The sequence below is a fragment of the Mauremys mutica genome, chromosome 15 (assembly GCF_020497125.1).
Source record: "Mauremys mutica isolate MM-2020 ecotype Southern chromosome 15, ASM2049712v1, whole genome shotgun sequence".
Taxonomy (NCBI): Eukaryota; Metazoa; Chordata; order Testudines; family Geoemydidae; genus Mauremys; species Mauremys mutica.
Window position 1 is genome coordinate 26184960 of NC_059086.1, and position 288358 is coordinate 26473317.

A 288358-nucleotide genomic window follows, 5' to 3' on the forward strand; every position below is an offset into this window, starting at 1 on the left:
GTTCTGCGGCTCTGGTGGACCTCCCACAGCCGCGGGACCAGTGGACCCTCGGCAGGCACACCTGCGGGAGGTCCACCGGAGCCGCGGGACCGGCGGACCCTCCGCAGGCATGCCGCTGAAGGCAATCTGCCTGCCGCCCTCCTGGTGACCGGCAGAGCGCCCCCCCACGGAATGCCGCCCCAAGCACGCGCTTGGCGTGCTGGGGCCTGTAGCCACCCCTGCTTAGGGGCCTGTGCAAGGACTAAGGGAGTTCCCTGCTGCCCAGGAGAGGGATGAACGCCAACTTTGAGATTTTGGATGCTCCCTCTCTGACTATAGTACCTATCTATGGACCTGGGCAGGAAACAGTTTTTCACATCCCATTAAAATTTTCAAGATATCAAAAAAACATTGATGTCATTAGTGAAGAGAAAAGGAAAAATCTTGAAAACGTTTGTGAACCAAAAATTAAACAAAAACAAATACACAAACAAAAAAACCTATGTGTGTATCAATCAAATTTTTGTCTTTTGCTAATTTCAAAGTGTTTTGTTTCTGTTTCAAAAATCAATCAAATCTATCTATCTATCTATCTATCTATCTATCTATCTATCTATCTATCTATCTATCTATCTATCTATCTAATTAGCTAAATTTCAGAATAAAAAATGGACAGCAACACTTTTTTTCTTCCCCAGAAAAATTTTGAGTAGAAAAACAAAATAAAAAGTTTTAGTTTTCATGTACTGGCACTTTCTAAGGAAAAAAAAACATGTTTTGTCAAACAATCTGGGCCCCATCACCATAGTATGTGAGCACCACCCACCCTTGAATGCATTTATCCTCCCCATACTCTGTGAGATAGGGATGGATTATTATTCCCATTTTATTGGTGGAAAGCTGAGGCACAAAGAGTTTAGGTGGTTTATCCAAGGTCATAATTGGAGTCAGTAGTAAAGCAAGACCTTGAACCCAGCTGTTGTGATCCCAGAGCTATCACGGTGCCTTGGGGAGAGCCAGCAGCTGCAGGGGGCCCCATACTGAACACGGTCCTCACATTTTCTACAGGATGAGTTTGTCCTGGAAGATATCTCGCTGCTGAGGGTGGCCTGGGAAGCAAGGGAGGGTCTTCTACTACAATTCAGCTTCTGCCCTGGCCCTTATGCCACTTGCCTGTGTGCAGCAATGGTCCCCCCGCCCCTCATGACACAGTGGCGTGGACATGTTAGCCTTACTGGGACAAGGAGTACAGTTGCTCTGCCAAGGAACCTGTGCAAGTGGATTGCCCAGCTTCTGCATGAGTGATCACTTTGAAGAGATCACTGAGGCTGATTACCACGATGTGAGAGAGCACATCAATCTCCTATTTTGCATCTAGGCATGCACGCAGACCTAACCCTTCTTTCTGTCACCCTCCTCGCCCCAAGAGCCCGCACCGAACAACTACCTTCCCAAAATAAAAGCCACTTACTGGGCACCTCCTCTGCTGTTTGTTGTTCCCCAAACACTGTCGGCTGCGACTGGATACCTTCCTCTTGGCTTCCTCTGGTTGCATGCATCTAGGGATGCCAGACCATCCTCTGGCTCTGGGTCACCCTCCTCCTCAGCACTCTCACTCCTGCTTTCCTCCTCCTGCGTTGTTGAACTCTGGGCTGCTACGGACTCTGAAGAATGGTGCTCTTCAGAGTGGAGGTGGGGTGGCCCCCAAGTATCGGATTCAGCTCTTTGTAGAAATGGCAGGTCGTGGGGGCAGCACCTGAGCGGCAGTTTGCTTCCCACGCTTTGTGGTAGGCATTCCACAACTCCTTCACTTTAACCCTGCACTGCACTGCATTTTGGTCATGGCCCTCTTTCCATCATGGCCCTTGACATTTGCCCATAGGTATTGTAATTCCTACGGCTGGAGCGCAGCTGGGACTGGATGGCTTCCTCCCCCAAAACACTGACGAGGTCCGGCACCTCACCATTGCTCCATACTGGGAATCACCTGGCATGTGGAGGCATGGTCACCTGGAAAGATGCGCTGAGAACACTCCACACCTTGCTGAGCAAAAAGGAAGGGGATTTTCAAAATTCCCAGAGACTTTAAAGGGCAGGTCTGATGGTTGGTCACAAAAGGGCAGGGCACTAGAGTTTAAAGTGATTACCAGAGTGGCTAGAACAGGCATTGTGGGACACTTCTGGAGGCTGATCAGACTGCATTAATAGACCAGGGTGTCCACACTGGCACCGCAGCGCTCCAGCCGGAATGCAGCAAGTGTTATGCTTCTCGTGGAGGTGGATTACCAGGGGCGCTCCAGACATGGAGTCCAGGTGCTCTGCGTGCCTTGCCAGTGGGGACACCTCAGGAGTTAGGGCACCCGAGGCTGATTTAATGCACTGTAACTTGCAAGTGTAGCCAAGGCCTCAGGCTGTTTAGCTTAAGAAAGAGACGGTTACAAGGTGATTTGATCACAGTCTATAAGTATCTATATGGCAGCAAATATTTAACAATGGGCTCTTCACTCTAGCAGAGAAAGGTATAACATGAACCAATAACTAGAAGCTGAAGCTAGACAAATTCAAATTGGAAAGAGGGTGTAATTTTTTAATATTGACAGTAATTAATCATTGGAATGATTTACCAAGAGTCCTGGTGGATTTTTCATCACTGACAATTTTTAAATCAAGACTGGATGTTTTTCTAAATGATCTGCCCTAGGAATTATTTTGGGGCAGTTTTCTGGGCTGTCTTATACATGGGGTCAGCATAGATCAGTGGTTCACAACCTCACCAGACTACAATACCCTTTCAGGAGTCTGATTTGTCTTGCGTACCCCAAATTTCCCCTCACTAAAAACTACTTGCTTATAAAATCAGACATAAAAAATACAAGTGTCACAGCATACTATTACTGAAGAATTGCCTACTTTCTCATTCATACCATATAACTACAAAATAAATGGAATATAAATGTAAGCAGAGTCAGGATGAGCTCTACCCTGACATCTGGTGGTAATTGTGGTGAGCTGTGGAAAAGAACTTCAGGGGCTGATCCCATCCCATCTAGCATTAGCCCACAGCAGCCCAAAGTGGTTACTGTAAGATTTTCCCAGGGCACTGGGTGGGAGCTCGAGCTGGTTTTGCATTACATTATTGAACCTGGCCCTTGCTGCTATCAACTCAGCCTGGCAGAAGGGTTACATAAATATTATACTTACATTTCAGTGTGACACTTGAGCCTGTATTTCACTTGTGAGCCTTGTCTGATGCCCGAGTCCCAGGCAATGGGGCTGAAGCATGTAACTTAGCTTTGTAGGGACCTGGGCAGTTGACCTGCTTGCCACTTGTGATCCCTTTAAACCCATTCCAACCCCCCCCCCCTGGGGGCTACAAATTCCAGGTCGAGAAACACTGATCTAGACAAGGCAAGTATCCTCTGGAAGACCTATGCAAACTGAAGGGTCTGTGTACCCCTGGTTGAGTACCACAGGAATCAACACTCAAATGATCCCTTCTGGCCTGGGGGGGAGGGATAGCTCAGTGGTTTGAGCATTGACCTACTAAGCCCAGGGTGATGAGTTCAGCCCTTGAGGGGGCCATTTAGGGAACTGGGATAAAAATGTGTCTGGGCATTGGTCCTGCTTTGAGCAGGGGGTTGGACTAGATGATCTCCTGAGGTCCCCTCCAAACCCTGCTATTTCTATGACTGTATTCTGTCAGTGCTAATGATTTTTATTGAGGGTAAGGATAGGATACAGAGGGACCTAGACAAATTAGAGGATTGGGCCAAAAGAAATATGATGAGGTTCAACAAGGACAAGTGCAGAGTCCTGCACTTAGGACGGAAGAATCCCATGCACTGCTACAGACTAGGGACCGAATGGCTGGGCAGCAGTTCGGCAGAAAGGGACCTAGGGGTTACGGTGGACGAAAAGCTGAATATGAGTCAACAGTGTGCCCTTGTTGCCAAGAAGGCTAATGGCATTTTGGGTTGTATAAGTAGGGGCATTTCCAGCAGATCGAGGGATGTGATCATTCCCCTCTATTCAGCACTGGTGAGGCCTCATTTGGAGTACTGTGTCCAGTTTTGGGCCCCACACTACAAGAAGGATGTGGATAAATTGGAGAGAGTCCAGCGGAGGGCAACAAATGATTAGGGGCCTGGAGCACATGACTTATGAGGAGAGGCTGAGGGAACTGGGATTGTTTAGCCTGCAGAAGAGAAGAATGAGGGCAGATTTGATAGCTGCTTTCAACTGCCTGAAAGGGGGTTCCAAAGAGGAAGGATCTAGACTGTTCTCAGTGGTAGAAGATGACAGAACAAGGAGTAATGGTCTCAAGTTGCAAAGGGGAGGTTTAGGTTGGACATTAGGAAAAACTTTTTCACTAGTAGGGTGGTGAAGAACTGGAATGGGTTACCTAGGGAGGTGGTGGAATCTCCTTCCTTAGAGGTTTTTAAGGTCAGGCTTGACAAAGCCCTGGCTGGGATGATTTAGTTGGGTTTGGTCCTGCTTTGAGCAGGAGGTTGGACTAGATGACCTCCTGAGGTCCCTTCCAACCCTGAGATTCTATGATTCTATGATATAATCTAGACAAAGGTAATACTATTTCTGTGTTCTCAGCAGAGCCCAGAAGGGGAGTAGGAGCATGGTTCCCTGCCTGTTGACTTCATAATAGCCAAAGACTGAGGATTACATGTTAGAATCAGCAAGGGATGGATGACCGGTGCCTTGCAGGTTATCAGAACTTGTGGGAAGGACCCTATTTAAAAATCCATTTGTTCTCCATATTCACCTCAGTGCAGGAACGGAGCTCAAGAATTATTCACCATGTAACTTCTATTTTACCTTCAAAACAGGGCTTTCCTGGTGCCTAGTAGAGCTGAGAGAATAATGGATTATATTTTGTGAAAGTGGCAAAATGTTTTGTTTCCACTTTCCAATTCAAAATGGTGTTTGGATTTTAAATGTGGCTATTTTAACCCTCCCCCCTCCCCCCGCATGCAAACACACACACACACACACACACAAAGGACAAACAACACCTAAAATAGACGGATTAGAGCAAAAACTCAGAAAATAATTCATTTTGAGTCAACAAACAGGTCAGTTAATTTGAAATTAAGTATTTTCAAGTTCTTCAATTCAGTACATAATTTAGAAAAAACTGTTCAGGGGGCTGAACAGAAAATTCCTCATAAAAAAACTAGTTCATTTGGGACCAAAACATTTTTTTTCTCTAAATTGAGCATTGAATCAAAGAACTCAAAAACTTTTCAGTTGACTCAGCATGTTCTTTTCCCAAGTCCCCCTACCACAATTTGGACATTTTTTAGTGTTTTCACCCATTTTGTGTTTCTTTATTTTAAAGTGAGCAAATTTAAAATGGAAACATCATTTTGAACAGAAAAGTTGAAAGAAAACATTTTGCCTATTTAAAAAAAAATCCTAACTGAAAGTATTAATTGAAGTCAACACAAAAATAGTTTTTGCTCCTTCAAAAATGTATATTTTGGCAACAATACAAGTCACAAAATCCATTCCCTCAGCTTTGATACTGAGGTCTGACCCTGAATCTTTCCCCAGCACTGATGTCACCCTGAATTTAGGCCTGTGTATCATCAGCTAGTGAAGATGGCCAAGGCTGGGCCAGGACTGATTCATGTTAATTGTGGACATCAAATGAATTGTTTGCTTTAATTTGTTGTCATATGCGGTGTGATATCATGGTGGACAAAGGGAGCTCCATGCTGGAGTTTCAGCTATAAGTGTGTAGCTCAGTGAAGAACTCTGCTTATTTCTCTCCGAAAGAGCCCTTTGCCATGGCCCTATTTTTTGCCATGTCCAGTATAAGCTCCTAATTAGAACTGGGTGACGAGCAAAGTAGCATTCACAGACTCTACTATGGGTCCAGATCAACTTCTCTCTCACACCTGTCATTGCCACATCCCTCACAGCAACGGGAAATAGAGGAGAGGAGAGGAGAATTCAGAAGGAAAGCCCCAGCCAAGAGAACAAAGAAGAGTAAGAAGAAAGAATAACAGAGGAGGACAACGGCAAGAAACTTCTGTGGGATATTGACACTAAGGGAGACATTGACACTGTGTAATGAATGTCACATTGCTCGTAGCTTTGTTAATCACTGATACAATAATGGAATAAATGGAGGCCACACCACCTCAAAAGTCTCAGGATTCTATTATGCTTATTATTGCTAAATTTGTGCAGGAAACTATTTTCCAACCTCCATGAATATGTTTGAAAGTTCAAAAAGGCCAGATACTGGGACTGGACGACTGGGGATGGATCACTGGATATTTGCCCTGTTCTGGGCCACATGCCACTGGCCACAGTCGGAAGACAGGATACTGGGCTAGATGGACCAGGGATCTGACCCAGCATGGCTATTATAATGTTCATATGTTCATATTATAATGTTCATATGTTCTTAACTCCAGAAACTGGAGAAAATTCGAAATTCCCAGAAATTTTGGTGAACCAAATTTTTTTTTATTTGGATCAATAAACATGTTTCATTTTGATATTTTCAAAATGTTTTGTTTTGATTCTGACCATTGAAAATATTTTATTTTGTTTTTTGCTATAATTACTTTCCATTTGGAAATATGATGCCATTTCACAGTGGAAAACTGGAATTTGGCAATTAAAAAATGTCAAAACAAAAAGTTGTGACAATTTCAAAACTTTTTCTTTCTAATTTTCACATAGAAAAAAACATGAAAACTGATCCTTTCCCATGAAAGATTTTGGTTTTGATGAACCTTTTGCTGAAAAAGTCCTGACTAGCTATAATTGTGATATTCACACCTAGAGGCCTGAGTGAAGATCAGGGCACCATTGTGCTGTGATCTGTGCACATGCATTATAAGAGTCAGCCAAAGAGCTCACAATCTTTTAGATTCTGCTTTGCTTTTTAAAGGTATGTAACAGCAGAAAAGAGAAGACGGGGGGGTTCACTTTATACCAGCTCTAATAGAGTTAATATTCAATACAAAGAAATACCCAAATGTCCATCAGGATATCAAGGCAGGTCCTTGCAGCACCATCAGATAACTTCCATATTCTTCTATGCCTATCTGTTGGTGAAACAGGTCACATGCTCTATCAGGCACTGTGTATGTGCTCTTGCATGTTGACTAGACATCATGAGTCCTTGGCTATGCAGACTCATATTCATTAACCAACTGAAACACATAGCTAATATTTAGTTTCCAGCTAATCAAGCCACCATGGATTCATCATTACTTAATAAAAAAGTCTCCTTTCACTTTTCACAAAGACACTTTCAGAAATGGAACATTCTGGGGCAAGGCAGGGAAGGTCTGTCCAATGTCTAGGAACCTGCTCCTCCAACTTACTATTTGTTAGTATATGAAGTAGTCTGGATTCTCTGACTATTGCATAATTTCTCTTATCCTCTGTGCAAGGTCTACACTTAATGTGCAATTAAAGGCAAGCTCAAAGGAAACCTCCACTTATGTTAACCCTGTTTAAAACAGATACAATGTATATTACAGAACTGCCGTGGCAAATATAGAGCTGTATCGGGGGCCACTTTAATTTTAAATCTTCTTTCCAATTTTTTTGTTTGAGCAGAAATTCCCCTTGCTGCTTCTCAGCCTAAAAGTGAATTAATTTTTGGAAGTTTTGTAAAATAGCGAGCAGCTATTTTGGTACGGGAAGTGTTGGATTGAGATTCTCTTATTCAGCAAATGGATTGAACATATCTTTATTAAGGCAAAACTCAGCAAAACGCAGTTACTCACAAGCTCACTGGGATGATCTCATCACAGTTTCCTCCAGCACCAGACCATACAGCTTCAACCTTCCTTTGTTACACAAACTTATTTATAACTTTTTGTTATCTTTTTCGTATACATTTGCATTAGTCTCTCATTTCCGTTAGCTCTCTTCCCCTCTCTGTACAGGGTTAGTGTAAGTTCAGACCAGTCTTTTCTAGCTTTTAAGTTATTTTATCTTTTCTTTTTCTCACAAACACAATTACTCTGCAGTTTCTCACACAGGTGCAACACTAAACATGGTCTCTCTTCAATTTCTTACACATGCACAGTTCTTATGCTTACGCTGTTAAAAATCAGAACAAAATCTTAAAATCCACAGAAGGATTCTGTCTGGCCTAAATCTGCCTTTGCTCTCATCAGGACTCAAATTTTTGAGTTTTCTTGTGTATGTCAGATCTAAACAATAGTATTGCAGAAAGGTTTTCTTCATTCTAACAATACTGAATGCATAAGTACACAAATACAACATTAAGACAGCACAGTTTTAATACATTCAGAAAACTCCATAATATTGTGACTATAGGAACCCTAATCCAGCCAGATGCATATCCCATTTATATAGATGTTACATACAAGTAAAGTATGTTAGAAGAACATTATTGAAGATGAAAAGTCAAGAACACAATAGTTAGGAGATGCTAAAATTCTGACAAAAGGAAGAAAGGAGAGCAGCAGAATATGGACCCTGGACTTCAGAAAAGCAGACTTTGACTCCCTAAGGGAACTGATGAGCAGGATCCCCTTGGAGGCTAATATGAGGGGGAAAGGAGTCCAAGAGAGCTGGCTGTATTTTAAAGAAGCCTTATTGAGGGCACAGGAACAATCCATCCCGGTGTTCAGAAAGAATAGCAAATATGCCAGGCGACCAGCTTGGCTTAACAGAGAATTCTTCAGTGAGCTTAAACACAAAAAAGGAAGCTTACAAGAAGTGGAAACTTAGCTAGATGCCTAAGGAGGAGTATCAACATATTGTTTGAGCATGCAGGAGTTTAATCAGAAATGCCAATGCACAGCTAGACTTGGAGCTAGCAAGGGATGTGAAGGGTAACAAGAAGGGTTTCTACAGATATGTTAGCCATAGGTGCTGACTCCGTGGGTGCTCCGGGGCTGGAGCACCCATGGGGAAAAATTCACTCCAGTTGATGCCTAGGCACAGATCTCTCTTAGAATCCTCTTTCAGGGTATGTCTACACTACAAGACTATTTTGAATCAACTTAAGTCGAATTTGTGGAATCGACCTTATGAAGTTGAATTTGTGCATCCACACTAAATACACTAATTCGACTGTGTGAGTCCACAGTAACGGGGCCAGCGTCGACTTTGGAAGCGGTGCACTGTGGGACGCTATCCCACAGTTCCCGCTGCCCATTGGAATGCTGGGTAGAGCCCCCAATGCCTGCTGGGGGAAAAATGTGTCGAGGGTGGTTTTGGGTAACTGTCATCATTGAACCGTCAATCACGCCCTCCCTCCCTCCCTCCCTGAAAGCGCCTGTGGGCAATCTGTTCGTGCACTTTTCTGGTCAGTTACAGCGCGGACGCCACAGCACTGCGAGCACGGAGCCCGCTGCAGTTATGGCCATTGTCAACTCCTCGCACCTTATCGTCCACCTCTTCCACAGTCGGCTGCTGAGAAATAGGGCTACTTTTCAATGGTGCTGCGAGCACTGGTGGACCATGGGGGATGTTTTACCAACATCAATGTCGGGTGGCCAGGCAAAGTTCATGACGCGCGTGTTTTCAGGAACTCTGGTCTGTTTAGATGCCTGCAGGAAGGTAGTTTCTTCCCGGACCACAAAATAACTCTTGGGGATGTGCAGATGCCTATAGTGATCCTCGGGGACCCAGCCTACCCGCTAATGCCTTGGCTCGTGAAGCCCTATGCAGGCGCCTTGCACAGCGAAAAGGAACTCTTCAAGTACCAGCGAGCAGCGAGCAGCGTGACCTGTGACTGTTCAGTTTCTTTACAGAGAAGCTGAACCTGCCCCTGTTTCTTTACCAAGTTACTGTTGACTAGCATCTGCAGTTACATACCCCGTCCACCCCGCTTCCCCCACTTCCAACACACGTTTAAAAATAAAATACATTTTCCACTGTAACTTTACAAACGTTTCTTTATTGATGACTTTGTGTTAAAGGGTTGAAACTGGGACGCAGACTGTGCTGGGTAGGCTGTGCGGTGATGTAAAGACCGCCTCTAAACTCGAGGAATGACAGGCTCTTGCTCCCAGAGCGGTCTGCAGTGCCGGACTGGTTGTTTCAACGGAGCCTGCCATCCCTCCTTTTTGGGACTCTGTGTGCGGGGGCTATGTGGCCTTGTGGCGGGGGAGGACGGATACAGATTCCTCTGCTGCGTGGCTCTGTGGTCCAGGACAGGGACCATTGCATGAGATCTGTAACCCCCTTCCCCCGCTACAAAGTCACATCCCCCCCACCCACACAGAACCTGCAAACCACCTCCCATACCGACCAGGGTGCCTACTGACTGCACTGTGTGTGTGACCTGCTGCTGATCCTGCCCCCGTCTCTGTACCCTGCTAAAGGTGACTGTCCTACCCCCTGCTAAAGGTGCAATACCCTACCCCCTTCCCCACCCACCCCTTCAAACATAGCGTTGTGTAAAAAAGCATGACGGAAACAGTAATTAACAGCAAAGTATTTTTAATAATTAACCAGACAGTCAGGGGATGAAACTGGGATTGGGCTTGGGTGAGTCAGAAAGGGAAGGACTTCTCAAAAATTAGGGGATGAGAGCTTTTGGGTACTTGAGCACTCTGCTGGGGTGCAGTGACAGTTTTCACGGCCCCTGGCGCCACTCCTTCTGGTTACTTTGGGTGACGGGAGGTATGGGACTTTGTGGTGGGGGAGGGCGGTTGCAGATACACTGCGGGGGGGCTCTGTCCTCCTGCCTGCGGTCCTGCACAACATGCACAAGGCGCCGGAGCGTGTCCGTTTGCTCCCTCATTAGTCCAAGCAGCGTTTGAGTCGCCTGCTTGTCTTCCTCACGCGACCTCTCCTCCCGTTCACTGTGTGAGCGCTGGTACAGAGAGAGGGTCTCCCTCCACTGGCTCTGCTGGTCCGCCCCGGCTCGGGAGCACCCCATAACTTCAGCGATCATCTCGTCCCGTGTCTTTTTCTTTCGTCGCCTAATCTTTGCCAGCCTCTGTGAGGGGGATGCTGTGGCAGGTCTGGAGACAGTCGAAGCTGTGTGATGGGAAAAAGGGAGTGAATTCCTTGCAAAGATACATTTTTGCGAACAATGAACATAGTCTAGTCTGTGTCTGTGAACAACACCATGCACAGCACCTATCTCGTCCGCACTCCTGCAGCAGGCAATCCTGAAAGCATAAACTCTGCCCCTGTTCTACCCCATCGCAGTGTCCCCCGACCCTTGCACTTCTGGGTTGAGATCCCAGTGCCTGATGGTGCAAATTTCATTGTCGCGGGTGGTTCTGGGTAAAGTAGTCAGTCATTCCTTCCTCCGGGAAAGCAACGCCAGACAATCATTTCAAGCCCGTTTTCCCTGGATTGCCCTGGCAGACGCCACAGCGTGGCAACCATGGAGCCTGTTTTGCCCTTTGTGACTGTCACCGTATGTGTACTAGATGCTGCTGACAGAGGCGATTCAGCAGCGCTACACAGCAGCATGCTTTTGCTTTTGCATGACAGCAGAGATGGTTACCAGCCATACTGTACCATCTATCATACCATAAATTGGTAATAAGATGATCATGGTTACCAGTCCTTTTGCACTGCACCATTTGCTGCTGTCATAAGTGCCCCTGGCTGAGATCGGCCAGGGGCGCAAAAGCCAAAATTGGGAATGACTCCCTGAGTCAATTCCTCCTTTTTGGTATCTAAAAATAGAATCAGTCCTGCCTAGAATATGGATAAGTGTACTAGAGAACTACTGTATCATAGAACCAGAGAGCACAGCTGCTCTGTGTCAGATCCTGCAGAAATTATGAGCTGTATGCTATTCACAGGAGGTGCTCCTGCAACAACCCCACCTGTTCATTCCGTTCTTTCCCCAGCCTTCCTGGGCTACCATAGCATTGTCCCCCCACTTGTGTGATGAAGTAATAAAGAATGCAGGAATAAGACACACTGACTTGTTAGTGAGAAATGAGTGGAAGGCAGCCTTCAGCTGCTATGATAGTCCAGACAGGACATTAAGCAGTGTGGAGGAGAGGAGCCCAGCATCCCTCTGCTAGTCCAGGGGCAATTGAATCTTTTCTTTACACATGAAGGGTGGGGGCTGATGGAGCTCAGCCCCCTGTTGTTATGATGAGGATGGTTACCAACCATACTGCACCATCTACCAGGAAAAATTAGGACCAGGTGCCCTTGATAGACCTCACCGATGCTAGTCTGCATGGTTACCAGTCCTTTTGCACTGCCCCATGTGCCAATAGGCTGATGATGACGATGGATATCAGCCATATTGTACCGTCAGCCACCCATGGCGGGGGCGGGGGGAAGCAAGGATATTGGTGTTGAGTGCTGCAGCATCGCATCTATCTGCAGCATTCAGTAAAGATAGGGTGACATGAAAAAGAGTCAGCAGAGGATTGTTTTCCTTTTCACTTCTGGGGGTGGGTGGGTGGGGCGCGTAAATTGCCGAGCTATGCCCTGACCCACCGCGGACACTGTGTTTGACCCTAGAAGCATTTGGAGTTCAGCCAAGAATGCAAATGCTTTTCGGAGACAGCAAGAACTGTGGGATATCTTGCGTCCTCAGTCCCCCCTCCCTCCCTCCATGAGCGTCCATTTGATTCTTTGGCTTTCCGTTACGCTTGTCACGCAGCAGAGTGCTGAGTCTCTGCTACGCCGTCTGTCTGGAGATTTTTTAAAAATACTTTGGACCAGGTGTAACATTACAGTAATTCCCCTAATTAGATGCAGGAGTCTCCGAGCGAGATCACCCTGAGGACGGTCACTGAAGGAGATAGAGAGCGCATGCTGCGTGAAAGCCAGCACAAACCAGTGGCCTATGCTGCCATGCTCGGGGAGGCAATGCTCCCTGAACACCTCATGAAAGCCTGGTGCGGAAAAGTGTGCTACCACGGAGCACCCAGTAAGGCAGCTCTCCCCAGGAACCTCCTGCGGAGGCTTTTCGATTACCTCCAGGAGAGCTTTGTGGAGACCTCCCAGGAGGATTTCTGTTCTATCCCCATATATATAGACCTCCTTTTCACATAGTTCAGATTCCTGTTCCATTAATAATAAAAGTTTACATGTTTAAAGCACTTACCGACTGATCCTTCCCCTGATAACGGCCGGGGAGGGTTGGTAGGGGCTCTCCGTGAGGGTGATGAAGAGATCCTGGCTGTCGGGGAAACCAGCGTTGTAAGCGCTGTCGCCTGCCTCGTCCTCCACAAACCCTTCCTCATCGTCCCCGTCAGTGAACATTGCCGAGGAACTGGCCGTCGACACTATCCCATCCTCAGAGTCCACGGTCACTGGTGGGGCAGTGGTGGCAGGCTCCGGAGCGTCTGTTTGCTGCTTTGGTCTTCTGGTAGCCTTGTCTCAGGTCCTTGATTTTCAGGTGGCACTGTGTTGCATCCCAGCTGTATCCTCTGTCAGTCATGGCTTTGGAGACCTTCCCATAGGTCTTTGCATTCCGTTTTTTGGAGCGCAGCTCCAAAAGCACAGTGACTGGGTGAATTCTAATGTTAAAATAACCACCAGTTTGCAGTGTGTCTGTCCTGTTTTTTTATCAGTCTGTCCTCGAAGGTAGCATTCTCAACTGTGACTCACACAGTCCACAATACCAAATACCAGTCCACAAGAGTTTCTTTTCTATCGTAGTCATGACTCTATATTTATCCTTGAATGAGAGTTTGGGTTATTTACAATCAGAATCCAGAGTGATGTTAACTGGAGGGAGGAATAAAAATGTTAATTTAATCAGTAATAAGAGACTCATTAACTCGCTCTGAAATAAACAAACAGATAAATATCAAAGCAGGAAAAGAAAAGGAAGACTATAGTAAAGAGAAGAACAAAATATTAAATACACCTCTACCTCGATATAACGCTGTCCTCACGAGCCAAAAAAATCTTACCGCGTTATAGGTGAAACCGTGTTATATTGAACTTGCTTTGATCCACCGGAGTGTGCCGTCCTGCCCCCACCCCCACAGAGCACTGCTTTACTGCATTATATCCGAATTCATGTTATATTGAGTTGTGTTATATCAGGGTAGAAGTGTATCTTAGAAACATGCACCACAGCTGTCCAGAACAAGAGTAAGACAATTAATATATGCAAGAGCAAGGACACATACAGCCCTGGCCAGTTAGAGTTTTTAGACAGGGGATTTTGAGAAAATGAGTAAAATAAACAAATAATGTTAATGTGAGCTGAGCCCTCATACTCAGAGAAAAACAGATGTGTGTTAAAGGGCTGGAGACCATTTCAAAAGATTCCACAGGAAAATGGATTTAGCCATGAAATTTCCCTTGAAGTTTGTGGGAGCCAAAACATGAAGGACCCTATCCTGCTGTCATTACTCACAGATCTTTGGATACCAACAGAGTTACTCAAATGTGTAACACAGGTAGCACTGGGCCCTAAAAATCTTTGTCATAGTAGCAATTCATAGTTACTCATGATAACAATGGAAAGTCAATGGGACAGGGAGAGAGGACGGGAATGGGGCCAATTTACACCAGCTTGGGCTCTGACCAATTTGGCGTTGATCAGAGGGAGAGATGTGTGGAAAGGGCATGCAATGTTCATTTTCAGATCGTACTGATCAGCCAATGGACGCATACACCATGTTTGTGGGAATGATTCTAATGCTCTGAAAGTGAATAATAAAAACATCCATTTCAGCACAAATTGAGCCTGAGAGGAGTTAATGCAACACTGACCTTGATTTGTTTGTAGAAATCATTAGATATCTTTATTATAAGATCCTTCTGCCGTTCGAACAAATGTTAGACATGACAAAACAGAGGCAGAGCATTCCATCCAGCAGAGACAGGTGCTGCAATTCTGCAACATCTGTTGTGAAGTGATGAAGAGTTTATGGACGAGGAAGATTATAATTAGCTCCAGGGCTGCAGCCACTAACTCTGCCCATCAAAGGAAAAAAATACACCCTGTCAAACTGGGACCCAGTCCCATGTGGATGGGGTTAAGGCTAGAATAAAGAGGAGAATCCTGGAGCAAATGGGAGCAAATGCATAGAAACCCCAGGAGTCTGTGATCAAATAATGGGGGAAAGTGAAGACATCCCTAGTCCTGCTTTATATTGGGCCAGAATTTCTAGTACACTTTGGCTGCTTCACACTGTCCCAAAGCAGCCCGTTAAACTGACTTCACAGCTTTTCATCATCACAGAATGGTGCAAAGCAACCGAACAGTGCTGGTGAATCTGGCCTGTGGTACTCTAGAAAAACATGACATGATGGTGGCTTTTCCTTAGTTTTGGAAAGAGTCTTATTGGAGCCCTTTACATTGCTGAGCTGTGTTTGGGCTCTTTTAAGAAGTTAGTTTCTTTGTACCTTGCTTGTGAAAAGAAACAAGCCCACTACCTTAGACCAGCTTCTTTCATGTGTGTAACCCTATCAATGGGTTTGTACAAGAGGCACTAAGGGCTGGTCTACACTGGGAATTTACATTGGCAAAGCTGTGTCTCTCAAGGGGTGTGAAAATCCACACCTCTACCCTCAGTGTAGCCAGCGTAATGTCAATGGAAGAATTCTTCCCTCAACCTAGCGACTGCTTCTTGGGGAGGTGCATTATCTACTATGCCAATGGGAGAACCCCTCCTGTCAGCAAGATAAAGTCTACTCTGTAGCACTACAGCGTCACCGCTCCAGCCCTGCAGATGCATTGTTTAAAAATGTAGATATGCCCTAAAGATGTGAATTAAAAGTGGATTAGCTAAACTCAGTGATGAGCTGCCAAAATCTTAACAACCGGTTCACTACCGGGTCTTTGGCGGCAGGTCCTTCATTCGCTCCGGGTCTTCAGCAGAACTTCGGCGGCGGGTCCTTCAGTGCTGCCAAAGACCCGGAGTGAGTGAAGGACCCACCGCCAAAGTGCCACCGAAGACTTGGAGCGCTGCCCAGTGAGTAAGCCCCACGTGTTTGTGGTTTTTTTTTTAGTCATCCCTGCCGGGGCCCTGTCAAAACTGTTAAAATCGGCCCCCGCACTTCCTAAAGCTGGCCCCACACATCGGGGTTGCAAAATTGTATCAGAGGCCAGGTAGGGAAGGCTGTGCCTCCCAAAACAGCTGTCCCCCCCATCCAACACGTCCTGCCCCTGACTGCCGTCCTCAGAAACTGCAATCCATCAACGCCCCCTGCTCCTTGTCCCCTGACAGCTTCCCCCCAGAACCTCACTGTTGAAAAATAGCTGACAGCATCTCCAAATGTAATACGTATGTAGCCAATAAATCAGATTTAATAGTCTTTATTGGATTCTGATATTTATTGCAAAATTGAACTAAGTGCTTTGATGAAGTTTTTACAAGCACTAGTATGAATTGAATCAGCTCCGGCAGGCTGAGAGCTGCAGTCTGATTCAATCAGCCTGCCGGAGCTCATTCAATCAGTCTGTGGGAGCCCAAGGTAAGACGAGACTCGGAGGGGAGGAACCGGGGGTGTGTGACGAGGCTGGGGGGTAGGAATCTGGGGGTGACAAGGCTCAGGGGGGAGAGGAATTGGGAGTGATGAGGCTCGGGGGGCTGCAGGGCAAACTGGGGGAAGGTAGCACTCAGGCAAAGGACGCTCAGCTCTTCAGCTGCACAGAGCCGAGGTGTCTTGTCTCCCAGCAGCAGCCGCAGCTGCTGGCTGTATGGTAACCCTAACAACCGATTCTAAACTGGCTTCTAAATTTAGCAACCGGTTCCTGCGAACCGGTGCGAACCAGCTCCAGCTCACCACTGGCTAAACTGCATTAAACCCCTGTGTGGACACTCTCATTAAGAGTAGGTCTACATTTAAAACACTGACAGGTGGTAGCTATGTCAGTGGGAGAAGCTCTCCCATCAACATAGCACTGTCTAAAAAGGGATGTGTAGTGAGGAGGCCTGGCTCCCAGCCGCCCCGGAGAGGGACGAGCCTCTCCGGCTGCCAAAGTGGGTGGAGCCACTGGAGCCTGCGCCTGCCCCCCCAGAGGTCAAAGTTCAGAACAGGAAGTATAAAAGCCCCACCCCAGGGCTCAGAAGCTGCCTGGCCGCCAGAGAGGCCGAACGCTGGTGCCCTAGCTCCTGCTGGGGAGACTCCTGTCGCCTGTGACTGACCCGAGGACTGGCCATACCCGCCGAGGCAGGACACTGACCAGACACCGGGGGAGCCAGTAAGCTTACCAGTGAGAAAGGACCCAGAGGTGCTGCCTAGCTTGCTGCTCGGGGAGTACCCCGAGGAGCCCATGGTGCTTGACACCAGGGAAGACGCCGATGAGACGCAAGTACTGCTAGAGGAGGAGGTTGGAAGTAGCCCGGGGACAGCCGACCCTAGTCTGGCTGCAGCACACCCAGAGCTGATGTCAGCATGTTGCGGCCAGGATCCCCACTGACACAGCAGCAGGCAGCCTGCCGCTGTTAGGGCCCCGGGCTGGGACGCAGAGGAGTGGGCGGGCCTGCATCCCCCCGGTCACCCCACTCACGGGTGGCAGTCTCCCCCTTGCCCTGACGCTCAGGACCAGGAGCCCTGAACTGTTGTTTGCTGCCCTGCCCTGCCCTAGGGCCTGGGCTACCTAATACTGAACTATTTGCTCAGCCCCTGCCTGAGGGTCTGAGCCCTGAACTGTTGTTTGCTGCCCCGCTCTGACCCAGGGCCTGGGCTTAATACGGAACTCTCTGCTCATCCCTTGCCGGAGGGCCTGAGCCCCTGACTGTTTCCTGCCCCACCAGGCTAACTCATCAACTTAGCAGACTCATGTAGTGAGGCAGCCTGGCTCCCAGCCGCGCCGGAGAGGGGTGACCCCAATAGTGGACGTCTACAGGATGTTAACGTCATTATGACTACATGGCTCCAGGGTATGGAATTTTCACACCCCAGTGTGACATAGTTAGACAGACATAGGGCTGTTGTGTAGACCAGACCACAGAATATAATCAATTTAGCTTAATTCACTTTGAATGAATTCCCAGAAGAATTCTGTCTTGCTGGGAAGTGTCAGGAAGATTGGATAACTTTATGGGGGAGTTGGGTGTGTAAACATTCTGTTTATAGCGGAAATCTATCTTAAGTCTAAATTTTATTCCAGCCACTGCAACTTCATAATACAGTATGATACCGTCCCAAAATATGGTTATTAGTGAGATATCCATGTTATCTATCTTTTATTATAGAGGAAAATGCTGAAATTAGCAATGAGATTCTTATTTTGACTCTGAGGCGAAGATGCCAATAAGGAAATGTGAGAGAGGATGGTGTTTTCTTGTTTTCTTCTTTTTAACATCTGCATCAAATTCCCCAGAAACACTGTGCTAGTCAAATATTGTATTGGACAAAAATCACATGCAAAAAAATATAAGAAATGAAAACATTTTATTGCAAAACATGTAATGAAGACAGCATGACGATGTACATTTAAAAAAACAAACAAACAGCTTTCTTACATTAAAATACATTCATGAAAACCTTGATTTCAGTTACACCAGTATAAAATCAGCATCAGTGTCATGTTATATTTATTCCTCTTTAATTGAACAAATTCTCATTTTTGTTTCTTTGTGTGAATATGTAAAGAATGGATAAACCTCTCCTGAGAATGAACAATCATGAAATGTAAACAACACAGACATGTCAGTTACATTGAAAAAAGTCACCTGCCCCTCTTGGTAACTTAGGCTTTTTCTGCACTATGACTCGGGTCTATGGGTCTGTTTTTGCCCAATAATCTCTCCCACTCAGACCCATAGCCCAGAATCCCTCTTTAGGGGAGAAGGAAAGTTTTCCTTTTCTCTGTATTGACTTTCTGGCCACCTCCAGATCCCAGTCAGTGCTGCTCACAACCTCCACTTCCCAGTACTGCTTTCCAGAGGAGAATTCTTCAGAGCCCAACACACAGACGGTCGAATTGAACCTCTCTGGATTTGGTGGAACTTGTTGAGGTTAGGCTTCATGTGTAAAACTCTTCTTATTGTCAGCAATGGAGATGTTGGGGTGGGCCATGACTCCATGAAGACTGATGTCATCTATAGGAAGAGAGTTTTCTTTTTGAGACCCACACTCCTATAATGCCAGTATACAATGGAATAGGAGGGAAATATACACTATGAGCCTTCTCCTGCACATTATAATTACTCATTAGACTAAAGTTTATCTACTAATCATACCTGGAATCAGGACGAGGCGGTTACTCACCTTGTGCAGTAACTGACGTTCTTCGAGATGAGTGTCCCTGTGGGTGCTCCACTCCAGGTGTCAGTACGTCCCTGCACCTTTGAGCGGAGATTTCTGCAGCAGTACTCGTACCAGCCACACATACACAGAGCATGCTCCCCCGGCTCTGAGTATACCTCTTAGTGAACATGCGCAGCCGGTTCCCTCAGTTCCTTCTCTACAATGGAGGCTACCCCAACTCCAAAGTAGAGGGGAGGAGGGTGGGTAGTGGAGCACCCACAGGGACACTTATCTCAAAGAACATCAGTTACTGCACAAGGTGAGTAACCTCCTCTTCTTCTTCGAGAGATGTCCCTGTGGGTGCTCCACTCCAAGACACTTAGAAGCAGTATACCTCAAGGAGGTAGGGACTTCGGATCTGGTAGGAATGCAGTAGATAATACTGCTCTGCCTAATCATGTGGCAGAGAGAGGGCCCTGAGAAAGGGCATAGTGTTTAACAAATGTGTGTTCGGAGGACCAAGTGGCTGCTTTACAGATGTCAGTCAATGGCACTTTACGTAAGAAGGCTACAGAGGTAGATACAGATCTAGTGGAATGGGTTCTGATGGATGCTGGAGGTGTAAAAGACGGTTACTCACCTGTAGTAACTGTTGTTCTTCGAGATGTGTTGCTCCAATCCATTCCAGTTAGGTGTGCGCGCCGCGCGTGCACAGCATCTCGGAACTTTTTTCCCTAGCAACCCCGGCGGGCCGGCTGGGCGCCCCCTAGAGTGGCGCCGCTATGGCGCTAAATATATACCCCAGCCGGCCCGTCCGCTCCTCAGTTCCTTCTTGCCGGCTACTCCGACAGTGGGGAAGGAGGGCGGGTCTGGAATGGATTGGAGCAACACATCTCGAAGAACAACAGTTACTACAGGTGAGTAACCGTCTTTTCTTCTTCGAGTGATTGCTCCAATGCATTCCAGTTAGGTGATTCCCAAGCCTTACCTAGGCGGTGGGGTCGGAGTGAGACGTGGCAGAGTGTAAGACTGCGGAGCCGAAGGCTGCGTCGTCTCGAGACTGTTGCACCAACGCGTAGTGGGAGGCGAAGGTGTGCACCGAAGACCAGGTGGCCGCTCGACAGATGTCCTGGATTGGGACGTTGGCCAGGAAGGCCAGAGATGAGGCGTGTGCCCTCGTCGAGTGTGCAGTGACACGGCCTGGTGGTACACGAGCCAGCTCGTAGCAGGTCCGGATACACGCAGTGACCCAGGAGGAAATCCGCTGGGAGGATATCGCATCTCCCTTCATGCGGTCAGCCACCGCGACGAACAGCTGGGGCGAACGCCGGAAGGACTTAGTCCGCTCAATGTAGAAGGCGAGCGCCCTACGGACGTCGAGCGTATGTAGCTGCTGTTCCCGAGGCGAGGCATGCGGCTTCGGGAAGAACACCGGAAGGAAGATCTCCTGATTGAGATGGAATGCTGACACCACCTTCGGGAGGAAGGCCGGATGAGGGCGCAGCTGTACCTTGTCCCCATGGAAGATCGTGTATGGCGGAGCAACCGTTAGAGCGTGAAGCTCAGAAACTCGCCTCGCTGAAGTAATGGCTACAAGGAAGGCTGTCTTCCACGATAGGTAGAGCAGGGAGCACGTGGCCAGAGGCTCGAACGGAGGACCCATTAGTTTGGCCAACACGAGGTTCAAGTCCCAGGTCGGGGCAGGGGGCCGCACTGGCGGGTACAAGCGGTCCAGGCCCCTGAGGAAACGGGAAACCATCTGGTTCGAGAAGATGGACCGACCTTCCACGGAGGGACGAAAGGCGGATACCGCTGCTAGATGAACCCTCAAGGAAGAGACCGCCAGACCTTGCTCTTTAAGGTGCCAGAGGTAGTCCAGGATGGTAGGGACCGGTACCAGGAATGGATTAAGACCTTGGTGATCACACCAGAGTGCAAACCTCTTCCACTTTGCCAGGTAAGTGGAGCGAGTGGAAGGTTTTCTGCTCTCGAGCAGGACCTGTTGAACCGCTGCAGAACAGCCCCTCTCCGCGTGGGTCAGCCACTCAGGTACCAAGCTGTAAGATGGAGGGATTGCAGGTTCGGATGGCGGAGTCTGCCGAAGTCCTGGGTGATGAGGTCCGGCCACAACGGCAGGGGGATGGGCTCCCGAACGGAGAGCTCGAGCAGCAGGGTGTACCAGTGCTGCCTCGGCCAGGCTGGCGCCACTAGAATGATGTGGGGTCTGTCCCTCCGAAGCTTCAGGAGCACTCGGTGCACGAGCGGGAACGGAGGGAAGGCGTAGAGGAGGCGATCCGTCCAGTGATAAAGGAAGGCGTCCGTCAGGGAGCCTGGCGAGCGACCTTGGAATGAGCAAAAGCGGTGGCACTTCCTGTTCTCTTTGGAGGCGAAGAGGTCTACTTGGGGAAACCCCCACCTCCGGAAGATAGTGTGGACGACATCTGGACGGAGAGACCACTCGTGGGAGAGGAACGACCTGCTGAGACGGTCGGCCAGCGTGTTCTGCACTCCCGGAAGAAAGGATGCTTCCAGGTGAATTGAGTGGGTCACGCAGAAGTCCCACAGGAGCATCGCTTCCTTGCAGAGGGGGGAGGAGCGGGCTCCGCCTTGCTTGTTCACGTAGAACATCGCGGTGGTGTTGTCCGTGAATACTGTCACACAACGACCTTGGAGGCGGGCGCAGAAGGTGTGACAGGCCAGGCGGATGGCGCGTAGCTCGCGAACGTTGATGTGCAGTGTGAGCTCCTGGACCGACCACAGGCCCTGCGTGTGGAGATTGCCCAGGTGGGCCCCCCAACCGAGCGCTGAGGCGTCCGTGGTCAAAGTAGCGGACGGCCGAGGAGGGTGAAATGGGACACCCGCACACACGACGTCCGGGTCGAGCCACCAGCGGAGGGACTCGAGGGTCGTCCTGGTGACCGTGACCACCATGTCGATGGGGTCTCGATGTGGGCGGTACACCGACGCGAGCCAAGACTGGAACGGGCGGAGGTGGAGCCGCGCGTATGCTGTGACATACGTGCAGGAAGCCATGTGGCCCAGGAGGCGGAGGCAGGAGCGGACCGTCGTGGTAGGGAAGGCGACGAGGTCCCGGATGATGGAGACCATCGTCTGGTGCCGAGCGCGAGGGAGGCAGGCTCTGGCCGTCGTGGAGTCGAGGACCGCTCCGATGAACTCCACCCGCTGCGTCGGAATCAAAGTGGACTTCTCTGTGTTGATGAGAAGACCGAGCCGCTGAAAGAGAGACAGGATCTCTGCCATGTTGCCCATCACAAGTTGCCGGGACTGGCCTCGAACCAGCCAGTCGTCGAGATACGGATAAACGTGCATCTGACGACGTCGGAGGGCTGCGGCGACCACCGCCATGCATTTGGTAAACACCCTCGGGGCGGTGGACAGTCCGAACGGTAACACCGTGAACTGGTAGTGGGTGTCGTTGAGCACAAACCGAAGGTAACGACGATGTGGAGGATAGATCGCGACATGGAAGTAGGCATCCTTCATGTCGAGGGCGGCAAACCAGTCTCCCGGATCCAGAGAGGGAATGATGGTCCCCAGAGTGACCATGCGAAACTTGGGCTTGAGCAGGTACTTGTTTAGCTCGCGAAGGTCCAGAATAGGACGTAGCCCGCCTTTCGCCTTGGGGATGAGAAAATAACGGGAGTAGAATCCCCTGCCCCGTCTGTCCTGAGGCACTGCTTCTATGGCACCCACGCTCAACAGAGTCTGGACCTCCCGTAAGAGGACTTGCTCGTGAGAGGGGTCCCTGAAGAGGGACAGGGAGGGTGGGTGGGAAGGCGGGGGCGAAGCAAATTGCAGGCGGTATCCCGACTGGACTGTGTGAAGCACCCAGTTGTCTGATGTTAAGCGGGACCACGCCGAAAAGAAATGGGAAAGGCGGTTGCAAAACAGAGGGGAAGGATCCGGTAGGGAGAGTGATGGGCCGTCCTCGAGCGTCCCATCAAAAGGCCTGTTTGGCCCCCTGAGGGGTCTTCGAAGCGGCCTGGCCCTGGTTGCGGCGGTTGCCGGATGGACGACGGCGATTTTGGGCCGGACGTCGGCTGTTGTAAGGGCGATACCGGGACTGGAAGGCCGGTCTGGAGGGCTGCGGACGGAATGGCCTACGTTGCGTCGCTGGCGTATGCATGCCTAATGTCCGTATCGCGATACGACCGTCCTTTAAAGACTGGATCCTAGAATCCGTCTTCTCAGAGAACAGCCCTTTAGTGTCAAAGGGAAGGTCCTGCAACGTATATTGGACCTCCGGCGGCAGGGTAGAAGACTGCAGCCAGGCGATACGCCGCATCGTGACTCCTGAGGCCAAGGTCCTCGCCCCCGAGTCCGCAGCGTCGAGGGCGGCTGAGATGGAGGATCTAGATGACCTCCTTCCCTCCTCCAGCATGGCCGTGAACTCCTGTCGGGAGGCTGACGGCAGGAGCTCGGTAAACTTCGCCAGGGACGTCAGGATGTCGAAGACGTACCTGGCGAGGAGTACCATCTGGTTGGCAATCCTCATTTGCAGGCCTCCTGCAGAATAGACCTTCCGGCCTAGGAGGTCCATACGTTTCGCGTCCTTCGATTTGGGCGCCGAAGCCGGTTGACCGTGTCGCTCCCTGTCATTAACCGACTGGACTACCAAGGAGTCCGGGGTCGGATGCATATACAGGTATTCATACCCCGTGGGAGGGACAGAGTACTTTCGCTCAACCCCACGGGCTGTAGGGGGCACGGACGCTGGCGTTTGCCAGATAGTGGTGGCGTTCTTCTGCACCGTCCGGACAAACGGAAGTGCAACTCGCACCGGCGTGTCAGCCTCGACCACGTTCGTGATAGGGTCCTCGTCCTCGCGCACCTCCTCTATGGGCAAGGCCATTGCCGTCGCCACACGACGAAGGAGGTCCTGGTGAGCTCTCACGTCAATGGGTGGAGGTTCCTTAGTTGCTGCACCGGCCACCGCCTCATCAGGCGAGGACGAGGAGGACAACCCTTGGACGACCGTCTCCGAAGAGGGGCCTGCCACCTGTCCGTCGGAGGGTGCGGGCTGCACATGGCCTTGGGATTCGGACGCTACAGCATCCGCCGCCGGTGGCGAAGGGGCCGGTCTGGATACCGTCGCCTCTGGGACTCTGCGCTCTGACGCGGGGGGCCTTGGTGGAAAAGGCACCCCCTGGGCCTCGTACTGGGCCCATGGAACCCAAAAGCCCCATGGTTGTGCACCTTGAGGATGGTGCCGTGGGGTGGGCGGCAAGAGTCCGTATCCGTCCGCGCCAGAAGCGACCGACTCGGGTCGAGAAGGCCATGGCGGTGCCGAAGCGCTCGCAGAGTGTGGTGCCGAAAGGGGCCGACCTTCCCCGGGAGGCAAAGACGTGCGAGGTTGCTCCGGCCGGTACCGGGACGGCGACCGGGAGTGACGTCCGCCGCGGTGCCGGGAGCTCGACCGGTGCCGGGAGCTTGACCTTGTTTGAGAACGACGGTGCCACGAACGTCCGCGCGAGTCACGGTGCCGGGAACGGTGCCGGGACGGCGATCTTTGATGGCGCCGACGCGATGGCGACCTGGATCTCGTGCGGCGTCGGGAGTACGACCGGTACCGCGATGACGAGCGGTACCGGGACTGCGACCGGCGTTTTGATGGCGACCGGTACCGCGAAGTCGAGCGGTGCCGAGATCGCGAGCGTCTGGATGGAGATCTGCCGCGGGACCGGGACCGGGACCGGGACCGGGACCGGGAGCGTCGTCCATGCGGCCTGTCCAGGGACGGTGGCCGGGTCATTCTCGCCGGCTTCCCCGCCGACACGACAGCCCGCACCGGCGGTGCCGGGGGCCGGAGGCCTGGTGCCTCTATGAGCTTGATGAGCTCTCGCGCGGAGGCGAATGTCTCCGGCGTTGACGGCAGCCGGGGCTCGACCTCGGACGGTACCGGGGAGCGTGGCGGCGCCGGACTCGACGGCCCTTGCGGCGCCGGAGTCAAGGGTCCTGTGCGCGACTTGTGTGCGGGCACCGCAGGAGCTGCCAGGCGCGCAGCCGCTTGCGCCGAGGCCTCCGCGCTAGCCTGCGCTATTGCCTTCACCAGTCTCTGCTTTCCTGTAGGCGAAAGCGAGCGGTGCCGCGACTTCTTAGCTGCTTTCTGCGTCGGCGGCGCCGCAGAGGTGGAGCGGCTCGGTGCCGCCGGTGCGCTTTGCACCGAGTCAGTTCGCGGTGCCGGCGCGGACGGTGCCGGTGGTCGAAGCGAGGCTTCCATTAGGATCTGCTTCAGGCGGATGTCCCGCTCCTTCCGGGTCCGCGGTTTAAAAGTTAAGCAGATCGAACACTTGTCCGTTCTATGCCCTTCGCCCAAGCAACGGAGACAGGCGTCGTGCGGGTCTCCGATGGGCATCGGCTTCTGGCACGCCGCGCAGGGCTTAAAGCCCGGTGCCTTGGGCATGAGCCCGCACCGGGTCAGGTAAAAGGGGAAACCCCCCCCTTTCACCTTATCTACACTAACTAACTATCCAAAACTGTAACTACTAAACTAACTATATACAAGAGAGATGTGAACGCTAGGGATTGTGGAGAACGAAGAGCCCTCCACAGTTCCAACTGGCCGTCACGGGCGGTAAGAAGGAACTGAGGAGCGGACGGGCCGGCTGGGGTATATATTTAGCGCCATAGCGGCGCCACTCTAGGGGGCACCCAGCCGTCCCGCCGGGGTTGCTAGGGAAAAAAGTTCCGAGATGCTGTGCACGCGCGGCGCGCACACCTAACTGGAATGCATTGGAGCAATCACTCGAAGAAGAACATTTTTTATCCGATAGCAGAGTCGTATGCAATCGGAGATCCAGTTTGAAAGTCTCTGGGAAGAGATAGGCATGCCTTTGGAGCGCTCCGCGATGGAGACAAAAAGTCTAGAAGAGTTTCTGAAGGGTTTGGTTCTGTCCAAATAGAAGGACAAGGCCCTGTGCACATCCAGCATGTGCACTGTAGCTTCGAAAGAGTTTGCATGTGGTTTCGGGAAGAAAGTTGGTAGATGTATTGGCTCATTAATGTGGAATGAGGTGTGAACTTTTGGAAGGAATTTGGGGTGTAGCCTCAGGGTAACCTTGTCCTTGAAAAAGAGAGTATATGGTGGATCTGCCATGAGGGCTGCTATTTCTCCTGCCCGTCTGGCGAAGGTGATCATGACCAAAAAAGCTGTTTTCATCGAGAGGTGTAGTAGGGAGCAGGTGGCTAAGGGCTCAAAGGGTTGATGAGTTAGACAGGAAAATACTAAGTGAAGATCCCACGGAGGGATAGGTGGCTTAATGTCTGGGTATAGGGTTTTGAGTCCTTTAAGGAAACGCTTGGTGATGGGATGAGCAAAGACCGAGGTATTGTCGATTGTATCATGAAAGGTTGTGATGGCAGCTAAGTGGACTCTGATGGAGCTGAAAGAAAGGCCGGCTTACTTGATGTCCAATTGGTATTCGAGTATGCAGGGAGGGGTGCGGATGTAGGAGAAAGTTGTTTAGTTTAATACCATTCAGTGAATTGCTTCCACTTTCAGAGATAGGTGGTATGGGTAGATTGTGTTCTGCTGTGTAGGAGCACTGTTTGAACTTGGTCAGAGCAAGCTAGTTCGTTTTGGGAGAACCATGCAGGTACAAGGCTTTGAGATGAAGCATGGAAAGATTGGGGTGAAGAAGCCGGCCTAGTTGCTGCGATAAAAGGTTCGGGATGAGAGGCAGCGAGATTGGTGGTCGAATTGACATTCTGGTGAGGAAAGGGAACCACGGTTGTCTCGGCCATGAAGGTGCAATCAAGATCACCCTGGCAAGGTCTGTTCATATCTTTATGAGGACCCTGTTGAGAAGTGGTATTGGGGGAATTGCATAAAGTAAGTCCTGGTGCCATGGCACTCTGAGGGAGTGTTTGCCCAGTCCCGCCCTGGAGCAAAAATTGAGGCATTTCGTGTTTTTCGCAGTTGCAAAGAGGTCTATGGTTGGATGACCACAAGTGTGAAATATGTTGTAAATGATTCCCTCGTCTATCTCCCATTTGTGCTCCCAGGGAAAACGTCTGCTTAACTCATCCGCAGTGGCATTCATCACCTTGGGGAGATAGGCAGCTGATATGCGGATATGGTTCGCAAGGCACCAATTCCAGAGTTTTATGGCCTCTTAGCAAAGAGAGTGGGAGCGAGCCCTTCCTTGCCTGTTTATGTAGAACATGCAGGCAATGTTGTCTGTCATTACGCGTACATGCTGATTCTTGATTAGTGGTAGGAAGTGGTGGCAGGCATTTCGTATAGCTCAAAGTTCTAGAACATTTATATGCAGGGAGGTCTCAAGGGGAGACCATAGCCTGTGGACTGTTTGGTGAGAGATGTGGGCACCCCAGCCTGTGAGAGATGTGTCGGTAGCCATTATCAGAGTTGGGGAGGGCTGGAGGAAGGGGACTCCGGAGCAGAGGTTGGAGGGGACTGTCCACCATAGGAGAGAGTCTTTTACTTGGAAGGGTATGGCCAGAGGTTTGTTTAGCGAGTGCACGTTCGGTTTGTAAATCGTGGCTAGCCAAGCTTGGAAGCACCTCATGTAGAGACGTGCATTTTGGACCACAAAGGTGCATGAGGCCATGTGCCCTAGTAGTTGGAGGCAGTCCTGGGCGATGACCTGGGGGCTGTTGTGAAGTTTTGTAGCCAGCAGTTTTATGGTATTGAATCGGTCAGGTGGGAGAGATGCCAGCCCTGTTCTGGAGTCGAGGTCTGCTCCTATAAACTCCAGGTGTTGGGTAGGACATAATGTGGATTTGTTTCTGTTTATTTGCAGGAGATAGGAAGCAATCGATGGTGAGTTGTGTGAATTGGAGAGCTTCATCGAACGCGGAAGCCTTGAGAAGGCAATCATCGAGGTAAGGGAATATTATGACCCCTTTTTTCCTGAGGTAGGCAGTGACTACCGCTAGGACCTTGGAGAAAACTCGGGGGGCAGTGGAAAGGCCGAAGGGTAGAACTCTGTATTGGAGGTGCATTGAGCCGAGGGTAAAACGAAGGACAAGTCTGTGGGCTGGCTGGATAGTGACGTAAAAATAGGCATCTTGTAGGTCGAGGGCTGAAAACCAATCGCCCTGCTCCAGCGTTGGAATTATGGTGGTGACAGTAACCATCTTGAACTTCTGCTTTTTGATAAATTTGTTGAGCCGCCTGAGGGCGACGATCGGTTGCCATCCTCCAGTTTTCTTTTCTGTTAAGAAATAATGGGAGTAGAATCCTTTCCCCTTGTGGCATTCGGGCACAAGTTCTATAGCCCCCAGTTCAAGGAGATGTTGCACTTCTTGCCGGAGGGGTAGCTTGTGAGAGGGGTCCCTGAAGGGGGATGGGGAAGGTGGGTGGGTAGGAGGTAAGGAGAGGAAGGGGATAGAATACCCAGTTGTGACGACCTCTAGAACCCACTTGTTGGTGGTAATGTCCTGCCATTGGTGAAAAAATGTCTGTAGGCGGTGTCCAAAGATAGTTGTAGGCAGTGCATACGCTGAAGTCGAGACGATGTTTACGAGACCTCGACCAAAGGTTCAAATCTGCTTATTAGTTGGAGGAAGTTGAGGCACCCCGGAAGAATTGGGGCTATGACGCTGATATCTGGATCTCTGGTGTTGCTGTTGCTGTTCCTGAGAGCTATTGAAATGCTGTGTATATGGGGGGTAGCGTGGACGGTGGTAAGGTTGATATCTGTACTGTCGCCTTCTGGTCGTAGGGGTTTGGATTCCTAAAGACCGGAGGGTTGCCCTTGAATCCTTCACTGAGTGAAGCACATCATTCATGGTGGAAGCAAAGAGTTTATCACCATTGAAAGGAAGATCCTCTATGGTACTTTGAACCTCACGAGGAAAAGAGGAAGAGGAGATCCATGAACCTCGGCGCATGACCACTGCAGTAGCGGTGGATCTTTCTGAGCTATTAGCTGCATCCAGAGCTGCTTGAAGAGCCGTGCGTGATATGATTTGGCCCTTGGAGACTAGAGCTGTGAATTGCTGTTTCTTTTGATCTGAAATGTTTTCAGTAAAGTCCATGAACTTGTTACAGTTTCTGTGGTCATACTTTGCAAGAACTGCAGTATAATTGGCAATTCGAAATTGTAAGGTTGAAGAGGCATACACTTTGCGACCAAGGAGGTCCAAGCGTTTGCTTTCCTTGTTGGCTGGGGTGGAGCAGAAATATTGTTGTTTGTTCCTTTGGTTGGCTGCGTCCACTACCAGGGAGGTTGGCGCAGGATGTGAGAAAAGGAATGCAGAGCCCTTAGAGGGAATGAAGTATTTACGGTCCGCTTGTTTGCAGGTAGGCTGGCTTGTGGCTGGAGCCTGCCAGATGGACTTAACGGGTTCCAGAAGGGCTGCATTGATTGGTAATGCAACTCTGGACGAAGAAGAGGGTTGCAGGATGTCTGTTAACTCATGTTGTTGGTCAGGGACTTCCTCTAAATTGATTCTAAGCTCGCTAGCAACCCTTTTAAAAGGTCCTGGAATTTCGAAAAATCATCTGAAGACATTTGAGGGGAGAGAAGTAAAGATTTCTTCAGGCATTACTTCAGTCGCTACTGGGTCAGGAGCAGGAGTTGATTGATCCTGCAAGTGGGTGGGTGCTGCCACGCGTGTCATATCGATTGGACGTTTGTCTGGTGGTGCTAAGCAAGTGCCGCGACTCGTCAAAGTGGAGTAGCGGGTGTGCTGCCGAGGAAAAGATGCCCATGAGGCCCAATACTGCCATGGTGGTGGGAAGGGCATAGGTGGTGCCATCCAGGGATTAACATACCAGGAGGCAGGATCTTGAGGATAGGCTGAGGTAATTTTCCTGTGCCCACGGGTGACAGGGGTCGAAGGATGGGAGTCTGTATACATTGAAAAATCACCCTGTATTTCAGGTTCCTCCTGGAGGAAGGCTGTTCGGACCCTGAGTCATTCATAGGGGAGAAGCATTCCTTAAGCAAGGGTGACTGCAGCACAGGTGACACTAAGAGATCGCTTGACTGGGTAAACTGCAGCGCTGAGGCAGCTGAAGGTGAAGGCTGAAGATGATAGAACTGCTGTGAGGGAATCCGGGTCTGTCCCGGAGTTCTGACTCTTGGCTCAGTGCCAGACATCGCTGTCAATGCCGGTGCCGGAACCGGTGCCGTGCTATTAATAGCAGGCTGCGGTGCCTCAGGGAGGTCCTGGTATGTCGGCACCACGTTCGTTGCGGTGCCGATGGGTGCCATGAGCGAGGCAGGCAACTGGAAGCCTGAAGCCTCGGCACTGGAGCTTCATGCTGCCGCTGCAGCCGCAGGCGGGTTTGGCACGGTGCTGGTGGAGCCCTTTAAATCCCAGCCCGCAGCTCCGGCGGCCGGGATTTAAAGGGCTCCTCCCAGCTCCCCACTGCGGCAGGGAGCCCGGTGGAGCCCTTTAAATGCTGGCCCCGGCCCGGCCACCGGAGCTGTGGGCTGGGATTTAAAGGGTTTGGGGATGTAATTTTGCCTACACGCAGTTTTTGCTTTACGCGCTAACCGCGGAACGGAACTTGCCTGTAAGATAAGACTTGCCTGTACAAGGCCCCATTGAGTTGCAATGAGATTTGTGCTCTGAAACCACTTAGATGTTTTGGAAAATTACACCATCTGTCATCGCTCAGGGAAATCTCTCCCTGGGGCTGATTCTGAACTGACTGCTGTAATTCAGGAGTAACTCCATGCAAGTCAGTGAAGTTACAATGGTGTGAAATTGGTGTAAATAAAGTCAGAATCAGGCCCTAAAATTAGTTTAGGAGCTGAGAAGGACCTTAGGAGCTGTGTCTCTGATAAAACAGGTTGTGTTTCTAGTTTGATTATAGTATCAAATCTGCTGATTTCTTTAATAATGGAATAGATTCTAATATATTGAGGTCCTCACGCTGCATCTATCACCATAGTATTAGCACCTCCCATCCATGTGCTGTGTATTTTCTTACCTGAATTGTTCTGAGCCCTTCTCCAGTCTGAAATGAAAGTAAGAAAACAACAGACATTGAATTAAGAGAGGCATTGACTGTAGATTTCCTCCCTCCAGCAGCGGGGAAGTTCCAGACTAAGGGAAAGTGAGGATGCCAGATGGAGTAGGGGGTGATTCCTTTTGCAGGAGTTAATATAGACAAACATGGCCATTGAATGCTCTCTCTCTCTCTCTCTCTCTCTCTCACACACACACACACACACACATGCATGTTGCTTGTTCTGAGCTAAGATTAGAAACCAGGATTCAAGTCCTGCTCTGGCTGAGACCTGCTCTGTCTGTCTTGAACCTCCAGTCAATGCATCACCTCTCCATGTTCCCCGCTCTCCTGGGCTTCGATCTGTTTCTAACTCCCTCTTACACATTCCCCTATCACTTGAACAGAAAATGAACTTTCCCATCCACACACACAGTGTTTCCAACCACCAGAGGCTGTATTCACAGCAATCCAGCTCCAACTAGGCAGGACATAGAAGGACAATTCCCTCCAACGTGTGTTGACATTGCAGCTGGGAGGTGTAATACCCAGCATGGATAGACAAACATGTGCCAGCTCTGTTTGAGTTAGTGCACTAAAAATAGCAGAGTGACCATACTGGCTAGGGTTAGCTGCATGAGTCCAATCCACCTGACCCCTAGGTACGTACTCATGCAGCTAGTTTGAGCTGCTACTTGTCTCACTGCACTTACACTGCTATTTTTAGTATGCTAACTCGAGCAGAGCTGGCAGGCGTGTGTCTACTTGCACTGGGAATTACACACCCCAGCTGCTGTGCAGACATACTCTAAAACAGTGACACTCCAGCTGTGGCTATTGAGGTGTTTTGGACCCCATATATGGCTGTCAAAGAGACAGTGGGTCTGTCTCACGCCCTCAGGCTGAGACAGACAACAGGGATCAGGCTACATCTCCCGTGCTGCCGGGTATGTGTGAGCAGTGTGGGGAGCTGCAATGTGTCTGCCTGGAGCACCTGTATTCCATGCTATGTATGGGGAAGAAAATGTACTGTCAGGATCTCCTTCTCCATCAGAAGAATCCAGGGAGATGGAGGAGATACAGGAAAAATGGCCCCTCTCTCCAAATATCCAAGCAATGGGAGTGGGGACACCAGCAAGGGTGTACATAGGTCTTCACTCACCTAATTCCTTCTTCATTTCATCTGGAAAAAAACAAAAACAATTATTACAGCCTTTTAAACTCTTGTTCAGTGTTTTCCTTGGTACCATGCATCAAAGATTACCCAGTAAATGAATTAAATTGTGCAAAATCCACGATGACTTAAATTTAAAAAGAGCTAGAGAAATTGATAGCCAGAGAGCTGGAAGAATTTACTGTGATGATGGTTTATGGTTTGGATGATTAATCTTACAGCTATTTATGTGGAATGGGGAAAAGTGTGGAGTTCAAGGGGCTTTGAGATCCAGGTAAGGAACTGCAGCTCTGCAGAGCTATCTGAGCCCTTCTTCCACATAGAGGGAGAGGAATCGTGGATGCTCTGCAGAGGATATGGGTGCCCCATTTTTTGTGTGTGTGTGGGGGAACTGTCCTCTCCCTATCTCTGTGCCGAAGATAGTGTCTATTGAATCACCAGTACCAAGAATGTTGATGGCATCCACATTGGACTCAATTGAAGAAGTTGAAGGGCCTGGAATAACAGATGTATTGATAGTCCCACTGACTCCTGAGGTAGTGGTGAGGTTGGCATGGACAAACAAAGCAAGTCCATTGCTGCCATGTGGACCTGCATGGTTGAAGGCACCAAAAGAGGCAGTGCCAACTGCCTGATACAACCCTGGATACCTGGGTACCACCTTGGGTACCATGCAGTTATCTCGAGGCTGTCTTTGAGGATGGAGATGATGAATCTCCCATTTCCACAATCTGTCTTGAGAGTCCTCTTTCCAGGTGGTTCCTGAGACATAGAACAACCTCCCTTTTTGAGGGAGAATCAGACTCCCAGGGTCTGTCATCTGCCACTTCAGAGGTGGAAGGCAGCTGAGAGTGGTTAGATCCAGAGCTGTGGAGGGTCCTGATGCCAGCACAGACCTCATAGAATCATAGAATCATAGAATTCAAGATCAGAAGGGACCATTATGATCATCTAGTCTGACCTCCTGCAAGATGCAGGCCACATAAGCCGATCCACCCACTCCTGAAATAATTCTCTCCCTTGACTCTGCTGTTGAATGCTCCAAATCATGATTTAAAGACTTCTAGTAGCAGATAATCCACCAGCAAGCGACCCCTGCCCCATGCTTTGGAGGAAGGCGAAAAACCTCCAGGGCCACTGCCAATCTACCCTGGAGAAAAATTCCTTTCCGACCCCAAATATGGCGATCAGCTGAACCCTGAGCATGCGGGCAAGACTCTCCAGCCAGACCCTCTGGAAAAAGGCTAACAATATCCTATCATTGACCCTTTGTACTAATTACCATTGTGGCATGTTATTGACCTATTGACTAAACCCGTTATCCTATCATACCATCCCCTCCATAAACTTATTTAGCTTAATCTTAAAGTCATGGAGGTCCTTCGCCCCCACTGGATTGCTCCACCAACTGCTGCTTCAGATAAGGTCTCCTTGTGATCTGTGTTCTCTTTTTAAAAGAGCAACTCTCTGTAATGTGACTCACTCCTGGGCAGAGCAAACAGCAAGTGTGTGTGTCACAGTTGGGGATAGAGACCCCACATGATGGGCAACACTGAAGCCCAGAGAAAAGTGCATAACCCTTGTTGCTGGGCACCACAAACCACTAAAAACAGCTAACTATAAAAACTACACCAAATCTAAATTAGACTGTAGGTTCTACCTCGGACGACTATTAAAAAACTAATTACAAAGTGAAAACTCAGCTACACAGAGTGATGCAGAGAAACAATGTGAAGAGAGAATGCTCATAGGGAGCTCCAACTAAGGCCAGTGGCGTTAGGAAGGAACTGATGGGGTCGGGGCAGTGCTGCCCTTATATAGCCTCCTGAGAGGCCAAAAGGAGGTGTTGAGCACATGCACTGCCCTGACTGGTACTGCTAGGGGGAAAATCTCCAGTGCCAGTGCGCTTGGCACAAACACACCTGAGAGGAATACACGTCTGCAACCACCCCAAACAGAACTAATAGTTAAAAAATTAAAGATTCTCTGACCAGGATTGTGTTTTATGGGGACTCTATCTTGGGGTGAAGGGGATAAAGATGCATAATCCTCACACATACCCAGTCCAGCCCCCGGCTCTTTCTTTCTTTACATACAGTTCCATGGATCTGAAGAAGGAGCTTTGAGTACCAAGAAAAGGGGCAACAGAACAGAAAACATGTTTATACCTCCTTCTATATTGAGGGAGGGGACACAACCCCCCCCCCGCACACTTTGGTTCTGGAACAGCAGCCCCTACAAAACACTCATAGGAGGGAGAGGGTTTTAAAATGTTTCACAAAAGAAATTGCACCAGTTTCCATGCTATAGCGTTTGAGAGGCCACCTGCCAGTGGAAAATACTCTACAGCTCTGAATCTCAACTGCAAAACTTCCCCACCTTCCTCTCATTGCAAAAACAGAAAGATCCTTATTAGAGCCGGTCAGAGAGACCTGGAGCCATGGATCCTGGGTTTCCCATGGCCCAGTTCCACAAGCACTGAAGCTCATGGCAAGCACCTTTTGACTTAATTGGGAGCAAGGTTGAGTCCAGAGTGCCAGTTTATTGAAAATACCACTCTGGAGCTCATCATCTTCAGACTGAAATTTATGAACCATTGCTCTGACCTGTGTGTTTCCTCAGTTAAAAAAGGAAAACCAAACCATCCATCCAAAACTAATAACCAAATAGGCAAGATGTCATAGCTAGGGAGAAAGACAAAGCAACTTTGATATGTTTACTATTAGAAATTACATTGTGTTCAGAATCCATGTAGATGAGCATGGAATAAATGACAGAGAAATCAGAGCAAGTAGAAAAATGTTCTGACCCAGCTTCATCTAATACAAATTAACCAGTGTTGGACCAGATTTCATTCACAAGTCCTCGTAATGACAGTTCACTTAAAATTCGTATTGATTTCAATGGAAAGTTAGAGTTATGGAAACAGACATCACACACTGGCCATATAAGAGAGAGGCTGAGAACATGGTTTGGTTAGAGCTGGGCAGAAACCAGAATTTCCATTTCATGGGAAATTCCATTATTGTAAAATTAGGTTTTTTTCTTCTTTAAAGAACGAAAACAAAAATTTTTGAAATTTCCTCAAAAATGTTCAGGTCTACCAAAACATTCTATTTTGATAAAATTGAAATATTTTGTTCTCATTTTGAAATTTTCAATATGAATAAAATGTTGAAATGAAAAAAATAAAAAATTTCCATTTCAATGCATTAAAAAAGGAAAGTTTTTTCTCACTGAAATGCTTTGTTTTTCTTTCCCCAAAAACATTTTTTTAAACAGACACATAAGATGTAGACAATTGTGATGGGAACTGTCTATGTGTAGAAGGAGATCTCTGTAATCTCCACTGCAGATCATAGTGTTGTTGAGGTGGGAGGAAAGCCAGAGGTCAATATCTCAGGGTAGGGTGGGATCTACCTGGTTTTCTCTCTGTGCTGTGTATAAATGCTGAGTGGTTTCAATGTTGCTTTTGAATCCTTTAGGGAATGGAGGGATTCATCAGTCTGCTTGGTGAATAGTTTGGAGCTTTGAATGGGAGATCCTCTACTGTGGCTTGCACTTCCTTCAGGAATCCCAACAGGTGTAGCCATGAAGCCCATCTCATGACCACTGATGTTGTTATGGACAAAGCAGCTGTGTCAGCCACAGCCAAGGATGATTGTAGTGCCATTCATGCCAGTAGTTGACCCTCCACTATGATTGCCTGGAACTGTTCCTTTTTGTCCTCCAGAATGTATTCAATACATTTGCTTAACTTAGAGGAGTTTGTGAGATTATACTTTGACATAAGCAGTTCATAATATGAAATTCTGAATTGTAGAGTTGCCTTACATCCAAACAGATCTATCCTCCTCCATTATTTAGCACAGGTGGTTATCTTGGAGTGATATTGTCTCCCTCTTTCATTCACTGCATTGACCACCATTGAGTTCAGTGTGGGATGTGAAAGAAGTCCATGTCCTTTGAGGAGACATAATGCTTTTTGTCAGTCCTCTGACATATGGGAGGTATAATGGCTGCCAGACCACTTTGGCTGGATTTAATAGGGCGTCACTGATAGAAAGCATGACCGTGGCTGATGTAGAGGTCTGCAATACGACCAGTGACTTGTGTTGTGATTCTCACATTTCCTCCAATTTGACCTGGAGAGAACCTGCTATTCATTTGAGCAATTCTTGAAATTGTTTGAAATCATCAACAGATGTTGGAGGTAGAGGGGGCTGGCATGACTGCCTCGTCCAGTGAAGATGATGAGATGTTGGTTAGAGGTGAAGTTTCCTCCTCTAGTCTCTCCTCCTGCTCCTTGAATGGTTCTCCTTCAGGAAGTCTGGATGCAGAGGAAGATGGGGAGTGTCTAGGTCTCTCCCTTCTCTACCACTTGGTCCATAGATTGAACTCTGAAGTAGAGAGGAGAAGGAGGATGGGTAGTGGAGCATCCCAGGCAGATCATTTCAAAGAGCCTCAGTTACTGCACAGAGTGAGTAACCTTCTCTTCTTCTTTGAGGAGTGTCCCTGTGTGTTCTTCACTTCAGGTGATTATCAAACAGTGTCCCTCTGTGGACAGAAGGGGCTTCAGAGTTGCATGAATAATTGACGATAATACAGTAATTTCTACTGTGACGTTATTGACATAAACTGTGAACGTATAGATCATTGTTGCAACCAAGGTCCTGTAGTGGCACCAAATAATGTATAAAGGGGGTCAACTAAGGTGTCTAAAACAAGATTAGGGTTTGCTGGTTATGATTATGCTGTCTGTATGTGTGTATCATTTTTGTAGTTGAAGTTATGAATATTGGCTATATACTTGTATATCAATGTGTTTTGATTCCAAGTAGCCTCAGTGAAGAATTTGGTCAGCTTCTCAGTAAGTGCCCAGTCAAGAAACACTTAGCTGACAATGAATTTTGGGAGACACCAATCCACATCTGAGCTTTCCTGGGAACTAACCTGTGAACAATGGCACTGGCCTGTAAAGAACTGAGTCATGCTTGCCCAGGTGACTCCAGGCTCCATCTTGCTGCTGAGATCATCCATTGATTAGCATAAATATTGGCATTGGTAGTGAGCTAGCTATTTAATTTGTGGGCTAGTCCCATTCCTATCTCCCTAGAGAGTACATAGACAAGATTCTATTTTTGCTTTAATAAATTTAAGATTAAGCTTCATGGCAACAACTAATTAGCAAAAGAGGCAAATATGACATGGATAATATGGGATCTGCTATGAAATAGGCAGTAACACCATTTACATTATGAGCTGCATTCCATTTGCCATTTCAATGCAGAGTCCTTTCAATTTGTACATTGCCTGTCATACTGTGTCTCTTTGTAGGACTGTTATGGTTCTTGGAGAACACAAAACAAAAGTGGGTGAGTCTATTTAAATTTCAACCATGTATGAGCAGCACTGCTCACAAGCAACAAATGCTATTGACAAAACAAGCCAAGTAATCTGCTCTATCCAAAACAGGAAAGAGGGGGGAAATCTAATAATAATACAAAACTATTAATAAATTTATATTTTAAAATTAAAAAATAAATAATACAAGACAACAGTAGAGCAGCACACAGAAGAAAACGGACACAGACTTACTTATTCTCTTCTCCAAGTCTCCTAAGAAAGAAACAAATGTTTAATAATAATGACAGCAGCTTTTGCCATAATATGACCAAAGAGGAAGGTAACTAACAGTTAAAATATTGAAACCTGTATTGTCTTTATTGGAGAATAGCTGTGAGGAAGCAGATGACACAATGAACATCATAGTGTCTAAGGCCAGAAGGATGCATTTTCATCATCTATAACATGGTCCAGAGAACTTCTCCAAAATGATTCATGTTCGTATTAGAGCAGATCTTTTAGTGAAGAAGATTTTCCAGTGATGGAGGATCCACCACAAACCGTGGTAAATTGTTATGACGGCTAATCACCCTCACTTTTAAAAATGTACAACTTCTTTCCAGTTTGACTTCCAGCCATTGGATCTTGTTAGACCATTCTATGCTAGACTAAAGAGCCCATTATCAAATATTTGTTTCTATCTACATACTTATAGAGCATAATCAGTCTATTTGAGTCTATCACTATAATACATGTTATCTAATCCCTTAGTCATTCTGGTTCTCTTCTCTGAACCCTCTCCAGTTTAACAACTTCCCTCTTCAGTTGGGGATACTGTAACTGCACACAGTATTCTAGCATCACAGCCAAATATAGTATTTGTATTTGTATTTGTATAGTATTATAGCATCCACAGTCCTAGTTAAGAACTTCCCAATGCCTGCTGGCCCGGTGTCTAGCCAACACTTTCCTACTGAAGGGGTTTTGTGTGCTCCAGGGAAAGGGGTGCAGCCCTGCTGAGACAGAAATTGCACCTATTCCCACCACACACAATGTGTGTCAAATAGGTAGAGCTGTGTGTCAGGAACGGTGAATGGGTTGCTGAACTGCACTGCCCTGGGGAGATCCAAGAGCGATGGTACTTCAAGGTGTTAACAGTTTCTCCTGGAGATTCCAGGCATGGAGGGGAACAGATTCCATTGTCAAGACCTCATGACGGTTCACTTACAATTTATATTGATTTCAATGGGAAGTTAGAGTGCGGAAAAAGACATCACACAGTAAGGTACAGATATAAAAACTGGCCATGTAAGAGAAACTGGCTGAGCACATGATCTAGTTAGACATGCAGGGGAACCAGAATTTGTATTTTGTGGGAAATTCCAGGATTTTAAAAAAGATGGTTACTCACCGTTGTAACTGTTGTTCTTCGAGATGTGTTGCTCCTATCCATTCCAGTTAGCTGTGCGCGCCGCGCGTGCACGGCTCTTCGGAAGATTTTTACCCTAGCAACACTCGGTGGGTTGGCTGGGCGCCCCCTGGAGTGGCGCCGCTATGGCGCAGGATATATACCCCTGCTGACCCATCCGCCCCTCAGTTCCTTCTTGCTGGCTACTCCGACAGTGGGGAAGGAGGGTGGGTCTGGAATGGATAGGAGCAACACATCTCGAAGAACAACAGTTACAACGGTGAGTAACCGTCTTTTCTTCTTCGAGTGATTGCTCCTATGCATTCCAGTTAGGTGATTCCCAAGCCTTACGTAGGCAGTGGGGTCGGAGCTAGATGTTGCAGAATGCAAAACTGCTGAGCCAAAGGCTGCATCATCTCTGGACTCTTGGGCCAATGAGGCAAAGGTGTGGACCGAGGGCCAGGTAGTTGCACGACACATCCCCTGAAAGGGTACGTGAGCCAGGAAGGCAGCAGAGAAGCCTGAGCCCTGGTGGAATGTGAAGTAAGGTGGCTCTATAGAACATGGGCCAAACCCCAGGAGGTGCGGATGCACGACGTCATCGAAGACGAAATCCTCTAGGAGGAGACAGGCATGCCCCTCGTCCGGCACGCCAGCACGACAAAGATTTGGGGGCGTTACGAAAGGGCTTTGCCCGCTTGATATAGATTGCGGATGCCCTACAGACGTCTAGGGAGGGCAATTGTTGCTCTCCTTGCTATAAGTGAGGCTTCGGAAAGAAGACCGGAAGGAAGATATCCTGGATGATATGAGAGGCTGACACCACCTTTAGGGAGGAAGGCCGGACGTGGTCACAACTGCCCTTGCCCTTGAGAGACACAGTATACTGTGGGTTCATTGTGAGCGCCTGAAGCTCGGAGACTCGTCTGGCCTATGGAAAGGCCACAAGGAAAACTGTCTTCCAGGACAGGTATGTCAGCGAGTATGTCGTCAGTGGCTCTAATGGGCAATCATAAAACTGGTTAGAACCAGGTCGAAGACCCAGGTTTTGGTTGGGGTCAACTGGGGGGGTATAACGCTCCAAGCCCTTGAGGAACCTAGAAACCACAAGGTGTAAGAATACGGAGCGGCCACTCTCCGCTGGGTGGAAGGGAGAGATGGCTGCCAAGAGTGCCCTTAATGAGGACCACGCCAGGTGCTGCTGTTTGAGAGACCAGAGGTAGTCCAAGACGGACTGGATCGGGACCTTGGCGGGAGAAACATTGTGCGTTTCGCAGCAGCAGGAGAAACGCTTCCACTCTGCCAGATACGTTAACCGAGTGGAAGATTTCCTACCACCCAGGAGAATCCTGTAGAACCGAGGCAGAACAATGCAACTGGGATAGGTTTAGCCACGCAGCAGCCATGCTGTGAGGTGCAGGGATTACCAGTCTGGGTGGTGAAGCTTGCCGTGATCCCGCGTTATGGGGTCTGGGCAAAGAGGCAGGGAAATAGGGTTGGCTACTGACAGGGGTAGCAACCTGGTGTACCAGTGCTGCCTGGGTTACGCTGGAGCAATCATGATCAGGTGCGCTCTGTCCCTGCGGAGTTTTGGCAGGACCCTGTGAACCAGCGGGAACGGTGGAAAGCGTACAGCCGATGGCTCATCCACGGCATCAGAAAACACCTCCAAGATCGAGCTCGGGGAGAGGCCTTGGAATGAGGAGAACTTCTCTATCTTTTCGTTCTCGCGAGAGTGAAGAGGGCTATGCGGGGAAAGTCCCACTTCCGAAAAACGGAATGGATAATGTCCGGAGGAAACGACCACTTGTGAGACAGGAAGGATCTGCTGAGGCGATCCGTCAGCTGAAAATGCCTGGTATACAAGGCAGACTGCTCTCAGCTCTCGGACATTGATGTGTAAGGCCAGCTCTTGAGCCGACCGAAGGCCGTGAGTGCGAAACTGACCCAGGTGAGCACCTAGCCGAGAGATGGGGTGTCTGTCATGAGGGACCCCGAGGAGTGAATGGAACAGCATCCCTGGATACACCAGGGAGGGCGCTGACTCCCGGTCGAGGGAGCCTAGGATGCTCAGGGGGAACGAGACGACCATGAGAATGCTATCTCTGCCCGGGTGGTACACCAAGGTGAAGTGGTCCACGATTGAAGTGGACGGAAGCGAAGCCTGGCATGTTTGGAAACAAACGTGTAGACAGCCATGTGACTCAGGAAACCTAGGCAAGTGCGAACCAAAGTTGTCGGGAAGGTCCGTAGACCTTGTACAATTGTTTCCATCGCCTGCAGCCAAGGCGGAGGTAAGCAGGCTCTGGCGAGACTGGAGTCCAGGATGGCCCCAATGAATTCTATTCCCTGTGTGGGAATCAGAGTGGATTTTTCTATTGATCATCAGGCCTAGACACAGGAATAGGTCCGTGTCGATGCCCACATGACTGGTAACTTGGGCCCGGTGGTCCCTCTGGAAACGACGGTAGGCCCGAAACCGGGGGTACCTTCTCTGTGGAAGAGAAATGGTGACGTGAAAATAAGCGCCCTTCATATCGAGGGCGGCATACCCGTCTCCGGGATCCAAGGATGGGATGACGGTCCCCCTGGGTACCATGCGGAACTTATCTGCATCGTGAACTTGTTGAGTCCAGCAGATCTAGGATAGGTCTGAGACCTCCCTTCGCCTAGGGGATTAGGTTTCGTCCTTAGGTACCTCCTGTATAGCTCCAATGAAGAGGAGCGTCCGCACCTCTTACAAGAGGAATCGCTCATGAGAGGGGTCCCTAAGAGGGACGAGGATGGGTAGGCTTTTGCCCCATTGGCGGTTAGAAGGCCCCTAATTTTGGCTCCTTTGGGGTCCTGATTGACGCCTACGACCGCGTAAGCGAGGCAAAGTCCTGGCTTTGTCTAGGCGCAGGGTAAGAGCGGTGAGGCTGGGGACGGAAGGGTCGGCGCTGAAGCACCGGCGTGTGCATGCCGAGAGAGAGTGGAAAGTGACCCTGTTGCCCTTTAGGCTTTGCAGCCTAGGGCCAGTTTTTTCAGAGAACAGGCCTTTGCCATTGAAGGGCAAGTCCTGTATAGTGTGCAGCAGCTGCGAGGGAAGGCTTGATAACTGGAGCCATGAAATGCGCCTCGTGGCAACACCCGAGGCCAGAGTCGTGGCAGCAGAGTCAGCTGCATCCAACGAGGCCTGGAGGGAAGCTCTCGCTAGCGACTTCCTTTGTTCCAGGAGGGCATCGAACTCTTGACGGGAGTTCTGAAGAACTGACTCTGTACATTTGCCCACCGCCACCCATAGTAGCGGCTAAGCAGGGCTTGCTAGTTTGCTACACAAAGTGGCAGGGCCTCCGCCGAGTATATCTTACGGCCCAGTAAGACCATTCGCCTAGCCTCCTTGGCTTTAGGGGTTGGTGCCTGCTGGCCATGGCGTTCCATCCCCTTGAGGGACTGGACGACAAGGGAGCGGGGGGGGGGAGATGTACCTAAAGGTACTCATACCCCCTGGATGATACCACGTACTTGCGTTCCGATCAGAGGAGGGCCCGAGGAGTATGTTCCTGCCCCCGCCTCATCTGGGGAGGAGGCAGAAGAAAGGCCAGGGACAAGCGGGTCCTGTGTGGGCTCGCGCTCCTGGACGACCTCCTGATCCGGTGGGATCTGGGAGCCCGGTGGCTGAACCGGGGCTTGCTCCGTATTGGTCGGAGGGGGACGGCTAATTGTCGCCTCTGGCATCCAGAGCTCCGACGGAACGGAGCGAGATGGGAGCACCGGTATGCCTCTGGCGTGGTAGTACGCCCAAGGTGACTAGAAGGACCACTGATAGGTCTCCTGGAAGACTCTGGAGGGCACATCGGAAAACAGAGTACTGCGCATATGAAGTGTCCGCACGTGGCAACACTGATGCATGGTTAGATGGCCCTGAAGGAGCTGAAGAGCCTTTGGTAGAGTCTCCTTCTCTAAGTGACGTCGCTCGACGCGGCCCCGGGGATCGGTACCGGGAGACATACCGGTACTGAGAACGGGACCTGCCACCAGAGCTGTGCCGGGCGGTCGACCGAGAGCGCGAGGCTCGATGTTCAGGAGTGGCTACGGGAGTCTCGGTGCCTGGGGCAGTGCCGGGAGCAGGATCGGTACCGAGTGTACCGGGCCAGCGAACAGGACGCTGACCGGTGCCGCGAGTACTAAAGGTACCGAAATAGAGAACGGTGCCGAGACTGCGAGCGGTGACGGGACCGAGAACGTCTGCGGGACCGCGATCGGGAACAGTGCCGCTCTGCGGTACCGATGCAGGGTGGCGTGAGCAAGACAGGCTCGCGGATAGACAATATAACCCGCACCGGCGGTGTCGGGGGTTAAAGCAGCGCAAGCTCTGCCCTTGCCATCAACTCCCTCGCTGTGGAAATGTTTCCAGCGTGGAGGGAATAGTGAGCTCGACCACAGCTCGCACCGGGGAGTGTTCAGGTGCTGGACTTGACGGCTCTTGCGTGTCCGGAGTCTACGGTGCTGATACTGTCGGTGCCGCAGCAGGTACCGGTGCCGGGCAGTACGACGTAGTAGAGCGCTCGGGCTGCGGAGCAGGCAGCTCGGACGCAGCTTAAAAGCGAGCTCGACCACGGTTCGTACCGGGGAGCTTTCCAGCACCGGACTCGACGGCTCTTGCCTGGCCGGAGTTAACGGTGTGGATACTGTCGGTGCCGCGGCAGACATCGGTGCCGGGCGATCCGACTGAGCATAGCGCTCGGCTGCGGAGCAGGCGGCTCGGACGCAGCTTCATAGCGAGCTCGACCACGGTCCGTACCGGGGAGCTTTCCAGCACCGGACTCGACGGCTCTTGCCTGGCCGGAGTTAATGGTGCGGATATTGTCGGTGCCGCGGCAGACATTGGTGCTGGGCGAGCCGACTGAGCATAGCGCTCGGCTGCGGAGCAGGCGGCTCGGACGTAGCTTCACAGCGAGCTCTACCACGGTTCATACTGGGGAGCCTTCCAGCACCGGACTTGATGGCTCTTGCCTGGCCAGAGTAAATGGTGCGGATATTGTCGGTGCCGCGGCCGACATCGGTGCCGGGCGCGCCGACTGAGCATAGCGCTCGGCTGCGGAGCAGGCGGCTCGGACACAGCAAGTATATTGTGCCTCTTCATCCTCCAGGAGAGGGAACCATGCCGAGTGGACGTCGGAGCCAGCGAGGGCCAGTGCCGGGAGGCCTTGGCGGTACCGGCGATCCGGTGCTGAGGGAGCGCTCCTTGAAGACTAACCAGCGCTCGGCGCCGAGAGCGGAGGAGCAAGAGCTGCCTCCCTCAGGAGCTGCTTGAGACGAAAGTCCCGCTCCCCTTTGTTCTCTGATTAAAGGCCTCACAAATGCGGCACTTATCTGTTAGTTGAGATTCCTCGAGGCACTTAGGAGAGGATCTCTTGTCGGCATCGGCTTGTGGCCGGCCGAGCAGTGTCAAACCCTGTGGACCGGGCATCGGACCCGGCACCGGGTGAGGGGAAGGGGAAAAAAACCCCGAACCCCTGAAAATAAATACTATACTACAAACAAATAAAGTTAACTACAACTATAAACATTTGAACTATATACTAAATGAGAGAAACTACGAGTAGCTAGGGAAGTGGAGGTCAGCTAAGCCGTGCTCCACTGTTCCAACGGCCATCACGGGCGGAAAGAAGGAACTGAGGGGCGGATGGGTCGGCAGGGGTATATATCCTGCGCCATAGTGGCGCCACTCCAGGGGGCGCCCAGCCGACCCACCGAGTGTTGCTAGGGTAAAAATCTTCCGAAGAGCCGTGCACGCGCGGCGCGCACACCTACCTGGAATGCATAGGAGCAATCACTCGAAGAAGAATTACTTTTTTTCCCAAAACAAAATAAAAAAAAATGAAATTTCCTGCAACATTTTTTTTAAGTCAAACAACATTCTGTTTTGATAAAATTAAAACATTTTTGTTCTAATTTTGAAAATTTCAATATAAATGTAATATCATTTTGAAATGAAAAATCAAAAGGTTCCATTTCAATATAGTCAAAAGGAAAGTTAGAATGTAACTGAAATATTAATTTCTTACGTGCTTTCATTCCTCCAAACAGTTATTTTTTGAAATAGATATGTTCCCATGGAAAGTTTTTGACCAGCCCTCAGGTTAGTAGTGAATACACTGGACCAGAAGGGAGAATATCTGGGCTCGATTTCCTGCTGTTGCAAACATTTCTGTGTAATTATCATCACTCTGTTCGCAAGGGAATTGTCAAAGAACCTCCTCTGGGTGTTTTGCACAGAACATGGGTTCCCAATTTGGGGGAAGCTGTTTGCGGAAGACTAATTGAGGCCCCATATCTGAGGTGGGACGTGTAGAGAGTCCTCTGCATGGTCTTGGCTACTCCTGCAGAGGCACAGCTTTAGTGGTTCTGTCCTGCTGCACTTCCCATCCAGAGCTTTCTTCTACAGTGGATATGTGCAATTCCCGGATGACCTGGATGTGTGTTCTCACACCCCAACTGCCCTTGAACCTCTCCCCTTCTGGCTCTCTTTGCAAAGAGCTGGTGAGGTCTCAGCTATGCGATGCACCAGCGCTGCAGAATCCCCTACATAGCCCCTTGTCATAAACAAACAGTTAAGGGTTAATTCCTCTTTTACCTGTAAAGGGTTAAGAAGTTCACATAACCTAGCTGACACCTGACCAGAGGGACCAATGGGGGGACAAGATGCTTTCAAAGAGGGAGGAGGGAAAACAGTCTTTTGTCTGTTCTGTGAGGGCTTTTGCTGGAGTCAGAGATCCAGGAACCAGTCATCTAACCTTTTTAAAGCAGTGAGTATTTAGAGAAGGAATATTAGATTACTTTCATTTTGTATTTGTAATTTCTTTTGTAAAAATAGAGGGAGAATCATATTGGGTTTTTGTTAACTTTAAGGTTTTGTCCAGAGGGAAATCCTCTGTGTTTTGAATCTGTTGTCTGTGAGTTCATCTTGCTTTCTAATCTCACAGAGGTATTCCTTTCACCCTTTTTCTTTAATTAAAAGTCTTCTTTTAAGAACCTGATTGATTTTCCCTTGTTTTAAGATCCAAGGGGTTTGGATCTGGGCTCACCAGGAATTGGTGGGGGGGAATTCTCTTGAGTCTACCCAGGAAAAAGGGTATAGAGATCTGGGAGAGGAGAATTAGTCTCAATCCTGCCAGGAAAGGGGGGATAAGGACTGGGGAAATATTTGGGGGAAGGCAGAGTTCCCAAATGGCTCTCCCTTAAACGTTTGTTTAAAACATTTGGTGGTGGCAGCGACTGTTTTGCCTAAGCTGGTAAAAATAAGCTTAGGGGTTATTTCATGCAGGTCCCCACATCTGTACTCTAAAGTTCAGAGTTGGGGAGGACACCTTGACACCCCTCCTGACCATGAGGAATGATACCTTTTCTGCTGCAGTCGGGGCTCTTGGAACCCAGATAGGGACTACAGAGTTTATTCTCTGGACTGTAACTATTCAGTCAACTGTGAAAACTCACCCTCTTCCTCCTGTAGTTCTTCTACAAAAGAACAATGGGGAGAAGAAGAAAAGAATTCAGTATATGTCCATTTACTTGCACATTCAAGAGGGTGAATGAGTGCCTTTCTTTCCTGAGTAGCATAAATATTGGCCATGGTTAGTGAGAAGCATAGAGCCTTCGCTGTCTACTTAATCTGTGGGCTAGTCCCATGCCTATTCCCCTAAAAGCAGAAAGACAAGATTCTATTCTTGTGTGAATAAATTTAACAAGAAGCTTGATGGTCACAACAAATTAGCAAAAGTGGTGAATATGACACATGATGCTCCTCCACTAATATGGGATCTGTTAAGAAAGGAACAGTAATACCATTTAAATCATGACCTGCATTTCATTTCAACTTCAATGCAGAGTCCTGTCCATTTGTACAATTCCTTTTATACTGTGTTTCTTTGAAGGAGGATTATGGATTTTGGGGATACAAAAGAGTAAAGGGGGAGTGTCATCAATATACAGATAAGGGTAGCATAAAATCCCTCCTGGGTAGCTGTACTGAATCTTTACTTGTAAGGGGTAAGAAGCTCAAATAACCTAGTTGGCACCTGACCAAAAGGGCCAACGAGAAAAGAAGATACTTTCAAATCTGGCATGGGGGGTAGGTTTTGTTTGTGCTCTCTTTGTTTGTTCCCTCTCTGGATGAAGAGAGAGACCAGGCTGGAAAAACATGTCCTGAAAATATACCTGAAATGCACATCTAAGATTACAAAAATTGTAAGTAATGGCAAGGAATTGCGTTAGATTATCTTTTGTTTTAGCTTGTGAATTTTACCAATGCTAAGAGTGAGGTGGGTTTTTTTTTTGGTAACTTTGAACCTGAGCCTAAAAAGTCCCTTACATCCTGATTTTTGCAGGTGTGATTCTTTTACTTTTTTTTTTTCAATAAAATTCTTCTTGTAAGAACCTGATTGATTTTCAGTGTGCTAAAAACCAAGGGGCTTGGTCTGTGCTCACATTGTAACCAATTGGTTAAGATATTATTCTCAAGCCTCCCCAGGAAAGGGGGTGAAGGGCCTTGGGGGAATATTTTGGGGAAATAGGGACTCCAAGTGGCCCTTTTCCTGATTTTTTGTCTAAATCACTCGGTGATGACAGCCATACTGTCTAAGGACAAGGAAAGGATTTGTGCCTTGGGCAAGTTTTTAACCTAAGCTGATAGAAATAAGCATAGGGGTCTTTCATGCGGGTCCCCACATCTGTACCCCAGAGTTCAGAGTAGGGAGGGAACCCTGACAGGAAGTCTATTTAAATGTTAACAATGTAGGATCAGCACTGGTCAAATATAATAAATGCTCATATATGCTATTGATAAGGAAAGCCAAGAAAACTGCTCTATCAAATGCGGGAGGGAAAGGTGAAGTCTAATAATGACTCAAACTTTTTTTTTCATTCTACAAGAATCTTACATATTTGTAGAGTACATGGAAGAAAAAGGACACAGACTTACTTATTCTCTTCTCCAAGTTCCCTAAAAAAGAAAAAAAAATATAACAATAGCACCTTTTGTAATAATATAGCCAAGAATGAAGGTAACTAATAGTTAAAATATCGAAAGCCATATTGTATTCACTGGAGAATATTTGTGTGGGAGCAGGTGAGATATGAGCACCATAAAATTTAAGGCCAGAAGGGACCTCCCTTATCATGTATCACACAGTCCAGAGAACTTCACCAAAATAATTCCTGTTTGTATTACAGCAGATCTTTTAGAAAAAAAATCCAATTTTTATTTAAAAATTACTAGTTATGGACAATCTGCCATGACATTTGTAAATAATTCCAGTGGCTCATACCCTCACTCTTAAAATTTTACAATTTATTTCCAGTATGGATTTCTCTAGCTTCACTTCCAGTCACTGGATCTTGTTAGCCCTTTCTCTGCTAGAGCCTATTATCATACAGTGGTTCTTTATATTGTGATAGACCCAGGCCAGTTGGGTACAGAAGAATAGCAGAAGGCAGAGGAGAGCCAGGGAGCCAGAGGAAAGGAAGTGCGGCTGAAGGGCTGGTTAAGGGAGCCTTAAGGTAAGGGTGAAGAAGAGATAAGCAGGAGAGCTGTGGGGAAGTGGCCCAGAGAAATGTAGCAACTCTGGCAATGAAAGGTTGGCTGCCAACAGCTGTTACCATTAGGGTCCCTGGGCCGGAACCCGGAGTAGAGGGTGGGCCCGGGTTCCCCCCAACCCACCACTACAGGAACATCTCCTGGGAGGGGAAGTCAGGTCCCTGTCAGGACAGGAGGCTAAATTGTTCTGAAATAAGCCCCCAGGGACAACAGAGACTGTGGGAGTTCTCTCACCAACCTCCTTGCTGGCCTATGATGAAAAGGGCTCAGTAGACTGTAACCCTGGCCCTAGAGAGAGAAGGGCTATGTGGAGCATCACAGTGAGCCACTGAGGCTAGCATAAACCACCTAGAAGTGCAGGACCCACGGGGGCAAGGTCAGAGCTCTGCCACAATATACATAGTTATAAAGTGTGATTAAGGCACTCCTTCTGTTAAGCTAAATAGATAGAGCTCTGGAGTTTATCACTATAAATCATGTTTTCTATTACTTTAATCCTTCTCATGGTTCTTTTCTGACACCCTCTCCAATTTATAAACTTCCTTCTTCAGCTGGGGACATCAGAACTGGACACAGTTTTCCAGCAGCATAGCCAAATACAGCGATAATATAACCTTCTTACTTCTACTTAAGAGCATTTCCATGCCCTCTGTTCAAGTGCCTAGACAATCCTGTCCTATTTAAGGGGCTTTGTGCACTCCAGGGAAAGAGGTACAGCTTTCCTGAAACAGCTGAGACAGAAATTGCACCTATTCCCAACACAGACAATGTGTATTGGATAGTATCAGATATGTGTGTTAGGAAAGGTGAGTGAGTTGCTAAAGTGCACTGACCTGGGGAGCTCTGGGTGGGATTGTATCTCAAGGGGTTAGCTGCTTCCCTGGATATTCCAGGCATGGAAAATGACAGTACCCTAGTGCCAGGGGCAGGGGAGGCCAGGACACTCTTCTCTCAAAAAGGCACAGAACATATGAGCCTGAGGCCTGGCTTTCAGCAGAGTTTTTGGCTTTGCCATGATTCCAGGATGCTCTGCTCTCTGTTATGTGAGGGGAGGGAGTAAAGGATGAGGATGGAGTAAAAGTTCTCTGAAGTTCCCAGAAGAGGTTTCCCATCCTAGGGTATGCTCTGGCCCTTCAATATCAAGATTTCTGCCTCGGGGCACTGTATGAACCCCACTGCCCCGCCAGTTCTTTAAGACTTACAGAGGGTTCATTGGTGCAATCTGGAACTAGCTACTAAACATTTCCCTGATAAAACCCCACTCTGTGTGATTGTCTCAGAAAGAAAAGCAAATTCACCCTTGCCACCCAGCCACTGCTTTACACATCTCTGTGTCTCACCTGTTTTGTCTTTGTCTTTGCTGAAAATTGGGTTAATGAACATTTATTTCCTCTCCACTGTCACAGTCTCAAACCCCAACCCACATCAGAGACAAACTGCCAGTAAAAAATATCCAGACTCTCCTCAGTCCCAATTACAAAACTCACTCACTTCCCACTCACTGCAAAAGCAGAAAGATGCTGACACCTCAGCAGTTAAAGAAACTCTTCCTCCACCATTTTCCTCAATGGGAAAATGACTGGCCCTTCCATCTCCAAACTGCAGCAGTCACAGCCAACTTATACCCTTTTCCTCCTTGAGTTGGGCTGCAAAAGAAAAAAAAAGGACACTTTTCAGTATATGCACTTTATTGGTATTAAATTAGTGGCCCAATCCTGATCCCAGTGTAGCCAATGCAAGTCTATCCATTGAATTCATTGAAGGAATGGTCAAGTCTTGGATTAAGGAAAGCCAGGATTTTTTTCCTGAAACACTTACTCTGCCCCCACATGATTGGGTAGCCTAATGGAAACTTAACAATGTCTCCTTGGATTTGCTCTGTGAAAGAGGCACAGGGGCTACACATGTTACATGAACAGGTAACATTTCCCTCATCCATCTGAGAATAACTGATGCACAGTGAGTACATATTTGCCTAAGTAGGGCTTCTGAACAAGAAATGTTGCAATTATATCGGAATGGTCATTTTTCAAACCAGGCAAACATATACTATAGTTTCTCTGCTAAAACTTTCAAGACATTATCAATATATCAGACTAAATATGCAGGCATTATTGGAAAAAGCAGAATCTATGAGGTGAGTTTTGTATGGATCCTCAGAGGTGGGGCCATTCTGATTTTGTGCAGATTTGAGTTCAGCTTAAGGTTGTCCAGCTCCCATACATGTTCATGTTCTATCTCACAAGTGGAACGTAGTAGGTGTCAGTGGGGATCATAGTCATAGTGGAAGAAGCACCTCTCAGATAAGAAGGTGAGATCTTATGGGAAGTTTTGAATGTTAATGCAGAGACCGTGAATTGTACTCCACATTCAATGGGAAGCAAGTCTTTACTGTGTTCCTACTTAGCCTTAATGTATAATTGAATAAATTCTGTATTTGGCACATTGATTTCAATGGAATTACATTACCAGACCACAATACCTCACAGAACTGACCGTTTGGAGCCTGCTGATGTGTAATTGATAATTTAGGGAGCGATACTGAGGTTTACAAATACAGGATATACATTATAGTTCTGGGAAATAAAAACAGTGCTATGCTAATCCACAAAACTCACCAATTTCTCTCTGCAGTTGCCCTGCAAAAGAATAAACTTTATCAGTCACCACTTGCAGTATTGTCTTTTAGAATATGAAAAAAGAGAACATAACAGTTGGATACCTGATTTACTAACATCAAGAAGAGCGTGAATCAGCCTTATTCAGTATGGCTCATATTCAGTGAACTAAATATTTTAATCTAATATTTATCTAATTGTGTATTTTACCACATCCTGTTGTCTCTGCTGCTCTCAGCCCTACATCACAGATTACCTTACATTTCTTACATGCCATCTAATCCACACATGTGTGCAATGTAATACTTCAAAATCTTCTGACAAAAATCTGACAACACAGGCCAGATTTCTGAAGACCTGAGGATTAACTGAGATGAAGGAGCAAAACACAATTAAAGTTTCACATTCCCCTGCAGTGGCCAACTTTTGCAACTAGCCCAAGAACTAACCAGTCTCACTTTCAGATGCAGTTGGTCAATGGCTACAGCTCCATATTTGAAGTTACAGGTGTAGCTAAAGTAGCATGGGCAGCAGGAAGGGCGGTATAGTTTAATGACCCTGAATATGTACCCACAGACAGGGGCGACTCCAGGCACCAGCGCTCCAAGCACGTGCTTGGGGCGGCAAGCCACTGGGGGCGCTCTGCCGGTCGCCGCGAGGGTGGCAGGCAGGCTGCCTTCGGTGGCTTGCCTGCGGAGGGTCCGCGGGATCAGTGGACCCTCTGCAGGCAAGCTGCCAAAGACAGCCTGCCTGCCGTGCTTGGGGCGGCAAAATGTCTAGAGCAGCCCTGGCCCACAGAGTCCAGGTGGGTTTGTACACAGGGCGGCTAGCCTGTGCAGCTACACCCACTGAATGTACTATACCAGCTACACAACTTTTTTTAGCATCTTGGTTGGACAAGATCTAGTGCAGGGGTAGGCAACCTATGGCATGAGTGCCGAAGGCGGCACACGAGCTGATTTTCAGTGGCACTCACGCTGCCCGGGTCCTGGCCACTGATCTGGAGGGCTCTGCATTTTAATTTAATTTTAAATGAAGCTTCTTAAACATTTAAAAAACCTTATTTACTTAACATACTGTTGTATCCTTGGGGCAGCCGGTGTAGGAAGCAATCACTTGAGGCCAGAGAGCAGACAGCTAACCAAAACCTCCATTTTATTTACAGAGACAGAGAGCTCACTCAGCCGGTTGAAACCGGCTGAGCTATCCCTTAATAGTCTAACTCAGTTGCCATAGTAACAAAACCCATGACAACCAAATACACAACACATACAACAACAATAGTTTAGTTATATATTATAGACTTATAGAAAGAAATCTTCTACAAATGTTAAAATGTATTGCTGGCACGCGAAACCTTAAATTAGAGTGAATAAATGAAGACTTGGCACACCACTTCTGAAAGGTTGCTGACCCCTGATCTAGCGTGAATATGTTTATCTGACTTGGGAATCACCCATCTACCTCCAAGAGCAGATGCAGCTACTCTGATAGAGATTTGACCCCGGCTGATGGAAGCAGACAAGAAATCTTACCTGCTACAGGAAAATCTTCTTTCCTTTCTAAATGAGGACATGAAATAAAGAACAATTCTCATTGACTAAATATGTAGTTCCTTTTTGTCATTAAGACATACAAAGATGCACACAAATATTGGACTAAAATTCTGCTCCCGAAAAAGTTAATGACAAACTTCTGCTAATGTCAATCAGAGCAGGAGCAAGTCCACAGTCTCTTTTTATTCCTGTCATACTCTAGGGCTCTGCAGTGAGTCCTGGCTGCTTCCCCATTTCCTCTGAGAGTTCAGACACCCCTCCCCTTGGCCACAGGATGCAGAGGAAACACCGAAGTAAGAGGTTGCTGGAACTCCCAGAAGCTGTTTTTCCCCCATGGTAGAGGATGATTTGGCTGCCCGAGTTGCCAAAAATTCACATGGGAGAGAGGAGAATGTTAATAAATGTTAATAAAGCCCTATAGAATTACAGCCTAGCTGTGGGGGATGTATTTGGGGGGATCTAGAAATATTCCAGGCCAAGCTGAATGGGCTGCAGGGTTTGTCCCTTTGACTTGATAGTTATTCAGTAAACTCACCCTTTTGCTCTTGGAGTTGTGCTGAAAATGAATCATGGAGAAAAGAGAAGGAGAAAAATAATCAGTTATATATTTATATGTATTAGCAAGCCATAGAGTGTGAATGGGAACCTTTATCTCTTGAACAGCACAAATATTAGCCATGTTGGTGAGCAGCAAAGGTCCTTCACCGGTTATTCATTTGGTGGGCCTAGTCATCTGTCTGTCCCCCTGCACAGAAGACTGGAAGAGATATTAGAGCCCAACCTTTTTCTAAACTAGTTTGGCAAGAACTTTCATAGTCACTATTAAATAGCAAAAAGCTCAATAGGAAACACAATCCCCCTACTACGGACATCAGCTATGAAAAGAGTCATATTATTTATTTAATGAGTTATGTTCCATTTTCAGTTTCAATGAACAGTACTTTTCATACATATCATTCTTTCATAAAATATCTGTTTTCTGGTGAGCTACATTTCCTAGAGGATACCAAATGGCACTGGGAGAGTTCATTTAAAAATACCAGATATTAAAGCAACTATTTTCAGATCTAGCAAATATTCAGAGATGCTCTTCTCAAGCCAGAAAAAGGGGATGATGAAAGGCAGGAGATCAGAAAAGTTCAACAATAAATTCTTCCACACTCCACTATACAAGATTTGTGTGTATTGACCAGACTATGCATTAGAGAAATAAGACACACACTTATCAATTGTCTTCTCTAGGTTTTCTGAGAAAGAAACAAATAGTGAAAGAGTGAAAGTGATAGTGAAAGAAGCTTTCATTGTTAAAGGTTACGGAACAGGTCCTTTGGGAGAGCCTATCATTTACCTCACTCCATTGTGAAAATTGACTATGATGATTCATTTTGTAGCGGAGTCTTTTGACTCCACAGAAATGTCAGGCTGTTTCACACTCTGTAAGGCAATAAACTCTCTAGGTGAGAGGAAGTTTCCAAGGAAATATTGGAGAGAGAGGATCCTGGAGCTGCCAGAAGAAGGAGTTCTCTTTGCAGGGGAGGCATTACACCTCACAAAGTGGTTTAAGACTTACAGAGGGTTGCTTGGTGCAATCTAGCTGCTGAACATTTCCCTGATAAAACCCCATTCTGTGTTATTGTTTCAGAAATCAAATTCCCTCTGACATTCTATACCTCGGGGGAGCCCCCATAACTCCCATATTCCTCATCTGTATATAATTGTGATTTTGCATATTAAGCACGCCATGTAAAGTATCAGGGGAAAGGTTATGAACTGCTGAAATCCACTGTTCTATGTATACCTTTAGTGCATATGAAGTTATGAGATTGTGTTCTATGGCTGTCATGAAAACATGCTGTAAACTGGGGATTCAGCCAGATATTAGCTCCACAGCAGCAACAGCAAGGAACGTAACCAATGGCAGGTATAAAAACAACCATCAACAGCCATTGCCCATCAAAGGAGATTCAATTATAAACACCAAGGTAATTTCTCAGCCTTACCTGGGCACTCAGCAATGCCCAGTAGACATGCCTGGACTTGAATTCTCCAATCACATGAGAGTGAGGGTATAAAAGAGACCACAGGAGCTCCATGCTTGGCCTTTCTCCTTCCCTCACCTATGCTGCAAGCAACAAGGACACTGAGGATAAGACTGAAGACACTAACAGGAAGGATTGGCCCAGATTTCAAGGGTGAAATCTGTTTACTATGAACTGCAATATCCAACAGGGTGATAAAAACTGTTTATCTAGTTGTTGCCCAGTCTAATAGGATTAAGAGATTAGATTGCATGCTTATATTTTATTTCTCTTGTTAACTAACTCTGACTTTTTGCCCATCAGTTATAATCACTTAAAATCTGTTCTTTATAGTCAATACATTTGTTTTACTGTTTATCTTTACCAATGAGTTTGCCTGAAGTGTTTGATAAGTGTGATTGCTCAGGCTTGCAAAGGGCTGGTGTATATCCACTTTCCATTGGTGAAGTGATGAACAAATTAATAAATGTGCACTGCTCAAGATGGTATATTTCTGAGGTACAGGGAAGAATTAGTAGGGGAAGCAAAAGTGGATGAGAACCTGGGAGGCAGTGACCATGAGATGGTTGAGTTCAAGATTCTGACACATGGAAGAAAGGAGAGCAGCAGAATACGGACCCTGAACTTCAGAAAAGCAGACTTCGACTCCCTCAGGAACTGATGCGCAGGATCCCCTTGGAGAATAACATGAGTGGGAAAGGAGTCCAGGAGAACTGGCTGTATTTTAAAGAATCTTTATTGAGGTTACAGAAAAAAAAACCATCCCGATGTGTAGAAAGAATAGTAAATATGGCAGGCGACCAGCTTGGCTTAACAGTGAAATCCTTGCTGATCTTAAACACTAAAAAGAAGCTTACAAGAAGTGGAAGACTGGACAAATGACCAGGGAGGAGTATAAAAATATTGCTCAGGCATGCAGGAGTGAAATCAGGAAGGCCAAATCACACTTCGAATTGCAGGTAGCAAGAAATGTTAAAAGTAACAAGAAGGGTTTCTTCACATATGTTAGGAACAAAAAGAAAGTCAAGGAAAGTGTGGGCCCCTTACTGAATGAGGGAGGCAACTTAGTGACAGAGGATGTGGAAAAAGCTAATGTACTCAATGCTTTTTTTGCCTCTGTCTTCACGAACAAGGTCAGCTCCCAAACTACTGCACTGGGCAGCACAGCATGGAGAGGAGGCGACCAGCCCCCAGTGGGAAAAGAAGTGGTTCAAGACTTTGTAGAAAAGCTGGACGAGCACAAGGGTGCTAAAGGAGTTGGCAGATGTGATTGCAGAGCCATTAGCCATTATCTTTGAAAACTCATGGTGATCAGGGGAGGTCCTGGATGACTGGAAAAAGGCTAATGTAGTGCCCATCTTTAAAAAAGGGAAGAAGGAGGATCCAGGGAACTACAGACCAGTCAGCCTCATCTCAGTCTCTGGAAAAATCATGGAGCAGGTCCACAAGGAATCAATTCTGAAGCACTTAGAGGAGAGGAAAGTGATCAGGAACAGTTAGCATGTATTCACCAAGGGCAAGTCATGCCTGACTAATCTAATTGCCTTCTATGAAAAGATAACTGGCTCTGTGGATGAGGGGAAAGCAGTGGATGTGTTATTCCTTGACTTTAGCAAAGCTTTTGATACGGTCTCCCACAGTATTCTTGCCAGCAAGTTAAAGAAGTAAGGGCTGGAAAAATGGACTACAAGGTGGATAGAAAGCTGGCTAGATTGTCAGGCTCAATGGGTAGTGATCAATGGCTCCATGTAGTTGGTAGCTGGTATCAAGCGAAGTGCTCCAAGGGTCAGTCCTGGGATTGGCTTTGTTCAATATCTTCATTAATGATCTGGAGGATGGCATAGACTGTACCCTCAGTCAGTTTGCAGATGACCCTAAACTGGGAAGAGTGGTAGATATGCTGGAGGGTAGGGATAGGATACAGAGGAACCTAGACAAATTAGAGGATTGGGCCAAAAGAAATATGGTGAGGTTCAACAAGGACAAGTGCGGAGCCCTGCACTTAGGACGGAAGAATCCCATGCACTGCTACAGACTAGGGACTGAATGGCTAGGCAGCAGTTCTGCAGAAAAGGACCTAAGGGTTACAGTGGACAAAAATCTGGATATGAGTCAAGTGTGCCCTTGTTGCCAAGAAGGCTAATGGAATTTGGGGCTGTATAAGTAGGGGCATTGCCAGCAGATCGAGGGACGTGATCATTCCCCTCTATTTGACATTGATGAGGCCTCATCTGGAGTACTGTGTCCAGTTTTGGGCCCCACACTACAAGAAGGATGTGGAAAAATTGGAAAGCGTCCAGCAGAGGGCAACAAAAATGATTAGAGGGCTGGAGCACATGACTTATGAGGAGAGGCTGAGGGAACTGGGATTGTTTAGTCTGCAGAAGAGAAGAATGAGGGGAGATTTGATAGCTGCTTTCAACTACCTGAAAGGGGGTTCCAAAGAGGATGGTTCTAGACTGTTCTCAGTGGTAGCAGATGACAGAACAAGGATTAATGGTCTCAAGTTGCAGTGCGGGAGGTTTAGGTTGGATATTAGGGAAAACGTTTTTACTAGGAGAGTGGTAAAGCACTGGAATGCATTACCTAGGGAGTGGAATCTCCTTCCTTAGAGGTTTTTAAGGTCAGGCATGAAAAAGCCCTGGCTGGGATGATTTAGCTGGTGTTGGGCCCTGCTTTGAGCAGGGGGTTGGACTAGATGACCTCCTGAGGTCCCTTCCAACCCTGATATTCTATGATTCTATGATACAGTGTGGGGAGCTGGGGGCATTTGACTGGGGCATTTCTCTGTGTGATTCATGAGTGGCTATGGGAGCATTAATTGAATCTAGCTGGGTGTGGGGCTCCACATGCTGTTCTGATGAGTGATAACAGGGCCTGGAAGAGTTTGCTGCTTGTCACTAACAAAGCATTGTGGGACACAGCCCAGTCTGGAGAGTTAAGGGGGGCACAGCACTCCCACATTCCCAGGCTGAACCCCAGGGATCCCGCCACACTCACCCTTACCTTTTTCCCATTGCTTTGCAACAGGAGCCCCATCACAATGCACCCGCTGTTCTATCTTTGTTTTTGATGCATATTAAGTTAACAAACATTTCTTTACTCTGACCAGCCCCAATCTGACACCTCCACCGTACCCCAGTCAAACAGAGAAACAACCCTCAAGTGAAAAATGCCCAAATTCCCCTGAGTTCCAACTGCAAAATTCACCCACGTCCTGCTCACAGAAACAGAGAGAACCTGACTCCTCAGCAGTTAAAAAAACCTTGCCTCTTCCACATCCCTCAATGCGGAAGTGACTGACCCTTCCCCCTCCAGACCTCACAACAGAGCAAACTTACCCTTTTCCTCCTTGAGTTTTTCTGCAAAGAAAAACAAACAGGACATTTTTTGATATATGTAATTTATTGTTATCAAATCACCAGCCCAATCCTGTTTACAGGGTAGTCAATGGAAGTCTTGCCACTGGATTTATTGAAGAAAGCATCAAGTCTTGGATTAAGGACTGCTAGATTTTTTCTGACACCGCTATGCTGCTCCTACAAGGTTGTGTCATTGAATGGAACCTTAATAATGTCTCATTGGATGTGTTCTGTGAAAGACCCACAGTATCTGTATTCTGATGTGTGAGGGGATAACTCCCCTCATCAGTGGAAGTTAAAATGAAAGCCCTTTGAATTTCCCAGCAGTTTTCAAATCCAAGGGGATGATCTGGCCTTTCACTCTCAAGAGTTCCCGCTTGGGTCAGGGTATTAAACCCCACAGAGTTCTAGAACTAGCTGCTAAACCTAGACAAGATTCTTTTCTTGCTTTAATAAATTTAAGATGGAGCTTCATGGCAACAACTAATTAGCAAAAGAGGAGAATATGACACATGCTACTGCTCCACTAACATGGCATCTACTACCAAAAGAGGCAGTGACACCACTTACATCATGGCCTGCAATTCAGTTTCAGTTTCAAAGTAGAGTTCTTTCAATGTGTACATCTCCTTTGATACTCTGTCTCTTTGCAGTAGGGTTATGGTTCTTGGAGAATACAAAACACCATTGGGGGAGTCTTTTTAAAAATTCAACAAAGCAACCCAAATAAAGGTCTCTATCAAGGGCAGGAGAGAGGGGTGAGGTCTAATAATAAATCATTCTTGTCCCCATTCCTGAATATTTGTAGAACACATGGGAAGAAAATCATATAAACTTACTTATTCTCTGCTCCAAGTTTTCTGAAAAACAAACAAATGTTTAATGAAAATGACATAAGCTTTAGTCATGATAGGTCCAACCCCCTAAATAGTAGAAAAACAAGATTCTATTATTGTTTGAATAAATTTAACAAGAAGCTTCATGGCCACAACTAATTAGCAAAAGAGGGAATATGACACACAAAGCTGCTCCACGAATGTGGCATCTGCTAACAAAAGAGGCAGAGATACCATTTACATCATGACCTGCATTCCATTTTCAAGTTTCAATGTAGAATCCTTTCAATGTGTACATCCCCATTCCTGAATATTGGTAGAACACATGGGAAGAAAATCATATAAACTTAAGTATCAGAGGGGTAGCCGTGTTAGTCTGGATCTGTAAAAGCAGCAAAGAATCCTGTGGCACCTTATAGACTAACAGACGTTTTGCAGCAAGCTCATGCTGCAAAACGTCTGTTAGTCTATAAGGTGCCACAGGATTCTTTGCTGCTTTTACATATAAACTTATTCTCTGTTTCAAGTTCTCTGAAAAACAAACAAATTTTTAATGAAAATGATATAAGCTTTAGTCATGATAGGTCCAAGAAGGAAGTGAGTTAATAGCTAAAATACTGAAGGCTATATTATCTTTGGTGGGGAATATCTCTGGCTGTGGAGGGGAGACAATGTGCATGACAGATTCATAGTTTCTAAGTCCAGAATGGATCATTGTGATGATCTAGTCTGACCTCCTGTATAACACAGGCCACAGAGCATACAAAAGAGAAGGTTACTCCCCTTGTGCAGTAACTGATCTTCTTCAAGATGTGTGTCCCTCTGAGTGTTCCACTTTAGGTATACTTGAGTCCATGTGTCTAGGATGGGAGATTTTTGGTAGCTGTAACCATTGGATTGCACGTACACTCCCCCATCTCGTGCCATAAGCGGCAGCAGTATAGTGCCATGTGGTGCAACTGCCTTCAGTTCCTTCTCTACCACAGAGTCCATGTCTGAACTCCTAAACAGAAGGGAGGAGGGTAGGGAGTGGAGCACCCATAGGAACACACATCTCGAAGAACCTCAGTTAGTACACAGGATGAGAAACCACCTCTTTTTCTTGGAGTAGTGTCCCATAACGTTTTCCCGTTGGCTTTGTCCTGTAAAAAAGGCACAAGCATTTGCACTTGTGTCTCGATCCCAGAAGAAAGAGGCCTCAAAGAACAAAGGAAACCTCTCCCTCATACATGTGACAGTAATTCAAAGCCAATGCAGGCCTAGGGCCAGATCCAAACCCACTGAAGTCAATGGGAAACTTTCCTTCCCTTCAGTCGACTCTGAATCAAGTACTTGGCACCAGATTCACAGAAGTAATTAAGTATCTCAGTGCCTATTTAGGTGACTAAGTCCAGCTCTGAGGCATCACTGAAATTCTCAAACCTAAATCTTAACTGCCACCTAACCCTGTAAGCGACTAGAGTCCCCATGGTGTCTAGGTTTCTCCAGTCAGCAGGCACAAAGCCAATTAAATCCTGATGTGCTCCACAGCTAATGAGCAGCTTTGAGCCCTCACTCATGTGTAAGCCCCAGTGGCTGCAAAGTGGTATTCACAAACTAGGCATCTCCTTGCCTATCGTGTTAGAGGCCTGATCTTATAGTCTTGGTTAGAGTTGGCCAACAGGCTCAGGTCTGCACAAATGAGAGGGGTTGTGCTTGTCCCTAAATACCCCATATACCCAGTGGTTAGGGCATTCAGCTGGGAAGCAAAACACCTGGAATCAAATCCCTGCTCCAAATCACATGGAGCTGGGGATTGAAACCTGACTGCCCCCCCACCCCTAAACACTGGGCTGTTGGTATCATGAGACATGCAGGGGTTTCTCTCTCAGCAATGCAACGCCTAAGTACATTTGTGACTCTAATCCTTATTATTTCACTCTGAAGTGCAATGGAAAAGGCACACAAATGTTTTTTTCTTCAATCATGTAAAATATGTAACTTCTTTTCAGTAGCGGAGTTTTCACTACATTGTCAGATAGACTCTCCATACGCACATTCCACTGAAGGTGACAGTCAGGTGTGAAGGTTCAGGTTCAGGTTCTTCTCCTGCTCTCATATGCCTCACTGTATTCTGTTACATTTAGTAGAGTAGAGCTGTCGGTTGAGGTTTCAGTCACAGAGGGAGAAGCATTTCTCAGATAAGCAAGGCAGATACCACAAAAGGCTTTGAATATTAAAGCAGAGACCTTGAACTGGACTTTACATTCAGTGTAAACTTGGTCCTTATTCTGTTCCTGCTTAGCTTTTATACAGGTATATTCCTCAGATTCCAAGGAATTGTATAACTGACAGTGTGCAGCCTGCTGCTGTATAATGTATTATTGAAGGAGTGGTGTTGGGTCTTACAAACATAGGCATACACCACTGTTGAGTGCTACTGCTTAGAACTCAGTGTAAACTCACCATTTTGTCTCTGCAGCTCATCTGTGAAAATACAAACATTAATTATCAATCAACACTTGTTTTTTTTGCCCTTTAGAATGTGAAAAGTATTTCAATATGACTCATCAATGTATTAACTTCATAAATAGCACATACCACACTTAGGGGGTTCACCCAGACCAAAACCGGATTGTGTCTCTGCCTGCCCTTCAACCATGAGTGCTTCTGTGCTGTGAAGCTTTTGCTCTGAGTCCTGACAGCCAGATCACAGCATAATGACCTCACCCTGGCTTCCACCAGCCTGGTTATTCCTTGCAAGGTGATCCCAACAACTCTTCCAGTTCTGAGTCTCCCCAGACCTGTCTCCCCTACAGAGTCCAGTCCCCCTCACTGGTCTCTCATAGAAGTTCTCTAGTTTGCTGCCTCTATGGAGACAGAACACACATCAGTCTGATAGATGAGCTGATAATTTTACCCTTTGGTTTAATGTACAGCACTGAGCTGGTAAAACAAGTTTATTACCAAGAGAACCTAGACATAAGTGATACCAAGTTGGAGGAACAGTGATAGAAATGGTTACAAACAAACTAACACATGTAAAAATACACTTTGAAGACTGAAACTTAATTTTAGTAAGTTACAATATTTTCCTAGGCAGGTTTCTCACTGACAGCTCACAGATACTTCAACCCCCTTGACTGAAGGACCCATCATTCTGTGATTTCAAGAGTTCTGGCCCCGTTAGTCCCCCAAGTAATGGATAACTCTAATGTCTTTTTGCAGTTTCTGATATTACCCTAAACTTCATTCTCTCTGTTTCAGGAGCCAGGAAGGCTTCCTGCTGGTTTTCCCTTCCTGTGGACTTTGCATCTCCTTGTTGATTCGTACATAAATCAGGGCTTCCATTGTTTTGATTCCATACTGCTAAATTTCACTGGACACAGGTATATAGCTGTCATCTCTCATTTCTGGAAGAAAACCTATTTCTCCCTTTGTTTGCCCACAGATTTCAAAGCAAAATATCAGAGAGTATCCATAATTCCTCACCTAGGGTTAATACAAACATTTCACCATGATAGTAATCACCAGTGTGTCACCTACATTCATAAAAGAGCTCGCTCAATACACTTTTAGAGTACAGTAATATTGTATACAACCAGTTAATTCAATTGCTTATTCTTTCAGGATTCAGACCTCCTGTTTTCTCTGGGATCTCTGGACCCTGATTGTCATAGCATGGCTCAGCCATATTAAGTGAGTGAGCCTAATATTTTCATTCAGTGCTTGTGCTCGCTATGTGTTTGGCCATACCCAGCAGTCTCTGCTTCTCTCAGACTTTCATCATTCTTTCTCACAAGCCCTCTGCAGCTCCTTTGACAGTTTGGGGGCTTGAGAAAAGCAGCTTCCAGCAGTTCCCTCAGGCAGCAGAACAGATGTCGTAGGAGCTGAAACTGTCTGCCTACTCGGTGCTTGAGAGACACAATCAACCTGTGGGGACTGGCCGGGAGAAGGAATGTGACTTATAAGGATGGCAATCAGCTGCAGGTCCCAGATAGCCCACACTGGCTGTGACCACCAGGACATGTGCACTGGACATGGCATGAACCGGGCCAGAGATATGTTTGTGGAAGAGCTGGCTGCAAGGATTTGTCTTACACAGGCCAGAAAGGAAGTAGCCTTGGAGTTGATCCCAGCACCAGAAGGGAAACTTCTCTCAATCATAGACCTTGAGTCCAACCTGGAGCACCCAGATCCACAAGGAGACACTGAGCGCCAAGACTCTTCTGTCCCTCTGAGGACAGTGCCAACTGAGCCCAGTAGGAGACAGCAGCCTTACATCCTGGCCAGCATCCCACTTCACTCAGAAGGGAGAACTATGAGTTTCCCATAAGGGACCCCAGCCTCACTCTGATCCACCATAAGCCAGCCTGGGGAAATTCTGAGGAGAGATGGGAGGGGGCATTCCTTTTATTATTGCTTTGTTTGTACTTAAGGGAAGGAGTGTTCAGTTGTTCATGTGTGATTGGTTGGGAAATCATGTATTGTTATCCCTGATTCCACTGCCTTTCCTTTTTCTTCCTGATTCCTGTCCTTTCCCCATCTTTGATTTTACACCTATCTTTGCCTGCGATAAAATGTTGTCTTTATTATCTGAGGATGCTGGATTCCCTGTAACTGGTTGCCATGCTCATCAATCAGACTGCTGATCTGGCCTCATCTGTATCCCTAGGTATCTAAATACCTTTAAAAATTTGGCCCAAGACTTTTCTCCTGCTCCCACTGAGGTCACTGTCAACACTCACATAGGTTGTAGCTATACGGGGTCAGGCACCACGAGACAAAATCCCAGAGCATGTCTGACACGTGCCAAGACTTCATCAGCTGTGTTTCACTGGAGAGAATCACAGGAAATGTTGTATGCAATGTGAAGACACATCTGACTTAGTTTCTGTCTGTGTCTCTGTTAATCTCTGGGCTCACTTTTGCTTAGAATGGGTCTTTGCTAGCAACTGATACTTGACATTGGTGTACAAAATGTTTAACAATAATTATGGATTATACTACTTGAATTATTGTATTTATTAAATATATGAAATATGATATTCATACCTAATTGAAAGCTGTACTTTTTCATTTCTGAAAGAAATGCAGTGAAAGGATGAGTAAAGAATAATATATGTAAATTATCTGGTTTCCTAATGCACCCCTCAACTTGGGCCTCTCTCAGTAACAATCTAATAACCTCAATCTTTTCTTCACAGCACATTGAGGCTGAAAAATTGTTGGATCTTAAAACAGAAAGGGAACCATTTTATAGTGGCTAAAAAAGAGCCACATTGGAGTTTCCCACATGGGCCATAGAAGGGTTACCAGTGACAAAATTAGGCTGTGTTATATGGCAGGGAACAGGCCAAATTCTGTCTGATTACTCCATTTAGACTCTCACTGGAATAAACAAGATTGAGGGGATGTATGTGAGAGCAGAATTTAACCCTATGGTCCCAATTCTGCACAGATTTTTATCTGTGCCTAACTCTATGCATTTTGAGTAATGGCACTGACTTCTGAAGGCATTTAAGCACATGCTTAACTTTATCGTCTGCTTGGGTCGCATTAAAGGTAATAGTACTTATTCATATGCTCAAGTGCTTTGCCAAATTGAGGCTTTAGCAATGCTGATCTATGGATAAAGAAACTGCAGGAAAGAAGGGGGAACAGAATGCTATACAAAACCTGCCTGATCCCACCGACTCTCAACACAAACTGGAATTTCCCCATGGCTATCAGACTACTCTGTTCCACAGCAGACCATGTTAGTGCCCTGACATGTTTTAGAGATGCTAACAAAGACATCTAACCCATCTGTGTGCAATTACCAACATAAAATGGCAAAACATTTGGAAACTGACATCACAGGCAGCATTCCTGATGCCATTAGCATTAACTCTGTTAGAAGTGCAACACATTTTTAAAGCCTCCTATTCTCTTGCATCTGATGAAGTGGGTTTTAGCCCACAAAAGATTATGCCCAAACAAATTTGTTAGTCTCTAAGGTGCCACAAGGACTCCTCGTTGTTTTTAATCTATTGCAGTAGCAGGTCTCTGCAACTGGTGCATGAAATAGACACAGAATTTCATGTGTGTGGTGTCAATGCAACCAAGTGAGATTTGACCCTGAATGAAGAGTAAAGTAAAGACATAGGAAATCTTTCCTGCTTCAAACACTTTTTCTTTATTTTCTGAATGAAGGGAAGAAAACAGATGTTTCTTATTTATACTTCTTATTTTGACAGTATAATACACGCAAACCTCTACATGTACACACACAGCCGAAACCTATTCCTGCTGAAGTTCACTGAAATCTCCAAAGGAGTGCCAAGGGAGCAAGAACAAGTCCACAAACTCTTTCCCAAGAGTAACCACAAATCATACTGCCTTCAGATCAAAATGTAAAATTAAGTTGTAAATCCTCTGACCTGGACCTCTAACTATAGCAAATTCAAACAATGGAAGGCACCTAAAACAAATGACAAAAAAACAAATATGTGCTAACTTGGCTGCTTTTCATGGTAATCCCTGTGCCTATGGGATTTTTACTTTACTCTCCACTTGTGACTTTCATAGAAATAATATTTCTTTAGCGAGAGTGTTGGGGGCAAGGAAGAGCATGCTATCCCTGGCAGTGCAAGACTGAACAGAATAATAGAAAGACAAGGTGGGTGAGGTAATATCCTTTATTGGACCAACTTATTGGACTGCATTGAACAATAATAATGCATCTAATGAAGCATCCTGGCTCTGACAATGCCCATTCCCAGCTGCTTCAAAGGAAGAGGCAAGAAACCCGTAATGCACTAATGATCTAAGTGACAGTAATACGTCCATGATGGACTATTCTGTCAAGTCCAGGCTGTATTTGCTTGATGTCTGAAACAGGGAGGTTGTTATGTCTTTTACATATATACTCTTTGCCAGCGCAACCTGAGGCTGCAAGACACCTGGCTATTTCCCGATTTTCTAAGAGAACTGTTATTTTATTTTTACTTAGCTGTCAGAATAAAAGTACAGTATTCAATGAAATATACAGGTGACCTGATCAGGTCCTGATCATTCCTTCCTACTTATTGCAGCAGGAAGTCAACAAAATCCTCCTGGCTCCTGCCCCTGGGTGGATTGGGCTAAGGAAATCTTTTGGTGGGGAAAGCAGCAGGGGAGGGAAGATGGCCCCTCTCACTAGATCCTGAGTTTCCCAGGGCTGGCAGTCATTCTGATGACCTGGTAGTTCACTGCAAAGCTCAGTCAGCTACACACTCATGTGCAGTGCACCACTCACTAAGTGTTTCTTTGGCAAGCGGAGAAGAATAATGTATTGCTACTGCCAAGTATGGGCTCAGTTCTGGTACCCTTATCTCCGCTGGTAGCAATTTATTCCATGAGTACTCCCACTCCCATAGCCTGGGAGGGCTATTTCCATAGCATGTTGCAACTTTCAAGCCTCTGCTATTTTGGCCCTGTGGCTGTTCAAAGAAGCGTCATGAGAATTTGTTGTAATGGAAATGCATTAGGTTGGTGCTAAAGCCAGCATTTCCAATCCTTCTTGGCTCCTACCAATCACAGGGATGTGGAGGTCCCACCTGACCTGGGCTGTAATGGAGTAACTTCAATCTGCCCTTAGAACCAGCCAAGCTCCCAAGCAAGATACTTGACAAGAGAGTGAAGCAGAACACAGAGACCTTTCCTTTTGCCTCTGGCTTTTCCCAGCCTAGCTCACTGCCTGAAGCCTACTACAGCAAACACCTCAGAAGAACAAGTGGAGATGAGAGAGAAAAGTGCCCAAATATAGCCATGGGACACGACTGGGAATTAGATACTAAATTATTGAGCTGAGACATACATTTGAATGTAGCCCCCACCCCTTTGGACTTTGCTAGTTCCTGGACACTGAACTGAGGCTCTAGGGGTCCTACTCTCTGGCCTACAGAACATTGGCTGCAGACCCACTGGATGCCATTTCCCATACATCTTCAAGCCTAGGACAGTAGCCTGGAAATGCTTAAAAAAGCTAGTGGGGAACTTTGGCTGGAATGATTGATATAGGCAGTTTTGCTGGGCCAGGGAGAGCCAGAATTCCACAGTGCCTCGGTGGGAGGGAACAGGCTGACTGAAGGACAAAGGGACCAGTTTTGGTTTCACTTTTGATTGTTTGAGTTTGGAGCTGGGAGAGGAGCAGCATAGCCCAAAGAATCTGTATTCAGTTCCCACTCTTCACCAAAGGGAGGCTGTGAACTATTGTGGGGTTTAGTGTGTGACTGAGGAGTGCCAGCCCTGCAGAGACCAGCGATCAGAGGGGAAGAGAACCAACCCAGTGCCAGCTACCTAGAGCCAGCTGGAACCTCCCAAGACTCCAGACCAGGGAGCCAGGAGAGGATCTAATCTCACTTGGGGGCAAAGACACCGTAAGGGAACCACTTTCTTTTGTGTAAGCCATCCAACATTCACAGAACTTCAGAACTTGTTTCAGGACTTATCCCCAGCACACCATCTGCCTGGAAAGGTGCTAGGGAGGGAGATGGGGGTTTTAGTAGAGTGGTGAATACAGGGAGATTGGGCATTTGTTAGATTACTGATGTTTTAGTACTTCAGTTAATCTTAACCCTTTCCTTAGTTGATCTTAACCTCTTTCCAGTAGAGAGTGGAATCCCCTAAGGATCTGTACTGGGACCAGTGCTGTTCAACACATTCATAAATTATCTGGAAAAAGGGGTAAACTTGGTAAAAGGGGGTACAGTGAAGTGGTAACATTTACATATGATACTAAATTAGTCAGAATAGTTAAGTCCAAAGCAGACTGTGAAGAGTTACAAAGGGATCTCACAAAACTGGGTGACTAAGCAACAAAATGGCAGAGGAAATTCAAGATTGATAAATGCAAAGCAATGAACATTGGAAAACATAATCCCAAATATACATACAAAATTATGGGGTCTAAATTAGCGGTTACCACTCAAGAAAGATCTTGGAGTCATCGTGGATAGTTCTCTGAAAACATCCACTCAATGTGCAGTCAAAACAGCTAACAATGTAAGGAATCATTAGGTAAATGATAGATAATAATAAGAAAATATCATAATGCCACTATATAAATCTATAGTCCTCCCACACCTTGAATACTGCATGCAGTTCTGGTCACCCCATCTCAAAAAGATATATTAGAATTGGAACAAGGACAGAGAAGGGCAACAAAAATGATTAGGGGTATGGAACAGCTTCTGTATGAGAAGCAATTAAAAAGACTTGGACTGTTCAGCTTAGAAAAGATACAACTAAGGGGGATATGATAAAAGTCTATAAAATCATGAATGGTCTGGAGAAAATAAATATTATTACTCTTTCACATAACACAAGAAACAGGGGTTACCCAATGAAATTAATAGACAGTAGGTTTAAAATAAACAAAAGGAAGTACTGCTTCCCAGAACACACAGTCAATCTGTGGAACTCATTGCCAAAGAATGTTGTGAAGGCCAAAAACATAATGGGGTTCAAAAAAATGAATGAGAGAAGTTCATGGAAGTTAGCATCTTCAATGGCTATTAGCCAAGATGGTCAGGGATGCAAGCCAGTGCTCTGGGTGTCCCTAAGCCTCTGTCTATCAGAAGCTGGGACTGGATGACAGGGAATGGATCATTAGATAAATTGCCCTGTTCTGTTCATTAACTCTGATGCATCAGGCACCCGCCACTGTCAGAAGACAGGATACTGGGCTGGATAGATTATTGGTCTGACACAGTATGGCTGTTCTTATGTTGCTTCCCTAGAGCCTTTGTTTCCTGTCCCCAGTAAAGTTCTGTGTGTCATACTCTTATTTTTGAGTGTGGCCTTTCATTTGTTGGGACTTGTATTAATATATTGTGTTGTTCATGTGCTAAGTTATATTCCTTGATAAGTAGCATTAGTCATTTTCCCAAGGGACAGCACCCCGTGTCCCAAGCACAGACAGAAGTCATCTTGGGTGGAGGCACCAGGAACTGAAATAAAGAACCCAGGACCCAATGCATGCCAGGAGGGGAGACAAGCCACTCTGATTAGCAAGCACCAGGGAGGAGGCTTAAGCCACACAAGGGGGAGGGGCTCTACATGAAATACAATGTTGACATTTCCCTCAGAGACGTGTTTCTGCAGCAGGGAGGGCTGAAGGAGCCTCTGACTCCTGTGAGGCAGAACAAAGCTGGCAGGGAGTCAGGGACTGCTGCCAGTGACTGACAGGTTTGAGTCTGAACTCAGGCTGCAAGCGGGCAGAGGTAAACCTCCCTTTAAAGGGAGCTGGAAGCCCTAGCACAATGAAGAAACACCCATTATTCACACTTTTATCAAAAATGGAAGAAACATTTTTGTTCAAACTGTCCAGAAGAAAAACAAAATCACTGCATTTGAGGAAAGGCAGTGACTGACCACTTGCAACTCCAACTTTGGTTAATTCACTATGTAAGCAGAGTCAGGATGAGATCTACCCTGACATCTGGTGGTACATTATGAGGAGTGGGCAAAGGAATTTTAGGAATGTGCATTTGCATTGGTAAATCCACTCCACTTAGCATAACACACAGCAGCATGGGATGGTTATTTTCACACGGTGGAATCCCCAATTTTTTTGTTATTGGGGCAGGAAGGAAAAAAAGTGCTGTTACCTTAATTATGTGAATGAGGAACTATGAGACTGCTTTATGACAGAAATGACTCAACCTACATTAAATAGTACTTGCTAGACAAGGGACATGGGTTCCAAAACCCAGTGAGGGGAGAGAGGCTGGGGACTGGTGTGTGTACCTGATGGTATGGGCCCCTTTTGAGGGCCTGGAACACCAATTGCACATCCTCCTCTCTCCACTGTTAAAGAGCAGAGCTAATTTTGAATCCTTTAGGAGTCCATCTGGAGGCTGCTGACCTGAATTCACGTTGGGCCAAGGTGGTACTGGGGCTCCTCTACTACAAGTTGAAACCACTAAGAGCTGAAATCACTAAAAGAGCTAAGCTTACTGAGCTGAGATCACTGAGTGGGGGAGCCTGAAGATCGCTTGCTAAGCAGCTGGCAGAGCGGAGCAGTCTGCAGCCCGTGGAACAGTAAGCAGTGTGGAGCGGTTCGCGGGGACAGCTGATGCGGTTCATGGGTTGGCTGGAGGAGCGGCACAGCTGATGGAGTGGAGCCAGTTGTGGTGAAGGCTGCAGCAGAACTCCACGGAGAAGCAGGGCAGTTGGCCCTGGCCCACATAAGGTGTCCCTTAACACCCTGCGTGTGCCCTCGCCATTTCCACCCAGGCTGGGGGGGTAAAACTCTGCAGATAGACTTTTGAACTCTGGGGTGGCACTGACCAGAGACAAAGACTCTTGGGTTGTTGGACTTTGGGGTGATTGGACTTAAGACCCTAAGGGGGAAAGGACAGTGCCAAATGTACTTGGAGGTGGGGTTTTTTTGCTTATGATTTGTGTATAGTCCTGTTTGTGGTGTCTCTCCAACGTGATGCCACATTGTTTCCCTCCTTTATTAAAAGGATTTTGCTACACTCGGACTCTGTGCTTGTGAGTGGGGAAGTATTGCCTCCTAGAGGCGCCCAGGGGGGTGGTAGGTAATTGTCCCAGGTCACTGGGTGGGGGCTCGAGCTGGTTTTGCATTGTGTTATTGACACGGAACCCCTGGATATTGAACCCGGCCCTTGTTGCTGCCAACTCAGAGGGGCAGAAGGGTTACATTTTTGGGGGCTCATCCGGGATCCCTGGGTCAGTACCCCTCGCAAGCACCTGTTGAGTGTTCCACTGTATTGGGAAACAATTGTCTTTATATTTTGAGGGAATTACTGTTTGTATAATGGCTAATATGTCGGATTTGTTGGGCCCCAGTCCTGCAGCCCCTAGCTCAGGGGCGGCAGCCTCAGCCAATGATTGGGCATGAGCACTGGGGCATATATTGGAAAAGATTGTGTTGGCCTATGCTATGTCAAACTCTTTTCATAAGTTAAGGTTATTTGCTGGGGAAGAGGAGTTTGAACCCTGGTTGGAGCATACCACTGAAATGCTGCGGGAGTGGGCCATACCTGATGTAGAAAAGCGAAGATGTCTAATAGAGAGCCTTAGTGGCCCAGCATTAGATGTACTTTGCACCCTGAAGCTCATTGACCCTAAGGTCAGTGTGAAGGACTGCCTAGAGGCCCTTGATAATACCTTTGGGAGCGTAGAGAGCCCTGAAGACAGTTACTGTAAATTCCTTGATTCCCGACAGGAAAGGGGTGAGAAAATTTCAGCCTATATACAGAGGCTGGAGAGACTGCTTCAGAGAGCTGTTATGAGGGGAGCAGTGACTGCTGAGCAGATGGATCAGACCAGACTGGCTCAAGTTGTAAGAGGGACTCGGTATCAGAACCCAATCCTACTTCATCTCCGACTAAGAGAACGGCAGGATCATCCCCCAAGTTACTCCCAGCTGATAAAGGAGGTCAGGGAAGAGGAAGAAAGGCAGGCTGCCAGCGAGTGTTGGGAAGCCCAAACATTGGAACCAGCCAGCACAATGCCACTGCAAATGGCCAGTGTCCCTTTGGTGAGCACTACAGAGGAACTTGCCCAACAAATGCAGGTCCTGACGAAACGGATAGCTGAGCTGCAAAGCACCGTTGACTGAGCTAAGATTTCCAGGAATAAGGAGCCTCAGACTGTGACAATGGAGAAGTCAGTATCTAGAGCCACTGTCCCACCCTGGCTAAGGGGGAAAGGACAATTCTTTTGCTATCGGTGTGGTCAGGATGGGCACAGTGCTGCTAACTGCCATAAGGAAGAGAACCCCTCCTTAGTGTATGAAAAGCTGAGGATCAGTTGGGAGAGACCCAGTAGCTGCCAGAAGGTCTGGGGACAGAGACCACCTAGGCCTACAGGATTTGAAGATTCCCCCAGAAGAGACCGTCCAGCTGGGATCCCTGGAGGACTGATAGGGCCGCGAGCAGAGGTCATGGTGAGGATTGAAGGGGTGGAGTGTAAAGCCGTGCTTGACACTGGATCTCAAGTGACTATTATATTTCAGTCATTCTACCAACAGATGCTTAGGCACCTGCCTATACAGCCACTGACTGGCATTGGTCTGTGTGGCCTCAGCATGGATGAATACCCCTACCAAGGGTATGTCATAGTGCACCTGGAATTCCCAGAGGAGGTTGCTGGGGTAACGGAAGAGGTAGACACAGCTGCCTTAATATGCCCTGACCCTAAAGGGACCTCTGATGTGTCTGTGCTGATAGGGACCAACTCCAGTCTCTTCAAGGTGCTTGCGAATTACTGCAGACGACGGGCTGGGGACCAGTACCTGAGTACCCTGATGATCCATATGCTTTGTGCTGAAGCCTATAGGAAGATTGAGAGTGCTAAAAAGGAGACATCTGAGCTACCGATTGGGGCACTGAAGTACATGGGCACAACCCCCTTAGTAGTGCCCGCAAGGACAGAGCAAGAGGTACTTGTCATGAGTACCAGGCTGAAAGGCAGTAAAGGGGCATTAGCAATGATAGAGCAGCCAGTTGAATGAGAGCTCCCGGAAGGAGTGCTGGTCCCCAGTGGAGTCATAACCCTACCTGCTGAAGCCCAGGAAAAGGTGACTATACTGATTGCTAATGAAACAAGTCGAGATGTTGTTGTGAAGCAAGGACAAAAGATAGCAGACCTCTTCGAGCCTGAATCAATTGTGAAACCCCAGTGCGAGACTGAAGTTCCGACAATAGACCCAGCAAAGTTTGACTTTGGAGATTCACCATTGTCAGAGGAGTGGAAAGATCGCCTGAGGAGGAAACTTTGTGAAAGACCCAAGGTGTTCTCACTGCATGAGTGGGATGTGGGATGTGCAAAAGGAGTAGAGCACAACATCAGACTACATGACTCTCGACCTTTCCGAGAGAGATCTAGGAGGCTTGCTCTCTCCGAGATGGAAGATGTGCGACAACATCTTCAAGAGCTGGCTGCAAATGGCATCATTACAGAGTCCCGCAGCTCATACGCCTCACCCATAGTGGTGGTCCGTAAAAAGAATGGGAAAATCCGGATGTGTATTGACTACCGCACCCTAAACCGCCGTACTGTGGTTGATCAGTACACAATGCCTCGAGTCCAAGATGCTTTAGACTGTTTGCTGGGAAGCCAGTGGTTCTCTGTGTTGGATCTTCGGAGTGGATACTACCAGATCCCTCTGGGTGAAGAAGATAAGGAGAAGACAGCCTTCATCTGCCCATTAGGGTTTTATCAGTTCGAACGCATGCCCCAAGGGATTTCTGGAGCACCTGCCACATTTCAACATCTTATGGAGAAAGTTGTGGGGGACATGAATTTACTGCAAGTGTTAGTTTATTTGGATGACCTGATTGTGTTTGGAAGAACTTTGGAAGAGCATGAAGAAAGACTTCTTAAAGTGCTTGATAGGTTGGAGGATTATGGTTTGAAGCTTTCAATTGACAAATGCCAGTTCTGCAGGACCTCGGTGAAGTATGTGGGCCACATTGTGTCCCAAGAGGGTGTGAGTACTGATCCTGATAAAATAGAAGCACTCACTACATGGCCACGTCCAAGCAACTACAGAGAACTCAAGACTTTCCTTGGGTTTAGTGGCTACTACCGCAGATTTGTAAAAAACTATGCTACAATTGTAAAACCCCTCAATGATCTTACCAGGGGATATCAGTCCAGCAAGAACAAATCTAAGACCAGGAATAAAAGGCCTTCCGTGCAGAGACACTATGGCCCCTTCGAACCCTTTGGGCCACGATGGAATGAGAGATGTGAAAAGGCTTTTTGAGAAATCATTACTTGCCTAACTCATGCCCCTATCCTAGTCTTTGCTGACCCAAGCAAGCCATTTATCCTGCATACAGATGCCAGTTTGGAGGGTCTGGGAGCAGTACTGTACCAGGAGGTGGAAGGCATGCGTAAACCTGTAGCCTTTGCCAGCCGAGGACTGTCTGATAGTGAAACACGCTATCCCACCCACAAGCTGGAGTTCTTGGCCTTGAAATGGGCCATCACTGAGAAATTTTGAGACTACTTGTATGGTGCTCAGTTCCAGGTGTGGACAGACAACAACCCACTGACTTATGTGTTAACAAGTGCTAAACTGGATGCTACAGGGCAAAGATGGGTGGCCGCTTTGGCTAGCTATGACTTCAGCATTCAATACCGATCAGGGAGAAGCAATGTAGATGCAGATGCATTGTCCAGGCGTCCACAAGCACCAGGTAGGGTGACCAGACAGCAAATGTAAAAAATCGGGACAGGGGGTGGGGGGTAATAGGAGCCTGTATAAGAAAAAGACCCAAAAATCGGGACTGTCCCTATAAAATCGGGACATCTGGTCACCCTAGCACCAGGAGTTGCTGTGATACCCACGGATGGAGTGAGAGCTATTTGCAGTGTGAGTCGCCAAGAGCCGGAGGCCCATGAGAGCCTTCATGGATGCGTTGCTGAAGCTTTGGGCCTGCCCCCTGAATGCGTGCCTTCTGCTTCAGTGAACTATATTGCTTTGGACCAATCTCCCTTGCCCATGCTCAATGCGGCTGACTGGCAGGAAGCCCAGCTGCAAGATATTGACATTCGTGATACGCTACTTGCCAAAAGGGAGGGGTGAGGCCCAGCTGCGGCTGTCCCACCTACCCCAGAGGGCAAACTACTATTGAGAGAATAGACCAAGCTAAAACTGATTCAGGGAGTGCTACACCGCGTGACCACAGACCCTCTACAAAAGCAACGGAACCAACTATTTCTGCCAAAAAAGTACAGACCCCTGGCCATGAGGGCCCTGCATGATGACTTTGGACATTTAGGGATGGAGAGGACCTTGGAACTTATCCAAAGTAGGTTCTATTGGCCCCGGATGGCTGAAGATGTTCGCAGGAAATGTGAGACCTGTGCTCGATGTGTTCAAAGGAAAACTCTGCCCACGAGGGCTGCATATCTGAAGAACATTACCAGCAACAAACCTCTGGAGCTGGTTTGCATTGATTTCTTGTCTTTAGAAGTGGACAAGAGGAATATTGGGAACATTCTGGTCGTGACCGACCATTATACGCGATATGCGCAGGCATATCCCACACGTGATCAGAGGGCCACCACTGTCGCTCGGGTACTTTGGGAAAAATATTTCTCAGTTTATGGATTCCCAGCCCGGATACACTCGGATCAGGGACGAGACTTTGAGAGTCACCTTCTGAAGGAGGTGCTGAGGATAGCAGGAATTAAAAAGTCGAGGACAACGCCTTATCACCCGCAGGGTGACCCTCAGCCAGAGAGGTTCAACCGAACCCTGTTAGATATGTTAGGGACTTTGCAGCCAGAGCAGAAGGCAACCTGGAGCCAACATGTTGCATTTCTGGTGCACGCCTATAACGCCACCAAGAACGATGCTACGGGAGTCACCCCATATCTCTTGATGTTTGGGCGAGAACCAAGATTACCCATAGACCTGTGCTTTGGTGTATCAGAGGATGGCGATAGCTATGAAACCCATCAGCAATATGTATCCCGACTACGAGAAAAGCTGCGGGATGCTTACCACTTAGCTACATCTGCAGCTCAGAAGAATGCAGATCGTAACAAACATCGATATGATGCTAGAGTACGTCTGCAAGAGCTCCAGCCAGGGGACAGAGTCTTGCTGCGAAATTTGGGTATTACTGGCAAACACAAGATAGCTGACAGATGGAAGGCAATACCTTACTTGGTGATGGAAAAGCCAGGAGACCTGCCGGTCTACAAGATCAAACCTGAAGAGGGTCCAGGGCAGAAAAAGACCGTGCATAGAAACCTTTTGCTCCCGGTGGGGGAATTGGTAGGCAGCCCTTATGAGATGGGCCACAACAGGGCAATTGGGCAGAACGAAGGTGCTGTACCAAAGCCACCTTCCAACGTGGACAGCTGGCCTCCTGCAGCTAACCTACTCAGCACATCTGAGAGTGAGTCTGAGGAGGAAGACACAACCATGGTGTATCCTAGGATGAACACAAGATTGCAGTCTCGATCAGCTGAATCAAAAGAGACTACCTCCTCTTCCGCCCTAAACCCTATGGCAGAAGTATTTAGGCCCATTCCTGACACTCCTGAGCCACTGGTGGAACCCCCGTGTAATGACTTACACAGATTATTGGACAGTGGTGACATACAGATGGAAGATGTCCCAAGCACCTTCGATCCTCAACTGTTAGAACTAGAAATGCAGGGGCCTATGCCAGTATCCGAGGGGAACTCACAGGAAACCTCCCCATCCGTCACTCAAGAGGATGTCCCCCCTACCACAGCAACAGAGATTCTCCATAGGCGAGACAGGGTAATAAGACCAGTGAAACGGCTAACTTACGATGCACCTGGGGTGATTAGTGAGGAGCCAATACATTTAGCACACAGGTTTGTGAAAGCTAAAGTGGGCTATCTGAGGCCCTTTGGAGGGGACCAGTAAGTTGGTATAGTAGGGAATGTGATTTGTCGGGACGACAAATTCTCGGCTGGGGGGAGGATGTAAGCAGAGTCAGGATGAGATCTACCCTGATATCTGGTGGTACATTATGAGGAGTGGGCAAAGGAATTTTAGGAATGTGCATTTGCATTGGTAAACCCACTCCACTTAGCATAACACACAGCAGCATGGGATGGTTATTTTCACACGGTGGAATCCCCAATTTTTTTGTTATTGGGGCAGGAAGGAAAAAAAGTGCTGTTACCTTAATTATGTGAATGAGGAACTATGAGACTGCTTTATGACAGAAATGACTCAACCTACATTAAATAGTACTTGCTAGACAAGGGACATGGGTTCCAAAACCCAGTGAGGGGAGAGAGGCTGGGGACTGGTGTGTGTACCTGATGGTATGGGCCCCTTTTGAGGGCCTGGAACACCAATTGCACATCCTCCTCTCTCCACTGTTAAAGAGCAGAGCTAATTTTGAATCCTTTAGGAGTCCATCTGGAGGCTGTTGACCTGAATTCACGTTTGGCCAAGGTGGCACTGGGGCTCCTCTACTACAAGTTGAAACCACTAAGAGCTGAAATCACTAAAAGAGCTAAGCTTACTGAGCTGAGATCACTGAGTGGGGGAGCCTGAAGATCGCTCGCTAAGCAGCTGGCAGAGCGGAGCAGTCTGCAGCATGTTGGCGCAGCCCGTGGAACAGTAAGCAGTGTGGAGCGGTTCGCGGGGACGGCTGATGCGGTTCACGGGTTGGCTGGAGGAGCAGCACAGCTGATGGAGTGGAGCCAGTCGTGGTGAAGGCTGCAGCAGAACTCCATGGAGAAGCAGGGCAGTCGGCCCTGGCCCACGTAAGGTGTCCCTTAACACCCTGCGTGTGCCCTCGCCATTTCCACCCAGGCTGGGGGGGTAAAACTCTGCAGATAGACTTTTGAACTCTGGGGTGGCACTGACCAGAGACAAAGACTCTTGGGTTGTTGGACTTTGGGGTGATTGGACTTAAGACCCTAAGGGGGAAAGGACAGTGCCAAATGTACTTGGAGGTGGGTTTTTTTTTCTTATGGTTTGTGTATAGTCCTGTTTGTGGTGTCTCTCCAATGTGATGCCGCATTGTTTCCCTCCTTTATTAAAAGGATTTTGCGACACTCGGACTCTGTGCTTGCGAGTGGGGAAGTATTGCCTCCTAGAGGCGCCCAGGGGGGTGGTAGGTAATTATCCCAGGTCACTGGGTGGGGGCTCGAGCGGTTTTGCATTGTGTTATTGAAACGGAACCCCTGGATACTGAACCCGGCCCTTGTTGCTGCCAACTCAGAGGGGCAGAAGGGTTACAACTAAATCACTGATAATAGTAGCGTTTTCTAATGGAAAGTCCATATCCTCTTTCTCTGAAGGGTGACTGCCATATGAGCTGTGATGTACAATAGGTTTATGATGAGTGAATGACTATATTCACTAGAAATATATGGAAATACACTCCTCTTACCTAATCTAGCACTCAGTGTTCGTAGCACTGAAAGAAAGGCAGGTAGAAGGTCAAGATAGTCTAATTCAGCCCAATCTAATTCCCACTGAAGTCAATGGAAGCAATCATACTCTTTATCCAATTAACTACTGTTGGAAGAGCACAAGAAATTTAAAACTTCATATTCCCCTACAGTGGCTCTTGGCAAATTAAATAACCAATCATATTTTACCAATATAGGAGTAACAAGAAGGGTTTCTTTAGGAGTACCAAGAAGGGTTTCTTCAGGTATGTTAGCAACAGGAAGAAAGTCAAGGAAAGTGTGGGCCCCTTGCTGAATGAGGGAGGGATCCTAGTGACAGAGGATGTGGAGAAAGCTAGTGTACTCAATGCTTTTTTTGCCTCTGTCTTCACAGACAAGGTCAGCTCCCAGACAGCTGCACTCTGCAGCACGGTATGGGGAGGAGGTGACCAGCTCTCTGTGGAGAAAGAAGTAGTTCGGGGCTATTTAGGAAAGCTGGACGAGCACAAGTCCATGGGGCCGGATGTGCTGCATCTGAGGGTGCTAAAGGAGTTGGCCAATGAGACTGCAGAGCCATTGGCCATTATCTTTGAAAAATCATGGCGATCGGGGGAGGTCCCGGATGACTGGAAAAAAGCTAATGTAGTGCCCATCTTTAAAAAAGGGAAGAAGGAAGATCCAGGGAACTACAGGCCAGTCAGTCTCACCTCAGTCCCTGGAAAAATCATGGAACAGGTCCTCAAGGAATCAATCCTGAACCACTTAAAGGAGGGGAAAGTGATCAGGAACAGTCAGCATGGATTCACCAAGGGCATGTCATGCCTGACTAACCTAATTGCCTTCTATGACGAGATAACCGGCTCTGTGGATGAGGGGAAAGCAGTGGATGTACTATTTCTGGACTTTAGCAAAGCTTTTGATACAGTCTCCCACAGTATTCTTGCCAGCAAGTTAAAGAAGTCTGGGCTGGATGAATGGACGGTAAGGTGGATAGAAAACTGGCTAGATGGTCGGGCACAACGGGTAGTGATCAATGGTTCCATGTCTAGTTGGCAGCCGGTATCAAGTGGAGTGCCCCAAGGGTCGGTGCTGGGGCCGGTTTTGTTCAATATCTTCATTAACGATCTGGAGGATGGTGTGGACTGCACCCTTAGCAAGTTTGCAGATGACACTAAACTGGGAGGAGTGGTTGATACGCTGGAGGGTAGGGATAGGATACAGAGGGACCTAGATAAATTAGAGGATTGGGCCAAAAGAAATATGATGAGGTTCAACAAGGACAAGTGCAGAGTCCTGCACTTAGGACGGAAGAATCCCATGCACTGCTACAGACTAGGGACCGAATGGCTGGGCAGCAGTTCTGCAGAAAAGGACCTAGGGGTTACGGTGGACGAAAAGCTGAATATGAGTCAACAGTGTGCCCTTGTTGCCAAGAAGGCTAATGGCATTTTGGGTTGTATAAGTAGGGGCATTTCCAGCAGATCAAGGGATGTGATCATTCCCCTCTACTCAGCACTGGTGAGGCCTCATTTGGAGTACTGTGTCCAGTTTTGGGCCCCACACTACAAGAAGGATGTGAATAAATTGGAGAGAGTCCAGCGGAGGGCAACAAAAATGATTAGGGGGCTGGAGCACATGACTTATGAGGAGAGGCTGAGGGAACTGGGATTGTTTAGTCTGCAGAAGAGAAGAATGAGGGGGGATTTGATAGCTGCTTTCAACTACCTGAAAGGGGTTCCAAAGAGGATGGATCTAGACTGTTCTCAGTGGTAGAAGATGACAGAACAAGGAGTAATGGTCTCAAGTTGCAGAGGGGGAGGTTTAGGTTGGATATTAGGAAAAACTTTTTCACTAGTAGGGTGGTGAAGAACTGGAATGGGTTACCTAGGGAGGTAGTGGAATCTCCTTCCTTAGAGGTTTTTAAGGTCAGGCTTGACAAAGCCCTGGCTGGGATGATTTAGTTGGGTTTGGTCCTGCTTTGAGCAGGGGGTTGGACTAGATGACCTCCTGAGGTCCCTTCCAACCCTGAGATTCTATGATTCTATGATTCTATGATTTTCATGTGTGCTCTATCATTGTGACTGGGTGAAATATGCCCCTTGCTGATGGATTAACAGGTATACAGGAAATCTTACCTTCTTCAGAATGTTCTTGTTTCTTTCCTAGAGGAGGAGAAGCAAACTAAAGGCAATTTTTATTTGACTAAATGTTTCCTTTTAGTCATTACCATGCACACACATACTACTCCCACTGAAATTCATGACCAATTCATGTTGACTGCAATGGAAGCAGGAATAAGTCTATGGTCTCCATTTATTCCTGTCACACTATAGGATTCTCCTTGTTGTCAAGCTGCCCCCTACCCCTCATCTCCTCTTCAAGATTAGGAACCCTCCCTTTTTTGAAGAGAAAACACTCCAGTGAGAAGCTCCTGGAGTTCCCAGTAGTTCCACAGCCCCACCATGGTAGGGGATGATCTGACCCTTAGTTCCCATGAGGTCCACTTAGGAAGAGGGGTGGAAACATTGTTTAAATACTGCAGAATTACAGACTAGTTGTAGTGTGATAGGGTCTAGGAATATTTAGACCCAAATCCACCCTGTGGTTAAGGTACTTACATGGGATATCCTTAAATTCCCCTCTCTGTCTGCTGAAGGGAAGGGATTTGGTGAGACATTCCCTACCTTTCAGCTGAATGGCCTAACCTGGACTATGGGTCTTTCTCACTGAAGCTGTTCCTCTTTAATTAAATACGTATTAAGTGTGTGTGTGTGAGTGTACCACCTTATAAGTTGGATACCCAAGTTCACTTCCCACCTCTTCCTGAGGGGGAGGAAGGATTTGAACCTACAACACACACTTTTCAGATGGCTGTGCTCACCATTCACTTATGGGACATCCTGATGTGAGGTGCTTTGAGTCTCTCCTGTTGAGCTTCTTCTACTTAGTATAAATAATTGAAGAGTCATTACAGCAGGAGGTCTGGACACTGGGTTTCAGTGTCAACAGACGAGACTGACAGAGTGTCCATACTGGAATATCCCATAGCCCAGTGGTTAGCACTGTGGAGGCCAAGAATTAATTAATAAAGGTTTGAAGGGATCTTAATGTATGTTAGCTAATTAGCAGAAGTTAAGATGTGACCCTGTATCTGGTGCAGAGTGAATTGTGTGAAGAGTCGTTACGACCTTGTGAATTGCAGTCTTGTTTTCTGTTCTAGTATTGCAGACAAATAAGATAACGAATAGGCTTATGTATAAACAAATGCAAATGTTTACTTTTACTGTCTCCAGGTTTGCTAGCCACTGTCTGTTAAGAAGGTATAAAAATTGTTATGATTGTTTACTAATTGAGAGAGATCCGTCCAGGACAAGGGGCAACCCAGTTCCTGACACTCTCTCCCTCTTGTGTTCACTAGAGAAATAATAAAGTATTTGTTTTTGCTGCACCCAAACAAAAAGCGAGAACTGAGTTTTTCTTCGACAATTTTCTTAGGACAAACTTCTGAAATAGAGGTCAAGAGACGATTCCTAGCCTCTGCCAAAGCATCCCCAATACCAGGGTCGGTATCAGGCCAAGCTGCCTGTCTGTTAAGCCGTTGCTGAACTTCAGCGGGCAGTACAGCTCGTAAAAGTTGATTAATATCTGCCCAAGATGGATTATAGTACTGAATCACTGTCTGGAGCTCTTCTCTAAACTTTACTGGCTCCTCCCTGATTTTAGGAAATTCTTTCACCAAGTTTCTAAGATCTCCAGGTGTCCAAGGGGCATGTACCTTAATTAACCCCCCTATAGCTCCAGCTCCAGGCAAGTCTCTTAAAGGAGCCTGGAGTGCCTGTGTCGTGCTTCTAAGAAAGTAGCCGGCATGGTTATCAGCAGAAGCAGGGTTAACCGGACTACTGGTGTCAGTCAGTAGGGAAGAAGATAATTCTTCCGAAGAAGGAGAATGAACAACTTGTGCAGTTGATAATTGCGGCGGCGAGACAACCACTGCCTGCACAGTCCGAGAAGGGGGGCCCGTGGGGGGAACGGGCTGCGGCTGTGGAATGCTGCTAAAAAAATCCACTATATCTTCTGTAGTCTCCTCCTCACTTTCAGGTTTAACTAATTGAGGATAAAGAGAAGCAGAGGGCTGCACTGAAGCAGGAAGACATTTGGATGTCTGACATTTAAGTTTTAAATCCTGTACTTCAGTTTTTAATTTCTCCTGGGAGTCCTTCAGACTCCGCACCCGAGACTCATGGAGTCTCTTTGTTGCTTCCTCCCACCAAGACAGAAAGTGCTCGCACTGCGCAGCAGAGGCGTGTGATTTAAGGGTTTCTCTGAGGTATGTAAGTTTATCTAACTCAAAGGTACCTTCTAATGGGCATTGTTTAAATGAATTTTCACGCGTGTACAGATTCCAATCATTTAAATACCTGCAGGTTTTAGGACCATAATGTACGTACATGTAATATGCTGGGGTACCCTTAGGGGGTAAAGTGGAAAGTTTAGACTGTTCCCCCCCCATTTTCCAGTCACACCAACTGAGGGGGTCCCTGTCCGCGCTAGCGGACCAGAATCTAAGAATCCCTCCCTACAGGGCACTCACGTACAGGAGAGACTCACAAGAAAGACTACGACCCTCTTACACCCCCTTTCAGCAAAGAGCGTCGGCTAGTCTCTGGGAGATAAAGCCGCGTACTCTAATTGCTTCCAGGGAGACGATCAGATTGTCAGTAGCCCACACAGAAGGGAAAGGGAGGGAAGATGGGTTCACACACTCCTAGACCCAGGCAGCTTCCTCGCCGGACTATGCCAAGCTGAGGCAGCCCACCGTGGGTCGGATCTCCTAAAGATCCACTAGTTATTGGGCTTGCGTTAGACTACTCCTGATCATTAGCAATCGCTTCACAGGGCAATCTGGGCGTCTTCCAGTAACGAACACTCACACAGGTATACACACACACACACACCAAGGCCTCTTTTCCTCTATTTAACCCTTTTTTTAACCTTTTAAAATTTTTTTTTTTTTTTTTTTTTTTTTTAACCAAGATGCATCGTTACCTGGTCCGGACCAATACTATGAGGCGGTATGACAACCCCTCTTGAGGCGGTAAAAACCCCTCAGCACCGGTGCATTCTAATGCATTACCTTATGCATTACCTGTTGGCCAACTCAGCAGTTCCCAGTACTGCTATAAACTAACCTTATTGGGGCCTCTCCCCAATACCATTCTGCATTTGATCCTGCTGCACAGTCAATAAGTTCAGATGGCGTGAGCCCAGCAGAAACAGACGTCCCCCACAGACAGTCCTCCTCCGATACCCCAATAGAGATTTCAAAAGGTCTCTTACCTCTATTGTGGCGCCATGGGGTTCGAAGGGGAACGATCCGTAGCAGCCGTCTGTGTGTCCGTGGGCGTTGCCATCCCGGACGAGCCCCCAAATTGTCGAAGAAAAACTCGGTTCTCGCTTTTTGTTTGGGTGCAGCAAAAACAAATACTTTATTATTTCTCTAGTGAACACAAGAGGGAGAGAGTGTCAGGAACTGGGTTGCCCCTTGTCCTGGACGGATCTCTCTCAATTAGTAAACAATCATAACAATTTTTATACCTTCTTAACAGACAGTGGCTAGCAAACCTGGAGACAGTAAAAGTAAACATTTGCATTTGTTTATACATAAGCCTATTCGTTATCTTATTTGTCTGCAATACTAGAACAGAAAACAAGACTGCAATTCACAAGGTCGTAACGACTCTTCACACAATTCACTCTGCACCAGATACAGGGTCACATCTTAACTTCTGCTAATTAGCTAACATACATTAAGATCCCTTCAAACCTTTATTAATTAATTCTTGGCCTCCACAGCACGCTAGATGAGTGGGAAACCCATGTTCAAATCCCTTCTCCTCCTCAGACAGCAGTGGGAATTGAATCTGTGGTCTCTTACATCCCAGGTGAATGCTGTAGCCAAAGATCTAAAAGTTAAGAGGTGGCAATTGCCATCCACAGATTCTTAAGGGGACCCAATCCAGTTGGTGACCTGTGAGTACACCTACTGGAATAGCTGACCCCCCCACGGGATAGGCAGAGGAATGCCTATCTGCTTCTGGTTCATGGACCACTCTGGGGCCTAGAGTGAGGAAGCAATGTGTGTGCCCACAAGTGGAAAAATCAGTACCATGGGAACTTTTACAGTAAAAACTTATGTGCTGAGTGAGTTTAGGTGACTACAGTTAGGTGGCAGCTGAGTGGGAGTGTTTTGAATAGCAGTGGCTGCTAAGAATGGGGGTAAGCCCTATCAGTATCCTCTAGCTAGGCATTCCCTTGCCTCTACCTTTGTGGATCTGGACATAAATGCCAATGTCACTTTTGAAAATTTTACCTTCTGCCTTCTCAAAAGTTGAAGACATTTAGAAAGGTTACAGAGTGGCTGGGTTGCAATTTCATTTATCCCTAGACAGGCTGTACATTTTTCAAAGCTGGAGGAATTTTGAAAATTTGGAGAGTGGAAAAATGGGAAAAAATGAAAAAAGACAAAACAAAAAACCTAAACAACTTTAATTCTATTTCATTCAGTGAGGGAAAAGGGAAATAAAGGGAGAAAGAGAGGGAAAATAATTTAAAAAAATGGAAAACCAAAATTTAGCAAAACAATATTTTTTTATTTAAAAAATTTCCTCTGCATTTTTTTTAAATGAATGTATTTTGTTATTGTTTTTAATAGAAAAAATGCCAACTGCAATCATGCCATTCTCAGCCAAAATGCAATGTGGGTTAACAAATTTTTGCTTCCTGTGAACAGCCCCAAGCCTGATGCTCCAAACCAAGCCTAGATAAAGAATATTCCCAACAATGCACCAATGTAAAATAACCCAGTTATGTCTAGCTATTTTAGGTTTTACATGGCCCTCATCACCAAACATTGATGGAGATGCTGCAGTAAACTATCCAATTCTGCCTCTTGCTAATCAGTGTTTCTCTTTGTTTCTTCAACAAATATAAAATCACACACAATTCCAGCACATGCTCCATCTCTCCTCCGTTTGAGAAGGCTACATAAATGAATGCAAACTTACCCCTTCCCATCCGTAGTTCATCTGCAAAGGAATGACATACATTTGAGTAACTACATATTTTTGCCTTTTTCTGTAAACATTTGGTGGTTGACTTTGGATTGGTGCCAGTTAAGTGTGAGCCATGGAGGATGCAGATATGTAAGGAATTAGCTCCTCCTCCACCTCACAACCACTCAAGTCAACCATGATCAGCATTTCAGTTTTTAAAGTGCATTATTTCCCCTCTCCATTATTAAGAATGAAGTAAGATCGATGGACTGAGGTCTATCATTAGAGTTGCTTATCTGATTCCTGGACTTTTCACTGCTGCTGAACACAACCAGGTGGCAATTCCACCCTATCCCATCGGTCCCTCCTTTGATTGAGTCCAAGGCTACAGACATGAAGGCAAACTTACCTCTCTCCAACTGTACTTGATCTGCAAAGGAATGACACACATTTCACAAACAGCATAATTTTGCCCCGTTTTCTAAATCAGTGTTTTTATGGGATAGGAAATATGGTATGTGGCTGCAAACTGTGAGCTACAGAAATGCTGCATTGAAATGATTATGGATGCAGATTGCTCAGGAGATAAGGAACAAGTTCCTCCCACATGCCCCATCCACACAAGTCAACCCTACTTGGCATTTCACAGTTTTCAAAGTGTGTAATATTGTCCTCTTATTATTCAGAATGAAGTAAAATGAATAGATTGAAGCCCAGCATTGGAATCAATTGCCAACTCAGTTTGCAGTCTCTGGCTGTTTTTGGACTCATTCTGGACGGACACTCCACAGCTGCTACAATCTCCTCTTTAAGTCTGTGGCTGCCTGGGAGGCTGCACTGCATTCTGTCACAAGATGACTTTGCTACAAGGACTTATGCCCACATGCACTCTAGGCTGGAATACTCAGTACAGGAAGTAGGAATGATTTCATTGACCTTCAGAAAAAGATCATATGGTCCAGAACAGCCTGTCTCCTCAGCAACACTCATGCATCAATGGGGTGCTTCACTCATTACACTGGCTCTCCCGAGAATCTTAAATCAGTTTGGTGGCCCAGATCCACAAAATGGTGTAGGTGCTTAATTCCCACCTTAGTCAGATAGTCCAAAATTTAAGTTGACTTATTCTGGAGATGCTTAAAACCCCATTGCATCTATTTTTTTCCATTAAGCCATTAAGCTTCTGCACACCTCATTCTGAGCACCCGGGCACATCTCTCACATCTAATACCCAGAGGGATCCTCAGATTAGGTGAAACTAAGCATTGTGCCAACTACCTTGCCTGGAGCAGCTGCAGGTGTTCTCAACGCTTGACTAACTCCCCACAATGCTAGTGGGAGCAGGCTGAGCTCAGTGGATAAGGCTGGGCTGAGGGAGACCCTGGTTCAAGTCTCCCCCCTGCCTGAAGTAAAAATGGGATCTAACCTTGAGTTTCTTACCTCTGAGGTGAGTGTCCTGACTACCAGTCTATAGAGCACTTCTTATGCTCTCATTGCTTAATGTATGTGCAATGGAACAGCTTCAACAGGAAAAATTGCAAAAGTCACACCTCATAATATCAGATAGTCCTATTATGGCATTCGGATGACAGGCGGGAGACCCAAGTTCAAATTCTCTCTCCTCATCCAGATGGAGGGGTGGGGCAGGGCAGGGGGAGGATTGAAGTGGGTTATCCCACATTCTGGTTGAGTGCTACAACCATTGGGACTAGGGTGAAAGCTGCTGTTTTCTCCTTCTCCCCCCTGCCAGTTTCACATGGTGTTAGATGTGCCCCATACCATTCTTACAAGAAATGGATTAGGTGCCTGACTCCAGGAGAGGAATCAAGACTGTGGATCCCGAGCAGATGTAGGTGCCTACCTCCCTGAGAGGGCTGGGGCTTAGGATACATCCCTTAACTCGGCATCTATCAACTAGCTTAGGCACCTCCCCGCCTATTATACAGTCCTTTGTTGATCCCATATTGAAGAGCATCTCTTTCCCCATGCATCGTATAGGCAGACTAGGCTTGTGGGTTCTATTTGGTAGCCAGCCTCCTACAAGTTAGGTGTTGCAATCTACAACATTGCAATGCCCAAGTCCATGTGTGGATCTGGGCTTTAGTTCCTTCTCCATCTCACAGCCATGGAAGTCAACCGTGATCAGCACTTTGGTTGTCTATGTGGATTTTTCCCCCCTGCTATTATTAAGAATGAAGTAGGATCGATGGATTGATTATCAAGTCAGTTCACAGCCTCTGATTCCTTCTGGACTAGGTGACGATGCCATCCCTGCTTGCTGTCTCTCCCCTGCTTGAGTAGAAGGCTACGTAACTGAATGCAAACTTACTCCTGTCCCACCGTACTTGCTCTGCAAAGGAATGACACACAACTGAGTAACAGCATCGCTTTAGCCCTTTTCTCTAAACAAATGTTTTTATGGCATATGACATCAAGTATGTGGCTGCAGGGTATGAGCAACTGGGATGCTGTAGGTTGCTGAGGAGGGAAGGAACAAGTTCCATCCACATGCCCCATGCCCACACAAGTCAGCGCTGATCAGCATTTCACTGTTTTCAAAGTGTGTTATTTAGCCCTCTTATCACTCAGAATGAAGTTGGATGGATGGACTAAAGCCCAGCACTGGAATCAATTATCAAGTCAGTTTGCAGCCTCTGGCTCTTTCTGAACTCATTCTCAGTGAACACTCCAGTATGCTCAGTTGCTACAAACTCCTCCTAACCTCTGTGGTTGTCTAGGAGGCTGAATTGTATTCTGTCAGAAGATGACTTTGCTTCAAGGATCCATGCCCACATGCACTCTCGAGTCACATAATAGGGCATAGGAATGATCACATCAACTGTCAGCAACACTAGTCCCCAAAAGGTCATGAATGTGGTGCTTCACTCATGACACTCACTTTTGGGCCTCATATGTAAGGCTTTGCTTGCTGTGGTACCTAATAGACTCTCTATTTGTCTGACACCACAATTTCCCTCAGGAACCACTTTCCAAGGGAACTATGAAAGGGTCAGCTAGAACCACTGGCCTACTGCAACTGGCTTCAGAGCTGCTTTCTGAAGGAGGCAAGCATAGCAGCCAATCTCACCACTTCCAGAGCAAGTCTGATATCCACTTGCTTAACATGGCTTTGCCATAGCCCCAACACAGAGAATGAAGAGAGAATAATAGATTACAAGGCCAGATGGGACCTCTGTGATCATCTAGTCTGACCGCCTGTATAACACAGGCCATTGAACTTCTCAAAAATAATTCCTAGAGCAAATCTTTTAGAAAAACATACAATCTTGATTTAAATCTTGCCAGTGATGGAGAATACACAATGGCCCTTGCTAAATTTTAACACAAACCTTTGTAAATCTTTCCAGTATTTAATCACCCTCACTGTTTCAACTTCCAGCCATTGGCTCATGTTGTACCTTTCTCTGCTAGACTGAAGAGCCCATTATTCCTGATCCCCATGTATGGTATTTATGGATTGTAATCAAGTCACACCTTAACCTTCTCTTTGATAAGCTACAAATATTGAGCTCCTTTAGTCTATTACTATGCGGAATGTTTTCTTTTCCTTTAATCATTCTTGTGTCTCTTGTCTGACCCCTCTCCAATTTATCAACATCCTCCTTTAATTGTGAGCACCAGAACTGGACACAGTATTCCAGCAGCAGTTGCACCAGTGCCAAATACAGAGGTAAAATAATCTCTCTACTGCTGCTTGAGATTCCTCTGTTTATGTACCCAAGGTTAGCCTTATTGGTTGTAGCATAACACTGGAAGCTCATGTTCAGTTGATTATCAACCATGAGCCCCTAATGTTTTCAAAGTCACAGCTTCTCAGGATAGAGCTGCACTATCCTGTAAGTATGGCCTACAATTTTTGTTCTTAGATGTAGCTGTATTAAACCGCATATTGTTTCCTTATGGTGAACCCACCAAGGGCGATCCAGATTATTCTGTATCAAGGACCTGTCTTTTTCATTATTTACCACTTCCCCAATTATTGTGCCATGTGCAAACTTTATCAATGAAAATTTAATGTTTTCTTCCAGGTCACTGATAAAAATGTTAAATGGCATAGGGGCAAGAACTGATACCCCATGGGACCCCATTAGAATAAATGAACCCTATGGGAACCCTTTTGCCTCTCCCCTCCAATGAGAGGATTTTTTCCCCTAAAAGTTATACTCTAGGAATTATTTGGGGAAAATGATATGGCCTGTGTTAGACAGGTGGTCAGATTAGATTATGATTTTTAATTTGTTTGGATACTCTAAGCATGATTATATTATATATTTGTAGATAGACAAATTGATATAATAAGGGAACATATTAAGAAAAAATTAAGTAAAGTTTACAATGTATGAATCTATAAATAAAAGTAGATTAAGTAGGACACAGATTTATGTTTCATCCTTAAAGTCTTTTTCAGGTCTGACTCAGGTAGAAGTTGAGATGTGAATGGATGTTTTGTGTGAATAAATACTGAATTTTTTTTGCATTTTGACAATTATCCTCAATAGGACTATTTATGTGGGGAAGGATACCTCATGTAATTCAGAGTTTGTGAAATTGGACACCTACAGTGAAGTGTCATTTCTTAAGGTCTGCTGTATAATGGATTATTTAGGGGCTTTGTGATGGGGTGTCTACTTTACACAAGAATTGAAGGGGTAAATTAGGTCAATTAACATTAGGCTGCTCCTGAAAGAAACCTAGGATGTGCTAGGGCCAAATTGCACATGAACTGCACATGCACATGGACTGTTGGAGGTGGGGAGCCCGGCCAGATCTATAAAGAGAGGAAGTTGGCATGCTAGGGGAGATAAACCACAGTTGCACTCCCTGAGACAAAGGAGAAGAGCAGGAAGCTGTAAGGGGAGAGTAGGAAGCTATACAGGGTAGGAGCAGTGAGGGCTGGAAGAGTAAAGCCAGAACTGCTGGGTTGAGGGTCCATGGACTGGAACCCAGTGTAGAGAGTGGGCCCAGGTTCCCCTACCAGCCACTGGGGGAGTGGCACAGATCAGGCAGTGGGGAGTGGACTGCCATGGACAGTTTGCCTCAAAGGACTTGCAATACCCCAGAATGGGGGAGAACTTTAATGTGACTTAGTGTGAGGGCTAGCTATGGGGAGGACAGTGCTTCGCTCTTGGAGCATGAGAGGCAATGGAGTAACTGAGGGGAACAACTGACTGAGTAACTGCAGGAAGGAGTGCCAGACCAGGTGGCAGAGCAAATTCCCCAGATGAGACACAAGGAGGTGCCACCAAGCAGTGAGTGGACCAGTCCCTGTCACAGGCTTATATTTAGACTTGGAAATACAGGATGTACATTTGAGTTGAAAAAAAAATCAGTGAAGCTGCTTAGAAATCTGAGCAAACTTACCATTTTCAAGCTGGAGTTGTTCTGCAAAAGAATAAACTTGATCAAGATTTGTAATTTCCTTGTTGTTGAAAATTAGATTTTCATTATCAATGACTACATAAGTAACAAAGAATCCTGTGGCACCTTATAGACTAACAGACGTTTTGCAGCATTAGCTTTTGTGGGTGAATACCCACTTCTTCGGATGCATCTTTCTCCTCTGTCACTTCCAACTGATATATCCCCAATTTATATATAAAAAAATCTTGTTGTTAGTTCCTACATGCATGACCTTGCACTTTACACTCTTAAATTCAATCCCATTTCTATTACTCTAGTTAACAAGATCATCCAGATCTTCTTGTATGATATTCCAACCCTCCTCCGCATTGGCAATACATCCCAATTTTGTGTCATCCTCAAATTTTATTAGCACATTCCCACTCTTTGTGCCAAAGTCAGAAGTAAGAATATTAAATAATATTGGACACAAGACTGATCCCTGAGGAACTCCACTACTAACCTCACTCCCTCAGTTAACCTTTCAGTATGATCTGTTGTAGTCTCTCCTTCAACCAGTTTCTTATCCACCTTTCAATTTCAGATTTAAAAATTTTATTAAAGTAAATGTTTGAAATGAAATATACACAGGTTGAGAGGGAAGGTACTGTACATCTGGGGTCAGGCTTGGGTTATGGAGGGTTACAGATATCGTTTGCAAGGATGAAAAGATACATACATATCGCATAACCGGCATAGACCCAGACTGGGGTGCAAGGATTTTTAAAGTGTCAGGGGATAAGTGGGCTCGGGTTCGCCACCCATGGAATAAATAAGGAGTCCAAGTCAATATCAGTGGAGTGGATAAGTAAATGGGTGGGGTGTGTCCCTTGGTCCGTCAGGGAAGGAAGTGGGTTATTTCCCTGGTCGGCTGTCCTGATTACTCGGTGTGGTATTGGCGGTGTCCGGTGATGTGTTCGGTATAAATGTCTCTGGATCACCTGATGGTGTCGGACACCATGAGCTGTCTCATGAGCCGGGCGTAGCGTCAACCGATCCCACACGTTCTCAGAACCGACTCGTTGTGGGGGTCCCACGAGCCCAAGGCTCCCATGATCAGGGCGTGTACCTGGACTTCGTAGCCTTGGGCTCTCAGGGTCTCAGCCAGCGGGGCATACTTTGACTCTTTCCGTGCTCGGGCCTCGTGAAAGGCCAGTAACCGGTTTTCAAAAGGCACTGTGACGTCTACTAGGAGGACCTTCTTCTTTTCTGCGTCTGTCACGACGATGTCGGGTCGCAGTTGGCTGTCTGTTCCGGGGATGGCGGAGTTGACGGTGATCTTCCCCAGGGACGGTGGGATGGCTTTCACTAGCTGGTTCTGGATGGCGTTGTGGTGGTGCCGCCAGGCTCCAGCGTGCTGCTTGCATCCACACAGGACGTGCGGCAGGGTCTCGTTCACATAGCAGAACTTCCTGCAACGCTTGCCCAGGTTGCCGTGGCGGATGGCTCCGTTGAGGGGAACACAGTTGAGTCGGGCCCTGTGGATGAACCGCCAGTTGGTGAACCTGGTGAAGCTGCCCCCGGGGAGGAAGTGGCTACGGGCGTCCCACTTGCTGGACACCTCGAACACTTTGCCCTGGTCCAGCTTCCGCTTGAGGTTCTCGGCATAGTGGCAGCAGATGGCGTCTTTCAGGGACCTTTCTAGCATGGCTCTGGCGGTTGGGGTGACGATGGTGTGGTCCGGGGTCTTTACATGTGGCACCAGTATTCCCAGCTCCCGGCCTTCCTCGCACGACTTCCAGCAGCAGCTGATCCTCTTACCCAGACGTCTCGAGGTGTTGCGGGTGCGGGACCAGAGAGAGGACAGGTCTCCTCCCTCTCTCCCAAACTCAGCCTCCAGGGAGCCGCTGAGGTAAGTGGCGACATCCCACTCAGAGGGGGCCCTGGTGATGCGTTTCCTGATCACGCCCCATACGGCCTCCTGTGTGATGCTCCTCACTGTCGGGTCCGGGCACGTCAGGAGGCGGAAGGCGTGGGTCATCACCGCCACATCGCACAGGTCACCCATCTGAGGTACGTTGGCGCCGCTCTGCCTGTGGGAAATGTAGATGATGTCCGTGCATGCCCTCTGGGGAAGGTGGAGCCATTTCTTCACCAGCTGTCTGGTGAAGAAATTGGAATTAAAAATGAGTAGATTTTTTTGAGAAGTTACAGTATAGAAACAGCCTTACTCAGAACCATTCATATGCTGGATTGAGATGTTGTACAGCCAAGCCAATGATATTTTGATGACCAGTGGGAGAAGACCAATATTTAGAAAACAGATGGAAAAACTTCCTCAGAGACATCCTCATATTTGAGTGAAAGTGCTTAAAAATCAGCTTTGACTTACGGATTTTCTGCTGGAATATGTCTGAAAAAGAAATGTTGAAATAACACATTCAGAGTTTTTCTCCACACTGAGTCAGGGAATGTAACTTGTTTTTTTAACTAAAGGATCTATTAAGTTATCACATACATCATAGCAACAGAGAGACTATCTACTTTGATTCTTGCCATAAAAAGGAACTAAGGGTAAAACCAGATTATATTTGATACTGTACAATGGGACAAATGGAATTTTGGCCTGCTTAATATCTGTTCAGAGCAGTCTCATCTTAAGCTCCTCTGCTTGAAAAGAAAACTACAATCAGTCAATGTACAGTTTCTCAGTGCTTTCAGTAGATTGGTTGCAAAGGAATCAAACACATTGTGTAACTACATCTTTTCCCCTGTTGTGTAAACAGTCATCTCAATTGTCCCCCATAAATAGTGCTCAATCTGTCCTGTCCCAGATGAGGGACTCTCCTGGACTCTTTATGAACAAGTGAAAAGATTTCTCTTCATCACTGTCAAGGTTCCCTCCCCACTCTGAACTTTAGGGTACAGATGTGGGGACCTGCATGAAAGACCCCCTAAGCTTATTTACCAGCTTAGGTTAACAGTAAGCTGCCACCACCAAGCGTGTTCCAAATCTTAAGGGAGAGCCACTTGGAACTCTGCCTTTTTGCCAAATATTTCCCAAGTCCCTAACCCCCGCTTTCCTGGGCAGATTTGAGACTAATTCCTCCCCCCCAAATCCTTACACCCCTTTTCCTGGGTAGGTTTGAGAGTATATCCTCACCAATTAGTCCTGGTGAACACGGATCCAATCAGGCCCCACTTACCAAGAGGCCAATATTTGACCTTCCCCCTCTATACACCAGAAATCAGAGAAAACTTACTCTTTTCAACCTGGAACTGGCCTGCAAAAAAGCCAATATTGTTTATAAATGCATTTTCTTTTCATACTGAGGACTCAGTCCTGCTCCATTGACATCAGTAGGACTCCTGCCATTGATTTCACTGAGAGCAGGAAATGATGGGGCTGAGGGGGCATCCTTGTTTCAATTTGTTTCAATTGTTAACTCCAAGTTAACAATTTTCATGTTTTATGTTGCCATATGCCCAACCTGAAACCATTACACCCCCCAACACAGCTCCCAAACCCCTTCAGCCGTCTCCCATTGATAAATGCCCAATCCCTGCAACTCTCATCAGCAGAGAATACCCAGATTTCCCAAGGGAGAAACACTCTCAAACCAACTCAGAAACACTCAGAATCCCACTTTTGCTCACTAATAAATGACTCACCTGGACTTATCTATCCCAACCATGCTGACAAGCTCCCTGTCCCTGAAGCAATTGCAGAAACTCTCCCTCCCACCCATGCCTGTACAAATGAATCATTCAGAGCTTGTCTATACTTGAGCTGTGGGTATAATTTCCAGCTCAGATAGACTTACCCACACTAGCTCTGATTCATAGAATCATAGGGCTTGGCTACACTTACAAATTTGCAGCGCTGCAGCAGGGTGTGAAAACACACCCTCTCCAGCGCTGCAAATTGCGGCGCTGCAAAGCGCCAGTGTGGTCAAAGCCCCAGCGCTGGAAGCGCGGCTCCCAGCGCTGTCCGTTATTTCCCACAGGGAGGTGGAGCACGGACAGCGCTGGGAGAGCTCTCTCCCAGCGCTGGCGCTTTGACTACACTTAGCGCTTTGAAGTGCTAAGTGTAGCCACAGCCATAAAAATGTATGTCTTGAAGGGGCCTTAAAAAGTCATCCAGTCTAGCCGCCTGTGCTGAGCCAGGATGAAGTAAATCTCGACCATCCATGAGCTGTGTTTGTCCAACCTGTTCTTAAAAACCTCCAATGATGAGGATTCCACAGCCACTCTTAGAAGTCTATTCCAGTGCTTAACTACCCTCATGGTTGGAAAGTTTTTCCTAATACATTACCTAAATATCCCTTTCTGCAGATTAAGCCCATTATTTCTTGACCTACTTTCATTGGACATGGAGAAAATTGATCACCGTCCTCTTTATAACAATCCTTAACATATTTGAAAACAGTTATCAGGTTCCCTCTTGGTCTTCTTTTCTCAAAACTAAACATGTCCAATTGTTTAACCCTTCCTCATAGGTCAAGTTTTCTAAGCCTATTATCTTTGTTGCTCTCTTCTGAACTCTCTCCAATCTGTCCGCATCGTTCCTAAAGCATGGCCCCAGAATTGGACACAGTATTCCATATGGGGCCTCACCAGTGCCAAGTAGAGTGGGACAATTACCTCCTGTGTCTTTCATACAATACTTCTGTTGTTAAACCCCAGAAATATATGTCTTTTTTGTAACTGCATCACATCATTGATTCATATTCAATTTGTGATCCACTATAACCCTCAGAACCTTTTCAGGAGTACTACCACATAGCCAGTTGTTCCCCATTTTGTAGCTGTGTATTTGATTTCCCCCCCCTAAATGAAAACCTTTGCACTTGTTTTTATTGAATTTCATCTTGTTGATTTCAGACCAATTCTCCAATTTGTCAAGTTTGTGGTAAATTCTAATCTTGTCCTCCAAAATGCTTGCCAGCTTGGTGTCATCTGAAGATTGTATAAGCATACTCTGCACTCAATTATCCAAGTCATTATTGGACATATAGAATAGTACTGAACCAGTTGGCAGCCAATGGGAGCTGGGGACATGATGCTGATTCTGGGAGCTGCGTGGAGCCACTGCATGCATGGAGCATGGCAAGCCCCAGACCCCCCTCTCCAGCAGGAGCTTGAGGGCCAGATGAAAACATCTGAAGGGCCAGATGTGGTCCCTGGGCTGTAGTTTGCCCACCTCATCCTATACATAAGATGTAATTCTATCAGGGTATGTCTATACTAGAGCTAGGAGGTGTAGCTTGGGTAGACATGCTCACACTAGCTCTGAGTTAGCACACTAGAAAGAGAAGTGTAAGTGTAGCAGTGTAAGCAGCGAGAGGGGCTAGTCTCCTGTAGTATCCCATCTGAAACTATAGCTATGTACTCTGAGGCACCTAGGCCATCCAGCTGCCCATGCAGACCTGACCACATTGCTATTTTTGCCATTCTAGCTCGATCAGAGCCAGTGCAGGAATGTCTGTCCAAACTGGAAATCATTTCTCCACTTCCAGCATAAACGTCCCATTAGTTAAGGTGAAGTTTCTTTCTGGAGAAGGAGGAGGATAATCTTCCATTTTTCAGGTCATTGATAAAAATGTTAAATAGCATAGGCACAAGAAGGAGAGGTTATCACCCTGTGCAATACATGGGGTTCTTCAAGATGTGTCCCCCTGTGAGTTCTCTGCTTCAAGTGGGCATGTGCCCATGTGCCTTCAACTGGAGATTTTCAGTAGCAGTGTCTGCTAGGCCTGCACATTTGCCTTACACAACCTCATACTCTGCACCAAGGCTATATGAGGCTGCTCAAGCAAACCACCCTCAGTTCTTCCCCCACTTCAAAGTCCCATAGAGAGGAAGAAGCAGAAAGGAAGAAGAGCAGGTAGTAGAACACTCATAGGGACACACACCTCCAAGAACACCAATGACTGAACAGATTGAGTAACCTCTTCTTTTTGTTCAAGAAGTCCACTTCAGGTGACTACTGAGCAGTACCCCAACTGGAGTGGGGAGCTTCAGTGCTGAGTCAAGTCTGTAGACAAGACTGCATTCCCAAGGGTAGCGTATGATCTGGAAGAGTGGACTACAACATAATGTTTGCAAAAGGTATGTATTAAAATCCAAATTGCAGCCTTGAAGATTTCAGCAATGGAAATGTTCTTAAGCAGCACTATGGAAATAGAAAGAGCTCTCATTGAATGGGCTAGTAACCTAGAAGGATTTTGCATACTGAGAGATTCATAACAGGAAATGATGCATCCAGAAAGCCATCTAGTGAGCCTCTTACTATAAACAGTGAATCCTTTAAATGAGGATATAAATATCCTTAAAGACCTAAAGCGCTGGGGTCTGGAGCCGGCCCTGCCTCTAACAGAAGTCATAGACAATCCTGTCTTTTTCATTTCCAGGAGGTAGTTTATAAAAGTGGAGAGGGAAGAATGAGCAGGTGGATGACATTGCTGTTCATATCAATGAGTGAATCTTCTCCACTTTTGAAGGTAAATATTTAAGGTGGATTCTTTCCTACTGTTCAACAACACCTGCTATACCTCTGCAGAGCAAGCAGACTATATTCCTGTGAACCATTGAGGACCTTGAGAAATGTGAAGTTTGAGTCTCATCTCTCAATTTTTTCTACTTGTGCTCTTGAGGGGGGCACAGAAATGACATGCCTGGGAATGTGAGTGTCCCCCAGACAATGGATGCAACAGGAATATCCCTCCTGACTAGGATAGCCTCCCAGCAATGGAGACATCTTTTAAAGCCTGGTGTTCCTGCCATACTCTCATAAAGGAGGAAAAGCAGCATCCCCGCAGAAGGACGGGAGAAGGAAAGAGAAAGATGAGGGGATAAAACAAATTTTAAAACATAATCTAAACAAAGCTAAAAAACTTGTAAGGCTAGACTAAACTAAAAGGAAAGCAACTAAACTGGCAGCTAAGTGGGCACTCTAGATGCCCCATTTCTCACTAAGGTGGCTGAGAACTAACAAAGGGCAGTTCACTTGTGCAGCCCTTTATAGTCTCAGTGCTGGGCATGGGGTGCAGAAGGGTGCATGAGCAGGCCAAATGGGTGGCCCTACCAAAAAAACTGATAGAAGATGCATAGCACACATGCACTTAAAAATGCACATTTACTAGGGCTGTGAATTAATCACAGTTAACTCATATAATTAACTAAAAAAAAATTAATCATGATTAAAAAAATTAATTGTGATTAATCACACTTATTACAATAGAATATCAATAAAAATTTATTAAATACAGAATACAAAGTGCACAGTGCTCACTTTATGTTATTATTTTTATTACAAATATATGTACTGTAAAAATGATAAACAAAAGAAATAGTATTTTTCAATTCACCTCAGACAAGTACTGAAATACAATATCTTTATCATGAAAGTATAACTCACAAATGCAGATTATTTTGGTTACATAACTGCATGCAAAACCAACAGCCTACAAGTCCATTCAGTCCTACTTCTTATTCTGCAAATCGCTAAGACAAACAAGTTTGTTTACATTGATGGGAGATACTGCTGCCTGTTTTTTATTTAGAATATCACCTGAAAGTGAGAACATGGCACTTTTGTAGCCAGTGTTGCAAGGTATTTACATGCCAAATATGCTAAACATTCGTATGCCCCTTCATGCTTCAGCCACCATTCCAGAGGACATGCTTCTATGCTGATGATGCTCATTAAAAAATATAATGCATCAATTAAATTTGTGATTGTACTCCTTGGGGGGAGAATTGTATGTCTCCTGCTCTGTGTTACCTGCATTCTGCATATATTTCATGTTATAGCAGTCACGGATGATAAGCCAGCACATGTTTCTTTTAAGAACACTTTCACAGCAGATTTGACAAAATGCAAAGAAGGTACCAACGTGAGATTTCTAAAAATAGCTACAGCGCTTGACCCAAGGTTTAAGAATCTGAAGTGTCATCCAAAATATGAAAAGACAAGGTATGGAGCATGCTTTTAGAAGTTTTAAAAGAGCAACACTTTGATGCAGAAACTACAGGACCCAAACCACCAAAAAAGAAAATCAACCTTTTGCTAGTGGCATCTGACTCAGATGATGAAAATGAACATGTGTCAGTCTGCACTGCTTTGGATAATTATCAAACAGAACCTATCATCGGCATGGAAGCATGTCCTCTGGAATGGTGGTTGAAGCATGAAGGGACATATGAATCTTTAGTGCATCTGGCACATAAATATCTTGCAATGCCAGATACAAAAGTGTCATGCGAATGCCTTTTCTCACTTTTAGGTGATGTAAATAGGAAGCAGGCAGCATTAGCTCCTGAAAATTGTAACCAACCTTGTTTGTCTGGGTGATTGGCTGACCAAGAAGTAGGACTGAGGGGACTTGTAGGCTTTAAAGTTTTAAATTGTTTTATTTTTGAATGCAGGTTTTTTTTACATAATTCTACATTTGTAGGTTCAACTTTCACGATATGGAATTGCACTACAGTACTTGTATGAGGTGAATTGAAAAATATGATTTTTTAGTTTTTTATAATAATAATAAAAATTGGAGATATACCTATCTCCTAGAACTGGAAGGGACCTTGAAAGGTCATCGAGTCCAGCCCCCTGCCTTCACTAGCAGGACCAAGTGCAAATATTTGTAATAAAAAATAAATATCAAGTGAGCACTGTAGATTTTGTATTCTGTGTTGTAACTGAAATTAATATATTTGAAAATGTAGTAAACATCCAAAAATATTTAAAATGAATGGTATTCTACTGTTGTTTAACAGAGCGATTAATCGCGTGATTAATTGTGATTAACTTTTTTAATTGCACGATTGAGCTTGATTAATTTTTTTAACCACTTGACAGCCCTAAAATTTCCCAATTTCATTCTCAAATTTTTTGGCAAAAATTATATTTGATCAACTTTTATGTCTTTGTTTTTTGAAAAATTGTTTCACATTGTAATTGGCTATTTGAGGTATGAATTTGATTCATGAGTAGTACTATGAACCAGCCATATTCATACAGGATCATATTTAGTGAGATAAATATTATGATACATAACTTGTGCTATCTCTGTGTTCAACCATTCTCTACCCTGCTCTCAGCCTGTCATCATGGCTTCTCTGTTTTCAGCTAACAAAATTATCCTCATTCTTTTCAATGTAAGTTGGATCCTGAATTCACAGATTGAAATCTAGTCTCGATAATATCAGGTTCCAGATAAACATTAGAACACACTGGTCTGCACAGTAAACCATTTCCTGGGAATTAAAAACCTCAGTATTGTTTTACTATTAGTTTTCATCAAAGCTTCATTTTTCCTGGGTGTAAATCCACTGATTTCACTGGTGTTACAGACAGGATATATTTGGCATCTGGTGTGTAATATACTCTTTGGAGAGGAAGTGTGGCCAAGACAACTACACAGTACATGCAATTCCATCAGATCCTCTATCCCTCTGCTGCTTAAGATTAAAGCTATAGAGATCAGTACAAACTTACCCCTTTCCTTTTTCAATTGGTCTGCAAAGGAATGACATACATTTGATTATAGTACATCTATTCTTTTGATACAGTGAAATAATGTTTTCTATGCAGGGTTACACAGCATAAGGGGCTCTTTGGCCTCTGTTATAGGAACATAAAGACAGCCATACTGGATCAGACCAAAGGTCCATCTAGCCCATTCTCCTGTCTTCCAACAGTGGCTTATGCCAAGTGCCCCAGAGGGAATGAACAGAACAGGCAATCATCAAGTGATCCATCCCCTGTTGCCCATTCCTAGCTTCTCACAAACAGAGGCTAGTGACACCATCCCTGCCCATCCTGGCTAACAGCCATTGATGGACTTATCCTCTATGAATTTATCTAGTTCTTTTCTGAACCCTGTTATAGTCTTGGCCTATATAACATCCTCTGGCAAGGAGTTCCACCGGTTGACTTGCATCATGTGAACAAATACTTCTTTTTGTTTGTTTTAAACCTGCTGCCTATTAATTTCATTTGGTGACCTCTAGTTCTTGTGTTATGAGACGGAGTAAATACACTTCCTTATCTACTTTCTCTATACAAATCATGATTTTATAGACTTTTATCATATCCCCTTTTAGTCGTCTCTTTTTCAAGCTGAAAAGTCCCAGTCTTATTAATCTCTCCTCATATGGCAGCCGTTCCATATCCCTAATCATTTTTGTTGCCCTTTTCTGAACCTTTTCCAATTCTAATATATCTTTTTCCAGATGATGCAACCATATTTGCACACATTATTCAAGATGTGGGCATAACGTGGATTTATACAAAGGCAATATGATATTTTCTGTTTTATTTTCTGTCTCTTTCTTAATGACGCTCAACATTCTGCTTGCTTTTTTGACTGCCCCTGCACATTCAGTGGATGTATTCAGGGAAATATCCACAATGACTCCAAGATCTCTTTCTCGAATGGTAACAGCCAGTTTAGACCCCAGCATTTGGTGTGTATAGTTGGGATTATGTTTTCAAATGTGCATTACTTTGCATTTATCAACACTGAATTTCATTTGTTATTTTGTTGCCCAGTCACCCAGTTTTGTGACATCCTTTTGAAGCTCTTTGCAATCTGCTTCGGACTTAAATATCTTGAATAGTTTTGTATCATCTGCAAATTTTGCCACTTCACTGTTTACCCTCTTTTTCAGATTATTTATGAATATGTTGAATAGGACTGGCCCCAGTACAGACCCCCGGGGGACACCACTATTTGCCTCTCTTCATTGTGAAAACTGATCATGTATTCCTGCCCTTTGTTTCCTATCTTTTAACCAATTACCAATCCAAGAGAGGACCGTCCCTCTTATCCCATGACAGCTTACTTTGCTTAAGAGCCTTTGGTGAGCGACCTTGTCAAAGGCTTTCTGAAAACTAAGTACTGCTTGTTGACACTCTCAACGAATTTTAGTAGATTGGTGAGGCATGATTTCCCTTTACAAAAACCAGGTTGACTCTTCCCCAATAAATTATGTTCATCTATCTGTCTGACAATTTTGTTCTTTACCATAGTTTCAATTAGTTTGCCAGGTACTGAAGTTAGGCTTATCGGCCTATAATTGCTGAGATCACTTCTGGACCCTTTTAAAAAAAATTGGTGTCACATTAGCTATCCTCCAGTCATCTGATACAGAAGCTGATTTTTAGAAACCACAGTTAGTAGTTCTGCAATTTCACATTTGAGTTCCTATAGAACTCTTGGGTGAATACCATCTGGTCATGGTGACTTTTTTCCATTTAGTTTTCCAGTTTGTTCCAAAACCTCCTCTAATGACACCTTAATCTGGCAAAATTCCTCAGATTTATCACCTAAAAAGAATGGCTCAGGTTTGGGAATCTCCCTCACATCCTCAGCCATGAAGACTGATGCAAAGAATTAATTTAGTTTCTCTGCAATAGCTTTATCATCCTTGAGTGCTCCTTTAGCATCTTGATCTTCCAGTGGCCCCACTGTTTTTTTAGCAGGCTTCCTGATTCTGATGTACTTAAAACAATTTTTGCTATTACTTTCTGAGTCTTTGGCAAGCTATTCTTCAAATTCTTTTTTGGCCTTCCTAATTATATTTTTATATTTCATTTACTTATGCTCCTTGCTACTTTCCTCACTAGGATTTAACTTCCACTTTTTAAAGGGTGCCTTTTTATATCTCACTGCTTCTTTCACTTTGTTGTTCACTTTTCACTATGGTGGCACATTTTTGGTTCTCTTGCTATGTTTTTTTAATTTGGGGGTATACCTTTAAGTTGAGCCTCTATTATGATGTCTTTAAAAAGTTTCTATACAGCTTGCAGGGATTTCTCTTTTTTCATAGATTCATAGATTCTAGGACTGGAAGGGACCTCGAGAGGTCATCGAATCCAGTCCCCTGCCCTCATGGCAGGACCAAATACTGTCTAGACCATCCCTGATAGACATTTATCTAACCTACTCTTAAATATCTCCAGAGATGGAGATTCCACAACCTCCCTAGGCAATTTATTCCAGTGTTTAACTACCCTGACAGTTAGGAACTTTTTCCTAATGTCCAACCTAAATCTCCCTTGCTGCAGTTTAAGCCCATTGCTTCTTGTTCTATCATTAGATGCTAAGGTGAACAAGTTTTCTCCCTCCTCCTGATGACACCCTTTTAGATACCTGAAAACTGCTATCATGTCCCCTCTCAGTCTTCTCTTTTCCAAACTAAACAAACCCAATTCTTTCAGCCTTCCTTCGTAGGTCATGTTCTCAAGACCTTTAATCATTCTTGTTGCTCTTCTCTGGACCCTCTCCAATTTCTCCACATCTTTCTTGAAATGCGGTGCCCAGAACTGGACACAATACTCCAGTTGAGGCCTAACCAGTGCAGAGTAAAGCGGAAGAATGACTTCTCGTGTCTTGCTCACAACACACCTGTTAATGCATCCCAGAATCACGTTTGCTTTTTTTGCAACAGCATCACACAGTTGACTCATGTTTAGCTTGTGGTCCACTATAACCCCTAGATCCCTTTCTGCCATACTCCTTCCTAGACACTCTCTTCCCATTCTGTATGTGTGAAACTGATTGTTCCTTCCTAAGTGGAGCACTTTGCATTTCTCCAATTTGTCCAGATCATTTTGAATTATGACCCTGTCCTCCAAAGCAGTTGCAATCCCTCCCAGTTTGGTATCATCTGCAAACTTAATAAGCGTACTTTCTCTGCTAACATCTAAGTCGTTGATGAAGATATTGAACAGAGCCGGTCCCAAAACAGACCCCTGCGGAACCCCACTTGTTATACCTTTCCAGCAGGATTGGGAACCATTAATAACTACTCTCTGAGTACGGTTATCCAACCAGTTATGCACCCACCTTATAGTAGCCCCATCTAAATTGTATTTGCTTAGTTTATCGATAAGAATATCATGCGAGACCGTATCAAATGCCTTACTAAAGTCTAGGTATACCACATCCACCGCTTCTCCCTTATCCACAAGACTCGTTATCCTATCAAAGAAAGCTATCAGATTGGTCTGACACGATTTGTTCTTTACAAATCCATGCTGGCTATTCCCTATACCTTACCACCTTCCAAGTGTTTGCAGATGATTTCCTTAATTACTTGCTCCGTTATCTTCCCTGGCACAGAAGTTAAACTAACTGGTCTGTAGTTTCCTGGGTTGTTTTTATTTCCCTTTTTATAGATGGGCACTATATTTGCCCTTTTCCAGTCTTCTGGAATTTCTCCTGTCTCCCATGATTTTCCAAAGATAATAGCTAGAGGCTCAGATATCTCCTCTATTAGCTCCTTGAGTATTCTAGGATGCATTTCATCAGGCCCTGGTGACTTGCAGGCATCTAACTTTTCTAAGTGATTTTTAACTTGTTCTTTTTTTGTTTTATCTTCTAAACCTACCCCCTTCCCATAAGCATTCACTATGTTAGGCATTCCTACAGACTTCTCGGTGAAGACCGAAACAAAGAAGTCATTAAGCATCTCTGCCATTTCCAAGTTTCCTGTTACTGTTTGTCCCTTCTCACTGAGCAGTGGGCCTACCCTGTCCTTGGTCTTCCTCTTGCTTCTAACGTATTGATAAAAAGTCTTCTTGTTTCCCTTTATTCCCATAGCTAGTCTGAGCTCATTTTGTGCCTTTGCCTTTCTAATCTTGACCCTGCATTCCTGTGTTATTTGCCTATATTCATCCTTTGTAATCTGACCTAGTTTCCATTTTTTATATGACTCCTTTTTATTTTTTAGATCATGCAAGATCTTGTGGTTAAGCCAAGGTGGTCTTTTGCCACATTTTCTATCTTTCCTACCCAGCGGAATAGCTTGCTTTTGGGCCCTTAATAGTGTCCCTTTGAAAAACTGCCAACTCTCCTCTGTTGTTTTTCCCCATAGTCTTGATTCCCATGGGACCTTACCTATCAGCTCTCTGAGCTTACCAAAATCCGCCTTCCTGAAATCCATTGTCTCTATTTTGCTGTACTCGCTTCTACCGTTCCTTAGATTTGCAAACTCTATGATTTCATGATCACTTTCACCCAAGCTGCCTTCTACTTTCAAATTCTCAACGAGTTCCTCCCTATTTGTTAAAATCAAGTCTAGAACAGCTTCCCCCCAATAGCTTTTTCAACCTTCTGAAATAAAAAGTTGTCTGCAATGTAGTCCAAGAACTTATTGGATAGTCTGTGCCCCGCAGTGTTATTTTCCTAACATATATCTGGATAGCTGAAGTCCCCCATCACCACCAAATCTTGGGCTTTGGATGATTTTGTTAATTGTTTAAAAAAAGCCTCATCCACCTCTTCCACCTGGTTAGGTGGCCTGTAGTAGACTCCTAGCATGACATCACCCTTGTTTTTTATCCCTTTTAGCCTAACCCAGAGATTCTCAACACTTCCGTCTCCTATATCCATCTCCACCTCAGTCCAAGTGTGTACATTTTTAATATATAAGGCAACACCTCCTCCCTTTTCCCCCTGTCTATCCTTCCTGAGCAAGCTGTACCCATCCACACCAACATTTCAATCATGTGTATTATCCCACCAAGTTTCAGTGATGCCAACAATGTCATAGTTGTATTTATTTATTAGCACTTCCAGTGCTTCCTGCTTATTACCCATACTTCTCGCATTTGTATATAGGCATCTAAGATACTGGTTTGATATTGCCTCCCAGTTTTGCCCTGACCCTCCTTTCTCTCTGCCATTATAGCCCACGCTCCCTCTTGTTTCCAACCCATCTCCCAGGTCTTCATGTTCCTCACTTACCTGTGGGCTTTGCTCCCCCGTCCCCGTCAAACCTAGTTTAAAGCCCTCCTCACTAGGCACTGTTCCTTTTAATTTCAGTTTAACTAATTTTCTCATTTTTGTGTAGTCCTCCTTTCTGAAATTAAATGCTACAGTGTTGGGCCACTGTGATGTTTTCACTGCCACAGGGATGTTAAATTTAATTATATGATGCTCACTATTACCAAGCGGTCCAGCTGTATTCAGCTCTTGAACCAGATCCTGTGCTTGACTTAGGACCAAATCAAGAATTGCCTCTTCTCTTGTGGGTTACAGGACTAGGTGCTCCAGGAAGCAGTCATTTAAGGTGTCAAGAAACTTTATCTCTGCATCCTGTCCTGAGATGACATGTACCCAGTCAGTGTGGGGATAGTGAAATCCTCCATTATTATTATTATTATTATTATTATTAGAGTTTTTAATTGTTATAGCCTCTCTAATCTCCCTGATCATTTCATGGTCACTATCACCATCCTGGTCAGGTGGTCGGTAATATATCCCTACTGCTATATTCTGGAATTGATATCTATAGATATTCTATGGTACAATTTGGTTCATTTAAGATTTTTACTTCATTTGATTCTACATTTTCTTTCACATATAGTGCCACTCCCCCACCAGTATGACCTGTTCTGTCCTTCAGATATATTTTGTACCCTGGTATTACTGTGTCCCATTGATTATCCTCATTCCACCAAGTTTCTGGGATATGTCCATCAATGGCTGTGTAGGTCCACCATCATCTTATCCATGCATTAAGACCCTGCAGTTTTACTTGTCTAACTAGCCCTGTGTGTGGAACTGGAAGCATTTCAGAGAATGCTACCTTAGAGGCCCTGGACTTCAATTTCTTACTTAGCAGCCTAAATTTGGCCTCCAGGACCTCTCTCCTATCCTTCCCCATGTCATTGGTACCTACATGTACCACGACCACTGGCTCCTCCCCAGCACTGCACATAAATCTATCTAGATGTCTTGAGAGAGCCACAACCTTCGCACCAGGCAGGCAAGTCACCATGCAGTTCTCCCGATCATCACAAACCCAGCTATTTATGTTTCTAATGATCGAATCCTCCATAAATATTATCTGTCTCATTCAAATAATGGGAGTTTCCTCTCCTGGAGAGGTATTCTCAGTGTGAGAGGATACCGCATCATCTGGAAGGAGGGTCCCAATTATGGAATCATTTCCCTCTGTTCTAGTTGGATGTTACTGTTCCCTGAGACATCCATCCTCCTCAACAGCACAGAGTCTGTCAGACTGTGGGTGGGACCATTCTACTGTGTCCTGGAAAGTCTCATTCATGTATCTCTCTGTCCCCCTTATCTCCTGCAGTTCAGCCAAACTAGTCTCCATAGCCCGTACACAGCCTACGAAGGTCAGAAATTCCTTACATCAAATGCACACATATGCCACCTGCCCATCAGACAGGTAATCATACATACTACAGGATAGCCCCCACTGTGTTGCTGGGCTTCTGCCTGCATTCTCTTTTTACTCCTGAAACTCGTTCATTTGTGGATGTTTTGTTTTTATCAGGGTGTGGTTTTGATTTTAAGTTTAAAGTTGTTTAAAGAATGTTAAGTGTAACCAGACCACCTCACACTTCCCCTCTCAACTCCCTCGCAAAATTCCCCTGTTAGCTGCTCCTATTCGCCTGCTCCTCTGGTTGCTTAGGAGCAGGCTTTTTAAAGCCCTGGCCTTCCTGAATAGCCCCTGCCCCGAGTTGATGAGTGCTAAAGGGCTTAGGGATCAAAGCCTCATTAAGAAGCTCTCAGCTTCGCCTACCAAGACTGCAGCAAAGGATTCATGTGTGCAGGACATGTGTCTAGCCCACATCCAGTCCCACAAGTCAACCATCAGCATCATTTCACAGATTACTATGAGCATTGTTTTTCCTTCTTATTAATAAAAATGTATTTTGACTGATGGATTAAAGCCTAGCACTGGACTTCGCTAACAAGTCATGTGACCCAGCATTCTAGATTCTGTACAGTCTATGTAACTCTCTCAGGGTATGTCCACACTAGAGCCAGGAGATGTAATTCCCAGTGTGGAAAGACATGCCCACACTGTCTGTGATTGAGCTAGTGTACTGGAAATACAAGTGTAACCATGGCAGTGACAGCAGTGTGAGGGCCTATCTACCCAACACACGATCCCATCTGAAACATAGGTACATGCTGGAGACAGCTAGCCCATCCTTCTTCCCTTGAAGATGTCACTACACTGCTAATTTTGGTATGATCATTAGTGAAAATGTTAAATAGAGTAGGGCCAAACAATCTCTGTGGGACCACCCTAGAAACACACTCACTCTATAAATTCCATGTTTGCAGTTGCATTTGGAGACCTATGAGTTAGTCACTTTAAATCCATTTAATGTGTGTCATGTTAATTTTATATTGATCTAGTATTTTAATCCAAATGGATTAAACAAGTCAAACACTGCACAGAAGTCTATTATATCAACACTCTTACCTTTATCAAACAAACATGTAGAAAAGAGGAGGCAGGGATGGGCCATCCCCTTCCAAGGGTGGAAGGAGAAATCTAGACAACATGAAGGACTTATACAATACAAGTGATTCTTTTTAAGGTGCTTGGATGCTGTAAGCATCAGTATGTTATATATTTGTAGACAGACAAATTGATATAATATGGCAAATCATTACAGAAAAAGTAAAAAATTAAAATGTATGAATCTAATATTCAGACACATTAAGTAGGGAAACAGATTTCTGTTGCATCCTTAAAATCCTTGTTCAGGGCTTACCCAGGTAGAAGTGTGGATGTGAAAGGATGTTCTATGCGACTAACGACTTACAAAATTCTGTATTTGGTCAATTATCTTCTATTAGCAACTATTTATGTGGAGAAAGATACTGCATGTAACTCAGAGTTTGCAGAATTGGACACATACTGAGAAGTATCTTTTTAAAAAAGGCTTTGCTACATAATGGATGATTTAGGGACTTCTGTTTAGACTGAGAAATATAGGATATACAGTTGAGTTAAAAAGAAAAATCTCAGTGCACCTGCTTAGAAATCAGAGCTAACTTACCATTTTCACGATGGACTTGGTCTGTAAAAGAATAAACTTGATCAAGATTCACATTTTGTTTTTGTTATTGAAAATGAGGTTTTCATTACTATTGACTATGTCAATTCTTAACTTCTGGAATAGCAAGAATTGGGATGTGTAAGGACTTTCATTGGACTAGATGGGCTTTGAATCAGCCCCAAAGTTTCTCAAAACTGTCCAATGTATTTTGGAAAGACCATTTTTGCTATCGAGACTGCTAGAACGAATCAGTACAAATTTTTAAAATGTCAAAGGATAGAAGCAGCCTTACTCTGAGCTTATCACATGCTGCAAAATGTTGTTTCACAGTCAAACCAATAGCACACTTTTGTGACTGGCGGGAGGAAGGGAATTATTCAGGAAATGGATGGAAAAACTTTCTCACAGACAGTTGTCAATTTGATGGAAGTGCTGAAAAGGCAACTTTGACTTACACATTATCTGCTGGAGAGTGGTTGAAAAAGAAAAGTTGAATTAACACAGAGTGTTTCTCTGAATGAGGCAGAGAACGTAATGTGTTTTTTTTTTACTTAAAGATCTCCCAAATTATCAGACACATCATAGCAATAGAAAACTTTCTGCTTTATTTCTTGCCAGAAAAACAAACTGAGGGTTAAACCTGATTGCATTTAATATTATACAATGGGATTCAGAGATGAAGATTTGTCTGCTCAATCTCAGTTCTATGTAGTCTCACCATAAGCTGTCTCTCTCCTCTGCCTGATAAAAAGATTACAATAAATCATTTTACAGTTTCCCAGTGCCTTCCATAGCTGGGTTTCAAAGGAACGAAACACATTTGAAGTAACTACATATTTGCGCTATTGTATAAACCAATCATCTCAATAGTCCCCCAGTAAATAATGCTCAATCTGTCCTCTTCCAGGTGAGGGAACCATTTGGACTTTCATTTAGGCACAAATGATCAGATCTCTCATTATCACCCTCTTAAAGAAATTCACCAAGAAGTCAATACTTGACCATCCTCTTCCATACCCTAGAAATCAGAGCAAACTTACTTTTTTCCACCATGAGACAGTCTGGAACCCCTCCCCCCCCAATATTCTCAATAAATGCACTTTTTTTTCATACTGGGGATCCAGTCGTGCCCCCCTGACATCAGTGGGACTCCTGCAATTGATTTCTCTGAGAGCAGAAACAGGCTCAAAATAAACGAGTATTCTCACTTTTTATATTGTCATATGGCCAACCTGACACCATGCCAGCATCGAACACAGCTACCAAACTTCTTTGGCCTTCCCCAATGATAAATGCCCAATCCCCGCTGATACCGATAAGCAGAAGATATCCAGATAAACATGGGACACATGCACTCAGACCAACTCAGAAACACTCAGAATCCCACTTTTGCCAGTACTAAGTGACTCACATGTGAAAGTCTCTCACAAACACTGCAAAAAGCTCCTTGTCCCTAAGCAATTTAAGAAAAACTCCCCTGTGTCACAGAAATAAATCATTAATGGCATATCTACCGATAAGGCAAATTATTAAGGAAAAAGTTAAGTAAAAATCAGCATGTATGAATCTATAAATTAAGTATATTAAGTACAAGAAAGCTTTAGGTTGCATCCTTAAAATATTTGTTCAGTTCTTACTAAGGTAGAAGTGTGGCTATTAATGCATGTTTTATGTTATGAAAAACTGAGAAAATGCTGTATTTGCCCAACTATCTTCGAAGGGACAATTTATGTGGGGAAGGATACCTCATGCAACTCAAAGTTTGCAGATTCACACACCAATGGAACAGTATCTTTTCTTAAATTCTGCTTGCGCAATGGGTCATTTGGGGGCTTTTATTTAGTCTTAGAAATATAAGATATGCAGCTGAGTTAACAAGAAAAATCTCAGTGCACCTGCTTAGAAATTGGAAGAACTCACTGTTTTCATGCTGGAGTTGCTCTGCAAAAGAAAAACATGTAATCAAGATTTGCATTTTTTTGTTATTGAAAGTTAGGTTCTCAATACCACTGAGTATGTCAATAACGAACTTCTGAAATAGCAATAATTACCTACATTCAGTGAAGAAATTAGGCCCTGTGAGACTTTCCATTGGATTTGATGGGCTTTGTATCAGCCCCAAAGTTTCTCAAAACAGTCCCTTGAATTTTAGAAAGACCTTTTTTTGCTATTGAGACTGGAAGGACAGAGGAGATTTTCAAAAAAAAAATGTCATGGAACAGAAGCGGCAAAACTCAGAGCCTATCATACGCTGAATGACAATGTTGTACAGCCAGGCCTGTGGCACACTTCTGTGATTGGCAGGGCAAAGTTCATTATTCAGGAAAGAGAAGGAAAAACTTTCTCAGTGCTGAAAAGGCAACTTTGATTTACGGATTATCTGAGGGAGAGTTGCTGAAAAAGAAATGTTGAAATAACTCATTCAGAGTTTTTCCCCAAATGAGACAGACAGTGTCACTTTTTTTTAAACGAAAGGATCTCCTAAATTACCAGATGCATCATATATACAGAAATCTTTCTGCATTCTGTTTCACTTGAAAAACTGAGGGTTACATTAAATTGTATTTGATATTGTACAGTGGGAATCCGATGTGAAATTTTGCCTGCTTAATCTGAGTTTCAATGCAGTCTCATAGTAAACTATATTTCTCCTTTCTTTGAAAAGACTACCAAAAAAAATAAATTAAAAGAAGTATTGGAGCATAAGCTTTTGTGGGTGAATACCCACTTTGTCAGATGAATGTAGTGGAAATTTCCAGAGGCAGGTATAAATATGCAGGCAAGAATCAGTCTAGAGATAACTAGGTTAGTTAAATTAGGGAGGATGAGGCCCTCTTCCAGCAGTTGAGGTGTGAATACCAAGGGAGGAAAAACTGCTTTTTGTTAGCCATTCACAGTCTTTGTTTAATCCTGAGCTGATGGTGTCATAACCAACCTCGTTATCTCTAGAGTGATTCTTGCCTGCATATTTATACCTGGCTCTGGAAATTTCCACTACATTCATCTGACAAAGTGGGTATTCACCCACAAAAGCTTATGTTCCAATACTTCTGTTAGTCTATAAAGTGCCACAAGATTCTCTGTTGCTTTTTACAGATCCATACTAACACAGCTATCCCTCTGATACTTAAAAAAGTACACTTTCCCAGTGCCTTAAGTAGATAGGTTGAAAAGGAATGACACACATTTGAGTAACTACATATTTTGCCCTGTTGTGTAAACCAGTCATCTCAGTGGTCCTCAGGGAAATAATGCTCAATCTAGCCTGTCCCAGGTAAGGAAACCCCCTCAACTCCTTGGATAACTGAGAAGATCTTTCACCATTGCCCCTCTTAGAAATTCACCAAGAAATTCACCAAGAGGGTAACATTTGACCTTTCCACTCTAAGCCCTAGAAATCAGAGCAAACTTATGGCTTTCCACCTGGTGCTGGCCTGAACAAAAAAATATTGTCAGTAAATGCACTTTCTTTTCATACAGGGGACCCAGTCCTGCTCCTTGACATCAGTGAGACTCCTGCCATTGATTTAACTGAAAACAAGAACAGGCTTTAAGTAAAGAACTATTCTAACTTTTTATATTGATATATGTCCAACACTATTCCAGCCTCTGATACAGCTACAACACACCTTCAGCCCTCCGGCGCTGATAAATACCCAATCCTGATTGACTCCCATCTGCAGAAAATACCTAGATTCCCCAAGGGATAAATGTACTCAAGCCAATTCAGAATCCCACTATTACCCAGTACATGTGTCAGTCCTTCCCAATCACTGTGAAAAACTCCCTGGCCCTAAGCAATTGCAGAAACACTCCCTCCCCCTGTGTTGCCCCAAAGAAATTACTCCAGGTATGTCTATACTTGAGTTTAGGATGATTTTCTGTTGAATGAAAGGGAGTAGAAACCACGCAGAAAGACTAAATTTCTCCCTGAAGTGTTATTGAAAATGAAATTAATGCTGAAATATTAAATATGTAGATTCTCCTCCACACCAGAAAAAGACTGTTTTATCAAATAAAGATTGTATTACATTATTAACACTGATATCCTATCCATCCCTCTTTTGCTGCTTTCAATACCTCTTTTTGTCTTCGCACCTGCAAGCGAAATTTAGAAACATAGGACATATATTTCTATTAAAAATGCATATAAAAAGATAAAAAATTGGAGGGAGTCTTAAAAATGCAAATTTACCAATTTCATTCTCAAATTCTTTGGCAAAAATACATTTGATCAACATTTATGTCTTTGTTTTTTGAACACATGGTTAACCTTGCAATTGGCTACTTGATTTATTAATTTTATTCATGAGCAGTAGTATGAATGAGCCATATTCCTACAGACTCATATACAGTGAGCTAAATATTTTGGTCCATGGCTTGTGCTATCTGTATATTCAGCCTTTATCTCTTTCTATATTTTGTCTGTCATCATGACTTCACTGTTTTACTGCTAAAAGAATTATCCTCATTCTTTTGCAATGTAAGTTGGATACTGAACACACATGTTCTCACATGAGATTCAGGGTGTATTTGAAATCTATTCTCAATAATATCAAGTTCTACATAAGGTTAGGATACACCTAATATGGACAGTAATCCACTTCATGGGAATTAAATCAATATTGTTTAAATAGAAGTTTTAATCAAAGTCTAGTTTTTTCCTGGTGAAACTCAGCTGACTTAACTGGAGCTACAGACAGGATGTATTTGGCCTCTGATGGGTAGTATATTATTTTGAGAGGACGTATGGCCAAGAAAACTATACAGTGTATGCAATTCCATGAGATACTCTATCCCTTCCCTGCTGCACAATAAAGTTATAGAGATGAATACAAACTTACCACATTTCTCTCGCAGTTCCTCTGCAAATTAATGACATACATTTGAATAAAATACATGTGTTCTCTAGATAATTTGAACTATGTTTTCTATGCAGGATAACTTAGGATAAGGAGCTGTTTAACCTGTTATAGAAAGACTGCAACAAAGGATGAACGTGTGCAGGACACTATAGCATAAGCAAGTATGTCTACCCCACACCCAGTCCCACAAGTCAACCATCATCATCATTCCATAAGTTACTATGATCATTATTTTCCTTCTTATTAATAAGAATTATTTAACTGATGGACTAAAGCCCAGCACTGGACTTCACTAACCAGATCGGGGGAGGTCCCAGTCAATTGGAAAAAGGCAAATATAGTGCCCATATTAAAAAAAGGGAAGAAAGAGAACCTGGGTAACTACAGCCTCACTTCAGTCCCCAGCAAAATCATGGATCAGGTCCTCAAGGACTCCATTTTGAAGCACTTGGAGGAGAGGAGGTTGATCAGGAACTGTCAACATGGATTCACCAAGGGCAAGTCATGCCTGACCAACCTGATTGCCTTCTATGATGAGATAACTGGCTGTGTGGATATGGGGAAAGTGGTGGATGTGATATATCTTGACTTTAGCAAAGCTTTTGATACAGTCTCCCACAGTATTCTTGCCAGAAAGTTAAAAAAGTATGGATTGGATGAATGGACTATAAGATGGCTAGAAAGCTGGCTAGATTGTTGGGCTCAATGGGTAGTGAACAAAGACTCGATGTCTAGTTGGCAGCTGGTATCAAGCGGAGTACCCCAGGGCCGGTTTTGTTCAACATCGTTATCAAAGATCTGGATGATTAATTTTACCCTCAGCAAGTTTGCAGGTGACACTAAGCTGGGAGGAGAGGTAGATACACTGGAGGGTAGGGATAGAGTCCAGAGTGACCTAGACAAATTGGAGGATTGTTCGAAAAGAAATCTGATGAGGTTCAACAAGGACAAGTGCAGATTCCAGCACTTAGGAAAGAAGAATCCCATGCACCACTACGGACTGGAGACCAACTGGCTAAGCAGCAGTTCTGCAGAAAAGGACCTGGGGATTACAGTGGATGAGAAGCTGGATATGAATCAGCAGTATGCCAAGAAGGCCAATGGCATACTGGGCTGTATTAGTAGGAGCATTGCCAGCAGAGTGAGGGTAGTGATTCTTCCTCTCTGTTCGGCACTGGTGAGGCCACACCTGGGCACATGACTTACGAGGAGAGGCTGAGGGAACTGGGGTTATTAAGTCTGCAGAAGAGAAGACTGAGGGGGGAATTTGTCTTCAACTACCTGCAGGGGGGTTCCAAAGAGGATGGAGCTCGGCTGTTCTCAGTGGTGGCAGATGACAGAACAAGGAGCAATGGTCTCAAGTTGCAGTGGAGGAGGTCTAAACACTATTTCACTAGGAGGGTGGTGAAGCACTGGAATGTGTTACCTAGGGAGGAGGTGGAATCTCCTTCCTTAGAGGTTTTTATGGTCAGGCTTGACAAAGCCCTGGCTGGGATGATTTAGTTGGGAATTGGTCCTACTTTGAGCAGGGGGTTGGACTAGATGATCTCCTGAGGTCCCTTCCAACCCTGATATTCTATGATACTATGTGTACACTACAGGTGGGGGTGTAAATCGCAGCTCAGGTGGACATAACTGTGCTAGCTCTGATTGTGCTGGGGGACTAGAAATAAAGGTGTCAGAGTGGCAGTGACAGCAGTGTGCGGGGCTAGCTGCCAAAAGTATGATCTCATCTGAAAAACTAGCTATGTACTTCGAGCAGCTAGCCCATCGTGCTGCCCATGCAGACATGACTATACTGTGTTACGGACTCGGACCAGAAGGGTATAAGAGAGTAGCAGAAGGCACGTGTATCAGCTTCACAACGAGCAGGTCCCTGTTCCCTGGATATCCAAACCAAGGCTACTCCAGGCTAATCAAGACACCTGATGCCAATTAACCAGTTAAGGTTGTTAGGCTAATGCCGGCACCTGACCCCAATTAACTGGCAAAGGGTCAGTTAAGGCCGTTAGGCTAATGGAGACAGCTGGAACCAGACAAGGTCTCACTCATTCTGCTTAAAAGCTCTCCTTTCCAGTCTCCTTGGGGGAAGCCCAGCTGAAAGGAGCTGGAGGAGAGGAAGCATTGCTTTATCCTCAGGTAAGGGTGAAGCTAGGAAAAGGAGACCATGGGAATCAAAGCAACATCAGTGGTGAAGGGAAAACCGCCAACAGCTGCTACCATTAGGATCCCTGGGCTGGAACCCAGAGTAGAAGGTAGGCCTCAGTTCTCCCCTTCCCCCCATGCTTTACAGAGATCCCCCTGAGAGGGGAAGCAGACTTTAGTCCAGGCAGGAGGAGCAACAGAGACTGTGGGTACCACCTTCCCACCTCCCATACTGGCCTGTGATGAAAGTAGCTCAATAAGCTGGGACCTTTGCCACTATACTGAGAAAGGGAGGTCATATTGAGGGCCTTAGTGAGCTTCTGAGGCCACTGGATCTGCCTGGAAGTGTAGGACCCACCAATACAACTGCTAATTTTGGCATGCTAGCTCAATCAGAACTAGCACAGTTATGTCTATCCAAGCTGGAAATTACATCTCCAGCGCCAATGTAGATGTACCGTTAGTGAAGGTGAAGCTTCTTCGTGGATGGAAGAGTAATAATCTTCCCATCTTCCAGGCCATTGATGAAAATGTTAAATAGAGTAATGCCAAGAACTGATGTCTGTGGGTCCTCACTAAAAACACACCCACTCTGTGAGGATTTTGCATTACATTTTGAAACCTATCAGTTAGTAATCTTTAAATCCATTTATCGCATATCATTTTAATTATATATTCATTTGTTTTTTTAATCCAAATGTCATGTGATACCACATCAAATGCCTTATAGACATCTATTACATCAACACTATTACCTCTATCAATCAAATTTGTAAAGAGGCAGAGGACGGGATGTATCAGATCCCTGGAGGAGTGAAAGAAATCTAGACAACATGACAGGCTTTATACAATAAAAGTAATGATTTTTAAGATGCTTGGTACTCTAAGCATCAGTATTTTATATATTTCTAGACAAATAAATTAATAGAATAAGGCATTATTAAAGAAAATGGAGAGAAATCTGTATTTGGCAAAGGGACTATTTATATGGGGAAGGATACCTCACATAACTTAGAGTGCAGTAAGAGTGCACTATCTGTTCTTAAACTCTGCTACACAATGGAATATTCATAGGATTTAATTTAGATTTAGAAATAGAGGATATACAGTTGACTTATAAAGAAAAAACAGTGCAGCTGCTTAGAAATCAGAAGAGTCCTGTGGCACCTTACAGACTAACAGACGTATTGGAGCATGAGCTTTCATGGGTGAATACCCACTTTGTCAGATCCATGTAATAGCACTACATGCATCTGACAAAGTGGGTATTCACCCGCGAAAGCTCATGCTCCAATACGTCTGTTAGTCTATAAGGTGCCACAGGACTCTTTGCTGCTTTTACAGATCCAGACTAACACGGCTACCCTTCTGATACTTAGAAATCAGAGCAAACTTACCATTTTCATGTTGGAGTTGTTCTGCAAAAGAATAAATATGATCACAATTTGTATTTTTTTTTGTTATTGAAAATTTGGTTCTCAATATCATTGACTATGTCAATACTTAATTTCTGGAATAGCAAGAATTATCTACATACTGTGAATAAATTAGGTCCTGTGAAATTTTTCATTGTCAGCCCCAAAGTTTCTCAGAACAGTCCTTTGTATTTTGAAAAGACCATTTTTGATACTGAAACTGGAAGAACAAATGAATAGAGGTTTTTTAAAAAAATGTCAGAGTAGAAGCAGCCTTCCTCAGAGCCTACCATATTCTGAATTAAGATTTTGTACAGACAAGACAATGACACACTTTTGTGGCCAGTAGGATGAAGGGCATCATTAAGGAAAGACTGAAAAACTTTCTCACAGACATTTGTTGATTTTGAGTGGAAGTACTGAAAAGGCAACTTTGACTTACGGATTATTGGCTGGAGAGTTGCTGAAAAAGAAATGATGCAGAGAATGTAACTTTTTTTAACAGCAAATTATCCTAAATTATCTGAAATATAGCAGCAAAAAAACTTTCTACTTTGTTTCCTGCCAGAAAAACAATTTGAGGATTAAATTACGTTGTATTTGATATTGTACAATGGGAGTCATATGTGAAGTTTTGTCTGCTTAATCTCAGATTCAATGCAGTCTCATTGTAAACTGCCTCTCACCTCTGGTTGATGAGAAGACTGCAAAAAAATCAATGTACCACTTTCCTAGTGCCTTCTGTAACTTGGTTGCAAAGGAATGACATGCATTCTAGTAACTACACATTTTGTCTTGCTGTGTAAACTAGTTATCTCAATGGTCCCCAATGAAATAATGCTCAATCTGTTCTGTCTCAGGTGAGGGAACCACCTTGGGTCCCTTTCATGCATAACTGAGAAGATCTCTCATTATCACCCTCTTAAAGAAATTCACCAATAGGGAAATACTTGACTTTCCACCTCCAAACCCTAGAAATCAGAGCAAACTTACTATTTTCCACCTGGTGCCGGCCTGGAAAAAAAATATTGCCAATAAATGCAATTTATATTTGGGACCTATTTCTGCCCCGTTGGCATCAGTGGGATTCCTGCCAATGAATTCACTGACAGCAGGAACAAGCTCAAGTTAACAATTATTCTCACATTTTATATTTCCAAATGGCCTGCCTGATAGCATTTCAGCCTCCAACACAGTTACCAAACCCTTTTGGCCCTTTCCCACTGATAAATGTCCAACCCTCACGGATACCCAGCAGCAGAAATTACCCAGATTAACCAGGGAGAAATGCCCTCAAACCAACTGAGAAACACTCAGAATCCTATGTTTGCACAGTACTGAGTTACTCACGTGTGCCAGCCTGTCCCAATCACTGTGAAAAGCACCCTGTTCCTAAGCAATGGCAGAAACTGCCCTCTTCCTATGTCTCCTGAAATGAATTCAAAGTATGTCTACAGTTGAGCTTTGTGTGTTCTCTGTTTGACTGAAATGGAGCAGAAACCATGCAGAAAGACTAAATTTCCCCCTGAAGTGTTATTGAAAATGGAATGAATGTGAAATATTAAATACATAGATTCTCCTCCACACCAGAAAAAGATTGTATTACATTTTAAGACTGATATCCTATCCCTCCCTCTTTTGCTGCTTTAAATACCCCTTTCTGTCTTCTCTCCTGCAAGCAAAATTTAGAAACATAGGATATACATTTCTACTAAAAATGCATATAGAAAGATAAAAAAATGGAAGGAGTCTTAAAAATGCAAATTTACCTATTTCATTCTCAAATTCTTTGGCAAAAATACATTTGATCAACATTTATGTCTTTGTTTTTTGAACACATGGTTAACATTGCAATTGGCTACTTGATTTATTAATTTTATTCATGAGCTTTAGTATTAATGAGCCATATTCCTACAAACTCATATACAGTGAGCTAAATATTTTGGTCCATGGCTTATGCTATCTGTATATTCAGCCATTATCTCATTCTATATTTTGTCTGTCATCATGACTTCACTGTTTTACTGCTAAAAGAATTATCCTCATTCTTTTGCAGTGTAAGTTGGATACTGAACACACATGTTCTCACATGAGATTCAGGGTGTATTTGAAATCTATTCTCAATAATATCAAGTTCTACATAAGGTTAGGATACACCTAATATGGACAGTAATCCACTCCATGGGAATTAAACAAATCAATTTAAATATTGTTTTAATAGGAGTTTTCATCAAAGTCTAGTTTTTCCCTGGTGTAACTCAGCTGACTTCACTGGAGCTACAGACAGGATGTATTTGGCCTCTGATGGGTAGTATATTATTTTGAGAGGACGTATGGCCTAGAAAGCTATACAGTGTATGCAATTCCATGAGATACTCTATCCCTTCCCTGTTGCACAATAAAGTTATAGAGATCAGTACCTTCCGCCTCCAAACCCTAAAAATCAGAGCAAACTCAGTGAGTTTGCTCTGATTTTATTATTCTCACTTTTTAGATTGACATATAGACTCATAGACTTTAAGGTCAGAAGGGACCATTATGATCATCTAGTCTGACCTCCTGCACAATGCAGGCCATAGAATCTCACCCATCCGCTTCTATAACAAACCCCTAAGCTATGTCTGAGTTCTTGAAGTCCTCAAATTGTGGTTTGAAGACCTCAAGCTGCAGAGAATCCTCCAGCAAGTGACCTGTGCCTCATGCTGCAGAGGAAGGTGAAAAACCTCCAGGGCCTCTGCCAATCTGCCCTGGAGGAAAATTCCTTCCTGACCCCAAATATGGCGATTAGTTAAACCCTGAACATGTGGGTAAGACTCACCAGCCAGCACCTAGGAAAGAATTCTCTGTAGTAACTCAGATCCCAACCCATCTAACATCCCATCACAGACCACTGGGCACACTTACCTGTTGATAATCAAATATCAATTGCCAAATGAATTGCCAAAATTAGGCTATCCTATCATACCATCCCCTCCATAAACTTATCAAGCTTAGTCTTAAAGCCAGATATGTCCTTTGCCCCCACTTCTCCCCTTGGAAGGCTGTTCTAGAATTTCACTCCTCTAATGGTTAGAAACCTTAATCTAATTTCAAGTCTAAACTTCTTAGTGTCCAGTTTATATCCATTTGTTCTTGTGTCCACATTGGCACTAAGCTTAAATAATTCCTCTCCCTCCCTAATATTAATCCCTCTGATATATTTATAAAGTGCAATCATATCCCCCCTTAACCTTCTTTTGGTTAGGCTAAACAAGCCAAGCTCTTTGAGTCTCCTTTCATAAGACAGGTTTTCCATTCCTCGGATCATCCTAGTAGCCCGTCTCTGAACCTGTTCCAGTTTGAATTCATCCTTCTTAAACATGGGAGACCAGAACTGCACACAGTATTCCAGATGAGGTCTCACCAGTGCCTTATATAATGGTACTAACACCTCCTGATCTTTGCTGGAAATACCTCGCCTGATGCATCCTAAAACGGCTTTAGCTTTTTTAACTGCCATATCACATTAGCGGCTCATAGTCATCCTGTGATCAACCAATACTCCAAGGTCCTTCTCCTCCTCTGTTACTTCCAACTGATGCGTCCCCAATTTATAACTAAAATTCTTGTTGTTAATCCCTAAATGCATGACCTTGCACTTTTCACTATTAAATTTCATCCTATTACTATTACTCCAGTTTACAAGGTCATCCAGATCTTCCTGTATGATATCCCGGTCCTTCTCTGTGTTAGCAATACCTCCCAGCTTTGTGTCATCTGCAAACTTTATTAGCACATTCCCGCTTTTTGTGCCAAGGTCAGTAATAAAAAGGTTAAATAAGACTGGTCTCAAAACTGATCCCTGAGGAACTCCACTAGTAACCTCCTTCCAGCCTGACAGTTCACCTTTCAGTACGACCCGTTGTAGTCTCCCCTTTGACTAGTTCCTTATCCACCTTTCAATTTTCATATTGATCCCCATCTTTTCCAATTTAACTAATAATTCCCCATGTGGAACCATGTCAAATGTCTTACTGAAATCGAGGTAAATTAGATCCACTGTGTTTCCTTTGTCTAAAAAATCTGTTATCTTCTCAACAAAGGAGAACAGGTTGGTTTGGCACGATCTACCTTTTGTAAAACCATGTTATATTTTGTCCCAATTACCATTGACCTCAATGTCCTTAACTATTTTCTCCTTCAAATTTTTTTCCAAGACCTTACATACTACAGATGTCAAACTAACAGGCCTATAGTTACACGGATCACTTTTTTTCCCTTTCTTAAAAATAGGAACTATGTTAGCAATTCTCCAGTCATACGGTACAACCCCTGAGTTTACTGATTCATTAAAAATTCTTGCTAATGGGCTTGCAATTTCATGTGCCAGTTCCTTTAATATTCTTGGATGAAGATTATCTGGGCCCTCCGATTTTGTCCCATTAAGCTGTTCGAGTTTGGCTTCTACCTCGGATGTGGTAATATCTACCTTCATATCCTCATTCCCATTTGTCATCCTTCCACTATGCCTAAGCTCCTCATTAGCCTTATTAAAGACTGAGGCAAAGTATTTATTTAGATATTGGGCCTTGCCTAGATTATCTTTAACCTCCATTCCATCCTCAGTGTTTAGTAGTCCCACTTCTTCTTTCTTTGTTTTCTTCTTATTTATATGGCTATAGAACCTTTAACTATTGGTTTTAATTCCCTTTGCAAGGTCCAACTCTACATGGCTTTTAGCCTTTCTCACTTCATCCCTACATGTTCTAACCTCAATAAGGTAGCTTTCCTTGCTAATCCCGCCCATCTTCCACTCCTTGTAGGCTTTCTGCTTTTTCTTAATCACCTCTCTGAGATGCTTGCTCATCCAGCTTGGTCTACAACTCATGCCTATGATTTTTTTCCCCTTTCTTGGGATGCAGGCTTCTGATAGTTTCTGCAACTTTGACTTGAAGTAATTCCAGGCCTCCTCTGCCTTTAGAGCCACAAGTTCTTCAGTCCAATCCACTTCCCTAACTAATTTCCTTAATTCTTTAAAGTTAGCCCTTTTGAAATAAAAAACCCTAGTCCCAGATCTATTTTTGTTTATCCTTCCATCTAGTTTGAACTGAATTAGCTCATGATCACTAGAACCAAGGTTGTCCCCTACAACCATTTCTTCTATGAGGTCCTCACTACTCACCAAAACCAAATCTAAAATGGCATCCTCGCTTGTTGGGTCTTCAACTACTTGGTGAAGAAATCCATCAGCTATCACATCCATAAAAATCTGAGCCCTATTATTGTTACTAGCACTTGTCCTCCAGTCTATATCTGGGAAGTTAAAGTCTCCCATGATCACAAAATTCCCATTAGTGTTTACTTCATTAAAAGCATTAAAGAGGTCTCTATCCATATCCAAATCAGATCCCGGTGGTCTGTAGCACACCCCAAGCACTATCTCAGGGGAGGCTCTAGTACCTTTGTTTCCCAATGTGATTTTTGCCCAGACAGACTCTGTCTTATCCATTTCCATCTCTTCTTATTTCTTTATAGTTAACTTCATCATTGATATACAATGCTACTCCACCACCTTTGCCTTCATTTCTGTCTTTCCTAAACAGCACATAGCCTTCAATACCTGTACTCCAGTCACGACTACTATTCCACCATGTTTCTGTTATCCCTATAATATCCGGTTTCACTTCCTGCACCAGTAGCTCTAGTTCCTCCATTTTGTTACCTAGGTGTCTCGCATTAGTGTACAGATATCTTAATTTTTGCCGTTTGGCTTCACTGACATTCTTTACCTGGTTAGGCACAGACATTCTACCACCAGTATCACCTATTAGACTGGTATCTACACTACCCTTCCTCCTTATGTCCATTCTTCTGCCCATGGCTGTATCCTCTCTTACTTTGTTTTTTTCCCTCTCAGTGTTAAATTCCGGCGTGGAGATTACCTGGACATCTCCCAACCATCTCCCCCAAATTCCTAGTTTAAAGCTCTCTTAATCAGTTGGGCGAGCCTCCATCCTAGAAGTCTATTTCCCTCCTTACTCAGGTGAAGTCCATCCCGAGAGAACAGTCCTCTGTCCATGAATGCTTCCCAGTGGCCGTACATTCCATAGCCCTCCTTATAGCACCACTGCCTGAGCCATCTGTTCATTGCCATAATCTTGTCACACCTTTGTTGCCCTTCTCTAGGAACAGGCAGAATCCCACTGAAGATCACCTGAGCCTCGATTTCCTTAAGTGTCTTCCCCAGTCTGGCATAGTCTCCCTTGATACGTTCCAGCGAGAATCTAGCCGTATCATTTGTTCCCACATGAAGGACAATCAACGGATTCTTTCCCGTTCCCGTTAGGATCCTTTTCAGCCTCAGGTCCACATCCTGTATCTTAGCACCCGGCAGACAGCACACCCTTCTGTTCTCTGGATCAGCTCTAGTTATAGACCTGTCTATTCTTCTCAGTAAGGAGTCCCCAATCACATAGACCTGCCTTTTCCTGGTGACAGTGTGATTCTCCGGTCTATCCCCTGCTCCCACTGGCTGCAAGTCCTCTCGATTCCTATTCACCCTTGCAATCCTCCACAACCCAGCCCGTATCCTCCAGGGGCTCATATTTGGTGTCTCCATTGACTCATCCCCGCTTCCTGTAGGACTAGCTGCTCTTTTCTTTTTCCTTGCCCTCTCACCTTCAGCGACGACCTGCTGTGCCCCTTCTTCATTTTCCAACTCTGCAAACCTGTTCCTGAGCTCTAGTTCTCCTTCACTGGCCCGTCTTTTCCTCTGCCTGGTTCTCTTAGTCACATGCTTCCACCCTCCACTTTCCTCACTCAGCAGTCTCCCCTCAGAATTCTTTGGTCCTGCTTCCATCTGCAAGTCTGAGATCATCCCTTCAGCCTCCTCATGTCTTTGCTCCATCATCCGCTCGAACCCCCTTCTAAACTCAACCTGAGTTTCCACCTGCATCTCCAGTCCTCGGATCTTTTCTTCCATCAGTTCTATCAGGCGGCACTTCATGCAGACGAAACTCTTTTCAGGTACTCCCTCCAGGATCATGTACATGCCGCAGCTTCCACATCCAGTCATCCTCATTGTGTCTTTCACTGCTGCCTCTGTATCGGTCATAGCCTTCCCACCTAAAACCTGTTAGTCCAAGAAACACAAACCAAAACAAACCCCCAACAGGCACCAGAACACTGGCAGACTACCACTCACTCCCTTCACTAGCCTGTCAGTTCCTCTGCAAAGGTCTTTAAGTCTCCCCCGCAACCTCCCTTTGTCAACTCCCACTGAAACTCCCCTGTTTACAGCTCTGTTTGCTGGCTGCTGTGCCGCTGCAGCTGTCTATGCCGCTGCCTGACTGGCTGGCTACCTTTATAGGACCCCTAAGCAGAGAAGCCCCGCCCCCTAAGCAGGGCTCAGCTTCTCTTCCAGCACACTGCCCCTACCAGCATCCACACATACAAACTCCAAAATACCATACACAAAATACAAAAACCTGCTCCTCCAACAGAACTCCCCCTGAAACTCCCCTGTTTACAGCTCTGTTTGCTGCCTGCTGTGCCGCTGCAGCTGTCTATGGCCAACCTGACAGCATTTCAGCCTCCAACACATCTACCAGTATATCAAATACAGGATGAGAGGATATCTCAGTTGAAACTAAGGAATATCTAATATCTTCGCCATATGATCCACTAACTCATGGGATTCCACTGCATCTTCAGAAGGTGGAAAGGCTGACTTGTCCCCTACAGTCTCATCTGGGGATGTCATTTCTCCAGAGTCTGGATCTGACTCTTGCACTTCCATTCATTCCTCTTCTTCTGATAAAAATTCCTTCCCTCATCCATATAGAAGAGTATTGGATCTGAGCAGGAATGTCTCCTCACATTCCCATGAGGAAATACATCACTACTCAGTTCCTTAAACAGATCTGATTCAGAAGAGACTTTCCCCTGTGGATTGTCTTTTGTCAGAGAGGCCAACCCCACATCAGGCTGAATCCTCATGCCTCCCTTGCCCTTCCAGTCTTTATTAACAGGATTGGCTAGAGCCTAGAGACTGACACCTCAGACAATTTCTGTTCTGATATTTCTGTTCTGAAGTTGAGCTGATAATAGCTCATCTTAATTAATTTGCCTCTTAGAGACTTCCACCTTTTCATGTTCTCTGTATGTATATATATCTTCTTACTATATGTTCCATTCTATGCATCTGATGAAGTGGGCTGTAGCCCACAGAAGCGTACGCTCAAATAAATTTGTTAGTCTCCAAGGTGCCACAAGTACTCCTGTTCTCTCTGTGGATGGTCCAGGATTCATGGATAGAACCTGCTTTGGCTTCAAAGTGTAGGTTTCCAGGCAGCACACTTTATCTCCTTCATGAGCTGGGAAGCCCATCCCCCTTGAGATGATATTCCCCAGGAGAGCTCATATATTTCCCAGCAGATGTGCCAAAAATGGCAACAAACTGTAGCTTCCTCTGACATTCCCAACCCAGCACAAATAACAGCCACTTCCAACAATGCCCTGATCACTAATGAGCAGTGTATCCCAACTACTAGCTGCAATAAACTTCTCTAATCTCCCTCCAGTTCATCACTGCTGCCCTTTGTTCCTTCAACAACAATACAGTCATTTCTAGCCAATATCCTCTCTCCCCTCAAGAGTAGACAGTTGCACAACTCGGTGCTAACTTACCCATTTGTCTCTGAAGCTCATCTGTAAAAGAATGACACACATTTGAGTAATTACATAATTTTTGCCCTTTTCTTCAAGGATCTTTTAAAATTGCTTAATTTACCCTCTCCTGATAATTAAGAATGAAGTAGGATTTATGGACAGAAGCACTGCGCTGAATTTTTGACTATCAACCTCTAGGTCCTTCTGGACAATTCACCGTTGCTGGACATTCAAATACATGCAGCTCCTAAAAATTCCTTCTCAAATCTGTGGGTCGCTAGAAGGCTGTTGGCAATATTGCACATATGACTAATGAAATAATTTTCCCCCTCTGTAAACATCTGAATACAAATTCAGGAAAAAAATATGTTGGAGTTTTCCAAAATCCTAGGGGCTAATTTACTCAATTTACTGACATGACTATAGATACAGATGGGATGAATTTCGCCATGTCTATGCAGTGGAATGTTTTCAGAGAGAACCGATTTCTAAACAACAAATACACCGCATCCACAATTCCACCATATTCCTCACTTTCTTCCTTTGCTGGAGTAGCAGGCTATATAAATCAATGAAAATTTACTCATTTCTCTCTGTTGTTGGTCTGCAAAAGAATGACAACTATTTGAGTAAGAAAATAATTCCCCTCTTCTTCAACAAATTTCTTTTATAGAGGTCGAGGGGGGTAGATGTCTATTAGGTGAGAGTTATAAAAAGACAGCAACTTTTTTTCTTTATTTTTTAGAAAGGCCCAATTCATGACTGGGGCTTAAATAGGGTTGCCAACTTTCTAATCGCACAAAACTGAACACCTTAGCCCTGCCCCTTCCTGAGGCCCTGCCCCCACTCACTACATTCCCCCTCCCTCTGTGGCTCACTCTCCCCCACCCTCACTCACTTTCACTGTGCTGGGGAAGGGGGTTGGGGTGTGGGAGGGGGTGAGGGCTCTAACTGGGGTGCGAGCTCTGGGGTGAGGCCAGAAATGAGGGCTTCAGGGTGTGGGAGGGGTCTCTGGGCTGGGGCAGGAAGTTGGGGTGCAGGAGGGGGTGAGGGCTATGGCTGGGGGTGCAGGTTCTGGGGTGGGATGGAGATGAGGGGTTTGAGGTGCAGTAGGGGATCCAGGATGGGGAGTGGGGCTGAGATATTTGGGGTGTGGGAGGGGGCTGCAGGTTGAGGAAGGGGGCTGTGGTGTGGGAGGGGGTGCAGGCTGTGGGCTGGGGGTATGGGGTCTATGGTAGGGCCAGGGATAAAGGGTTTGGGGTGCAGGAGTGGTCTCCAGGCTGTGGGGCCAAGGGATTCAGAGTGCAGGAGGGGGCTGTGGATTGAGGCAGGGGGTTGGGGTGTGGGAGCTGGTGCAGGATCTGGGGGCTGAGGGCTTTGGGATGCAGGAGGGGTCTCTGGATTTGGTGGGGGGCTCAGGGCAGGGGCAGAGGGCTGGGGCTCTGCATTGGGGCACAGGCTTACCTTGGGTGGCTCCCAGTCAGTGGCACAGGAAGTCTAAGGCAGTCTGGTCCCTACCTGTCCTGGCTCCGCCCTGTGCCCCAGAAGCAGCCAGCAGGTCTGGGTGCTAGGCGTGTGTGTGGGATGACAGGAGGCTCTGCACGCTGCTCTCGCCCGCAGGCACTGCCCTCCCCATGGTTCCTGGCCAATGGGAGTGCGGAGCCGGTGCTCAGGGCGGGGGCAGTGCATAGAGTCCTGTGCACCCCCGCCTAGGAACTGGACCTGCTGGTTGCTTCCAGGGCGCAGTGTGGTGCCAAGATAGACAGGGGCTAGCTTGCCTTAGACCTGCAGCACCACCGACTGGACTTTTAATGGCCTGATCGACGGTGCTGACCAGAGCCACCAGGGTCCCTTTTCGACCTGTTCCGGTCGAAAACCGGACACCTGACAACCCTAGGTTTAAATTGCTACTAGATTGCACTAGAAGCTCTGCATTTTCAGCAGGGATACTTCTGGCTATGGCTGTGCAGTGGACTGTTCTGTGAGGGAGGGCTGCTCCAGTCAGCAAATATAAAGCAAATGTAAGTCCATCATGAGTTTCATCTCTGCATCAACGGAAGGTGTAGTAGGAAGAGGGCCTGAAACATAAGCCCATGTTTCAGACATAAGCCCAGATATCAGAGGCCTGGTATGAGGCCTGAGCTAAAGTAGTTAAAATCTTGCTGCTATAAAACAAAGTTAAGTTGTGAGCGAGGCAGGCCCTGCTCACAGAATTGATTGAAAAGGTATAGCTTGTGTTATAAAAGACTTGGTCCCAACTACATTGTAAACAAAGTTAATCTGTGTATTAAATTTGGGTTACTGAAAACAAGAAGACATGTAAAACAAAAAAACCCTCTTTATTATGTTAACTAACTTAAGCTGTTTAAGGTTGCATCCCACAGATCAAAGAAAATAGGTGATATAACACTCTGAACACACCAAACTTACCAATTTCCCCCTGTAGTTGGGCTGTAAAGAAATGACACACATTTGAGTGTAAGCAGAGTCAGGATGAGCTCTACCCTGACATCTGGTGGTAGATTATGGGGAGTGCAGAGTGGCAGGTTCCAGTATTCGCATTAGCATTTCAGTTATTTGCATGGGCACTCCCACCCCACTTAGCATACCGCAAAGCAGTATGGGATGGTTGTTTTCACAGCTGTGGGAGCCCCAATTTCGTTGTTATTGGGGCAGGAGGAATGAAATGTTGTCACCCCGATTGGGTAAATGGGGAACTACAAAATTGTCTTGTGATGGGGGGTTTCCTTGTCAGCTGGATAGCACTTGCTAGATGGGGCACATGAGTTCCAAAACCCATTGAAAGGAGAGAGGCTGGGGGCCAGTATCTGTACTTGGTGGTGCAGGCTCCTTGTGTGAGCCAGAAGCACCAGTTCCACCTGTGCCTCTCTCCACTGTGGAATGTCAGAGTTAACTTTTGATTCCCTTAAGAATCTAGATGCAGGTTACTGAGCTGAATTCACTGAAGAGCTGGACTTGCTGAGCTGAGAGCACTGTGCTGATGAGTGGGGGAGCCTGAAGCAATACTGGCAGAGCAGAGTGGAGCAGTTTGTGCAGCCACTGGGTGAGTGGAGCTGAGCAGCTCGTGAGGACGGCTGGAGCGGATCACAGGACAGCTGGTGGACCAGAGCAGCTGGCAGAGTGGAGCAGCCCACAGAGTAAGCGGAGCTGAGCTGTTTGCGGGGACGACTAGTGGAAGCAGAACCCCACGAAGAGGCAGGGCAGCTGGCCCTGAACCACGTAAGGTGCCCCTTTCTACCTAGGCTGGGGAGGGGGACCTCTGCAAAGAGACTCTTGAACTCTGGGCTGCCTGACCCGGGACAGAGACTTTTGAATTGTGGGACTTTTGGGACTGTGGGTGATTTAGGGGGGTTGCTGGACTCAAGGGCCCAGAGAGAAGGACACGGCCCAAGTTGCTGGGGTGGGTCTTTGCTCACGGTTTGACCTATGAACTCCAGTTGAGGTATTTCCCAAATTTCATGCTTGTTGTTGTTTATCTTATGTAATTAAATCTTTTCTGTGACACCAAGACTCTGTGCTTGCGAGAGGGGAAGTATTGCCTCCTCGAGGCGCCCAGGGGTGTGTGTAAGATTTTCCCAGGTCACTGGGTGGGGGCTCGAGCTGGTTTTGCATTATGTTGTGGGGAAGGGACCCCTATGTATTGAACCTGGCCCTTGCTGCTATCGTTTCGGCTCAGCAGAAGGGTTACATGAGTAACAGCAGAGTTTTTGTTCTAGTATGACTTGGCACCTCGGCTGTTAGATGGGAGTTATAAAAAGACTGCAGGAAAAGCGTAATGGTCACAGGATGCTGATGGATAAGGAATTAGCTCCCCCTGCATCCTCTACTAGACCACTGGTTCCCAAACTGGGGGATGTGAAGAAATTCCAAGGGGGGCACAAGGCTGCCCGGCCCTTGAGCTCCTGGCCGGGGAGGCTAGGCCCCGGCCCCTCTCCTCTTGTCCCCTTCCCCCGCAGCCACGCCGCTGCACAGGTAGTGCAGCTTGCGCCTGCCCACTTCCCAGGCTTTCCAATAAGCCAGTCCTGCTGCTCTGAGCTGCCTGGTAAGGTGGAGGGGAATGGGGGGATTGGATAAGGGGCAGGAGGTCCTGGGGGGCAGTCAGGGGACAGGAAGCAGGGGGGGGTTGGATAGGGGGTGGGGTCCCGGGAGGGGTCCATCAGGGGACAAGGATCAGGGGAATTGGATGATGGTAAAGGAGAGGAGGGAGGCATGAGGGTTTCTCAAAAATTTAAAAGGGGATGTGATGCTGAAAAGTTTGGGAACCACTGCTCTACTCATACCAGTCACCCATGAATATCACTGTAACAGATATGGCAATTTCCTAAAATATCTTTGGGATATCTTACTGCACTGTTTTCTCTGTAATGTTTTCAGCTTGAAAATAAATGTATTTGCATATAAAAAAGCTATGTGGTAACTTGTGCCTGCTGGCAATTCCAGCTGCACATAGCCTTTGAAGAGAAAGCAGAGGACAGATGCAGGCCTGTTTAGGCAGTCTGGCTTGCTGGGGATATCACATTGTGGGCAAGGAACTGTGCAGCCTGGACAAATCCCAGTCAGGAGAGAGAGTGACACAGATCTCTGCCCAAGAGAGGTGATGGCTGATGAGCCCTCAAGAGACCACAGAGGGGTAATACAGGGAGAGTTGCCCTGAACTGTGATAATCATGTCACAGTTTTGAAAATGCAAAGCAAGTGGACAGCCCATTCATTTAGCCTGACTTTCCCACAGTTGCAAAAAAGGAAAATGAAGAGAAAGAGTAGGAAATTTACAAAAAAAGTGTTTAATAATTATTGCCTGCTAACTTCCAGGAGGCATATAGACAATACGAGACACTTTATCACAGTGATGATTTGTATGGTGATCGGACACTCTAGAAATGAAACTGCTGGACATTTTGAGGTAAATGAGACAGAATAGGTAAGTATAAGTAGAAAGTTTAGAAATATAGGCTATACATTGCAAAGCAGAAAAAAAATCAGAATATCACTACTTACAAATCAGTGCAAACTTACCACAATCATTACGGAATTGGACTGCAACAGATTAAATTAGATGATTATTATTTTTGGTTCTTGAACATTTAACAATACATTTAGCTAACTGAATTTTTAACTTTGTGAATAGCACCAATCAACCTTATTCAATGACCCACATAGGGCCAAATATCTCGTGCTATGTATATATTTTACCACCATCCTGCTGCTCCCAGCCTGTCATCACTGATTCTTTCTCATGTCTTCCAGGAAATTGTAAACAAAAAAATTCACAATATACGATGATCACTGCATTAATTACCAATCCCACTTTTATTTAATATTTGCTTATTGAATCTATTTCCCTATGTTAAGTTCTCCTCACACCTTCTATGGGCCATCTTAATTATCACTTCAAAAAGTTTTTTTCCTCCTGCTAACGATAGCTCATCTCAATTGATTAGACTCTGTCTGTTGGTATGCATACTTCCACCTTTTCATGTTCTCTGTATGTATAAATATCCCCTGTCTGTGTGTTCCATTCTGTGCATCCGAAGAAGTGAGCTGTAGCTCACGAAAGCTCATGCTTAAATAAATTTGTTAGTCTTTAAGGTGCCACAAGTACTCCTGCTTTTTTTTTTTTTTTTTTTTTTTTTTGCGGATACAGACTAACACGGCTGCTACTCTGAAATTTAGCAGATTATGCAAAGATTAGCAGAAATCCACTCTACAGATTAGCCCTCTTGTTTAGAATTAAATAAATCAACATTTGTTTCAATGGGAGTTTTGCAAAAACTGTCACCTAATTCATCCTTGATGTAATCGCACCAACTTCACAACAGGGATGAATTTGGCCACTGCTGTGCAGTAGACTCCACTGAGATGGAGCAGCACTCTAGATAATAATTATATATGACATACAATTCTTTCATGTCATGCTAAAGCTGCAATCAGCAAAGAAGCTGAGGCTAGATCTCCTTAATATAAAGTTGCTGGTGGCAGAGAGCTCTATATAAAGTTCCTGGGGCTTTGGAATACCCTCCTGACCTATGCCTGAAATATCCTGGATTGCCAAACTTTCAGAGCATGCTTCAGAGCTCACCAATATGTTGAGGTGTTATCCGACAGGAGTGAAAATTTTATCTGATTTTGTGTTTTGAAATAATTGGCAGGGCACTCACAGTTTGCACATGGGCACATTGTTTAGCTGAGATAAAATAAACACAGTTTTTACAATTATATTCTTGCTTTTTTAGTGAGAAAAGGTGGGTGAGGCAATATCTTTTATTGGACCAAATTCTGTTGTTGAAAGAGACAAACTCTCAAGCTCACACAGAGCAGTTCTGCAGAGCTGTTACCAGATCTGAAAAAAAAAAGAACTTTCTGTAAGCTCCAAAGCGTGTCTCTTTCACCAACAGAAGCTGGTTCAATGAAAGACATTACTTTACCCACCTTGACTCTCTAATATTCTGGGACTAACATAGCTTCAATAACTTTTCCCTATCTTGGTAGCTTGAGTAGAAGCTTACAGAAATAAGTGTAAACTTACCCCTTTCCCTCTGCAGTTGATCTAAAAAGAAAATACACAATTTTCTGTAGTTAAAAAAGGATTTAAATGGGAGGAGGGAGAGAGTTGGGAAAGGGGTTTGTTAGCTGCGATTATAACAACACTGCAAAAAAAAAACAACCCTGGGGCTTAATTTTCCCTGGTGTAACTACACAGACATTACTGATGTTACAGCAGAGACAGATTTGGTCAGCAAATATGAGGCACCTGTAATTCCATTATATGCTCCATCCCTTTCTACTTGAGTGGAAACCTACATAAATCAAGTCAAACTTACCCATTTCCATCCGTAGTCGGTCTGAAAAGGAATGACACATGTGAATAATGGAAGAGTTTTTCTCCTGTTCTATAGGCACTTTTTTTTTTTTTTTTTGCCAGTGGGTGCTATTGAAGAGGTGTGTGTGCTGGGCAGGGAGATGGGTTGGTGGTGCACTCTGTCAGTTTGTGGGGGAGACTATTTTCAGCATATTTATATACTATTACTATTTTAGTAATGATTAAATTGTTATGAACTACATAATTACATTATCATGAATTACATTATATTAAAATCATTGCAATTACCTAAAAGCTGTCTTCACTAATGTCCCAATTTAAAGACATTATGTCTCACTGTAGCTTTCTGAATGAAACTGTCTGCAATCTTATTTACATCTAGTTCCCTGCTATTGTCTTGATGCACATTAGGACAGTTACATTATTGAGTTGTGTCTGTCCCACTGATGACTGGAGATAATTTTTAAGTCTCCTGAAGCTGGAGAATGAGTTCAGGATGATACAGGCACAATGAGAAGGATTCTTATAAATTTTCATTACTCTGGAAGCATAGTTATACTCCATATTGTTTATGAAAATATACTTATGGTAGGAATACGACATAACTAAGACATGCTTTATGCAAGATAACTCTTGTAAGGTATCATTTGAAAGGCTATAATACACTGAATATGATTATCCTATTTGTATGCATGTATCATTTCTGTATCTGAAATATTCTGTATCTGAAATAGGAATATTGACTATGTATCTATATTTCAACTATACTATTTGGATGACACCCCCTGCTAACACTTCAGGTACACTAATGAAAAAGCCAGACAGTGCTGATGGCCCAGCAAAAGACAATGTATTTAAAAGAGCACAGTCGTCCGTGAACTTGTGGGTCAGCCTGTGAAGAATGGCCACAGGGGCCCTACAGAGGCATGTGACCATGTCACCTGCTACTGGAACCCATGTTGAAGTCAGTATTTTTCCAGGAGAAGCTGGGGGTGGGGGGTGTCCAACTATGAAACAAAAGACTCCCACCTTATGCAAATCCTATTGAAGGGTGGGAAGTGAGGTAATCCAGGTCATCAGTTCTCCCCTGCTACCCCACCCAAGGTGACTGCTGGAAACAACTAAGACTGAACTGGAGGAAAGAACTGGACCCAGGCTGGAAGGGCATCTAGACTGTGAATAAGATTATTAGAATCACACTTAGAGTGAGAACTTACATGCAACCAGTTTCTTTAGTGTATTAAGTTTAGTTTGCGTGCTGTGTTTTATTTTATTAGTAATCTGCCCTGTTCTGTCTGCTAGCACCATAACTACTTAAAATACACCTGTTATAGTTAATACATTTATTTCTGGTTTGTGTGATTTCTAACTGGAGGATGGGGGACAAGAAGCTGTACATACCCTCCTCCATATTGAGGGAACAGACAAATTTCATATAATTTTGGGTTTGTACTCCAATGGGGGTGGACATCTGGCTGTGGCAAGCCTGTTAAGATGAACCTTCCCAGAGTGGATCTCTGTCTCTCTGTGCAGCTGTGTGGGGCCATGCCTGTGTGTTTGGCTAGAAAAGATAGCTCAGTAAGACCAGGTAAAAGGGGTCCAGGCTGGCAGAATAGTCTGACTCAGTGGTGTCCCTGCACACCAGGTGATATCCCAGGGGGTCCAGCCCGTCACATAGGAAATGAGCAATTATATATATATTTCCCTGCTATGAGGGACTTTATACTCTAGCATGAAATACTAAAAGTATTTAGGTAAATGTGACAGATTAGGCTGCTAGATCAATTAGACAGCTCAGTAAAATAGGATAAAGCAGCAAAGAGTCCTGTGGCACCTTATAGACTAACAGACGTATTGGAGCATGAGCTTTCATGGGTGAATACCCACTTCGTCGGATGCATGTAGTGGAAATTTCCAGGGGCAGGTATATATATGCAAGCAAAAAGCAGGCTAGAGATAACGAGGTTAGTTCAGTCAGGGAGGATGAGGCCCTCTTCTAGCCGTTGAGGTGTGAAAACCAAGGGAGGAGAAACTGCTACCCCTCTGATACTAAAATAGGATATACATTTCTGAAAGAGGAAAAATATCTGAAATCAGCTGCTTAGAAATCATTGCAAACTTACCATAGTCATTGCGGGATTGCTCTGCAACAGATTAAATCAGTTCAAATGTGCACTTTGTCATTGGAAATTTGGTTAACATTACAATGGGCTGATTGAATTGTTAACTTAATGAATGGCACGAATCGGCCTTATTTAATGAGCCACATATGACAGAGTATTTAATCTTTAATACTTGTGTTATGTTATACATATATAACCACTATTTCACTCTCTCACTATCTCATACCATTAAGCAAAATTATCTATTCTTCTCAGTGTAGGATCACTGTTTTCATAATATCTTCATCCAGGTTCATGCTGTATTTGAAATCTGGCTCCTATCATATCAAGCACTATGCAAAGGTTAGGTGAAATCCAACCTTCATAGTTATCCTCTTTCTGGGAATTAATGACATTACATTTGTTCCAATAGGAATAACCAAAATATACTGAAAAAATGCTGCAACCTAATCCTTCCCTGTTCTAACTGTACTGACTTCACTGGAATTATAATAGGGATGAATTTCACCAGTGCAGTACAGTGGACTAAACTGAGAGATAGTTACGCTTTTGTCAATAAAAATAAAGTACACACAGTTCCATCAGATGTACCATTTAACACTGACCTGCTTACAAGGCTACATAAATCAATGCTAACATACCTCTTTCCCTCTGTACTTGGTCTGCAATGGAAAAACAGAGTCAAATAAATACATATTTTTGCCTTCTTCTGTAAACAAGTGTTCTGTAGGGTGGGCAACTTGTCATAGGTATTGGTTAGGTGTGATCTTGAAGAAGACTGAAATAAAGCCGGTCACTGAGAGCTCATGACCCTGGTACTTCACATTGGCACCCTATACAATCCTGAGTCAAATTCCAGATCAAGGCTCATCTTTAAGGATGTTTTTGATATGTACACAAGAATACACTTGTCAACCTTACAGCAAGATCTCTCTTGAGGGCTCCCAGATGAGCCATGAAATGGTCAACTACACATGTTGAACTTGTGAGAGCAGCAGATGAGGCTCCCAGATGCTGTAAAAAGACCAAGTAGCTGCCTCTGAAACAGGCGAGAAGGCCTCAGATATCATTGGTTCCAGAGCAAATGTAGCTTTCCCAGCCAAAACACAGAGAAAGAAGGGAGGAGGAGAAAAAGATGTGCAAAAAATATTTTTGCAAAAAAAAGAAAGAGTTAGATTAGGTAGGTATCTTATGTCAATAGCTCTCTGTGTTACTTCCTGCTTCTGTGAGGTACTAAGCACCCATACTTCACATTTGGCCAAATCCATAAGTCTTATTCAGATGTAACTCAGGTAAAATTCTCAAAAGCATAGATAGTTCTCGGAAAACATCTGCTCAATGTGCATCAGCAGTCAAAAAAGCTAACAGAATGTTAGGAACTGTTAGGAAAGAGATAGATAATAAGACTGAAAATAACAGGATGACACTCTTTATATCCATGGTATGCCCACACCTAGGGCCGGCTCTAACTTCTTTGCTGCCCCAAGCAAAAAAAAAAGAGTGCTGCCTCGACGTAACACCCCCCCGCGAGCGCTGCGTCGCCCAAAGCCCCTGCCCTCCCGAGTGCCTCTGAAGCCCCCCCCAGAGCCGCACCACCCAAACCACCGTCTCCCTGAGTGCCATGCTGCCTGAAGCCCTGCCCCCGCAAGCACTGTCCCGCTCAAGCCTCCGCCCCTGAGCACCGCGCCGAGCCACCCAAACCCCTGCCTCCTGAGCGCCACGCTGCCTGAAACCCCTGCTCCCCTGAGCTCTGCACTGCCCAAAGCCCCCTACCCCCTGAGCACCCTGAAGCTCTGGCTCCCCAAGCGCCGCAAAGCCCCCATGCTCCCCGAGTGCCGCCCAGCGGAAACAAAACCAACCAAACAAAAAAAAACCCTCCAGCACCGCCCCGCCGAACCAAAAGAAAAAAAAAACCCTGAGCGTCGCCCCAAGGTGCCGCCCCAAGCATGTGCTTGGTCGGCTCATGCCTGGAGCCGGCCCTGCCCACACCTTGAATACTGTGTGCAGTTCTGGTCACCCCATCTAAAAATATATATGTTAAAATTGGTAAAAGTACAGAGAAGGACAACAAAAATGATTAAGGGTATGAAGTAACTCCCATATGAGAAGAGATTTAAAAGACTAGGACAGTTCAGCTTGGAAAAGAGATGACAAAGGGGGAATATAACAGAGACCTATGAAATCATGAATGGTGTGGAGAAAGAGAAAAGGCAAATATTTATCCCTTTGCATAACGCAAGAACTAGGGGTAAAAATTAATAGGCAGCAGGTGGTTTAAAACAAACACACAACACATGGAACTCATTGCTAGGGGATGACAGCCAAAAGTATAAATAAGTTTTAAAAAATTAGATAAGTTCATAGAGGATAGGTCCATCAATGGGTATTGGCCAACATGGTCAGGGACGCAAGCCTGTGCTCTGGGTGTCCTTAAGCCTTTGACTACCAGAAGCTGAGACTGGACAACAAGAAATGCTGATAAATTGCCGTTCCGTTCATTCTCTTTGGCACCAGCCACTATCAGAAGACAGGTCTGACCCAGTGTGGCCATTCTTATGTTCTTAATGTTTAAGAAAAAGAGTATTGTGCCAATAAAGACTAAGTAAAACCTGTATTTGGTCCACATCATCCAAAGGACTATTCATGTGGATAAACTGAGTTTTCACCAAACTGAGCATTTTCAAAATCTGAGTCTTACAGTGAAAGGGTTTTGGGGTTTTGATTGTTTGTTTTTTAGTTCCTCTTGCAAAGTGGATTATTGAGTGACTAGTGTGGAGAATTGAAATAATAGGAAATACATGTTTTCAATTAACCAAATAGAAAGTGAAAACAAAATCTGAGTGCAACTGCTTAGAAATGAGGCCAAACTCACCAATCACATTCTGGAACTGGCCTGTAAAAGATTAAAATTGATCAATGTACTTAGTTCATGTTAAAATTCGCTAATTGTATTTTAAACATCATGAACATCATAAATTCACCACCTTCAGTGAGGTTCATGTGGACAAATATTTGGATCCAGTAGTTTTGCTATCAGTAAATTTGACCAGCATTGTGTTCTCTCTGCTGCTTTCGGTCAGCTTCTCCTTGTTTCTTTCAAGGAAAATTAACCTCATTCACTTGCTGTATGACAGTTTTTCCATTGATTCCCAAGGCCAAAAGAGGCCATTCTAATAATCTAGTCTGATAACCTGTAGAACACAAGCCAGAGAACTGCCCCAAAATAATTCCCAGAGCAAAGTTTTTAGAAATACATCTAATCTTGATCTAGAAAGTGTCAGGGATGGAGACTCCATCACAACCCTTGGTAAATTGTTCCAATGGTTAATCACCATCACTGTTAAAAATGTGCACCTTATTCAAATTAAACAAAAGAAAAAATAAGTTAACTTACTTTTGCATTTTCCAAAAAAATGTTCGACAGTCACAGCAATAAACAGCAATAAACAGATTAAGAAACCTACTGAAAGATAGAACGTACTATCACTACAATGTAGCCTCAAACATGGGAGGTATTTCTAGGTGTTACAGTTTGGACCTAAACAATGATGTTTTTTTTCCTCATTCTCTCAAGTATGGTTGTCTTTGTACCTTGACAGAGAATGAGAAAGAATATATTTCATATGAAATAATAGGGGCCTGCCTTCAGAGTCTCAGGGAATTATAACAAAATCCAAAATACATGTACTTACTTTTCTGTTGCTAATTGTGCTATCAGACTACACTGTGAACATTTACATTACGCTTATAAATGAGCTAAACAGCCAGTCCCAGAATGTTTTTTTTTCCTTCACACAGAACTGCATTCCTAAACTTATGTATTCTGATAACCTCCAATTCACTTCATAGCGAACTGGCTCTCATCTAGAATATTTATCATTCTTCTGGTTTTGTGTGAGACCTGACTCTTATGATGCAGAGTGTCTCTTCCAAATGTCTGTTGCCATGTAGCTAGTTTTTAGGTTCAGAAGGATTAATTTTTTATTGATAAATGTCAATAAACTTCAGTTTCACCATCCACAAACAAACGGAGGGAAAACATTTCTACCAACAATAAAAATGTAGAAATAAGCAAAGTAAGAAAAATGTTGCTTGAGAATGTATTAGAGTCTGAATTAAGGATATCTCACTTTGTATATTTTGACATACAATGTTCACAATTTGTATTTGAATGGTTATAAAGTTTTCTCTTTTTGAATTTCAATATCTACTGTCATTAAATAATTATTATCTGACACCTCCTGTTGTCTGAACCCACCATAATTTTCCCTAACTGTAAAAATTTAAATTGGTAAACATCTAAAACCCCCTTAAAACCCATAATTTTTCATAACTATGAACATGTAAATGATAAAAATAAAAAATGATTAAAAATAAGCATTGATATTATACATTAAAATTATAAAACAATAGAAATCAAATTTTACCAAGCCTATTTAACTTTGGTATTATGATGAGCTATCACTAAAGATGAGTGAATTGTGAAGAATATTTGACATATATTTGTTCAAATTTGAAGACTAATTTGGATTTGGCCAGGGTCTCAACCCTGGTGAGGGGGTGGAGGCATCACCAAATAAATTCATACAGGAAGAAAATAAAGAAGTTACATCCTGCTGAGCTGGAGGCGGGATCCAAATGAATCCAGGCATGTCCATCAAAACCTGTAAGGAGACTGGCACTAAAGGAGGTAACCGGGTAGATAGAGGGTGTTATAGAAGATACTACCTCACCCACCTTGTCTCATTGTCATAAACAGATAGTTAAGGGTTAAGGTCTGTTTTACCTGTAAAGGGTTAACATGTAGTACCTGGTGACCACCTGACCAAAGGACCAATCAGAGATAAGATTTTTTCAAATCTCTGTGGAGGGAAGCCTTTGTCTGAGTGAGAACTGTTCTTGAATCTAACAGAGGACAGTCATGTCTCCAAGTTCTCCTGGAGTAGTTTCTACTAATTAATAGTGAGTATTAATTAGAAAGGCAAATTAGTCTTATGATTTGATTTCTATATTTGCAATTGTGTGTTTGCTAAAGGAAATGCTTTATTCCTGTTTGCTGATATTGCTTTTACTGAGAAAAGGGGGAGAGGGGATTCTCTCCAGAGATTGATAAGGTTATACCCTATGAGTGTCCAGCTTGGGCTCATAGAGATTCTGTATTTTCTTTTGTTCTCTTAATAAATTCTTTTCTTTTCTTTGGACTTGGTTAATTCCTTCCCTTGGGGAAATTCAGGGGAAGGGGAGGGGGAAGTGGGCTGCTTCCCTGTGTGTGTGAGATTCAAGGCGTTTGAATCCAGGCACCTCTGTCTCCAGAGCAGGCTGGAGAGAGGGAGGAGGGGGGAGGTTCCTCCTCTGTGAATTGATCTGTGTTCCCAAGGGGGGAAACAGGGGTGTCCCGGCCCACGGAATTGACCGGGTGGTGGCAGCCGAAGGGGAGACCTACCCTAGGATTTTGGGGTGGGGGAAGACATGCGGGTCCTCACTTTGAAACCGCCCAGTTTCAAGTGAGGGTAGACCCTGACATGGTGGCAGTGGTGTTTCGGACCCAGAGAGAGAGGCAAGGCTTTTCTACCAGAGGCACTCTGAGGCAGTTTCAGGGTTACAAGTATTTTCAGTTTTTGGGGGAAGTGCTCGCCAAAGTACATTCCCATCCAACAGGAAAAACAGGTTTGGGGGGGGGAAGAGACAAACCCTCCAGCCAGGTTTTTTTTTCTCCCTGTGTCTTTTGAAAGGATCAGAAGACAGGAGAACACAAATCCCTAAGGAATAGACCAGATTTTTCTCAGGGGTATTGTTAGCAGCAGCCTTTCAGCTGGGCTGCTGAGTACAGCAACTCAGAGCAGAGGCAGTTTACAGTTTCAGCCAGGTTGGCTGGAGGCAATTTAGTTTCCAACAGGCTTTGTTGGAAGCAGTTTTCTTCTGTTTGCTTGAGGCAGCTTGAGGAAAAGGCAGTTTCAAGCAGTTTTCAGGGTTAGGAGAAGTTTTTTTCTCTGCTGGCTATGCTGAGGAAGAACTCTTCCCTAGAGGTGTGTCCTTCCTTTGTGATATCAGGTATCACTCAGAATTCCTAAGGTGGGGGGAAGTGCTCGACAAAGTACATTCCCATCCAACAGGAAAACAGGTTTGGGGGGGGGGAGACAGAAACCCTCCAGCCAGATTTTTTTTCCCTGTGTCTTTTCAAATCCTCTGGAGCCAGGGAATACAAATCTCTGAGAGGATTTACTACACTTTTCTGCAGGTACTAAGTAGCACCAGCTTCTTCTTTTTTTTCTTTTTTCTTTGTCTGCTTGAAAACAGCTAGGAAAGAGGTGCAAGTTTTTCTAGAAGGCTTGTTACAAAGGACCCCCACTGTGAGGTACTTAGCAAGTTGCTAGAAACAGGACAAACGAGGTTTTTTTGGGTCTTCTCAGTATATCAGCAAACAGCAACTACACATTTGCAAATAAAAAGGTTTTGTTTCTTTTCTATTCAGTCTCTCGGGAATAGAAAGGGTTAGGAATTGGAGAAACCAGTTCACTTACTGCAGAGGGGTGTGGCCAGCACCAAAAAGCAACACCAGCAAGCCACACATAAAATTCACTGACTGCAGAGGGGTGTGGCCAGCACCAGAAGGCACTGTTCCCCATCCCAAGAAATTTCCCACCTACATGGCAGGTAAGGACACTAAGGCCTTCTTCAAAAAGGTTAAAAGGACCTGCCATGGGTACAGCATCCCTGAAGACCAGTACAAGGACTAGTCAGGAAAGTGGACTTTTGCTGTCTATTACAATTATTCCATCCCCATGCTACTGGGGGAACACTTGGCCAACCATGTGCAGGTGGCCAAGAGGGGGGGAGTGGTCACCCGCGGCCAGGCCAAACAAGCAGGCACTCCCATCCCTGTTCCTGAGCCATCCACCAGGACCCTGTCTGTGTTACCAGAGACCCAGACAGAGGTGGTGGAACCGGATCTCATGCCAACAACTACAGCAGCCATAGTACATCCAGTCCCAGGACCGGAACTGGAAAAGCAACCAGCGGCAGAACCAGCGCCAGCACTGACGCCAGCACTTGCAACTCCACCGCCAGGCGGCGCCAACGGGCCTAAACTGGCAGGAGCAGCAGACAACTCTACCCAAAAGGCTCAGCCAGAGCCTGAAATATCACCTTGTGCACCAGCGGAGAGCGGTCCACAGTCAATGGAAACAACCTCATCACCTACATCGCTCCCAGAGGAACTGGTGTCTCCCGTCTCAAGGAAACAGTTCCAGACACAGCAGGAAGCCGATGACAGCCTTAAGAAAGCTTGGGCGGCGGCACGCAGCAACCCACCGCCTCTCAGCTCTTCTACCCAATTCCAGTTGTTGTAAAACAAGGACTTTTATATAAGGACATTCTTTCTGGTAACACCAGGAAGGCCAGCATCCTCAAAGACAGTTGGTAGTTCCAACTAAGTACTGGGACAAGCTCTTAAGCTTGGGCCCTGACATCCCAGTGGCCATTCTGGGGTCAACAAAGCAAAAACAGGTTAAAAACATTCCTTCCACTGGGAGGGGATGGGCAAGCACGTTGCTAAGTATGTCCGGTCAAATGCATACAAAGTGTTCTTCAATGTCAAATATCTTGTTGTTTACATACTTAGTAGTATATGTAATAGTGCATGTGTTTTGTTTATCTGTTTATGTTACAGTGCTAGGAGGAAATCACCACCAGTAGTTCCCACTGTTGGCGATTTGGGGGGCGTGTCATAAACAGATAGTTAAGGGTTAAGGTCTGTTTTACCTGTAAAGGGTTAACATGTAGTACCTGGTGACCACCTGACCAAAGGACCAATCAGAGATAAGATTTTTTCAAATCTCTGTGGAGGGAAGCCTTTGTCTGAGTGAGAACTGTTCTTGAATCTAACAGAGGACAGTCATGTCTCCAAGTTCTCCTGGAGTAGTTTCTACTAATTAATAGTGAGTATTAATTAGAAAGGCAAATTAGTCTTATGATTTGATTTCTATATTTGCAATTGTGTGTTTGCTAAAGGAAATGCTTTATTCCTGTTTGCTGATATTGCTTTTACTGAGAAAAGGGGGAGAGGGGATTCTCTCCAGAGATTGATAAGGTTATACCCTATGAGTGTCCAGCTTGGGCTCATAGAGATTCTGTATTTTTCTTTTTATTCTTTAATAAATTCTTTTCTTTTCTTTGGACTTGGTTAATTCCTTCCCTTGGGGAAATTCAGGGGAAGGGGAGGGGGAAGTGGGCTGCTTCCCTGTGTGTGTGAGATTCAAGGAGTTGAATCAGGGGGGAGGGGGAAGGTTCCTCCTCTGTGAATTGATCTGTGTTCCCAAGGGGGGAAACAGGGGTGTCCCGGCCCACGGAATTGACCGGGTGGTGGCAGCCGAAGGGGAGACCTACCCTAGGATTTTGGGGTGGGGGGAAGACATGCGGGTCCTCACTTTGAAACCGCCCAGTTTCAAGTGAGGGTAGACTCTGACATGGAAATTTGAAGACTAATTTGGATTTGGCCAGGGTCTCAACCCTGGTGAGGGGGTGGAGAAATCACCAAATAAATTCATACAGGAAGAAAATAAAGAAGTTACATCCTGCTGAGCTGGAGGCGGGATCCAAATGAATCCAGGCATGTCCATCAAAACCTGTAAGGAGACTGGCACTAAAGGAGGTAACCGGGTAGATAGAGGGTGTTATAGAAGATACTACCTCACCCACCTTGTCTCATGAATAGTCTTGTCATGTAACATAAACAATACCACCTGAGTTATTTAGCCAACATACCATTGAAGTTGAAGCTCATATATACAATATTCACAAATGCATTTGTGAACATTCTGAATTCCCAATTTTGTTAAAAAAATCAGCAGTTTTTTCCTGAAAAAAATTAGGTTTGGAGTGTCTAATAAAACATCAAAAAAGTTAGAGGGAAGCAAACACTTTCCACACAAAAAATATTTTAGTGAAAACCCCAATTTTCTACCAAAAATAGTTTTGATGGAATTTTTTTCCCCAGCCTTAGTACAATATGAGTGATTTGCAGCATTTGATCAAAATATTCAAAGTTGGGACCTAAAGAGAGACTCCAAAATAAAAGCAGATATTCTTGAGTGCTTTGCACACACTGCTCCCGTACACTTCAGTGGAATATGCATGGGCTCAACAACTCTAAAAATGAGGTCACTTATCTGGGTACATAAATATGGCTGAAATTCATCCTCAAAAGTTTAAGTGATTGGCGTTTATGATGAGTTCTAGGTTTCGAGGGCAGTGTGTGTGAGAGTGTAAGTGTTTTTGAGAGAGAGAAATACACTGGTGATGGCAAGAGTGGTTGTAGCCGCTCTCTGATCCAACTGTACACATATACGTACTATTCCAGTAGCTACTTTCCTAGACCATTGACAAAACTGTTGGCAGGTAGCTACCCCTCCTTGGTGTGCAGGTGCTGCAGAAGCCCCACTAAGCAATCTCTGATCCTGAGTGACCCCATAACAGAGGAAAGGCCAAATTCTATCCCAACTGGCACAAGCTGCAACACTTTCAATGAGATTGAACAAATCCCTCTAGAAGTAGAAATGCTTCACCCATCATAGAAATGCAGTCCCATTTAAGAGGAGTGCAGAACCAGTTCTACATCAGAAACACTGCATGCTGTGATGTGATCATCCTGCAAGCCCCTCATCTGTTAGACTCCCATAGATTTCAAGAGCGTCCATTTGCCTCTTTAATCCGTTCTCAGCCACAATCAAAACTAACACTGCAAGATGATACGATGGGAGATGAGGGCACTAAGCAGGCCACAGACATGTGCTCAGCATCTTGAAGAACAGAGTCCTAACTTGATACGGATTAATTATTTGGGGATAGATATGAGTTAAGATTCAGAATGTAAAGATTTGTGTTTGTTAGTAGGCAGGATGATGCCCCATAGACCAAATAAAAAAGGCAGTAACACTTGCTCAGAAGAGGGCAAGTTTCCTGGAATAATAATAATGACATACAAAGTTACATACCAAAGTGTTGAGCAGTTGATTGTTGAATCATCTCTGATTCTGTGTTGACGATAGCACAGGCAACCTCGGGAGTACCACATGAAACTGCAATGGCGCTTGCTACTGTGAAAAGATTCTGCTCGTCCTGCACTTCTGTTGTCTCAGCCAATGAGTTTATGCTTTGTCCTTTGTGATTTCTCCAGAAGATCATGGGCTTTGGATACCACCCTTTCCATTTACATTCATATTGGCAAACTTTCTGGTGATGCATTTGTAAAGAAGTTTCATTCCCTATTCCTGTAAAAAAGGCAGCATTATCACAATGGATGCATGTCTGACAATGCAGAGAGCTACTCAGAGAAGGTACAGTGTGAAAAGATGTCAGGGGCATCTAGACATTTGTTAACTGTTTCATCTCAAAGCAAAAAGTGTATGTTTTGGTTAATATGATTTAAGATAAATCCCAGTGGAAACAATGGGAAATAATTTTCCTGTTTCCAGAAGCAGATCTGCTTTGCTCTGCCTGAACAAAGATGAAAGTTCAAGTATTGCTCTAATTTATACCTATACAAGCTCAGGCCTGGTCTACACTAAGAATGGGGGTCGAACTAGGGTACGCAAATTCAGCTACGTGAATAGCGTAGCTGAATTCGAACTACCCTAGTTCGAACTACGTACCCGTCCAGACGCCGCGGAACCGAACTCCGCGGCTCCAAGGTCGACTCTGCTAACTCCAGCTGCCGAGGTGGAGTACCGGAGTTCGAACTAGCGCTTCCGGAGTTCGAACTATCGCGTCTAGATCAGACGCGATATTTCGAACTCCGGAAAGTCGAACTCACCGCGTCGACCCGCGCGGTAAGTGTAGACTAGCCCTCAGTGAAGCTAATAGTTCTGCATGGGATTAATGGAGGGCAGAATTTGCCCCGAATATTTACACTGAGCAGAATCTGCTCCACAACGAGAAAGACTGAGCTCCAGCCAAATCCCCAATCACTGCACTTTTATATAGTGTCTCTCACCCTGAATAACTCATCACACTTTACAAACTTTAAAAGAAAAAAATAAACCAAAAATAAGCCTTAGTGTAAAAAGATGGACACATATCGCTGTTCTCTGTCATTAATAGATGGCTGCCATACTAACCCTGGCATAGTTCAGCAAAAGGGCACACAAAGGACTCATTTTGTGTAGGAAGAAAGGAGTGCAATTGCCACCTGCTGCTTATAGATAAATAGGTTATATTGATAAGATGGCAGGAAAAGAAAGAAAATATGTGGAATTGCCACAGGACTCTATTTACAGTAAAATGATTGTAACCTGTTTACATCAATACATTACACTAAGGTTACAGAATCCTCTACTTATTCCAACCCTCTTCTGGAGCCCACTCCTTCCTGACTCCTATTGAACCAGTGTACCTTGTATATCTCTTTATTATAAACTTTTAACTTCACACTATAAGAGAAAATAACAATTCCTTTATAACTCATTTGCTACTCTCAGCCTTTGGTTTTGTGTATTTGCTTTTATATCTCTTCAATAACATCTAAACACATCAACATGTAGATAAGTGAGTTCAAGTTTCCAAATGAGCAATTCAGAAAACAAACTACACGAATGGAGAAAAATGTGAAACAGCTAGATTAAAGTAGAGAAGGGCTGGACAGAGAGTGGTCCAGAAGGAAGTGGCAGCAGAGGTGGATGGCACAGGGACTCCTCCTTTGCTGCTTGTGCTTCCACCTGCATTGATCTGCCTGTCTAGACATGTCATCTGCTTCCTTGGTTGAAACTGAGGAAAAAATGTTGTTCTTCTCAGAGCTAGTGTACACAAACCCAGGGATTTCAGCAGTGCCCTTGAATCTTTTAGTGTTGGCAGTGCTTTACCTGTCTTCAAAGAAAATACACTACAATCCATGACGAGGAGCTCTTCAGTGGTCTGTTGTATTTCCCCAATGACTGAAGCCAGGATGAGCAAAAGATGGTATCTCCCATTACCATGACTTTGGCAGCTGACTTGGCCACATCCAGAGAAGCCAGCAATGCAGACCTTGCAACCAGTTGACCTTCCAGCAGGAGGGACCAGCAATTAAAACTACCCTTTAGGCTGTGATGTGCGAAAGCAAAAGTGTCTGGGCTCTAAACTGTTATGCTCTGAACAACTGAAACACCTCTGTGCAGTATTCCCTGTTTATAGCAAAGCTGCCCTTCTGCTTTTGCCCAGAGACCTGGGCTGTTCCAAGCCAGAGTAACTGAGGGTTCAAATTGAATGTGATGATATAATGATTTCTTATCATTTTCTTAGATGACCATTTCATATCACGTCATGGAAGGCAGCTCCAGAAAATTTCATGCTGACAACTGAAACCTAAACTGCTAAGGAGAAAACAATTCTCACTAGAGAGTGACCCCGCAAGAAGATGCTGGACTTGCAGAAGGCATTCAGCATCCTGAAGGACAAAGTCCGAACTGACCAGGGTTTGAGGATAGAGAGAGAGATGATTTCAGTAGACAGCTCAGAATATAAGCCTCCATGGTTATTGGTAGGCATGATAATGCAACACATAAGGGCCAAATAGAATAAGAATCCTATTGTATACCTGGAACAGCCTGTAAACACTAGCAATAAGAACTAATAAAGTGAAAAAAATAGCTTGGTATAAAAAAGTTACATATCAAACTGTTGGGTGCTTGATTCTGGACTGATCTTTAATTCTGTGTTGATGATGGTGCAGGTAACCTCAGAGGTCACATATGGCACAGTAATGGAGCTCTCTGCTGTGAAAAGTTTCTGCTCATCCTCCCTTAGGGTTGTCTTAGCCTTTGAGGTTAAGTTTTCCCCTTTGGGATTTCTCCAAAGGACTTTAGGTTTTGGATACCATCCTCCTGATTTACATCTATACCTCCATACATTCTCCTTCTGATCCATTTGCAGAGATGGTTTATCCCCATCCCTGTAAGAAAGGCTTCCTTATCACAATGAAAACATCTTCTAGTTCAGAGAGATGAAAAAGAAAATGTTCAGGAAGGACACATTGCTAAAAGATCTCAGCAACATGGCATCTGAATATTTGTTCACTGCTTCAGCCGAAATCAGTTTCCTTTTTATATCAAGAAAAGTGTGTGTGTGTACTGGAGAATTATTTTAATAGTGATTTAACATAAACACATTGGGGAAAATATTGTGAACACAGAAGTTGCTCTCATTTACTATTGTATGACCTTTCTGAAGTCTGTAGTGCTACAGGAGTTTAACTAAGGGCGGAATTTGCCAATACAAGTTTTCACTAAGGCCTGGTCTACACTAGGACTTTAATTCGAATTTAGCAGCGTTAATTCGAACTAACCGATCAACCGTCCACACCAGGAAGCCATTTAATTCGAACTAGAGGGCTCGTTAGTTCGAATTTGGTACTCCACCTCGAACTTAGTAGCTCCGGGAGCTATCCCACAGTGCACCACTCTGTTGACGCTCTGGACAGCAGTCTGAGCTTGGATTCTCTGACCAGCCACACAGGAAATAACCCGGGAAAATTTGAATTCCTTTTCCTGTCTGGGCACTTTGAATCTGACGTCCTGGCTGGACATCGGGGCGAGCTCCGCAGCACCTGCAACGATGCAGAGCTCTCCAGCAGAGGAGTCCGGCCAATCCAAGAATAGAAAGAGGTCCCCGGCATGGACAGACCGGGAAGTCCTGGATCTGATCGCTGTGTGGGGCGAGGAGTCTGTGCTCTCGGAGCTGCGCTCCAACAAGCGGAATGCAAAGACCTTTGAGAAGGTCTCTAAAGCAATGATAGAGAAAGGATACAGCCGGGATGCGATGCAGTGCCACGTGAAAGTCAAGGACCTGAGACAAGGTTACCAAAAAGTCAGAGCGGCAAACGGACGCTCCGGAGCACAGCCCCAGACATGCCGCTTCTACGAGGCACTGCATGCCATTCTCGGTGGGTCTGCCACCACTGCCCCACCAGTGACCGTGGACTCTGAGGATGGCATAGTGTACCTGGACAGTTCCTCGGCGATGTTCGCCGATGGGGAAGATGAGGAAGGGTTTGTGGAGGACGGCGCAGGCGACAGCGAACACAATACCGCTTGCCCTGACAGCCAGGATCTCTTCATCACCCTCACAGAGATCCCCTACCAACCCTCCCCTCCCGTTAACCCGGACTCAGAATCAGGGGAAGGATCAGGCGGTAAGTGCTATAAACATGGAAACTTTTATTTTTTAAAAAACGGGTATAGAAAAAATAGAAATACTATATACAAAATTTTACATGTCAAACTATATAAATAGTAGGTCCACACATATAGGGATTGAACAGTAATCCTCTTGGGACAGTTCAACAAAGCTCTCAGAGAGCAGCTCGAAAAGCCTCCGCAGGAGGTTCCTGGGGAGAGGTGCCTTATTCGGTGCTCCATGGAAGCACACACTTCCACGCCAGGAGATCCTAATGTAGAGAGGAATCATCGCCTCCACCAGCATTGCTGCATATGGTCCTGGTCTGTGCAGGGCTTCCAGTAGCATCCGCTCTCTCTGACTGTGAGTGACCCGCCTCAGGTTGATGTCGGTCTGGACAGGCTGCATCTAAGTCAGGCAATTAGTGTATTGTTACTATTGTTAACGGTTTACAATTAGGTTGCATAACAACGACCCTCGCTTAACAGCCACGTGCTGGAGGCCACAGAGAACAAGCAGACATTGATCTTTCCCGTGCACTGGCGGGAGGGGCTGGAAAAGGCTCAGCCTTTCTGCTTTCCAGATTGCCTTTAGCAGGAGAGCACAGCTATCCACTAACTGATAAGCATGATCTACTTTAAGGCTTACCAGGACTGTCTGCAAGACGGATTATGCTGTCTCTCCCTGCTTGTCCGCTCTCCTGTGCAATGGCGCCGCCAATGAGAGCGTATTCCGAAATCTCGAACTTTTCCTGAGATCTCGTGAGACTTGGTGCCCTGTATGGTCTTGTTCAGAGAAACTGACTAGACTGTGTTCACTGTTCGCAAACATGTATCTGTTCAAGGAAATCATTTACTGTTTCCCATCACACAGCTTCTGCTCTTTCCCGGACTGCCCCGGCATCCCCCTCGCAGAGGCTGGCTCAGATTAGGCGGCGAAAGAAAAAGACTCGGGAAGAGATGTTCGCGGAACTGATGTACTGCTCCAGAGCCGAGGCGGCAGAGCAGAGACAGTGGAGGGAGAGCCTATGTCAACAGCATCGCACACACATCGAATGGGAGGATAGGTGGCGGCAGGAAGACCATCAGGCGACTCAAACGCTGCTTGGGCTACTGAGGGAGCAAACGGACACGCTCTGGCACCTTGTTGATGTGCTGCAGGACCGCAGGCAGGAGGAGAGAGCCCCCCTGCACTGTATCTGCAACCACCCTCCAACGCCAAGAAGTCCTGTCCCCCCCTCACCGAAAATTACAAGACGGAGGGGCGGTAGGGGCCGTGAGAACTGTCACTGCACCACAGCTGAGCGCTAATGTTCCACACACCTCTGACGCTATAACTGTTTAGAAGCGCTTCCCTTACAGGATCACCCAGTCCCAAATCCAAGTTTCATCACCCCACTATGTAGTAGATTAATAAAAGCTGTTTGCTGTTGTTCACTCTTTCCGTCACGTCTTTCGTGTCAGAAGACTGTGTATGTAGGGGGGGGCAGGGGATTTATAATTGCACGGGATAGCCTACATTAGCAGGGTACAGACTATCGGGGGCAGGATCAACTGCAGGTCACACACAGACTGCATTCAGTAGTCACCAGGGTCCCTCTGTGTGGTGTATGCTGCCCCGGGTCATTCTGTGATGTGTACGCTTGTCCATGGTCCTAGCGCCTGCCACCCCCTAATGTTAAGGCATGCTGCCCTTACCATGCACTTCCACCGTAGGCGCGATCCTCTCCGCTGCCCTGAGCCCCAACAAGAGCCCTCATCCACGGACAGATACTCACCCCTCCCCCACACCCCTCACCCCTTCCTACGCCCAAACCCACAGCCCCGAGCCTGCATCCAAATCCCTATGCAAAGACGGCACCACTCGCCCCTTCCTGCAAACCCACTCCTACATGCACAACCACTTGAAACCGTCCCCCACCCCAGAGACCTATGTAGGAGCAGGAGGCTGTCCGTCCTGTATTGTACAAGCGGTCTGTACATCAGTGCACACCGTACCCAGCACAGTATGCGTCCATGTTTCAAACCCTGAACAGAAATGCAAAGTAAAGGAAAGATTTATTAAAAATAAGTGTTCCATTTAATTTGTTTAAAAACGTGTTTTGGAAGTGGGGGAAACTTGGAGAACGGGGTATGTAACCGCAGATCTCACTCAACACAGGCCCAGGATCAGCTTCTCTTAAAATCAAGTGTAGAGTCATCGGTTACCCTGCTCTCCGAGGAAACTTGCTTTCAAAGCCTCCCGGATACACAGCGCTTCCCGCTGGGATAGTTTTTCGGCACGGGTGTCTGGCTGAGCGTAAACAGCAGCCAGGCGTTTTGCCTCAACCTCCCATCCGGCCAAAAAGGTCTCGCCCTTGCTCTCACAGACATTGTGGAGCACACAGCAAGCAGCAATAACTACGGGGATATTCTTTTCGCTGATGTCCGAGCGAGTCAGTAAGCTCCGCCACCTCCCCTTAAGACGTCCGAAAGCACACTCCACCACCATTCTGCACTTGCTCAGCCGGTAGTTGAAGAGTTCCTTCTCACTGTCCAAGGCGCCTGTATAGGGCTTCATGAGTCAGGGCATTAGCGGGTAGGCTGGGTCCCCGAGGATCACTGTAGGCATCTGCACATCCCCAACCGTTATTTTGTGGTCCGGGAAGAAAGTTCCTGCCTGGAGGCGTCTAAACAGACCAGAGTTCCTGAACACACGCGCGTCATGAACCTTGCCCGCCCACCCGACGAAGATGTTGGTAAAACGTCCCCTATGGTCCACCAGTGCTTGCAGCACCATTGAAAAGTAGCCCTTTCGGTTAATGTACTCGCTGGCCTGGTGGGCTGGTGCCAGGATAGGGATGTGAGTCCCATCTATAGCCCCACCGCAGTTTGGGAATCCCATCGCGGCGAAGCCATCTATGATGTCCTGGATGTTGTAAAATCATCTTATAAGTACTCCAGGCTTAAATGTGTAACTTTGGAAACATGTGTAAGGCAAATTTAACAATAATGCATGAGACAGCGCCCCAAAACAGATACCACATTGAACCTTTCTTCCTGTGCCACACTATCAATGACTTTCAGCAATTAACCTGACTGACATTGGTTATTTTGTCTTTTCAATATATTTCATACCAAACTAAAGTGAGGTTTAGCAATAGACTATACAATTTACCAACACTTCCCTTCCTAGATATAGTCACTTCATAATCTTTTATTGATAGTAACAGAAAAATAGCTGGTTACCGGTAGTAGAAATTTCCTCATACAAGGATGGCATGGGTCAACCATTGCTCTAGTGCTTGCTCCATAGGTAAAAAGTATTTTTTTTTAAATCTTAAAACCGATCAGAATTCTATAGAAAGGAAGGATAGGCTTATGGTTAAGGCTTTCATTGGACTAGGAGGCAGATGATCTGGGCTCCATTCTTGTTTCTACCACAGACTTCCAGTGAGACCTAGGGCAAGTTACTTACCTCTCAGTTCTTTAGTTCTCCTTCTATAAAATGTGAATTATAACACTTCCTTTCTTCCACCCATTGTCTGTCTTGTCTATTTGATTATAAACTTTTTGGGTCAGGGACTGTTTCTTAGCCTATCTGTCTTGCACAAATAGTAATAAATAATAATAATATAGACTCTTCGGGTAAAATTTTCCAAAGCACCTCAGTCCCACTTTCAAAGGTGATTTATATACTTCTGAGCCTAAAGGCAGGTCTGCATTTAAAATGCTGGATTGGTGCAGCTACACCAATGCAGCTGCACCACTGTAGCATTTAAATGAAGACACCCCTACATCTAATTGGCATAGTTAATACATCTCCACAAGAGGCAGTGGCTATATCAGTGGGAGAAGCTCTTCCATCAACACAGCACAGTGTACACTGGGGGTTAGGTCAATATAACTACATTGCCCAGGGTGTGGATTTTTCATACCCCTGAGTGACATAGTTATACTGACATAGATCTATAGTGTAGACCCAGCCTAAATCTCCTGGAAAATTAATGGGATTTAGTCTCCAAAGTATCTGAGGGCTTGTCTGAATGGGAACACTCAGGAAAATTAATCTGAATCAACATTTAAAATGGATTAGTTAAACCACAGTAAACCCATGTGGACATTCTTATTCAGAATTAAAGTGTCCTTAATTTGATTTAGTTTAGTTCACAAATCGAATTCAGGCAACTTTAATTCTGAATAGAGATGTTCACACAGGGGGGTAATTAAATTCAACTAATCCACTTTACATTCAAATTTTAGTTAATTGGGATTAATTTTCCAGAGTGCCTCTGTGTAGACAACAACTAAGTAACTTTTGAAAATAGGACTCAAGATCCTAAATCTTTTTTTCACTTTTGAAAATGTTATCCTCATGGAATAAAATGTATTTTTTCAACCTGAGTGTGGAAAGAAAAAGATCTGTTCTCTATTGTAAACAAATTGTTGCCATAATAACTCTCATAATAACTTCTTGAGGTCCCTTCCAGCCCTACATTTATTTGACTGTAGGTTGTTATGGCTTATTATTATGATGATGCTTCAAAAAGGCTTATTAAAAAGTAGTTTAAATTGCACTCTAACATCCCTTTAATTTTTGGAAAATAGATTTACTAATGCAGCTCCAAGAATTGGCATTTTAAAGGAAAATAAAGGCGAGAGTCATTATTATCGGTATCTCTTCTAACAGCAGAAAGTCTGAAATCACTTTTGAAATCAGGAAACTGATCTCACAGTGAGATGCATTAGACCATGTAGTAGCTTCCCAATGGATGAAGTGGAAACTCCATTATTTAGGTTTTAAAACCATAATAGACAAAGCAATAGAAAATGTGCTGTAGAGAAGGGACAAACCAGCGCTGGCTCTTGGGGAGATAGAATAACAAGAGTTCTGCTACATTTGCTTTCTCCAGTTCTAGGCTTTACTTACTTATAACCAAGACTTCAATGATGATCTCTCTGTGAAACAGGTTGGCTGAGGCAGAACATACATATTTCCCTTCATCTTCCGCCTGAATATTGTTCAGTTTCAGAGAAATATTTCCTTTCCCAAACTCTTTTCCTTTAAAAACTTCTGCCTTTTTTTCATATTCCTTCCTGAGCCATTCTCTGCTATTGTCTCTATTTGGAGACAAATAGCTAGTTGGGCATTTGTCACTCTGTGGATAAGAATTAACCAGGGGGCTGCTTTCATCATAGAGATAGAAATAGATAATCTTATCCTTTCCAGGTCCAACTTTCCTCCATTGCAACTCCATGCTATGGGGCAGATATTTCGTAATCAGCCGGCAGGGAAGAATGGCATTTTCTCCAATTACAGTGGTAATTATGTCATGTTCTGCCTCCAGATCAAAGAAACCTGAAAAATGTTTAGAGGGTTATATTTGCACCAGCAGCATACAATGACTCATATTAATGTGCGAGAGAGAGTTAAAAAGAGAACAGCCCTAATTCTCCTCTTATTTATATTGTTTTTACAATAGTGTAAATTCATTAGCTTCAGGGGAGTCATAGAATCATAGAATATCGGGGTTGGAAGGGACCTCAGGAGGTCATCTAGTCCAACCCCCTGCTCAAAGCAGGACCAATCCCAACTAAACCATCCCAGCCAGGGCTTTGTGAAGCCTGACTTTAAAAACCTCTAAGGAAGGAGATTCCACCACCTCCCTAGGTAACCCATTCCAGTGCTTCACCACCCTCCCTAGTGAAAAAGTTTTTCCTAATATCCAACCTAAATCTCCCCCACTGCAACTTGAGACCATTACTCCTTGTTCTGTTATCTGGTACCACTGAGAACAGTGTAGATCCATCCTCTTTGGAGCCCCCTTTCTGGTAGTTGAAAGCAGCTATCAAATCCCCCCTCATTCTTCTCTTCTGCAGACTAAAGAATCCCAATTCCCTCAACCTCTCCTCATAAGTCATGTGTTCCAGTCCCCTAATCATTTTTGATGCTTTCCAATTTTTCCACACTGTTCCTGTAGTGCAGGCCCCAAAACTAGACACAGTACTCCAGATGAGGATTCACCAATGTCGAATAGAGGGGAACAATCATGTCCCTTCATCTGCTGGCAATGCACCTACTTATACAGCTCAAAATGCCATTAGCCTTCTTGGCAACAAGAGCACACTGTTGACTCATATCCAGCTTCTCATCCACTGTAACCCCTAGGTCCTTTTCTGCAGAACTGCTGCCTAGTCATTTGGTCCCTAGTCTGTAACAGTGAATGGGATTCTTCCATTCTAAGTGCAGGACTCTGCACTTGTCCTTGTTGAACCTCATCAGATTTCTTTTGGCCCAATCCTCTAATTTGTCTAGGTCCTTTTGTATCCTATCCCTACACTCCAACTTATCTACCACTCCTCCCAGTTTAGTGTCATCTGCAAACTTGCTGGGTGCAGTCCACTCCATCCTCCAGATCATTAATGAAGATATTGAACAAAATCAGCTCCAGGACCGACCCTTGGGACTGGCTGCCAACTAGATGTGGAGCCATTGATCACAACCCGTTGAGCCCAATGATCTAGCCAAATTTCTATCCACCATATAGTCCATTCATCCAGCCCATACTTCTTTAACTTGCCAGCAAGAATATTGTGGGAGACCGTATCAAAAGCTTTGCTAAAGTCAAAGAATAACACATCCACTGCTTTCTCCTCATCCACAGAACCAGTTATCGCATCATACAAGGCAATTAGATTAGTCAGGAATGACTTGCCCTTGGTGAATCCATGCTGACTGTTCCTGATCACTTTCCTCTCCTCTAAGTGCTTCAGAATTGATTCCTTGAGGACCTGCTCCATAATTTTTCCAGGGACCGAGGTGAGGCTGACTGGCCTGTAGTTCCCCGGATCCTCCTTCTTCCTTTTTTTAAAGATGGGCACTATATTAGCCTTTTTCAGTCATCCGGGACCTCCTCAGATCATTATGAGTTTTTAAAGATAATGGCCAAAGGCTCTGCAATCACATCCACCAACTCCTTTAGCACCCTCGGATGCAGCACATCCAGCCCCATGGACTTGTGCTCATCCAGTTTTTCTAAATAGTCCCGACCACTTCTTTCTCCACAGAGGGCTGGTCACCTTCTCCCCATACTGTGCTGCCCAGTGCAGTAGTCTGGGAGCTGACTTTGTTTGTGAAGACAGAGGCAAAATAAGCATTGAATACATTAACTTTTTCCACATTCTCTGTCACTAGGTTGCCTCCCTCATTCAGTAAGTGGCCCACACTTTCCTTGCCTTTCTTCTTGTTGCTAACATACCTGAAGAAACCCTTCTTGTTACTCTTAACATCTCTTGCTAGCTGCAACTCCAAGTGTGATTTGGCCTTCCTGATTTCACTCCTGCATGCCTGAGCAATATTTTTATACTCCTCCCTGGTCATTTGTCCAATCTTCCACTTCTTGTAAGCTTCTCTTTTGTGTTTAAGATCAGCAAGGATTTCAATGTTAAGTCAAGCTGGTCGCCTGCCATATTTACTATTCTTTCTACACATCGGGATGGTTTGTTCCTATAACCTCAATAAGAATTCTTTAAAATATAGCCAACTGTCTTGGATTCCTTCCCCACTCATGTTATTCTCCCAGGGGATCCTGTTCATCAGTTCCCTGAGGGAGTCGAAGTCTGCTTTTCTGAAGTCCAGGGTGAGGTCCGTATTCTGCTGTTCTCCTTTCTTCCTTGTCTCAGGATCCTGAACTCGACCATCTCATAGCCACTGCCTCCCACTTTCCCTACTAATTCTTCCCTGTCTGTGAGCAGCATGTCAAGAAGAGCTCTGCCCCTAGTTGGTTCCTCCAGCACTTGCACCAGGAAATTGTCCCTTACACTTTCCAAAAACTTCTTTAATTGTCTGTGCACCGCTGTATTGCTCTCCCAGCAGATATCAGGATGATTGAAGTCTCTCATGAGAACCAGGGCCTGCGATCTAGTAACTTCTGTTAGTTGCCAGAAGAAAGCCTCATCCACCTTATCCCACTGGTCTGCAGACTCCCACCATGACATCGCCCTTGTTGTTCACACTTCTAAACTTAATCCAGAGACTCTCAGGTTTTTCTGCAGTTTCATACCGGAGCTCTGAGCAGTCCTTCCTGAACAGTTTATATCCATCCATGACATTACTCCAGTCATGTGAGTTGTCCCACCAAATCTCTGTTATTCCAATAACATCATAGTTCCTTGACTGTGCCAGGACTTCCAGGTCTCCCTGCTTGTTTCCCAGGCTTCTTGCATTTGTGTATAGTCACTTAAAATAACTCACTGATTGTCCTGCTTTTTCAGTATGAGACAGGAGTCCTCCCCTCTTGCACTCTCCTGCTCGTGCTTCCTCCCAGTATCCCACTTCCCCACTCACCTCAGGGCTTTGGTCTCATTCCCCAGTGAACCTAATTTAAAGCCCTTCTCACTAGGTATATTAGGAGTCACTCCTAATATACACACAGATATAAAGTCACTCCTAATATACATACAGATAAATGAAAAGAGAATCAGAGCTCTACTATCTTTTACATCTATGGTGATCTCAAGGATAGTATTTGAAAAGAAATGCTGAGTTGTACAGGTATTCAGTATGCTGCACCAAAGGCTTGCCTATGCAGTGGGGTAATGGGCACTAAGGAAGTATGATTAAAAAAGTGCACCAATGTGTTGTGCATTAATTGGTCTGTGTAGACCTTGATGATGCACACTAAAAGTTCCCTAGTGTGTTTTACTATATTACTGTTTCAAATAGGGTGACTAGACAGCAAATGTGAAAAATCAGGCAGGGGGTTGGGGGTAATAGAAGCCTATATATAAGAAAAAGACCCAAAAATCATGACTGTCCCTATAAAATTGGGACATCTGGTCACCCTAGTTTCAAACAATAATACAGTAAAGCACACCAGGGAAACTTTGGTGAGCACCAGCTGGGTGTCTACATGGACTAATTAATGTGCAACCCATTAATGCGCTTTAGAAATCACATCCCAATAATGCATGTTGGTGCTCCATGTAGGCAAGCCTTGAATTACATGGTTGGCCACAGGGCAGATGCATTTAGCCTGATTTTGTAAGTAAGAGTGGGAATATTTGCTTTGACATTACTACATCTCTTACCAGAAATTGCAATAACTTCTTTGAGGTGCCTCTTCAGCAAGGGGTTTCTTAAAGTGCATGAGATGGTGTCAGAAGCAATATCTGCTACCCTGAGCGTACTGTGGATTTGATACAGGTCTGTCACATCTTTTTGGATTCTTGTTTCAGCCATAGCAGTTATATTTTGTCCCATGCTGTCAGTCCAGCATACTTCAGGTTGTGGGTACCACCCTTGGGACGAACACCTCAGAGTGATTGAATTATTCTGCTGATGTTCTATAGTTAGTCGAGGTGCAGATCCAAAACCTAGAGTGAAAACCAATTTCAGAAAATGTTAAACAGGCTGAAGAACTAGTTAAAAAAACAAAAAGAACAGGAGTACTTGTGGCACCTTAGAGACTAACAAATTTATGTGAGCATAAGCTTTCGTGGGCTACAGCCCACTTCTTCAGATGCATAGAATGGAACATATATTGAGGAGATATATACACACATACAGAGAGCATGAAAAGGTGGGAGTTGTCTTACCAACTCTGAGAGGCCAATTAAGTAAGAGAAAAAGCTTTTGAACTGATAATCAAGATAGCCCAGTCTGATAAGAAGTGTGAGAATACTTACAGGGGACATAGATTCAATGTTTGTAATGGCTCAGCCATTCCCAGTCCCTATTCAAGCCTAAGTTGATTGTATCTAGTTTGCACATCAATTCTAGCTCAGCAGTTTCTCGTTGGAGCCTGTTTTTGAAGCTTTTCTGTTGCAAAATTGCCACCCGCAGGTCTGTCATTGAATGACCAGACAGGTTAAAGTGTTCTCCTACTGGTTTTTGAGTGTTATGATTCCTGATGTCAGATTTGTGTCCAGCAGGTGCTTGGGGCGGCACCTTGGGGCAGGGCAGTGCTTGTTTTGTTTTTTTTTGGTTCAGCAGGGTGGGGCTGGAGGTTTTTGTTTGTTTGTTTGTTTTTGTTTCTGCTGGGTGGTGCTCGGAGCGGGGGCAGGGGCTTGGGTGGCGTGGTGTTCGGAGGGGGTGGGGGCTTTGCAGTGCTTGGGGGCGGGGCTTCAGGCAGCGTGGCACTTGGGGGGGCAGGGGTTTCAGGTGGCGCAGCGCTCCGGGGGGCTTGGGTGGCATGGAGTTGCGGGGGACTTCGGCAGCGCGGCTCTCGGGGGGGCGGGGATTCAGTGGTGCTTGGGGGTGGGGGCTTGCGCGGTGCTCAGGGGGGCAGGGCTTTGGGCAGTGTGGTGCTCGGGGGGTGGGGGCTTGCGCAGCACTCGGGGTGGCTTCGGCAGAGCTTAGGGGGGCGGGGGCTAAGGTCAGTGCGGTGCTCGGTGGGGTGGGGCTTCATGTAGTGCGCCGCTCGGGGGGTGGGGTTTCGGTGGGGCGGCGCTCTTTTTTTTTGCTTGGAGCAGAAAAAAGGTAGAGCTGGCCCTGCTTACACCATGTCCAGAAGCAAGGCCCTTACATCAGCTCTACGCCTGCCAAGGAGAACCTTCCCTGTACAAGGGGTAATGTCAGCTGTAGCCCTGAGGATTAATCTGTTGGTCTGTATAAAATGTCTTTTTGATAAAAGTATGTAAAAGGCTTATAGATTTATTTTGCAATAGCTGAAATGCAAGACACCTACAGACATCCAGGCCAGACACCCAGGTCAACATCCTGCGTGATGCTGAAGGCAACCTTTAGGACCCTTACTCAGAAAAGTAATAATAGAACAAACACCTACGCAAATGTCTGGAGACCTTTCACCTACTGCCAATAGCAGTAAAGGGTGGAAAATGGGGATTTTTGCCCACAAATCTAACAAGTACACCACAAATGCGTACATATCTGTCGCTCATACGCACACATATGTTAGCCTATGAGACATGGGTACCTTAACCTTTCCGTGGGGAAAAGACAAATTTGGGCATAGGATTTCCAATTATGCCCTATAAAAAGGGTGATAATATACCATTAGGTAGGCGATACACCCATCTATTTCTGTCTCCTATCGTCTCACCCTTTCTCTCCCCTACGAAGGCTGTTAATTACTGACAAGTTGTGGTGGTATTTCTTTTCAAAGCTGCTACAGGCTGGCGACCACGAAGGGACGAGATTTGAGGAGTATGTGACAGGAATTCCAGGGAATCCAGATATTCCTGGACCCTTCAGTAAATTTTTCTTTGAAATATAAGTAAATGGTTAAAATTTCAGTGATATGTACACTATTTATTTCTCTCTTGAAACAGAGTCAGGTTAACTTCCTGTGGTTGCTGCTTGGCAGCACGCCCAGTATTTTCGTTTTGTATTGTGGTTTAACTTTGACTTATATAAAATATTAATAAGGTTTGTATTACGCACACTGAAGGGTTTTTTTTAAGTTGAAAATATAATAAATGGTACCGATAAGTTAATAGCAGTAGCATTAGATCTGATGACCCACACTAATGGTGGCGGGGGAGTTGATAAAGCAAGGTATTAATCGCCGCCAGAAAGGCCACAATCAGTCAGAACTTAAACAGTTCAAAGATACCTTATCTCAGTCCCCTAGACTCTCCCGGACTGCACCTCTGATCCGTCTGCCTCAGTATTTCCCCGATATTTGGCAGGTCCCGACAGAGGGGAAAGACCTCTCGATTTGCTATAAGCCATCTAGAGAAGAGAGGGAAATTTTCCCCACTCCCTCTATTATTTGGGACTTTTATGATATAAAGTGTTAAACCAGTTAAGGGGTGTTATTTCCTCTTGTTTCTGTGAAGGGACGCCTTTAATATCAGAAATAAATCAACAGAGTATTGATTCTAGTGAATATACTAGAAATAGATAGAGATGAATTCTCTATTTCGTATTAAGAGTATTAAAAGTGAAGAAAGTGCAGGAGTAGAGTGTGTTGGAGTTGCCAGTAGTTTGGCTTTAGAAAACTTTGCCAGGAAATATATTCAGGAACATGGAGGCGGTCTAGAACAGCTGAGAAATAGTGGAATGATTTCTGAGCAGAGAAACCCGTGGGGTTTTGTGAGCAATGTATTTGAGGAAGAAACAGAGCAGAAAAAGAAAAGAGCTAAAGTGGTGAAAGGAATAGCTGTTGAATGCCTGCTTGTGGCTTGTAGTTCATTGGGAAAGAAATTGGATAAAAAGATGGAGTTACTCAGGGAAGTTCAGCAAATGTTGGTAGCCTATAGAGTAGACCGTGGTCGGATGTTAGAAAAGATTAAAGAACTAGAAAAGGGAGAAAATATAGTAGAGGAGGCAGAAGAATTGATTCCCATCCCTATTGGTATGGTGGAACCGACAGAGGTAGAAAAATCTACTGGACCAGTGACTAGAAGTAAAACAAGAGAATTAGCTCAGGCTGACACAGTACCTTTAGCGGAGTTGCAGATTGAATCTGTGGAGTCAGAGGAGGAAATTGGCAGTGTAGAAGCTACTGACAGTCTGCTGATAAAAGAAGGAAGTTCTGAAGTGGCAGTACAGGAGGTGGAGACAAGTGTCACAGAAAAAGCAACCAGTGACACAGATGAGGAAGGAGAGAGAGAGAGAAAACCTCTCCTTCTATAGTGACAGCTTCTGTGAGTGAAGAAGCAGTGCCTTTAGAATTGGTCATTGTTCAGGGATTAGAAGATGCTGTATCACAGGTAACACTTGTAGCTAATGCATGTGATGTAGTAATCTCTAAGTTACAAAGAGAGCTACAACAAGCAGGGAATAGAATTCCTGCTCCTCCACCCAATATTACATTAGCACCATATAGAGTAGAAGATCCAGTCCCTTTGGGTGGACATTTATTGGCATTTGGGCAATCAACATTGCCTAGACCCCAAGAATTTCGTGGGTCCCCTACACCCCCGTGGTATATGCTGGTATCACCTGGTGTATCGGTAGAACGCCCTACCACAACAGATTTTAGTGGACTAAGGGATGTCCTGCGTCAGTGTGGAGACGCTCTGAATGTAAGTCATAGATATTTTACTGAAAGTTATCCTAGATATCCAGGATTATCTCCAGTGGAAAGTTTTGATGGTTCAGATGAGGAAAATGTAAATCTAGGTAGAAGGAGTCAAGACATAGAAATTGTAGATTTAAGCTCAGATGAAAGCTCAGATTCAGATCCAGAAGAAGGAACTTCAGGTTCCAATTCTGATTGTCCTGTAGCAGTTGTTACAGATATTAAGACCTTAGACCTAGTAGCTAAGCAAGTAGGAATGATGGAGGATTCTTCAGTTGCTATGCATGCACAACGTGTGCAAGTGACAGCAAAAGTGTTTGGCTTACCAAGGGAAGATTGGGTTAAAATCTTACAACTAACAGTGAATCGAGCATTGTGGAGTACTTTGCCACTTAAGTTTAGGGTAGGAGAGAAAACTTTTGAAGACACAGTAGCCCTATTGGAACATAACCAGCACCCAGGGCAAGCTGGAGTAGCAATTCTGTCTAACTTAAAGCAGAAACCTAATGAAACTCCACATCAGTTTCATTTGCAGTTAAGTGCAGCTTGGCGGAGTCATATAAAAGAGGAAACAGATGGACTGCCATACATCAGTTTGCTGGTTAATAACTCTCTTCCCCAGTTAAGGGAAATGGTTAATATGCACATAACTGATGATATTTCTTTAAAAAGAACATTAGCCTTATTGGCTAAAGCATATGCACAGGGAGGATCTAAATTAGGTCGGCGTGGAGCCCCTGTTGCAGTACTTCAGGAATCACAAACTAATCCTACAGTGAGGATTGAGGGACCTCGACGTCAACCAGGGTTAGGACGAGGAGTTCCTAAATTCCCTAAGTATCAACGTTGGCAAAATGACCCTAACCCACGTAATAACCCTGGACCTTCGAGTGGCCAGGCCCCTCGACAGGGTTATGCATTTGGATCCTATGCAGGAGCCCGGGATCGTGTTCCTTTCTTTTCAGATGCTGCACAGAACAATTCACGTCTGCAGAGACCTAAATCACCGCCTTTGCACAAAACTGAGGACTCAGTTGTAAGAATGTTTAGGACAGTGCAACAGACGCTTGAAGCTCAACGACGGGATATCCGAGAACTTCATGCCCGTGTGAATGAGCTGATGATGAAAGGCCAAGGCCCAACAACCTTGAACCATCCAGTGGCCTCCGTTGATCCATCCCCTTTTCCCCAGTGGACAGCCACTCCTCCAGAATTGGCTGCCTCTGAGAAGATAGAGGAAGAACCCCTAGATTATCTGTCAGCATATGCTGCATGACTACAAACAACTCCAAGTGTAGTCATAACCCCTTTAGGCAGGGATACAAGTGGAAGACCCACAATATCTGCAGTGATAGATGGCCTCGACAGGAATCTTATTATAGATACTGGAGCAGCAATTAGTATTCTCCATGTCGAGGATCCTAGATCCTCTCCTCTATCATCAGGATGTACCAAGACACTTGCAACTTTTGCAAGTAATCAGGTTGTTACCACACTTTCTACACCTCTTGAAGTACAAATAGGTCATCTAAGAAGGAATCATACTTTTGCATTAATGAAATTAGCAGACCCAAAGAATTGTCTATTGGGAACTGATTTCTTATACAAACAGGGATGTGTTCTTGATTTGTATAACCAATTATTGTGTCTTTCAGTAGAACAGGCAAAGGATGACTCTCCAATAGTCATACCTGAGTGTGGCATGGTATCTCCAGTGGAGGACTCTGAACCTGAAGGGTATGATTTGGACAAAATAGTGGCTAAACATGCAGACCAACCTGAATTACAGGCATTACTGTACAAACATGCAGGTGCCTTTGCTAAACACAAACATGATTGTGGATGCATGGCAGTTACTATTGTTGTAGAAGGAGGAGAAATTTCAGCCCAAAAACAGTATCCTTACCCAGAACAAGCAAATCCGTACATAGAAAAGACTATCAAGTCTTTGTTGACACAAGGAGTACTACGTAAATGTACTTCCATTGCAAATTCACCTATTTGGCCTGTCAAGAAACCAGATGGTTCGTGGCGTCTCACAATAGACTACAGACGCCTAAACCAGGTCACACCAACTTGTGCCCCCACAGTGGCCAAAATGCCAGATTTAATCAAATCCTTTGATCCAGAGGCTGTATGGTTTACTGTATTAGACATCAGTAACAGCTTTTGGACATTGCCATTGGCACACATTTCACAGTATCGTTTTGCATTTAGTTTTCAGGGAGTGCAATATTCTTGGACACGTTTGCCCCAGGGATATGAAAACTCTCCAGCTTTATTCCATGCACAAATGAGACGGATACTGTCACCATTTTCTAAACCAAATGTTCTATTTCAATATGTAGATGACCTGTGTTTAGCAACACAGACGAAAAAGGAGCATTTAGAAAGACTTGACGAGCTCCTGCAAATTCTAAAAGAAGCAGGGTTAAAGTGCAATCCAGCCAAGGCCCAGCTAATGGCTAATTGTGTCTTTTTCTTGGGCCTCACCCTGACAAAGTGGGGTAGAACCCCAGCGCAACAGAAGGTGGATGCAATCCAAACATTGCCTTTACCACAGGAACCTACAGCTTTAAGAGCTTTTCTAGGTTTAACTGGGTACCACAGGGATTTCATTTGCAGGTCCTTTGTACCAACTACTAAAGAAAGGTGTACAGTGGGAATGGTCTGAGCAACACATGGAGGCAGTATCCCAACTAAAACAGGCCATTATCAAGACTCCGGTGTTGATCACTCCAAATCCTGAAATACTCTATCATCTGGAGGTAGCGGTGAGTGTAAATGCGTTGGCAGCTGTGGCCTCACAAGAAAGGCATGGGAAAATCAGACCTGTGGCCTATGCCTCACGTTTAATGTCATCAATTGAACTCAAATATGACAATTGTGAAAAGTACCTATTGGCAACCAGTTGGGCCATACAACACTTTTCTTTTCTAATTGGCCTCAGCCCGATCATATTACACTCATCGCACACTCCTCTTCAGTTTTTACTGTCCAACAGAGTAAAAGATGGGCAAGTTTCAAATGCTCGCCTCGCCCACTGGGCATTACTACTGCAAGGAAAAGATATTGCAGTCAAACCTATTAGGACACCATCCTTGTTACCAACCGCTCTATTGTATCAGGGAGAGCCACACAAGTGTCCCAGCTTTGATCAATTGGATCTAAGGGGGGAGGAAAAACAAAAGCTCTTTCAACCTTTAATCCAGGAGACAGATCCCATTAATAGGTATAAAATCTTTGTTGATGGTTCTAGTTATTACCATCAAGGTAAACCCGATACTGGGTTCGGAATCTATGCAGTTCCCCCTGAGGGGAAAGGAGAGCCTTGGGAAAAGGCATATTCATGCACTCCACATTCGGCTCAATATGCAGAATTAGCTGCAGTGGCTTGTGTGTTGGAATACTGTGTGCAATTCTCCATCACCACCACTTACCAAGATATCTGTCTGTTTTCAGACTCTGCATGGGTATGCAATTCTCTCACAGAGTTTCTACCATATTGGGAAACAAATAGATTTACATCTTCTGATGGCACGCCTATTAGGTATGCATCACTGATGAAATATATCCATTGGTTAACAGTAATAGTTACTGTTTCAGAGCGGCCAATTAAAGTAAAAAAAGTGAAAGCTCACTGGAAATTGGACCCTTATGCTATGGAAAATGAGAAAGCTGATAAATTGGCCCGCGAAGGAGCCCGATCAGGAGAATTTTGGGAAGGTAAGGATCAGGAGTATTCTGTTATTACCCCTAATCCTAAATGTCCTATAGCTGCAACTAAATTGGTACAACCCAATATACCAGATCTGAAAGATATGCAAAAATTGGATAAGGACATAATGAGAGTAATCTTAGAGCTTTCCAAAATAGGCAAAGAGGGATCATTAACAATAGACCCTTTGTACAAATGACATGAACAGCAGTTACAAGTAGTAGATGGAGTTCTCATGTATACAGGAGGTCCTTTCCCTGTGTGGGTAGTTCCAGCTCACCTACGGAGGGAAATGATGTACATGGTCCATGACACTCCTACAGGAGGACATCAGGGAGTGGACAAAACTGTCCAACGTCTTGCATCTGTAGGATGGTGGCCACTTCTTAGGATGGATGTGCAACAATATTGTGAAAATTGTCTGGCATGTGCCCAAGCTAATCCTACTCCATCCAAAAGAAATGTGCCACTAAGATCCCAGGTGTATGAAGGTCCTTGGATGGCTTTGCAGATTGACTTTGTAGGTCCTTTGCCAAGGACTCAAAGAGGTAATCAATATCTATTGGTGATTATCGATCCTTTCTCAAAGTGGATAGAGGCATTTCCTCTTAAAGCCAATACTGCAAAAGCCACTGCCAGAATCTTAGTAGAACAAGTTTTCTCTCGCTGGGAGATCCCTGCAAAGGTAGAATCGGACCAGGGATCACATTTCACAGGACAGTTCTTTAGGGATTGTCTTAAATTGGTGGGAGTCCCGCAGAGACTACATATCCCATACAGACCACAGTCATCTGGGATGGTGGAACGAATCAATCGGACTATAAAAGTGATGTTGAGGAAACTGGTTGCTGCCAATGGACGAAACTGGGACACCCTCATGCCTTTAATTTTAATGGCATTGAGGGCGACACCGGCTGCATCTACTGATAAAACACCTTTTGAAGTGATGACAGGCCGAACAATGAGATTACCAGAACATTTAATTTGGCAAGCTAGTGGCACTCAATTAGAGGGAATAAAAATGGATACCTACTTGCAAAATCTGCAAAAACATTTAAATCACATTCACTTGCAGGTAGCTGCCAAATTGGGAAAATCCAGACGTAAGGCAAAGGCTTACTTTGACAAAAACCAGAGAGAGAATACTTGGGAGGTAGGAGACCAAGTAATGTTATTGTCATATAAGGCACCAGAACATGGGTTGTGTAATCGATGGATTGGACCTTTCCAAATCATTGATAAACTCAGTTCAGCAGTATATAAGATCAGAATAACAGGAGGAAAGCATAATAGAGACAAGATTTATCATGCTAACCAGTTAAAGCTGTATCGATCGTCCAGGTCGCAGGAGCAACTTCCTCCTCAGGACTTAAGTGAACAGCAACAGACGAAATCGCAACAACTGAAGGCCAGCAGTTTGCAACCATGAAATTGACATTGACATTTCTGACTTATTACACCCTTATTGTTGCTCTAAGGGTAGGACTATGCCAAAATCTTAAATCTGAAACTGAACTATTGCAACCCCAGGAAACCAGACAATCCAATCGTACTCAGTTGTCTGAGCCCAAGCAACAGAACATACCAACAAAGAAGAAACGGACTATTATACTTAATCCAGAACTGGTCAACAACCCGATTCAACAGGTTAAGGGAATTCGGGGGGAGGATGTTACTTTTGAATATCAATTGGTGGAAGTAACTGCACTACCCTCTAGTGGTTGGAAAAAGATGTGGCCCTTAGATGAAAATTCTAAGGGGGGAGGATGCAAGACATTTACAAATTCAACTTCCCTAAAACATGGTATATCTTATGGAACTTGGAAAAACAAAGCTAGCTGTAATAATTTGATAACAGGGGGAAGTTTAACCTTGTATAAGCTTGAATATGAGGACCAAGGGCGATATGAGGTGCTCATTATAGCTACCTTTCAAACCAAAACAGGAAACAAAAAATATGGCCAGAATATGACATTTGAACTTAAGGTTCAGGACCCAGTTATTGACTATGATTTTGATCAGTCAAAAACAAACGATGTAAATTGTCCAGTGTTAAACCCAGGACCTGTTAGTGGTCTTACCACAACACCCATAATGGGGAAAATAATTAATCAAGTTCAATTTATGCATATTCCTGTAGTGCTAAATTTGTCTAATTGGTACTTGGGAGAATTTACCTATTGTCAGCATACCAAAGTAGCTTCCTTTTTCTCAGTGCGACTTGTGGATAGGATTGTAGCCTATCAGCAACGAGTGCGAGATATTGTTTTGCTGAAGGATGATAAAGTCCCTAAATCACAGACTCTTAGGAGAAAACGTAGCTTAAATCTCCTTGGAGGTTTGGGATCCCTAACAGGACTATTTGGTACAGGAATGTCAATTTGGAACCAAGCGGATATTGGAAAAATCCGCAAGCATATAGATTATGTGTTAAAAGAGGAAGCTAACTGAGTAGTCAATCCAATGTTACAGGGAATAAAGGGATTGGCACAGGAAGAACGATTTACTGTCTATAATATGCATGATATAACCCAATTGTTTAATGAAACTCAACAGAAAATTAACCAGTTAATTGCTTTAAACAATGATCAGAAAAAGGTTCAGCATTTGGGGAAAGAAATTATATGCTCTGCATATGGAGAATATGTTGTAAGCACCATTACTGATGCATTATGATCCTTAAAATTAGGAGAAGTTCCTGACTTAATTAAAGATGAGCAACTGATAAGTTGGTACTGCCCTAAATGTTTTCAGAAGCTGGAAAAGGAAAGATCCACTTGTTTGGATGCATGCCAGCATTTGTCAGTGGGTGCTATGAGAGAGATAGGATCTGTGACACCTCACCCCAACCGAGACAGTTGTTCTCTTGCAAAAGATTGTATAATGGCATGATCTTTGTATGTTTCATTCATGGTCTCGTTACCAGTGTTTGACCCAGACAGGGATGTGTACAGGCAATTGGCTGCTATCCATTCTATAGGTCACCTCGAAGATGACATCTACAGGGAACACATTAATGCACCTCCCCTGGTAGTCTATCACACTCCAACTCAGACTTGGAAGGTACCACAGATGGCCTGTTCTGAAAAAGGACCTCAGTATATCTGTAGATGTAATGTGTTTGAATCAGACACTGTTTTGTGTGGACTACAGGGAGAGAAAGCACAGAATTCATCGTCGTCATGCCTGGTGAGGCTGACCACATGGAAGACTCCAATGGAGAGGGTGACCTATGCTGGAAGGAACCAATTTTGCGTGGTTACCAACCAAAAGAGGTACCAGTATGGTCCTTTGGAGTGTCCTGTCACAGAGCCAAATTTCTGTTTTACCCCAAAGCAACCCACTGTAATAGGAAATCAAGCTATTTCCCCTATCCCTACTTTTGAGAACATTACCATTATTCAGTCTAACCCTGATTATCAGACTTTAACTATTCAAAGCACACCCACCTTTTTGGCCTATATTCCACCACTAGGGTTACAACTGAAATCATTAATGACTCGTAAGGAGACTCACCTCATTCAAATTACTAATAATATGTGTTATATCCTTGGGGCAGCCGGTGTAGGAAGCAATCATAGAATCATAGAATCATAGAATTCAAGATCAGAAGGGACCATTATGATCATCTAGTCTGACCTCCTGCAAGATGCAGGCCACATTAGCCAATCTACCCACTCTTTTAGCAAGCGACCCCTGCCCCATGCTTCGGAGGAAGGCGAAAAACCTCCAGGGACACTGCCAATCTGCCCTGGAGGAAAATTCCTTCCCGACCCCAAATATGGCGGTCAGCTGAACCCCGAGCATGCGGGCAAGACTCTCCAGCCATACCCTCTGAAAGAGGTTAAGAATATCATATCATTGACCCAATTTGACCCAATTAAGTACCAGTTTGGCACTTAATTGACCTATTGACTAAGCCCGTTATCCTATTATACCATCTCCTCCATAAACTTATCTAGCTTAATCTTAAAGTCATGGAGGTCCTTTGCCCCTACTGTTTCCCTCGGTAGGCTGTTCCAGTATTGCACTCCCCTGATGGTTAGAAACCTTCGTCTAATTTCAAGCCTAAATTTCCTGACTGACAATTTATATCCGTTTGTCCTCGTGTCTACATTAGCACTGAGCTGAAATAATTCCTCTCCTTCCCTGGTATTTATCCCTCTGATATATTTAAAGAGTGCAATCATATCTCCCCTTATCCTTCTTTTGGTTAAGGAAAACAAACCGAGCTCCTCAAGTCTCCTGTCATACGACAGGCCTTCCATTCCTCGGATCATTCTAGTGGCCCTTCTTTGTACCCGTTCCAGTTTTAACTCATCCTTCTTAAACATGGGAGACCAAAACTGCACACAATACTCCAAATGAGGTCTCACCAACGCCTTATATAACGGGACTAGCACTTCCTTATCCCTACTAGAAATACCCCGCCTAATGCAACCCAAGACCGCATTAGCTTTTTTAACGGCCACATCACATTGCCTACTCATAGTCATCCTACGATCAACCAGGACTCCCAGGTCCTTCTCCTCCTCCGTTACTTCCAACTGGTGCGTCCCTAGCTTATAACTAAAATTCTTGTTAGTCATCCCTAAATGCATAACCTTACACTTCTCACTATTGAATTTCATCCTGTTACTAATACTCCAGTTTACAAGGTCATCCAAATCTCCCTGGAGGATATCCCGATCCTTCTCCGAATTGGCAATACCTCCCAACTTGGTGTCGTCCGCAAACTTTATCAGCCCACTCCTACTCTTGGTTCCCAGGTCAGCAATAAATAGATTGAATAAAATAGGACCCAAAACCGAACCTTGAGGAACTCCACTGGTAACCCCCCTCCAACCCGACAGTTCCCCTTTCAGTACTACCCTCTGCAGTCTCCCCTTTAACCAACTCCTTATCCACCTCTGGATTTTCATTTCGATCCCCATCTTTTCCACTTGAGGCCAGAGAGCAGGCAGCTAACCAAAACCACCATTTTATTTACAGATATACAGAGAGCTCACTCAGCCGGTTGAAACCGGCTGAGCTATCCCTTAATAGTCTAACTCAGTTGCCATAGTAACAAAACCCATGACAACCAAATACACAACATATTCCTCCCCCCCTAATAAGAACATCCTCTAAATAAAACACACACTAAACTAGAGAAGGAGGGTAGACTGCCTCCATTCCCGGCTAAACCCTGGGGATTATTTTGCCCCATAACCGTGGGTTCGCCCTAACTAAAGATCCAGCCGATGAGGAGGCCTTCTGTCTCTAGGTGGATTACGGCGAACTTCTGGTGTTGTTGCACCCGAAAGTACTAGGGGCTCAGGGTCCGCAGCACAAATAGGTGAGGAGGTGGTATCAGCTCGTGCTGGGCAAAGGGGTATCTCAGCTGCCGGCAGTAATGGAGGAGAACAGTCAGGAACAGGTGACTCATGATTCGGTGTCTCACCAGGAGGGGTGAAGTCAGACCCCTCAACTGCAGATGGGTCCTGAAGACTGGCATGACCTGGCAACAGCTGATCTACATGTCGCCGCCAGGTAAGATTCTCTGCAGTCCGGACTGTATAGGAAACAGGTCCTGTTTGAGTGATGACTGTGGCCGGGACCCATTTAGCTCTGGAAGTATAATTCCGAGCCAAAACTGGCTGCCCTGGGCTAAAGGTTTGGTCTTTTGCTCTGGGTGCCCGTCTGATGACTTGATATTGCTGCTGACGTTGCATAGTTTGTCTGGGTTCAGAAGGTTTCAGCAGATCAAAGCAAGTGCGCAGCTGTCGTCCCATCATTAGAAAGGCTGGGGAAGCCTGGGTCGTAGCATGAGGTGTGTTTCTATAGGAAAGTAAGAAGGTATCCAGACGCTTTTGAATGGAGTGTTGTCCCTTTGCTGATTTCAAAGCGTTTTTCATGGTCTGCACAAATCTTTCAGCTAATCCGTTGGTGGACGGATGATATGGTGCTGACGTGATGTGGTGTATCCCATTTGCCTTCATAAAATTTTGAAACTCCTGAGAGACGAACTGCGGTCCGTTGTCGCTCACAAGTTGTTCTGGCAGACCAAAACGACTAAAGAGTCCTCGTAGTTTTTGGATAGTACTCTCTGCAGTAGTGGACTGCATTATAGAGACCTCTGGCCATTTAGAATGGGCATCTACTGCCACCAAGAACATGCTTCCTTCAAGGGGGCCAGCAAAGTCAACATGAATACGTTGCCACGGGTTTTCAGACCAGTCCCATGGGTGTAGGGGTGCCCACTGGGGTGCATTTCTTACACCCTGACATGACATACAAGCTTTTGCCTTCTCTTCAATAGCACTGTCCAATCTAGGCCACCAAAAATAGCTTCGTGCAATTTCCTTCATGCGCACTATTCCACAGTGACCGGAATGTAGCTGTTCTAACATCTGTGATCTCAGGGGTGGTGGAATAATGACACGCCTCCCCCACAACAAACAACCACATTGGACCGATAACTCCGTCCGCCTGGACATGTAGGGAACAAGGTCGGGTGAGACCGGAGAGGTTTGTCGAGATTTTCCATGCATCACCAGGTCCATAACTTGGGATAATACTGGGTCAACGCGGGTTGCCTTCTTTATCTGAGTAGCAGTGATGGGTGTATTCTCTACCTGTTCAAAGTAGAAGATTTCCTTTTGGGCACTATCTTGATGTTTGACCGGTAAAGGCAACCTTGAGAGGCCATCTGCATGGCCGTGCAGAGTGGATTTCCGATATTTGATCTCATATGTGTGTGCAGAAAGTATCAATGCCCAACGTTGCATACGACTAGCAGCTAATGGGGGAATGCCTGTGTAGGGTCCAAAAATTGATGTCAGAGGTCGATGGTCTGTAAGAAGAGTAAACTTTCGCCCAAACAGGTACTGATGAAACTTCCTAATTCCAAAAACAATTCCTAATGCCTCACGTTCGATTTGGGCGTAGTTAGTTTCTGCTTTGCTTAGAGTGCGTGAAGCAAAAGCAATAGGTCTTTCTTCTCCTGAAGGCATAATGTGTGACACGACCGCTCCCACTCCATAAGGGGAAGCATCGCAGGCCAATTGCAGGGGTAAGGATGGATCAAAGTGCGTTAGAACTTCAGAATTTAACAATGCATCCTTAGCTTTGTTAAATGCAACATCACAGGCTTCAGTCCACTTCCAGGCCTTGTTCTGCCCAAGGAGCTCATGAAGTGGTTTTAGCAGTGTGGCTAACTGTGAGATGAACTTCACATAATAGTTCAGTAGTCCTAGAAATGAGCGCAGCTGGCTTACATTTCGAGGTGGGGGAGCCTCCACAATAGCTTTAACTTTTGCAGGGGCCTTATGAAGACCTGCAGAATCGATGATGTGTCCCAAATATTCAACAGAGGGCTTGAAGAATTCACACTTGTCTTTGCGAACTCGTAGGCCATACTCTTCCAGTCTTTGTAGGGTAGCCTCTAAATTCCTTAAGTGATCCTCTTCATTTCTTCCAGTGACCAGGATATCATCCAGATAGCACTGAACTCCTGACAAGCCACACAAGATCTGGTCCATAGCCCTCTGGAACAGGGCGGGAGCCGATGTGATTCCGAAGGGTAGGCGACAGTATCGATAAAGCCCCTTATGAGTCACAATAGTCAACAGCTCTTGGGACTTTTCATCAACGTGCATCTGTAAATATGCTTGACTCAGATCAATCTTACTGAACTTTTGTCCCCCAGCCAGGCCTGCGAAGAGGTCATCGATGCGGGGAAGCGGGTATTGCTCTGCACACAACACTGGGTTGACAGTGACTTTAAAATCACCGCAAATCCGGAGAGAGCCATCTTTCTTCACTATTGGAACGATAGGAGTGGCCCATGAGCTATGGGTAACTGGTATTAGGACTCCATTGGTGACCAGGTGCTCCAGGTCTGCTTCAACTTTTGGCCTGATGGCATATGGCACAGTTCGGGCTTTCAGATATTTTGGTGGACTGCCAGGTTTAATGTTCAATGTCACAGTGATTCCCTTCATACTTCCCAAATCATCTCCAAAAACAGCAGCATGTTTCCTTAGTATAGGGGTTAGACTGGTTTCTTTTTTAGTCATCCGGTGCACTTCTGCCCAGTTCAGCTGAATCTTCCCAAGCCAAGACCTACCCATTAAGGCTGGGTAGTCACCTCTCACCACAAACAGTGGCAATTTAGCCGCCTGTCCATTGAGCTCCACCTTAACATCAATAGTGCCCAACATGGGCACAGCTTCACCTGTATCCGTCTTCAGAACAGTTTTTGTTGCCTTAAGCGGAAGATGCTGTAGCTTTTCCTTATACACAGTCTCAGGAACCAGCGAGACAGCTGCACCGGTGTCTAGTTCCATGCGTATAGGTTTGCCCTCCAATAAGGGGGTTACCCAGTATTCTTGTGAGCCCGCTGCCAAAGACAAAACATGCAGTGGCACTTCCTCTTGTGAGGAGGTGTCACCTTGATCATCCTGGGTCTGCTCTAGGGTATGCAAGGTTCCTCTTTTTGTCGGCCAGACCACAGGCCTCTTTTTCTTTTGTTTACAGGCATACTCAATGTGTCCCTTTTTGCCACAGTGTCGACACACCAGGTCCTTACACCAGCATTCTGATGCCTGGTGACCCAGCTTACCACAGCGGTAACATTCTTGACTCTGCACCGTTTTGTGGGTCAGTTCTTGTGACACTTTTTGCACCCTAGGGGATACACCGATGTATTGTGCCTCCCTTGTAGCCAGTTCCATGGAGACAGCAATATCAACAGCCTTCTGTAATGTAAGCCGAGCCTCTGTCAGTAGGCGCTTCCGTATAGCTTCACTGCAGAGGCCACACACTAACCTGTCACGCAGGGCATCATTTAACATCTCTTTAAATTCACAGTGTTCTGCTAGCTTTTTTAAAATGGCTACAAATTGTACGACTGTTTCATCTTCCTTTTGGTCTCTTTTGTGGAACCTATATCTTTCAGCAATTACCAGTGGTTTTGGGGAGAAATGAGACCCCAGGATTTCCACAATGTCACTGTAAGATTTAGTCTCAGGCTTAACAGGGTGTAGTAAGCTGCGTAGCAGAGAGTAGGTTTTAGCCCCTACAACAGTTAAGAATATTGGCACCTTCTTCGCTTCTGTAATGTCATTTGCAATACCAAAAAGCTCAAAACGCTCAGTATACACATGCCACTGCTCTGTATTCTCATCAAAAGGCTCCAGGGGCCTGGTCAGAGTAGCCATGATTTTTAGTTTCACTTTCACAGTCAGTGCAAACAAGCAGCTTTTTTGTTTGTTTGTTCTTTACCTTAACTTCTACTTCCTTCTGTTACTGGAGCAGCACCAGGATCCCACCCTCGTCGCCAGTGTTATATCCTTGGGGCAGCCGGTGTAGGAAGCAATCACTTGAGGCCAGAGAGCAGGCAGCTAACCAAAACCACCATTTTATTTACAGATATACAGAGAGCTCACTCAGCCGGTTGAAACCGGCTGAGCTATCCCTTAATAGTCTAACTCAGTTGCCATAGTAACAAAACCCATGACAACCAAATACACAACAATATGGACAAAGCCCAACAAGTTATTACCCAATTAATGAATGAAGGTAATGAACCTGCAACAACTTCAAGAGAAAATTTCGGATTAAAAGAATGGGTGATTATCCAAGGAATTGGGATTGGAATTAATTTCCTTATGTTAGGTTATATGCTGTATAAATGCAGCAAACCCAAGCCAAAAACTAGGCAGAGACCTAGACAGACACCTAGACAAATACCCAAACAAATGCACAGACAAGCACCACCTGGGGATGAACATGACTATGTATACATGGTGCCCATTCCAGATACATACGAAAATTTGCCCAAGCAAGAAACTAAAAAGGGCCCCACAGATATTGAATCCTAGGTGACGGGGTTTCTTGATGTAAACCACCCCATCAAAGGGGGGCGTGTAGCCCTGAGGATTAATCTAATCTAATATACCATTAGGTAGGCGATACACCCATCTATTTCTGTCTCCTATCGTCTCACCCTTTCTCTCCCCTACGAAGGCTGTTAATTACTGACAAGTCGTGGTGGTATTTCTTTTCAAAGCTGTAAGTATAAAGGAATCTAATTTCTGCTTTATCTTTTAAAAGCATCTAGTTTATAGAGGTAAACTCATATTCAGTCTTTTATTATTTCCTTTATAAGTGTGAACAACACCCGAGTGCTACTGCACAGAGGGAATTTAGAACTGTGTATTATCATAAATATATCTCTTAAAGAACTGTGATATTTTGTAACTTTGTAATCTCAAACTGCTTTTAACATTTTTACATTTACTTATTGTTTCATTGATTTTAAATAAAAGGTCTTGATGACTATTTCTGTCTCAGTGTAAGTTCCTGTCATATACCCCGAAACTCCTTGTATAAATTCTTGAAGCCTGATTCAAGATGAACTTTATCTTCTGATCACACAAATTGGCAAGCCATACCCATATTATTAATATCTATTAATTATTATTAATATTACTAATTAAATTAGAAAATTAATTACCAAATAAAACTAAATTAAGTGGATAAACTCCACTGACCCTACTAACCCACCCCAAATCAGGCTACACAGCGGTTCATTTCCACGTAAAAGGGCCTTAGCGTAACTGAGAATCAGGGGCAGTGTGTACAAATCACAGGTGGACAGTGAGCTCACAGTTCCACCGGACTCCGTAATGTACTACGTGGGTGCATACGTATGTGTAATGGGAGGTAATGGCCCAGCTTTGCCTCTGCGCTTAATTCATTTTATTGTTGTTGTGCAACAGCAGCACACACAGTGCAGGTGGATGAGGATTGCACATGCCACTAGCAAAAATCCAGAGAAAAATGTACATGATGTATTCATGTTATGTGAATTCACTGTGTACAATTTGCATATACTATGCGAGATGGAGACCAAACTGCTGAAGCTTCCCTGACTCCCAGTCCTGAACTTCTCTCCACTTCCTTCCCAGTCCATCACTTCCTCTGCCTACCTCCCATAACACTGCACACATGTGGATGTTCGTCTACAACAGATGCTGTTTTTCCTTCCCTTGCTAGCCGTTGAACCCTCCCTGTTGGGAGGAAAGGATTAAATGGAAATATAGCTGGCCACACACAGTGCAGTGCAATGGAGAATCAGTGCCAATGTGATAAGTGAAGCATTGTTCACTGCCAGCAACACTTCTGTATGAACATATCCATGCTTACCTGCAACAATCACCTGGGCGATAGCTTCTTGATAGACACCATTGTTTGTCACCGCACACACATACTGCCCACTATCTTCTACTTGCACTGGAAAGAGCTTCACCCTAACGACTCCATTCTCATATCGTCCTCTGGGAGCATCACTCTTGTTCTGGTCCCCAGCCTGGCCCAGCTCAATTCCATTTTCTGTGCTATTGTAAAAATATAACGTCGTATTTTTGCTCCTTTCCCATTTATACCAATGCACTTGAATCTTAGCAGGGTTGTGGCCTACAGGCTGGCAGGACAACATCACACCTTTTCCAACCAAGGCAATTGCAGGATCAACATGTACAGTGACAGTAAAACCATCTGCAAGAAAGAAAATAAATCGTGATCATTGATTTTCTTCAAAAGCTTGATATTGGTGTTGAGAGAACAAAAGAAAAACTAGATGTAATTACTGAGACACAAAGCAGGGTTTCATGGTAGAAGGATTTGGGGGAGGCATTGCTTAGTGGTTTGAGCATTGGCCTGCTAAGCCTACAGTTGTGAGTTCAACCCTTGAGGGGGCTACTTAGGGATCTGGGGCAAAAATTGGTCCTGCTAGTGAAGGCAGGGGACTGGACTCAATGACCTTTCAAGGTCCCTTCCAGTTCTAGGAGAAGAGCATATCTCCAATTGCTACCTTTATTACTCCATCTAACCTAATTATCCCTCTTCAGAATGGAGAGAGCATTTGAGGTCCTCACTGATAGTTCATCTATGCACAGATTTAAGCACGAGGTGGTGCAGACTGAACTTCTGAGGGGTAGGTGCAGGATGCATAGTCTCTCCCAAAGTTCCAGGGAGAGCAAGAGCCTGTGCCATCATTAAAGATGTTACAGTGTATTCTCCTCTCAGTGGCTGGCCAGCATGGGGAGGCAGACAGACGAGCCACGGTTAGACTCGGCATTATTTGATTTTAAAAAAAATAATTTTGATGGATAATATCAATGTTTATTTTGAATCATTTTTTCTATTTTTATCTATTGAAATTTTAAGAGTTTTGAAGACTTATGGGTTTTAAGAATTTTTGTATTTTTATCAATTTAAATTTACACAGTTGTAGGAAATTATGGAGGGGCACACAGTGGGGGCAGGCCAGACTATTATTTAATGACATTAGATTCTGGGATTCAAAAAGTTAAAGCTTATAAGCATTGAAACACAATTGTCAATAGAATATATCAAAAGTTTAGCCTGAAATCAAGTTCCAGTTTCTTACTTGGTATCGCTGAATATTTTGCAGTGATGGAAATATTTTTCATCAATTTGTGTGCATACAGAGAAATCAACATTTATCAACATTTACTGATAAAGATCTAAGTCTAGTTATTGTCCTGCCCAACCCTTTTGGGTAGCTTGTGCCTCTGTAAGAAGTAGGAGAGAGAACTCCCTGAGAGCAGGAAAAGCAATTGTACCTGGCCACCATTGTGTGAAGTGTGTGTGTGTGTGTAACAATCTTTCTGTCACTTTGGAATACTAACAATCATTCTGTTATTTTAGGTTTCTCCAAACAATACTCCTGGACAGGGTAAATGTCCCATCTAAGTATCAGTGTCACTGTGCTTTCATCTTAATCATAGCTCTCTGTATTTTTCCATAGGTTTAGGAGGGTGACTAATGAGAATTTTAGCATTGTGTTCAGACAGAGACAATGTATGGCTACTCTTCCTGCTTAATGAAGCAGGGTCACTGAGACTTTGCACACACCTGAGAGCATGTAAAAACAACCAGGGAGGTAGACAGGCTCCAGCACACAATGATGTTAATCTCAGCTCAATGCCATTAGAGCTCCCAAATGTTGTTTGAGTGTCCCTCTTCAGATTGCATACTGGTTTCCATACACAGAGTTTACCCGGGCAGCATTTATTTCCTGATCAGTAGTTAGGAAAAATGATGTTCTTACCCCAAAGCCATTTCCCGATGATATAAACAAATGGGATGGCGATTGATTTGATCCATGCAGTCATTGTGAAGTGATTGCAATATCATCCATCCAGCTCTCTGCCAAGTGAAATAGAAAACATCACAAACTGTAGCATGAGGTTTACACACAACTAGAGCTGGCCAGGAATTCTTCTTCAATGGGGCTGCATCAGAAAATGTTGATTTGTCAAAACCAAAATATTTCATGGAAACAGCACACCTCACCAGTTTCAGGAGAGTCTGGCCTTCCAGGATCCATGGTTCTTGGGTGGCACTGCCAAGGCCTGGGACCCAGGGTTCTCAAATGTTGGGAGACTTCCCATGAAGCCCAGGGAGATTCCAGGAGTTAAGAGCATTCAGCTGCTCTCTTTCATATTGGGAAAATTGAAGCAAAACCATTTGATTTTAAAAAAATGTTTTTCAGAATTTCCTTTATGTGAGAAATTCAAAACTTTCTAGTTATGTTTCTGAATCAAAATTAAAACTTTTTCAAAATTTCAGAATTTACAATGGAATGGAAATTATGAGTTTTGGCCATCTCTGTACAAAACTGCGTTCATTTTACATGGTCACTTCTATTTTCCTGAATCATAAAAACTAAGCAAAAATTGTGCTTTTTGGAAACAGATTGAGGGAAGAAAAGATATTTAGTTAAGCCAGGACACTTTCACCTGTCAGTGGCTGCATGGGTCAAAAGCAGCCCAAGCTGTGGGTGACATAAATTCAGCTCCATTCTATGACTGTTCTGGACTATGCTGATATGCCAAGTTTCTAATAGAAAAATGTTCCTATGAAAAAGTAAAAAAGCAAATGAGTAGTAATCTGGTCCTTTGGGGGACGGGGCTTATATAAACATGACATAACATTCCCCAAAGTGGTCTCTCTAGATCTTGGTTGGGGAATTTGTGCTTCTACTTCTACTATTTCTGTTCAGATATTATAAAGGAATTTAGTCTCCATTGATCTCAAATGCACAGGCACTGATTTTTTATTTTGCTGGTGGGTGCTCTGCCTCGAGGCCCGGCTCTCACTCAGTCTCTTCCCAAGTGGCTCTGTTCTCACTCTGCCTCTTCCTGCCCCTACACTGCCCCCTACACCAAAGCCCCCCCACTCACCACTCACTCCTCTCTGCCCCCTCTCCCGAGCACCTCCCACCTGCCACTCACTCCTTTCTGCCCCCTTCTGCCTTAAGAGTGAGTGATGGAGGAGGGGCAGAGAGGAGCGAGTGATGTGGGCCTCGGGAGAAGAAGTAGAGCAGGAGCAGAAAGCGGCTCAGCACGGGTGGGGCCATGGAGAAAAGGCCCAGTCGGGATAGGGTCTCGGGACAAAGTGCAGGTGGGGCCATAGTCCTTGGGTGCTGAGCACCCCCTACTTTTTTTCCCTGGGTGCTTGAGCCCTGCAGCACCCATGGAATCGGCGCCTAAGCTCAAATGCGAACTTTTCACAAACACAAAAGTCATTTCAAAGAAAAAAAATTCAACTTCAAACTCACCTTATATTGTCTTGTAAATCCCACCCCCCAAATACTGACTCAATTGCTACTCAGATGACAGTCATGCATCTTGTATAAGACCCTATTTAAAGAGGGAGTATAGTAGAAGTAAGCACTGAAAGTCCCTGTGAGTGAGCCTTGAAGAATCAGGCCATGTAGTAACAATTTATGTACAGCTACTGCAGACTTTTTCATGCCAAAGGCTTCACAAACATAACAAATGCAAATATCAATTACTTCCTTGTACAAAGTACAACGCTGCTAGAACAGGAATTTAACACTTCATTCACCTGAGACTACAAGAGGAATTTGTGTAGAGAAACCTTGGTTAACAAAATTGTAATCTGTTTAAGACGGCACGGATAATACAGTGACCATTACAAGAACATACCACAATATATGTCACGTCACGTCCAGTAGGATGTTACCTCTTCATACTGTGCTATAGTAGCAAATTGTGTTATCACAGTGGGTACAGTCAATCTTCCTATTTCCAATTACCCAAAACAAGCAAAGCTGTTTTGTGCAATGATCACAATATTGACATTAGTGACAAGTAAAAGAGCAGGACTGAAACACTAGCTTTTCCCCCCGTCACCCTCAGAGCTGGGCTGAGACACCAGCCCCTCCCCCAACCAACTGCCATTTGCCAGCTGCCATGGAACCCCCCCATTCCCACGTGTTTTGGGGCTGGTTCCTCCCATCGCTCTGGTCCGGGTCCCACAGGCTGCAGGGGCCAGGTCGTACCCAGCAGCTCCTGCCCAGCTCCAGCCCCCCACACTCACCCCATGCAGATCCCTAACACCATGCAGGCACCCACCCATCCCCCACCATGTGGGAAGGCGTCCAGACCCACTGCCCCCTGCAGAGATCCCAGTCCAGAGCCAGATGCATCCTGGTCCTGATGCTAGTGACAGCACAAGCCTGGGGAGATAGACACAGGACATGGCAGCTGCCGCAGTGTTAAGGTGGCAGGGGCAAGAGCTGATTTTGTGGGTGGGGAATGAGTGGGCGGAAATGAGTAATTTTGGGGGTGGGACGGGCAATGAGTGATTGTGGGATGTGGTGGTAATGGGCAACAACTGATTTTGCCGAAGGGGCAATAAGTGATATCTGGGGACGGGCAGGGGACTGTGACTGTCTTGTGGGGGAGGAATATGTGTGTGTGTGTGTGTGTGTGTGTGTGTGTGTGTGTGTGTGTTAGGCTCCTGGAACAAATCTGGTTTGTGGTCAGGATTTATTGGTGACTCAGGGATAGATTTTCCCTTTTTATGCCTAAAAATCTTGTATGTTTTGAGGGCTATTTGTTTAAAAAATCCCCATGATGTAATCATGAGGGACAATAAATATATATTTGTTCTGGTTTTTTTTTTCATTTAAAATTGAACTCTTCTATTTCTTAATAACCAGAACATCTTTTAAAAAATCAAACATTTGGATTTCTATTTTTTCTTTCTTTCTCTTTTCTCCTTTTTTGTCACTGAATGCAATAGACTGAGTGAGGTCTAGGGTTTGTTTGCCTGTTTATTTTTTCCCTATGATTTTTTTTCTGCACTCTGTAACTTTGAAAAACTTCTCCAATTTTGGAAAATTTACAGAGAACAAAAAGGAAAGAAATGTAACAATGTAAAAATGAGAAAACGGACAAAAAGCAGGAGAAAACCATAACTCAAAAAAAAAAAAAGAAAAAGCAAAAACTGAATGTTGTGGTGCCTGAAACCCCAGATCGAAACAGAATAGTCTATATAAATTGAAAAAACAATTTCATTTTGATTTTTTCCATGAAAAATCAAAACATTTCAAATTAAATGTATTTGTTCAAAATTTCCTATGGGAAAAAAATTGGGGAGTTTGACCAGCTCTGATCTTCAGTCTCTTTTAAAGCTTTCTTATATACACTTTATAATCCAACTCACCTCCAATAACTTGAAGTTTTTTTAATTTGTTTGTTTTCCTAATTCCTTCCCCATTTAAGATCCAAAGACAACTGCCAAGCAGAGCAATGCTGTTAATCCTGTGAAATGCATCTTCTCCTCTGAAGCACCTCCAGTTAAACACAAGACAAGAAAAATTCACAAGCCCCTTTTTATTCCCTTTCTTTTCTTGTCACCAACTGCCTGCCCATCCCATGCACATGCAGTAGCCTAGTATATTTTACACCAAGATATACTTTCCAATGTGATAATCTATTTTTAAGAATGAAAGTCTTTTTTGTATTTGAGAGCTCTAAAGACATGTCTAGTTCTGCCATCCCCACAGATCCCTCAGAGCAGATTCCTGCCTTAAAGCTTCGATAGCAAAAGGAGAGTGGTTTTGGTTACAACTTTCCTCTTCTGAAAAAAAGAAAATAGTGATGTGCCTACCTCTCCTTAGCATTACAGCACTAAATCAAACATTATTTGATGAGGAGATTAGCATCTATTGCTCTCATCTACACACTCGGCATAATCCAATTAATACAGATAAATGTTAGTCCAAACTCTGTATTTGCACAAAACTTCTTTTGATGATATGCCACTGTTTTTTGAATGAATTGCAGTTTTTTCATAGCTTCAATTATGAAAACATCCCTGCAGTGCATCTAAACTTTAATCTCAGTCATTCCAATTGCTCCAGAAACAAGAAGTAACTTTTAAAAAATCCCTTATACATAAATATAAGAAACATATTTTAGAAATCACTTATCTGGAATATAAATTACATTCACACACAGCAGATTTGTGTACTCACCTCAGAACTCTCTCAAAAGGCACAATTAAGCCCAACAAAATCCATTGGACTATAAAAAGCATGCATCAGCAACAGAACTATTACCTGAATTTTGAGTGAAAATATTTGTTGCCAATGATTCATGAAACAGCAAGAGCCCAGCTTGACTTTCAGAGTTCATGCTGAGTTTGCAGGTTACTTGTAGACAGAACTCATTTTCACTAGTCATTGAGAGATACTAAATATGGAGTCTGGCTATTTTTAGAGAGTCATTTCTCAGCATTTAAACCTGTATTTCATACAAGGGCTTTATAATAGGACTTGACAATGAATAAGGGTTACAGAATCAGATAATATCTTGACATTAAATACAGGGAGGAGGCTGTATAGGTAGAGAAGGTTATGTATTGTTGGACATCATCTTCAGTTCACCATTTAATGGCCAATGCTGCAAGATACTGTGATTCTTCATTCTCATCAGACAGCAGAATCGGACTCCCAAAGGGGGCAAGTAGTCACCGGTTGTTCAGATTTTGCTTATCTTTTATTACATTCATGATGGTCAGCAATAGGATTACATGACAGTTGGAAATATTTCAAGCAAGTATACTAAAGCCCTAGATTTATATAAAATCCCATTATAAGTGAGACATCCTGTGGACATTGCATTTATTCCCCTAATTAACCATCTGTCCAGAATAACAATCGGCCATTTATGAAAACAGCTGTCAGAAATAAGCTATTAAGAAATGAAACACCGATTCATTTAAATTTTTTTTTAAATTTTATTTTATCAGTTTGCTTCTTCAAGAGAAAAAATGTCAAATTTCACAACATGTAACGTAACTAATCTTTTCTCAGCAGTGGGTGAATGCATCCTCTTCAGCAGAATTTTTGGTAGTTGTGTCTCTATTAAGCAGAATTTATCCCTATGTAACCCTTCCAGGATGCACAGGCTCCCTGGTAGAGCTTCTAATACAGCAAACAACCTTGTTTAAAATCACGCCAATTAAATGGACTAAACTGTTTCAGCTATAGTTAAATTTGGTTCTTTCTAGTATTTTCTTTTAACACACTTTGGTGAGAAAGGATTGGTATCAGATGGAAATCTTTATTTTAAGGCACAGAGAGGAAAGAGCAGTCATGAAAGCTGGGAATTTGATGGGGATCCTATGGAAATTTGGCACCCAATTCAATGTGTTTTGGGTGCCTAAATTCCTTAAGTACCTTTGGAAACCCGTCTAATGCATTCCTCCCCAAATGCAAATACAGGTCTAGATGCTGAGCTCTATTTTGCCGCTAAGCAAGGAAGGGAGGTTAGGGTCTCTTCTTTCCCACCAAGTCTTGATTGTGCAATGCACACATGTATAGGGAAATGCAGGGCTAGAAAATTCCAGAGGGAATGCTGGGAGAAGGGCTGACCAATCATCGAAACCCAAAGATTTCCCAGTTTGTGGCCAAAAATACTCATCTGTCAGCAGCTTTTGGCTGAAACATTCGTTTTTCAGAATTTTGATATTTTGGTCAAAAAATCTAATGTTTTCTGCTAAAACAATTACCAGAAATTATATAGTTTTTTTTCATCTTCACAGTCATTTTCTGCTGAAGAGAGCAGATTGCCTCCTAGGACTCCCTGGTGCTCAGGGGTCTAGCACTCCAAACTACACTCCTACATGGGGTGCAGCCTCTTTGAATGACTAGCCCACTGGGTTGAAAAGGGCCAGAACCGTGGCAGGGGTAGAACCACCGCTGTGAAGGCAATGCTTAGTTTTGAATGTCTGTAGTAGTGCTGAGCAAATTATGCACAGAAAGTAAAATATTCGTATCTTTTTCTATTGGTGAATTATCTGAGAGCATTTCTCACTTTTCACAAACATATTCACGATTCAGAGTTATTTTCCAAATAATTGCAACAAAACAATTCTTGGCTGTGAGCTATTCAATGTGAGTAACTGACATTTGATATTTGAGCTGCCCTGGTTAGAACTGTTTACACGGATAAGAATTCTGTCTTGATTGGGTCCCGGGTTCAGCAAACCATCCCTATTTCTGCAAAGCACTAGGGTTCACTAAAGCCTAAGGAACTTAAGTATAGTCTTACATTTTGCTGAAGAGGGATGGCCTTTGCTGCATTGTGTCCTAGATGATCATATCGTTTGGCATCAGGTTTCTGGTGTGAATATTTGTATTTACTCATTCAAAATTTGCTTTCCACCAATATTCTATCATCTTTGCTTACACTTTATCATTTCCACTAACATTGCTGGTAGTAAATTAGTAAACTAGTTCACTAGATGAAAGAGAACACAAAATGGACAAAAGCACAGCCCTCCTTTATTCATTTTTTTATTCAAGTCAATATTTACTGAAAAATTATTGGTCCATTAGAACCAGTCATAGTTTTTACTCAGGTCATGTCACTGGCAATTTGCCTGGGTCAAGGGCTAAGGAGTATCTGTTTCAGCCTTTGGGCCATCTTCAAAAATATCAGAATTGTACCATTCCCCCTTTCTCTCTCTCTCTTTCTTTCAGATTCTATATTAACTAATTAAACCCTTCCCTTTCTTCTATAGTGGTTCAAGTTTCCTGGCTCTCCTTCTCTCCTCTCTCCTCAGATGGAGTGAATTTAAAATTCCCATAACTATTAGAGCCAATGTTTGATTTCAGAGAGAAGTTAAGGGGCTGGGAACACTGACAGGGCGTATTCCTAGGTATTGCTTATCACTGCCAGGATTGAAGAATGGATACAGATTTCCTTGAAACTCTTGAGTGATGGACACAACGGGGCACATTAGCTCTACATTGTAGAATGAGATCATTCCCTCTTCCCAGTCGAGAAAAATGCCAACCACTGGGCATTTTTTATCCTCAGAGGTGATTGTGTCACTTTTCCAACTACAATGATATTGACCCTCAGACAGCCACAAACTCCAGTATTCCTTCTCAAGAGGTTTCTCCATCTTCTCATTTTTCAGTTTCTTCCTTTCATTCTGAGTCAACACCCCTAGCTCCCACTCTGCCTTGTTCCCCACCTCCACCTCCCAGTATTGTTTCTTCTCTGAAAATCCTTCATTTGCCACCACTATCAAATCCCTGCCGGCTTTCTCTGCTGTGGAAACAACCCTATTTTTATCCTTGAGTGAGAGTTTGGGATGTTTACAGTCAGAATCCAGAGTGATGTTAACTGGAGGGAAGAATAAAAATGTTAATTTCATCAGTAACTAGAGACTTATTAACTCTCACTGAAATAAACAAACAAATATCACAGCTGGTGAAGAAAATTAAAGACACAGTAGAGAGACAAACAAAATATTAAATATCTAAGCAAAATGCACTACAACTGCTCAGAACAAAAGCATATGTAATATATGTATTAATATATGTAACAGCAATGGCACATACACCCCTTGCTAGTTATAGCTTGAATTAACTAACACTCCTGGCCCAAATCATCCCCTCCCATGGTAAAAGCCACGGGAATGGAGTAAAGAAATCTCTGATCTCATAAGAACAGTTATAATGGGTTAGACCAATGGTCCATCTAGCCCAGTATCATGTCTTCTGACAGTCACCAATACCAGATGCTTCAGAGGGAATGTACAGAACAGGGCAATTTTGAATGATCCATCCCTTGTCACCAAGTCCCAGCATCTGACAGTTGGAGGTTTAGGGACACCCAGAGCATGGGGTTCCATCCCTGACTATCTTGACTAATAGTCATTGATGAACCTATCTTCCATGAACGTACCTAGCTCCTTTTTTAACCTTGTTACAGTTTTGCCATTCACAACATCCCCTGGCAACGAGTTCCACGGATTGACTGTGCATTATGTGTGAAGTAGTACTTTCTTTTGTTTCTTTTAAACCTGCTGCCTATTAATTTCATAGAGTGAGCCCTGGTATTTGTCTTATGTGAAGGTGTAAATCACACTTTCTTATTCACTTTCTCCACAGCAGTCACAATTTTATAGACCTTTATTATATCCCCTCTTAGTCTTCTCTTTTCTATGCTGAAAAACCACAGTCTTTTTAATCTCTCCTCACATGGAAGATGTTCCATACGCCTGATCATTTTTGTTGCCCTTCTCTGTACCTTTTCTAATTCTAATATAACTTTTTTGAGATGGGGTGACCAGAACTGCACATAGCATTCAAGGTGTGGGCATAGCAGGCATTTATATAGTGGCATTATGATATTTCCTGTCTTATTATCTATCCCTTTCCTAAAGGTTCCTAACATTCTGTTTGCTTTTTTGACTGCCACTGCACATTGAGTGGATGTATTCAGAAACCAACCCACAATGAGTCCAAGATCTCTTTCTTGAATGATAACAGCTGATTTAGACCCCATCATTTTGTATGTATAGTTGGGAATATGTTTTCTATCGTGCATTATTTTGCATTTATCAACATTGAATTTCATCTGCCATTTTGTTACCCAGTCACCCAGTTTTGTGAGATTCCTTTGTAACCATTTGCAGGCTGCTTTGGACTTAACTGACTTGAGTTATTGTGTACTGTCTGCAAATTTTGCCATCTCACTATTTACCCATTTTCCATATCATTTATGATTATGTTGAGCAATACTGATCCCAGTACATACCCCAGTACATAAATAGTGGTGTCCCCTGTTTACCTTTCTCCATTCTGAAAAATTACCATTTATTCCTGCCCTTTGTTTTCTGTCTTTTAATCAGTTATTGATCTATGAGAGGACCTTCTCTCATTCCATGAATGTCTACTTTGCTTAATAGCCTTTGGTGAGGGACCTTGTCAAAAGCTTTTTGAAAGTCTAAGATATTTGTCCATTCGAAAATGCCAGTTTATCAAACTCTGTATTTTCTGCGGGAATGTGGAATTCTGCAATTCTGAGGTAATTTTGTTTTTGAAAATAAAAAAAAGCTCCTAAGGCACTTTCCATTTCAGCATTTTTATAATGGAATATTTTGATATTTGTCTTAAAATAATTTTCCCTTTCAAAAATCTATTTTATTTTATAATGTAAATTTTAACATAAAATAAAAAATTTTAAAAATCAAAATGAAATATTTTATCAAAAGGATAGGTTTCAACTAACCCAAAACAATTTAAAAAATAAAATTCATTTCACAGAAGATTTTTAAACCAAATCTCTAAATGTCAGTATTTGCCATTAAAATGAAAATTAGGCTTCCTGCACAGTTCTAGTTGTAAAATGTGAGAAAGATGGCAGTTTTCAGCAATATACTTGAAAAATGTTATTGCATTAAATTTAAGTATCTTTGGAATCCATTGTATTATATGCAAAGATTATGTATTATTGTGGGATGGGATTGCATGTAACCTCTACAGAGGGGAGAGTGAGGGGAACCCTGGAAGTGTTATGAATTTCAGAGGTCAGTATTGAACAATGTGCCAGATAAGAATGGACTTCTCGGACAAACAGGTTAAAGTGGTTTGCCTGGGAAATCTCTAGGGGAAGGTGAATGGAAATTCCCCACCTCTTGTTATGCAAAAATCTAGGTTTTTGAAGCTACACCCAGAGTCAGGGACCATTTGTCCGCTGATTATCTGTTCCCAGATACTCAGGATCAAAGCCCCCTACTGTATAAAGAAGATTGATGGATGTTCTAGTTCTTAAGGTTGTTTTGAATTTGTAACCACAGGAAAACTACTGTGCATTTTGAATGACTGATCACCAACCAAAACCAGAGGCTGAAGTTGGGGTGACCTCTAGCAAATTTATTAGCCTTAGGGTCTTTTTTATTGTTTTAAATGTTGTCTCTGTAATGCTTTCACCTTAAGAATAGAAGTGCTTGCTTAGAAAGATATGTGTGGTAACTTGTGTTTGTGAGCAATTACAGCTGTTCATAGACTCTAAGGAGAAAGCAAAGCACAGATGCTGGCCTATTCAGGCATTCTGGCTTGCTGGGAATAACACAGTGTGGGCAGGGAACTGTGCAATTTACAAAATCTCTGGTCAGATGGGAGAGAGACATGGGTCTCTGCATAAGCATGTTAATGGCTGAGAAGCTGGGAGCCTACAGCAGGTGTCCTCAAGGAACAACGGAGAGGACATAAAAGTGCAGTGGCCTTGAACTGTGCCATAAGGTACCTAGAGACAGGGGCTTGAACTGAACGGGAGCCAAAACATGAAGGTCCCTATCCTGCTGCCTTTACTCACCTGATCCATAGATACTAATAGAGTTACTCACATGTGTAATGCCAAGAACACTGGGCCCTAAGAACTTTCTTCACAATGGCAATTCATAGTCATTCATGGTGGCAATGGAGTGTTAATGGGCCAGGGAATGAGAGTGGGAGTGACTATAGCCCAGTAGTTAGGATCTAGAAGTCCCCTATCCAATTGCTATTTAATTATTTATAATATGTGGAATAGCTACCACAGGAGAGATTGAAGCCACAGCATTCCATAGCCCAGCAGGTATGGTGCCTTCCTCTAATATGGGGGACTGTAGCAGGGTGGACCCTGCTCCTGCCCTGAGGGGTTTAAAAGCAGCCTGGCAGGGCTTGAGAGCTGCTGCTCTAGGCTGGGCTGATTGGGGAAGTGGCTGCAGCTGGGGCCACGCCCCAAACTGAGCCAAGGGCTTTATAAGAAGGCCATGGAAGCTAGAAGCTAAAACAGTCTTCCTCTGCCTGAAGAGGAAGAAGGGCCTGGCTGCAGGGACTGAGACAAGGTACCTAGGGTGGAGCAGGGCTGGGGAAAGGCTGAGGAGCTGGGGAGCTCCAGCCTAGAAAGCCCCAGGCTGCGGCCTAGCACGAGGCCAACAGGTACTGGGGGTTGCAGAGGGCAGCCCAGGGGTAGGCCAAAGCAGCAGGTCCAAACCTCTTTGCCTGTGATGATTAGGCTGATACTGCAGTCTGCCCCAGAGTGTGGGGCTAGACAATGACTGGCAGTAGCCAATACTGAGGCAAGGTGGGGATAGAGGGTGAGGGTTCCCTGAGGAGGGGAGACCCTAAGAGAAAGGGGTTACTGCTAGGGGGCAGCACCCCATGTAAAAGGGGCACCGGGTCCAGGGAGGGACACGGGGGGCCTGAGAACAGGTGGATCACCAGCCTGCTGAGGGCGCTCCGGTGCTGAACAAAGCTAATTCCCAGAGTAACCAGCAGGAGGCGCCGTAGGGGTGAGTTGACCCATTTACAGGGACACAAGCTTGCATCCACAATCCTCAACAAGCAAAGGATGCAACTGAACCTAGGTCTCCTACCTCCCTGCTGAGTGTCCTAACGACTAGACTAAAGCCTACAAGAGAGGCACAAGAACCTTCCTCTTCAGCCATTTTGTGAATCTAGTCCTCCTTTCCTTTGTTTTTGTCAGAATGACTGCACATCTAAACAATTTTTTTCAGGTTGAAATGAAACATTTTGGCTTTTTCAATGAAGTTGAAATTCTTCAGCTAACTCAACACAATTTTGTGAATAGTTTCAGTAGACCGGACGCTCCTTTTTTCAACTGTTAAACTATTTGTCCTAAAGTCTCACTCAGCTACAGTCACCAATTCTTTTATCAACAAATATTGTCCCTTTCTTCTGCAGCTAGGTGCCTAGTCAAATCCCAGTCACATTACTCTTCAGGGCTGTTGAGCAGGCATTCGTTATTCCTCCTTTCAGAACTCAGGGCACCAAAAATATTTAATCAAAATATTAAACTTCTGGGAGAAAATAACCTGTGTATAATTCCAGATACAAGGCATCTTACCTGCATTGCTACGAGCCCTCCTGAAGTCTACAACAAACAAAGAGAATTCAGAATTTCAGCTATAGCATGTGGCTTATTTTATATTGAAATAATACAAGCTGTGTAATATTAAACATGATCTTTCAACTTACCCAGCTCAGCCATGGCTTTTTCTGAAAGGAAAAAGATTGTTACATCATGCTGCTTCATTATTCCTTTGTTAATTCTGTTTTGTAGGAAATCTTTACTCCCTATATGGAATTACTCAAGTAAAATAGACTCAGGTGAGTAAGGGTCAGGTTCTAAGGCCCCAAACCTGCAAAAATCTACATCCATGCTTAATTTTAGACACCGTGAGTCCATTGTGTTAAATGGAACAACTCAGTGTGTGTACAAATTTAAGCATGTGTCTAAATCTTTGCAGGATTGTGTCTAAACATTTTTTTGCCATATTTGCTGCAATAGAATATCTACTATGTTATGTTCAATGGCATCCTCATACAAACTAAACTATGCAAAAAAGGTGGCTAAATCTTGAAGTCCATGCTGCATTTAAACAATGGGAATTTGTCTGAGTGAAAATAATGTAATGGAGTAAGAGTCAGATTTGTAAGGATATTAAGCACCTAAAGATGCAGCTAGGTACCTAGTCAGATTTTGAAAAGAGCTTAGGTGTCTAATTCCCATTGGTTTCAATGACAGTGAGGCACTTAGCATGATTTTTAGAAATGTCAAGGTGCCTATCTGCATCTTCACAGAGTAAATACTTTTTTAAAATCTAGCCCTGGATTCCTTAGGATTTGACTGGCTGACTTGCATGCTTTAAAGTTCTAAGCTTTTTTAATGTATGAATATAGTGTTTTGTTTGGATTGTTTTGCACTACATTTCCTTCTTTATGGAAAAAGAGATAAAAAGAGCTATGTGGATTTTTTTCTAGAAGTGATTCTATAGAAATGGTTTTGGAGACGTTCTCTGGCCTATGTGATATAGGAGGTCAAACTAGATGACCACAATGATACCTTTTGGCTTTGGAATCTCTCTATGAATACAGAGGGGGGAAACAAACTTGAAAAAAAATGACAAAGCTGGGGGCTGGCCACCACCAAGGGGCCAGTAGGCTGGGATGTCTCTGTTACCAGGAGGATGCAAAACTAAAGACTAGAGCTGGTTGAAACTATTCCAGTGAAACACTTACCAAATTTCTCCTGTATTTCCTGAATTGCTACAAAGAAACAAAATTAAACTGTTAACCAAAAGACGAGGAGTCTGCAGATGAGAGCAACTAAACAGAGATTTTTAATATAATCAAAATACGTTATGGAGATTTTTTTTTTGTCACTACCTGCAGATCAATGCATTCTGCACTCCCAGAAACTATCAAAATACGTTATGGAGATAGTTTCTGGGAGTGCAGAATGCATTGATCTGCAGGTAGTGACAAAAATTTGACAGCTATTTGGCTTTCACAAATACTTAGGCTATTTCTGTTCTCATGGTAGTGAGTACATACATTTCACGCCCAGCTAGCACGGTTATAAATAGAGGTGTGGTCAGTAAGGCCCTGTTTAGGCGAGTAAAGACACACCAGAACCCTAGGCTATATTCCCTACAGGGCTCTCCTTATGCCCAAGAAGTTCATCCTACATCTGCACTGCTACTTTTAGCAGTGACGTTGTAATACTGACAGACCCCGGTCATCAGCAGGTGGGATCAAACCTGGGACCTCTGCAGCTAAATGCATGAGTCTCTGCTACATGAGCTAAAAACCACATAGCTGCTAGCTAAGGCTGTAAAGCAGCCTCATTAATCTCTCTCTCTCTAAGTGGTCTCTGTCCATGTCACTAGATGGGACAGAACACCACACCCAGGAGGTGTGTGGGTTACATACTTCACCTAGCTGAGGAAGCGTTCCCCGAGCTTCAGAGACTTCCCAGTTGATATCCCATATGAGCCCCTACTTGTAACACCGTCAGACCCCGGTTGTCAGCAGGTGGGATCGAACCTGGGACCTCTGCAGCTAAATACATGAGTCTCTAATTCATGAGGTAAAAACCATACAGCTGTTAGCTAAAGCTATAGAGCAGCCTCATTAATCGCTCCCTCTCCCGCTCGCTCTACATGGTCTCAGTGTTACCAGATAGGACAGACCACCACACCCAGGATGTGTGTGGGTTACCAAGTGTCCCGCTGCCAGAGCCTTTCACTGCCATGTGTAGTTACACACTGCAGTGTGGACACAGCCTGCTTTTCACTGTGGTGTGAAGCTACATGTACCCAACACACCACCACCAGCATATACAATGCCTTAGTTTTATGAATGCCAGGAATTAAAACAGTGCAGTTGCAGCAATAATGTCACTCAAAACAAACAGCCACAAATGAGATCTAGAGTGCAAGAGACACTCATAAGAGCAGGAAAAGATGGACTTTCTGGTATTGTAGAGAAACAACATCACTTAATTACCTGTACTTTATATTAATGAAAACAATAAATCAAGAAAGAACAAAGGTAAAGTCTCCATGTGTGAAGTATAGCGCGTTTCTTCTTTGTAACATGCTGAATTTCCCCCCAAATGCCCCCTATCCCTGTAGATAAGACTCCTAGAAACTTCAAAACTCTAGCCACTACATAGATACAGTAAATTCATCGCATTTATCCCGTTTATTTACAGTTAAGTCCTGGGGCAGAGGTTCTTTGCATTTTTGTCTGCCATGAAGGTGCCTATCAACAGGGCATTTAACTATAGTTGGTCATTTGCTGTCTGAGATTCACCTTCTAAAGTAACATTTTCACCTACACCATCTTCAAGCCTGAATCATCTTCCTCACCAGTAGTGATATGGCCACCCCATCTGAAGTCAAGCTCTTTCTTCGTCTCATCCCCTTTTCTTGTCTTGTGATAGCTGATCAATACATTTCTCTATTAGCACCACTCTTGCCTTTTACAGCTACGTCTCTGTTCCTAATACATTCCTGAGAACATTTTTATTCCACTTCCTTTCTGTCCCATAATAGCATACAACTGTAGGCAGAAAACCCTGGCAGACATGTGGAGCTTTATCCCTTTATGCTGTGCTACTTTTCAGACATTCCCTTTGTGATATCTGTGCTAAGTCAAATTTAGTTGGTAAGTGACATTTAGTAATGACCCTGCTGGAGATTGGTGCAAAGTGTTTTAGTTATTATTTGGTTCTTGAGAAGCAGAAAATAAAATCTTCAGGTTAAATTTTCATGTTTACTGTGGGTTTCAGATATAGGTGGTAAAACAGGTAAAAAAAAAGTATAGATTTTGTCCTTATTTTTTCAAAATATATCTAAACTAAAATGAATTTTTTTTTATTAAATCTCAATTGATCTCAACAGGATTGGTTGAAACCCCCTTCCTCCACCAAATAAATTTTTGATGAACATTTTCATCAGCATTTTTCTTCATAAAACCCACAACATTCTGAAAATTTTATCCATCTCTCATATAATCATGTGTGTATAATAACCTTATTTTGTTAGTTTGTAGTGTTGCTGTAGCCGTTCTTATCCCAGAATATTAGAGAGACAAGGTGGGTGAGGTAATATCGTTTACTGGACCGACTTCTGTTGGTGAGACAAGCTTTTGAGCTTACACAGAGCTCTTGTCTCTTTCACCAACAGAAGAAGGTCCAAAAAAGTTAGTTACCCACCCTGCGTCTATTTTGTTAGAACAGCCAGCTCAAAACAATCATCCATGCCGAAGACTGAAAGAAATCTCTCGAGTTTTAAATATTAAGTAGTAAGAGATGGAATTACCTTGTTGAGACTTTTGGTGCTCTGTCTCTGCAAAATAAAGAAACAGAAGAGGTAATCTCAAAATAATAGGCAGGGGTTAGATTTTCATTTGCCAGACCCCACACTAAGAAATATGACAGTGTGAACATTTTGTCTGAGATTTGCAAAGGTGCCTGAGGAATCCAGACATTCAATTTCTATTAACATTAAATCAGGCATCCAAACTCCACAGGAAGCTTTGAAAGTCTCAGCTTTCAGATTCATGGCTGTATATAGGCCTTTAATCATGACAAATCTCCCCATCTTTTTCTAGCATTTGCAAACAATACACACATACGGTGTTTAGCCAGCTTTTGCAGAGAAAAATAAAATAAAATGTTCCTTTAGAAATAGTGTCCTGACAGTTCTCATAGTTTATTTGCTTATGGTTCCTCTAGCTACACAACCATAGTCGCCACAAACTCCTTTATTCCACCCAGACACACACAGTATCCTCAAAACTGCTCAGATCTAGGCCCGTTTTGACTCATTTCCCAAACCCATCATATCTGAATTCATCTACTTCAAAAGAAGCCAGTGAAACTGCTCAGATCCATCAGCTGCTTCCCTCTCCCAGTGCTATAGGGGGAAGCTGCAATCTCTGAAAATGTGGGTTTCAGCCTTTTTCTGTGTCCTCTCCCACTCTGTCCTCACTCCTATTATCTAGTAGAGCTGGGGGGGAGGGGGGGGGAAATCCTGTGAGAATTTTCAAGGTTTTAAAAACTTTCCCATTCTATTGGGTTGACACCCTAGTCCTATCAAGATTTCACACAAACATAGGCTCACCCTGAGGTAGCCAATGGCACAGTGGTTAGGGTCCTCTGCTAGGATACAACAAATGTAGCTTCTAGTCTGTGTTCTGCCTACTTCATATCAGATGAGTGTCCTAACCACCAGCCTATTGACAGTGGGATCTCTCTGGGGTTTTGACCAGAAATTGCATCTAGGATCTGAAAAACGTCTCTCAACTAAAGCTTTGTCAAAACGGATAAACTTCCCTAAAAAAGTTTGTTTCAGTGAATCAGCATTTTCCAATGAAAACTCTTCACTGGAAAACTCCCAACCAGCTCTATTAACAAGGGGTATGGAAAGAGTCAGACGATGGGGAGAACCAGAACCCAAGCATTCTGTGATCTGGAGCCTGCAGGTTTGCTACGGAGGCAGCTCCTTCCATGATGAACCTCCTGTAGCTCGTCAGAGGGGATTCCAAACTTGAGGAAACCTGTCAGACTAGGATTTAGCTTCCCGGTTTAACAGTCTGGGGCAGAGGTAAGTGATATTGGGGATGGAGGGGGGCCATGGATAAGGCCTTTGGCAGTGAGGCTGGGGTACTCAGGTGGTGAACAAAGTTGAGTATAGTAAAACCCAGCATTGTTCTACTGCCCTGCTGCACAGCCCAGTTCCCTGGCCCCAGTGGGCAGCTTGGTTTCTAATAGGACAGCCATTTTACTGAGTCACACACGTCTTTTTTTATATAACAAATGTCAGTGGAGATTTTCAATGGGACTTTTACTTCTAAATCCTTTAGGTGGTTTTGAAAACTTCACCTATAATATGTATGGAACCTAAATGTCACAGGCAGGTTATTAGGCTTTAAATCACTATATAAATCCTACAATTTAATGGGGAAAGGTGGCTGAGCTGGGTGAGAGCAGGATTAAACCTTTCAAATGAAATCACCAAGCATGAGAAATTCAAACCCAGCTGGAATTTTGGGGGACAGTTATTAATGCTTGAACAAAGGATTTCACTGGGATTTTCAAAGGCACGTAAGGAGTTAGGTGCCTACTTCCCATTTAAATGCAACAGGTATTAGAGATGAGATGTTCAAAAATGCCTACAGTCCAATGGGAGTTAGGAGCCTAAACACCTTTGAGGATCTGGGCCTGAGTGATTTAGGCATGCAACTCTCAAGGGAAGTCAGTGGGGCTTGTGCTCCTAACTCCCTTGGATCATCTTTGAAAATCCAAGGCTGAGTGCCCAACTCCCTGGGGCTTCTTTCGGGAAAAAAACTGAATGGAACAACTGTCTCACTCTTAACTGCAGTCTCTATACCATGATCTTATAATATTTGGACTTGGACTTGTTGACAGTTCTCCTGGCAAAGCATACACTTACCCAGAGGAGAAAATAATTAGCTAAGCTAAAATACACTCTTACCCAGTTCATTTTTGAGAAGCCTTGTTTCTGAAAGAAAACATATTTCAGAATGACAGCGGAAAACACATATTAATATACTCTAGTTCTGAAGCTTTTTTCAGAAGCCTCCAAGCTTTCTATTTAGAATAATGTAAATTAAATGTTATGGATCTTTTATTTCCATCTGGGCAGGCAGTGGTTGAATTTAATACCGTAAGTCAGATTTTCAGCTGATGTAAATCGTATAGGTCCAGTGTTGGAGTAAATTAGCATTGCTCCACAATGGAGCTTCACCAGTTTACACTATTTGAGGATCTGATCCCTTAAGGGAAGGGAGCCCTTTCTAACATTCAAAACCCTTTTTCTTTCCCCCCATTTGATAGCACCCAGGAGTGAAACTAACTTAAAGGACTTACTGGTATGCTGGAGTCCTAAGCGGGGGCGTGGCCTCAACTGGAAGAGGTGAGGCCTTTCAATATTTAAAGGCCCTGGGGCTCTGGCTGTGGCTCGGAACCCCAGGGCCTTTAAATCACCCTGCAGCTACCAGCTGCAGAGGCGTCTGGGAGCCCCGGGGCTCAGGGGTGAACTAAAGGGCCTGGGACTCCAGCTGCTGCGGAGCTCTGGGCCCTTTAAATCACCGCGGGAGCCCTGCCGCCGCTACCCCGGGGCGGCAGAGCTCCTGCGGGGATTTAAAAGGCTCAGTGTTCTTGCCACTGCGGGGAGTCCCATGCCCTTAAAGCAAAGCTGGACCCCTGCCAGCGCTGTGGTACTGGTGGCCGCAAGGCTCGGGCAGAGATTTAAAGGGCCTGAGGCTCCCTGCAGTGGCCGGAGCCCCTGGCCCTTTAAATCTCCACCAGAGTCCTGCTGCCAGAGCTCTGGGGCTCTGGCAGCCAGGTTCGGGTGCTCCTGCCACTGCAGGGAGCCCCAGGCCCTTTAAAGTGCTGCTGGAGCCATGCCACCCCTGGGGTAGCGGCGGCAGGGCTCAGGCAGGACTTAAAGGGCCAGAGCTCTGGACGCTGCGGTGAGCCCTGGGCCCTTTTAATCCCCGCCTGAGCCCAGCTGCCAGAGCTCCGGTGGTTATTTAAAGGGCCCGGGGCTCCCCGCAGTGGCTAGAGCCCTAGGCCCTTTAAATCACAGCCAGGGACGCCCATCAAATCCGGAATGGTGTACCGGCTCTTGATGGTATGCTGTACCAGACCCTACCGGCCTACTTTCACCTCTGATGGCAGCTCAATACTGACAACGATCCCAACTCTTGGGACTTGGACTAATGAATTTCTCTTCCAAACCATGTAACATTCAGAAATTTGTATACAGTAGTTAGATACAATAGATAGAAAAATAGATGCCAGGAATAGATAGATAAAAATCAGAGACAGATGTCGGAGCTGGTCTCATGCCAGCAGGTCATATTTGCAAACAATTCACAAATACTAGGGGTCTGGTTAAATTTGACCACATTTAAAACCTTTCATATTTGTGACTAAGCAAAGTTTCAGAGGTGGCCAGCACCATTCAATCAACTATATGAGTTCAGCATCAAACATGTATTTTACTCAATCAAGCTTTTTAGAACACTTTACTTATCAAGTCTGCAAATACAAAGAAAACAGTGTGACTTGAGTGGACACAGCTGATATACTGTATGCCAGACACCCAATGCTAGGAAAAGGACTTTCATAGACTGCCAATTCTTCACTGGGAATGTCTGGCAACTGTTTTCACATACAATAGAGCCTCAGTTTTACAACCACCAATTTAATGAATGACTAGTTATAAAAAACATTTTTCCTGGTGGAGAAAGAAAAATCACATGACAAATGTGATGTCAATGAGGAACAAATTGACTTTCCGTCATATCCTAATGCTTTATGTGCCCTGGAATTGCTTTCCAGTGGTGTGAAGGTCAATAGAAAGCACTGAAGTACCCCATACTGCAACTTATGCACTGGACCTACTGTTATTTTGACATGTTCCATTTTATTAACTTTTTGATTTTATGAACTCTTCAATCCCCCATTAGTTTGTAAAACAGGGGGTTTGCTTTATGAGGTATAGTCACAAAAATCAGAACCAGTTGATGAGTAATTCCTTGATTTTAGCATTTGTCAAATACTATTTTTCACCAGGTCTGATAGATGTACAGAAATATTATTGAAAGGATACATAACATATATTTATAGTTACCATCTTCAATGGCTTTCTTGTCACTTACTGCATACAGAGAGAAATATATTACAAACATGGAGATAATGATTAGTGCATTAACAACTAGTTTCAAAAGGTATATAAATATTACATTAAAACGATGTTAAAAGGAAGTTCAGGTTGCAAAATCAAGCACTCTGAAGTTAGGAAATTCTGGAATTAAGGCTGCTAGAACAACCTTAATTCAACCTCCTTTGTGCATATGGCCTATGAGGAAAGGTTGAAAGAATGGGATGTGTTTAGAGAAGAGAAGGCTGTCAGGGGACATGAGAACAGTCTGTAAAAGGTTGTTATAAAGCGAATGGTGATCAATTGTTGTCCATATCCATTGAGGGTAGAACAGGAAAGAATCAGTTTAGTTTTCAGAAAGGGAGATTTAGTCTAGATATTAGGAATGGCTTTCTAATTCTCATGATAGTTCAGCACTGGAACAGGTCACCAAGGGAAGTTGTGGGACAGGTTAGACCATGGGTTGGCAACCTTTCAGAAGTTGTGTGCTGAGTCTTCATTTATTCACTCTAAGGTTTTGCATGCCAGTAATTTAGAAGGTCCCTTTCTATAAGTCTATATTATATAACTAAACTATTGTTGTATGTAAAATAAACAAAGTTTTCAAAATCTTTAAGATGCTTCATTTAAAATTAAATTAAAATTCAGATCTTACACTGCCAGCCTTCTCAGCTCGTTGCCAGCCTGGGGTTCTGTTCTCCTAGGCCAGCAGTGGGCTGAGCGGGGCCTGTGGCCGGGACGTCGGCTGGCAAGGGGCCGGCAGCTGGGACCCCAGACCTTGGGGGTGGGGTTCAGGGGTCAGGGCAGAGGGCTGTGGGGTGTGCAGAACAGAAGCCTGTGTGTGTGTGTGGGGGGGGTTCAGGGGTCAGGGCAGAGGGCTGGGGAGTGTGGCAGTGCAGGTCAGAAGGCTGGGTGTGGGGGGGTTCAGGGGTCAAGGAAGAGGGCAGTGGGGGGTTCAGGGGTCAGGGCAGAGGGCAGTGGGGATGTGCTGTACTCTGTGGACCATCAATAAGTGTTCTGCAACATTAGCAGAATCCAGTTTTGGAACTGCTGCTAGAAGTTACTTTAAGACAAATGTTAAACAAATGTTAACTTTCAGGGGCCACCACTACAAGCTGAGAGTAATCAACAACATAAAAAACGGGTGTAAGAGGAGAATCGACCCCAGGGTTTGTACTGTGCAATTAACTAATAGTGCTTAATATTTACACAAGACTTGGAGATGAGTAAATATTATATTTATTGGGACTTACCAGCCTGAGCAGTTGTTTCATTGTTTTCTGAAAAAAAGTAATTAAATAAATAAAATGATGATTTTTTTTAAAAGGAGACAATTTAACTTCATATCATGGCTTTGGGTGCTTCACAGGGGTCATATCTGATAAACCACACAGGACTGGAAATGTGTGATTTCTCAAGTAACCATCATGCAAGTCAGATCTGAGCCACACTAACAATTAAAACTAGTGCTCAAGAAAAATGGGCAACTCACGACTACCTGAAGGCACTGATGAATGCAGTAGCTGTTTGGTAAGCTAGGTGAGATCAGTGTTTCCACTCAGCCCATTTCCTAGTGCACAAAGCTCTGTTTAGTGCAGGGCCGGCTCCAGGCACCAGCAAACCAAGCAGGTGCTTGGGGCGGCACATTTTCAGGTGCGGCATTCCAGCCAACCTTTTTTTTTGCGTTTGTGGTGGCAAAAGCCTAGAGCTGGCCCTGGCAGCAGCAGCGCATCCTGCATAGAGGGTGCCCTGGAGCTGCTGCGGTTCGTGTCGGGGAGCAGTGCCTGCACCTTATGGACAGGCAGGCTCCGAGCGTAGGACACTTGGGCTGGGTGCTGCCTCACAGGGTGCATGGAGCTGCCAGTAGGTGCTGCATGGCGACCATCCCCCAGCGTCGCAGCCGGGGCTGGGCGAAGTGGCCCGAGCCACCCAGGGACTGCGGCAGGTCGGCCAGGAGCAGCAGCAGCAACAGAGCCATAGTGGGGACCGGTGCCTGGGGCGCTGCCGTGCGGGGCCCATGTCCCACTCTCTGGGGCTCCGCTCCCTCTGGGGCTACCTTGCCCTGGTTCCTCAGCCCTCTGCCGGGCGTTCCCCCAGTTCTGCCATCCCAGGTCCCAGCTGGTCCTGGAGGCGGGAGCCCCAGCTGGAGGGACCCTGGGCTGAGGTGTGGCCCAGGAGCCCCGCTGCTTACCCCGACCCTGCCAGTGCTGGACCGGCTGGAGGTGAGGGGGGAGCAGGCAGAGTCAGCACTGGTGAGGAGGGGGAGCCCAGGGCTGGGGCAGCAGGGGGTGTGGGTGGAGGAGGGGGGAGAGTCCAGCACTGGGGCAGCAGAGGGTGCGGATGGGGTGGGGAGGGAGAGCCCAGGGGTTGGGGCAGCAGAGGGTGCGGGTGTGTGTGGGGGGAGAGCCCAGTGCTGGGGTGGCAGGGGGTGTGGGTGGGGGGAAGAATCCAGCTCTGGGGTGGCAGGGGAGTGCGGAGGGAGCCCAGGGCTGAGGTGGGAGGCAGGCAAAAAATTTTTTGCTTGGTGGGGCAAAAAACCTAGATTCAGCCCTGGTTTAGTGTCACAAGTTATGAAGAATGGTTGGGATTTATGATATAGTAACAGGTAATACATATGTTGTAGTTGTTTTTTCCCTTCCTACATGTTGTTCGACATCTACGTGCCATGAGACTGTCTATACCTCTCTGTTCTCATGTATTACAATTGTCTAAATGTAATAAAAATAAAGTAAAAAACCCAGCATGGTGGTCAAGGTCATCTGCCATTCTGTGATGCTATGAACCTGGTGGTAGAGAGGCTAATCATGTAGAACTCTTACAGTTGTTACTACATGAAGGGTTAGATTCACAAAGGGACTTAGGCGCTAACTGCCACTTTAGGCACCTAAAACCCAGAATCAGGCTCCAGTGGGATTCACTAAACCCCTGCTCAGCTGCCCCCAAACCTGTTGGCACCTAAACTCACTCGGCGCCTAAATTTTTGCAGTCAAACTTCCCTCAGCACCAGGGAAAGACAGATGTTCCTCTGCCTACCTCACATGCAGGACCCAATCTGGTGAGCACGTTCAGAGCTCACCTGTTGGATCAGACCCTCTCACCGGCCCGGCCCTGCCCTCCCCACCTCCACATCAGGGGGAATTGGATTTAAACAGGGTTCTGCTACCTCTCAAGTGAATGCCCTAACCAGTGGACTATGGGAAATCCTGAGATGGGGCACACTCAATCTCTCCCACTGAAGCTGCTTCACTTTGGATAAATAATAATAAAAAAGTCATTGGAGTGGGGGGAACTCATCCTTGGGTCTCCCATCGCTCCAGTGAGTATGCGCTCCACCAGGCTACAGAATCATTCTCATGCTTGCTTTATCTCTCTGGCCCAATGATTCTTTTATTTTTTAGTCTACAGTGCAAGAGCTTCAACAGGAAAGACTGAGAAAGGATCACATCACAATATCCTATAGCTCAGTAGTTAGGGCATTTCCTGGAGAGGTGGCAAATCCCTTATTCCCCATCTGGTGTTGGGGGGACTTAAATCATGGCTCTCCAATATCCCACATGAGTACCATAGCCACTGGGCTAAAAGTTACAATGGACCTCCTCCCTCCAGCTTATTGCTAGCATGGCGAAGGCACATGACAGCCAGAAAGAGTTTGGAGCTGAGAATGATAAACAGAGAGAGGTGCCTCCCTGAAGCCTGTATTTAGGCATTTATCTCCCAGTGAAGATTGGCTGATTTAGGTGAAGATATATGCAGAGGGCTGGCTTGTGTGAATCCCATTCTAAGGTGCCTACCTCCGTTCATTACACAGGGAGCTTGGGCACCTCACACATTTGTTAATACCATTGATTATCCAAGCACCTGAAAGTTAGACATTGTGAGCGTCCCCTCACCTGTATCTTTATGAATCTAGCCCAAACAGCCTCACTGAGCAATTTTGGATGGTTTGCATGGGGGCTGTACATGGGAATGAGTCAATCTTCTACCCAAGTTCTTTCATATCACAGTGTTTAGACTCTTTAGTGTTTGCTGAAATAACACAAATAGGAAAACTTACTTTTCAGCTTATAAATCGCAGCGCTAACCAGGGCTATGCTAATCAGCAATATCACAATGAAGGCAGTCATCCATGGGGAGGTGGCAGGGAAGAAAACATCTGCAAAACAGTTCACAATGTCCATTATTCTTTCATGTCATTCAGCTTTCCTTTCAAAAATGACAAAACTAAATTAAATCTTCATGAGAAGCAGGTAAGATATGAGTCGACAGTATCAGAGGGGTAGCTGTGTTAGTCTGGATCTGTAAAAGCAGCAAAGAGTCCTGTGGCACCTTATAGACTAACAGACGTATTGGAGCATGAGCTTTCGTGGGTGAATACCCACTTTGTCGGATGCATGTCGACAGTGTGCCCTTGTTGCCAAGAAGGCTAACAGCATTTGGGGCTGTATAAGTAGGGACATTGCCAGCAAATCAAGGGATGTGATCATTTCCCTCTATTTGACATTGGTGAGGCCTCATCTGGAGTACTGTGTCCAGTTTTGGGCCCCACACTACAAGAAGGATGTGGAAAAATTGGAAAGAGTCCAGCGGAGGGCAACAAAAATGATTAGGGGGCTGGAAGCACATGACTTATGAGGAGAGGCTGAGGGAACTGGGATTGTTTAGTCTGCAGAAGAGAAGAATGAGGGGGGATTTGATATCTGCTTTCAACTACCTGAAAGGGGGTTCCAAAGAGGATGGATCTAGACTGTTCTCAGTGGTAGAAGATGAGAGAACAAGGAGTAATGGTCTCAAGTTGCAGAGGGGGAGGTTTAGGTTGGATATTAGGAAAAAATTTTCACTAGGAGGGTGGTGAAGCACTGGAATGTGTTACCTAGGGAGGTGGTGGAATCTCCTTCCTTATTGGTTTTTAAGGTCAGGCTTGACATCCTGGCTGGGATGATTTAGTTGGGTACTGGTCCTGCTTTGAGCAGGGGGTTGGATTAGATGACCTCCTGAGGTCCCTTCCAACCCTGATATTCTATGATTCTATGAGATCTGAACTCTCTCTAGGACATATTGAAGGCACTGTCTTATGCATGAAGGGGTGGATTTTCATTGAAAGGCTATACGGTATTCCCTGTGATATTGTGAATAGTTGCTATAGGTCCCAGATCCATCCCTTCTGAGAGACAGGGTACGTCTACACTACGGGATTATTCCGAATTTACATAAACCGGTTTAACAAAACAGATTGTATAAAATCGAGTGTGCGCGGCCACACTAAACACATTAACTCGGTGGTGTGCGTCCACGGTCCGAGGCTAGCATCGATTTCTGGAGCATTGCACTGTGGGTAGCTATTCCGTAGCTATCCCATAATTCCCGCAGCCTCCCCCGCCCCTTGGAATTTCCAGGTTGAGATCCCAGTGCCTGATGCGGCAAAATCATTGTCGCGGGTGGTTCTGGGTAAATGTCGTCAGTCACTCCTTCCGCTGGGAAAGCAACGGCAGACAAGCATTTCGTGCCTTTTTTCCCTGGACTGCCCTGGCAGATGCCATAGCATGGCAATCATGGAGCCTGTTTAGCCTTTTGTGACTGTCACCGTATGTGTACTAGATGCCGCTCACAGAGGCAATTCAGCAGCGCTACACAGCAGCATGCTTTTGCTTTTGCATGATAGCAGAGATGGTTACCAGCCATATTGTACCATCTACCATGCCATAAATTGGTAATAAGATGATCGTGGCTACCAGTCCTTTTGCACTGCTCCATCTGTTGCTGTCATAAGTGCCCCTGGCTGCTCTTAGCCAGGGGCGCAAAAGCCAAAATTGGGAATGACTCCCTGAGTCAATCCCTCCTTTTTGGTATCTAAAAATAGAATCAGTCCTGCCTAGAATATGGGCAAGTGTACTAGAGAACCACTGTATCATAGAACCAGAGAGCACAGCTGCTCTGTGTCAGATCCTGCAGAAATTATGAGCTGTATGCTATTCACAGGGGGTGCTCCTGCAACAACCCCACCTGTTGATTCTGTTCTTCCCCCAGCCTTCCTGGGCCACTGTAGCATTGTCCCCCACTTGTGTGATGAAGTAATAAAGAATGCAGGAATAAGACACAGTGACTTGTTAGTGAGATATGAGTGGAAGGCAGCCTCCAGCTGCTATGATAGTCCAGACAGGACAGTAAGGAGTGTGGAGGAGAGGAGCCCAGCATCCCTCTGCTAGTCCAGGGGCAATTGAATCTTTTTTTTACACATGAAGGGTGGGGGCTGACAGAGCTCAGCCCCCTGTTGCTATGATGACGATGGTTATCAGCCATACTGTACCATCTAACAGGAAAAATTAGGGCCAGGCGCCCTTGATAGACCTCACCGATGCTAGTATGCATGGTTACCAGTCCTTTTGCACTGCCCCATGTGCCAATAGGCTGATGACGAGGACGGATACCAGTCATATTGCACCATCAGCCACCCATGGTGGGGGGGAGCAAGGATGTTGGTATTGAATGCTGCAGCATCGGGTCTATCTGCAGCATTCAGTAAAGATAGGGTGACATGTTAAAGAGTCAAGAGAGGATTGTTTTCCCTTTCACTTCTGGGGGTGGGTGGGGGGGTGCGTAAATTGCCGAGCTATGCCCTGACCCACCGCGGACACTGTCAGCATGGTTACCAGTCCTTTTGCACTGCCCCATGTGCCAATAGGCTGATGATGAGGACGGATACCAGCCATATTGCACAGATGACAGAACAAGGAGTAATGGTCTCAAGTTGCAGAGGGGGAGGTTTAGGTTGGATATTAGGAAAAACTTTTTCACTAGTAGGGTGGTGAAGAACTGGAATGGGTTACCTAGGGAGGTAGTGGAATCTCCTTCCTTAGAGGTTTTTAAGGTCAGGCTTGACAAAGCCCTGGCTGGGATGATTTAGTTGGGTTTGGTCCTGCTTTGAGCAGGAGGTTGGACTAGATGACCTCCTGAGGTCCCTTCCAACCCTGAGATTCTATGATTCCATGATTCTATGATATCTGATGTCTCAGTCCTCATCCTCAGGGGAAACCTGCACAACACCTGCAAAAGACAAGCCTGGGAGTTTAAATTCATAATTTTGCTAAACTCTACAAATCATGGACTCAGTAAAGACACTGGACTTATGGCTTATTACAACAATCTGTAATCCACTAACCCTCTTTCATCCTATGACTACAGAGGTACAAACTACCCATGTTACCTTGAATGATCTCTTGCAACATGTGTTAATTCCATATGGTAAACAATGTATTCCATATTGTTTTTAGCTGAGACTCTCTGAGTATCTTTTGGACCTCTGTATAAGCCCCAAATCTTGTCTTTTTTACCAACAGAAGTTGGTCCCATAAAAGTTGTTACCTTGCCCACCTGATCTCAGAGAGAGAGTGAGAGAGACGGCATTCTCCATCAGTCTGTTAAATAGTGAAATTGTCAAAAGACACTGCTGCTCACTGGCAGAGTTAATTTCTACCAAGCAACTCCACACATAGGACGAGTTATTGTTATATTTATTAATAATAATACTTCAAAGAATTTCACTTTTTACCTATAGATACTTGCAAGTGGTGGTTCTGTATTAAAAAAAAAAATTAAAAAAAGAGGAAAAGCTCAATGAAGATGATTTCTGGGAGAGTTGGGAATTGTGTTCATCTATAAGATTTGAAATCATTTTGAGACAACCTGTGTTTTTTCCTCCTGGGAGACACTGATACAAGTTCTTATTTACCTGCAATTACCACTGTAGATTCGGTTGAGGTCTTTAGCACGTTATCGATTATGTTGCAGGAGATGGCATTGTCAGATCCTGATTTCAGAAGGATCGAACTTTTGGCACTAGTCTCATCTGTGTTGGAGGTTGGGGTGATGGGACTTCCAGTAAGATTGTGTCCTTTACTGTCTGTCCACAACACTTGCACATCAGAAAACCTCCCCTCAGAAAAACAGGTGACTTTGATCCCATTGTCCTCATAGTTGTTCAGGACAATCAATGGTTCACGGCTGTTACCTATAAAGATAAGAGACACATAATCTGTTGTGGGGTCCATGCACTCCCAGTGGTTTGTCTATGTCCCTCTCTGCAGCTACAGTTTGTGAAGAAGTTTTGGAATTACATGGTCCTGACTAGGCTGCATAGTCATGATTCCAACTTAGATTCAATTGTGGGCCTTTTGATATGCACCTCTACTCCTAAATTTGGTTAGGAAAATTGGCCTGGCCTGAAAATGGCAAACTCCACTCTGAAAGTGAAGGAGGATAGCTCTCCATAGTCTGCACAAAACTGGTCAAACTATATTTGAAATAAAGGCCACTGAAGACTATCTGGACTTCAAATGATAATCAATGTCTTACATCTTTCTGGCTCTTTCTAGCTCCAAAATGACTTGTTACTAGATCTGGGTAGAAAAGAGTTTTCCCATCCTGGGAAATGTTTAGGTGTCTGAACTTTTTTTCTCTGCTAGATATGGGGGAAAATAATATTCGTGGGGGGAAATGAAAATGTTTCATTTTGATCATTTTCAAATGTTTTATTTCGATTCCACATAATCATTGTAGCTTTCAGTCCCAGGATATTAGAGAGACAAGAAGGGTGAGGTAATATCTTTTATTGGATCCAATTCTACGGGTGAAAGGGACAAGCTTTCAAGCTTACACAGAACTCTTCTTCACCTCTGGGAAAGGTACTCAGGGTGAGTACTTCTGAAAAATTGCTCTGTGTGACTTGAAAGTTTGTCTCTCTCACCAACAGAAGTTATTAATAAAAAGATATTACTTCATCCATCTTGTCTCTTGCTTTGATTGTGACTTTTTTGAGGGTGGAGTAAAATTTTTGTTAGTCTAATAAGGATTCAATTTCTAAACAATAATGTTATTTTGAATCAGACAACTAGAACTGATGCTGGTTCTTGAACAGTTTGAGTTTTGATGAATAAGTACTTTTCAGCAATAACAACAAAGTGTCATCAAAAAATTCCCAATGAGCTCGACTTATTATTACGTGTTCTAACTTTCCATATATGTCAGTGTCCTTGAAAATAAAATACAGGGCTGCATTTGAAGACAATAATGTGTAAATAAACAAAGTTAGTGACCATTGTATCTAGATAAGTGTGCATATGAGAGAGAGAAAGAGAGCATGTGTCTTTCTAATTGCTAGTTGAGGATTAGAGAAAATATAAAGGTGCGTGCAAGCTGTAGCAATCCTTTTTTCAGCTTACGTGACTCCTCCTAGCCAGTTGGGCTCCATCTCATACACTTCTTTCCACTTCTTGGAAAGGAGAGGAGCAAAGGGCTCAGAGATTCAGGAGAAGTATCTCTTACACATACCCTGGACCACTAACCAGCTGGTAACCACTTGGTCTGCAGCACATTGCCTGAGAGGGCTGTATAGTTTAATTCTCTTTGTCTGCTATCTCCAGTGCAAACTGCACCACATAATGTGATACAGTTAAGGGCTCTACTCATTCTTTGAGCTTCAGAGAAAAAGGAGAGGCAGCTGGGGACTTCATGAAGTTCTTAACTTCCACATTAGTCTAACAGAAAAAAAAAGTCCATGAAATTGACAACAAACAATTCCCTTAAATGTAAGTCAGTGTTTCTATGTGTTACATTCACAGCACACAAATAGTGAAATTAGATAAAAACACATAAAATACCCTTGCAGGAAGGTTGCAAGTTTGCACTATGTCTTAGAATTCAGGACAAGAATACACAAGAACCCAAAAGCACACAGAGAGAAAGCAGGCTGCTCCCTGAAACACAGAGGCCCAACAAACCCCACCTTGCTTGAGGCTGGCTTTCTGCAGACTGCCTGCTGCTAGACCCAGATCACACACTTCCCTACAGAGCCTACTGCCTGCAAGCAGGGCCAGGAAAAAAACCCTGAAACTCAAAGTGATAGCTTACAATTTTAACCGATTTTTAATACCCCCACCATTGAACATTAAAGACCAGCTATGCCTCTAACAGTATGGAAATGAACAGTTATGGGAGGGGAGATAAAAATTCAGATAGGCTCACAGTTTCTGAAATTAGTATGTGAGTGCAAACTATCGCTATGCATAACAAAAATAAATACAGTGAATTTACCTGCAGTGAAATGGAGGGCCAGCGCTAGCACCAGCATCTGAATGGCTGCTGTCCAGGGAACTGAGAAACCCATTGCTATGAAACAGAAAAGCACATTCTGAAGACCCAGATATGATACAACAGAAATAACCTGGAAGTTCAATAACCAGGAACACAAACCCCACGGCGTCTGGAAATGGGAAGCTCTGAGTTCAGAGACCTCAAATGTAAAATAGCTCAGTGTACATGAAAAGAAGGATTGACACAGGGTGACACTGATTCTATTTTTAGCATGGCAGCGCAAGCCCCATTCTGACGACCTGGGCTTGGAGACTCGCTGCCAGGGCTGTATAGATACATGGGAAAGAGGCCAATACCCCTGTGACTAGTTAGCTGTCCCTACCTGGAGTTAAGGGAGAGCACTTGAACTTTATGTAGGGAAGAGTCCTGGTCAACTGGGGAAGTGAACCTGCAGAGGGTGGATGGCTGTGTGGGCCCTGTCTGAGCAAGAGACAGGGAGCTGCTTGGTGCAGGGAAGTTCAGGCAGGGAGAAGTGGGGAGCTGCTGCCTAGAAATGTAGGCCACCTGAGCTCCAGGGGAAAGACCAGTGGCCAGGGCTGAGAAACAGAGACCTCAGGAAGGACAGGCTGTGCCCAGTAGGAGACTCGGGCAGAAAAGACTTTACTTTGGGTTTGACTTTGCTTTGGGTTTATTTTGTATTAAATATACCAGTTCCCAAGAAAGGGGGTTGTTCTTGAATATAAATCTCTGTGGATGATTCCTGAGGCCCTGAGAGAAGTGGGTACTGAGGCTGGGTGCCTATGGTGCATCTTCCTGCCATGAGGGGGTGTTCCAAGATGGCAGCCCTATGACAAGGATTAATAAAATTATTTAAATGCCTGTCATAACGCTAGTGCAATTGTGCCTAAGGCATAGTTTCATTCAGTACAACCCCCATGGCTATCCATGAGCTGTGTCCTCCACTGGCCCAGCTCCGCTGTTATTATCAGTGAGCCTGTGCAGCTGGGAGCAGAACTTCACCTGTGCAATTGTGCCTAAGGCATAGTTTCATTCAGTACAACCCCCATGGCTATCCATGAGCTGTGTCCTCCACTGGCCCAGCTCCGCTGTTATTATCAGTGAGCCTGTGCAGCTGGGAGCAGAACTTCACCTGTTAGCTTAAAATCACTAGATAAATTTATAACAAATTATTTAGATTGCGAGCTCATTGACAGGTTTCAGAGTAGCAGCCATGTTAGTCTGTATCTGCAAAAAGAACAGGAGTACTTGTGGCACCTTATGGAGACTAGCAAATTTATTTGACCATAAGCTTTCGTGAGCTACAGCCCCACTTCATCGGAGTGTTCATAGGAGGCTTCTGACCTGATCTTTAAGGGCCTATGTTTCTGATTAATGTAAAACCTATGTGCTAAGCAGTAGTGTAAAGAGATGACACCAAAGATTAAGTATTTCAGACTTTGCTATAGGTTTTAAGATTAAGAATTAGCATGAGGCCTACCTGAGGCCTGGTTGTTAGCAAAGGCTAGCCTATGTGCTTGACCGGGGTGATGGAATTTAATAATATATGCTTGGCACATGTTAAATAAACTGCCAAGGAACAAGTACACCACAAGATTGCAGAAAATAGTAGATTTGTAGGTCCTTTTGCAATAAGGTAATTATGAATTTAACCACATTTGACATATCAAAACTATCGGGGCATTGATTGACACAAGTGAGATATTAACTGGTGGAAGCTTCACTATGGTTAGCTGGAATACCACAAATGGTTAATCAGAATACCATATATGTGCAAGAGTCAAATCCCTATCAGATATGAGCTCAAACGTGTGTGGATGAATAAAACATGACTTATGAGGAGAGGCTGAGGGAACTGGGATTGTTTAGTCTGCAGAAGAGAAGAATGAGGGGGGATTTGATAGCTGCTTTCAACTACCTGAAACGGGGTTCCAAAGAGGATGGATCTAGACTGTTCTCAGTGGTAGAAGATGACAGAACAAGGAGTAATGGTCTCAAGTTGCAGAGGGGGAGGTTTAGGCTGGATATTAGGAAAAACTTTTTCACTAGTAGGGTGGTGAAGACCTGGAATGGGTTACCTAGGGAGGTAGTGGAATCTCCTTCCTTAGAGGTTTTTAAGGTCAGGCTTGACAAAGCCCTGGCTGGGATGATTTAGTTGGGTTTGGTCCTGCTTTGAGCAGGGGGTTGGACTAGATGACCTCCTGAGGTCCCTTCCAACCCTGAGATTCTATGATTCTATGATCCAGCCTGTTGTTGGGACACCAGGGATGACTGAATGGTGAAAGCCTGAGTATAAACAACCCTCTTTGGTGATTTCCGCTTCCTTTTTCATCTATCTTTGAGGTTTAACAGTCTCAACAATGTTCTGTGTGTGTCAGCATTGGGAATTGTTTTATCCTGTATCAGCCATGAGGCTGTACCTATGCAGGACCCAGGGGGTTATTTTCTTATACTTATCTTGCTAGATTTCATTTTTCTATTGTTTCAGTTATACTTGTCTGTATTAAATCAAACTTATAAGGTATCTATGTGTGTCCCACCAATTTCATCTTTTTTATTAATTTTAAGTAACCGCCTGGATAAAGAACCTGTTATTAGTATCAAGTGCGTTTGAAAACCCAAATTAACCAAGGCTTCAGACTGCTTTTTATTTTATGTTTGTACAGCACTTGGCACAGTGGGGTCCCAATCCTGAATGGAGACACTGGGTGAAACTGAATGCAAATGGTAAATAATAACAACAACAATAAACTCTCCTGATGCACAATGGAAAAAGAAAAACTAGGAATTAATGAAAGCAATAGCGAGAATGATTTTAGTTCCTTTAAAGATAACATGCATTTACCTCTTGGTGGATGAAAGAATAATTCTATTTGCAAATGACTAAATCCTGACTCAATTTCCCAGTGAAGCTGATGGGAGTTTTGTCTCTGTAAGGTCTGAATAAAGAGGCCTTCATTTGGCCATAGACATGTTACAGATACAAACTTTTGCATGTGACTTTCACAGAAACACACTTACTCTCTGAGTCTCTTCTCACTTATAGAAGTTCATACCTTTGTCACTCCCTTCATTACACTGGAGCTACTGATGGTTTACTTTGGTGTAAACGGAATCAGAATCAGGCTGTTACACCATAAATAAAAGGGCCAGGATGCCACTAATGCTGAATTTCTGGAGTGGCTCAGCACATTTAACTCGTACTAGGTTTCCAAAAGTACTCAGCTCACAGTTAGGCACCCAGATAAAGGCCAGATGTTCAAAAGGGTTCAGATCAACTCCCACTGTGACATACATTGCCAGATTTTCAGAAGAGCATCACATTAAAGATGATTAAAAAATGGAATTGTTGTCTCATGGGAAAATCTGAGATTTGGATATTTGTTTTTCACCCTAAATTGGAACAAAAAGTGAAAATATTTAAACTTTTAAAAGAATAAAAAGTTCTGAATTTTTTTGATTTGATGACATCGAAATGTTTCATGTTGAGTCAGTCTGAGTGCCCAGTGTTGTAGTTCAGATGCCTCATGCCCCAGTCTCCTCTATGGACCACATCTCCCATGATTCATCAGGGTCTTGGGACTCTCCCATGTACATATCAGCAGCTCAGGGGATCCACTAGTGTCAACCCAACCCAAAACAAAATGATTCATTTCAATTTTTCTCCACGGAAAATTAAAAATAAATAGGCAACACTGATATTTTTCTATAGATAATTTAAATTTCACAGAAAACATTTTCTATTGGAAAAAACAATTCAATGGAAAATTTCCAACCAGCTCTCTTTAGCAGATAGGGTGCTGAGACCCTTTAAAATCTAGTCGCTTATGTTGTTGCTTAAATTAAAGCTGGTTTCATTTGAAAATATTGCCCTGCTTGAAAAGCACTTTGAAAGCTGGTTCTCAGCTCCTTAAGGAATGGGGGCCTTGGATGTATACATTGCATGCTAGAGAGATCTATCACAACATTCACAGCACTTTCCATTGGGGCAGATTTAAAAACACAATGGCGCACCACAACAAATCACTGATGTTTATCACTAAATTCAATTTTATCTGGAAATGATTGGTTTTTTTTCAATCTTAGATCAAGAATGGAAATTGAGAAGGGCTGATTCCATGCAGTCTTAGAGTTGGGCAGAAAGTGGAATTTTTCTCCAGCAGGAAATTTTGCCGAGGAGAACTTGGGATCCAAGGTACCAGCTCCTTGGCACCCTGTGTACCTAGAAGACAGGCAGGCAGCTGATGGACCAGGAAGGTGGGTGAACTGGCTGGGAAATAGACAGGTTTCAATCTCCATCATAATCAACATGTTCCACGGGAACATGAAATGAAATGGCATTTTCTGGCAGAAAAATGATCCATCCTGAAAATATCTAACCAGCTCTAGTTAGTATTGAGGTAGTTCTAGGGATAAGAAATCCCACCACAAAACCATTGTCTAGGAGCCTTGTCTTCTCAAATGCCTTACGATGGTGGTTCATGGACTGGGAAGAGCATTTCCAGCTGCTCCATGGAGCCGCTTCTGTCCGCACAGTGACGGATCTGCCACTCTCCAGTGATGCTGCCTGCTAGTTCTAGCCCAGTCCAGAGCTTTCTTAAGGTTTCTAGAGGCCGCTGTTGACCTGCTAAATGAGGAAAAAGCAATAGCTTTTCTGCATGCAGCACAGTTGCCTTATGTCTTTATCAGGTGCAGTATTGCTAGCTCCGAGAGTTCAAAAATCAAGGGACTGGATTAAAAATTATGAAATTTTAAAAATAATAATAATACATTTGGGGTTCTTTTTATTCACCTTATGTTTTTGGAGAAGCTTACTTGTTTTAGGAAAGCTGAGATCCTCACATAATCACAGGACTCCAGGAGCTGGAGATTTAACAAAAACACCAAAATTACAGGACTAGTGATAAAAATCACAAGAACTGGTAACACTGCCAGAGGTCTCTGGTGAAAATTCTATTGTGATCAAATTCACTGATTACACCTGCATTAGAGAGGCAGCAGCAAACACACAAGAGGAGCAGAACAGACAGTTGACCTGGTAAGAGTGAAGCATCAGGGAATGCAAGCACTTGGAGGGAGAGTTGTTAGAAATTAAAGCAAGAAAACAATGTGTTTAGAGTAGCTGGATTTTTCAGTGGGGACTGGGGGAGTGAGATATCCAAATCCCACTGAAATTCAATTAGAGTAGGGTGCCCAAATCACTTGGGCTGCTTTGCAAATCCCAGGCTTTGTGTCCTAAAGATACTCCTTCCTGTACCCAAGCCAGAAGGAAGTCATGGAATCAGGATTCAAAAACGGCACAAAGTGTCTCTAAAAGGGCCTCTTGGTTAAGAACCAGCCCACAGTACAAACACATCTGAGAAAAGCTGGCTTAAGCAGCACATGTGTTCCTCCCCTGTGGGGAGAGTGAAGGTATTACACCAGGGATTCTCAAATTCGTCACACCTCTTCTGACAACAAAAATTACTACAAAACCCCAGGACAGGAGACCGAAGCCTGAGCCCACCCAAGCCCCTCAGTCCAGGATGGGGAAGCCAAAGCCCCACTGCCCATGTGTGTGTGGTGGCGGGGGGTGGGGGGGTGGGAGAGGGGGAAGGGGCTAAAACAGAAGACCAAGGGCTGCAGCCTCAGTCAGGAGGCCTGTAACCTAAGCCCCACCTCCCAGGGTTTAAGCCAGGGGTCGGCAACCTTTCAGAAGTGGCGTGCCGAGTCTTCATTTATTCACTCTAATTTAAGGTTTCGCGTGCTGGTAATACATGTTTACATTTTTAGAAGGTCTCTTTCTGTAAGTCTATAATATATAACTAGGCTATTGTTGTATGTAAAGAAAATAAGGTTTGTAAAATGTTTAAGAAGCTTCATTTAAAATTAAATTAAAATGCGGACTATCCTGGACCGGTGGCCAGGACCCGGGCAGTGTGAGTGCCACTGAAAATGAGTGGTGTGCCGCCTTCGGCACACATGCCATAGGTTGCCTACCCCTGGTTTAAGCCCTCAGGCTTCAGACCCAGCCGGTGGGGCTCATGCTTAAGCTTCAGCAAGTCTAAGCAAGCCCTGGTGACTGCACACGAATGCGGTCACAACCACTTTGGGGTCCCAATCCACAGTTTGAGAACTGCTGTATTACACTGATCTCCAGTGATCTTTCTGGGCTGGCATGCAAACACTGATACTCGGCACAGGGCAGGTCCAGTTAGGTGGATAAAGAAAGACAAAGGAACTAGAGGACTGACCCTCTCGACAAGAAGAAAAGCTGGAAGATTTTCCCAGGGGAGGGACTGAATGGAAATGCCAAAACAGAACAATGCAGTCCCAGCATCCATCAGCACGGAGCTGGCCTGGCTCTGAGCAGCACCCCGAATATTACCAAACACAGCTGAATTTTAAGTAAGAAGAATGTCCTACCTGGAGATTTGGGTCCAGTAAGTCTGAGTACCTGGTGGCGCTGGTTATGGCTGCCTGCTACCTTTGAACCCTGGGACTGAGTAATTGCTGTCAGTGAAGCCAGAGCTGGCTTTTCCCAAAGTTATCTATTAACTGAGGAGTGAAAATCGAAAGCAGCTTTCTCAGTGTGGGGGGAAGGGAGCGGGTGGAGCTGTGGGTTTATTGCTCTTTATGGGACAACTACTCTATCCCTCTGCTAAACTAAAGTAAACAGCCCTTAGGTTCCTTTGTAAATACCAGCCTAAACCCCATGCACTGCTTTTAAAACATGTCTGAACGGGATTAGAAGGGCTGGGTGAAATTTTTTCAAATTACAAACTTTTTTCAGTGAAAAACAGACAAGTTTGTAATGAGGAAGGTGAATATCTTTTTTTTGTTTTAAACTTCCTCTGAATCTCATCTAATCTTTTCCTTGCCACTGCAGGGACAGCAAGTGTAGAGATATGTTTATAAAAGATAATTATTTACAGAGGCTCCCTCATAGGGACAGGATTAGGACTACAGGAATTCTGAGCTGTCCCCTGGAAGCACAGGTGCAGAACTCAGGGTACGTCTTCACTACCCGCCGTATCGGCGGGTAGTAATCGATTTCTCGGGGATCGATATATCGCGTCTCATCTAGACGCGATATATCGATCCCCGAACGCACTCCTGTCGACTCTGTAACTCCACCAACCCGAACGGTGGTAGCGGAGTCGACATGGGGAGCCGCGGACATCGATCCCGCGCCGTGAGGACGGTAGGTAAATCGATATAAGATACTTCGACTTCAGCTACGTTATTCACATAGCTGAAGTTGCGTATCTTATATCGATTTTCCCCCGTAGTGTAGACCTGCCTTCAGTGTAGCCGTGCACAGAAGTTCACCACAGACACTCTCAGGTTTGTTTTAATGAAAGTTTTATTCTTTTCTCATTCACTGGTTTGTTGTTTAATGAATCCCAAGAACATTCCATAGTATCAGAAGTGCTGAATGAGAAAGAGATTGAGGTCATTTTGAGGTTAACTCCTTTGTTTGAAACTGAAAGCAGAGAAAATGGGAGCAGGCAGAGCGTCAAACAGAAAAAGAAACAAACACTTTTGTATGTATTGTATGAGCACAATAATTGACTAGCTTAAGAAGGGAAGAAAGCCAAACCTGGATGTGTCGCAACCTGCATCCAGTCTGTGAATGCCAGGCAGTGTTGCAGAACACAAGACAAAAATTCTGATTTGAATTGTATTTAGCAGCCACAGAGGAGAAAAATAATAAAGTGAAATCATCAATTTTTTGCATGTTTTCAGGGAGGAAGCATTGGATATTTATAACACATTTAAGTTTGAAGAAGGTGAAAGCATGAAGTTAAGTAAAATTCTGACTAAATCTGAGGAACATTGCATGCCAAAAAGGAATGCGAGCTTTGAGAGAGACATTTGTTTTACATGCATGAACAACATTTATGCCACCATAGAACAATATGTCACATGATTAAGGCAAATCAGTAAAACCTGTAACTTTGGTGAGCTGACAGAGTGTCTGATCAGAGATAGAATCATTTGTGGCATTAAAGACAATGTGCTAAGCAGGGCCCGTGCAATCACTAGGTGAACTAGGCAGTCACCTAGGGTGCCAAGTGGTTGGGGGCGTCCAGGGCCCTCCTTAGGCATAGGCAGCTGGGTAGGGCACCTGAAAATTTGGGGCACCACTGGGTCATAGTGTCCACCATACTAGTTTTCCTATCCCTGTTCTGACCCTTCCTGCAGACTCCTTGTCTTCCTGGGAAGGGGATCTAGTAGTTAAAAGAGAAAAAGCCTCCAGTCTGCCAGACCTATTAGCACAACACTGAAACTGTTAAAGAGCCATTCAAGGGGTAATGAAGTCATTTAACAGGCCTTTGCCAACCTCCATGTATATACTATCCAAATTTCTGAATGTACTGACAAAAACAGTTGTGCATTACTGTAATATTTACTCAGAACATGTTATTCTACAGGACCCTAGTTTAAAATTTGCTTTAAAATATTTCATTAGTGAGTTGGTGAAAATTATAAAATCACATCTCTAAAAAAATCCTTGCATAGATTTTTAGATGCACAATCATCTTTAGCTTTAAATGCTTGGAACTTCAGACATATGGTTTTTTAAATAAATTCTTCAAAAGACCACCCATATCTAAAATATACATTTTAATTACTATAGTAAAAAAACTTACTTCCAAAGTCTTCCTGTCCTTGCATTTCTCCCTTCACCCCCTCTTCCCCCCCCCCCACTCCATTGAAGAGAGCCCTTAAAGGGACAACAGCCCTTTACTCCCAGATAGCTGGACAAAGAGTTTCCCTTTCTTTACTTCAGACTATCTGATGAACTAGCTTTAAGAGAACCCTCCAGCAAAATCAGTATCTTTGTAAAATATAAAATCCTTTGTTATGCCTAAAATTTTTGGAAACATATTTTTTAAAGTTGGTGAAATTTCATAAATATGTGTGTCATGGAGATCACACACAGTAAATTAGTGTTCCCTTTTTCTAAAAGCAATGAACATTGTTATGAACACACTAAACCTCTGTGACCGATTAAAATAATGTCTGTTTCAGTGAGTTAAATATGTAATAATCTGGAATGATTACTTTATGAAGGCTTAAGAGTACATTTAAAATATAAAATCAGCTTAGAAATACTGATTAAGAAAATGTAAAACAGAGAAGAGCTGCATCATGTATTCCATAATATTTAATGTTTTATTCAGCAAGACAGCTTACTCACCCTTACTACAAAGTTTTTGCAAATAAACGTCTGACAAACTTCAGGGCATATAAAAAAACCTGTGACTGACATTTTTTATTCCCAATTTTATTGCTTTTAATTAGGTACCTTCTGCACGTCCATTCTGCGTGAGGCAGAGGGTACAGGTGTCTCTGCAGGGAACTGTGACTCTCCACCACCGTGAGGTGGGCCGAGCATCTTGTTATTCTTTCTGCCTTGTCCCTCTGCCCCTGCCGGGCTACAAGCTCAGGCTGCCATGGGGCACAGGGGCACCAGTTTAATAATACTGCATAGGGCCCCATAAATCCTAAGGACACCCTGGGGCACCAAAAAGCAGTGCCCTGGCTCGGCAGGAAGGATCTGCCTTCTGGAGGCACCGGAGAGCGAGTGTTGGCTTGTGGGGGCAGTGAGCCCCAGCCATGGAGGAGCCGGCACGGCGCAGGGGGTCAGGAGCCCTGCAAAGGCGGCGATGCCGCTAACAGGGAGCAGCCGTGCCCCCCGCCCCTCCTGTCCAGGTTGCAGCCTGGTGCAACCCGGGGGGCTCCTGCGGGCTGCAGCAGATGCATGTGGGTAGAGGCCTCGCCGCGCTTGGGGTCTGCAGCTCCCGGGCATGTGAGCCATCACCGCCGGGGCGTGGGGCCCTGAGCCTGATCTGAGAGGGGCAGAGGTGGTGGCGGCTCATACTTCTGGGAGCTGCAGAACACAAGCACAGTGAGGGGGGAGCCTGGGGGTACATGGAGGCCACCGCCCGCATGCATCTGCTGCAGAAGACCCCAGGAGGGGGGAGCCAGGCCGCAGCCTGGGCAGGAGGGGCGGGGGTGTGTGGCTGCTCCACGTTAGTGGCACCGCCACAACCTTTGCAGGGCTGCTGCCCCCCTGTGCTGCATCGCCCCTGCATTCTGGGTGCCTCCCCCCGGCTTCCGGTGCCTCCGGAAGGCAGCTCCTCCCTGCTGAGCTGCTGCAGAGGGCCAAGCCCGGCAAAGCCAGTGAGTGGACTTGGGGCGGGGACCGCCGAGGTGGGGTGGGGTGGGGAGGGCTCGCAGGGGGGCTGTGCACCCTCCAGGGGAGTTCAGCGGGTGGGGAGGGGGGAACCTGGTCTTGGGAGCAGAACCCGGGTAGGCTGGCCCCTGGGCAGGCTGGCCCCTGCGGTCTATAAAGGCTCGTTGGGATTTGCCCCTCAATGAACCGATGTGCGGAGGGAGGGGGAGGGCACACAAGGTGGAAGTTTCACCTAAGGCACAAAATATCCTTGCACCGGCCCTGGTGCTAAGAGAAAGAGACTGCTCTGTGAAGATTTCACTTTAGAAAAAGATCTCCAGATATGCAAGGCAGCAGAAACTGTGCCCGCACAAGCCAAAGAGCTGAATTCACTAGAAAGGCTTATCCACATACTAAGTACAAAACATAGCCAGAAAGGTCAAATCAAAAAGTGGAAAACCACTGCTGGTGGGGAGACAGGGTACAGACGGTTATGTGGAAGGTGTGGAGAACAACATGGCCCAAACCAGTGTTTTGCATTGGGGACACCGTGTCATAAATGTTGGGAAAATAATGTCCCAAATGCAGAAAAGTCAAGTGCCTGCAGTTGAAGATAATCTGACTGAGGAGTTTTACATAGACGTGCTGGGATCAAGCAAACAGGGTGGGAGGGACTGGATACTGGCTATGAAAGTGAATGAAACAATTATTCCACTCAGGCTGGATGCAGGAGCTCACGTTACTATTCTGTTTGAACAAGATTATGAGCGATTGAAAATAAGACCAAAACTGGGACCAACGTAAATAAAAGTAACTGGTTATTCTGGAACAAATATACCAGTGAAGGGGAGGTGCATTGCTAACATCAACTATAAACACAGCGCATACAGGCTCCTATTTATTGCAGTGCCAAAGGAAGTGACACCAGTTTTAGGCCTGGCTGCCTGTGAAAAATAAGATGGATGCTCTCACTACAAGATCATACTGAACCTGGCTACGAAGCACTCATTCAGAAATACCATGATCTGTTTTAAGGGTTGGGTTGCTTGAAGGCTGAACATAAAATCCAGGTCCCTCCCATTATCCATCCTTGTAGAGAGGTGCCATTTACACTCCATGATAAACTCAAGGTTGAGTTCACAAGGACGGCAGCAATACCAGTAATACAAAAAATTGATGAACCAATGGAATGGCTGAGTTCACCAGTCATTCTAGAGATAGATAATGGCCAGCTACACTTATGCTTAGACCAGGAGTGGGCAAACTACGGCCCGCGGCCGTATCTGTCCCCTCAGGGCTTTGGATCTGGCCCACGGGATTGCCCCCATGGCACCATGTCCCTGGGGCTCCAGCGTGGGTGAGGGGCAGAGGGCTCCATGCACTGCCTTTGCCTCCAGGCACCGCACCCCGCAGTTCCCATTGGCCGGGAACAGGGAACCACTGCCAATGGGAGCTTCAGGGGAGGTACCTGGAGGCGTGGCAAGGGCAGCGCACAGAGCCCTGTGCCCCCCTCTCTCCCAGGGGCCGTGCAGGGACATTTGCTGGCCGCTTCCTGGAGCAGCACGCTGCGGGGCCAGGGCAGGCATGCAGGGAACCTGCCCTGGCCCCGGTGCACACCGCTGCCACCCAGGAACCGCTTTAGGTAAGTGGCACTGGGCCAGAGCCCAAACCCCTCCTTCACCCTGCCCCCCAACTCCCTGCCTGAACCCCACGCCCCTTCCACACCCCAACCCCCTGCCCTGAGCCTCCTGCCGCACACACACCCCTCCTGCACCCAAACCCCCTGCCCTGCATACAATTTCCCCACCCAGATGTGGCCCTTGGCCCAAAAAGTTTGCCAATCCCTGGCTTAGACCCTAGAGACCTCAATACAACTATAAAGAAAGAACATTTCAAACTGCCAACCAGAGAAGTGATTATGGCTCAATTTGCAAATGCACAATATTTCAGTAAATTGGATGCTCCTCAGGATTTTGGCAGGTAAAATTAACTGAAGAAAAGCTCAAAACTATGCATATTTAATACGCTATTTGGAAGATACATATTCTTATGCCTACCCTTCAGCATAGCTTCAGCACCAGAAATGTACCACAGAGCCACATGTATGATCTATGAACATATTAATGGTGTTGACACCTCAGTGGATGATATCATCACCTGGAGCACAACTAAAAAAGACCAGGGCTGTAGACTCTGGGAAGTCTGGACTGCAACCATATTACAAACCTGAAACTAAATAGGGAGAAATGTGTTTTAGGGAGTTATGGAACTGAGTTTTGTTGGAGATATTATTTCCAGCAAAGGTGTAAAACTTGATGAGAGGAAGGTTTCAGCCATTGAAATGATGGCACATCTCCAGTCAAAGAAGCGTATCTAATAGTTCCTGGGAATGGTTAATTATCTTGGAAAATTCATACCTAATCTATCTACTGAAGCAGTGGCTTTGAGGCAACTGCTAGAAAATAAAAATGAATGGTACTGGGGTGCAGAACAGGAGGAATCATGGGAAGGTTTAAAACAACAACTCATACAAGAGCCAGTGTTGAATTTCTGTGCACCAGGCAGGCCTATTACAATTTTACAGAAACATGAGGATTATTGGCAAACCGTGACATATGCATCCAAATCACTGGTTGGTCTGTGTTATACAGGAGGTCAGACTAGATTATCACGGGGTCCTGCTGGCCTTAGAATCTATAAAAGAGAAGGGTGGAGGGATAATGCTCCTGTCTGAGGAGACAGGGCCTTAAGTGCTGGTATCTCTGGTTGAAGTCTTCAGTGCAATGCTGGGAATTCAACCACACCTCTGACATTACAGTTTTGTATGAAGGTTGGGAGTGTCAAAGGAGCATGTAGGATTTAGGCACCAAAATTGGAAAGGATTTGCTCACTGACCTGGTCTACACTACGAGTTTAGGTCGAATTTAGCAGCGTTAAATTAAATTAAACCTGCACCCGTCCACACAATGAAGCCATTTTTGTTGACATAAAGGGCTCTTAAAATTGATTTCTGTACTCTTCCCTGATGAGGGGAGTAGTGCTGAAATCGACATTGCCGGTTTGAATTATGGTTAGTTTGGACACAATTCAACATCCGGGAGCTATCCCACAGCGAACCATTGTGACTGCTCTGGACAGCAATCTGAACTCGGATGCACTGGCCAGGTAGACAGGAAAAGCCCTGTGAAGTTTTGAATTTCATTTCCTGTTTACCCAGTGTGGAGCGCTGATCAGCACAGGTGACCATGCAGTCCCAGAATCAAAAAAGAGCTCCAGCATGGACCATACGGGAGGTATTGGATCTGATTGCTGTATGGGGAGATGAATCGGTGCTATCAGAACTCCGTTCCAAAAGATGGAATGCCAAAACATTTGAAAAAATCTCCAAGGCCATGATGGACAGAGGCCACAACAGGGACTCAACACAGTGTCGCGTGAAACTTAACAAGTGTACCAGAAAGCCAAAGAATCAAATGGACACTCACGGAGGGAGGGAGGGGCGACTGACGACTGTAGCTATCCCACAGTTCCAGCACTCTTCGAAAACCATTTGAATTCTGGGTTGAGCTCCCAATGCCTGAAGGGTCAAAAACATTGTCACGGGTGGTTCTGGGTACATGTTGTCAGGCACCCTCCTCTCTCCCTCTGTGAAAGAAACGGGAAAAAATCGTTTCTTGCCTTTTTTCACTGTCACTGTATGTCTACTGGATGCTGCTGGCAGATGCGGTGCTGGAGCACTACACAGCAGCATCCCCTTGCCTTGCCTTGCGGACAGCAGACAGTGCAGTATGACTGGTAGCCGTGGTCGTCATCCCATGGGCGCTCCTGGCTGGCCTTGGTGAGGTTGGTCGAGGGTGCCTGGACAAAAATGGGAATGACTTCAGGTCATTCTCTCTTTAAGTTTCATCTAATGGAGATTCAGTCCTGCTTGGAATATCATGCCATCTGGAGGTTTCTGCCTCAGGCTGCTCTCCCAGTCGGCAGCACCTCACAGTTGCATCTACCCCTGCCTACCCCTTGCTCCCATGGCTCATGAAGCCTGGACAGTAGTAAGGAGCAGTTCAACTATAGACTGAGCAAGTGCAGAATGGTGGTTCACTCTACTTCCCTGTAAACCCTCCACTCCCCCCTTTGATCTCTGCTTGCGGAGGCAATAATGTCATTGTTGTTTCAAATTCATGCATTCTTTATTACTTCATCACACAAATGGGGGGATAACTGCCAAGGTAGCCCGGGAGGGGTGAGGGAGGAGGGAAGCAACAGGTGGGGTTGTTGTAGGGGTGCACCCCCTAGAAAGGCATGCAGCTCATCATTTCTGCGGGATGTCTGGGGCTCTGACCCGGAGCAGCTGTCTGCATCCGTGGTTCTTTAGTAGGCTTGCATTAGACAAAACCTGGGGAGACATTCCCATTCTTGTCCAGGCGTCCCCGACCAACCTCACCGAGGCCAGCCAGGAGCATCCATGACAGCAGCAGATGGCACAGTATGACAGGTAACCATCTTTGCCAACTTGCAAAACAGCAGACGTACAGTATTGCTGGTAACCATCTTTGTTAACTTGCAAAGGCAAGGGGATGATGCTGTGTAGCGCTGCAGTACCACATCTGCCAGTAGCGTCCACTAGACATACTGTGACAGTGAAAAAAGGCTGAATGGTCTTCATGGTTGACATGCTATGGAGTCTGCTTGGGCAATCCAGGGAAAAGGGCGCAAAATGATTGTCTACTGTTGCTTTCACAGAGGGAGGAATGACTGACCACCTTTACCCATAACCACCCGTGACAAATTTTTGGCTCCATCAGGCATTCAGAGCTCAACCCAGAATTCCAATGGGCAGTGGGGACTGAGGGAAGTGTGGGATAGCTACCACAATGCACTGCTCCGAAAGTCGACGCTTGCCACTGTACCATGGACGTACACCGCTGAATTAATGTGCTTAGTGTGGACTCATTGACTCGGCTTTATACAATCTGTTCCCAAAAATCGACTTCTATAAAATCGGAGTAATTTCGTAGTGTAGACATCCCTGAACTAGAGCTATGCAGGAAACAGATTCCTGTTCCTCAAATATTTTTAAGAGTTCACAATTCTTTTCTGTCTTGAATTGAGAAAAAATGTTGAAATCTTGAAAAAATTTTGTGTACAAAAAAAATTTTGTTTCAATAATTTCAAAATGTTTCCGTTTTGAAATATTTTCTAACCATATCTTTAGTCCAGTTAGCTTAAATTTCAAAACACAAAGCCACTTTGGATCAGAAAACCAGAATTTTTCATTTTGAAAACATCAAAATGAAATATTTTAACAATTTCAAATGTGCACCCCTAAAACAGCTTTTTTTTTAAATTGAGAGATTTGTCAACTCAGAACCTGTTTCACAAATAGTTTTGTGTTATGTTAACAGCCCACGCACACAGAAGTTAGATTACAGATACAAATCTTATTGCTGGAAGGTTTCAAAGTGACTTTATTTAGTAGCTCTATTCAGAACGATAACATGCAAGAACCAAAAACAGAGAGAGACAAAGCAGGCTGCTCTCTAAGGCAGTGAAGCACAGCTCACCCCATTTTGCTGTAGGCTGGTTTTCTCCAGACTTACCTGGATAAAATTATTTCTTACAGAGTCCCCTGCCTGCAAGAAGGACCAGGAAACCCTCTAGCAGTTACAGTCACTGCCTATAGTTCCAACAAAATTTTCAAATACACATTTTGATTTCAATTAAAAAAAAGATTTATCAAAATTTCCCATATACATCAAACTCCTTTAGGCTCCCTTGAAACCACAGAGCAAACCCCTGCACTGCATTGGAAATCTTACCCAAGGGAATTAGCTATGTAGGCTCCTTTGGCCCTTATTCCTATTATTAGGGAGGAGTAATGTGGTCATGGGTGCAGCACGGTGGCACCATTTGAGGCAGCATCTAGCCCCAGATTTTAATGGGCACTAAATACCTAAACACCTTTGAGGACCTGGCCCTGAGTGACAAGGTGAGAGATGCTTTATAAATCAGATCTGGGAAAAAACACTCAAATTATTTTTATGAGAAATTATGATTTTTTTCCCCACAAATATTTTTCAGAATTTCAGTAGAAATACTGAAACTCCCAAAGATTTCACACACTCTCTCTCTCTCTCTCTCTCTCTCTCTCTCTCTCTCTCTCTCTCTCTCAGGAAAGAAATATTTAGTTTCTTGGGAAAATGCTGTGCTTGAAAACAACAGTTGTTTTTTTTAACCAAAATTTTTTCACTTTTACATTTTTCTATCCAAAAAAGGGAAAATCTCTACCTGAATTTGGTCAAGAAGCCATTATGAAATATTTTAATGTAAATGTTTTGTTCAGCTGTCCTAGTGATTGCTAAAAATACCTTCCCTGGGTTTATATTAGGGAGACAATAAAACTGTCCCTTCTCTCTGATAAATTCTTCCTAAACTAGGGTGACCAGGTGTCCCGATTTTATAGGGACTATTCTGATATCAGTGATGTCAGGGTTCCCTCCCCACTCTGAACTCTAGGGTACAGATGTGGGAATCTGCATGAAAGTCCCCCTAAGCTTATCTCTACCAGCTTAGGTTCGAAACTTCCCCAAGGCACAAATTCTTCCTTGTCCTTGGAACAATATTGCTACCACCACCAAGTGAGTTAGACAAAGATTTAGGAAAAGGACCACTTGGAGTTCCTGTTTCCCCAAAATATTCCCACAAGCCCCTTCACCCCCTTTCCTGTGGGGGCTTGAAAATACTATACCAACCAAATAGGTTAACAAGGTGAGTACAGACCAGCCCCTTGGGTTTTTAGCACACTAAAAACCAATCAGGTTCTTAAAAGCAGAACTACATTACAAAGAAAAAGTAGAAGAACCTCTGTAAAATCATAGAATCATAGAATCATAGAACTTAAGATCAGAAGGGACCATTATGATCATCTAGTCTGACCTCCCGCAAAATGCAGGCCACAGAAGCTGACCCACCCACTCCTGAAATAATTCTCTCCCTTGACTCAGCTGTTGAAGTCCCCAAATCCTGATTTAAAGACTTCAAATAGCAGATAATCCTCCAGCAAGCGACCCCTGCCCCATGCTGCGGAGGAAGGCGAAAAACGTCCAGGGCCACTGCCAATCTACCCTGGACCCTTCCCGACCCCAACACGGCAATCAGCTGAACCCCGAGCATGCGGGCAAGGCTCTCCAGCCAGACACTCGGGAAAAAGACTTTCAATATCCCAACATTGACCCTCAGTACTAATTACCAGTGGAGGCACGTTGGATGGAAGGTAATTTTATAGGGTAATCAGATTCAAAACACAGAGGATTCCCCTCTAGGCAAAACTTTAAAGTTACAAAAAACAGGAATAAACCTCCCTCTTAGCCTAGGGAAAATTCACAAGCTAAAACAAAAGATAATCTAACACATTTCCTTCCTATTACTTACAATTTGTAATCCTAGATGCTTAGTTCAGGTATGGCTTTAGGACAGATATTTTCCCTGCCCTGGTTCCTCACTGACCCAGAGAGAAAACACAAAAGTACAAAGCAACATCCTTCCCCTACAAATTTGAAAGTATCTTCTCCCCTTATTGGTCCTTTTGGTCAGGTGCCAACCAGGTTACCTAAACTTCTTAATCCTTTACAGGTAAAGGAGGGATTTTATGCTACCTTTAGCTGTATGCTTATGACAAGTGGCTTTGTTTTACATAGGACCCCTATTATCCCCCAGTCCTCATCCTGATTTTTCACACTTGCTGTCTATCCTGAGCTGAGCTGATTGCAGAGCTCTGAGCAATTACTGCTTTCAGGAAACCCAGCTCTGCTTCTTAGGAAAGAAGCATTCAGGGAGCTTCGCCCAGGGTAGCCTCTTACAGTGGAAGACACAGTGAAACAGCTGTGGTGGAGCCCAGCAAGATTACAGGAAAAAGGGTTAGCTTGAATCTGAAAAACCTGAGTAGCCAAATAAAGAACTAGTAGCGATGTTACTACAACAGCTATAAGCACTCAGTCACCAGGAAATGCAAAGGTTTCGATTCCCACATTACACACTTAGGGCCACATTTAATACTCAGGCTGTTTTAGCCAGATTGTCCCCTCTGCACAAGGAGGGGGAGCGGATAAAAGCTTTTGGGATGTTCAACTGATTGGTTTTTCTGTGCTGTTTTGTCATCCAGAGCCAAGGCTGGGTTGGCAGGGGGAACTCACATTGACCTACCTACCCTGCAGAGAGTCAGCTTGAAAGTGCAGACTGACTTGGTGATTTTACATGTCCCTGTGCTGTGCATTGAGGGTAGTGGGGAAAACTCCAGATGGGGAATCCTAGGAAGTAGTTACAGTAGAGCTGATAGGACAGACCTTTGGCCTCAGAGATAGACAGAGGTTCAGGGATTTTGCAAGGCAGCTCTGGCCTCTGGAGGATGGCCTGAGGTCTGCAGGCTTAGGAGATCAAGCCAAGTACTCATTCTAAGGAAGGCAACAACCCTCAGCCCCATAGGATTCCACAGGGAGAGACTCAGGTGCATCTTGGAAGATGTAGTGCAGCCACTCTCAAGGCCTGTAATGAGGCCATTAGATCTAGTGGTCAGAGCCAGAACCATGTATGGCATACTGGGGTACAATGCAGACTAGTGGAGGGCTATGTCACCCCCTGCCCTGCACCCTTAGCTTACAATGCCTTGCTGTAGTAGCTCCTACCTGGGCTGCTCACAAACAGCCTTCCAGCGTGCAAACAGCTACACCCAGTCTCTCACCAGCCTTGGTTATGCTGCAGAGTGACTCCAATACACCCCCTGTCCCAGATCTTCTCCCAGGAATGTATGTCCTGTACTTCCAAGCCTTCTCCTGGACAGTACAAATATATAAAATCCATTATTCCTTTAAGGAATCTATTTAGCTGAAATAGAGTTACCCAGACACTTCAATTTAAACACACTCAAGGGCGGCTCCAGGCCCCAGCATGCCAAGCGCGTGCTTGGGGCGGCAAGCCGCAGGGGGCGCTCTGCCGGGGCTGTGAGAGCGGCAGGCATGCTGCCTTCAGTGGCTTGCCTGCGGAGGGTCCGCTGGTCCCGCGGCTTCGGTGGACCTCCCGCAGGTGCCTGTGGGAGGTCCGCCAAAGCTGCGGGACCAGTGGAACCTCCACAGGCAAAGTGCCGGAGGCAGCCTTCCTGCCATGCTTGGGGCGGCAAAATCCCTAGAGCCGCCCCTGAACACACTGGATTAGATAAAAAGAGTAAAACAAGAGATAGATTTCAAGACAGTAAAAGTAATGAGGCATAAAAGTTAGAAATGGTTACTAGAAAAATAAATATAAAAAATGTTTACTAGTTCCTAACTTAACAAACTTTATTAGAGTCAAGCAAAGTTTCTTACCTCATGCTCTACCAGATTACTGACCAAACACTCAGGTCAGGATCCCTTCCCCCAAAGTCTAACCGCTGTTTTCTTTTGTCTCTCAGGTGTGGAGAATGTGATGGGCAGAGAGAGAGAAAGGGGTGCCTTGGATTGTTTGTCCGTCTCTCTTGAAAAACATTTCCATCTGACAAGCAGGAGACAAAGAGTTTATGCAGAAGGATGTTTCCTGCTGTTTTTTTTCATGTATTTGAACTTCCTTTGTTTTTCCTTCCTGCTTTATGACTCTGTTTACTGCTTAAGTGCAAATTAAGGCAAGCACACATTCCTTTGTTCAGGACAGATCTGTTTGCTGACTTCTGTTTGGGCAGGGCTATGGGGTTTGGAACGTGTTTTAGTAACATCATACAGGGGAATCTTATCACTTCATATACAAAGTTGCCACACATATTTTACCAGGACAATAGTGACCTGCAAATTTTGAGTTTTCAGATGATGCCTTACAAGGCATACTTAGTACAACGATTATTACAATGGTGTGTAAGGTGTGAATACATGGGGTCTATTCTGTCACACCATGCCGAAGATCAAAGCCAGAGTCAGACAACGATGGATTCTGCAGTGGGGGTCAGGGCAAGGAGGCAGGAGCAAAGAGCAGAGCATGGTTTCAGGAGCAGCGACAAACTGTGGTACCAGGAACAATGAGTAAGACCCAAGCAAGGAAGCAGGGACTGGGTCCCAAATGGGCCAGGTAGCAGTTAGTTGTAGGCCTTGCAGGTAGTTCTTCAGACAAGGGATGGGGCAGGAACAAGAAGTCTTATACAGCAGTGTGCTCCTAGTCCACTAGCCATGAGGCATTGCAGTGGCTCAGGAGGACACAGAAATTAATGTCAACTTCACTCCTAATGACAGAAAACTCCACCAATATTGATCTTTTCCTGCAGAATTTTTTGATTTTGCCAAAAATCACATTTTCTCTTGGGAAACAAGTTTCATTAGAAACATTTCAACCAGTCCTACTCACCATTTATCCCAGTGAACAGGGCATGCAGAGTGATTTGGCAGCATTTTCAGCTCACTTTCCAGTGGGGTAAATGGCAACATGAAGTGCATAGATCATAAGGTCCAAAGAGAACACTGTGACCCTAGATTCGTGGATTCTAAGGCCAGAAGGAACTAGTGTAATCATCTGACCTCCTGTATAACGCAGACCAGAGAATTTCCCTGAATTCTCAGAGAAGATCTTTTAGAAAAATATCCAGTCTCAATTAAAAAATGGTCACTGATGGAGAATCCACCATCGCCCATGGTAAATTGTTCCAGTGGTTAATTACCTCCCCTTTAAGAATGTACGCTTTATCTCCAGGCTGAATTTGTCTAGCTTCAGCTTCCAGCCATTAGATCATGTTATCTCTTTCTCTGTTAGATTGAAGACCTCACTATTAAATATTTGTTCCCAATGTAGCTACTTAACGACTGGGATCATTACCCCTTAACCTTCTCCTTGTCATGCTAAATAGATTGAGCTCCTTGAGTGCATCAAGATAAGGCAGGTTTTATAATCCATTAATCATTCTCCTGGCTCTTCTCTGAATCCTCTCCAATTTATCAACATCCTTCTTGAATTGTGGGCAACAGGGCTGGATACAGCAGCAGTGACATCAGTGCCAAATACAGAGGTAAATAACCTTTCTACTGCTATTCAGAATTCCCCTCTTTATGCTCCCAGGAACACATTGGCTCTTTTGAACATAGTATCACATTGGGAGCTCATGTTCAGATGATTATTCACCCTCTTTCTCCCCTACCCCAATGTTTTTTCAGAGTCACTGCTTCCCAGGATAGAGTCTGATCATCTAGTCTGACCTCCTGTATAACACAAGCCATAGAACTTCCCTGAATTAATTCCTGTTTAAACTAGAGCATCTCTTTTAGCAAAACGTCCAATCTTGATTTCAAGCTACTCATGATTTATATAAGGGAGAACAAAAGGAGACCCAAGCTCAGTATGTGCAAAGAATTCAAGTGTGAGAAAGTCCATGTGAGGCTCATGGAGTGAAAGGCAGTAAGCGTCTTTCTATTCTTAGTCAGGGTGGGGGACGTAGGCCACAGACAGTATAGGCCGGCAGCAGAATTAGACTCACCTGTGCAGAGAGTGACTCAAGCCTCTTTTCTCATGACAACGTAAAGGAGTAGAAATAGCCTGTATGTGGAGAGCTCTCCACCGCAACCATCCTGCACAGAGGGATTGAGAAAGAGACTGCACATTCTCCTTCCAAACTCTTATAAGCAAGAGCAGGCTCAGAGCTCAGGCCTCCAGCAGCATCCCTGCTGCCTCACTCCAAGGAGAAAGAGAGAGGTCAGCGTGGGAAGAAACTGTGGGTTTTCTTGCACCTACTCAGGGAGCAGGGCGGAGAGGCTGCTGCTGAGCTGCACAAGCCTCCAGAAGAAGAGGGAGGTGCAGAGCAGAGAGCTGAGATACACCTTATCCACCCACAACCAGAAGAGCAGAGGCGGGTCAGAGCAGGGCTCAGAGCAGCAGCACTTTCTCCACATCGTAATGCTCTGGAGGAGCTGTAGCAGGACACAAGCCCTGCCGTGAGGAGCAGAGACCACTCCAGAGTTCTCAGGCTGTGCAGCAGATGGCGAATCTCACAGAGCTTCTCACACCATGGCTGTGGCTTCTCTGTGAGTATCGTGACACTTGGCTGTGTTGTGTGCGTGTGGAGCTCTGAGAAACGATGCATGGTGAGTTTCAGCCTGGTTCCCCTCTCCTTCCCCCACCGATAGCCAGGAGCAGCAGCTGCCTCTCCCCTTTGTGAGATGATGTACACCAAATTGGGACGGGAACCCCGCCAGGTGCAGGATGATGAAGGATCGGGCCCAGTGGAATTAAACTAGAGCAGAACTGCTGTGAGTGAGAGCAGACGCAGGCCCTTTTTCAGGTTGCTGTAGCCTGGATTCTGCTTTACACTAATGCTTCTTACACTAATGAGGTGTAGTTCTGGAGCGCAAAGAGCCTGTGAAGCGGGAGTAGATGCATCTCTCTGGGGCCCCTGTGCCCTGCCAGAGGGCCGTAGTGTAAATGAGAGGCTGGCCCTGCACCCTGGACTGGGACACTGTGATGCAGAGTTTAAAAAGTCACCAGTTAGAAACAGAGGGAGGTGAGGCTCGAACAGGCTGGATGCAGCTGCTCACATGAGCCTGGCTCAGTCTATTTGTTTCATTGACCCTCAAGCCAAATGCAAAGGCTCCAGCTTGGGCAGAATAGAGCATCTGCCTCCTCTGTGGGATGGGCTGTCCTGAGCACATCACCTCCGTTCCAGTCCCCGGCTCCCAACCTGCATTCAGTGCCTGCCACGGGCGTGTCTTCAAAGCCACTAATGGTTCCAGCTACATCCTCGGCTGCTTCTCCATCCATCAGCCTCCATGGGAGCCATGCTTCTTGGGACAACTAGTCCAGGGCAGAGTCTGGGAGAGCTGGAGACGAGGCATTGTCTGGCAATGAGACTCTGTGGGATGAGATCAGAGTAATCCGGAGTCTGATCATCTTTGGGCCCCTCCTCTTTGGTAAACATTCCCATCATAACCAAAATGAAGGAGAAAACATTTTACATTCCCAGCAGAGCTCCCTAAAGCAAGGGAAGGAAAAAGAGCAGAGGCTACAAAACAGTTCCCTTCCTTAAAAGGGTGCTTTTGATGGACGTGAAACAATCAAGTACCATGGTGATTAGTGTCATGGTGACAAGAGCTGGGGGGTTGTTTGGCTTTTTGTGGGGTGGGTGTGGTGGAAAATTCCACACAAAATGAAACAATATAGAGAGAGAATGTTTGTCAAACGTTTCCATGTAAAATGTCACCTTATCATTCAAAAACAAAACACCAACACCAAAAAGGTTTATCTGCAAAAGTTTGGATTTTAGGACTTTTCAAATTTTTGTCGAAGGAACATATTTTCTGCAGAAAATTGCATTGAGCTAAAATCCTAATTTTCCACTGAACCGTTTTGATGGAAATTTTTCAGTCAGCTCTAAGTACCTACATAGATGTTTTATCATTCTTATCTTTCTTTTTATTTAGTTAAAGTCTTTTTAGTTTAATTGACGATATGATTAACTTACTGGACATTATAATGAGAAATTTGCCATTGAAAAGGATGAGGAGAAACGTATTTCTCTTTGTAAAAAACAAGACTGAACATTTAATTTAAAAGATCAACATGTATAAAATGTGACCAATTCTATATGTAGTTTAATAGGTACATAGTGGGGGAGTGAATCTTAGTTTCACTCATAAACTTCATTTCATTTACACTACAGGGAAGTTCTACCTTGAAAACAAAAGAAAATGTTTCTTCTTTTGTTTTGTTTCCTTTCCCTAAAATACATTTGCTTTTCTTTTCCAAGCTCTGAGCTTTGCCTCACAGCAATGGCAGGATTCCAGCTGCACTTCTTCTGGTGAGTGTTTGCTCAAATCAGCTGCAGAAGTAAAACCAACTAATGAAACTCAGTTAACCTCAGTGAGGTTTCTCCAGTGTGAGCTTAAAATTTGACCAAGGGTCAGGCAAGCTCCAGATCCTGTTGTGAACTCTGTGAAGTTCATAGAGTCTCATTAATGTCAATGGACTCCACACGGGTGCAGAAGGCTGCCCCTGCACAGCTCATTGCAAGATCGGGACATTAAAGTAGACTATTACATTTCCCAAAGAACCTAAGGGCCCGATCTGCAAAGGTATTTAGTAACACTGGACATAGAACTGGAAAGATCCTCCTAGGTCATGGCCTCCAATTCCCCTGCTATCAAAAGAAACCCCATTAAAGAGACCTGAGGGGGTTAGGCCCCCAATTTCCAATCCGTTTGAAGGCAATTTGAGCACCTAAATCCTTTAGGCTACTTTTAAAATCTCAGTCTAAAGATTTTCTCTCTGACAATTGGTTCAGTAATTCTAGCAGAGTCTGATCTTGCACCCATTCATGTCAATGGGCCTTTGATTATGTGAAAATTAACTATTTAAGGACAATGAGTCACTGAGTTTTTATTTTTCCAGGCACACTTCCTGCCGCTGAGATGTTCTTGGGGACAATCTCTGCTAAAGAGGGGGACACTGTCAGAGGCAGATGTTTAATCCCTGCAGAAGCCCCTGTCACCATTGTTTTCTTTTGTAAGGATGGGATGGAAATTTCAAGGCTTCAAGCCAGGAGAAGAAAATTCTCTTATGATTTAGCTTACAGTGTGGCTGGCAGCTCAGGCAATATTTCCTGTGGATACATGTACAGAAATGACAATAACCAGGTGTTAAATTCTCTGCTGAGCATCGCTTGGTATCTGAAGGTCACAGGTAAGACAGTGCTAATTACTTAAAGAATAAAACATTGCATTTGTTTATCAGAAATTAAAATTGCTATAAACTATTTTTTACAGGTAGTTTTGAATACTTTCAGTTCTTTCAAAATTCCTTGTGAAACTTTTCCAGTTTTTTGATGAAAAAACAGAAATCAAAGATTTTGTTGGCAACATTTTTTGGTTTCAGTTATATTTTTTTTTTAACCAAATAATGACAGTTTCTACCAATACTCAAACATGATGAAATGTTCATTGGAAAAACCAAGAAATAACTCACTTTCAAAATGTTCACTTTGGTGCAAAGGCATTTTTCATGAAGAAAAACATTTTCAGGGAAAAACATTACAGCAGCTCTAATGTTGTAAATGTGGATGTTTAGGGACATACTTTGGTAACATGGCGACAGGTGAGCACCCAGTGTGCTCCCAATAAGCTTCAGTCTTTTGGTAAACAAGCTACTTATTACTGTGTCTAAATGGGAGCTGTGCTGTTTTGAAAATCTAGCCCATTCCGGCAACCCTGACTCTCCTGAGCTGAGGGGGCAATTTCCCCAGTTGCCCTGAGCCCTGTGGGAAATCCAGCATAAAGTTAATATGGCCTGAGACTACAAAACATTTCTTCAGTTCCTCTGCCCCCTCTGGAAACATCACCGCTAAGATGAGGAGAGGATTAAGAGGCTGGCTCAGCATTTCCAAGGAGCATCATGCATAGGAACATGGGGCACAGGACTAGAAGGGTCCTCCTTCCACAGCAAATGTAGCTCCTGCTATTGCAGATAACCCCATCTTATCGTCCCCTTCATAAACTTCAAACTAGTGACTGTGTTTGCCCCCCACTTTTCTCATTGGGAGGCTCCCTCCTCTAATGGTTAGAAACCTTCTTCACATTTCCAGCCTGAATTTGTTCCTGGCCACTTTATCCCCATTTGTTCTCGTGCCAACGATTTTCTGCTTTTGCACTATCTGCGCAGGTGCCAGTTCCAGAAGCAGCACGACTGAGAATCCACCTTATCAAGGTAACTGATTTGTATTTACTCTGACACAGTCGGTAATTTTTATTGTGGGCTAAGAGGCTGGAGCCCATTCTGGGACTTAGTCTACACTACAAAGGCCTGCCAGCACAGCCATCTCAGCTGGGAAAGTGGAAAATTCACACACCTCAGTTAACATAGTTATGCTGCCAAACCCCGGTGTGGATGCAACTATGCCAACAAAAGTGTGCTTCTGTCAGTCTGTCATTCAGGGAAGTGCAATTGTAGCCATGTTGGATCCAGGATATTACAAAGACAAGGTGGGCAAAATAATATGTATTAATGGTCCAGCTTCAGTTGGGGAGAGAGACCTGAAGAAGAGCTCTGTGTGGCTCGAAAGCTTGTCTCTCACCAACAGAAGCTGGACCATTAACACATATTACGTCACCCACCTTGTCCTTCTATCAGCTCACTCTGTGTCTCCACTGGGCGTGCTGCTGGCATAGTCACACTGGCCATGGCTCTGTAATGCAGAGAAGCCCTGAGTATCGTGTTCCTTTCTCTTCACTCACCTCTTGCTTTCTTGAATATTAAAAGGATGGTTTTCCCTGCATGCCACTTAATAAGCACCATTTAGATAGTTTGATGCAAGGTGGGTAGTCACCCTAAGCCAGAGCAGATGTTGTTTCTACTCCTTCTCTCCCTCATGGTTGATTCCAAGGGACTCTAAAAGAGCTGTACCAGAACCTCATCCCTGTGAAGTAGGGAAATATTGTCCCCATTTTACAGATACCCAGAGTAGATTCCATGGCTTGCTCAAGGTCACAGAGAAGCCTTTTGCCTCATCCACTGGTTACCACAAAACCAACCTTCCCCACCTCTTATAAATTATAGAAGGCCAGAAAGGACGATTGTGATCATCTCATCTGACCTCCTGTGTAACACAGGCCATAGAACCTCCCTGAATTCATTCCTGTTCCAACTAGAGCAAATCTTTTAGGAAAGCGTTCAATCCTGACCTAAAAACTGCCAGTGATGGAAAATCCACCACAGTCCTTGGCGAATTGTTCTACTGGTTTATTACTCTGACTGTTAAAAATGTGCACCTCTTGATCAAGTTTTTCCTGCCCTTCCTCTCCCTTGTTGTCTAATGGAATGTGTATCCATGTTCTTTTCATTTTCTAGGACTGGAAAATAATACAATATTGGCAATTACAATTCCTGTTTTGGTGGGTGTGATTTTGGCTCTTGTTCTGCCCCTAGTGTATTACCTTAAGAAGAAGAAAGGTATGTAAACATGGAAACCTCACATTATTCACAAATGAACAGGTATATGAGGCAAACAAAAGATATAAAAAAGAGATTCCCACCTCAATGGTGTTCTCAGACGTGGGAAACCTGAAGAGAATAACATTTAAATAATTGTCATATAGAAAATCTGAACCTGAAATGTGAACCCTTACAGACATTGAGGGTAAAGAGAGCAAAATGGGGTTAAACCCCAGCTCTGAACTTAGAATCATAGGTCTGGAAAGGACCTCAAAAGATCATCTAGTCCATCCATGCAGGACCACATAAACCTAGATGATCCCTGGCAGATGTTTATCTAACCTCTTCTTAAAATCCTCCAATGAAGGGGCTTCTGCTACTTACCTAGGTAACCTATTCCAATGCTTTACCATCCTTCGAGTTAGAAAGTTTTCCTAAAACCTATCCCTTTCTGCAGATTAAGACCATTATTTCATGTTTTACTTAACAGACATGGAGAACAATTTATCGCCTCCTCTTCATGGCTTGCACCTACAGTTTTGGCTTGAGATATATTTTCTGGATCTGATTTGGATTTAGCTTGACATGGAAGAAATCTTGCAAGAACAACTGATTTTGTGAGACTTGCATGGTTGAGACCAAAATCATATGACCCACAGCTTGTCAAATTTCACCACTGACCCTGAGCCTAGACACTAGCCCAGGACTGACTTTGAGTCTGAACTTGGGAGCTGGTCAATATTTTTCAAATTTCAAAAATTGGATGAAAATCCACATAAACTAGAAAAACATTCACAAAACTTTTTTCTTTATTTTTTTATCAACTCTAAGGCCAGATGAAAGTATATGAATTTCAAAATTTTATATTTAAAAAAATCAGGAAAAAATCTAAAAGAGTTTGTGAATTGTTCTCCCCTTTTTGTGATAAGCTCTGATGATCTCTTCACCTAGCCCTAACTCTAACCTAAATCTTAACAGAACTCCAGAAACAAACCTCTGTCTCCTTATCCCGTAAGTAGTTTGTTTAACTTCCTCTCCCTCTCATTGATATTCTGGGGAGAGGCAAAGAATTTTTCTCTAAACCTTTCTAATTTGTTTTTTTTCCCAGTTGTAACTAAAAGAAGAAAAGAAAGGTAAGAATGGGGTAATTCCATCATACCTCTCACGTTACAGACAGAAAGAGATCACTCCCATGTAATATATCAACTTGTGCCAAGTCAGAGGGTTTGGTACTTACAGCAGCCCCCCCTAAATAGTGATGCTGTTGTGAGATATATATGGTACTTCAGCTGTCTACCTGGATTATGTTATGGCTCCCCATCATCACTATAGTATCTGAGGTAATGATGATGCTTGATAGCTAGTGACTTCATTCATGAAATCAGGGTCCCTTTGTGTTGGTCAGTGAACACACATGTAACAGAGAAGACTGTCCCTGCTCCAGACAGTTTAAAGTCTACATATTATTATTAATCATTAATTATATGGTTGTTCTTGCTATTGTTATGATTAATCATTGCTATTGCAACAGTGTCTAGAGGCCTCAAACAGACTCGGCCCAGTTGTGCTTGGTGTTGTACAAACACAGAGTATGACAGTCCCCACTTTAAGAGTTGCAGTATAAAGGGGTGTGAACAAAGACAGAGATTAGCTCCATTAGTGATCTAGTGGCTGTGTCCATCTGTGAGTCCTTCCCCACCAAGAAAACTCCAGCTAGCCTGAGGCAAAATCCACTAACAAGTGGTAAGCTTTGCCCCTGCAGTTCTGCACTAGTTCTTACGTGCAGGTTGTCAGGGCAGGGTTAAAATATGACAGTTTCCAGCAGAGGCATGGCCCCAGGATGATGTGGCTATGAGCTGCCTCCTACTCCAACCCTGCTTCTGGTCAGAGGGAAAAAGATAAGCTGCTTTCTCCTAATCCAGCAATACTGGGTTGCAAACCACTCATCAGAAAACAGAATGTCCATTGCACAGGAAATTCCAACATTTCAACATTTGGCCCTGGTCTACACTGGGAGGTGAGGGTTAACCTAAGATAGGCCGACTTCAGATATGCGAATAGTGTAGCTGAAGTCGGTGTACCTTAGGTCAACTTACCTGGCCATGAGGACGGCGGCAAGTTGACCGCTACTGCTACACCATCAACTCCGCTTCTGCCTCTCATGAGCTGGAGTTCCGGAGTCGACAGGGAGTGCGTTCGGGGACTGATTTATCCACGTCTAGATGAGTAGTGATCGATCCCTGATAGATCGATTACGACCTGCCGATCTGGCGTGTAGTGAAGACCTGCCCTTGTTGTCATGCCAAATAGGAATGAAAAATCAAAATGTTGACATTTTCTGCAAAACCAAAATTCCCACAAAATAGTTTTGGAAACATTAAAAGGTTTTGTTTTCATAACATTGAAACATTATACTATGCTATGACATATTAACTGTATGATTCATAAATGTATAAATTTATTTATAAATCATTAAAATTAATATTTTAACAATATAAAAGTCACAATGAAATTAATCGAAACAAAGTTGAAATGAAACATGTTGGCCTTACTGAAGCTAAACTTTTGAAGTTATTGAAACAAAAAGTTTTAACAGTATTGAAATAAAATGAAAAAGTTGGAGTAATTCATTTTGACTTTCTCCAGTCAAAAATTTTGTCAAATCTACCCTTTCCCATGAAACCTTTTATAGTTCAACATAACTGAATTTCCCAACCAACTAATTACTAAGGTTGTGGCTCAATAGCAGCCTCTTTGTCACTTTTCTTGCATATACTTCTTAAAGAGAGATGGCACTTAATTTCAAAATTCAGATGTGCAGCCGGAACACTCCATAGTTTGGGACTGTGGTGCTTGGATGCAGGGTTTCATTCAGCATCCTTATGAGACAGGGACTACTTGTGCAGTTCAGATGTGGATGCAGATTTGGATTCTAACTCCCCACAGCATCTGTGTTCAGTCTGTATGATTTTCACGATTTTGAGCCAGGTCCATCTCTTATTTTAGACTATAAATATGAAATATCTCTTGCTTATATTAGGTTGCAAAGCCTTCGTGAGAGGAATGATAAACCCACTGAAGATCAGTATACGGGTATGAAAATCAGACACATTAATCACTTCTTGCTCTGAGCTACAGATGCATTTGCTGTTTGTTTTTTGGAGGAATGGGAAGTTTGGTGAAGTTTATGTAGTAATTCAGGGGCCAGGATCTCTGACAAGTTAGTTAAGAGCACATATTGGAATAAGTACAGAAATTATTTCCACCAGCAGCAATTTTTAACTACCAGTATTTCTGATTAACCTCAGTACTGAATTTATCAGCATGGTGCCTAATGCCTTCCTCAATGGTTAGAAAACATAACATCCTATTTTGCTCTCTATTAGCAGCTGAGTGGAGAAACTAGGAATAATCCCATGTCTCTTGACTTTAACTGTGTAGTGACCAGTTCTCTGGGCCACATTGCCATTTTAAAGCTATGTTGATTATAACTGATTTCAGAAGTAGCTCTGTATGAATGTGCATCTGGCACAAATCAGGTCTGGAGTACAAATCCATCCCAAATTACCACTTCCAGATGTATAGCTCAACAGGTTGATTTCAATAATCAGCTCTGAGTTTAAATATCTAAAAAAATCTTTTTGGGAACTATGTTGTGCCTATTACATTTGCTGAGACATCAGTTAAACATATTGTAAGGGACAAATTCACTTTTTAAAGCTCCTTACAGCAAAATCTTACCAGAAACTGTGTTATAACAAACATTGTTATAAATGTGACCCTTTTTTTACAGATAACAATGGGGTTGCATATTCCCATGGCATGGTAAGTGATTATGCTGGCTGTTAAACCATAATGATATACTGAAAATCTGACATATTATACAGCAATGATTTCCTGTTTAGATGTATTTTCCTTAAAAAAATTCTAATAAATTATAATTTCCATTATGATAGTGCTTCAAGGTCCCAGCTGTGATCATAATTAGAGACAGGAAATTTGGGAAACAGCTTTTTCATTTGAGAAATTATACACAAAATTGAAAATATAAAGATTGGTCAAAATTAAAACAAAGTGTTTCAGATTTATTGAAAGAGAACATTTTGTTTGCCTCAAAACAATGTTTTCCCAGAATTGTGCATCACAAAAAAATCTGATTTTTTTTTTGTTTTTCATCTTGATTCTGGATGAAAAAAAATTGAAGTCTCAAAATTTTCCATAGGACAGAAAACCTGTTTTCTGGCCAGCAATATTTACCAGTAAGGTTTTCATCTCTGGGAGGAGTCAGTTCCACTGGGATATCATGTGTTCAGGGGAATTATGCAGTTTAGAGTTATATCTCTTGCTATTTAGATATGTAAAAATGATCCTACTGTAATAGCAAGAAAATAGCACCCTGCTATAATTCCTCAAGCTACCAATACATGTATTAGTATATCACTAGGGTTTCCATGATTAATACAAAATTTATTAACATTGATATCCATTTTGTGGATAGATGAAAATGTTAATTTACTAATGAATACATCTGCAGGGTGATCTAGGATGATCTTAGTGATGACATTTTCAAACATGTATGAAGACAACAGGTTAGGTGAGATTGAATTCCCTCCTCTCCAATAACTAGTACTTATCCACACAGTTTTTTTCACTTACACTCCACGGCAGGACTATATATTCTTATTTCATTTTTCAAGCCAGAAAGATACAATCTGTACAGAGAAGCATCTCCTTCTGTGCTGAATTCAGCTGGATTCACCAAAGGATTGGTTATTTATCTGGTTAACGAGGACATGTAGAATTACAGTAGTCAGGTTTACAATTCACCAAGACTTTTGGAAGAAATATAGCTGCCTGCTTCAGATCATCAACTATCCTGGAACAACTGGGGGTTAGAAGAGACTTTCCCTATGGGCAGATTATTTCCTAGCTGCCTCTTGCAGGATTTCTTTTTTATTATTTCTTTTATTATTATAGCTGGTTGAAAATTTTGTGACAGGACAGTTATCCATCAGAAAATGCTGATTCAACAAAATCAAAATATTTCATGGGAATTTTGTTAAAATTTTCGAGAGAATGTTATCAAAACATTTCATTTCAATATAGTCAAAAATGTGTTTCAACTTTATGGTTTCAACTTTTATGTTAGAATAGAATAGAATAGTCTAGGCATTTAGGCATGTTATGATATGATACAATACGATATGATATGATATGATATGATGTTATTTAAGAGTCAGAATGATTGTCACAATGAATCATTCCAGCCTTTCAGAAATGTTTTGATAAGGCTATTTCAGTATTTCTGGAATGAAAAATTTCAGATATTTAGTGTCTTGGTCAATTTTCCCATTTTGACTTTTCATTCCAGTTTTGAACAAAAATACATTTCAGAATGTCTCAATTTCCTAAGGAACAGAAATCCAGGTTTCTGGCCATTTCAATGATGCAGTAATGCCTTGAAGCTCCAGGGATTGATCAGCATCCTATTGCACTACGCTCTGTACACACACATAACAAACAGATGGCCACTGAGTTGAGGCGCTTACAATCTAAGGCCTCCATCCTGCAAATTCTTATGCACATGCTTAACTTTATGCTGTGTGTGCAGTGCTATTGAACTCAATGGAGATGCTTGCAATGTATAATGTAAAATGATACATTAATCTTTGCAGACTGTGTAATATCCATTTTCCTCTGAAGCATCTGCTGCCAGCATCAGATTTGACTAGTTATAAAGTACACATGGGGATGTTGGGGCTGATTAGCTATAGTTTGTACAGTATTCTGAGATCCTCAAGTGGAAGTCACAATGTGGTTTTGTCATTGACTTCAGTGGAACCAGTATTTCACCCAGTATGTTCATTATTTAGTTATTATCAGTTAACAAAATTCCCCCTTTGCATTTAATAATGGGTATGTTTGATCACTCTCTGAGAAGCTACTTTGGCTGTGCCTTTAAATCTCAGCTTTCTGACAGCATTTCAGCCAGAAAATAGCACCTTTGAACCCAGCATAACATGTCCCCATTGATTTAAAGGGCAAAGAAGCCCCGGAGCAAATCTATCAAAATTTTGATCTAGAGGATGTGCCTCGTTCTACACGTCACTCAAAACAGAAGTATGAATCTGCCTTTCCACTATATGTGAATGGTAAGTGATCCAGCCCACTGATGGCCTCAGCCCAGACTCAGCAAGGGACTTAAACACTTGTATACATTTCACCAGGTATGTAATTAGTGGGATTGTTCATGTGCTTCAAATTATGCATGTGCTTAATTACCAGTGCCTGGATCCTTGGCACTTATTCATACTGATGTAGAGCTTTCTCCACCCTTTTTGACCCCTTCTGCCCTAAGCTTGAGGAATCTGATTTTCTGTAGAAGTGGGGCAGGAAATAGAACAAGAACAATCAGAGGCAGATCCAGGTCTCGCTCCCTGACCCATGGAGGAGCAGCCTAAATTCATTGCATTCTAACATTCAGAAGGGTAAACTAGTGGGGAAAATGTTTCCTGTAGGCTGAATCCCACCAGTGAGAGATTTTGAAATCTCTGATTAAATGCACTGGAAATAAGGTTTTCATTTTGACGGTGAGGGTGACTCACCCTTAGAGCAAACAGGGAAGTGGTGGATTCTCCATCACTTGATAGCTTCAGGTCAAGACTGGACACCTCTATGGACGATGTTTTAGCCAAACAAAACTTATTGGGCTCAACTGAGAGGTAACTGGGTGAAATTCATGGGTCTGTGCTATACAGGAGGTCAGATTAGATGATCTATTAGTCGCTTCTGTCCTTAAACTCTATGAATCAAGGAAACGTTGATCCAAGAAAGAGAAGAAAGACCATAAACATCAGACTGAATGGGTTTTGCTTCCTGGCACTTGGAGTCTTTTGGTCCTGATCAATGGAAAGGCTAGCAATAATTTGAATGAGTCCTGGGTCAGGCCCGTTACCACCAGAAGTGTTGCATTTTCCAATTAAGTTGAATTATGGATACCCTGGAATTTCATAATACAAAAACCAGCCTCCAAATCACAGGTATGAACCTGCAATTACTATATTATCATAAAATTTGTTCTACTGCCTTTGCGAAACAGGCTGGGATTCCTGTGTCTTTTTTAGAGGGTAAGTGGTAAAATTAGACCTGAGCTAATATCTGAAAATAGCGGTGTTTGGTTTTTTTTTTCCTGTCAAATATTTGCTCAGAAAGAAACTCTGGATTTTCCTTGATGGCATTCTCATCTGTCATACTTTTGCTTTCTGCACTACTCCATTGATGAGTTTGCTTCTGTACAGTCATGGAGTCAGAAAATCAGAAGTAAATGTTAGATCAAGAGTCATAGAGAGAGAATTTCTATTTCAGCCATGAATGTTCACACTGCAAACCTGACTGTGTTACCCTCAACCAACCACTGAAGAGATTACAATGATCTGTTAGATTTATATTATCAAATGTAATGAACTTCATCTAAATGGGCTACATACCAAGAATATTTCACTGAAACTGTTTAGTTAATAAGTTCATGTTATTAATACATTTGAGATAATCACAATCTGTTTAGCCAATTTATAAACAGAAAAAAATTGTCTACCAAGTTAAAAATAATTTTTTAAAAGTGGCTCATGATTTTGGGCATCTACACTGATGCATCCTAGAAAAACCTGATTTTCACAAAATCAGGCCCTTTTAAGGTGCCTTAATATGTGCTCCTAAAATTGCTAGTCACTTTTGAAAATTTAGGCCCAATGTTCTGTAAATATCTGCCCCAGATTTAGCCATAAATAAGGAGACCCATCTCCACATTAAGCATGATTGTTTGTAGTCTCAACAAAGAGTTCACACTTAGAATGGGCAAATGCACTGAAACAGGGCTAGGTTCTGCCCTTTTACTTATAGGGAGCACTCACGTGTTATGCGCATCACTGACTAGTAGAGCAAGGTACTTTTCAAAGTGACTAAGAGTGGCAGAACCAGGCCTGCAATCTCAGAGAATCATAGAACCATGGGGTCAGAAAGGACTGCAGGGATCACCTAATCTAATCTCTGCCAAGATGCAGGATTTGTTGTGTCTAAACTATCCAAGACAGATGGCTACTCAGCCTCTTTTTGAAAACCTCCAGTGAAGGAGATTCCACAACTTCCCTAGGCAGCCTGTTCCATTTTCCTAATGTTCTTACAGTTAGGAAGTTGTTCCTGAGATTTAATCTATATCTTCTATGCTATAACATCCCATCTGGTGGCCTCTGTGGGGGAAGGTTGAAGATAGATAGATAGATAGATGGATGGTTTGTAAAGGAAATTGCATTGCTTCTGTGTTGCTTATGCAGAGAGAGAATTTCATTCTTGAGGGACTGCACCAATTTTACATTCACCTGCAAATAATTATATACCAATTGCCACACTAAAATTTGCAAAAACTGGGCTTTGGCTCCTAGACCAGAATTTATTGGAGAGGTGGCTGATTTGATGTGCACATGGGGTGAATAAGGACAGATACAGGGACAGATTTTGCATGGCAGGCTGCAACTTTATTAAACTTAACACAGGAGAGGGGCACCGTCTGCCATGTTGTCCATACTGTCACCTACCAGTCATTTTAAGTAACGCATAACGTAACGCATAACTCGGGGTAAACTCTTCTCAGCCGATGCCTAACATTCAGGTTCCTCCTCCACTATTATCCTGGTGAGGGGGACAGAGGGTCCTAGAACGGGGACTCAGCCCACAAAGGCCAAAAAATCCTCTCTCATGAACCCAAGGACCCACAGCAAATTCCCAGGTCTTTTACTTCTAGGACCCTTCCCTTTTAGCCTGTTAACCCCTGGAAAATGTCTTCAAGTTGCAATGAACTAATATCCCTGACAAATACTAGCACAAATTACTAAATCCCATTCCTAATTAACCTAACGGTGCCTCCCAGGTGCTGAGAGGAAGGCAACAATCCCACCAGGCCTCTGCTAATTTGACCTGATGGGAAGAAAAAATCCTTCCTGACCCCCAAACAGGCCATCGGTCAGGCCCAGAGCACTGGCAAGACACAGCTCCGAAACCACCATTACTGGGGTGATGCTGGGGCTGCTGAAATGGAGTAAAAAGAGACTCGACATTTCCCAGGCTAGAGCTTAAATTAACCAAAGGTGACAGTAAGGGACCAATCAACTTCCCTCTGTCCCTGGCTGTCCAGGAGGTGGATAGAACCTCTGAAGTGAGTGCTCTCCTCCCGCTTTCTACTGGGGCTGTCCAAATCACCCCTGGCCCATCAAGTTTTCCACCCATTGAGGCAGGTGGGTGGCACCATCTCTCTCTTTCTCATTTTTGCCTGGTTGGAACCAGTGTCCAGATAGCCATTGCAGGGGTCTGAGAGTCCATCTCGTCCCCATTCCAGTGTCCAGTCCAAGTTACAATTTAGCCTGTAACATTTACATTCTGTCTCCAGAATACAGGTTGTACAAATCATATCTCTCTCTGCAACCTTCACTTAAATCAACGGCTTGTTTTGTTTGGGATAGGGTGAAATTCCCTGGGGATCAATGGTATGATATCTGCAGGTGGCTAATATGTTTTCCATGTTTCCTTCTCATTTTCCTGTAGACTTGTACAGGCCATGAGAGGTGCAGGATGTTGGAAGATAAGCATCTCACTTTAGCTTTTTCAAAGATTGATTTCAATGTGTCAGAGCCAGCAGAAGAGGGAAGAAGAGGACACTCAGGCACTGAAGGAACATTTCAGAAATTTGGAAATATGCAGAATTTTTGTTTTTTGAAGAGAGAAATAAAGAGCAACATGAGTATAACCTATCTGATTTCTTAACTGGGGATGAGAATGTGTGTCAATTTCAGACTAGTTCCTCCTGTGCAAAGGGAAAATGTGAGTTTGATGTAAATAGATGATGCTGTATTATAAATCATAATTTCATTTCTGCTACATGTATGCTGGACTGGAATGTATGAGAGGGCTTACTTTATTATTTCATCATATGAGTCAGAATTTTCTTTTTGTTATCTTTATCTCTATACAACTATTAATGTAAGTTTCCTTTTTTTTCAATATATGCAAAATAAAATAAAATTAAAAAAAAGAAAAACAAGTATTGTACAGTAACGTGTATAGAACTGAGCAAATGATTTTTTTTTTGGTCTCAGGAACCAAACTAAAAATTTAGTTATTTCAAACCAAAACTGATTTTTTTTTGTTTTTTTCACTAAAGCAAAAAATGAGTTGTTGTTGGGGTTTGTTTGTTTGTTTTCCATTTTGGATAGAAAACATTCAAAACAAAAAATCTGAACCTAAACTAATTAGAGTGAGGATTAGTTCTATTTTTTCTTTTAATTCTGAGGTGTTTTTTATTGGAGATCAAACTTTTTTTGTTTTTTTTTAATTTAATTTAGTTTTCAAATGTTTTTCCATCCCTTAAAAATAAATATACCTTAAGTTCAAAATTAAAATGTCATTTTGAAATGAAAAGACACAATGTTTCATTTTGAAATGGTTGAAACAAACTGTTTTGACTTAAAAAAAACCAATTTCTTCAGCCAAAAGTATTTACCATAGTCAATCCAAATTCATGAATAGTTTCAGTGCCCCCCAATGCATTTTTTTCAGCTTATGTACTATTCCCCAAAAAAACTTTCAACCAACTCTGAACACATGAGCATATTCATAGTTCCTCTGCTATGTAAAAAATATATTGCTCTATTCAGGGCCGGCTCCAGGGGTTTTGCGGCTCCAAGCAGCCAAAAAAACAAAACAAGTCGTGATCGCGATCTGCGGCAATTCAGCGGGAGGTCCTTCGCTCCGAGTGGGAGTGAGGGACCCTCCGCCGAATTGCTGCCAAATACCTGAACGTGCTGCCCGGCTTTGAAGTGGCGGCCCCAAGCACCTGCTTGCTAAGCTGGTGCCTGGAGCCGGCCCTGGCTCTATTGATTTAATTGGCACTTCACCACTTTTGCATCCGACGAAGTGGGTATTCACCCACGAAAGCTCATGCTGCAAAATGTCTGTTAGTCTGTAAGGTGCCACAGGATTCTTTGCTGCTTTTACCACTTTTGTCCTTTTGAGTATTTTTCTCTTCACCAATTTCTTCCATTTGAGCATGTGATCCATAGAGTGTAAAACACTAGATTAATTCTTAGCTTGCACTCCCTTCTCCTGTGACAAAACATGCACCCTTCTGCTGGGGGGTTATACTGCTCAGCATTGGGAAGACACCCACTCTTTTCAGGTATCACAGTGAAGACGAGGCAGCGTCAGACCTGGAGGGGTCAAAAGAGGAGTTTCTGGAGGAAGCTGATAAATTAGGGCCTTATCTAAAGCTTACTGAAATCAATGGAAAGACTCAACTGCCTTCAATGGGTTCAGGATCAGGTCCTCAAAGAGCAGCAAATTACCATCCCTGGGTAGGACACGACAGAGACCTGAAAGGACCATTGTGATCATAGATTCATAGATTCCAAGGCCTGAAGGGGCCACTGTGATTATCTAGTGTGACCTCCTGTAGAACACAGGACAGAGGACTTCCCCACAATAATTCCTAGGGCAGATCTTTCAGAAAAACATCCAATCTGGATTTTAAAATTGTTAATGATGGAGAATCCACCACAAACCTTGGTAAATTGTTTCAGTGGTTAATTACTCTCACTGTTAAACATTCATACCTTATTTCCAGTCTGAATTAGTTGAGCTTTAACTCCCAGCCATTAGATCGTCTTAGACTGTTCTCTGCTAGATTGACGAGCTAGATTAGTAAATATTTGTTCCCCATGCAGGGACTCATTGACTGTAATCAAGTCACCTCTTGACTTTCTCTTTGTTAAACTAAAGAGATTGAGCTCCTTGAGTCTCACACTATTAGACATGTTTTCTAATTCTCAGGACTCTTCTCTGACCCCTCTCCAATTTTTCAACATTATTCTTAAATTGTGGACACCAGAACTGGGCACAGTATTCCAGCAGCAGTCGCACTGCCGCCAAATGTAGAGATATAATAACCTCTCTATTTCTATTCAAGATTCCCCATTTTTGCATCCAAGGTTCACATTAGCCCTATTGGCCATAGCATTGCACTGGGAGCTCATGTTCAGCTGATTATTGGTCCTGCTGGTGTTGGTCCTGCTTTGAGGATTGGACTGGATTGGACTGGATGACTTCCTGAGGTCTCTTCCAACTCTAATCTTCTATGATTCTATGAAGGGGGAGAAATTGATGTCAGGCAGAGAAAAGCACATTTTTGAAGGCAAGAAAATATTTGAGGAACCATTAGAAAAGCGTATATTTGGTGGAAGGAAGGGCAAGTTAATTTAGTGCTCTCAAAAGAAGAATGGCAGTAGAACTAGATAAAACATGGTGTTATCTGGAAACAGGACTTTTGCAAGTTTCTTCCACATAGCTCTGCCAATCCAATAGCACCCTTACTATTTCAGTCTTGGATGTCTCCTAAAGAGAGAAGGCAGCAGTGGCGGCAGATGACAGAACAAGGAGCAATGATCTCAAGTTGCAGTGGAGGAGGTCTAGGTTGGATATTAGGAAACATTATTTCATTAGGAGGGTGGTGAAGCACTGGAATGGGTTACCTAGGGAGGTGGTGGAATCTCCATGAAGTTCTATCTCCTAGAACTGGAAGGGACCTTGAAAGGTCATCAAGTCCAGCCCCCTGCCTTCACTAGCAGGACCAAGTACTGATTTTGCCCCAGATCCCTAAGTGGCCCCCTCAAGGATTAGAACTCACAACCCTGGGTTTAGCAAGCTAATGCTCAAACCACTCTATCCCTCCCCCCTCCATCCTTAGAGGTTTTTAAGGCCTGGCTTCACAAAGCCCTGGCTGGGATGATTTAGTTGGTGTTGGTCCTGCCTTGAGCAGCAGTTGGACTAGATGACCTCCTGAAGTCTCTTCCAACCCTAATCTTCTATGATTCTAAGATTATCCACCATGATCCCAAAATCTTTTTCAGTCACTGCTTCCCAGGAAAGAGCCCCCCACATCCTATAAATATGGCCGACATTCTTTGTTCCTAGATGTAGACATTTACATTTAGATGATCTGGGTGTAATAGACCAGTGAGCCTTACTTTCTTTCCTGGTTATATAGGTGGAAATTATAATTATACATAGAATTATAGGCCACCTTCATGATCATGACATGGTAGGGACTAGCCAGCATGGCTTCTGCAATGGAGTAGCATGTCTTTCTAATCCACTAGATAGTGGATAAAGGAGAACCAATTAATATAATTTATTTGGCCTTTCTGTAGCCTTTGACAAAGTCCCTTTTAGGTGGTTAGCAAAGAAACTAAGTAGGGCTATCGATTAATTTCAGTTAACTCACGTGATTGACTCAAAAAAATTAATTGCACTTTAAAAAATTAATCACTATTAATCATAGTTTTAATTGCACTGTTAAACAAAAGAATACCAATTGAAATGTATTAAATGTTTTGGATAATTTTGTACATTTTCTTATACATTGTATTCTGTGCTGTAATTGAAATCAAGGTGTATATTATTTTTGATTACAAATATTTTCACAGTAAAATAATAAAAGAAATAGTATTTTTCAATTCACCTCATACTTACTGTACTGTAGTGCAATGTCTTCATTGTGAATGTAGATTCGACTTACATATGTAGAATTTTTTTTGTTACATAACTGCACTCAAAACAATGTAAAACTTCAGAGCTTACAACTCCACTCAGTCCTACTTGTTCAGACAATCTCTTAGACAAACAAGTTTGTTTATATTTACAGGAAATAGTGCAGCTCTCCTCTTATTTACAATGTCACCAGAAAGTGAGAACAGGCATTTGCATGGCACTTTTGTAGCTGGAATTGCAAGGTATTTACTTGTCAGATATGCTAAACAATCATATGGACCTTCATGCTTCGGACACCATTCCGGAAGATATGCTTCCATGCTGATGATGCCCGTTAAAAAAAATAGTGTGTTACTAAAATTTGTGACTGAACTCCTTGGGGAAGAATTGTATGTCTTGATGCTCTGTTTTACCTGCATTCTGCCATATATTTCAAGTTTTAGCAGTCAGAGAATATCAGGGTTGGAAGGGACCTCAGGAGAACATCTAGTCCAGGGGTCTCAAACAAGGTTATTTTCTGCAGCCCACGAGGTCCTCGCAGCTCCCCCATTCTCCTCCAGCATTTACTTAGAGCGGCTTTGGCCTGATGCGCACTGGGGGCAGGGCAGGATCCCCCCTGCGTGCCCTGCCCCCGTGCTGCTCCAGGAAGCAGACGGAGAAGGAGAAGGAGAAGGGGCACAGGGGTGTGTGTTGATGTTGCTTCAGGCACCTCCTCTAGCAGCTCCCATTGGCCACGGTTCCCTGTTCCCGGCCAATGGGAGATGCTGGGGGCGGTGCCTGAAGCAAGAGCCACACATACACCCCGTGCCCCTGCTCCCCCACATTCCAGCCACTTCCTGGAGCAGCGTGGGGGCTGGGCGGGTGGACAGGCGGACAGAGCCTGCACCCTGAACTCCTCCTGCAGTCAAACCCCCTGCCCCGACCTCCTGCCACACCCCTCCTACACCCCAACCCACTGTCCTGAGCCCCCTGCTGCACTGCAACCCCCTGCTGTACCCTGCACCCGGACCTCCTGCTGCACCCCGCACCACTCCTGCACCCCAGCCCCCTTCCCTGAGCCCCCTGCCCCAGCCCTCCTGCACCCCAAACGCCAACCCACTGCTGCACCCCTCCTGCACCCCAATCCCCTGCCCTGAGCTCCTGCCATACCCCTCCTGCACCCCCTGGGGGCAGGGAGGGGATGGATTTGGAGTGGGGATTTCGGGGAAGGGGTGGGACAAGGCAGGTCAGGGGAGGGGCTTCATGGAAGGGGTGGAGTGGGGGCGGGGCCAAGGATGGTGTGGGGGAGGTGTCAGTAATGCGGCCCTCAGGCCAATGTACTAGGCTTCATGTGGCCCTTAAAGCAAGGCCAATCCCCAACCTTTTTTTTTGACCCAGATCCCTCTCAATGACTGAACTCACAGCCCTGGGTTTAGCAGGCCAATGCCCAAACCACCAGGCTAGATGATGACCCAGCACATATTTGTTTTAAGAACACTTTCACTGTAGATTTCACAAAATGCAAAGAAGGTACCAATGTAAGATTTCTAACCGACCCAAGGTTTAAGAATCTGTAGTATCTTCCAAAACCTGAGAGGGATGAGGTGTGGAGCATCCTTTCAGAAGTCTTAAAAGAGCAACACTGTGATGCAGAAACTACAGAGCCTGAATCACCAAAAAAGAAAATCAACCTTCTGCAGATGGGATCTGACTCAGATGATGAAAATGAAAATGCATTAATCTGCACTGCTTTGGATTGTTATTGAGCAGAATCCATCATCAGCATGGATGCATGTCTTCTGGAATCGTGGTTGAAGAATGAAGGGACATACAAATCTTTAGCGCATCTAGAATGTAAATATCTTGCAATGCTGGCTACAACAGTGCCATGCAAACACGTGTTCTCACTTTCGGGTGACATTGTAAACAAGAAGCAGGCAGCATTATCTCCTGCAAATGTAAACAAACTTGTTTGTCTTAGCAATTGGCTCAATAAGAAGTAGGTCTGAGTGAACTTGCAGACTCTAAAATTTTACATTGTTTTATTTTTGAATGCATTTTTTGTACATAATTCTACATTTGTAAGTCCAACTTTCATGACAAAGAGATTGCACTACAGTACTTGTATTAGGTGAATTGAAAAATAATATTTATTTTGTTTTTTTACAGTGCAAATATTTATAATAAAAAATAAATATAAAGTGAGCACTGTACACTTTTTTATTTTGTGTTGTAACTGAAATAAATACATTTGAAAATATATAAAACATCCAAAAATATTTAAATAAATGGTATTTTATTGTTAACAGTGTGATTAATTGTGATTAAGTTTTTCTAATCATGCAATTAATCTTGATGATTCTTTTTAATCGCTTGACAGCCCTACAACTAAGTAATCATTGGGTGAGAGGCAAAGTTCTGTCATGGCACAGAAACTGGCTCAAAGATAGAAAGAATAGGACTGAATGATCAATTAAGGAGAATAGAGGGTGCCTAAAGGGTCTGTACTAGGCCCTCTGTTGTTTAATATGTTTATTAATTATCTGTAAAGGGGAGTGAACAGTGAAGTAGCAAAAAAGGCAGATGGCACAATATGCTCAGGGTCTAGCGAGCTGTAACATATGGGGTCAGGAAGGAATTTTCTCCGGATCACATTGCCAGGGATTTGCCAGGGATTTGGTGGTGGGGATTGGTTGGTTTTTGTTTTTTGCATTCCTCTGCAGTGTGGGGTGAGGGTTGCTTGCTGGGACTATCTGGGTATTTCTCACCTAATCAGTTCCCAGCCATTGCAGCAGACTTGGGCGCTGATGCACCCCTATCCTTCCTATTGTCTGCCTGTGGCACACAACTTTCTAAGTCTCTTGCAGACTGTAATACTTTCGCCTGATTTTGTTTATTGGGTTTAGTGTGCTGGTGCTGGGTGGAACTGGTGGCCTATGATATACAGGAGGTCAAACTGGATAATCTGGTGACTCCTTTTGGCCTGGACCTCTGTGACTCTTCTCAGAATAGCCAAGCCCAGAGAAGCCCAGAAGGGGGAAAGGGATAGCTCAGTGGTTTGAGCATTGGCCTGTTAAACCCAGGGTTGTGAGTTCAATCCTTGAGGGGGCTGATTTGGAGATTGGTCCTGCTTTGAGCAGGGGGTTGGACTAGATGATCTCCTGAGGTCCCTTCCAACCCTAATAATCTATGATTCTATGATCTATAAGATTGTGAGGAACGTCAGAAGTGAGGGAATGGGCAGTTCAATTGGAAATAAATTCCATGTTGAGGTCGTGCCTGGTAATGCTTGAGGGGAAACAAGGCAGCACACATTGGAGGGAATAGCTGGGCCCACTTATACCCTTGCAGGGAGCTAGATTCACTGAAACCAGAGCCCTCGGTGGCACTGGGCACAGCTCAACGAAGCTCCTGTTCAACGTACGCTCACAAAACAGAAGCAAATGTTACATTGTGTAAATAAGACATTAGAAGAGACTGGTAAGAATATTAGAGTCTCACTCTATAGACCAATGAGATGCTCCCACCTTCACAGATGTGCCCATGCTGGCAGGTCATGGGCACACCATCTAAGTGGTGCCTGGGCCTGAGGTTGGGGAAATTTGACCCCTAACGAATGGAGCCTCGTCTCAGTCTCCGATGGTGAAAAGCTGTTTCTATTCTCATCCCGAGATAGCGGCCTCCCTTTCTGGCTCACACAGACAGCAGAGAAGTGGAGACACTAGAGCGCTGTGGCTTTCTGTCTATTTTAGTGCAAAGGAACAGAAACAACCACTCAGCTGAGAGCAGCTGCCACTTATTTGCTGGCTTGACCATAGCAAGAGAACAGGGAGAGCAGCTGGGGACTGCAGTTTCCCCTTTACCTAGACCAGAATTAGCAGAGATGGTCTGGGAACAGGGAGCCTGATTTTCTGATATCCTGATCCTTGTGCTGTCATTTGCACCAGTACAAAGTGAGTGTGAAACATTACCATCCTCTTTTAGCAGCCCTTTGCCCAGATGCAAACACAGCAGCAGGTGCAGGGCAACAACGATTCAGGAGAGTCACTGCAGTTCATCCCCTATTTAAACCTGAGGAGCAGAAGAGAGAGGTCACTGGAGAGAGCATTTAAACCTCAAGGAGCAAAGCAGAACACAGCAGCGACCAGCTGTGGCTTCCCGTTGGCCTGAATCCTGCAGAGAAGAAGGTGACCCGCAGCACCAAGTCACTGCAGCTTCTGGGCTGTGAGGAGCAGCAGACAGAGAGGAGACTGGAGAACAGAGCTAGTCCTTTGTCTGAGATCCAAGGACTTGGAGAAGATTTAGAGCAGATCCCTTTGTTCTTGGGGAGCAGAAGCCGCTGCAGAATTTGAAGGCAGTTGAATAAATGTTGATTCCACCAATGATTCTTGCACTGTGCCTGTGGCTTGTTTGTGAGTACTGGGCTTTGTTTCCCCCTTAAGAAAAGTATGAGTAAAATTGTCCTGTCATAGACAGAGCTGTTATATGCTTCTGCAGAGCTGAGAGCTTGCCTCACAAACTGTTCTGTGCTGTTCAGGCACGAACAAGGCCCTGCTCTCCTTATCTGTTGTGCGGTGTGCTGGAATGGCTCCCTTGTGTTTCTATAGCTTAACTCTTTTATGAGGCTAGGTTGGCTTCTTGCTCAGCCACCAAGGTGGAGGACCAGTGTGCTACTTTTTGTCTGGTTCCTAGTGTGGCACATTGAAAATTCTGCTAAAATTATGGCTGTTATTTAAAATGTCAGGGGTTTTTCCTGGTCCTGATTGCAGACAGTGGGATCTGTAGGGAAGTGTGCAATTTGAGTCCCGCAGCAATCAGTCTGTAAAGACAAAGCCCAGAGCAAGGTGGGGTGAGTTGGGCCTTTCTGCCTCAGGGAGCAGCCTGCTTTTTCCCTCTGTTTTTGGTTCTTGTGTATTAAGATTCTGGATTCTAAGAAATAAATGATATAACGTTGCAACCTTCCAACAAGAATATTATGACGTTATCTAATTTCTCTGTTTGTGTGTCATGAAACAGGACACACAAACTTTCCCATCACATCTAAGTGTTGTCTCCAGGGAGACAGTTCCAGGAATGCCCCAGCAAAGGTTCTCCAGCCTCGTCCACAAACTTAACTGAATTGGCACCTTATGGAAATTCTGCAGCTATGAATCCTTTTCAGATGAAAGGGAAAATGATGCTGTTTTTCCCTAAAGTAACTTTATTTTTTCTCCCAAAGCTTTGAGTTTTACATCCCAGCAGCAGCCGGCCTCCAACTGCATTTCCTCATCAGGTGAGCACTGACTTGAGTTGACTATGAAAACAGGGCTGCCTTTTGTATTTGTGCCATCCTTTTCTGACCACAGCTACATCTGTGTGATTGTAGAGTGGCCCAATGACAGCCACTGTCCCTGCTTCTCCACTACCTGCATCTTGTGTCATAGTTTAACCCTGAGAAAAGTGATTGTAAAATGCTGCCTTTCTGATCTGATAGAGCTTCATACCTACATTGTACTTGTGTGAATAGCTATATGAGAGACCTGGAAACAGAGAACTTACTTCAGCTAAGCTATGGCAGATTTAAACAATGTAACTGGGATATCCCTGAAAATCACAAAAAAGAATCTCAGATTTTGTAAATTTCACCATGATAATTGTGCAATCTTGACCAGCTATTCTAGTCTAGTCTTTATAGGTTATTATACCATTCTCATCACCACAGTGTGTAAGCCCCTTTTTTGATCATCACACTAATGAAATTGTTTTTCAAAAGTGTTGAATAGCCACAGCTTTAAATGAAGTCCATGGGATCTGCAGAGGCTCATTGTTCAAGATGCTGATTAGAATTAGGTGAATTTTCTTCAGTGAACAGCAAATTCACTGGGACACGGAATCTGCCTGCAAATTTGGGTTGAACTCAGTGAGCAATTTTAGCCCCCAAAAATTTTTTTAAAAAAATAAAAAGTTGAAATGGTTCATGTCATCTTTTTATTTTGAAATGGCATTTTGTTTCAAAAGTTAGCTAGTTTAAGAAAAAAAGGCGAGTTGAAAAATACCAAAAAATAACCCAAAATGAAACAAAAAAATGAAAAAAACCTTGATTTTACCCAAAAGAAATTTGTTTGTTTTTGTTTGTTTTTTAAAGAGCGAAAAAAGCAAAATGAAAATTCAGCTTTGGTTCAAACTGAACTATTTTCCCCCCAAATTTTTCAGTTTTCTTGTCAAAACCAAAAATCAATTATAAGCTCAGGTCTAGCACTGAGTCCCTGCAGATCCCAAGGATTTCATTTCAAGCCCTGTGTGCTCAGGACTTTTGAAAATCAGGACTCTACAGACCCAATCCAGGCCCCAAGTTGGGTTGGGCCCTTTCTCTTCCACAGGAACTGGATTAGGCTCTAATCATTGGAAAGGAAAATCACTCTTGTTGGATGTTTTATGGTCTCTATTTTTCCAGGGGATCTCCCTGCTCCTGAACTATATCTGGACATGTCATCGGCTTATGTGGATGACACTGTTCTCTATCGATGTCTCACCCCCTCGGATGCCCCCGTGAGCTTCGCTTTCCTTTGCAAGGATGGCAAGGAAATGACCCGGAAACCAGCTGTGCCAGGGAAATTGTCCTTTGACTTTCCTCATCATGTGTCTGGGCAGAGTTCGGGCAACTATTCCTGTGGGTATCAGCACAAAGGCCTCCATAACCAAGTGCGGAGTTCTCACCTCAGCATCACCCGCTACTTGAGCGTCACAGGTGAGGAGGCGTCCATTGTGCGGAGGATACAAATGCTTCCATTGTTTAGTATTTTGTTTAGTAGTATACTGTGGTAACACAGGGCCCATTCCTACACCTCTTCCTCCTGCAAGCAACTCTTTCAATGGGGACACTTAGCATTGCACTGTTGGTTCACGAGAGTTTCAGAACTGGAGCACAGCGAGTATTTGTTCCTCAGAGGAGCTCAGTGTGGTTGGTGCGATGCAGAGAACATTTAATTGCCATGAGAGTGAATATTTCTCACTCATCACTCAGCTGTTTTGCAGGACTGGGTCTGAAATGTCCATGTACTCTGGGATCTCCTCTTCAACAATGCACAATGCTGGGTGCTTCAGAGGAGGGTTGAAAACTACAGAGCTGGTTGAGTAATATTTGAGTCATTTTTCCAATTACTTTTGTGATATTTTGCCAATCTATTATGTGAAAAATATTCACTAGGATTTCTGCTGGGCAAAGGATGGCTCTGTGCTTAAAGCAGTGGCTATAGCTTCAAGCCAGGTTGGTTTAAATCCCCCAATGGAAATTTTTTAATACATCTGATGTCTCAATCCATAAAAGGAAGAAATAATATTTCCCTATGCTCTGTCAGAGATGTGTCATCAGACTACATTTAAAATTACTTAGATACTCCCATGATGAGAGATGTTCCAGCTTCTCGATAGGGCAGGTCAGATAGAGTCCTCCAATTATTTAATTAACTATTTTTGTGAAATATTTTATATGACATATTCAGTGAATAACAAGCCCTATTATTTGCCCACCTTTGTGCATTATTTTAAAGGCCGTCACTGACCGCAGAATTAGGACCACAGAGTTGTATACTGAATTTGGATATATTTTTAATCAGGCTTAGCTGTTGTATAGCACTTCCCATCTGTAGATCTTGTAGCACTTCAAACAGGACAGTGAATGTTATTGGGAAACTGAGGCACGGAGAGGGGAATGGAGTTGCTTAAGATCATAAATCAGGTTGGTGGCAAAGCCAAGGTTGGAATCCAGGTCTGCTAATTCCTGGAGCTCACCACTTCCACGTGGGAGGCTCTTGAGTGGCTATGACATCTAGTTCTGAGCAGGGCCAGATTTACACTTTACATGCCCCTATGAATTCTAGTGCTGAGGGAACTGAGCTGGTCAAAGATTTTTCATTTAAATGTTTTTTTGACAGAAAATGACATTTCCATCTAAACTGAAACATTTCAAAATGTGTCACATTTGATGAAAATTCCTGTAGAAAAAAAAATTAAATGAGTTTTGTTTGTTTTGAAATGTAAAGATCTGATTGAAACTCAGAATTACCAGTTCATGGGATTTCAACATTCTGAAATGTCTTTTTCTTTTCCATTTGAATCAAAACAAAAAAAAATCATAATTTCATTTTAGATTTTTAGAGTTTCATTCAAACTCTTTCATTGTGACACAGACAGGAGACACTTTATCTAAAAAAGAAGAAAAGCTGTTCCAATCAGTACTAAGTAGCAGTTGCCCTTAATAAGGACATAAGAATGGCCATACTGTGTCAGACCAAAGGTCCATCTAGCCCAGTATCCTGTCTTCCAACAGTGGCCAATGCCAGGTGCCCCAGAGGGAGTGAACCTAGCAGGTAATGATCAAGTGATTTCTCTTCTGCCATCCATCTCCATCCTCTGACGAACAGAGGCTAGGGACACCATTCCTTACCCATCCTGGCTAATAGTCATTAATGGACTTAACCTCCATGAATTTATCCAGTTCTCTTTTAAACCCTTTTATAGTCCTAGCCTTCACAATCTCCTCAGGCAAGGAGTTCCACAGGTTGACTGTGCGTTGAGTGAAGAAGAACTTCCTTTTATTTGTTTTAAACCTTCTGCCCATTAATTTCATTTGGTGGCCCCTAGTTCTTATATTATGGGAACAAGTAAATAACTTTTCCTTATTCACTTTCTCCACACCACTCATGATTTTATATACCTCTATCATATCCCCCCTTAGTCTTCTCTTTTCCAAGCTGAAAAGTTCCAGCCTTTTTAATCTCTCCTCACATGGGACCTGTTCCAAACCCCTAATAATTTTAATTGCCCTTTTCTGAACCTTTTCTAATGCCAGTATATCTTTTTTGAGATGAGGGGACAACATCTGTACACAGTATTCAAGATGTGGGCATACCATGGGTTTATATATAGGCAATAAGATGTTCTCTGTCTTATTCTCTATCCCTTTTTTAATGATTCCTAACATCCTGTTTGCTTTTTTGACTGCCGCTGAACACTGCATGGATGTCTTCAGAGAACTATCCCGATTAAGATCAAGATCTTTTTCCTGATTAATTGTAGCAAAATTATCCCCCATCATATTGTATGTATAGTTGGGGTTATTTTTTCCAATGTGCATTATTTTACATTTATCCACATTAAATTTCATTTGCCATTTTGTTGCCTAATCACTTAGTTTTGTGAGATCTTTTTGATGTTTTTCACAGTCTGCTTTGGTCTTAACTATCTTGAGCAGTTTAGTGTCATCTGCAAACTTTGCCACTTTGTTTACCCCTTTCTTCAGATCATTTATGAATAAGTTGAATAGGATTGGTCCTAGGACTGACCCTTGGGAACACCACTAGTTACCCCTCTCTATTCTGAAAATTTAATGATTTTAGAATAAAATAAAAATAATACAATTTTTCAACTATTATCTTGTTATATAATGACTTGTCAGTAGACATAGGAGTAGCGCAAAATGTCATGTAATTATGTAAAAATAATATAAAAATGAAACAAAATAAAATAAATTCCAAAACAAAGTCTTGATACTCCAAAATGAAATTTCAAAAATCTGAAACAAAATTTCAAAATTCCAACACAAGCCTTTCTCAAATCCAAAATGTTCAGAATTTCCAGTTTATAGGAATTTTTTAAAATCCCTTTTTCCACATAGGAGCAAAAAAGAAATTTCAAAATGTCCAAATCTCATGAGTAGGTAATTCAGAGTTTCCGTGCACTGTATGAGTAGTAGTAGATTAGGATTAAAGGATTAGATTTTTATCAGTAAATGTCAGTAAATGTTGATTTCACCATATACACACACGCAAATAGATTAAATAAATATTTTCATTGATAATGTCAAAATTTACATAGATAAAGTAGGAAAAATGCTCCTTCAGAACTTATTAGAGTTTGATTGAAGCATATTTACTGTATATATTGTGATACAGCATGGCCAGAAGACAGCAGGAGAGAGTTAGAAGGGAGCCTTATTCCCTGTAAGGGAAAGAAAGTTTGCTATAGATTAACTAGAGCACCTGAAGCCAATTAGAGCACCTGCAGTCAGTTACATGATAAAAAACCCCTGCTTCAATCAGACAGTGTGGGAGTAGGAGCAGAAAGGATTGGTGCTGGAGCAGAGAACAGTTTGAAGGGAAGCAGAGGACAGTTTGGAGAAGTGCTACGGTGGGCTAAGAAGTCCTAGACCTAGGTAAGGGGCACCTGGCTTGTGCAGAGGGAGGGCAGGAAGCCCCCCACAAGCTGAAGGGCCGGAGAGGGAAGTAGCCCAGGGGAAGGAACCATCAGTTCAAGTGCTTCACCACTATTCTCAGGGCCCCTGGGGTGGGACCTGGAGTAGAGGGCGGGCCCAGGTCCCTCCCTCTCCACTCCCTTCCTCCAGGACACTAGTGGGGCAATTAATATTCCAATTTAGGGGCAAGAACTGGTGGCCTGAACCCCCCCCTAAAGAATAGAAAGCGTGAGACCCATCACAATAGTGCTGGCAATTTGCCACAATATGTTGACAATTTGTGTTTCAATGGTATAAAGCTTTAACTTTTTGAATATCAGTATTTATGTCTGATCCTTCCCCATAATTTCTTGTAACAGTGAAAATTTAAACGGTAACAATAGAAATACATGCTTAACACCCATAATTTGGTGCAACTGTGAAAATGTAAATGGATAAGTATAAAAATGCTTCAAAGTAAATATTGATATTGTTGGATGAAATTATTTAAAAAAAATCAGATTCTGCCAAGCCTAACTATGAGGGTCTCTTTACATTTCAGACCAATGATTTGTTACTCTCTTCCCCAACATGGAAAACAAGCGACTGCTTCAGTGTTAGCATATCTAAGAGGATTTCCTGCTTTTGCTTTAACACTTTCTGCTCTTGTAATTTTTGAACAGATAAAACCACCAATTCCAGCAGTCGTGATCCAGAGATGACCTCTCCCCATGGTAAATCATGTTATTCACTCATGATTTAGGAGACTTCTCCAGTGCCCCCTAGGATGTGAATTCCAGAAAAGGAGAGCTCCTTCCTGTAGGAGCTGTTATTTTTTCCTCTCACTCACCTCCCATCTTCTTGAAGAGTATACATACAGGACATCCATTGAATGGGCTGTATTCAGTTAGCCTGGTGCAATGGGGTATAAATCACCACCACAGCCATTCCCACAGTGAGACTGTTCCCCGGCACGATTCACCTCAAGGGAGGGCAGATGGTGTTTCCCCAACCCCCAGCTTCCACCAGAGTGCTCCATGGTAGCTCTGCTAGCGGGAGCTCTAAGGGGAGGGCTTGAGTTAAAGCCTTCCTGGATCACTCTGAACCAGAAAAAAGGACCTTGTGGCCAATTTGGGCTGCCACAGCATCCGTCCCCAGCAGAGTTTCCAGTGCTAGAACCTCCAGCCAGATCTGGTCTGGTACAGAACTGGGCCCAGAATATGCATAGATAATCTTCCAATGAAGAGACACCTGGATGACACTGCTACTGAATTGGTTCTGTCCACTCAACAGGGGGCAGGCAAGGCACTCACACTCCAGTCATCAGCTTCTGAACTCTCCTTAGGCCTCCCACCTGACTTTGCCAGGTTACAATGTAAATGTCCACCTGTGCTAAGTGCCTGTGTCATGAATATAAAGGGAAGGTGACCACCTTTCTGTATACAGTGCTATGGGATCCGTCCTGTACCAATTGGTGAGGATATTATTCTCAAATATCCCAAGGAAAGGGATGTAGGGGCTTGGGGATTATTCTCAAGCCTGCCCAGAAAAGGGGGTATAGGGTCTTGGGGGGATATTTGGGGAAGGTAGGGCTCCAAGTGGCCCTCCCTAGATGTTTGTTTAAATCACTTTGTGATGGCAGCATTACTAATCCAAGGTACAAAAGAGAAATTGTGCTTTGGGAAGTTTTTAACCTAAGATGGTAGAAATAAGTTTAGGGGGTCTTCATGTGGGTCCCCACATCTGTACCCTAAAGTTCAGTGGGGAGGGAACCCTGACAGCCTGTCAGAAAGAGTACCAGATGTAGTAGCAGCTGTAGCTTGAGTTATCTCCTTGCTCTTTGCAGACTGGGTTGAAACCAACAATAAATCACTGGCCTCCTGGTACTGCTGATGGAAAGGTCAAAGTTTAATCTGGCCTGTTGTTTTTTTGTTTTCTGTCCCCAGCAGCGCATAGTGAGTGTCCCATATTTCAGGATATTTGTAAATGGGAACATGAAAACAAATAGAGCTGGTTGAAACAAAACAAAACAAAAATACAGAACAATTTTTAATTGAAAAATTCTGATTTGTCAAAATCAGAATGTTTCATGGGAAAGTATCAGTTCTGATGACATTTTGAAGGGAAAACGTCCAGATTAATCATTTTGACTTTCACTTTATATTAATGATATGAACATTATAGTATAAATATAAATACATATTGATTTTAACATATTTTATTTATATGATTTGTATTTAATATTATACTGAATATATTACAATGATTCAACCTATCTTTTACCTTAACAAAAACAATATCATTTAACATTATCAAAGCAAAATATTTCAGTAGTTTAGAATCAATATTTTTAGCAATTTTCTTTTTGCAGGAAATTTAAAATTTGTGGCTTTTTGTTCCATTCTGGAATGAAAATAAATTTTGAAATGTTAGAATTTCCCACAGAATGAAATTCTGGTGTCTGAGTCACTCTAAAAATTCATTCTATCATTCAGTGAGTGGCCTGTGACAGACATCTCTATAATATTAGATACTTATTTTTGGTCTAGCTGTTGAGGGGCCAGCCATCTTCAATGTATTCTAGATTCTCTTTCCTTTTATTTCTGTCTAATATTATTGTTTTCTATAAATAGTCATGTTGCTTTGGTTTTCTAGGACTGCAAATGATACTTGGAATTACAATTCCTACCACTTTGGGTCTGTGCTTGGTTCTGTATCTAGTAATAACGAAAGGTATGTAAACACCTACACCTGCTAGAAGGTAGATAAGACAAACTTCAGAAGAAATCCCCAGATTCCATAATGTTCTGAATCAGGGAGCCAGGATAAAATCACTGTTAGATGTTTGCAGGACTTTTCTTTTAGAGAAGGGCCAAAATCAAAACTTCAGATGTGAATCCAGCCCAAATTCAGGGGTTTATGATTTGAATCCTATAATATTCTGGCATCATTGGCCTGAAAATTCCACCTGTTAGCAGGTGAAGATTCTGCTACAAAACATCAGTGCATCTTTCTGATTCACTGTTGCAAGGGGCTTTTTACCCCACCTAGATGGAACAGAAGTGTGAGTGGCTCTAGAAAGAGATGATATAGGGTGTGAACTGAGCAGTCCTTGCGGAGGAGCCCTGAGAGCAGAAAGGTTAAGGGAGGAGGTTTGGGCTGGATTTTGTTTATCACATGAATAAAGCTGAATGCCAGGAATGGGTTACATTCTGGCCAACTGCAATCAGCATGAACTGTAGCTTTGAGGTGAAGTAACTTGATTGCAAATTGCCAGTTTGGAATCTGTCCCTACAGCTTTGATTTGTGGAAAGAGCCTAACCCAGAAGGGGATCTGTCTCTGATTTGGCCTGAGAAATCAGAAATTTCACAAGCCCAATTTCTTTTGTGAAATTTGTGACATTTTGGACTAAATTCTTATGAGAACAACTGGTGAAACTCACACCGATATCTGGAGTGACCTGAAACTTGCACCCACAGCCCTAGCCTAAATCTAGATGAGGTCAGAACCCTAGACTCTGCCTCCTTACCCCATACCTGGTTTGCTTTATATTCCCTTTTTTCTTTACTAATGTTGTAGCGAGTCATTTAGACCATTTCACCAACACTTTCTCTGCCTTTTCAGCTGCATGTCACCGTAAAAACCAAAGGTAAGAGGATACTATCTCTTAACACATCCGACAGTAGCTACAAGAATATAGTATTTGATTTAGAATTACCCTGCCCTAAAGATGAAGGTGCTGTTTCATGCAAACACTGATTATGACTGAAAAACAAAGAAGATAGGTTATGACTCAAATCACAGATTAACCCCACTGGAAATCTGGTAGCCATGATAAATGAATCCCTCTGTGAAGGTCCTTTCCCAGCTAGAGCAACCTCAGAAATAGTGGTCTTTGCTCATGTAGCTCTGTGCTCGTGAGAGGCAGTGTTGCCTTGTGGATAGCACACTAGTCTGGGACTTAGACGCTGTGGGGTCTGTTCCTAGTTCTGCTGCTGAGTGACTATGGGTGAGTCATTTCCCCTCTACATGCCTTAGTTTCCCCATCTATACAATGGGGATAATGATGCTGTCTTACTTTGTAAAGCACTTTGAGATCTACTGAAGAAAAGCACTTTATAAGCACTAGGTGCTATTAGCTGTTTGGGAAGCTGGCCTTAAAATTTTGAGGGTTTCCAGAAGATACATGAACACAAAATCTGCCTGTGGAAGGCAGTTCATTTTCAGTCCCATTGGTAATTGAGGCAAAATAAGGCCTTACATCTTGTGTCGTGGTCAGGGTGCAAGGATGTTTCACGCCCTAGGCGAAACTTCCACCTTGCGCCCTCCCCCCCCCGCACCCCAACCCTGAGGTGCCCCCCCCTTGTGGCAGCTCCCCTCCTCTGTCCTGAGGTGCCCTCCTTGCGGCTGCTCCCCCCCCTCGCCCTGAGGCACCCCCCTGCCCCAGCTCACCCCTGCTCCGCGCACGAGCACGCCATCGCTGCTTCACTTCTCCTGCCTCCCAGGCTTGCGGTGCCTAAGCTGATTGGTGCCGCAAGCCTGGGAGGCGGGAGAAGTGAAGCAGCCACGGCGTGCTCGGGGAGGAGATAGGGCAGGGGTGAGCTGAGGCGAGGAGTTCCCCTGCATGCCCCCCCCTCTTACTTGCTGCCGGCGGCCCTCCCCGCGCTCCCCTGCCCCAGCTCCCTCAGCCTAAATGCCAGCGGTGACTGCCGAAGAAAATGGCACCCCCCCAAATACCATTGGCCTAGGTGACCGCTTAGGTCGCCTAAATGGTTGCACCGGCCCTGGTCATGGTCCAACTGCTGGAAGGGACGACTGGGTTTGACCTACTATGTGTGGCCACAAACAAGGCCCAGTCAGTTACTGTTTTTTGCATGTTCTTAAATCCACCGCTGAAGATTTTAAAGACAAACAGGCCCAGGCCTCAAAATTCAGACCCGGGTCATCCGAAATTCTGGATGTGTTTGGATCCAGAGTCTTGCTTCGATCTATTAAAAAGATATGAGTTGTTTGTGAAACTGAGGTCCAGCCCTGGATTTGGATTCGAGCTCCATCCTCCACCAAAGATCGGAGGCATATGAACATACCATGGTCACCAGTACGGTTTGCGCCCTGCAATGCCAGTGGAATAATCCTCTCCATTTGAGCTAAAGGAAAAACCATTATCTTAAGTAGTAAGCTGTTGTAAGTGCTGAAAGCAGCCATTAGAGGGAGACATAATCATATTCGCTAAGGCAGAGCATCACATTGGTGGACGGGATGTTAGCCCAGGCCTTTTTTGTTGGAACACAGTAAATACAGGTGACGTTCCACATTCACTCGTGTAGCTTTTCTTTCATTTTCTATAGGGAACAAAATGCAAAGGAGAGCACAGACGAAACTGCAGCAGGGAAACTTATTGGTATGAAGTTCAAACATATTATTACCTTACCCAGGTGACCTATTGATTCACCTAGTATATTTGGATTTTCAAGGCAAAGCATGGGGAAAATGAGGACAGTATGTTAATTAATTCTCAGGCCCAGGACACTGTAATATCAGCCTGCAGTATAAACTGTTTTTCTCATCATCAACACATTTCTAACTACAGATCAGAGGATGATTATATTCTGTGAGTCACAGTATGATGTAACTTTAGGAGCAGTGGCTGGAGGCTGGGATTTCTGCTGAAAAGCGGGTGGCACAATAGCTCATTACCTAGGCCTATTCTGTTCCATTACAATGAGTCATAGATTCATAGATTCCAAGGCCAGAAGGGACCATTGTGATCATCTAGTCTGTCCTCCTGTATAAGACAAGCCAGAGAACTTCCCTGAAATAATTCCTAGAGAGGATCATTTAGGAAAAAACTTCCAATCTTGATTTTAAAATTGCTGGTGATAGAGAATCCACCATGATCCAAATCCAAATCCATGATCCCAGGTTCCATTTTTCGTGAAATGGATGCCCTCCTAATAAAGATCCCAAAGTCACCCCAAATCATTTCTCCCATACATGTGCTTCAAATGGTAGATTTATTGTTTGAATTGCTATTTATTCCTCTCAGAGCTCAAGTACTGAAAAGCAGTTTTTAGAAATATCATCCCCATGATGTCTGAATCCTTCAGCACTACTCACACGTATAACAGGGATTGAAGAGATGTTTAAAATTCACATGCAATTTGACCTGAACAATTACTAATAAAAATGGCTATAAATGCAATATGTATTTTTCAGATGCGTCATCTGCTGGATGTTCCAATTACACAGTAAGTAAAAAGAGACGACTAAGGGGGAAGAGGCTAGAGGCCTATAAAATCATGAATGGTGTGGGAAAAGAGAATTGAGAAGTGTTATTCACCCTTCCACATAATACAAAAACCAGAGATCACCTGATGATATTGATAGGAAGCAGGTTTAATACAAAGAAGAAGTACTTTTTCACACAATGCACACCTAACCTGTGGATGTTGTGGTGGCCAAAAATGTAACTGGGTTCAAAAAAGAACTTGATAAGTTCATGAAGGACGGGTCCATTAATGGCTATTAACCAAGATGGTCAAGGATGCAGCCACATGCTTGGGGCGACCCTAAATCTTTGCTAGAAGCCAGAGGACAAGAAAAGGGTGGAGCTCTCCAAAAATGCCCTGTTATGTACACTCCCCCTGAAGCTCTGATACTAGCCACCATCCAATACAGGACACTGAGCTAGATGGACCCTTGGTCTGACCCAGGATGGTAGTACTTATGTTCTTCTCCCATAATAGCCTCTGGTCTCCAGTAAGAATCTTCAGGATTTGCGGTTGGTTCTGGAGCTCATTTTGTCATTAACGTCCCCTAAAAACTAACTAAATAACTAACCAAAAAAACCAAACCAAAACAAAAAGAATAATGTGGAGGATATCACAGGCGTTTGCTCCTCCCACAGGTTTATGATCACAATACAAACTTGCATTCTCAGTTCAATGACTTTACCTGCCTAAGAGAAACAAGCTGGGTGAGCTAATACAGCTACAACACTGCAAATGTTTACCTGCCTAAAATAATCCTGCTCCCATTGAAACAAAAACGCCAACAGGCTTCAGAGTTACAGGACCTTAAGCTAAATGTTGTGTCTGGCTAATGTCTAATTTAGAGGGGGGTTAATATCAGTGATTATGAAATTTTGGTGGGGAAGAAAGTTACTGAGTAAATTTTTGTTTATTAAAAGTCCTCGCCCCAATATCTGTTCCAACATATTAAAGACTTGGTGAGACCTAGCAAATATCCAATACCTCACCCCTTGCTTACACTACCTTAGTGCTAGTAAAATAAAAATTTTTAAATTGGCCCCTTGTATAATTTCTGATTATGATTTGATTTAATCTCCATTGAAGTCAATGGAAAGACTCCCATTGACCTCAGTGGGCTATGGATGAGGCCTTTACACAGTGAGGTCAAGAAGCCCTTTCCCCATAGATTCAGTGGAGCAGGGTCTAGTGGCTACAGCAGAGGTGGGACCAGAGAGACAGAACTCCTGGGTTCTGTGGCCAGCTCTAAGAAGGGCATTTGCTCTAATGGTCAGAGAAGGGTGGACATGATCAAAATGTTTTGAGTTGGAAGCTTTTTCAATTTGCCATAAATAAATAAATAAAAATGTTTTTGGTTCTAACCCAAAACTAAGTTATGTTTAGATTTTTCAGAATTACCACTGAAGTGAAAAATCCATTATTCACTTAACTCTGCTCCTGGGATCTGTTCCCAGCTCTGAGAGGGGAACAGTGTTTAATGGGAAAGCTGGGAACCAAGACTTGTGGGTTCTATCCCCAGCTCTGGGAGGGGAGTGGTATCCAGTGGTTAAAGCATAAAGGGTTGGGAGCCAGGACTCCTTGGTTCTATCCCCACTTCTGGGAATTGAGTGGGGTCTAATGGGTAAGAGCAGAGAATCAGGACTCATGGGGTCTAGTGATTAGATCAGAAGGAGCAGGGTTCTACATGGAAATTTGGTCTAACAGCTACTACAGGGTTTGGGGATGTCCTATCTATGTCTCTGCTATTAAATTGCTACATGATATGGAACATCATTCATGTATTTTATAGTGTGTACAATAATATACTACAACATCTGATAAAAACCACAGGGATATTTGGACTTAATGAATTCTGGTTTGGATAAACCTGTGAGATCACCAGACAGAAATTGCAACATACAGTAGAGCTGGGCAAATACTTTAAAAAAATGATGAATGTGTCAGGGATTTGGTTCATTTTCACTATGTTCATGCCATTTTGTATCCCTGAATCTGACAGTTATTTATTAAACCAGTTTGGAAAGTCACCTGTTGTGAATGAATTATAATGATGAATTAGTTTTGTTCTCTCTGCAGAGCAGCTGGGTTCTGCCATTAAATCTCAGCTTTCTCAGAAAGACACCAGCCCCTTTGCTTCATGTTAATGTGCACATGTTTTATTTCCAGGGACCCCGGGGGCAAGACATGGATACAAAGACCTATGAATCTCTAAACAGCAGAGCACTGGAGATCTCTACTTATTCTACACTTCATCTGCAACAGAAGAGCGAACCTGCTGTCTCTGCATCTCAGCTCAGTAAGTGACCCACAGCCCTCTACACTGAAACCCTAGGCTGGGATTACCAAAGGAATGTAAGGGACAGAGGCCTATTTAGGCGTCGCTGTGTTCAGTGTCACAACACCCAACTGATTTCAGAGCCTATATCTCATCTTCACAAGGGATTCAGGCCCTGAAGAGTCGAAGTTCTATTGACAGGGGATGTAACTCCTGAAGATTCTTTACAAATTCCAGCCAGGTCTCTTACACTCAGAATAGTCTCGTCTCCCAGCATCACTAACTTTGTCCAGTCACTGGTGACACTGGACCGTATCTATTTCTTCCTGTCTCATGGACACTGTGGTACAGATTGTCAGAGAGTGTGAATCAGCATAGTGCCATTGAGTCCAGGGGAGGGGGTCTGATTTAACCATCTGGGGATCTGTCCCATTGATTCCAGTGGAGTGACACCTATTTATACCAGCTGGGGTTTGGGCCCTATAACTTTACTTTGCATTTTCTGTAATTTCTGAAATCCCATCTGGCAGAGACATATTCCTCCCTCTCCTCTGTTTCCCTGGACTACAATCCAATATGCCTCTCCCAGCTTCAGTTGCTACTTCACCTTGTTTAACGCTGGAATCATCAGGGTTGTCCTGTGACAGCACAGCTCTAGGGGCTGAGTGACATGCCCAGGCGAGGAAGCGATGGGACCTAAAGCAGCCTTTATTCCAAGGTGTGTTCTACCGGCATCCCAGGGAGAGGGCAGCCGCTATTTACCCTCCAGTGTGTGTGTGTGGTGGTGGGGGGTGTCTAGGAAGTGGGCAGGACATAGTCCGGGAGTGGGTGGAGCTGTGGCACCTCAACCAGCACAGCTGAGCCAGAACATGTGGGGAAGAACCCTGCCCCAGCAATCACAGATTACTTCCCGACCCCCAGCAGAGGGAACCCACAAAGTAGAATGTGCCCTGTGCTCAGGGTTTGTGGCAAAGCCACAACAGAGCCATCTTTATTTTTATATCTGTCTCTTCCTGCTCTTGTTCTCCTCCTCATGGTGGCTCTGACCTCTTCTGAAATTACCCTTCTGCTCAGAAAAGAGACTCTGTCTGGGAAATTCTCAGCCTGGCACCTGCATCCAGTTCCTGCCTGCTTTGCTCTGCTGAGGCAGTACAAAGGGGTCAGAGCAGGGGCAAAGAATCTGTCCATGTCACTCTACGTCTGGGATGTAACAGAAGCTGATCTCACCTCACTTAGGCCTGGTCTACACTACGGGGGGGAGTCGAACTAAGGTACACGACTTCAGCTACGCGAATAGCGTAGCTCAAGTCAAACTACCTTAGTTCGAATTTCCTACCTGTCCAGACGCCGCGGGATCGAACTCCGCGGCTCCCCCGTCGACTCCGCCACCGCCGTTCGCGGTGGTGGAGTTCCGGAGTCGACGGGAGCGCGTCCGGAGTTCGAACTATCGCGTCTAGATTAGACGCGATAGTTCGAACTCCGAGAAGTCGAACTCTCCACGTAGACCTGGCGGGTAAGTATGGACCCACCCTTAGCCACCTTAAGATAGAGACATTCCCAGGCACAAGGCATTTTAAATGGAGGTAGATTGAGAGTGTCATCAGCGAGTCTGAATCTCCTTTCACCTACCCTGGTGTGACCCAGAGTAGCGTTATTGAAATCAATGTTTACCCCGGAACAAACGAGAGGGGAATCAGGTCCACTGCCTGGCACTTAAATATAAAGTTTGGAAATGCACAGTCAAGGCATGCAAACAACCTTTACCCACCAACCTCCAGTTTCCCTGTGTTTGTTCTTTTCTCACGTACTTGGTAAGATGTTTTGGTCTTGGATCAAGGCCTTTTTCCAAGGGCTTTAAAAAGCCCATAGCCGATGAGATCACAACTGATTTCAGAATCAGATAAAGAGTCAGTTTTTCAAAGAGTCCCTATGTGATTTAGGAGGTTAATTCCCACTGAGAGTGAATGGGACTTAGGTGCCTAATTGACTTGGAAGCCTTTGAAAATTTGAGCCTTTATGATTTTGAATCTAGCAAAAATCAGACTTGAGGTACGAACCGATTCCAAGCAGCCCTGTCTATATTTACAGCACAGATGGGCGGTGTATTAGTCCACTTTCCATTTAAATGCTTAAAAAATATTTAGAAATATGTCTTGCCTTTTATATCTGCTTGGCCACACTCACAATTAGCAGGGACTAAACAAACTTGTAAAGATGGGCCAATGTTTAACTTACAGGTGCCAGAGCTACTAAAATTGATTACAAATAAAGTATTCTTTTTCCAGATGCTTCATCTATTGGATGTTTCGATAAGATGGTAAGTACATAAGAATTAGGTCAGACTAATGGTCCATCTAGCCCAAAATCTTGTCTTCTGACAGTGGCCAGTGCCAGATGCTACAGAGAAAATGAACAGAATAGGGCAGTTGGAGGTTTATGAACATCTGGAATATGGGGTTGCATCCATCACCATCTTGGCTAATAGCCATTGATGGACCTATCCTCCAGGGACTTATCTAAATCTTTTCAGAACCCTTTATACTTTTGGCCTTCACAACATCCTCTGGAAAAGGTTGACTGTGGGCTGTGTGAAGAAAGCCTTCCTTTTGTTTGTTTTAAATCTGATGCCTATAAATTTCATCAGGTGATCCCTACTTCTTGTGTTACAAAAGGTAAATAACACTTCCCTATTCACTTTCTCCACAGCAGTCATGATTGTATAGATCTCTGTCCTATCCCCCCTTAGTCAACTCTTTTCTAAGCTGAACGGTACCAAATTTTTTAATCTCTCCTCATATGGAAGCTGTTCCATACCACTCATCATTTTTGTTGCCCTTCTCTGTACCTTTTCCAGTTCCAATAAGTGATGTTAATAACACTTCACTCTCTCAAGCTGCTCCAGGAAATGCAAGTCTGCAAGGAAAAGGATGGAGAAAGGGTCACAGCGGTGTTGAGAACATCACACAAATGCGAGCATCACAACCCTGAGGGCAACTGCCAGAGTCTTAGCAACAGATTTTCATCCCCTTGCTCACATTGAGCAGTACTGTGATCTGCAACTAGCCCCTTGATTTCAGAGAGAGAATTCCCAGAGTTAAGTACAAAGAAACTGGCCCTTAATTACTACAAAAGAAGGCTGTGCTTCCACACAACCCAGCCAGGCCCTTGTCTGTATGAATTAGACACACTGCTCCCTTGGGAGGCAATTTCAAGGGGATGGGACTGGCTAAGCCCCTTATCCTAAGCCTCAGAGGTATTTAGGCTCTTGATTTCCATTCAGATCAATGGGACAATCTACTCTGGGAATTAGTTTGGGGCAGTTCTCTGGCCTGTGTTTATACAGGAGGCCAGACTGAGCACAATGGTCCTAGGACTTAGAATCTATGAATCTCATAAAATCATAGAAGATTAGAGTTGGAAGAGACCTCAGGAGGTCATCTAGTCCAACCCCCTGCTCAAAGCAGGACGAACTTCAACTAAATCATCCCAACCAAGGCTTTGTCAAGCCTGACCTTAAAAACCACTGAGGAAGGAGAATCCACCATCTCCCTGCGTAACCCATTCCAGTGTTTCACAACCCTCTTAGTGAAAAAGTTTTCCCTAATATCCAACCTAAACCTCCTCCACTGCAACTTGAGACCATTTCTCCTTCTTCTGTCATCTGGTACCAATGAGAACAGTCTAGATCCATCCTCTTTGGAACCCACTTTCAGGTAGTTGAAAGCAGCTATCAAATCCCCCCTCATTCTTCTCTTCTGCAGACTAAATGACCCCATTTCCCTCAGGTTATCCTCATAAGTCATGTGCCCCAGCCCCCTGATCATTTTTGTTGCCCTCTGCTGGACTCTTTCCAATTTGTTCACATCCCTTTTTAAGGGTGGGCCCAAAACTGGATGCAATACTCCAGATGTGGCCTCAACAATGCCAAATAGAGGGGAATAATATCAGGGTTGGAAGGGACCTGCTAAGGTCATCTAGTCCAACTCACTGCTCAAAGCAGGACTACTACCTCACTATTTTTTTTGCCCCAGATCGCTAAATGGTTGCCTCAAGGATTGAGTTTATGAGCCTGGATTTAATAGGAAAATTGCTCAAACTACTGATCTATCCCTCCCACCTCAGGCACTTCCCTTGATCTGTTGGCAATGCTCTTATTAATGCAGCCCAATATGGCAATAGCCTTTTGGCAACAAGGGCACACTGTTGACTCATATCCAGGTTCTCATTCACTGTAATCCCCAAGTCTTTTTCTGCAGAACTGCTGCTTAGTTAGTCAGTTCCCAGCCTGTAGCGGTGCATGGGATTCTTCTGTCCTAAGTGCAGAATCTGCACTTGTCCTTGTTGAACCTCATCAGATTTCTTTTAGCCCAATCCTTCAATTTGTCTAGGTTATTCTGCACCCTAGCCCTACCCTCCAACATATCTACCTCTTCCCTAAGGTTAGGATCATCTGCGAATTTGCTGAGGGTGCAATCCATCCCATCATCCTGATCATTAATAAAGATGGTGAACAAAACCGGCCCCAGGACCGACCCCTTGATACCAACTGCCAACTAGACATCGAGCCGTTGATCACTACCCGTTGAGCCTGACAATCTAGCCAGCTTTCTAGGCACCTAATAGTTCATTTATCCAATCTGTACTTTTTAAACTTGCTGGCAAGAATACTGTGGGAGACTGTATCAGAATATTTGCTAAAATCAAGAGATCATATCCAGTCCTTTCCCCATCTTTGAAAATACTTTTGATGATTGGGGCCTAATGCCCTTCAGTGCCTGTGAAAGTCCCTCCGTCCATGTTTTGTCTGTCTCATCTTTAGTTTAGAGCATTTCTAATACTGGGAGGATAATACTGGGGATATTTGTGTTTATATAAAAATTAAAATCCAGTTTATTAAAATCCCTCCTCCAATAGCTGTTCCCTTATTGTAGAACTTTGAGGAGTTTAAAACCTAGCATAGCTCCACCACCCACTTCACCCCTATCTATGATAGTTTAGTCATAAAACATTATTGTAAAAAAATAGCCCCTGACTGTACTTTGTTTAGAATGTCTTTAGCACAGGGACTGTCTTTTCTGTTCTGTGTTTGTACCACGCCTAGCACTACATGGCGCAATATGTGACTTTGCAGTGTAAGCGCTTTGAAATAGGGACTTTCCTACCCTTATTATCTGAAGTCATGGGGGACTGGGAGTCAGAACTCCAGGGGTCTGATCCTGGCTCAGGGTGGGGAGTGCAGTCCAGGGGTTAGAACAAGGATGTCTAGGAAACAGGACTCCTGGGTTCTGTTTCTTGCTCTGATTGGTGGCTGTGATCTTGGGGTAAGCACAAGGTGGAGGGGGAGTCAGGACTCCTGGTTTTAATCTCAGTGCAGAAAAGTGAGTTAGAGCAGAAGTTAAGATTTTGGAGATTAATTTGCTGCATAGCCTGGGACATACCACTAGTTTTAAAGTGTCTCTACTAATGACAAGTCTTCAGAAGCTGCATGAACTATGATGTGCATGATGTGCTCTGGGATCCTCAGATATACATACGCAGCAAGTGTTATTCCAATGTATGGCATTCACCTATGGCTCATATTACTTATTATCAATTTCCAAAGGGCTGCTTGACTGTGTCTCTAACTGTCAGCTTTCAAACCGGTTCTCAGAAGGAGAGCAGCCCTGGTTGCTTTCTGTTAACATGTGCGTATTCTGTTTAAAGGAACCAGCAGACAAAGAAGTGGCAGGTGAGGGGTATGAAATGTTAAACCCCAAGTCAGTGCAGAATGTGCTTTATTCTACACTTCATTGCGAACAGTGAGATGCCGCTATCTTATCCCCTTCTGAGCTCGGTGAGTGAGTCACTCCCTTCTGGAAAGAAGCTTCCTCAGCAAATCCTATTGACGCTAGAGCTTTCTCTAGGCTGAATTTCCCCCTCCTGGCCAAAGCTTGAGAAATTGAGTTTTGCATGAGTCAGGGCAGGGATGGAGGGCAGGAGCAAGGGGGTCATTTGAGGAATGAGGATTATTTCAGTTACATTCAACTCTGTCGCATTCCCTGACCAATTCTCCTCCGCTCCAATGAGTCTCCTTCCAGAGAACAGCTGCACATTCGGGTTCCTGTCTAACATTCCAATACACAGTTGTAACCATACTAGTCCCTGCCTGGCACCTGGTCTAATCACTTACAGCCAGTGCTTAGTGGGCGTAAGTTGTAGTGAAACATTCCCGGTGAAAAGGGGATGTGGGCCAGGGCATCTCCTTGGGGGCAGGGCACTGCAGCCAGTCAACACTTTTTTGCTACAAAATGTTTGTGTCAAAAAATGGAGGGAAAAAACTCTCTGAAATTTTCTTTTTTATGACAGTTTGTGGGGGTATTGTTCAAAACTGTGTCTTTTTTCAGTTTTCTGTTTTTTAGTTAAAACCAACATTTTTCTGCAGAGAAGAAAAAGAAACATTTCCCAGCCAGCACTATGTGACAGTCAAGTGTAAGTTAGAGCAGCCCTAAGGATGCTCTGATTTATGCCTGTTAGAGATCCACAGTCTCTATGTTACACCACAGCTTTTAAACAGTCCCTTGGATGAATCCCTTCAGTGTTCCAGGCCCTCCATTGGTCCCGCTTTTCCTTCAGGGTAGGTCATACAGCCTCACTGCCTGTGAGCCTGAGCCCCTGGGCTCTAGCACTCCTGTTTCACACCATGAGCTCTGCCCAGCGAGTCCAACTGAGATAGATTCCTGGCCCTGATATACACTCCTGGGACTAAAGCACCTCAGCAGTGTTTGCAGAGCAGTGATTTTTACTCATCTGGATCATCACATTGGAAGTCTTTAGGCTAGCACACAGTCCATCTGGCCAAACCAGTGCCATCCGCCAGTCAAGCTGCTACGGACTCCATTTCAGGCTCTGTCTCTGTTTCTTTTTCAATCTGAGATGAGAGCCCTGTCTCTCTCCCATGAGCAGAACTTAGCCCCGTGGCTGGACACTTTTCCCTTTGTTCCCAAGCTGGGGCCATTGCTCTATTTTCCTGCCAAGAGCTGGGAGAAAACCACCCTCCTCTGGGTTGCTGGGTGTGAATGTTCTGATCATTGGGGGGTTCCCATTGTCTTTTTCAGATTCTCCACAGATATGGGTCGGTTTCAGCAGGTTCCAACCAGTTTCTTAACAATCCATTCATTCTGCCCCACACAGCAGTGTGACACACACATCTCATGTCTCATGCTTTGCCCCAAGGACAGACGTAACCCTTTATTCCACACTGGATAGCAATACAAAATACAGAGGGAAACTGAGGCATACATAGGATTCTTGAAAATATTATAGAAAATTCCCACTTCATCACAGTGCCAGTGCCTAAGTTAGCCATTGATTGGCCCCAGGGTCATGAAGCATAAAGATACTTTACAGGCACCTTTCCACACCCTTTTCACCCTGTGCCAAGCACAGCTTAGTGTGAGCAGAGAATCAGACTAATTGAATTCTCTTTGATTGTGTTAACAATCCGTCTGGGTTCGCTTTTCACTAACATAGTAGAGAATCCATTTAGAGTGGGACTTCCAAAGGACTTTAGGGGAGTTCCGTGTGAAATTCAATGGCATTTGGGCACTTAAATTCTTTAAACTCTTTTGAAAATCCCAACCTTCCTGTTTGCAAAACCAGAGAATTTTCAGCTACTGTCAGGGAATGGCACAGAATTTTTTTTTGAATCAGTGCAAGTATTTGAACCATAAATTTGATTTAAAAAAATACCACTTGTTTCGGCCTTAGATTACAAAACTCTTAAACATGTGCTTGGATTTAAGCACATGGATAGTCACATTAAAGTTAATGGGATTACATATAGGCTTAACTTTAAGAGCTTTACTGAACTGGGGCCCCGATCAGGGAACAGAAACAATACTGTGTGACCTATGTGTCCAATCAACATGAACCAACACAGCTGAAATTTCAAATATCTGAAATCTGTGAGCAGGTCAATCCTTTGTTTTAATTTTTCTTCCAACTCTGCAAACTCAGCCTGGGATCTGAAAGTCTATCCAGCATACCTCAAGTTGATGCCTCATCACCAATAATAAACTGCCTGCGATATCTGTGTAGGCTTCTTTATGAGATGAATGAATCTGGCATTGTGTTGGCTGATTCCCTCTGATTTCCTCACAGATCCTTAAATGTCCTTAAATGAAGAGTTTGGAGGAAAAGTGTTTCAGAGATTGAGTTCAGTATGTGGGCCCCTGAACCACAGGAAAGAAGACACAGAGATGATGGAGAAATGTTTAAGAAATTTGAAAATATACAGAACAGGGGCGGCTCCAGGCACCAGCACGCCTAGCGTGTGCCTGGGGGGGCAAGCCATTGGGGGTGCTCTTCCAGTCGCCGCAAGGGCGGCAGGCGGGTTGCCTTCGGTGGCATGCCTGCGGATGGTCTGCTGGTCCCGTGGCTTCGGTGGACCTCTCATAGGCGGGCCGCCGAATCTGCGGGACCGGGGACCTCCCGCAGGCAAGTCGCTAAAGACAGCCTGCCTGCTGTGCTTGGGGCGGCAAAATACCTAGAGCCGCCCCGATACAGAACAACAGAACTTGTCCATTTGCTGATTGAATGGAGAAATAAAGATTGACACAGATTTAACCTGTCTTATTTCTTAAATGGCAGTTAGACTCCAGACCTATGTGGAAAGGACATGTGTGGTTCATATGGATAGCTAATGTAATTAAAAAAAATCTATGGTATGTCTATATGGATTATATTTAGCATACGAAAATAATACTATCATTTCATTTGATATAATATGTTAATCCAATATATAAAACATATGTAATCTACATGTTAATGTAACAAATGTCTTTGCTTCATAGACTAATAGGATTGCCAGACCAGATCAGACCAGGGGTTAGAAATTTTAGAAAAACCTGTTTCCCCCCCACCAAAAAACATTTCAAACAAAAAATGTTGATCTGAAATTTTTCATTTGAAATATTTCATGGAAAATTTTCAACATTAAACAACATAAAATTTTCATTTCAAATAAAACAGAAATACTTGTTTCAATTCATCTTGAATATTTTTTAAATTTGTTTTCAATCAGAAGTTTCATTTCATTTCGGTCTCCACACCCTGCAAAGTTTTCAAAATTTTGAATTTTTATTTTTTCCTTTCTCCATTTTACCGCAACAAAATGCTTCCCACGGTTGCTTCCCGCCCCCACCTTTTTTTTCTATTTTTTTTCCTTTTTCCACTCTTAGGTTTTCAAAATATCTCCAGCTTTCAAAAAGTTACAGAAGCAAAAGACAAAATGAAACTCCATGACTCTACCACGTAACTTTTCCAAAGTTAGAGAAATTTGAAAAGTTAGAGTGGTGAACAAAAGGAAAAACTATGGTGAGAGGGGAGAGGAACTAGATGTCATTCATTCTGTTTATTCAGTTGCTAAAAAGGGAGAAGAAAAAATTTCTAAACTCTAAAAAATGTCTAAACATGCATCTGATGAAGTGGGCATTCACCCACGAAAGCTTATCCTCCAAAACGTCTGTTAGTCTTAAAGGTGCCACAGGAATCTTTATTGCTTCTAAACTCTGAAATCTCAAAAATTGTTCAGCTTTCAAAAACTGAAACAAAAACAAAATTTCAATTAAAAAGTAAATGAAGCAAAAACGTTTGCAGTTAAGATGTTGGCAAAGAATTTCAGCAAAAATAACTGAGTGACAGGACAATATTAATCCATTGTGGGACACTTACAGGACTCATCATATATGATATGTAGGAGAATGATCCTGGGTAATTACACATATAGACATTATTTAGACCAGGTGCCTGCCTGTAGAAGATGACAATGTTTGATGCTGCAAACACACCACCTAACAAGTTCATGCTTAACTTTACCACTGCAAATATTTCCACTGAAATCAACTTTCCACTGAAATCAACTTAAGCATGTTTACCAGTCTGGAGACAAAGCAGACAGCCGGTGTAAATCCAGGTTAGTTCTGTGGACTTCAGTGGAGCTGCAGCCATTTCCACTACCTAAGGATCTGGCCCCCCATGAAGAGGTGGTGCTTCAGGGATGGACCAGTGAAATTTAGAGTGAAGTTTGCTTGTCTGGAGGAGGGGTTATGTATATATCCTCTGGTAGCTATTTTATACAACCTGCTCTTGTAGGGGTCAAGGTTTTTAAAAGGTTCTGGCAGAGGTGTGTTTAAGGAGGGACTTGAAGACAAAATTGGCTTTCTCTGTAGTATTGAAGAAAGGGCTTGTCTACACAGGGATAACTCCATGTGTGGACACTCTTATTCTAGAATGAATGTCTTTTTCCAAATTAGTGAAATATCTGGATTAAGCTAGTACAGAAAAAGCAACTCTTCTTTTGGAATAAAAGGGTCTATATGTGCTATTATTCCAAAATAGCAAATCCCCTGTAAATTCACACTTTATCTTATTCCAGAATCACTTTCATGTGTAGAGAAGCCTTAGACAATGACCATGAGCATACAGTACTGTTCAATAAGAACAAGTCTGTCTGTGGGGGGAGGGGAATTTGATGAGAGTAGTGTCTTGTGGAGAGCGCAGCTATTTCCAGAGGCAATAAGTTCCTTCACTGACTCTCGTCTATTTTTTATTTTCTTCTAACCACATCCTGTAGCTGGGTTTCTGAGCGTGAGTTATTGTGCAGTCAGCTTATGTCTTCTGCTCAGTTACATCAACTTTTCAAAACCACCACTCAGCTCAGATCTCTTTAGAGGGTTCCTGTTATTGCCACCACATTTTCGTTTCAAACTTGATCATGGACATTTTTTACTCCTCTATATAAAGATCAAAAAGAGGGGCTCTCATTGTTCACAGTTAGGAAACTTACCTTTTCCCCCCATAAAACATAAAAGCAGCTGAGGAAATTTTGCTAGGAAATTCCTAACAAAACAGAGGATAAAGAAAAGCATCTTTTGGTTTGAACCCAATCATGGAAAATTCTAGTGCAGCCCTAGTGCAGTTTTTCAGTGAGGTACAAGCAGCCTAATCAGATGGTTAAATTTTTTCACCAAGGCTTTTTTTTGTTAATTGAAAAATGCATTTTGACTAAAACAGGCATAGTTTTTGCCGAAAATTTTTGTTCTTGTTTTCAGTCTCCATCTTTTTGCTGTAAAACCAGAAAATTTGTAGGCAAAAATGTTTGTTTTTTAAAAATCCTATTTTCAGTACAATTTTTTTTATATGGCTGAAAAATGAAAGAGTTTGGTGGAACTTTGTATGATCATAAGGGAGGACAGATTGCTTGTGGCCAGGAGTCATGAGTTCTGGCAGGGGCAGCTCTATGTAATTTGCCGCCCCAAGCACATCAGTAAGGCGGTTTTCAGCAGCGTGCCTGCGGGAGGTCCACTGGTAATGCGGATTCGGTGGCATGCCTGCAGGAGGTACACTGGTCCCGCACCTTCGGCGTCCCCGCTGCTGAATTGCCGCCGATGCAGCGGGACTGGCGGACCTCCTGCAGGCATGCTGCCAAAGGCAGCCTGACTGCTGTCCTCACGGCAACCTCATGGCAACCGGCAGGCTGCCCACCCCAGGCACATGCTGAGTTCTGAATTCAGTTTCTGGCTTTGCCACAAACTCCCTGGGCATCTTTGGGGCAAGGCACAAACTGTTTATATGACCATCTAAACCATCATGTCTGGGCACATTGCTGAGACATACAAAACAGAGGCATACGCTAGTGTATTGACCTTCCTAGCTCCCCTGTGAGGAAGCACTGTTATCCCCACTGTACAGATGGGGAATGGAAGTTCAGAGAGACCTTTCACAAAGGTCCATTGATTTGGGGCTCCCAACTTCTGGAACATGAAGACAGATTTTCATCATGTGCATGTCTAGATTTTCAGATGCTCAGCACCCCCACTAGGGGCCATATTTTCACAAAAGCTCAGCACCCATTTAAGCACCTAAATCAGGGACAGATTGTCAGAAATGCTTTGTACTCATTATTGTTTCTACTACTGTAGGGCCCAGGCACTGTACATTATTTATTACATGTATTACAGTATGGTCCAAGATCCTGAATCATGGCCCAGGACCCTATTCTGTTAGGTGCTGTCCGTTATTTATTAGGAGTATTATGGTTGCATTAGGAGCCACAGTCAAGTCTGAGTGCACTATTGTGCTAGGTGCTGTACATTATTTATTAGGTGTATTATGCTAATACCCAGGAGCCTGAGTCATGGCCCAGGACCACACTGTGCCAGGCCCTGTACAAACACAGAACAAAAAGACAGTCCCTGCCCCAAAGAGTTTACAACCTAACAATCAGACAGAAGACACCAGATATAGACAGACAAACATACAGTCCCTTAATTAAGTATCTGAAGGGGACGTGAGCTACAATAGGACCCCAAGAGGCCTGATCCTCAGACTTGTTGAGCACTCACAGCTGCTAATAAATATTGCAGCCTGGACATTTTCATCCTGGAGCATCTGCCCCATTGCTAGAAATATGTGGTGGAAGGACGACCCGGTGCTTAGGGGAGTCCTTGGTTCATGCCCTACCATAAAATGACACTTTTTCTAAATTTCCCATGAAAAAATAATTGGTGCTTTTCCACCAGCTCTGATACTTTCCTGTCTAACACAAGAGACCTGATATTTTTCTGGTGGATTCTCTTTTGTCTTGGGATAAACATAAAATGACCACATGCTCTCTGCTCTAAACGCATCTTTTGGCTGGGGGCCCAGTATTCTTTTTTTGGCTGTGCAGCAGAAACAATTCTCCTCATTCTTCTCAGTCACTTGCAGCACAGAGCAAGGTTCACCAGTAGGTTTCTCCTTAGCTTTTCATGCATCAAGTTTGGGCTCAGGGCTGGGGTAGCGCAGAGTAGTGTGAATGCTTGAACATGGCAAGTGGTGACAGATATCAGGGGGCCAGCTGCCCAAGAGGAGAGCGTGACACCAGTCTGCAACCCTGAGGAGCAGAAGACTCACAGCCAAGTACCCTGCCATGTACCTGCAGCCCAGAGAGTGCAAGGCAAACCACATCAGAGGGACTGTATCTGATCTTCTGTGAATCCCCTGTGCAGAAGGAGGCTCAGAAACGAGACTCTGGATTTGTCTCTTAACCTGCATCCCAAGTGGCAGAAGCCACTGCAGAAATTTCCTGGCTGATCAGTTGCCACCAATTCTCCCAATGATCCTGCCACTAGGACTCTGGCTTTGCTGTGAGTATGTGAAGAACGTTCTTTATTTCTAAGAAGAGACCGAGAACAAAACATTAGAAAATTGTTCCCTTAATTAATCAGCAAGATGTTAATGATAGGTCTAAATTAGACATTGCGAGAAGGATTTTCAAAAGTACCTAACTGATTTAGGAGCACAAATCCCATTGAAAGTTGGTAGTTATTGTACTCCCAAATCCCCCAGGGCCATGTTTTGAAGGTATTTAGGTGCCTCAAGATGTAGATAAGTGAAAGCGGGATTCACAAAAGTACCTAACTAGGTACCCAGACACATTTGCCAATCCCAGTAGGCACCTTTCTGTATCTTCAAATGCATAAATGCCCCTGAAAATTTGGCCTATGGGCATGTCTGAAAACTCCACCCTTTGTTTACTACAACTGTGCAGTATATTTAGGCTTGGAGGGCTTGGATTTTTATTGGTAAACCTCAATTTCACTGTATGCTCACAAACTAATGAAAAAACTTGTGAACTTTACTTAGAGTTTGATTTAAGGATATCTATTTTGCATATTTTGTCATGTGATGTTGACAATTTATGTTATAATGGCTAAAAGCTTCCTTTGAATCTCAACATCTACTGTCATTAAATAATTATTGTCTGACTGCTCCTATTGTCTGAACCACTCTCCAGAATTCCCACAACTGTGAAAATTCAAATCAATTTAAAAATTAAATGCTTTAAAAAAATGTAGATTATCCATCAAAATGATATTAAATAAACAGAGCTGGAATCAAACATTATTGAACCTTTAATGCATATATTTATATCCGTTTTGTCATTTAATATTTTCTTAATTCTGGAACTGATGGCAGAATTTCATTGGGAAGTTACAAATGAAATCTGGCTTAGACAAACCTAATCAGAGCACATGAAATTCAGGTAACTAGTTGAGTGTGTGAGAGATGAACAGAGCGGGTTGAAAAATTATTGGTTTAAAATAATTTGAATAAAAATTATCAAAATTCATCATGTAAATTATTTGAGATGAATTTGCTACAAACAAAAGCTGTAAGATGCCAATCAATCCTATCAGTTTCATTATATTTCTTTTTTAGAAAAAGATATTAAGCAATGCAATCATGTGTATTTTATATGTATTTAATTATAAACATAACCATTTTTAAATTAATTTAATTTTTATGTAATCTCAACCAAATTCTGCTGAAGTTATTTTGGATTTACATCAATATAACTTTGATCAGAATCCAACCTGAACTCCACTGCCGTCAATTAGCGACTGTGGAGTTATCCTATGGTCAATGTAGTCAACAGGTGATTCTGGGTTTAGCCAGGGGTAACTGGGATCAGAATTTGGGCCTCTGCATGTACCTGGCACTAAAATCTATGATTGTGTGTTTATTTTGAAGGTATTGGCTTCACAAGCCAACAACACTGCAGCTCTCCAGGTGAGTATTTACCCCACGTACCTAGAGCAGAAATACAGAGATACAGCAGGAGAGAATATGAGTTCTGAGTGTTGGGAATAGAAATAAATATGGTGCTTTTGAGAGCGGCTGGAAGAGCAGAGAAAAGGACTTCATGGATTATGAGATAAATTTTGCTAAATTGGGAGATGGATTTACTTCCCATCTAGAGCTGGCTGAATACCATAGACAACTATCTGGCCAATAATTTATTTGTCCGGTAGCACACCCACTGATGGGCTGATCCGGCTCCATTGAACTCAATTGACTTTAATGGGAGCAAGTTCCAGCCCTGGATGCTGTTCACCAAACAACAGTGCATCCAAAGGCTTGATCCAAAGACCAGGGCTGCAGTGGGCCTTGGGTAAGGCCCGGCTGAATTGTGCTGAGTCGGCAAGAAGGTCTTTGTATACATAGAAAGAATAATTTTTAAAACCAAAAGGAACAATTCTGGGACTGACACTTGATTCAGTGGGAGATTTGCCTGAGGCAGGGCAGCTGATTCAGGCCCTCTGATCTTATCTTAAATAGAGATTAGGCCTAAATATATCAAGAGGCAGATTTTAAAGACCCAGTTCTGCAGGATGCTGAACATCTCATTAGCATTCTTTTTCCAGTGGCAATTAAGGACCCCAGCCAAGCTCAGAGCTCTGTTGTGTTGAGCACTGTGCAAACAGAGCAAGAGCCAATCCCTGACGACGTAGCAATTTAAATACCCAAGACAGGGTTAGGGTAGCACACACCAGCAGAAACTGTGAGGAGCTGGCCAGTAAATACAGGGCAGAGCATCTCCAGCAGAAAGGTGGCTGATGACATGACCAATATCCAAGCATCCCCTGTTGAGCCCCACATTTCCCCCTCCTCTGGTGCAAAGCCTGCTCCTTGTGTCTATCTGGCCCCCGGGGCTGACATCTCCTAGTAATTTCTTTGTTCCCCTAGGCCAAAGTGTTGGGAGGACCAGGGGAACCACAGGGGTCCTGGAGCCCCAGAAAGGGGGTTCACGCTGCTCTGCACAGCTTTGGATCCAGATTATTACTCCTGCCTCTGGGTCCCTTCCCTGTTCCAGCCTCTCTCACTCCCCAGCTTCTGAAATCAGGGGTGGCTCCAGGCCCCAGCATGCCAAGCACGTGCTTGGGGCAGCAAGCCGCGGGGGGTGCCCTGCCAGTCGCCGCAAGGGTGGCAGGCAGGCTGCCTTCAGCGGCTTGCCTGCAGAGGGTACACTGGTCCCGCGACTTTGGCAGACCGAAGCCGCGGGACCAGCGGACCCTCTGCAGGCAAGCCGCCGAAGGCAGCCTGCCTGCCGTGCTTGGGGCGGCAAAATGCCTAGAGCCGCCCCTGTCTGAAAGGAAATCAGCCCGCAGACAGAGTGCCATCCAGACGCATGCTTTGCAGCACCAGCTTTTCAAAGCAATGGGCTGGGACTCAGAGAGAGTTGATTGATGCAAACATGACAAAAAAATCACTAAAATTTTCAAACACCACAAAATCCTTTTGCTGAAAATCTTTTCTCGACATTTCTCAGGAATATTTTTTAATTAGAATCATAGAATCACAGAATATCAGCGTTGGTCATCTAGTCCAATGCCCTGCTCGAAGCAGGACCAATCCCCAACTAAATCATCCCAGTCAGGGCTTGTCAAGCCTGACCTTAAAAACCTCTAAGGAAGGAGATTCCACCACCTCCCTAGGTAACCCATTCCAGTGATTCACCACCCTCCTAGTGAAAAAGTTTTTCCTAACATCCCACCCAAACCTCCCCCACTGCAACTTGAGACCATTACTCCTTGTTCTGTCATTAGGTACAACTGAGAACTGTCTAGATCCATCCTCTCTGGAACCCCCTTTCAGGTTGTTGAAAACAGCTATCAAATTCCCCCTCATTCTTCTCTTCTGCAGACTAAATAATCCCAGTTCCCTCAGCCTCTCCTCATAAGTCATGTGCTCCAGCCCCCTAATCATTTTTGTTGCCCTCCACTGGACTCTTTCCATTTTTTCTACATACTTCTTGTAGTGTGGGGCCCAAAACTGGACACAATACTCCAGATGAGGGCTCATCAATGCCAAGTAGATGAGAATGATCACGTCCCTTGATCTGCTGGCAATACTCCTACTTATACAGCCCAAAATGCCGTTAGCCTTCTTGGCAACAAGACTGTTGACTTATATCCAGCTTCTCATCCACTGTAACCCCCTAGGTCCTTTTCTGCAGAACTGCTGCCTAGCCACTCGGTCCCTAGTCTGTAGCAGTGCATGGGATTCTTCCATCCTAAGTGCAGGACTTTGCACTTATTGAACCTCATCAGATTTCTTTTGGCCTAATCCTCTAATTTGTCTAGGTCCCTCTGTATCCTATCCCTACCCTCCAGCATATACACCACTCCTCCCAGTTTAGTGTCATCTGCAAAGTTGCTGAGAGTGCAGTCCACGCCATCCTCCAGATCATTAATGAAGATATTGAACAAAACCGGCCCCAGGACTGACCCTTGGGGCACTCAGCTTGATACCGGCTGACAACTAGACATGGAGCCATTGATCACTGCCTGGTTGAGCCCAACAATCAAAAGTTTTGTTTCTCCTTTTCCAGTTTTTAAATAAAAGATCAATTAAAAAGACTATTTTCAGTGTGCTCTGATCCTGTGAACACTCATGGACGTTACTCACTCTACCATTGCAGTAGTAGAATAAAGCACGTGCCACAATCTTTGCAGGATAGGGCCTAAGTGTTTATGTGTACAGGGGTTAATTATTTCAAAATTTAAAAAAGCCATCTTTGAAATTTCTCATTTAAAAGTGTCTTTTGCCCTTTGCAACAATAATAATATGAAGGAACCACAGGGGCATCATGAGGCCCAAATTACTGTACTTATTGAGTACACATAACTTCTCAGGTCTGTACTGCTGCTCAGACTGGTGTCTAAAAACAGAGAACATGGTGAGCATTGCTAGAACGCTCACAATTCCTATACACTGCAATAAGCACAAAATTAAAAACGGTAAATTTTCAATCCAAATTTTAATACAATTTTCATGATGGATTCTGAAAAACGATTATTCAGAAAAAAATTTCAGTGTCAAAAAATTGTATCTCTCCCCTCCCGCCGCAATCTCTTCAAAACATTTCAACCAGCTGCAATTCGGCTGAACTTATGACAGCAATGAATGGTATTTTAGGTGTTTAATGTAATATATTTTCCCCATAGGTAGTCTCCCTGCTCCTCAGCTATTTCTTGACACGGTGTCCAGTCACCCAGGAGACACAGTTTTGCTTAAATGTAAAGTACCTGCCTTGTCCCGTTTTACCTACGTTATCTTCTGTAAAGATGGGCAGGATCTTACGGTCCAGCCAATGATGGAAAGCAGATTTGCCTACAACCTACATCACAAAGTGAGCACAAACAGCTCTGGAAACTTTGCTTGTTTGTATCAGCACATAGATGGCCAGATGAAGAATTCGTTTCTCAGTGCAGCCTGGTACCTGAATGTCACAGGTAAGAAACTGAACTCCCCCTGCTTACGGAAAAGATATTTGTTATTCACAGAGCTGACCACAGAAAATGAAACCATATTTGGTGAAAAAGCTTGAAAATCATTATCATCTATTCTAAGGCCATATGGGATCATTGCAACCAGCTAGAGGAAAAGGGAAATCCTGATCTTGAATGACTGCAGCACTAGGCTGAACGCAAACTGTGCTATGTTCAGCCTGAACAGTGATAAATACAGGGGAAGATAAGCAGATGCAGGATGATGGGAATGAAATTAGGGATAGTGGTGATCACTCTATTCCTCTTCACAATGTGTATGAAATGTGATCCCTTCCCTAATATAATAGATGGGCAGTTGTCCTGTGCTTCTAACTCTCAAAAAATTTTTAGACCCCCAATCACAGCACAAAATGAGGGGATTGTCATTAGAGCTGGGTGAATTTTTTCTTTAATTAGTAAATTCACAGAAGAATGCATTTTGGGGGGCACCAAAACTATACACGAATTCAGGATGAATTCAGCAAATATTTGCAGCTGAAAAAAATTGAAACAAAAATTAGACTTCATTTCAAGGTGGCTTTTTGTTTTGAAATTTCACTAATTTTTTAACAGAAGGAAAAAAGGTGAAAAACAACCACAAGTGATATGAAGACTTTAAAAGAATTTTGTTTAGAGGAAAACAAAACATTTTGGTGAACCCAATATGAAATGTTTTCTTTGTTTTTGTTTGGGCAGAAAAAATCCTAAAAATAAAAATCAGCTTTGGTTTGAACTGAACCAAATTTATTTTCCAACGTTTTGGTTCAATCCCCTCCGGAAGGAAATCAATTATTCACTCAGCTTTAATTATCATTACCATAGTGGCTACAGGTTTCTGCTGAGATTGGGGCCCCATTGTCCTGCCTGATATTCAAATGCCCCATTGTCCTGACTGGTATACAAATGCATAGCGAGAGACAGACTTTACTCTGAAAAGCCACCATTCTGGGTGATGGGAATTCCGGAGCTAAACACATGAACTGCTGCAGCTTGAGCTAAAGAGCCAAGCCTCTTTATGTTGCAGCGTAACAGATTTATACTCCCTGTGGACTGGGCACAGAAAGGAACATTCAACACTTGGCAGTGGATTGTACATAAACTCTGAATAAAACAAGACGGACAAATGAAAATTTATTACCCCCATTGCACAGATGCAGAATTTAGGGACTGGTACCTTTGCTCATGCTGAGTAGATCTTTAATCTGCAAGTCGCTCTGATTAAAGGAGCTCATGGAGTAAAATGCTACTCACTGAACAAGGGAACCAGAAGGCAGCCCAATGAGATTAAGTGGCTTGCCCAAACTCATAGAATTTAGATCTTTTGTGCCCTACACTCATGCTACAAGACCATCCTGGGTCCCGAGGACTAGCTATGGCAACCTAAAGCTTTATTCCTGTTGTGGTTTCACAGCTGGGCACTAAATGTTCCATTTTGAAAACATGGATACTTTAAAGTCTATTTATATAAAGGATTTCAAATAGCTAGTGATTTATGAATGAGCTGCTATAAATTTTATCCACAGCTAACATCTTGCAGGCTAATAACAGTAGCCCTGGAATGCAACCATCTTGCGAAGGTAAATGACTTTATTTACTATCATAGGACTTGAACTTGTATTCTGTAGCTCCTCTTCAAATGTATAGTCAGAAAAAGGGGAGGTCAGATCTCTGAAGCCCAACCTCTCACCATCTCTCTGAGTGATGGGAAGTACAGAGAAGGCCAGATGATAATACGGTTGAGTTGTTAAAAAATCATAGCTAGCCTGTGTTACCAGTTGCACTTTGATGGTAGCCGCAGAATAAAAATACTCGGTTATTCTGTGATGTTCAGAGAAAAAATTAAGGTATAGTTGAGGGAACGGTTCAATTTTTTGCATATTCAAGATGGAGGGAGGAGGGTAGCATATATTATAAGTTGTTGAGCTGGGTAAATAATGGATTTTTTTGTTCAGAAGCCATACAATAAAACCTAGGGGTGGGGAGGGGAATCTGATTTTATTCAAACTGAAACAAATGTTTACAAATTTTTTCATCAAATGAAAAAATCTAAAAAAATATTCATTTTAAATCAACCCAAACATTTCAATCTACAATAAAAATATTTTTTGCATTTTTTTTTAAGTTTTGGTGTTTTTTAACCTTTGTGTATGTGTTGGTGTGGGTAGGGTGTATTCCAAACTGTCCAAATTGAAAAATGAAATGCCATTTTGAATTCAAAAGTTGAAACTAGATGTTTCGACTCTACATTTTTTTTTTAAACCGATACTATTTGTTGAATTTTGACTTAAATTTGGCAAATAGTTTTGGACACCAAAAATGCATTATTTTGGTAAAAAAGCAATTAGTTGGAAAAAAAATTCACCCAGCTCGAATAAGGACTTGAAAATATCCCAAGTTCTTAAATTTAGCAAACCAGATTAGTTCAGTTTCTCCTTTATTTGGATTCCTTTTGCACATATATTACAGTACAGAAATGGATGAGACCTGTTTTGCTACTTGGTGGGCAGATAAAGTTGTGTGTTTTTTGTGTTAGTGACTGCATTTACAAAGCATCATGATTTTCCTGGACGGTAAAATA

At 44.2% G+C, this 288358-nt stretch overlaps 4 protein-coding genes across 23 annotated transcripts; 2 read left to right on the forward strand and 2 right to left on the reverse strand.

The window, feature by feature from the left end:
- Nucleotides 1–18275: 18275 nt before the first annotated feature.
- LOC123350389 (butyrophilin-like protein 2) lies at nucleotides 18276–180450 on the reverse strand. 18 transcript variants are annotated; one of them, XM_044988944.1, is made up of 44 exons: nucleotides 180380–180450; nucleotides 179986–180110; nucleotides 178083–178180; nucleotides 176153–176503; nucleotides 157343–157627; nucleotides 153183–153611; nucleotides 144122–144397; nucleotides 137524–137592; nucleotides 137002–137022; nucleotides 134771–134791; nucleotides 134130–134150; nucleotides 132008–132028; nucleotides 131713–131733; nucleotides 130203–130223; nucleotides 127597–127617; nucleotides 125185–125205; nucleotides 117511–117531; nucleotides 116960–116980; nucleotides 116500–116520; nucleotides 112937–112957; nucleotides 110013–110033; nucleotides 108093–108113; nucleotides 99753–99773; nucleotides 93514–93534; nucleotides 92643–92663; nucleotides 90272–90292; nucleotides 87219–87239; nucleotides 85299–85319; nucleotides 84902–84922; nucleotides 79973–79999; nucleotides 63990–64016; nucleotides 61401–61421; nucleotides 58959–58979; nucleotides 58099–58119; nucleotides 53254–53274; nucleotides 52698–52724; nucleotides 51163–51183; nucleotides 50170–50190; nucleotides 47930–47950; nucleotides 46447–46467; nucleotides 37812–37832; nucleotides 32202–32222; nucleotides 31022–31048; nucleotides 18276–18944 (listed from the first exon to the last, which is right to left on the reverse strand). In XM_044988944.1, exons 3-44 carry the CDS (start codon nucleotides 178144–178146, stop codon nucleotides 18862–18864), a joined length of 2316 nt encoding a protein of 771 aa, XP_044844879.1. In that variant the 5' UTR covers nucleotides 178147–178180; nucleotides 179986–180110; nucleotides 180380–180450; the 3' UTR covers nucleotides 18276–18861. The 18 variants fall into 18 exon arrangements, with proteins under 18 accessions (XP_044844879.1, XP_044844881.1, XP_044844878.1 ...); XM_044988946.1 differs by lacking the exon at nucleotides 180380–180450 and having other exon boundaries at nucleotides 137524–137589; nucleotides 179986–180183; XM_044988943.1 differs by lacking the exon at nucleotides 180380–180450 and having other exon boundaries at nucleotides 179986–180183.
- A 2634-nt stretch (nucleotides 180451–183084) lies between these two features.
- LOC123350323 (butyrophilin subfamily 2 member A1-like) lies at nucleotides 183085–214750 on the reverse strand. Of its 3 annotated transcripts, none has more exons than XM_044988847.1 (13): nucleotides 214649–214750; nucleotides 213059–213106; nucleotides 208226–208300; nucleotides 205866–206144; nucleotides 202194–202292; nucleotides 199393–199419; nucleotides 198110–198136; nucleotides 195944–195970; nucleotides 193766–193792; nucleotides 191178–191204; nucleotides 190134–190154; nucleotides 190003–190029; nucleotides 183085–185487 (listed from the first exon to the last, which is right to left on the reverse strand). In XM_044988847.1, exons 3-13 carry the CDS (start codon nucleotides 208296–208298, stop codon nucleotides 184967–184969), a joined length of 1155 nt encoding a protein of 384 aa, XP_044844782.1. In that variant the 5' UTR covers nucleotides 208299–208300; nucleotides 213059–213106; nucleotides 214649–214750; the 3' UTR covers nucleotides 183085–184966. The 3 variants fall into 3 exon arrangements, with proteins under 3 accessions (XP_044844782.1, XP_044844784.1, XP_044844783.1); XM_044988849.1 differs by having other exon boundaries at nucleotides 213036–213106; nucleotides 214649–214698; XM_044988848.1 differs by lacking the exon at nucleotides 213059–213106 and having other exon boundaries at nucleotides 214649–214733.
- A 15624-nt stretch (nucleotides 214751–230374) lies between these two features.
- Nucleotides 230375–245300, forward strand: LOC123349751. Its single transcript, XM_044987920.1, has 11 exons — nucleotides 230375–230428; nucleotides 232147–232197; nucleotides 232788–233078; nucleotides 234054–234098; nucleotides 235239–235340; nucleotides 236301–236333; nucleotides 236431–236455; nucleotides 238363–238415; nucleotides 239116–239147; nucleotides 241363–241474; nucleotides 244917–245300. The coding sequence occupies exons 1-11, from the start codon at nucleotides 230383–230385 to the stop codon at nucleotides 244931–244933; spliced, it is 807 nt and encodes a 268-aa protein (XP_044843855.1). The 5' UTR covers nucleotides 230375–230382; the 3' UTR covers nucleotides 244934–245300.
- A 10056-nt stretch (nucleotides 245301–255356) lies between these two features.
- Nucleotides 255357–267675, forward strand: LOC123350573. The gene is made up of 7 exons (XM_044989207.1): nucleotides 255357–255618; nucleotides 259785–259835; nucleotides 261757–261834; nucleotides 262727–262751; nucleotides 264451–264503; nucleotides 265319–265350; nucleotides 267538–267675. Exons 1-7 carry the CDS (start codon nucleotides 255357–255359, stop codon nucleotides 267673–267675), a joined length of 639 nt encoding a protein of 212 aa, XP_044845142.1.
- The last annotated feature ends 20683 nt before the right edge of the window (nucleotides 267676–288358 follow it).

Coding starts and splice junctions, on each gene's coding strand:
- LOC123350389 (XM_044988944.1), bottom strand. CDS start 178,146: ATGACTGCATGGATCAAATCAATCGCCATCCCATTTGTTTATATCATC. Junction 61,422..63,989: donor AAAGTACAGCTTTCAATTAG/GTATGAATATCA, acceptor GTATTTTCACAG/ATGAGCTGCAGAGACAAAAT. Junction 51,184..52,697: donor AGAAGATTTTCCTGTAGCAG/GTAAGATTTCTT, acceptor ATTCTTTTGCAG/GGCAACTGCAGAGAGAAATT.
- LOC123350323 (XM_044988847.1), bottom strand. CDS start 208,298: ATGGGTTTCTCAGTTCCCTGGACAGCAGCCATTCAGATGCTGGTGCTA. Junction 202,293..205,865: donor ATCTACAGTGGTAATTGCAG/GTAAATAAGAAC, acceptor ACTGTTTTGCAG/ATGTTTTCTTCCCTGCCACC. Junction 195,971..198,109: donor CAAGAAAGCCATTGAAGATG/GTAACTATAAAT, acceptor GTTTTCTTTCAG/AAACAAGGCTTCTCAAAAAT.
- LOC123349751 (XM_044987920.1), top strand. CDS start 230,383: ATGGCGAATCTCACAGAGCTTCTCACACCATGGCTGTGGCTTCTCT. Junction 232,198..232,787: donor TTCCAGCTGCACTTCTTCTG/GTGAGTGTTTGC, acceptor TTATTTTTCCAG/GCACACTTCCTGCCGCTGAG. Junction 236,334..236,430: donor AACCTCTGTCTCCTTATCCC/GTAAGTAGTTTG, acceptor TTTTTTTCCCAG/TTGTAACTAAAAGAAGAAAA.
- LOC123350573 (XM_044989207.1), top strand. CDS start 255,357: ATGTCATCGGCTTATGTGGATGACACTGTTCTCTATCGATGTCTCACC. Junction 264,504..265,318: donor TGCAGCAGGGAAACTTATTG/GTATGAAGTTCA, acceptor TGTATTTTTCAG/ATGCGTCATCTGCTGGATGT. Junction 265,351..267,537: donor CTGGATGTTCCAATTACACA/GTAAGTAAAAAG, acceptor TTTTATTTCCAG/GGACCCCGGGGGCAAGACAT.